Genomic DNA, 250,267 nt, shown 5'->3' on the forward strand with positions numbered 1-250,267 from the left:
CCATTATTCTGTGCTGGTCTGTATTTCAAGGTATACTTAATAGTGTCTGTAATTACACACACTTGCATACTAAAGCATTTCTTAAAATATGTTGTAATTTTGTGCCTACGTGATTTTTTTTTTTTTTTGTATGGAACTGCATACCAAACCAGATGTGATGACGATAGGTGGGGGTGGAAATTACATCCGTGTGAGGGAGTGTAATGAGTGAGTGACAGCATTTCTTAGGCATCATAGAATGTTGAAAACAAGCTTTAGGTTGGCGTTTACTTTCATTTAAAGATTTGAGTAAGTAGAATATGCTTCTTAACCTTATTTGTCTGGGTAAATACCAGTGTTTCAGCACTGCTTTGAGAAGATAATATTTTCTTCTGAACAGGTGTTTTATTCCTTTGATTCTTTTTTTTTTGGTCATCTTTTGTCACATGACAGTTTCTTTAAATTAGTTTTGATAACCCTGACTTCAGTTCAGTGTTTAAAAAACACTGGCAATTTATGGATGCCCAGTTTTACTCCATGACTTAAATGGAAATATTCCGTGTTTTCTCTTCTTTACTCAACATGGGAGTGTGTGAAAGTCGAAGAACAGGAAACAGGCTGAAGTAGTGCAATTTGGTCACTCCAGCTATAGAATCAAAGTCTTCTGCAGGTAGTAAACTCCACTTTTGTTAGTAGGATTATTTATAAATATGACATGCATTTTCCAAAATACATGTTGTCTGTTAAATGCCACTGATACCCAGTAACACAAAGAGCAGTATAATTACACTTTGCAGAAGTGAAGAACAACATTTAAAAGATAGGACTGCTGTGGCAGGTGGCTTGACTGCTTTTGCATGCCAGTGTTTTGGATAAAGTCCAAACTTTTCCTTTGCTGAAGTTTGCCTCTAAAATAACTTAAATTATACAGAACCAAACAGAATCCTTAGCTTAAAATGGATTGTTCTTAATGCAGGTTTGTTTTTTGTTTTGTTTGTTTGTTTTTTTTTTTTTATCCTTATCCCAGTTCTTCTTACTTTTCAGGAAGGCCACAACTGTTGTGATTGCAGCTGCATTGGTTAGGACCACCTAACCACTAGATATTAGGACTAGTTAATCTATATTAAATATTACTGTGCGTTTACCTTGATATTTAGATATATATCTGTATGGATAAACATTTACATATTAATATTCTAAAATCAGAGAACCCTCTGGGCACCTCTTGCTGCTTTTGCTATTGAATGCATGCAATGGCCTTGCAGTTCTCTGTCAGAATTCAGAATTGTTCTGCAACATTTCTGTCTTAGGCTAGTAGGAAAGAAAATGATTCTTTTTTCAAAAATAGATGCGTTAAAAACATTCATTTACATAACAGAAAAGCAAAATTGTATATTTCAAATGCAAGGAAAAATAGAACATAGTAAGTAAAACATCACAGTCAAAGCCAAGATAATCATGTTTGATTTAGTCTTGCTGCCTCGAAACAAAACCCTGTTTCAAATATTGCTACTTCTATAATTAACGTCTAAGTGCAAAATATATTTTATTCATGCTAAAGATCTCAAAGTACTTTGCTCACATTAAGTGCAGCCTCACAAAAGCTGAATGAAGAACAGTATTAGACTATCCATTTGCAGGCTAGCAAAATGAAATACAGAAGGATGTGATTTTTTTATAGAGGCTCAGTGTCAGCTACTAAGGAGTTAATACTTGGGAGTTCTGAGAAGTCAAATCTTCTAGTGTTTGCCCAAAATATCTAGTGGACTGATAACAGGATTGCTTATTCCAGACCCTTTGCTTTAAGTTCCAAATCACATTAACTTCTTGCAAACTTTGTATAAGTTAAAGCATGTTTGAGATATTTTATGCTGTGAATTCTAAGCTGGCATGACGTTATTCTAGATAGCATTATAGTCAGTAATGTTTATATGGTTAATGGATATAGTAAAAAAATCATATTTTTAGTTTTCACTCTTAAAGTTAGCCCATTAGAGACTTGAAATTGGTTTACAATGTAAATTTTCTTTTCATCCATTTTGTAACTATGCTCCTGTGTGGCTGAAAGCCCCGTTGACATTAGTGCCTTGTGAACTGTGATGTGAACTTTCCTGTTACTTACCTTACGCTGCTTTAACATCCTCTTTTATTTCTGAGTAATTCAAAGGGAGATTTATTGAGAAGATAGATGATATGCTAGTCTGTTGTAAAGGTATGTTTGAATAATGTACTATTTGAAGGATCTAGAAGACTTGCCAACTGATGAATATGAATTTAATTACTGTCACGTTTACTTCTGATAGCTTTCTGTTTACTGTAATTTTCAATCAAAGCAGTAAGTCTGGATTTGGTTCAATACCGTCTTTTTTCATTACTACATGAATTCCTTGGAAAGCAATATGATTGCACAAGCTTACAACTGAAGTAATGTCCTTGTGAGTCATGCCTTCATTAGTAAGGTCTAATTAAATAGGAAGTCTCCATCAGTAGGTGCTTTTGCATCTCGGTCTTTTGTTTTGGCTGAACCAAACAATTGATTTTTTTCCTCGGCCTCATAAAAAGGCATGGTGGCAGCTCTTAACACTTCACGGTTTGCCAACATTTCTTTTCAAGTATGATCACCATGAATGGATGTTGTATTTCCACAAGGCCTTGGTTGGATGGGTGTGCTTTACAGTTCTGGGCTCTCAGTTATCTGATTTGGAGATGTAGCAAAGTGAACGTGCCTCTTCTGCACCCCACAGTTCTGGGTTTCTCCAAAGGAAACTGAGGTCCTTGGAAGGGACTAGTACACCCTTGTCTCATCCCAGCACAATTTTAGGACACTGCCAGCTTGCACACGGCACTGCAAGGTGCATCACAGGGCTCATGTGCACCCAGATATACCTTCTGATGCCATCCATGTATGTGGATGATATTATTATTCCAGTTTTACTTCACACATCCCTGTTTATACATCCAGCACCTCCCTGTATTTCATCCCTCTTTATTTTGCAGTCAGTTATGTTGGTGTTTGGTTGGTTAACTATCACTGATGTCTGGGAGCTGCTGCAGCACAGAAGGGCTCCTGTCTGAAAAATGTTATGATCGTACTTTGCTCCTATTATGATATTATATGTGGATGTCTAAGACCAAACCCAGTAAATTACTCTTTACAAGAAAATGTGGTATTTGATTATACTTCTGTTTGTTGCTGCACAATCTGACAGTTGCACAATCTGCTGCACAATCTTAAGTTTCAATATGAAGTTTGGCATGATAGACAAAGAGGAAGGATTAAGGTATACTGTAATTATATTTAGTCATATGATAGCTTTACTTCTAGTGATATTTATCTACAATAATAGTCTAGAAACTATTGTTTCTAGAGTCTTTGTTTATACATGGTATGGATTTAGTGAGAATCATTCAGATATTCTTGTAGATTACTTTTAAAAAAAGACTTTGACAATAAAATACTGGAAAATAAAAGTACTTATGAAAAGGACAAGGTGTCTTATTTACATTTCTCATTTGTTGCTTCCTAATTTTGTGTTTTGCTTAAGAGTTGGTTTGATTTTTATAGAAAAAAATATTTTAATTAAGTAGATTAAGATGATTTAATTGCAGTGATTTATAAAATACTTGCTTTCGTAGAATTTTTTATTGGAACTTAATATGGGTGCTAGAGTGTGTTTTCTCCTAAGAGTCATTGTCATTTGACCATAAAACAAATACTTTGTTAACACTTTGTTAATTATTTTCTTTTGAAAATATCTGACTGAAAACATTAGCTCCTTTTCAGTTGCTATTTGGATGAAGCTTGAAAAACAGACAAAGCTTTTTTTTTAATCAGGTTTTCAGATTTTCTGCCTTTTCAAGGACTTTACTCACTCCCTCTAACATGATGTACTTGTTTAGCTAATTCTCTGGCTTTTTGGTGCCAGAAGTTGTAGCCTTCATCATCTCAGTTTCCAGGATGTGGTCTTCAGCCACACTCTACACTCCAATCTCCCACCCATCCTTTTTCTTTCCTTCCAATCTGCCCCTTTTTAATATCTCTACTTACATATGCAGTTTTATTTCCTAGTTTCTGACGGTTTCCTTGGTTTTGATTTTAATTTTCCATAGTCCTCTGTAACTCTTCTCTCTGCTAAGAGGGATTGGGGGGGGGCACGGATGGATGGGAATGGCTCAGTCCAGTGACTGTTGCAGAGTCTGGCAAAGGGATCTCCCCTCTCTGTCATCAGGTCTGCCATTTGTATCAGATGCCTGCACAGCAAATCTTAGCTCTTCTTCCTCTGTCTCTCACTATTTCCAGGTCTACAAGGTTTACCATTTCGTATGATCCTTTCAGTTCCATCCAAATAACTCCTGTCAATTTTGATTTTATATGTGGTTGAATGATCAGAATTTCCTTGGGTGTTTCAGTTGGCCACATCCTTTAAGATGCACTCAGTATACATATCACAAAAGATGAAATCACATTGTTATACATCTGTTTATGTGGATATTAGCAAGTCAGAAATCATGCTTTCAAGTTATCTAGTCCAGAATTTAACAGGGACATATTTTATTCTCCCTCTTTCTCATTAAATATTCAATAATTTAATTTATGTTGTGATTTTTGTTTATAAAGAATAACACTGATGAAGTACACAGTGATTTCATTTGTGCTACAGCTTTGCCGTTTAAACTAATTTTTGTATTTAAGTCAAACGCTATAATTCAGCTTGAATAGTGATGGACAATTTAAAGAGTATAGAATTGTCTGAGGTTCCAGCTGAGATGCAGAAAAATCACCAGGTCCTCACAAAGCCTCCTCTTTCATTATAGGTCAAGTCTGAAAGGCAGGGTTCCTTTATGGAGCTGAATTTTATATAGGGGTAGAGAGTACCCATTTTCTGATCTTTCCAATTCCAGTTTATAAATGTGCGCAGAAATTGCCCAGGCTGTCTCAGAGAATGTCTGAATAGCTGATGTGCAGATAAGTTTTTCCTACTGTGTCTTTTTTTCTGTGTGAACCTGTCAAAGCTGAAAGAAATTCCAGGAAGATAAGATTCTTCTGTTTCAAGAATTAAACGCCAGAAGCTTAACTTCTGCAAATGCGAAATCAGAAATCATATGGCAGGCCATATAAGTAGGAATGCAACCGGTTTTAATATTCTTATGTATCAGTTCTTTTCTGTGAACTGCAGTAAAATGCATTTTTTCAGTAAAATACAGAGAGATTTAAAGCAGAAGTCAGTATCTTTTGTTTTGCCTGTTGGTACTGTCTGATGGAAAAATTCCAAAAGGGTATTAAGCTCGTCAGGGGATTCAGCTACCTTTCTCTCTTAGTCTGCTACTCAGATATAAACTTCTTCAAAATAAGGGTCAGTAGCTTGCAACTTTATGTCTCTGAGTGATCACTTAATGGTATATGACAAAACCTCAAAACAGTGAAGGGTGTTCTTTAGTAGCCAAATTCTGCATCTTGCAGTTTAAGACGAATTGTCATTGTTTGGTGATCCAGAAGAGGGAGCTACCTCATAAATTTCTATCAGTTTTAAACGTAACAAAGTCTCCTTTAAAACCCCTCGTGTTTTTTGTTTTTTGTTTTTTGTTTTTTGTTTTTTTTTTAAGACAATTCAGATATTTCACGTGATGCCTTTCTGGTCATCTGGTTTATAGTTTTCTGATTTCTATGGACATCCTTAGAGACTTAGTTCTTTGATTTCCTTTAGTTTTCAGTTCAGTTTACTGTTTGTCTTTAAACATTCCATTTGTACAGCACCCTAAAACCTTTGGTTGATACAATGATTTCAGTCCCTTTTATTTAATCTGTTGAGTCTTTTTAAACAGATGTTTCTGACTAGCATGGCATGGATGTTCATAGACATTTTCTGTAGCATGCAGGAAGAACTGTGGTGGTTGGCCTTCAGTGCAACTTTGAGATGGAGGTGGCTTCTGGGCCATTGTACTACTTTTTTCTGTGTAAGGCGTGTTTCTTCTGTTTGTCCGAGTAAGTGGATACAGATAGTATTTTAAAATTAGGAATTTATACGTAAAATGGCAAAACTAACATGCACACTACAATGTGCTGCTTTTTTTTTTTTTTTTTTTTTTTTTTTTTTTTTTTTTTTTTTTTTTAAGAGCTGCAGTGCAGTTTATGGTGAGTTAATATATCATTTATGGGCTATAAAACCATGATGTACTGGGGGAAGGTGTTACAACATGCACTTGTTAAAAGTTGTACTGATGGTCAGAAAGAAGACCAGACTTTTCTGGCCTAAAGTATATGTTAGCTAGGTTCTGGTATTCGTTGACTGGTGGAACTCTAGATTGCTCCCTGATATAATGATAAATTACAGCTATCGTACCTCTAGGTTCGTTATTGGTCATTTTGTGTTAAGAACTGATGAAGTGGTGCGACTTTGTTTCCTAAGATAACTAGAGTACTGAGAAACAGGTGAGTTATTTTCCAAATGAGTATGTTCCCTGTTTTTTGTCATTAAGAGCTAAGGAGGTTACTTGTAGCATTATGAAGCTTGTCTTTTTAATCAAGAAGGGTGAACACAGCACTGTGGTGTTACTTTGTGGGTGATCACCCCTATATATTTCATGCAAATTTTGAAGTGTCAATGGAGCCTTCTTTTTCTGGAGATAAATACAGCTTAGTAAAAGTCCTTGCAGTGCCACTGAAAGGTGAAAATGAAGTATTTAATTTGTTGTTGACATTGGATACTGCTGCATGTGGTACTATCCTGCTGTTGATTTTGAATCAGATTTCCAGTTAGTAAATCTAAATACAACTGCTTTCATGGAGAGTACCATTGGATTCTATTCATACCTACACGTGGTATTGTTGTGTGACCTTCAGATGACATATGCAAACTGCTCTATTAGAGCATTTAGACATTACATGAAGAAGTTGTGTACAACACTCCAAAACTTAAATGTACCAACATGAAGAACTCTGTGACTTACTTTGGGTTATTTTGTAAAATACTTCTGAAAATTCTTTATGTATTTTTACACACAGAGAAACATGCATGTGCACACACACACATTTTTTTTTCTTATGTTCATGCAAGATTTGTTTAGAAACCAAAGTTAAGTTAGATCAATGTACATGTATTTGACTTCGAGGTTTCAGAATAAGTATGTAAATAAATACCATTTTTTAGATACATAATATTTTGCACGTGTGTGATACATGTCTATTATAATTCAAATATATAATATTTTAAAGTATTTGTGTGTTCTTAAAACTGATGACCTATTTGTATGTTTTTAAGTCTTCCATTAAATAAATTTATTTTCAGAATGCATATATTCCCAGATGTTTTGCCTATGTTTACTTACAAGCGCATTTTATAGAGGCTCATGCCACAGCAAAGAGTTGACAGTTGGGCTGATCGCAGGAATATGCAAACTATTAATCTCAAATCTTTCCCCACCTATTGTATTATGTAATTTTTACAAAATATTCAGAAGTATGATGCAAGAGACAGTTCCATTATTTTAGTTGGAGCCATTTTGGTATTGCAGTTAAAGATGATGTATTCAATTCATAGACAATTATGTCTAGACACTAACAGGGGCCATTGATTTGACGTTCTATTCATAGAGAGGGCATGTGTCATTCAAAAGGGAGTTGTAAAACTAGCACGGTTGCATTGTCCGTGATGTGCCTTTCCATTTCCAACAACTACCATAACTAATTACTGTATTTAGTGGAGTCATCTTGGAATCCTGAAATGAAAATAACCTGCAATTTATTTGAGAAATATGAATTACATTAGTATTCCTGCTCTTTATATCGAGAATAAATCGTGTGTTATGACTAGACTCAAAAATGCAAAGTAGAAGTGTTATTCTTGCAGGACTTAATGATTTCCTGTTGGACCTGTCTTATTGTGTAATCTTCATGATCTTTGAAATATTTAATTCAGACTGTTTTATGTCGATACCTGATTTATCTATCAGATAACTCTTCTTTCTGAAGGTTCTCTGATAAACTCTTGTGTTAGCATTATAAACTGCTTTGAAATTGAATGTTTATCTGAAAATAACTCCATGCTTCCGATTTTGTTTATTTGTTAGAAGCCCTAACTTGAGTCCTTTGTAATGATATGCAAAGTAGGTATAATCAATTTAAAATAAGAATGAGCTCACATTTGAAGAATAATTATTATTTTTCATGAACTACAACTTGAAAAATTCTGAATCTGTTTTTTTTCCTTGAGGTTTTTCATGTGAACATATTATTATTTTTTGTTTCTTAAGCTTGGCAAGCTGTTACTTTCAGTACATGCTGTCTCCTCTGTCCTAAACTATGAAGGCACAGCCATATTTCGCTTTGACTGCTTTTCCTGTGTTTCTTAGCTAATTTGCTCCCTAAGAACACTTGCTGTAGTGGAACATCCACCTTTCTAAGTGGAAGCTAAGGAGACCTTCTGCCGAGTGCATTGGGAGTGTAGATGTACTGATGTTTCTTCAGAAAGGTGCCGCCATGCCTCAGGAACTTTGTGACTTTATGTTGCTTTTGGATTTCCCCTTTCCCTCATACTCCTCCACAGTAATTAAAAACCTTGCTTAAAATGTAAAACCTATGTTGACTTTTCTTGAAGTAGCAACTGCACAATGCAATTTATTTCAATTTAAAAATGCTGCAATATTAATTTGGTATTGTGGATTTCTAATCTGATGATTTTAGAGGCATGATTGTTCAGTGACGATTCCAAAAATACACAGAGGTGTGTTAAAGGACTTGGCTCCCTTTTTCCTTATGTTGTCAAAGCATGAAATGTACTAATGGGGAAGTAGTAAAAAGATTATTTTAGGTTGAGGAAACTGGCCTCAGGGTGTGAGCTTCTTGATTCTATCATGAGATGTTCTTTAGCTGAGATGATTTGTCTCTAGTAGCAGTAAGACGCTGGCTGTCTCTCCTATGCTGAGGTGAGTCTCTGTAGCAGCTCACGACCTATATTACACATCAAATGTCAGTCCTCAATGCTCTTATGACAGAAATTGCTTCTTTCTACTGTGTGCTCATAAAGTACCCAGAGCAATGCCTATGCTGACTGGGTCTAGGTAATACTGACTTTGACAGCCCTGTCACACTTGCAAAGCGCCCTCACTTACGAAGAAGCTGCAAAACATCTGACAAATGTGTATATGTATATATATCTCTTCTGATCAAATGCCTGAAAGAAAGCATGTGGTTAAATAGTTGAGCAAATGAAGGAAGATCGCAACACCCAAACTTGTAATGACATCATTGCATACTACTATTTCTATAGGTGTACCCTGCCACATTTGACTCATAGGTTTTATGTGGCTCTATTTTACTCCTTGTGTATGCAGCGTGAGAATAACTAGAGCTCTGTACTTCTCTAGACATGAAGCTGTATGTTGTTTCTTTGGTAAGATGAATTAAATACGTAACTGTCCATGCACGTTCCTTTCTTCTTTTCATGGAAAAAGAACAGCAAATGCTTACCTATGTTAATGTAACATTTGGGTTCAGATACACAAGTCAAGAAATTCAAAGATATAGTTCCCACAGCAACCATAATTCAACCTTACTGCTGTGAAAACTCAAAAGCCCACACCAAATATCATGCAGAATACTGCGTGTATGCAAGTGTGTAAGATACAGTTGCTAGGAGAGCCATAAATTTTAATTTCCAGAGGTATTTAGATTCACATTTTTTATCTATTATTATTATTACTTATATTTTATTGAGACAGTGCAGTAATGAAAAACTGAGGAAGAGAGTCCAGTTGGCTTAGTGTATCTTTTTGATTTCTTGTAATGTACAAACAATAGATTGTATTACTATCTGTACCTTTTTTTGGGGGGTGGTTGTGGTGGGTGTTGTGTTTCCTTTATTTCTAAGTGAGTAATATTGAATGTGAAATATATAATATAATATAATCTGGCCTGCTTCTTTATCTGATTCTAATTTTTCTCTTTGTTTAGCCTTATTCCTGAACCACAGCTAATGAGGTCTATTCGTTTGCCTACCAAGGATAAATAAACCAGATATTTATCTGCATTATTCAACCACATCCATAGATTAAGGTTCCATTATAAAATATCCCAAAACATATGGAATGTATTTCTTTTCAATATCTATTAGGATTTTTTTTTGGATTCTGTCTGCCAATTCCTTGATTTGGTCATGTTAGACATGTTTCATTATTTTCACAGTTAGTGAAGAGGTGGAAGTGTCCTTGTTTTGAAATTAAAAATATGTAAATATTTCATCTGTGGTACTTACTTGGCACAGAAAAAATTTTATAAAATTTACATGATTTCCAGAAGTTGGTTGGCTGAAATATCTATATGATATGTTTCTTAACCTTTCAGATCTGGCCAGTGGAGAGAGAGAGAGACTATGATGTTTAAAGATCGGTATATTAAGTCCCATTCCCATGGGTGATTATTATATCTGTAGGCTGAATTGAGCATTCATGATTTAAAAAAAAAATAAATCCCTTTGACTGAGGCATATGCTAATACCTCATAATTTACTTGAAAAAAAGTCACAACTCAACTGTATCTCACCAGTCATTTAAAAAAAAAAAAAGGAAGTGACACAGGGAAAGGAAGGTTAATGATAAGAGTTTCTCTTCAGTAAACTACAAAAAATTTAATTTGTACTTCATCTAGTTTTTACTGGACTGATTTTTCTCAGCCCTCCATCACATCTTAGCCTGCAATATGAGCCCTTTTATGGACAGTCTGGGCAGAGCTGAAAGGCTGATTGGATGTGAAAATGTTCTCCTTGGGAAATCTTTGGATCCTGCCCTTCCCAGATAGTTAGGCAGTCTTCTCTAGGAAACCTGTTTTGACAGTGCCTGTTATCTCTGCTAGGCAGAGTCCTACAGGGACTGTCACAGCTTACCTCAAAGCCAGGGTTAGGGGAATTCACTCTGCAGCCCACTGCCTTCCCAAAGCTTTTATTGTTCTGTTTCATTTTGTTCAAAAGCTAGTTATGAACTGCTCACATACTATTGTACATGTGTTTAAAATAAAGTTGTTAGTTTATATGAAATGCAGATTTCCTTGTGTAAGAATTTATAAACTGAAGTTTGAACTCCATCTGAAAATGAAAACAAAACATTCCCAGTGACTCAACAACTTGTTAATAGATAAATATAGAAAGATTAGTTAAAGTCTGTCTACCATAAGATCAAGAGTTGGTCTAGTCTTTCCACAGGGACTTCACTGTGTCTGAATTCTGTGAAATGAAGAAGGGGTCTAGGTATTGTGAATCATGGGAATTCTTCAAGGGGCAGGCAGAGTGCTGGAATTTGAGTGGAATCTTGGGTAAAAAATTGGTTTATTAGACTGTATGTACTGCTGAAACAATACCCTTCTCAATAAAGTGAGTACCTAGGATATAGAACTTTATTGTCATAAGCTTGCATCAACATCCTGATGACGTTTCTTGCTCCAGTGTATCTAGCTAATATTTTTGCGTTTTCCTAAAGTGTGAATATTTTCAAGGGTGTTTCAATTTTCTTCTATTCATCCCCTTACACCTAGTAGTTCTGGTGTTAGTATTTGAACTGAAATATATAAGGGCAAACTTCAGTGGAAACTAAGCACTGCATTGGGGTGAGTAGAGGTAATTGAAAAATAGGAAAACATTCCATTTGAAATTGAGCTATTGCTAGTAAATAGTAATACCTTAGGCCCAGCAAAGTGAAATGCACAGTCAGTACTGCCAGGGATTGCTGATGATCTTGGTGACCTCATTTTGCTTTGAGGCGATGGGGATCCTATGGGAGAGGATGGCTGAGCGGGGAACTGCTTTACGTGTAGTGGCAAAAGATCGTGATGCTGTGAACAGGGTCATAGTTACTGCCATCAGAGGAGAAAGTTGGTGTAACTCTACTAATGCATATATTTTTCCTCAAGCATGTATCTTCCCCTATGCATATATGGCCCCAGAGATGTGGATTTCCTAATGGAATGTAGGACTTTGATGAAGGTGGATGGCCATGTCACCTTGCAGCCTTGCAGTTCTCAGTGGAAAAGAAAATCTTTCTCAGTGGGATTAAAACCATCTGCTTGCGTCATGGGCTGTTAGGTGTGAGATATGATTTGACTTTAATTTGTTGGCCGCCATTAGTAGATGGAGGGTTGGTAGGTAGAATACAGCATCCCATCTGTCAGGGATTTTTGTAGTTTCATTTGAAAAAACATATTTTTGTCAATTACAATTAGCTGGAAAGATTTAATGAAAAGTTTTTTGCAATTTTTCAGTTCAATTTTTCAGAATTGAGAGTATTTCAGATCTATCTGTAATCATTTATTTTGTCATCCAGTCAAAATTACAACAGATATTTGAATTATATTTTTTAACTCTGGTAGAAGTTTTGCAGGGTAGTGTTCTGTTACTGAAGCTGAGAGTACACTTTTGCACGTTCATATTTCCAGTCTCCAACTTTGACCAGCTTCTAACCATTGAGGCTAAGTATGATTTTTTTTTTTTTTTTTTTTTCCTGGTTTTGCCTCAGGCTGATTTTTCACAGAAAATTCTAGTCAAAACTAGCTACTTGGATTTGAGCATAAGCCTTACGAGATGATGTCTGGTATCCTTTTGCCCATTAGAAAAAGAAAGAATTCCATCAGCTTTTCCTTTGAAAAGCTCTAGTACTTGTGTGCTTTGAAGCAGGATCTTCAATTTGATAAGGTGAATATAGTCAATTTGACTATATCCAGCAGTGTTTTTCACTATCCATGTGAATACCCGCTCTGAGCAATTGATAAACCTCTGAAAAATGACCACTCAAATAGTTGCATTTAAGTGCTGCTAGAGGTTGGTAGATAGTTTGGTTTGGGTTTTTTGTTTTTTTTTGTCTTTTCTGGCAGTTCTGTATACAGTGAATGTTCCCTAGTGCAGAACAGAATTGACCTTTGTCTAATTGCAATTCTGGTCTGATTTGGATAAAAGCTTTTTTTTTGGTATTGAAGTCCTACAACTGTATGTTCTCTCTTTTGAATGGCATTGGAGCTTTCTGTCTGCTGGAGGGAGGCAGAGTAAATGGAGAACCTCTGTCTGTTTTGTTACAGAGCACGAACCAGCTTGCAAGAGTACCTTGGAAAAGGATATGGGGGGAGGAGGAATGGACTGGCACTGCAGAGCTCAGGTGGAAAGGAAATAAAAACTCATGAGTATATGGAGATTTGTAGTACTTGATAGTCATGGTTATGTGCTGGAGCTGCCTGAACAGAGACTGGGAACAGGGTGAAAGCCCAGGAAGGGGCATTACTAGAAGAGGAGGAGAGACAGGGAGATCAGTCCCCCTGCAGAGGCTAGAGTGCTACACAGCTTACTTGAGTACTGCTTCACTTCTGTGCTAGAAGTCTACATGGCATCATTGCTAGTAGCATCAGAAGTGAAGGAGTACTCAAGTATTCAAGTACGTACGTACATACTTGGATAAGGTGTTTGTGGACCAGCTATTCAGCAAAAGTGCAGACAGGCAAGCTTCTATAGACAATAATGACCTTGGTTCAAGAGACAGGGAATGTGCCAGTAAACCTTATGATTTCAAAGTTGCAAGTGATCTGTGAAAGTATTAAGTTTCCTCTCATCGGGTGGAATGTGTTTGATTTTTTTAAGAACTTGGAAATTTTGTACCTTTGAATAACTTTTAAAGAACACTTCAGAATTGCCATATCAAGCATGCAATTGCCCGTGCAGCCTAATTTAAATGCCCTATGTTTACTCATTGTAGTATAATGACATGATGACTGCTTTTTTAATTTTCACTCTGTTGAGCAGATGAATCAGAGCAGTGAACTGAAGAAGGCTGCTCTGTGGAAGCCCTGTCTGATCTATGGCAAGAATTGGAAGACATGTCAGCATTTTGGAGAGCTGGAATCTATCACTGTCCCTGTAGTGAGGTTTCCGTGTAGGGTGAGAAGCAGCGCATTTTTAAATGTGTTGTTTCTAATTATTTTATTGTTTAGATATCTGGGTTGGGATGCTGAATTGCTGAGTAGACACTCTTACAACTAAAGTCAGTGGAAATCTGTCTGTACAGAAGGGTATAAACAATATAAAATATGTAAGTGATTGGGCCACATACTGAGTAGTGGAGAAAACAAGGCAGCTGCAGATATATCCATTGTGTGTGTTGAAGAAAGTAAAGTAAAAAGTTTCAGAAGATCCCAGCATGTACCAGTTACAGAGTTAGTACATTCTGGCATTTTTTTTTTCTGGTTGTTTGCATTTGCAAGAATTAAGAATTGTGTGTATGAGAGAGGAAGAGAGACACTTCACAAATAAAAAAATAATTTTTGATGAAAATTGTTTGCTTTACAGAAATATTTAGCATGAAAAAGAATATATTAATTTGAAATAGTTACAATATCTTCCCCTATTTTAATATATTAACTTATATATTAACTATAGTCTAAGTTACAATATCTTCCCCTTATAGCTAATTAAAAAAAAAAATTTGTTCTATCATTTAAACTTTTTTTCCAGTTGCCTACTTGGAAGGTCCATACAACTACAGAAAAGCAATTGTGTGAACATAGAAAATAAAAAAGAAATGTACTAGAGGTTTTGAATAAATACCCATGAATTGGTATAAAAGCAAAAGTAAATGAAAGGAATATAATTTTCACAGGCCCATTTCAGATATATTAATGTTATGTCATAATTTTATGTGGTATTAAACATAGCAATAATTGTGAAAAATACAGTCAAATTCAGACATCATGCTTCACAGCAGACTAATAATATTTAAAGTTTAGAAAATATGAACTCAGTCTCTATTTGTGAAAGTTTAGCTTCTGTTCCAGTCTTGAGGCTTTGGATTCATTTCTAATTGAATGCAAAATGAAACTGAAGTGAGAGATGAATCTTTGGATTTAGATGAGAAATAAAAACCTTATTATTGGGTTCAGGAGGTTGGCATACTTTGGAGTCCCTCCATTCTGCAGTGGTGAATACTTAATACATATAGGAATATGTGTGAAGGATCTTGAAACTAAGATACAACATAGCATGTTGACTAATACATTATGAAGTAATACAAACAATTTAAACTGAACTTACTAAATTAGTGTTGCTTTCCTGTTGATTGCAAAATTCAGTAAATCTTTGTATCTCTGTCAGTTTTGGGCCCCTCACTACAAAAAGGACATGGAATGACTCGAGTGTGTCCAGAGAAGGGCAACGAAGCTGGTGAAGGCTCTGGAGCACAGGTCGTACGAGGAGAGGCTGAGGGAACTGGGGGGGTTTATTCTGGAGAAGAGGAGGCTGAGGGGAGACCTCATCGCCCTCTACAGCTGCCTGAAAGGAGGTTGCAGAGAGCTGGGGATGAGTCTCTTTAACCAAGTAATAAGCGTTAGAACAAGAGGTAGTGGCCTCAAGTTGTGACAGGGAAGGTTTAGATTAGATATTAGGAAGCATTTCTTTACAGAATGGGTTGTTAGGCATTGGAATGTGCTGCCCAGGGAGGTGGTGGAGTCGTCCTTCCTGGAGGGGTTTAAGAGTCGGGTTGATAGGGCTGAGGGATCTGGTGTAGTTGGGAACTGTTAATGTTGGGTTGATGGTTGGACTGGATGATCTTCAAGATCTGTTCCAACCTAGACGATTCTGTGATTACAAAGTCACAAGGTTCTTTTGTAATTGTCTGTGGCTGATAATAATTAATATTTGAAAAATATATAGTTACTTTGCTTTTTTAAATAAAGGAGAAAATCTCTCAGAAATTAATTCTAATGGGAATCAGTTTAGAACCTGCTGAATGCTACAGTAGAACTTTCATGGACTTCAGTAGGAGCAGAAATCTGGCTTTCTACGTCAGTTCTTGCTGATGATTTAATAGCTGTTTTTTCTATATGGAACAGTCATAAAGTATTGCTCAAAAACATCAAGTAGTAGCTGCTGTCTTTGTTCCCCTCTTTGGGGTGGGCTTTGGGGACAGAACATAGATACCTCTCCTTTCTGAAAATACTGAAATGCCTGTTAAAATCACAGCTTTTCAGATCCTCCCAGAGGAGATTTGCTTAGGGTTTTTTAAATACATGTAGAAGATGACAAGTAATAAAATCAGAAGGGTTATTTGTTGTATTTTTATGGTTGAGTCTGTCATACTGTATTTTCAGATTTGTCAGTGGACAGTCAGCACTGCCTGAAGTCTGAGGTCAACATCTGAGCACGGTGGAATGGCTGTGCTGCTGACTGTAGAGAGGGCACTTAGGTTGCATTATGATGATTTACGTTATTTAGATGGGAATTCTGATTGCCACAGCACAGATGACGTATAATGTGACAGGCATGTCATGTTATTTAATGATTAGATGTCCTGTTAGAAAAGGAGCTGTGGTGACAAGGTGTGGTGTTCTGCAGTGTGGGATGTGCTTCTCTTAACAAACTGCGTTTGTGCTGGCCCACTGGGTCCCTTTGTCAGCCTGTTCTGATGCAGCTGATCAGCTAATGGGAGATTTTCTCTGATTTAGCAAAGTAACAATACATCATGTATAGAAGGAAAATCTAACTGGTAGACAGTGAGTATGTAGTAAGGTTTAAGCTCTGTGTCCTTCAAATAATGGGGAAAAAACAGCAACAGATGTGCAGGATTTAAACTTGTTATTATTCTAGTGCTGTGGATATACACAGATAATTAAAATGTCATTTTTTCCAGTGTCTTAAGTAGCAAAGAGTTGGATCTACAAGTATCTTTTGATACTGCATTTGTTTTTGGTTTTTATATGTTGTTAGGTGTTTGTATTCCTCAAGGCATGTTTTTCTGAATTACACAAATATTTGTACAGAAACTTATGCGCTTTTTTCCCAATCTTTTTTTATTCTTCATTTAATATGGTTAGAACTGTGACTGTAGACACTTTTTTCCATGTTGGCATGTCGAGGATGTTACCTTTTCTTTAGTCCATCATAGTAACACTTCTACTCCACAGTCAACATGGTTTCTTTACTTTATTCTAAGTCCTGTGGAAGTACAGTTTCAATGGTATGGGCTATCGCAGGTCTAGTGATATGTACAGAAAACGAAAACTGCTGAACTAGGGCTGCAATTATTATACATTTTAACTGTAAAAATATTTTAACTTTTCTTGAAAACGCGATTTCTCTGCAGGCAGATAGGATGATTAAACTCATATATAACGAATGCAGGTATCACCCATACAAAATTTCATCCAGCTTTATGAAATCCTGTCAGTCTTTGGATCCAGTTAGAGATAGAGTTCTTGTCAGACAGTGGTACTCTCTGGTTTATTTTTTCCTCAGTTCTATTTTTTTGTTGCTTGACTAGGCATGCAGTAGTTTACTTCATTAGTTGCAGTTTTTACATAGGGATATTTATGGGTAAAATTTGGAAAATACTCTATAGTTGTAGATTGAATGTAGAGTAGAATTTTGCAGGTTTATTTTTGTGTAATTTAGATTCATATAAACAAACTAGGAAAACATTGTTTTACTACCTAGGAGAGATGAATGTAAAATTAAAGTGTTGGAAAGATTGTTCTTGGTGCAATTGCAAACTGTCACTACTTGTTTAATAAGAACATAAACTTCAAAGTTTAAAAAACAGCATTAAATTGATAGTAACTTGCTGTTGAAGGGAGGTGTTTGGTAACTTTCAGGAAAACTAAAAAAAACCCACATGCTTTGTTGCCATTCTGTGCTAGAGAAAGTACATAGTTAGGAAATAATCTTTATAGTGGTTCTTCCGTGTGAAGTGTTGCTGACGTTGTTAGGGTATATGTGGTGAGTGACCTTTGATAAATTAGAGGCTGTAGCTGGACTTTTTGATGACAGTATGCATTTGATCTACCTGATTCTAATATTAGGATACTACCAAGATAATTAAAAATAGTTAATATAGGAAATAGTTATTCTACTTTTTGTTTCATTATTCCATTTATGGAAGCTTCTGTTGGCAAAAGTTGTCACTTACTGCTTTGATGTCACAGCACCAGGCTCTCAGAGAGACATTGAAGGGAGGTGATTTTAATGATTTAGTCTGCCCTGTTTCATAACACAAACTGTGGATTTTTACCTAAGGATTGCAGTATTAAGTGAATAATTTTTGATAGAGCTAGGGAATAATTATCTTTCCATGAAGACAACTTCTAGGCCCCAAACTACATTATTCGTCCTACTTTCAGTAAGAAATAGAGATCTTGATTTTATGAGGAGGCCTGTGTGGGTAACAGCAGTGCTCCTGTAAGTTGTATGTTTTATAACTAAGGACCTTAATGAGCAAACTGCTGGCTTTACTGGGAATTCACTTGAGTGAAAATGGCAAGGATTTGGCTCATTTACTTTCAAATACCTAGGTGTATAGACATCATTTTTAGAGTATTAAGATGTTTTATGATATTTCTCTTTGCTTTTATCCTTTTTTATTCTGTATACATCTGTTCAGCATAATTGTACATTCTGGATGTTTAACTGAGCTTGGTTCAACAACTGGTGCTCACATTTAGTGGTCTTTTACTTCAATGAACAGTTTTCATGCATAAAAGGAGAAATCCAGTTCTGTGCTTTCTCATCAATTAAGGTTACCACAGTATTTTAAAATCCATTCTTCTGCTGCAATGCCAACTGGTAGAGTGTGTAGCTAGTAATGGACAGTTCCCATATGCCACGCTCACTCTGTTTCTACATATTGCACACCACATCTTCGTGGACACAGCCTAACTTGCATTATGATTACCTACTCTTTGTCCCATTGTTCTTTTGTTATGTGCTAAAAATGTTACATATGTAACTCAAATTCAAAAGTGTCGTGACTGTGAAATTTAGTTGAACTGCTGTTCTAGTAAAACCTAATATAAAATGTTTACTTCCATAGGGATTGCTTTGAAATTTGGAACATACGTATTACATAGCTTCATGCTGAAGACTGTGGGGAAACTTCATGAGATTTTGGAATACATTTGAGGCCAATTTGTAAAATAACCTAGGCTGTAGATAGTACGTGTTTATTTAGTAATTCTGTCTGATCTCAAGCAATACAACATGGAGCTGCAGATCATCATCTTGTAAGAAAAGCCCAAACAACCTTGGTGCCTCTGCCAGATATTTCTGATTATCAATCAAAATCATCATGTCTTTGCCAGGAAGGTCATAAAACTCCTTCTTTTCAGGCTTTTGCCTACAGCATGACAGCAGAATGCTTCCACAAATAGTACTGATTTATTTACTCTTTTTCCTTACTAAATTAACTTCAGAAAGAGATATTTCATTGCTGTGCACTGAAGATCTTTGCACTTGCATTAGAGCAACTTACTGAGGTATGGAGGGGTTCTTATTTCATGGAAAATGCCTTTTCCAGTCTCATCTTGGCTACAGAAGCCTATCGCTTCTGGTTCCAATTCTACGCATTAGTATAAAAATTTGAGAAATGCCACATGAATGCAACATCTGTCAGCATTTATCAGTCTTGCTAGTCTAGCTGATATTAAAGCCACATGATAATTTCAGACTTGCCCATATTGGGCCAATAGGGCATTAAGGGAGAACTGTGCCATTTTCCTCATAGTAACCACTTCTCTGCATTAGGTATTAATCACCAGACTCTTAAATTTTTTTTTTTTTTTTTTAATAGCTTAAACAATGTGTGCTTAGAGAAGTCCGTCCTGTTTGTATAGCTGTTTGTTGGTTTGTACTTAGAGTTTATGGTTCTGTATTTGAATTTTAGAAGCTGAGAATCAAGATGTTCTTAAAGTGGTGTTGACTGTATTTTCCTGTCCTAATCTATCACTGCTGTGATGACTGAATCATGTGCATAAATTAGCTGTTCTAAAATGAGAAAAAAAGCCTTGTACAAGCTGAGAGAATTCATATTGCTATTTCTCAAGTGTGTTAAAAGGAGAAATTATACTAACCTGTTTTTTATAGTTCAGTCTAGCTACTTTATGTTTCTACTCGGAAGCCAATGAATAAATCATAAGTGTTACATATGTGTTAATTTAACCAGATCCTCAAGGAAGAATAAGTAGAGCAGCTGTTATTTTTACAGCTGTAGCTCATAATTTGAGTGCTTTCCATTTAGCTAAGTATTCAAATGCTGTCTACTTAAATATAGTGCGGAATTTAGACTTGTGGTAAGTGTATTGATACAATACATCAAACCTCTTTGCTTCTTCTGAAGCTCTAATTTTGTATCTGAAACTAGCTTTTAAACTAGTTTAAAATTAACTTGTACCATGATCGCTTTGGAAAAGGCTTATGTCTTCAGATGTCTCTGCAATGCCTAGTTCAGTTGTCACGTTGAACCTCTGAGTTACTCTCTCAGAAAAAGTATTCAATGTTAAACTCTGGCTTACATGCAGATTTCTAGTCCAAGGGCATGGCTGCAATGAGTTTTCAAGACCTTTGTTCACTGAGTTACATCTGTATATGTTAAAGAATTGACCTCAGATGTTAAGGGGAGGGGGTCTATGTTATTCTCCACTAAGCCATGAATAAGTTTTAGATAGGTAGAACACTTGCTGTTTTGCGTTAGGAAATGATTATGCTCATCATTTCTTTCACATAAAGAGCAAACTTTGTGGTGTTTTGGCTAGGTGTTTTTCTTTCAGGATTTAGATGGTGACCCTGCAAATTGGTTTCCCTAAAAGATATTTATGAAGGAAAATAAGGTATTCTATGTGCACCATATATGGTAAGTAATTATTGGTTTACTCAGATGATTTATGTATAAAATATTGTTGTTAATTCTCTGTTTAATTTGTCTCAAGTGAAATTTGTTGTAATGACATGAAACTTTCTAGCTGTGTCCCCCTCTCATTGATACTACATTTTTTTGGTGGTACATTCAAGCTCGTAGAGGAGCTATAAGTAACTCTTCATGATAGAGATAAAATGCTTCTGTGTTTGAACAGAACAGAGTAGGCTTAGAAACAATTGTGGTAAAACAAAACTTCTTTACTAAAGTCAAAGGAAAGAATTCATTATTCCAGAGATGCAGTGTTGTGGCCTGGCGTATTGGGACACCAGAGAGATTTCTGCTTAACTTTGGCAGCTGGTAGCATTACAGTTATAATTCTGTTTAATCGTCAAAGAAAGGCTGGGAACTATAAATAAAATCCAATTTGCTAGCATACTACTGAAGTACATATATTCTTTTAAATTTGGTTGTTTGGTACTCTGTTCAACTGTATACATCATTTAAATATAATCAGTAATTCTTCAGTCTGTAGAAAGTCTTTATGTAACCAAAAAGAAATACTGTCATGATTGCTTTTGGAAGATGATGATTTAGAGCTAGGAAGGAGGCAGAAAGCCCTAACACTTCCTGTGGCTTCTAGTAATCAAACAGGTAGCACGAGCAATTTGTTGATGAGTGATGTCCCATATAAGTACACTTTATGCCCAGTTAGGTAACAACTGTTACTTATCAATTACCTAAACAATCACTTTATCAGTGAAGGGAGGAGCTGTAATTGATTTCAGAGTGTTGGTACTGTACTCTGAATACCTTTAGAAGTTGTTTTTATACTGGGCCTGTGAGTCAGTAGCCCTAGGAAGAACTTCACTGCTAATAAAATTCTGTCTGGGAATCTCTTGCGGTATAACACCATAAAATCAGCTTTGCTCACTGCAGATGCTGGATTCCTCCTGTTTCACCAGGCTGGGGGAAGCTGACACCATCAGCTGCTCTGTCGATGAGGAGGATGATCTAACTGTTATCTTCCCTGTACTTTTCTGTCCTAGTCTGTGCATGTAACAAAGTCCCTTCATATCCTGGCCCTTTGTGAGTATTTGTTAAGGACACGCATGTGCATTGCTGGAAGTGCTAATGTTTTCTAATTAGCTGTCGAAAAAAAACCCATTATTTTGAATAGCTTTGTGTAGCTGTGCTTCAGTTCTTTGGAGGATGACTGTTTCTGTGCCCTTTAGTGACTGCAGAGCCCTTGGCTGCTTCCTGACTGGCCACTTTCTTTGATTGACCGTTCTGCTTTTAAGCATCAGTACATGTGAAGGATAATTCGATGGATGAGAAAAATGAAGCTTATTGAAAATAGGCTGCAGTTGTTTCTCCCTGGGTCTGAATTGTGTCCCTGATCAGATCTTTGGTGTTACAAAGCTGTTTCCCACCTAGGGTTTCTAACCTGGGGTATGGTATTAAAAGGTTTCTGCATCAGCTTTTGCTGCTGTCACATGAATCAGACCTTGTAGCTGTACAGGTACTCCAAAGCTGTGTCGCCATAGTAGGGAGCTGGATTAAGATGGAGTCTCAGAGGAAGAGACTCCTGTATTCTCATTTTGGCACTGATTTATAGCTATGCTTTGATTAGAACTGTATTTTGCTGCAGCCATAGTTGTGTTCTTAAAACCCACATTTTTGGTGATTTTTGCACTTTTATGATTTCATTGGAAATTATTGTGTAATGAGATTTTGGTTTGTTTTTTTTTTTAAAAGCACCTGAAAAACCTATCTCAATCTTTTTGGCACCAAAATTAAAAAAAAATGAAAAAGCCTTTAAAAATTGTATTCCTTAATACTAAAACATCAGAAGTTCCTCTTATTTTGGTGTGGTTGTAGGATGTGATTTTCATTATTCCACAGTATGCTTTGGCATTTTACAGTGTTGTAAAGACCAGCAGAACCTGGGACCTTAAGACCTCTGTCTGAATGCTGAAGTTCATGGAAGTTCACTAGCATGAGGTTTTGCAATGAAGACTTGGTTTGTGGATCATGAGAGGGTAGAGGGTCGAATCCTTTTTGTTTTCCTCTGAGGGGAAAAAGATTCATTTTTAACCAGATTTGGATGTACATTTCTGTAGGAGTGTTACTGACAGCTGCCTCCGAGTTTATATAATATTGATAGAAGAATAAATCTCATCTTTATTCTGAATATTGAGTTAGTTTGCCTATTTGGAAGCAGATGTTTTCACTGTTGTCCTTGTTTGTTTAATTTCCTTACAGAAATAATGATGTTTGTTTGCTTTTACTCATTTAATCCAATGTGACATTTGAAATATGGATGTTATTTTAAGAAACTGAAAATGTATCAATAACTATTACAGTGTTAAAGACTTTTTCCAGTTTAGTAACTTAGAAAAATGCAAAGTAGTTTCTAAGTGGGAATGGAAAGTAAGTTTCATCTCCAGAATAGTTCCTTCTTTATGGAATTTGTTTCTGAGCTATAGCGGATATATATCTTGCCTTGAAGGTAAAAAAAGAATATTACAGAATCATAGAATCATTTAGGTTGGAAAAGATCCAACTAATCTTTTAAGAACAAGTCCAATTATAAAACCAACAGGACCAAGTCCACCCCTAAACCACGTCCCTAAGTGCCACATCTACATGTCTTTTAAATACTTCCATGTATGATGACTCAACACTTCCCTGGGCAACTTGTTCCAGTGCTTGATAACCCTTTCAGTGAAGAAATTTTTCCTAATATAACCCAGTATTACTTATTTTCTTGCTCTTATGTTCTCAATTTATAAAAGAGGTATAGGATTTTTTGTTGCAGGATTTTGTCTGAGAATTTAAATTTTCTTTATATAGATTTAAATGATAATCAGAAGACTACCTGGTCAGTACTGTGCTCAATAGACAAGGCTTATGATTTCATTAATATTTATAAATTAATACTGTGCTCAATAAGAAATGCCTTCATAATTGGACTGTAGGAAGATTAAGTAACTAAATATGAAAGGTTAATTTTAGAAAGTAACTGTCAAGCTAAAGGAACAGTGTTGTCAGCTGTGGTGCTCGCCATTCTGTTCAAGATGGTGTGAAACAACTGTTGCAGGACTATTTTGGGGGAAGGGAATGGGGCTTCTTCCAGGGTTCAGGTTAGGTGAGAACCGAGACAACTAAATACGTTGTAGATAAGTTCTTACATATCTGATATTTTTGAATTACATTTATCTTGAAAGCAGCAAGTTCAATAATGTAATTAGATCTTGGCAACTGTGGGAAGTTAAAAAGATCTTGGGTATTCTCATGTTCTGTGTTTTTTGTAGCATGAGAATGTTTAATGATTTCTCGGTGAGAAAAAACAAAAGCAAAATTATTCCTAAAAGCCCCTTTTTTTAAAATGTTCTTGCTTGTCTTTCCTTGCATAAAGAATGCTTATGTTTTCCAGTAACGACAAACTGCATAAGTGTTAAAAACACTTTCTCCTGAAACATGGCATACACAGGGGAGAGAGTAAGAACATCACCTGATATGACAGAGGATCTAGAAACATGCTGCAGGGAGGTGTTTCAGATGCTTTGGTGGTGAGGATAGAAGATGACCTCTGTAGGTTAGAGGAACAGCGCTTTCCCCCTAGTTTCTACAGTTCTTTCTGGCTGTGGCTCTAGCTTGCTTGACTGTCCTTTACAGCAGTGCTACAGGGCACTAAGCAATTCAACAGGTAAAATTATCAGCACTCGTGAGCAGTTAAAGTCAACCAGCAACATATTTCTTCAGTCTTGCCTTGATCGATGAGACAGCCTGTGTATCTCTGATTGTAATTTTCAAAGAATGACAAACTCAAAACTGTGTTTCAAAATGGCTGTTCATACTGGTACACAACTACAACTGAAGCAAGTAAATTACATGTTTCAAATACCCCAAGAATATTTCTTCAAAGGGTGTACCTAGCTTCAAGTATGGAGAGTCAGTGTAGAGAAAGACTAGAGAGTACACTGTGATTATATAATAAGAGAAATCCTTTATTTTACTTCAGTTCTTCAGTATCTTTACTTATTTGACTTTCTGGCTTAGTCACAGGGATGGTAGTTTGAAGGGATGTTCACATTATGTAGTCCATCCTCCCACATGAAGTATGCTGGTATGTGCAGAAGCTTTTCCTGTAAAGATCAGGATGAAAAAGACATTGAGTCTTTCTCTTGTCGTCTGTCACTGTCTTCTCTCCCCCATCTGCCACCCACATATTTTCTGAACTTCCTTTTACAGCTGTCATACCCATGGCTTCTCTACTTGTTACCTGAGATATCCCTCACTAGGTCTGTGTTCAGGTGAGCTCTGGCCTCCCTGATTTTGTCCCCAAGTTTCTGAACACTGCTTTTATATGTTTCCTTTTTTTGTCTGTCCTTGTTTTCACCTCCCTTTTTTTTTACACAATTCTAGCTCATAAAAAGATTATTCCTAAGCCAAGTGGGCCTACTGCCAGAACTCATAGCCTTCCTGCACAAAGGCCTCCTTCCTTCCTTGAATTCTCAATAAAAATCAGGGAGCAATCCTGGGAACTCTTCCCTTTTGTGCCTGTTCGCCTGGGATTTTACCCTGCTGTTCCTTTGAATAAACCTAAATCCATGCTTCTAAAATCCCTCCCTGCTCTGCTGCTTCCTTTCCAGCTTTTCTCTGTGTCCTCAACTCAGTCATCTTGAGGTCACTGCAACCCAGGATGCTGGACAGGGTTCACCTACCAGTTTATCCCTATGTGTAAGCAGTGGCTTAAGCAGCGTTACTGCTAGTGAGCCCTTTTAACATTTGTGTTAGGAAATCATCAGCAATGCAGTGCAAGAACTTGGATTGCTGATGTAGTTCTGTGTTGTCCTCTCAGCAGATGTCAAGGTGGTTAAAACCCCTCCACTTACTTGGTCAGGAAGTCTGTAACACACTGTACCCACAGCAGTAAAGCTTTTTTCTCTCTTGCCTCAGGGCCTTGCTCTGCATTCCCTGGAAAATAGTTTGAAGTCACCTCACAGCAAAGATGTTCTTCCAGGTTCAGAATAGCTGGGTTCTGTCTCTCTCTAGCAGTGGTTCCTCACCCCAGACAAGATGCTGTGATTGAGGAAACCAAATCCTGCTGGGGCCACCAGCTCTGCACTCTGATGATAGTCTGTGGTTGTGATTGCTGCTACCTGGGCCTCTTCTCTGATGAGGATTCATAACATGTAAGGTAGCATGGGGCCATCAAGGATTTGTGTACATGGTGCAGTACTGTGACCTGCAGGGAGATCTGAGTCCTGTAAAAAGAATCATTTTAGCCTGCTTTTGGTTTGTTTCCCTCAGTTGTGCTGCTTCGAGTAGGTTGAGCAGTGCTCTGTACTGCTGGTAGCATTTAAACTAGCTTGTTTGTCTGCAGAGCATGTTGTGATTAGAATATGCCTCTAATCTGATGTTCTGTATAATGGAGACCAGTTTATTATCTGAATACATCTTCTGTCTTATTTCCTTTTCTGAGTTTGGCCTGTGGAACTGATCTCAAGATTTTACTGTCTGTTTTATAGTTATCTGGCTGTGTTTTCTGTGAAATTACTTGGATTTTAGGGCTGCTGACAGGTTGGAGCTGACAGGTTGGAGCTGACAGGTTGTAGCATGCAGAGACTACATGTTTCTCTGTCAGAAATGGAAAGCCCTATTTACATTTTAAGCTTTATGCAGCAATAGTGACTGGACTGGAATATCATTCTAATGAGTTTAGAGGATATATTTATGGAGGATTTACAGTGCTGCTTCTGTGTGGTACCTAGCACATAAGGCTCTGGTCTGTCACAGGAATCTCTTAGGCATTAGTAAAGTACAAATGCTAAAAGTCACCATTACACCGGATAGATTTCAGGTGTTTCAACTTAGCGGAGTGCTCAGCAGTGTCCTAGAAGCTTCTTGTAGCCTTTCAGAACCACCTTTGTGTCAGACAGTGCTGATTTTAGAATTCAAGGATGGCATTTGGGTTGAGAACTAAAGATGTTTTCCTGTTTATGAATCAGATGTTAAGCCTGGCAGCATCTTTAAATGTTTTATAACAGTGCACAATCCAGTAAACTTATTGATTGCTTGGCAACATGTAGATTTAGCCTGCACTGTTACAAAGACAAGAAAACCTGTACCAGTAAGAAGACATTCAAATTATCCTTATCTGCTGGAAGCCTTTTCCCTCACAGATGGGAAAATATTATAAATTCTTCACTTCTGTTGAAGATTGCTTGCATAATCTATTATTGTCTGTATGAAAAGGTTTTTGAAACTACTTGCAAGGCAATAAATTAACACATAATACATACAAGACTGCCAACTAATAGCTTCATGACCCTGAGAATGAAGGTAGCAAAGTTATATTTTTCAATAACTGATTTATTTATATAAAAATAAAGCGATTTGCACAATTTCTGGATGATGCATGTTGACATAGGAACTTAAATAATAAAAAATGTGAGAAGATATTTTATCAGACATAGATTTGGCCTCAAGAAACAGCATGACTAAATATGATATGATCAGCCACAGTTCCTTAAAAAGACAAAAAAAAAAAAAAGGAAAAAAAAGGAAAAAAATTAAAATCAGTGTTGGTGAGGAGAAGTTTTAGTTTTGGAAAATGGAGCTAAATGTGATCATAGTGCATAAAATGAGAAAAAGGAGGGAATCCCTATCAAGTAGCTCAGGTAGAACTGGGTGACTAAGCTGACACAGAGATGATAGAAATGGGTCAAAACATAGCTAATCTATGACAGTTTTAATGGTAAAACAACAGCAAAAGGTATTTTGTAACTGGGAAGTGGATGGTAGGTGATATTTCTCTTCAGGTAACTGGCTGATGGAAAATCACCTTGTTAGCAAGAATAAAAGGTATATCTACCTGGAGCAATGTAGAGGCACTGGAAGTGGAAGGGACGCATTAGCTGGCTGCCCTGCCCAATCTATTGTACTCGGCAAGAAATTGTGTGGTGTGTTCAGGAGGTCAGGCCAAATCACCCAGGGGCTTCCTTACAAATCTCAGAATTGCTGAAACACATCATCTTTATCTTTCTTCCATTGATCTTTATAGAATCAAAAGAATAACTGTGCTAAGTAGAAACAGCACAATGGATATGAAATAGCCAGAAGTTCCAGTTTCTTGTGGCCTTTTTGGAGACTCCTGAAATGGATGCCCATGTGTGTATACCAGTTACTGATTGTCCAGCTAGTTTCCAGAATCCTTTTGTCCAAGATTTTTAAAGCTGTGATTAGGGTTTGTTTGTTTGTTTGTTTGTCTGTTTTTCCCCCAAAGATTCAAAACTAAGACCTGTGCATTGCTGTGAATGAAAACAGTGAATTCAGAGCTCAGAGTAATACTGATTGGCTACTGTATTGTATATAAGAAAGCTTGGTGTTTTCCGAAGCTTACAAACATGGAAGTAAGATGAGCAGGGCAGTATTGCATGGAGAGCTTCAATTAAAATGAAATCACCAGGAGTTGTTCATAGACCTTTTGTGCTTGAAAAGAGGTCATGCAAGGTGTGTTTTCTGGGGGCATAATAGACCACTTTGTCTTTCAGCAGTAAAGTTTTTGCCAATTACCCTATCTTTAACCTTCCTTTCATTATGGAAAATTAATTAGAAGGTTCTGGAGAGGAAGTGGGGACTAACTGGGGTCTTTATTTTTTATGGCCTATTTAGCTTTGAAAGCGTGAATTAAAGTATTTTCCTAATATTTATAATTAAATCTGTCCTCTCATTCTCCTGTCTTGGTGATTATAAAACAAAAGCCCAGACTGCAGGGCTTCAGCCTGTATAATGGAACAAACAGCAGCAATGTCTTTACTGTGCCAGCTGAAACAGAATCATGAAGAATTTAACCAAGGCAACATGAGATGTACTAAGTCATGAAAGTCTTTTTAAAACAAAAATGTTGGTATTCACCATGTTTGGAAGCTGTGAGTCATATAAAACAGTGAGAGCTAATATCAGATCTGGCTTCAGCTATAGTGTTGAATGGAGATTTAATCAGAAAAATGAAATAGTCTAAGGTAACTTACATTAAGCTTATGAGGCATACAGCTCCTACTTAAATATTCTGATGTTATTTTAGATAACTGAAATGGCATATTACTTTTCACCCTCCTAAAAGCTAGTTGTCCCTGTTTGAAGAAGTTTACAAAACGATTAGGAACATTGTTCCAGTCTTACTACCCTGCAGAGATAGGAAGTCTGTCTTTCTGTTTTCATCTGACATGGTACCTCCCTCACAGCTTGAGTCCTTGCTATGAGGTGGCATATCACAGATTGATAACCACAGAGCAGATGGAGAAGAGAATGCCTGGACAGTTATTTTTATGAGAAGATCAGGAATTATGACTTTATAATCTTCCGTCTTGCTATTTTGGAGAGAAGCCATGTTTACCGCTTTTACAGTAAGCATTTGCATAGCAAATTATGCTATCAGCCATAATGAGTAGTGCTAGTGGGAGAGGTGGTAAATAGTGAGATTGTGAAAGACAAGCCTGAACTTGAAGAGCTGAGAATCCTGATTGGAAATAAATGTTGATTATGCAGCCTGTGCACTGAAACATCAGTGTCTAATGGTGAGTCAAGGCTGAAGAGAACTAAAACAATTTCTTACTCTCTATTTCTTTTACCAGCACCTGCAAACAGAAACAAAAGGCATGCGTGTTTGACATGTTCTTAAGCTTTGCAGAGAATGTGGAGGGAGCATGAAAGGAAATGGAGGGTTTTCTGCAGAAACATTTTTTTAATATAAAATCCACTTGTTGTAGTTGTTACTAATTTTTAAGTAAACTTATTCGACTTCAGCATCCTGGAGTCAACTTAAGAAATGATTTAATTTGTACCAACTGTGACATTTTTATACTTGTAGAACCAAGCTGCAGTGTTTGCTTTGGGTCAAATATGTATTATTTTTTCTTTATCTGTGTGAGCTTTTAAGATATTATTTTCATTTTAATAGTTTTAATTCAGGTCCTTTACATCCCCATTGTCTTCTCTGTGAGTCTATTTTTCTCTTGCCCTTCTCCTTCTTTCAACTCCTCACAGTGCTTAATTTTCAAGAGATCAGTATCATAATGGTTTAAAAAAATTATAGAGTAGATAGGAAGTTACCTGGTACAGGAAAAGGAAGAATTTCAGGGAAGTATTTGTTAATGAACTCCACTTTTGATAAATGGTTAAAATCAAAACATTTCCAAGTGTTGTATCTGTATATAAAGCAGTAAAATGCTGTAAATTTTTCATATATCAAAAGAAATATTTAAGGCAAAGGTAGTAATCTGTTGTCTCACATATGTTGCAAAACAGAACAGAGCTCTGGGAACCTCTTGTATAGCTATTGATTTAGTTCAAGTTCTATACTAGCAGAGGGGATTTTCATCTTGTTAAATAACGTATCTTCCTGCCTTGTTCACTGCCATTTTGACAAGATTTTTCTGTACTGAATGGGAGTTCACCTCAGATAACATACTTGAATTAATGGTTCCTGCAGGAGATCACAACTATCTGTTGCTATTCTACCTGCCTCAACCTTTGAGCTACAGTGGGGGAAATAATTCTGAAATGACTTGTCCCCTGTGTAACCTGAGAACAGGTTATATTTAACAGGTTGCCCAGAGGAGTTGTGGATGTCTCATTACTGGCAGTGTTCAAGGCCAGGTTGGACGGGGCTTTGAGCAACCTGGTCTAGTGGAAGGTGTCCCTGCCCATGGCAAGGGGGTTGGAACTAGGTGATCTTTAATGGTGTCTTCCAACCCAACCCATTTTATGAATCAGATGATGTAATAATGTCAATCCAAAGCTTTTGTGGCCTCCTTGGACCCACCCCACCCCTTCGGATTGTTTTGCAGATTACAGCAAATTTCTTCAAAGAGCTCTGTGGAACTATGGAACCAACTCCAAAGTGTCTCTGAAGACCTGTTTTGTCGTCCCATTTGCATTAATAGTGTAACAATCATGATTTTCAACAGTGGGTCTCCTTCTCTGACAGTAATTCAAGAATTTCATTGTTTGGATTAATAACAAGCTTTAATAAGCATGTTGTTTGATCATCAGTTCCAGAGTCCCCACCTCGTGGTGCAAGAGAAGAAGCATAAAATTGAGCACTAGAACACTGCACTAGAAGACAAATTATGGTAATGTGAAGAAGTACAGAATGATGTGGATGTGAAAACAACCAGTTTTCTGAAGTATCTGAATCAAGATATGTGAAGTATCAAGTATCTGAACTGTGACAACAGAGCTGGGTGAATGTGTTTTCAGCATGATCCTGTTAAATCTTTTCAACTAGAGCCAGTGAATTAAAACAGTATAGCGTCCCTCAGTTGATATTATGAATGAATATATGGATACGTCTTCTGGGGGTTTGTACAGTTTACCTGCCTACTCAGTCTGTTCACCCTTGCAGTCGTAATTTTTTACTTGGATTCCTGTCTCCTTTATCATTTTTCACCTCGTAAAATTAATTCAAAATAAAATGTAGTGCAGGACAGTAGGTTTTCAGAGTGGAGATACTTCTTACAAAGTTTTTCTAATCTGAAGTTTTATAAGCTGACATTTTCAGACTTTGAATTTGGTTATTTTCTGAAACTATTTAGAATTTGGTTTCATTTGTCACGGCAAATAATTTCTCTGTTGGAAGAAGAGATTTCTTGGCCTTTTTAATTCATATGTGTTAAAACACAATAATTGAAAATGCTCTTGAATTTCTCCACTATATTAGAAGAATGTTTCTTAATACCTTCAAAGACTAAGTACCCAATAAATTTTCTCTACTAGTTTGATACACTGCACCAACTCATTTAAGATCTGTCAGTAGTATCTGGTGTGAAGTTTGTTTCGGGATACTTAGCCTGTTCTTTTAATGTGTTTAGGCCTTCTTGAAATAGTTTTCTTTAGCTGTTTTCATACTGTGCACATTTTTGGTTTGTGTATTTCTATCATTACTTTTCTATATATTATGACTCTTGAATATGATTGGTTTTGGTAAACGCTAATACTAATTTATACTTCAGAAAATACAACTTCAAGCATCAGTCTGAGCAAGGCTTTTCTCAGAGGCATGGCAAAATGAGAAAAGTAATAAAAATCAAATGAGCAAAAAGACCAACCAGAGGTTAGGGATGAATTTAAAAGTAGTGAGGATTTTTTTTTTTAAAGTTAAAAGCAAATCCTAAATGGATTTGTCTAGAAAGTAAGCTTCCTTTATTATTGAGAGATTAGTTCTTGAGTCCTGAGTGAAAAAAGAACAGATTCATAACTCTTACACACCTTTAAGAACTGATTCACTCTTCTTTAAAGCAAATTAACTTCGAATAGTGTTGAATCAGTCCTTTACTACTGTTTGGTAGTCAGTGGGGAAACAAACCAGTAATTTTCCTTGATGGGCATCTGCTGACAAAATCCTACAGCTATTGACAACTTATTTTTTCCTGCCATCTATGTATATGGGAAAGGTATTAACTGTAGTTAACTTATTGCTTTTTACTCATTGCCTATTTTATGTACAATAAAATGTGTCCTAAATCTGAGAGATGTCTTAGGGCATCAGGAGGTTAGAGACAGGGAAAGCAGATTGTTACGGTGCTTTTTGTGTTGGAGCATAATGTGTTTGTTTTTTTTTTTTTCTCTTCACAAAATTAATTCATTAATTTGGTACAGATAATAATGCTCTTGTGTTTATTTTTAATTAAATTACTGTCAATGTGTGTGCGTTTTGACCTTGCTTCTGTGAAAGGAAGGAATGTATAGGAGGGGATAAGATCTTGCCTTGAGCTCTTAGCTCATGCTGAGCTAAGAATACAGCTGGAGCTGTGGTTAAGAGACAGTACTAGTAAATGAAAAGGACCAGGATTTCTGCTTTCATTCTAAAGCCAAGAAACGTCAAGATGTACATCCATACGGCTAAACTCTTTTACTCTCCAGAGCAAAGCTGGATGATAAATCTGAACTACCCATTGGAATGGTCCATGGCCCATGCTATCTCCGAATGATTTCCAGGCACTGTGTAGGAGAGCACTAGCTGGGAAAGACAAAAGCCATTCTGGGAACTGTAGTAACAGCTTAATGGTACAGAAATTTCATGCCAGCACTCAGACCCATACTGTGACTCTTGTTTAGCAGTGTAGACAAAGCCACAGTGTCTCCACAGTGCCAGTTTGGCTCAACCCCACGCTTTGTTCACTTGATGTGATAATTTAACTCTTGCACTTCCTTTTTGAAGTAGTTCCCTGCAAGAGAAAACTCGGGCACAGCAAGCAGTATAGTGTATTCACAATCTGCTCTAGGCAGTGCGCCTGTGAACCATGCCAAGTCTGACTACTTCAGCACTGTCCCAGCAGTACTTGCAGCTTCATATGCCCTAGCCTGACCTATTTCTATACATGTGCCATTGGCATTGTGCTCTGATTCTGGTGTGGTGCAACACAACTTTCTCAGCATTTCAAGCACTTTGATCTGTTGGAAAAAAACCTTAACAGAACAAGAGTCATTGTGTCTCAGGGGCACCATATGTAGCCCAGAGGAGTTAGAAGCCAAGTGCTATGCAATGTGACCAGGAATCTAGCTGATCTGAAAGGTGCTAGTCCACAGCATTGTGGATGTGAACCAGCCCCCTTTAACTGGAGTCAGACACAAGACTGTTTCTGGTTTATGGTTCACAGATGTGATAGAGATGTATTGTTGATCATACCACATTTCTGTATGAGCCAAGCTGCTCTTGTTGAGAGCTAGCAGGTATTGCAAACGTTGCTGTTTCTCACCACAAGTTGCAAGATGATAAAAGCCCTAGCTGATCTTGCATTTAAGAACAACTTCATTAAACTCGGAGAAATTCTAATTAAAAGCATTTTATTTCAAAAAATGCAAATCCCCTGTCTTTCTGGTTTTTGATTACAATGTATATAATTATAAATTGGACTAGAGTTGCTCATACATAAGTATTCCTATACACTGTTAAAAATGTTCCAACAGAGAACACTTTTGTGGACCTTCTTGCCACAGGGCAGGACATCAGTAGTTTTCATATGCTTCAGAACAATTGGGTACATTCATGGAAGAAAGATCCAGGAGAGAATGACTGAAATCCAAAAGCTGTATTCTGAGGTAGTCCCTGACCTACAAATTGCTGGAGCCCCTGAGAGGACTCTGTATGCTGACCCCATTCTTTATATTCCTCTTGAGGCTGTTGTTCCTGACAGGATGCTGAGATATAGGAGTCTGTGAGCATGTACAGCTGATTTTTATGGTCTTATTTGCAGATCCCAATAATACCTGCTGTTGCAAGTGTTATATTTTCACTCTTCTTCATGCTCAAACATGCTCAAATCTTGTTTTAGTAAAGGGAGTAAGAGCTGTTTTAAAAAAAAAACCCTGCTGCAAATGAAGAGTAAATTCTGAATGTACATATCGTTGACATTGTCCTTTACAGAGGTGGAAACTTTGTCATACCACAGCAGTATTATGTAAGAGAATGGCAGTGCATAAATATTTCTGCAAAGCATAGAAATATTGTATCTTTGTCCCTTAGGGCTGATCTTCTGAAAGACACAAACAGAAGATGACTGTGGAATGCGAATGTAACATACAGGAAAAGAAGCATATTAAATAATTGGCACAGTGTGGTTATATGCAAGTGGTGGTATAGGTCTTTTTCTTCTTTTTGCATGTTTTTAAAATGAAACTAGAGGTAAAGAATTTTTTGTAACATTAATTTATACATTTGACATATTGGCAATTAAAACAGAGAGTATGTGTCCAGAACTGAGTAAACTAGGAAGAAGGGGCCAGCACAAGAAGCCAGGGGAATCCTTTCCATCAAGAACAGAAAGGATATCCCACAGCTATCACCATCCACATGCTAGCTTTCTACATGATACCAATAATAGGGACATTGATTTTTGTTTGTAATTGCAATCAATAATCAGTTTCACAATATTTTTGAATTTTATTTGACCATCAGTTGTGATTAAAAGAAAATTGAGAACCGTGGCTAAACTTTGTTCTTTAACTTCTGCTGCATCATATATATGATGAAAAACACTTCTTCATGCCTTACTGAGCATGCTGTAACTCTGGAAGGAAATGGTATTTGAGTTACATTTGTGGGCTTAAGTATAAACTACTTTGGCTTATAGATTTAAATTGATCCTGGCAGCTCCTTACCTTTATGTTACTGAAGTTTTATGGATATAAGTTATTGATTTTCTGCTTAAATGATTTTCTGCTTAAAAGTCAGAAGCTTGCTGGTATATCATCTTATGCTTTAGTAATACCGTGATGATGCGGATTACTGATTTTGTATTTTTCAACATGTTTGCTGAACATCTTTTCCATTCCTTGTATAGTGGTTATGTGCTTAACACACAAGTGTTTTTGCTAATGCTAAACTCATCCTTTCATAGTGCCTGTTGATTTTTAAAGTGATGCTTCTGCTTTTTTTTCCAGTTTTTGTGACCTGATTGTATCTCTTGAGTATTGCTATGGTAATAACTTCTATTTTCTTTATCTACTGTATTAATTTTAGTCTGTACTGATTTTAGCTGTTACAAAAAGAACTAGAACAGAGGCACTGACCTATTTGTATTGTGTTAGATAATATACATCTGTATAAAGTAAGGTGTATCTTCAAAATGGGTCATGTCCTGAAATCCTGACTAAAGTTTACTTGAAGTTCAGCATATTTTTAAAAATGAGAGATAAAAGCCTCAGTAAAATGATATCAAAGTGAGAAAATCACCTATAACTTCAGTCAGTTCACAAATTGCATTCAAGTATTTTAAAAGTTATGACAATTGAGGGTCTGTTCTTCCTGATTTGGCCTTAAAACTTCTGCATTTCCAAGTCATTTTACTAGCAGTTACTCAGTTGATGAGATATAAAAGCCAACTCCCAAATCTGTGCATATACTAAAGATCTCGGATTTTCCTACAATATAAGGCAATGTCCAATCCCATTCAGTTTTATATGCCTAGCTTAAATGTGACTTTTAAGGCAACATTCCATATAGTGTTTAATATTGACAGTGCTCTTCATATGATTTTTCCATAACCTTCCAAAAATGTAGCTGATTTTGAACAAGAGTTGATACTTTTAGAGATGTAATTTTGTATATTAAATGTACTACATTTATTAAAGATGCTATATAAATAGTATTAGTAAGGTCAGTGTTCTATCTTTGCAATATTAATTTATCTTTTATTTTGATTTATTATTAGATTCTGCATCTTTCTTCATGCAAAGGGCATTCCTGGGATTAATAACAGCAGAGTCTGACTTCTAGACTGTAAGTCAGACTCTCTTTGAAACCTAGAGGCAGACACTATCTTAAACTGTGGTGCTTGCATTAAGAAGGGAAGATAACTTTTGAGTTCTTCTGTTTAGCTGTTAACATTTTATAGCTGTGCAGGCATGTCGTGAAAAAGCCATGTCATGGTTTGCTTCTTTTTCATTCTTTAAGTTCCCAGTGGGAACTGTAAATCTAGGTTCAAATGTGTTACTGAGTTGGTTGTAAAATCTAAATTTATCTTGTGTTCTTCACCTTTGCAGCAAACACTGGAATGCCTAAGTACTCTTGTTAAGAAAGAATCAGGTTTGCTCATTTATTCTAAATCTTCTTCGGAAAATACTAGATAAATTCAACTGTTCCTTCTGCAACTTTAAAAAATCTTTTAAAACTATTTTATTTTGTTATTTTTTTTCTTGTGTATATTTTTCTTGTATATATTTTATTATCTATTGATTATATTATTATCTCTTCTCTTCAATACAGGTCTTTCTCTAATCACTAATATATATCTGTAAACAGATTTGAAGGTTGAAAAGGCTAGATTTAGGAGAATCTGTTTATGTAGTAAAGATCAGCTGCTTCTTTAGATGGCCTAATATCTTAATGGCAAATAAGTAAAGATACTTGTGAGACCTTTTACTGTGCATTTGTGTTGTCTCTTTTTAGCATCGTTTTTCAGCTTGTCATTATTTTCTATAAAAATAAAGTTGAAGTCTACTAGAATTTATTTTCTGTCTTTCATCATAAATTATTTGTTACTTAAAAGATCTTGGTAAAAGTTCTTTTATGTACTAGATATTCTTCTTTAACATGTGTAGCATAGTTGAATTGTGTGTAGTTTATGTTTCAGTGTTTTTTGTAGTTTGCTGTTTTTAGGGGGAGTAAAATTACAAATTTTACGTCTTACCATGTATAAGAATTTTCAAAATGATAATGTCAAAATAAGAAGCTATGCCACTCTTACAGTTTTATTCCATCGTTTGTTCTCTTCAAGGACTGGGGATGTGCCCAGAAGAACACTTGAATTTTAGAAATGTGAGGTCAGTGCCAAGTGTGCCAAAGCAGATGCTTGTTTGTATAAGAAAGCAATAATGGCCCCAATCATGCATAATCTGATCCATGCAAAAGTTCCTATAATATCAGCCTGCTTCAAGAGGGAGTCCTTTATGAAATCAGTGAAAGTCCTTGTCAGATGAGGAATGGGAGCAATCCATGGTGTGGAGCCTTGATTTGTTTGTATATTACTGCTTTGTAGTGATAGAAAACAGATAAAAAGCTGCCTGCAGAATGCTGCAAAAATCTGGTGTAAAAAGTTGGACAAAACACTCATGAACTTTGTATAATTATGACTGCTCTGTTGTGGTACAGTTTTAAAATATATTTTTATTTAGAATATTTAATTCTTACTGAAAATGAAAATCGAGTGAAGTGATTCACCTTTTTTTGACAACCAAAATAATTAGGGCTATTTTCCCATACACTAAAGTATGGGAGAAAGGTCAGTTTTCATTGTAATTAACTGTGTGTTCGATTACAGCTCACAACACTTGACTAGAAGTTTTTCTGACAGTCTTGTTAGGTCAAAATCTGAACTTGGAACTTCTAAACTGTTTGATCTGGAGACCTATAATAGCTTTATGAAGAGTCTGTAGAACTTAACAGAAGCCTATCGGGCAACGCAGAGATCAGTGACAGCACTTTAGGTGAAGAAATGACCAAATCAATCAACTAATCCTGGGGACTTGTGGCTTTTGATGAAGTTGTCTTAGAACTGTTTCTTCGATGTGCTTCACACCAGGGCAGGGCTTCATGCTGCTTTTCCTTATCAGCTGTGATGTAGTTAAATTGTGTGCCCTGAATGAAAACCTAATTTGCACATATTTGTGCTTGGGCAGTATTTCCCCTTTCTGTTCTGTGGATGGTCTCTTGGAAGCCATTTCCTTTGATAAGACTCCTACCTCAACAAAAGAAAATCCTACTAAGAAGAAAATTGATTGACCTGGCCCTGATACTTTCTTTGCCAGATGTCAGTGAGAAGCTGCTGGATATGGAAAGGAGTAGAGGAAAAACAAGGTCTTATGAGAAATGAGATAATACAAAAATAAACAGTTTATGGAAATAAGCTGGTAGAAATTTCAGAATGTTTTTGATAAGTAGTAATATAAAACTTTAGACACCTACGTTGTGCAATGTAGAAGTGTGCTAGAAGATACCCTGGGTATTCTGTGTAACAGTTGTTTCAGAATTCACTGCATGAAGGCACAGGCTGAGTGTGCAGTTTTGGGTCCCCATGCATAGTTTTCTGTGATGTAAAAAACCCTGGAAATTGAGTGGCAAATGCAATTTGCCACTCAAAGGCAGATCAATTGCATTCATTTTCTATATGGTAAGGAAGGGTAGCAGTAGCAGTTGGCTGCTAATTATGAATAAAGACATAGCATTTTTTAACCTTGCAATCTTCAATTTTGAGTGCTTATTTTAAGGATTAAGCTGGAAAAGGTTTGGAAGCGAGCCAAGTGACAGTGGTGTTACCGTTTTAGACTTTATCACAGCATCCAGTCCAAAGGATGGATTTGAGTCTTCCTGCACATCTAAAGCAAATCCAAGTGGTTTCTTAGGTTTTCTGAAGCTACCTATTCCCTTGTTGTAGTTTTTTTTTTTTTTATTATTATTATTATACAGCCATTTTTTAATGGAAAACTCCTCACCCACCCCCACCCTCCCCTCACTGACTGTACTATCAGAAGGAAGAGATGTCAGAATCCTGTTAGCTTTAGTTTGGGGATTTATGTGATTTTTAACATTAGCAGCATATGGTTTACTTGTCTTGTAAATTGTATTTGTGAAAAGACATTATCCCCTGATCCTGCAAAGTGGAGAATAATGATCTGAAGTGTGAGGCCTGTGAAAGATACAATTCAGTATGAAGAGCGAATAAAAATCATATGGTGCTTATAATGATATGCACTAATCCATAATATCTAGGTATTGTTTGAAAATAAAAATAAAGCAGCAAAGTCAGAGCAGAACTTAAATAACCATGTTTTTAAATTCTGAGAAATACTAATATTTTGAAATAGCTATATATATGTGGGTTGGACTAGATAACCTTTAAAAGTCCCTTCTAACCCAAACCATTCTATGATTCTATGATTAGTGTTTTAAATAATGCTCATAGAGTTTTGGGGGTTTTTAAAATATAATTTTTAATTAACAGCTACATATGCAATTTGATACTGTAAAATTGGTTTCTTATTTTGGTACAGAGTAACTAATTAATGATTCATCTGTTCTTATAGCAAGCCAATTTATATTTTATGTTGCCAGCTGGTTTATGATATGTCAAAGACACAGAGAAAGGTATCATGGGTGTACTACATTAAAAATACAGTTTTTATCTGTTAGTACTAGATGATACAAACTAATCAGAAAGTGGATATGACCTTGTATTACTGAAGATATTATGAAAACTTCACGTTTTTAAAATTACCACAAACAGGTAGCATATAAGCAAGAAAAGACAAAAGCACTTAGTGGTTGCATTTCCACAAATGAGTGGAGCTTTCTCTAAATGGAAATGGAGCATTAAGGTACTTGCCAGTAAGATTTTTACCAAGCTGGATCGTCAATGTCATACATTGGAGGTACTTATATTACTAGGATTCTCTTTAATTTTATCATTTTTACTGTGTCAGCTTTTATTATCATTAACAACTAGGCTCACAGGCTCAATTGTGTCCCAGCAGGATTTCAGATTATTCCTCAAATTACAGCAATTTGTCATGATGTCAATTTTTTTTAACCTATAACCCTAGGTTACCTACAGAGTCTGCAGAGTCCCGATTTCACATGCCACAGATTCAATTTCTATTGTATGTAAACAATTACAGTGCTTCACAAACAAACAAAAGGCAGCCAAAGTCAAAACTAAGGGTCGAAGTCTAGCTTGTCATGAATCCATTCTAACTGGATCTTTTTTTTTCCAAACAGGATGCAGGCAATGCAATAGTATCAGCTCTTTACCATAAAATGAAGTAGAGTGAGTTAAACTCTACCTTTTGTGGCAGCAACAGAATTTAGAAGAATCACTGTTACTAGTATTTCTCATAATATGTGACTAAAACTTGAAAACGTTTACAATGGTATTATAAGAGAGAAACAAGAAAAATGATCTTGAGGCTGAAAGAATGTTCTAGTTCAGAGACCCCCAAAGCTGAGGAAGAGAAAGGAGGAGACTGGTTGTTCATCTTGTGGTAGCTCATGTGACATTCCCAAGTGTCTTCAATGCAGGGGTTGGGAGGGATGGTCTGAAAGCCCTGAATCAGACCTGCCACCTGTGATGGCCAGAGCTTTTCTTACAGGACACAGCTGTGCTGATGCTTACTTGCACAAACTATCTGTGGGACAACTCATCTGCAAAGTGAAGGTTGAGGCAAATTTACCATATTCACAAATTGTGTGTGGTGTTGAAGTGACTGAGGGGGAATCTTATTGATAAATGTAATGTAGAATTGCATTTCTTTTGTTCCCTTTTTATTCCTTTGTTACTATTTCAAATACTGCAATCATATGTTGACCCGCTCTTTTATTCTTGAACTTTGCCTGTAAAAATGTGACCTTATAGAGTCACAGGATGGTGGAGATTGGAAGGAACCTCTGGAGGTCATCTAGCCACCCCTGCTCAGGCAGGGCTACCTTGAGCTGGTTACCCAGGACCATGTCCAGATTGTTTTTTAATATCTTTAAGGATGGAGACTCCACAACCTCCCTGGACAACCTGTGCCAGTGCTCGGTCACTCTCACAGTAAAAAAAATGTTTCCTGACATTCAGAGGGAATCTCCTGTGTTCCAGTTTGTGGCCATTGTCTCTGGTCCTGTCACTGGGCACCACTGAATAGAGCCTGGCTCCATTTTCTTTGCAGTCTCCCTTCAGGTATACATTGATAAGATCCCCCTGAGCCTTCTCTTCTTTAGGCTGAGCAGACTCAGTTCTGTCAGCCTTTCCTGACAGGGAGAGATGTTCCAGTGCCTTCAGCATTCCTGTGGCCCTTTGCTGGATTCTCTCCAGTCTGTCCATGCCTCTTGTACTGGGGAATCCAGAACTGGACACAGCACTCCAGGTATGGCCTCAATGGTGCTGAGTAGTGGGAAGGAATCACCTCTCTCCACCTGCTGGCAATGTGTCTCAGGATACCATTATCCTTCTCTGTTTCAAGAGCACATTGCTGGCTCATGTTTGACCTGGTGTCCACCAGGACCCTCAGGTCCTTTTCTGCCAAGCTGCTTTCCAGCTGGGTGGCCCCCAGCATGTATTGGTGCACAGAGTTGTTCTTCCCCAGGTGTTGGAATTTGCACTTCCCCTTGTTGAACTTAATGATCTTAGAGTTACTGGACAAATTCCAGCCGTTCCAGTGAATAACTGGGAGCTTTCCAGTTCACCCTCTTTAATTTGGCAGAAACCCAGTTTCTCTTTAAGACCTGGTTCATGTACCCTCCCCCACCACTGCAAAGTGCTGGCTTTGGGGACTGTGATATGGAAATTTAAGGTGAGTTTCTAAGAGTAGAAGGAATCAAAGATCATCTCATAACTGGAAAATATCAAATTTTCTCAGGTGTGCTCACATTGTGTTTCAAGTACAAATACTGCGTCTCAAAACTTTTTTCCTGTTGAGTGTTATATAGTCATTCAATCTTGGTTACAACTGAATAGCATCATTATTTCATGAATTCACATTATGGTATTTGAATGATGTCATCTACAGTCTTAATGACCTCATAGATTTACAGTAGTTCAGGCAGTAGCAATTGCTGGTATTGCCAGTTCTCAAAAATTAGACTGTCATATGTAAATACAAAATTTTAATTAATTTATCCATAAAATGTAAGGTATGATATATTCTTGTTGTGATTGCATTTTTCCCAACAGTTGGCTGGAAGTCTGACAGCACTACAGAAATGTCATGCTGTTAAATAACATTACTGAAGCTTTTCCTAGCTTCAAATAATAGATTTTCCATTAGCCACATTGTTTCTCCAGTTCTGTGTCTGTATTGTTTCTGATATATTAATAATGATAATAACAGCAATTATTTCAAAGGGCTGGGGTGATTTTGCCTCTTTAATAAGCTGCACTGCTCCCAAACTCTGTTTTCTGGTTGTACTTGCTTCCTTGTTTCTGGTGATGGAAGCTGTGAATAGGCTTATCCAGGGTTTTGTTGCCAGCAATGGTATGGGACTCTTCAATGGCTTATTCCTCTTTCTGTTTTCTGTCACCTCAAAAGTGGAAGGATTGATTATCAGTGGCCATCTTAGATGAATTTCCATACTCCGAAGCACCATTAACATATTCACCCCCATTAAACATGTCTTTCCATTTGATTCTGGATTATTTCCTTTTTGGAAAATTTGTATAACATGGCAAAGTATGGACATCCAACATTACTACTTGTGTGCTTCAGTCTGAACTGTCAGTGTTAGGTTAATCGTTAAAGGATTTCACCAGACTGTGGGTATGTCTAGGCTTGCTTTATTAACAACTCAGAGTTGGGCAATCACCTCAGTGAGAGGCAAGAGCTAACAAAAAGCACCCTCTATATATATGTTATAACATACCATACAAAGTCTGGTCATTTTCCAGGAACTTTCAGCTCTCAATTCATCATCAATTTCAAAAGTCCATTGTATTCCACAATTTGACTAGTTTTTATCGTTCCGTTCCAATTCCTCTTCAGATTCCACTATTCACTGATGCAGTCTCGGTCATAATGGTTACTTATCTTCTGAACAATCTTCATAATTCACTTATACACTTCTGAGAAAAGACTCAAAATGTTCTATTTAACATATACTTAATCTATGTCTAGCTTTTCATTACATAGCCTAAGTTGCTTAAACTGTCAGTATTGTTCCTAAAGCACCTGTGCTCTATTAATTAAACCTATAAAACAACATCTATTTATTAATTATTCCTGTTGTTAATAATATCCTAAGAGAAAAGAGTTTTCTAAAACTTATTCCTTTTACATTAATGGTTGGACTAAATGATCCTCAAGGTCTTTTCCAACCTAGATGATTCTGTGATTCTGTGAAAACTGATCTGCGTTTCAGCAAAATGCTGAATTTCAAAATGGTGAAATGGATTTTTTTTTTTTTTTCTCAGAATACAGAATCATTGTAGTGAACATTGTTTCATGCAAAAAGGCTCTTCCTGGGGGGAAAAAAAAAAAAAATCGGTAGTCTTTCAGGAGTTTGAGATTTAGGAGACCTGGCTATAGAAATCACTTTAGTAAAGTGAAATCTTAGGAAATTCTTGCTATGGTGAGTGCTCTGTGGTCAAGGGTCATGCTGCCAAAGTGAGGGTGAAGGAGTCGAGCTCAGAGGACACATAATAAATAGAAATGTTAGATTTAGGATTTTTGGACCATTAGACCTTTTATCAAATTATTTTGGTGTACTGTTGCAAGAAGAAAAAAATAGCTTTCCAGGGAAAACTTGTCTAGAACGGAATAAACTGAAAACAGTTGTATTATCAAAAATCTCTTCAGTTAAAAATAGTTATTTTAGTCAAATACAAAAGCTGAATGTGGCTACTGTGCAAAATGGGGGGAATGGATTGGCAAAACTCTGGTGCATCTGCTTCCAGACCCCCAGTTCTGTAGGCTGTAGCTGTTGCTAAGAAATGAAAGGCTCTGCCTCCTTGGGATTGCAAGAGCTATTCTCCCCACAGCCTTCAAGCCCCAAACCCACTTCAGCCTAGCTAAAAGAGACCAACAAGATTGCAGTTCTTAAGTGTTATTTTATAAATATGAAGTAGAGGTCAAACCTCTGTGTTCTCAGCCTCTCCATCACTGTAAGCAGTGAATGGCATGCCTTCAGATAGGGATTTGGTTAGCCACAGCATTATTAAAGCACTTCAGTTAAGATTTCAAGTTAAATGGCTTATGTGCTTTCTATTTTGCTTACCAATACATATAGACAGATAGATTGTTTACTCTGCTTTCTCTGAAATGATACTGTATTAAATTACTCGTTTATTCATGTGTTTTCTGGTGAACTTGAAATGCTCACATCTATCAGTTACATTGGCACAAATGAAAGATAAATACTCCTGCTTTGTTATAGATAAAATGAATAATTAAGCAGTTGCTCTTAATTACTGTCCAAGGAGTCATAGAAGTTACCATTCTAAGTGTGTTACCAAGTAAGCCTTTAAATTAAACTTCTTTAAATAAAACTGTGCAAAATGCATGCTGCCAACGGTCACATCTTATTTGAAAGAATCTTTTATAATATAATTGCATCTATTTAAAATTTTTAAAAGTGCTTAACTGATGTGAGGATGAGATTTATAGTTAGATCCTAAACAGGGCTTAGGTATATGCTTGGATATAGATGTGATAAATACAAATAGATGTAATCAAGCTCATTTGCTGCCTATTTGCGGAAATGACTAAATTTACTAGGTTGCTCCCATTGCTCCACTGAGGAGGGAATTATCCTGGAAGCTCAAGCCAATCTTAGCATGTTTCTTGCATGCATACATTTAGCCCAACAGAAAATGCAACTATTTTGTTTTTGTTATATTTTTGACACTGTGTTAAGGTAGAGTGGAGTGCAACAGTATTATCTGGCAAGGAAGACTAATTCTATAAGGAGGTAGATGGGATTTTTAACAGTTTATGCAGGTTGGTAGTATTTCTGGACAAAGCAGAGCAATGACAGCTAAGCATCAGTGGTACTTAGCTATGGGATAATCAGAGCAAGTAAGGAACACGGGCAATCTCAGCAGTCACACAGTGAGGTAGGTAATGATGTCATAAGAATGGCAGTGGGTGTGTTGATGTAGGAATTCTATAACTGAAGAGATTATATAAATGGCAGTGGATATGAGGAACAGCCTACAGTCATTACCATATGTAATTCTGTGGTTGTGATAGATGCTTTTACTCCCAGATACTTAAGCTCTCCCAACCCCTAAGGTACACAAGACCCCTCTTTTGGCCCTTAAGCCCACACTCATGCATGAGGGATCAAAGGACATTTCTCCTGTTATGTCAAGGTTGTTCAGAGAAGTACTTGCCTCTACAACAGTCAGGTTTTTTGCTTCTGAGGTCTGCAGTGTTTATCCTCTTCTGCTGCACCCACCTTGTTGACTTCTGAATTTTCATTTACTTCCTCAGACCTGCTGTGACCCGTAGCTTACTTCCCTGATTTCCCAGACTGCTCACTTCTTGTTTTACTGTTTCTGTTCCAGTTCTCAGATCACTGATCACTGTGCCCTTAGGCATGGTGTTTTGCATATGGTCTTCCTTACCCCTCTGGAGGGAGTTGTTCCTTGAAGCTTAGCGATACAATTCTCTTTTCTTTGATTTATCATTGTCTTAACTATACCATTATTGCATTACTTTTCCCATGCTCTGGTCTCTTCATTGTGCTGGCTCAGCAGTTCATTAGTTGAAATTAGTTCATTCTGTTACAGACTATAGATATTTTAAGGCCTAACATTTATGCTTGCTCAGCAATTGCATTAGTCCCTGTCTAGCTGTAACTAAGGTTAAATATAGTTTTGCGGAGTTTAGCAAAAATTGTACCGTTAAGCAGCCACCCTTCCCCTTCTTTTTTGCTAAAGGTGGTTAGTGACATGCTAGGGCTTGGTTTTGCTTAGCAGACCTTTATTTTCCAACAGCAAGTTATGCTGGAGCCTTTTGTCCTGTGTTGGGTGAGGACTCCTTTGACAAGTTGAATTTCCTCTTACACACAGTTGTGTGTAGCTGTGGTTCCAGATGCTTATTTGGATGACTTTTTTTTATGTGACCTCAAGTTCAGCTCAAAAAGCCCCAAATTTCCTTGCTGTCACTAAGACACAGATTTGTGTTCTTTTTAGTTGGGATCACTTCTTTTTCCACAGATCCGGCATTTTTTGGTGACACATGGTGCAACTTCAGTAGGAGGTATGGTAAATGTCCATACCCAGAATTTTTTTCACTTTAACAAAAATGAAATCATACTGGATTTCCTATACAAGTTGTCAGCATGCTATTATATAATAAGATAAGGCTGTCTCCTAGTTTTTTCAGGGAATATTTAATGGCACCAACTATTAGGACTACATTAATATTCAGCTTCTAGTTCTTACATCAGCAGGCATGTCTCCTTTGTGACCTTACGTGAGAACTCTAAGGGTGCTGATTCTAGGGAGCTCCCCCTGAGTTGGAAGCTCCAGTGCTGTATAAGCTGAGCACTTCACCCTGCATTTCCAGATTCTCCCTGGGGCCAGGTACCTCTGCTATTTCCATTGCAACTTGTAGGTGCTTAGTCCTTTATTAGGTTGCAAAATCAGTTAATAAATTTCCACTTACACTCTCCCTTCTATGAATAATTCAAAATAAACAGTGCTTCCCTTGTATTTACTTTGCACATTAGTTGAGCCACAATAAAAATTATTTCTTTTGACATTTGTGCTTCCATTCCTTCCAATTTATTCCGACAGGAGTCTTCTCAGTCATTGTTTACCTTGTAATTCTCTGTTTCCAATGCTAAATCACCTCTGTGATTTTTTTTTTTTCTGAATTTTGATTCCTGTTGGTATGGGGATGGCCAGAAATTAAGCAATATTTAGGTGCATTGGCTGTTTACTGCAATGTAGTATGAGGTTTCATACTCCTCCAAATTTGGGATTTAGCATGTCTTGCAAATTTTTATTTTCATTCAGTGCTAGCTTGCTTTCTACATTTCTTCTTACAAATTAACTCTTTTCTCACACCATAGAACACTTATGTGTTTGTTTTCAGTTAGGTGCTTCTTTTTTAATACCTTGATTTTTTTTTTTTTTTTCTTTTGTTTTATCAGGTGAGTATTATTTCCAAGATTGCAGCTCTTACAGCAGGTGCAGCATTTTTTACTGTACTTCAGATGCTACAGTAATTTAAATATTTGGATGATCTGGAGGAAAGGCTAACAGCAAAATCATTGTTTATGTTGATGCAATTTGTTTTTAGAGAGATTTCTTTTCTCTTGACTCTGTACCAACCATGTTGCAGTAAATTTTACATACGAGAAAAAATTTATTGCTGTGTCATTTCCTAGAACAGCTTTTTTGTTCTGCAGCAGTTCTTTTTTACTGGCCTAAGATGGCTGGGGTCTGCAGATGCTCCCAAATTGCTGGACTAGCATGTCTCCTTAGTTACTGTAGAACAGAGAAATATATAGCTACTCTTTGTGGTGTAAGGTGATGCTGGAAAAAAAGCTGTTTGCACTATGCCTATCTGAATTAATTAAACACACTGATAGAAGGAAGGAGTCAGGATGAATGTCCTGTCGTATGTCAGGTCATTTGTCTGCAGTCTTGTGAAAAGCATAGTCTTTTGGGCTAAGTTCCCTTCCGAGCTGTCATCATTGTATGATTGTGTGTATGCAAAGAAAAAGTATGCAAAGAAACTTTATGTTGATTTTGTTTAATACATTTGCCATGTGCTGGAATTGTTCCTGAATTATTATTTCCTGAAATATTGTGAGCTCTGAATTAGCAAAATGTTAAGAAGAGTGGCTGTGGTTTGCTCTTTAATGTGAAAGCAAATACAATCTGCTAATTTGATTCGATTTTTAATTATTTGCTGAAGTCTCAAAAATGTTTTAGAGGTGTTACAAATTCTCAGTCACCTTCTGATATTTTATCACAGGTCATGATATTTAAAAGAATTTCCTGTTTCCTTTCTTGATCTTGTGCAGAAAGTTTGTTTCTGCTTTGATGTTCTTTCTCTTGTATTTGTTTTTATACTGAAATTGTTCAAGCCTCATCTTTCTAGGATTTCTATACCTTAACAGCATAATCCTTTCAGAATGCTGATTCTTGGAAGCTGTTTTAGAAACCGCTTTCCTTTCCCAGTGTTTTGACTGTGTAGTAGCCTCACCACACATGTGCCACATCAGGATACTGCTTAAATGTCTGTTTCGGTCCACTGCTGTTCAGGAAGGATGTATGTGACCTAATTTAGCATGGGTTTGAATACTGTTCGTTCTTGATTCCCTCCCTCTCTTCCCAATTCCTTTCTTGCACAAATATGCACACAAGCATGTCTTCAAAGTCTAAGGGAGTTCTGTCATTGCCTGTATCCATGCTTTAAATTCCTTTTTCAGGCCACTTGCTGATCTGTATTTTATAGCATCGTTTCTTTGGATTGTCCAGTGCCTCCAAGTGACAATTTTATAATTACTTCACACCATGTATGTCCATATTTGCAGGTTCTCTGTTAGTCTCTTTTCAGGCTTTCCTGTCTCAGCAGGTTTCACGACCCACTCCAGAGCCTGACATCTGCAAATTTATTTGCAATGTGGGTTATCTTGTCTTAGGGTAAGAAGTTAGTTTTGTAATTGCTGCCCTGCCTGGTTATGGAGTGATAGGTCTTGTCTGGAAACCACTTCTGACAGCATACTGTATGAAGTGCCAGGGAGGCAGCACACAGTTCAGCTCTTGAGGTTCCACTGTTGTGACAGTGCCCATCAGCAACCTCTAGTGCTGTGTCCTCTGGCGCCTGTGATCTGTTCATCATGAACAGCCACTGAAACATCTTCTGCTCATGATTTTCAGCCCTTTCCAGCAGGATTTTAGCTATCCTTCTTAGGACCTATTGCTGTTTTGCAGGTTCATAATTTTTTAGTAGCATGGATAGATTTTCTGGTTTTTGTGTTCATAAAAGGATGTGTTCATAAAAACAATGTTAGTTTGAATGAACTGCATGTTTTGTGATTTTATAGGCTTGCATGTAGAGGCATATATTTTAAAAGTTTTTCTCATCTGCACAACAGTAAAGCATGGTAGTAAGTTGCTGATGTTGTAGGGTAATTAAGAGAGAGGAGGCTATCATGGGTATCATTTTAGAGACAAAGTGTCCCATACACACCAGACAGTGGTAACAAGGGACATGCTGCCTCGTATACTAGGTATGAGACAGCATGCAAGTGATGCTGAAAGTATTTGAGTTAGTTAACATCTGTATAAGGTATTTATAAAACTAAGGTAAATTTGCAAAAGAGTAGTATGCTTTCTCCAGCATGTAATTCAGTGATACCAAAACCAACATAATATTTCCTGTTTGGAATATATTTATATGTGTATTTCAGTTTGAGAAACTTGGGAGCAGAGTAACCTCTGTGGACAGTAAAGGCTAAGTTGGAAGCATTTGTTTCAACACTTGTCCCCAGCCCTGCCTTCCTCGTCAGGCTCCAGTTTTGTTTGTCCATCAGTGCACCTGGCTGGCTTGGCACAGTGACAGACCCTGTCAGTGAAAGGCTTTCTGTGTGGGACTCATCTTGAACCCTTCTTCTAGGAGGCTGAAGTTTCTACGTCGTGTTTTTTTGTGATGGTCTTTGCAGTGAATAATCTACCTCACATTTTAGAGGACACAAAAGCTTGTTTTATGAGCAGATGCACTTTATTAGGTAGGGAACAGTATCTCATAAGGATCAGCATCAATCCGGGGTCCTGCATCTGTCTCCATTTGATGACTGTAGTAGGGATGACAATGTTTATGCTTGTGTAATTTTTGGTTTAAATAGGCAAGACAGTGGAAGAGTGAAGAAGAAGCACAAGGGAAGTCAGTCACCTGGCTAAAGCCTCACAGACAGAACTAGTGCGTGGTCTTTGACTCCCCATCCTGTGCTCTTCTTCTGGACCACTCTTCCCATTCCTGCTGCAGTCACTGAATAGGCTTTATCTCTGAATTAGTAAATTTTGGCAAAACTTACAGCTTTTCCTTTTGGCATCTTGCCTGTTCTTTCTGCTTTTCCTTTCCTTATAATTTTGCAACCTTGCTTTCCATCTTCCTAGCAAAACGTAGATCCTGCTGGAAGCTGTTGTAGTATTCTGAAATTTGCCAAATGAAAACTTGCCCCTAGAAAGTGCAGAACTCACTCTGTTGAGCAGAATTTCGTCACACTCTTGTTAAATGGTTCCTTGTGTTCATTAGGTTGCAGAATTTGGTTTAGGTGTGATTTTTAAACCACTAAAGAACAGCAAAGATGCAGTTGCTGTCTCCTAATACAGTGTTCAGTGCTGTCCAAAGTTATGAGCTCACAGGATTTGGACCCTTCTGCACTTTTCCCTGTTGCCAAATGCTACTATGACTTATGCCTGGTAGCTCCAGCTCTTCGGAGGCCTGCTCTGACCAGACCCAAGCCAGTAGACAGGAAACTGTTTATCTTTCCAGTTTCTTCCTTTCTCTGAAGGAAACAACTGAAAGCAGTGTACAGCGTAGGGTTGCCAGACTGCAGATTACCATGTTGTTACGAAGCTAGGAGATAGTTGGCCATGGTGTATGCAGCTGCTGTGGTAGAACGGGGAAACCTACTGCTTCCCAGCCAGAGATACAATGGCCATAGAGAGGAGTTTGTATCTTGGGTAGGCACCTTGGGAGTATGGGGATGTCAAAGCTCAGGGAATCTGTTCCGCCTCATGGGGGACTTCTTGCAGGATTATGTCAGAATATCCTGGCAGTGTTCTTTCAGTGTTGGAAAAGATCAATAGATGAGCCCAGAGCTCTCCATGTTGGTTAGTTCTACCACTGTCATCAACGTGACACAAAAAAGAAGAGCAAAACTGCTGGTTCCTATGTGGAAAACTGAGCATGGTATGGATCCAGTTCATCCTGTGCTCTGGCTTTGTGCAAACATTAAGGTGGCACTGACTCTGCTAAGGATCCTTATGCAATGTTCACCAGAAGAGATAGGGTGAAAGATGTGAAAGGAAGTTGGCTTCTGTAATTTAAATTACTTGATGATAATTTTTAATTGCTTGCTTTCTAAGATTACCGGGTGCTGGGAAGTATTAGCTTTATTCTGTGTCTAGAGTATCTAGGTTGAAAATAAATTATTTCTTCCAGGGAGGTGTTACATTTAACAAAAGGTAGTGTGTTGAAGAAACTTCTCTTTTGTGAATAATAAAATATTTTCCAATTGTGATAGCAGCCGTTAGTGTTTTCACAATTATTTAGCTACATCGTAATTTTTAATATTAAGTATTCAATTTAATATACTGTAACTGAAGACCATATATTGAAATATGAAATGCTATAAATATTAAACAATTACTGTTAAGGTGTAGAATAAGTCAAAATTACTTACTTTTTACTTGAGAGCTGATTGCTATACTTTTTCTTTTGTTACTTTTTATGTTAACTTTTGGCAGTATTGCTTTGGTTTAGTTGTTGAATCAAAAATGGAATTCCATGGTAGTGCTGTCTATTGTGTTATATTTAACTGTTAGATGCATATAAAGAGGTCTATTCAGAAATGTATGGGAATACAGATTTTTTAAAGGCAAACTCTTATCAGAGTCATTTATGATACACTCATCACTATCACAAATGTATTAGATTAATTCTTTTGCAAGTAGGCATCATGTAATGATATGTACTTGAATGTCTTCAAAATAAGCAATGGTGGAAAGATGCTACTTTAATCACATGTGTGTTAACATACCTCCAAGGGGTACAGCTCATGCTGAGGTCTCTGCCATCAGGGATGGACTGTTTCTAAAATCTAACTTGGTTAAAGTTAGCTTGGGTATTTCTGCTGTAATTTGCAATGTAGATCTAGTCTTAAATATAGGAAGGGTATGATCCAGAGTGAATGTTCATTCTGGATAGAAGTACTAAGAGAGGACTAGACAGCAGAGAGTGCCACTATAGTAAAGTTAGCATTCTCAAGTAATGAGAAGTAAAACTACTCACACGGAAGGGAGTGGATTTGCTGTCTTAACCCTCTTCTTAGAACTCTGAGTCTCATGCTGCATAGAGTTGGAGGAAGACTAGGGGTGTAACTTTTCATCCCATTATAATTCCTTCTTACTTTGTCTGTTTAAATGAAAGGCAGCCAGTGAGGTCCAGTATTTCAGGAGTATGAGACTACTACATAATCTTATTTTCCTGGACATTATGAATAAATAAATAAATAAATAAACAAACAGCAGAGCTAATTTGCTGATGGCCTAACTGGAGAAGTCAGTAAGTAAGTGTTTTACATCTCTGTCCGTAAACTTGATATGCATAAAGGGAGAGAACATCTGGCCCATAAATATTCTCTCCTGGTGAGCAAACTCAATTGCAATGAAAAATAACTGTAAAGGTTTAGCTAAATATTTTGCTGTATTTTTTCACTAGCTGACTAATTGTATGTGTTATCGATTCCATTTCAAGATGAGAAGAGAAAGGTTTCACTGTTTCACACTGTTTGCAGATTTAAGAGTGTGGTTAGAAGCAAAATCTTTTAAAGTGCTTAAAAACCTCTACTGACTTCACAAATGTTAAATTAAGGTAATAGTTTAAGACAGTCTCCTTTTGGTGCAGTTTGTGTAACTTCTCAGGATTTTTTTTTTAAATCATCACAGTGCCTTAAAATCTCTTATTTAAAAAAAAATAATCAGTTCTGTGCCATTTCAAAATCCAGTTCTGTTTCATTTAAAGCCATTGTGTTTTACTAAATGAAGTGCAGAATGATCTTTATATGAAAATTTTTATTAGACAAAGTATTTAAGTATTCAACCACTGTTTCTTTCAATTGCAGTTTAAGCTTGAATCATAGAATACTGGGTTGGTAGGGATCTCAAGGATCCTCTGGACCAACCTTTGCAAAAGCATGGCTTAGACAAGATGGCCCAGCATTGTGTCCAGCTGAATCTTAAATGTGTCCAATTAATTGTTCTAATTTGGATAGCGTGATGAATTTGAAGGTAGTAAAATGGAGACTTGGAGTACCTGGTGATGCTCTATTTCAAATATTGAGAGTTTAAAATACTGAAGTCTGTGCTCTAAGTGTCTGACAAAGCTAAATACAAGCTCTTAGGGAGAATGTGTTTCAAAAAAGAACAAAAACATTCTGCACGAGCAAAACAGGATGGGCATGCATTTGGTAGGTATTTATAAAGAGGATCACTCAGGAACACTCAGGACCACTTGCCTTCTAACACCTAATTCCCTCCATCTTCCATGCTGCAGAGCTTTCTGGTGGAAATGCAGTAAGCAAACATGATCAACAGTTGTTCATCCAGATTTGTTCTCACCTGTCTCGGTTCCTTACCACTGTTTGGCTACTCTGTTATCATATCTTACATTCTCAATTCCATTTGTATCTTTTCTGGTTTTGATTCATTTCTCAGGGTACTAGCTGCCTCCTGTTTCCATTTCCATCTTCTTCCCTTTTTCTGTCTCTACCTTCCCCTTTCTCCAATCCTTCTCCCCAAAACTCTGATGAAGTGAAATGCAGGTTTCTTCCGGTCCGTCCTCAAATTATTTTCTCTCACTGTCCTATCAGTTTTTTCTCCTCTTGGCACAGATAGGGTTTTGGTTTCCTGTGCTCCTTTTAACTCTTCTATTTTCTTACTGGCACTTGCAGTCTGTATTGGCATCTGTGTCATGCCTGCCCTTGTCTTTTACTCTCCTCATCTGTCTTTTACTCTCTGCCGACATTTTCATTGAACATCTTACTCTTTAGAATGCATCTTAATATGCATCTTAATTTCTTCCATCTTTGGGGAGGGGGGAAAAAAAAAGTTTCTGATCTGCTAGCCAGTCTTCCTCCTTTTATGTCTAAGCTTGATCTATTCTTGTTATGCAGTTATTTTTCAACCTCTTGAATCCAGTTTTGTTTGTTGCTGCTCTCCACAAAGTCTCTAATTACCTTCTTTTGAAAAAACGCTCAAAACTGGGACTCCATCCTCATTACTGACTCACTGTTTGCTTAAATATCTTTACTGATTTGTATGTAGCTTGTCCATTTTATAGTTTGCTTGTAAATTCTTCAGGATAAGGCACTCTTATTACTGTGTTTGGACAGTATGCAGCTCAATTAACGGGTTTTTTTATGAGCAGGGCTGTGAACTACTGTGAAAGTATAAGTAACTAATATGTTTTTGATCAAAGGTTCCTTTCCTCCCACCCTCTCCCTGGATATTTGACCAGATCAAATTATGTAGGTTATCAGTGGGATTGATAATAAGTACCATTTTAAAATGGCACAGCTAGTTACCAGCAAACATTGTCTCTCACAGATTTGCACTGTGCTACAAATTTAGAGCAGATTTTGTTAATCTTTCTCATGTGAACTGACCTACTTAAGTCTGTGGACTACTAATATTTGCCACACATTAAGGATTTGGCTCATAATCTTTGGGAAGGCATTTGCATGCACACAGGGAATATTGTCTAGTGTTTTTGTTAAAGGCTTTCTCCTCATTCCATTCCTCTTTATGAGATATTTTTAACTTAAAAGTGGGAAGAATAAGGTAAGCATGATCTGACGGAGATGTGATGCCTAAGGAAGTTGATCTATGAACCTAATTCAGATCATGAGAGGAGAAAATTATCTCTGGATGGGAGTTATTGGGAGTTATTAATTTGACTTTCCAAAAAAAAGTCCACTTGGCTCCTAGAAAAATTGAAAACATCCTTAACTGCTTAAATTACACCTAACAATTAAAGGGAGGAGGCTCAAAATGATAAACCATAGAAATCACAAAGTTTCAACTGATTGAGGACAGATAAGGGCGAGTGATTGGTGAGCTTATGTGGAAGGGCAGGAACATTCTCTCAGGCACAACAGAAATTGCAGACACCTTGGTCACAGAAATTTAGAGGTATTTACAAAGAAAATGATTCCCAGTGTTTTTTCACACACTGTCAGTGTGGCTTTTTTGAGACTTTACACACCGTTCACATAATTATCTATTTATTTTCAATAATAAATTTTCGTATAAGTCTTTTTCTTAGTAAGGAGAGAACACATGTTCATTTTCTGTATGTAGATACATATTATTCGATGCATTTTTATTCAACTGTGTTGTTTGATTTTTTTTTTTGGGATCAAATGCCCTGCAAGGTGACATTTCTTCCAGTTTCAGCAGTCATCATAGCAATAGGAGGAAATGCTCAGTGTTACATCCTCAGAGGAATCCATACTCTCTAATGCTGCGTTATCTAACTTGTGTGCCTGATGGGAAGCGTAAGCATCCAATATACAAAATGGAGAAAGATGTTTCTGATGCAGATGCTTTTTATTGCCCTCCAGAAGTTACACTGAGTATATAGGGAGCTTAGTTTCCTGACAGAAGCATCTAGGCTATTCTTCTAATTCCAGACAGTTTGACTATCTCCTGCACAGATGCTGAAGGGAAGTGCCATCTTGACCCAGACTGGTCTAACCATGGCATTAAATAGTTGAGTATAAACTTGCTATTTGTTGTACTCTTTGCCACCGACTTCAGCAGAGTTGGGATTTCATGTCAGTGTGTCTTGCTTACAGACCCTTTTGTCTTTGGAAGAACAAATCCAAGATGATAAAATAATGTGGCAGGGAAGGGCAAAATAAATTAGCTTCATCACATAGATTAGGGTCATTTTATACAAAATAAATAATCAGTATTTGCAAGTCCTTCCTCATTCAGTCAAATTTTGGGTATATTTTCTCATTCATTATATTTACAGGTTCTCGCAGGTACTTTCTGAACTGCAGCTAGTGTTGTCATCAAGTATTTATGCTGTACTTGCTTCCACTAAATAGGAGCAAAATTCGGAATAGACTTCAGGATGGTCTGGCTGCTGGCAGGACTGGATCCTTGTTTTGGGATACAACTTTGTACATAAGACTACAGCTATGTACCAGGCCATGCATATCCAGAAGGAAAATGTTGGCAATCGTGAGGCATCAGGTCCTGGTTAGTTTGGTGTTATTGGCGGTATGCTTACCCTCTGAACTGGGAAAGTGAATTGGGTTTGTGCACAGTCTTGAAAAGTGGATGGTACCAGTGTGTAAGCAGACAGGATATCCTAAAGTTGAAAGTATTTGGTACATGAACAAGCATGGGCAAAGGCAGCAAAGGATAGGCCAGGCCCTGGAGAGCTGCTGGTACCACCACAGTATTGACTGATGGTCTCGGTGCAGAAATAACATTTCTAAGATTGTTACCTACAAAAGCTGCATATAAATAAAATGTGTTCTGTACAGGTGAAAATATTTAATAACTTCTTTTACTTTTCTGCCTTCTCAAATGTGAAGATTTTGTTTACTTGTCATGTTGAAGATGTTCTGTTTTATATTGCTATATCAATGAGAAAGGGAAGAAAGTAATTACATTGCTGTTCTTTCTCTCCCAACCTTACTTCATCCTGAAATGAGATGCTTATCCCTGAGCAGATTTTTACATAGTTTTCTACTTTTTCCTAAGTCACATGCCCATTTTATAGTAATAGCGGGGTCCTTGAATTTTTCTTTGAGAACAATATGTACTGGCTTCATTAAAAAGAAATTAAAACAAGCAAAAAAAAAAAATATCTGTGCAAGATTCATGCAGGGTTACACAAAATGCTGTAGTAATGCTGACAACTGAATTGTAATTTTGGTGTTCAGTTCCAGGGTCTAAACCACAGGACTGTCCTCCTCTGAATTGGTTTTGTGACTGTGTATTCCCTTTTCATTCTGCAGTGGTGGTTTTTGGTACAGAGCCATTTGTTTTCTATTCAAATTTCTAAACTTCAGTGGTGCTTATACCCTTTCAGAATATGTGCCTTCTGCAGCAAACGGTTCATGGTTTTGTGAACAGATACTGAAAGCATAAGGAAATGCTTGTCTGTTCAGTTGAAAGAAATTTGTTGTAATGTAAGACATTAAACACTTGAATTAAAGAACAAGCTTTATTTCATAATGCAAGTGAGTAATTTTCCTTTTCCACATCTTTTCATATTTCTTAGTATACAGATTTCAACGTTGCTTTTCTAACGTGTTGAGATAATGTAGTGAACAGAAGTAACAGGTCTAAGAAAACCCCATGACCAGCAAACGTTGCCTTTGTCCATTTTTCCTTTCCTGTCCAGGGAAGCCACAGAGACTGTTTGCTGGCCCTCATTTTTTTTCATACTTTGTAATCTGTCTTTGATCTACAAAACTCTGTGTGTGTGTGGGGGAAGATAAATAACAGTTATTTGATCTTTTTTTTCTTCCAAATGGTTGCCTTGCTTCTAATGATTCCATTTGCATAGGCAGATATTTGGCAATTTCAGTAATATTTATATAGGCTGACACTGAACGACTGTTGCTTTTGCTGCATATGACAGTACTGACTAGCACAAAATTGTGGCTGCACGTTAGTGCGCAGTACGTGTCAATGCAAACCCATTTAAGCAGCTTGAAGTTTTTTCTCCCACCACCCCTCCCTTAATTTTGTCATTGCCCATTTTACCAGGAGAAGAGCTAAAATAATTACCTGCAGTCTCATTTTTCACTTTGCTACATGCAGATCTTGTGCGGTTGGGCAGCGAGGGCTGACTGGGAGGGGCCTGCTCTGATGCAGCACAGGCATATGACAGCAGTAGCAGCAACAGCAGTCAGAGCCCTTCTCTGGGCGGGTTTTGCTGCAGTACGCTGATTGCCACTTTACAGCATCCAGCAAGAACCCCAGCAGCAGGCACTTGGAGGAGACTCTGCGTGGGCACTTGTTTAAGGAGTACCTGACTTAACAATTGGGTTATTCTGTAACTGCGGGAGAAGTGCCTGTATTCCCTTCACGCAAGCTCCCTACTGGCTTTCCGCATTCATAATTTAACGGAGCCGTTTCTCCCTTCGTCTTTCTTTCTTTTTATTTTTTCTTTTTTTTTTTTTTCTTTTTTTCCCCGATCTTTTTTTTTCCCCGATCCTTATTCACACACACACCCCCCCTCCCCAAATCTGTGCTGCATCACTAGCTCTCATTATGCTGTGCTCAGTAGCCCAGTGTGTTCTCCGCCTCTGCTAGGCAGTGGCAGCATGGATGGTGCTCTTGTGACGACCTCTGCTGATGCTATCAGTCCACTGCGGATAGGCATGCTGAGTAATCCTGCTGTAAATGGGCGAGGACACGGACACACGAAAAATTAACCACAGCTTTCTTCGAGACCACAACTATGTGACTGAAGGTAACATAAATACTGTCCTTATTCTCTTCTTGCATTGCATATTCTATGCCAGGAATGCACTGTCATGTTTGGAGATGTAGGTAGTTCATTTCTCCTTCTTTTTTCCTTCCTTTTTTTTCAAAACCAGGGAGACTTTCAAGGCGTTTTTCTTGTGATACAGCAACAGAATATGTTTGAATTTGCTAAATCCCAAAGGCATTCTGTCATGCGACAGCAGTATATGAAACTACATGGGCTGAAAAGGGTCTTGCATTGTGCTGAGTTTCTGCTAGTGAGGTGTGCGGCACCTGGCATTGAATGCACAGTAGCTGCAATGTGGAAGATTGGAAGCAGTTGATTACTTAAAAAGAGACGAAAGATTTGAGAGTGCTAAAGTAAGAGAAATAATCTGTAAAGTTAACTGTTAGCTGGTGTAATAAAGGTTATGCATCTCATTTTGGTAATTATAGCCTGAGCATTGCAGACATTGCTGAGTTGATTGTTCCCTAGAGAACCGTATACATTTAGAAGGGATATGTAAGCATAATCTTTTGAAATACTGCTACCTTCTTTCCATCCTCTGTGTATGTGCAAGATACATGAGAAAAGAAAAGGTACCTTCATTTAAAATCATTCAATAGTTGGTAGTTTATTATATAAAAATGAGTTTTCCTGCAGGTGACACACATTTAAATGCTCAGACAATTTACCTTGAAACCATTGAAATGATTGGGTCAGTTACTGATCCATATTTCCTTGCCAGAAAGTTGGTCTAAGAGCAGGCCATTTTAAGATAGATAGATAGATTGATTGATTGATTGATTGAACAGGAGAAATGCATTTGTAGGTGATTGACTTTGAAAATATATTTTATGTGTGCAGAGTTTTAATAGCACTTTCCAACAGCAGAAACAGTACTTCTGTGAAGGCTTATATAATATGAACATACTTAACATCAGGGTCAACCAATACTACTTGAGACTCAGTCTCCAGATTCTGTCGTCATTTGATCAATGCTCAGTCACTTAATACTCCCATGCTGCATCCTGAAATGTGATCAGCTGATGCTCTCTTGATTATTGATGATTTGCATTTTTTTAGAATGTAGAAAGCAGCAGGATGATTTTGCCATACTGGGAACACAAAGCAGATGCTTTCAGAAGAAAAATTAAAAATGCTGTTTACTGCAACTGTTACCACTGGCTGGTGTAATTGTTTGCTAATCTTGCCTCTAGGACATTCTTTGCATTCTGGTTCATGTTTTGGTGCATTTTTTAATTTGTTTTGAAATTTTGGTTAATGCTTTTTGTCTGAATGATGGTTTATGTTTTGAGATGTAGTGACCTGTAATAACATTTGAAGTAACTTTGTCTTAAATTTATAAATTTATACCTTATATTCTGCAAAATGCACAGTATAATTACTTCAGTGTAGTTGCTACATGTTGAGATTCAGATGTATATTTAATGAGCATGTGCAGCTATGTTACAATTTGAACTTTTAAATCTGTCAATTTTGTAATCTGAGGAAAATAATCCCTTGTGAATTTTGCAAATCAGTATTCTCCTCTTTCATATGTTACGGGTATTTTAAAAATCAGATGGAGGTTTTTAGTAATTTTGGGGACACTGCTGACACAAGTGTTAGATTTTCTCATGTTTTATCTTCACTTGATATGTGGATCAGAAGGACTGCATGTTCTTCCATGATTGCACATGGAGTGGCTTGCCTGAAATGGGTCAAAATATACATCAGATATCAATGTTGGCCTATATTGTATTTCCGCTGTGATCAGAAGTCATCATGAAATATGTTGGCATCTGATCTTGAGGTAGATGAAGTATGGGAAATCTTCAGAAACAAAGTGTTAGTTCTTCAGCTCTTAGTGTAATGTTTCTTGGGAATGCTCAGTTGGTCAGCTGTAATAATTCTTCTCATCTGTTATATCTGACATTGCCACATCTTTTAAATGATCATGAGGGAATGGATTTATCCAGGGATACCTTCAGCTCAAAAAGGAGAATCACAAATTTTAATTTCTTATTTATATACCTTGTTTAAAATGCATAATGAATACCTAAGTTAAACTGGTGCTTAAAATGTACCTTGTTTGTTCTGTGTTGTGGTTTTTTTTTTTTTTTTCCTTTTTTTAAAGATTTGGCTCTATGAAACAATGTTTGATGGTTCTCATCTGTAAAGGCCTGAAGTCCTTTCACAGTCTATGCTTTTGGTCCTATGGTATGTTAGTACTGTGTGTGTGATAGTAACATACATTAGAGAAATGCAGTTGCAGGCAGTAATGCATTATTTTGTTATATTGGAAAATAATTTATTTGGGGCCAAATCCAAAATCTTTCTTTTGGGGTCTTTGGCTTCTGTAATCCACTATTTAAAACAAAGAAATACTTTATATTTTATCCAGTGTATTAGTGTATTGTTGTTTGTGAATAACTACAATTTTATCTTCTGTTTTCAGAGTTTTAAAATCTTGGTAAGGGGTCTCCTCAGTGTCCTCTGCCCTCACTGCTCCATGCAGCAGACTGAATTCCTTTACAAAAGGAGGTATTTCTGACCTTTATATGCACCTTTTTCCTCTCTGTTCCCTGAGGAAAGTAAAGCCAACAATAATGAAGAAGGTGTGGGTTAACTATTGTATTGTTCTAGTTCTCTTCCTCTTTTAGTTCTTCAGTGATTTAAAAACCAATAATAATCAGGTGACATATGAATTCACAGGGTATAGGAAAACTGTGAGCCAAATCTGATTTGTTGTGCTCTCGCTAGTGGACCAAGTGTGTTCCGAACGAAACTGCTTGCTTGAGGAAAGTTGAATTTCATCTCTTCGATAGGTCATTGTCTTGTAACATTGGGATATCTGTGTTAAACATGACTATGGAAAGTTGAATTGGTTTTAATCTCAAAAATTCCTTGATTTGATGGCTGATATTTTACTGTTGATGTTACACTGTTTCTGGTAATAGATGTTACAGACACACGTATGAAAATGGAGACTACCTGGACTTGTTTTGACTGTTACGTATGCATATCTGCAGTAAAACTAATGGAGTTAAAACAAGCAGGACCTGATTAATTTTGTCATTGTAAGTTTTAAAAGTATGTTACAGTTGCACAGTGGAAAAAGGCAATTTAATACCAGCAGCAGTATACAGTAAGTTTTTCAATCATCACTTTCAAAAGTGGTTTTTGAAGGAAACTGCTTTAATTGGAGTTGTCTGTGTGGGGAAAAAAGAAAAGACCTGATGAATCTTCTCAAGAAAGAGAGGAGAAAGACCTGAGGCCTAGATGATGTGACCTGTGAGGAAGATTGACATTTTTTGTGTGAAGGTGGTGAAACCCTGGGTTATAGTGCCTGGGGAGCTTGTGCAGTTTCTATCACTGGAGTTTTTAAAAGCAGGTGACATGGATATCTGTAAGAAATGACATGGGGATAGCTGAGCCTCCCATGGGGCAGAGGAATGGTCTAGATGACCTTTGAGATATGTTCAGGCTTGTGATTCATTGCCGAGCTGTGTTTTATCTTTATTGCCTTTTGCACTCCAGCTGTGGGAACCAGCTGTCTGAGAGATGTTGGGTCAGTAAAATGTATTCTTTCTATACCACCTTTAGAAGAACTGAGAAGAGAGGAGAGGCAAGGTGTAACACAGCAAAGACAACAGGCTAGACAGGAGAAACGTGAACCTTTGTTACTTATGGCAAAGTCTGTTAGGGGAGATAGCAGGAAAATTGTGGAGAGTGAGTTGGGGGAAGGGATAAAGGAGGGAAAAGGCTTGTGTGCTTTTGGAGTCAGAGAATGTCCTTCAGTCTGAGAGTTTGCTGTCTCAGGACCTTGGTATCAGCCATGCAGGATCTGATTCAGAACACTGAATTGCATGGTATGATTGCTATATTCCTGGCAGGGGCAAAAAGTTATGGGAAACAGCAGTGCTGCTTCTGTTATCAACTGCACTGTTAATTAAGTTACTTTGTATTTTACAGATGTAATGATTGAGAGAAAAATAATGAACAGAATTCACTATTCTCATCAAACTGCATTAAAGGATGTGATTCACATCCATGATCCCAAATTTATCCAGAGAAATGCTTCTCTGGTTGCAAAGGCATTCTGCAGATTATATGCAGACATGTCTAGTGCATTGATTTATCCCTGCCTTTCTATGGATTATCCCTGATTTGGGAAGAAATTAAAAGTTGCTTATATTCTCAGTTTTAGAGAGAGACAGATTCCTCCCTTGGTCTAGGCTGTAAAATCAAGCAAAGCCAGTGAAGTTGCACAGGTGCAGTGGGGCAGAGGCTGACCTTCACTATCTAGTCATTTATATGGCTGAATGGTGCAGATTGGTTCCATATGGCTTAACTTCTATTAAAAAGTTAATCATGTTAATGGTGTATTAACCTCCTTAAATATGATATTTGGAGAATAATGAAAATTACCAGTGTAGTGTAAAACATATTGAATCATAACTATGTGAAACATTTATTATAGGGGATGAAAAAAGACAATTTTTTTCCCTAACAATTTTAAAGGAAAATCCTCTGCAGATAATGAAAATAGATTTTGGGGACTTTTTCCCCCCTTAACTAAAGAAATTAGTATATTTTTTCTTCTTTAATCAAAGTTAAGAAAATTATCCATTTTTATCTTCTGAGAAGAAAATTATTTATGAACTTGTCTTTCATAAACATCTCAAATTATATTTGAGGTAAGAGCTGACTACCTGAGATTATTGGATGAATATAGAAAACAGGTACTTCTCTACTGGCTCAGGCTCTCTATCAATCTAGTCTGTTCTGAGAGTGGCTTGTAAAAAGCCTAAGAAGAGTGCAAGAGGTAACTCTTCATCTCTTAACCTTCAGCAGTTCAGGATTTATGTTGTAAATATCAGTGATTTTTTTTTTTTTTTAATAAAACTCATTTAGAAACAGCTATAGAATGACCCTAGAAATTAGTGCTCATTCTTTTTCTAGTCACCTGTATTGTTTAGTTTTTTCCTCAAGTCAAGTATGAACAGATTAAAGCATAACTTTTCCCCTTGTTAAACAGGATATAGTTACGTCTTTTAGTGCATGGATTTGGTTCTTTCATTCACAGTGCTATTCAGATGAATGTTGTGGGTAGCCTTGAAGGTTTATTCCATCCAAGTGATGTTGCTGACTTTGTAATCTTTATTCATGCAGCTTAGTTGGGAGAAGCCGTGGAGGCAGGGCTAGAACACAGCTGTCACACTGGCTTGCACTGAAGCCCAAACTGCTCACGCAGTCAAACCTTGAGCTGGGTGTGTGGTTCAGCATGCAGGAAAATCAAACACTGAAGCTTGGATCTGCATAGCACTGACATTTAAGGCAATGTCCAGTATGGGCAACTTGGGGCAAGAATTCATTCAGGCAAACCTGAAGAAAGCAATATGGATTTAGCTAAAGTGAATTTCACTATCAGCAACACTTGTGACTATACAGCACCAGCTACACGTTAAAAGTACTCCATAGATACAATTTTCATGCTACATCTATGAGGCATTCATAGTATCATCATCTCTATTTTACTTGACAAATCTCCTTTCTGATGAAATCATGATCAGGAGTAGGATTAGGACAGTTGACCCTAGACTGGGATTTAGGAATTTCTTAATTTACTGTTCCCAGAGAGCAAGGACATATTAGTGTTAACTTGTTACTGCCTGCTCAAAAGATCTGCCTCTTCAAGGAAAGGATTAGTTTATGGATTGGCTGTTAGATCCTCCGAAGAGAGCCCTTCAAGCTACTCTGAGCTGCTGAACATACTTAAAAGGCATTGAGTTAACTTGGTTTGGCTTTCCCTTTAATGTCATGTCTCCACATGACAATTATTGACCAGTGTCACATGTACCCTGTAATATTTTACCCTATGTGTCTAAACTGGGTTGCAATCTTCCCTATTTGCAAGGGCACAGATCTCTGATGCTGGACTGCTGGTTTCGGTGGGTTGCCCCCAGGGACTGAAGGCAACCTTGGCTCTGTTTGCATGCATGTGTAATCAACAGATGATCTCCCACTCAGTAACAAAATAATAACTATATATAGTTTCTTTATAGTGTTAGAGCTCCTAGTGAAGTGAATAAGATGTATTTACAAAAGAAAAGAACCATCTAGAATATCAGCTACAGGATAAACAAGGCAGACTGCTTCCATGACAGTGAGTTTGCAGAGCTGCAAAAGAACCAGGTTGTACTAATCTGGGGCTTTTCACAGCTGCCAGCAGTGTCCGAGTGGCAAAAAAACCCCAGTTAGTTTCAGCAATGTAGACTATATGCAGTTTATTCTTATGTATATTATGATACATAGACAAATATGACTAGAAACATTTCTAAATAGAAATGTTTATAGTATATTTAACTGTATGTAATAGATTTAGCTGCATACAAACCTTATAAATGGAAGTTCAGGAGATCAGTGGTACAGTGTATGTGTAAAATAAAATGCAGGCTTAAAATGGGATCTATGCAAGCTCTCTCTGTACCCGGTTTCTTTCTAATTGAAACTGACAATTCAAAAGCATTGAATAATGTAAAACTAAACAACGGTGCAGGTAGAGTCAGTGTCATTGTTCACTGCAGGAGCAGTTTATTTAATGTACACATCATTATGGAAAGAAAACTGTACTTTGCAGTGTTATTTTGTTTTCTATGTAGACCTCAGACATTTCAGTATTGTATCATATATTTAAATGCTGAGTTTAGAGAATAATAGATGTGGTTCTTACATCAGTTTAAAATGTGAAACACGATACAATAATACTGAATATTTTATAATAGAAAAAGAACTGAGTATCTTTTATTACAGCCATAAAAAGGTAATCAATCATTACTGCTTATGTTGTGTTACTATCACTACTAGCTTCTGGATCTTTGAGACTTTCTTTCCAAACTTTATTTCATCCACTGTAGTAACATGTTGTATAGAGGAGTATGTGCTAAGAGAAGGCAAGGTATTTGCTGGCTAGTATCAGTGTAGTTGTTTTGGCCAGGGAAAGAATGGTAGAGTAGACAATTATCTCAGAAAATTAGAGGAAATTATTATGGGAATTTTTGTTTTTTAAACAAGAAAGGGTTTTAAATGCACTTCTAGCCATATTGGGGGACTTTCTCAAGCAACTGTTTCTGTAGTTCTTAGGTTAACGCTAAGCTTGCCCTTAGTAATGAGTGTGGTCTGTATTACTGGTTCCTAGTGAAAATTACCCAATTCCTTACTAAGACCAAAACCCCCACCTAGCAAAGCAGCCTTGTGTATAGTAATACAGTTCCTTTTCTCAGGAATGTTTTCTTGCTGAAAAACTATTGTACCTTTCAATTGCCTAAATGCAATCAAGAGCAAACTGTATATTGCTAGTGCAAATACAAGTAGTAAAAATGTACGTGAAGAGACTCAACTCCTAATAAAATCTTTCAGCACAACATGTCATGCAGTTAAGTGACTTTTGTGAATTATTAATATGACAGAGGTTTGAGATCTGTGTTGTTAAATATAGTAGTGCTTTTTCTTTCATATTTACGGATTCATCTGTTTAAAAAAGATGGAAACATCTGTGTGTAATATCAAGACATTTGTATGTGTTTTACTTAGGAACAGAGTAAAGAAGAAGGTGAAGGACTGAGAATTGGTTTATTATCCTCTAGTTCCAGTTCAGCTCAAGTCTGAATAGAACTTAATTAATTGTCACCTGAATTCTTCCTGTTTGTAGTGCTTTTGTTGTTCATGTGACCCAGGCATTGCAAGTAGTTGATGTCTGTGCAAAATAACACCATTTGCATCAATTCTGAGGTCAATACTGCCCTGTGATAGCACTTTACATTGAAGACAGCCTAGCATGCTCTGCCTGTTGGATCAGTTTCTAGTAAAAAATAAATATAATCAGAGTTCAACTAAAACCAAATGATTGCTTATTTCCCTCTGTTTTTAATGGATCCATATTACTTCTCCTTTATCTAAGATGTTAAATGAGTATTTAAAATAGAATAAAAATAGTTTTCCAACAGTCAGCTAGTTACTGATTTTCAATAATTAATTTCTAAATTTCTATCCAGTCAATGCAACCTCACATTCTATTAATTTTGAGAGGTTTAAATTTATGACAGAACTTGTCACAAGGTCTTTAATAAATCTTTTAAGATTTTTCAAATGAATAGCTGTAAATCAGGCTCTGTCATTATTTCATAAATAATTTCTGATAGAATGCCTTTATTTCTACATTGTGATATGATAAAAAGTTCAACTAATAAATTCAGCAATAATAATTAGTAAAATTAAAAAAATATGCACAATGGACTGGTAAGCGCAGGACAAATTGGCTGACAAGGTAGCACACAAGACTTGTCATGCTACAATGTTAGTTCTGACACCCTGCTTGATTTGATATATTTTATTTCTGCATGCAGATTTGTGATATGGGAATAACCAGTACAAGATGAATTCAGATGTGTATTCTGTAGTCTTTTTTTTGAATGGAAGATTTAGGTCAAGTATATTCTCTTTAATCAGCAGTGAAACTCAAAGCAGAATTCACATATGCAGTCTCTTTAAAATAGGTAGCTGTGAATTATTACATGTCTTAAATTCCTGAAACACCTGATGCTAAGATTCAAGTAATGGTCATATGCATGGTAGTGCTTCTCATTGCTCAGATGCAGTGTGAATATGATTTTGTGTGTGCTGTATGCGCTCATGCTCCAGTATATGTTACACTCACAGAAGTCTTGTGGATGACTGCTAGTACAAGTTTTCTGGCGTGTCTTGTATTCTTTCCAGCTGCTATGCTTGAAATGGGAATCTAGAAGTATCAGGATGACTATGTAGAAGTTTCTGCACTGGGAGACGGGACAGTAGGAGCTTGTATGTAGGGCACTGTATGTCTGTCAAGTCCCATATGATTCATAGACTATTTTGGTCTATGTATGTCAGTGTTTGCTGATCAAGGAAGTGAGTCTTGGTCTGTGACTGGAGCAAAACGTTCCTTATACTGTGATGTGAGAAGCACTGTCCTTGCATTTCTGATTTTTCCCTGTGGTGTTGATGAGCTGCAGTTTTCTGGAAAATGGATTACTTGAACATGGATTTTATTTTCCAGGGTTAGGTATGTACTTAACTGCTAGATTCAATGTTTCTGTGCTTCCACTTGCATTTCAGGAAAATGGGTTATATAGAGTAGAGGCCTTCTGTGACACTATGTAAATGTTACAGAAGTGCTGGATTAAAACCAAGTAAATTGCATCTGTTAGCAGTAATCATCTTGCAAATCAACCAATTGCATTAAAATTTGAAGATTTGCTAGCTGCAGGAATATATACTATGTCTAATTGAAGGTTTTTAGTTGCTTAGAATTGTCCTCCAGTAATTACTGCAGAATGTGGTTTGTACAGAGTACAAACAAATAGTGGTTTGTTGCATTAATCTTTCCCAGTTTTTTGAATAGGTTGAAATACTGAGAATGTTTCTTTTACTTTTTATACCTTCAAATTCATTTCAGGATATCTTAAATTTGGGTTTGGTTTGAAACTGATTGTGGATGTGGTTATTGACAGCAAGTAGTCCATCCAGAGGTTGATGTAGCCTGGGCTCCCCATCCTTCCTTCTCTGCTGCTTTTGGAGCCTGGCCCATGCAGGGGGAGTACCAGCAGGGAGGAGACCAGAGTGAGAGGCACTGGTTAGCCCACCAACCTGAGTATCCAGCTTCAGAAAACATCAGCAAACTTGGCCTGTTTTTAAATTTGACCCTTGCTAGCAGAGAGGGAAATACCACACCTGCCTGATCCTGAGAGCCCAGGTTGCTGTGAGCAGTGCTAATGTCCGCAGGTGCATGGTTGCCATCTATCATCAGGGTGCCAGTGCTGCTCCATGCGAGCTGTTAAATGTGCACCAGTTTGGTCAGTGTTGTAAAAGACTTACATAGTAGTGATGCTTACTGGAATGCTTCTTCAAAACCACTTTTTTATAGGGCTTTTGTAATATTTATGCACATTAGAAGGGGGAAATATGAGCTATAAGTATACTGGAAAAAAGTTTGAGTTATCCTGGATGTCCCTTGGAAATTGGTAGTAATAGTAGTAATGTTAAATCTGAAAGCAGAAAGCTTTGATGCTTCTGCACTATAAATAATTACTAACAAAGATGATTGCCAGTGTGGAGATTTGTTTGCAGAGGGATTCATTTCTGATTGTTAAGTGTAAGTATATTTAGATAGAAAACGATTTTTGTTCCTGAAAGCCAAGAAGTTGGTGTAAATTGGAGGAATTAGTGAGTTGGACTCCACAGAGCAAACATCAGCCTGGTTATTACAGATGAGACTTGATATATGTAGTTATATTGAGGTTAGCACAGGAAGCTATTCCTTTATTTTATGTTTTAATGACTGAATTCAATTGTTATGGCTGGCATCTTACTGTTAGCAATTGAATTTGCAGTTTTCTTTTAAAAATACCCAGTTTGGCAGAGTTTCCTTTCCTGAAATGTTGGAAGTATTTGTAAGCTCTTAATGTCCTTCTTGCTAAGTCACCTCTGATCCAGAAATCTCTGTTCATAAATATGTTTGTGCATATGAGCATATACATTCATGGATCTTCATTGTCCAAGACACTAATGCATCCAGTAACTTCAAACAATTTTAAAAATTTACGACTAACTAGAAAATCTTATCTGAATTTTGCCAAGATTTAAAATATAAATTTTTATGTTAAAAATGCTTTTAAATTTAGAGCTAGCACTAAGAATTTTGTCTGGCTTTCAGTCTGATTTCTCTAATGTTTCATCTGTTGGCTACCATTTCTAAAATGTTGTTTCATTCTGCAGACACATGTAGAGTAACTTACGAGAGCATACTAGTTCTGTAGTTTTATATGCTTTGAAAGATCTGTATCACAGGTTAATGGGATCAGTATCTGAATTAACAAGTTCTTAACTGAGGATGCCTAAAATATATAGAATCATTGAATAGTTTGGTTTGGAAGGGACCTTTAAACATCATCTTGTCCAACCCTGCCCTGCAATGAGCAGGGACATCTTCAACTAGATCAGGTTGCTCAGAGCCCCATCCAACCTGACCTTGAATGTTTCCAGGAGTGGGGCATCTACCACCTCTCTGGGCAACCCATTCCAGTGTTTCACCCACCCTCACTGTGAAAAATGTCTTCCTTATTCTAGTCTATATCTACCCTCTTTCAGTTTAAAAACATTACCTCTTGTGCTATTGCAACAGGCCTCGCTAAAATGTCTGTCCCTATCTTTCTTCCAAGCCCTTTTTAAGTATTGAAAGGATGCAATAAGGTCTCCTCTTCTCTAGGCTGAACGACCTCAACTCTCCCAGCCTGTCCTCATAAGGGAGATGCTCCAGCTCCCTGATCATTGTGGCCCTTCTCTGGACCCAGTCGAGCAGGTCCATGTCTGTCTTATGCTGGGGACCCCAGAACTGAACACAGCACTGCAGGTGGGGTCTCACGAGAGTGAAGTAGAGGGGGAGAATCACCTCCTTGTCGCAATGGCCACACTTCTGATGCAGCTCAGGACACCGTTGGTTTTCCGGGCTGTGAGCACACATTGTTGGCTCATACTCTGTTTCCCATCCAACACCCCCAAGTCCTTCTCTGCAAGGCTGCTCTCAGTCCACTCATCCCTCAGCCTGTATTTGTGTTTGGGATTGCCCTGACCCATGTGCAGGACCTTGCACTTGACCTTGTTGAATTTCATGTGGTTTACACAGACCCACCTCTCCAGCCTGTCAAAGTCGCTCTGAATCAGTATCCCTTTCCTTCAGTGTGTCAACTGCACCACTCAACTTGGTGGTATTATTGTGACAGAGCATATCTATCACAATAGAATCCAAATAATTGAACCTGAGAGGAAAAAAGGAACTTACCAGAGTCTACTTTCAAAACTGAATAATGGAAGTGTTCCTGTTCTTTTCCTTTTGCAGTTTTGCAATGCAGTCCATAAATTGTGACTCCAAAATTTGAGGGTTTATTGTATAAGTGAAACTCTCAGGAGTTTGCAAGGCAAGATACATTCATTAAATAATGCAAATACCTGCATCTGAAACAAATAAAAGATATCTAGATGAGATTTGACTACATGTGACAACAAGATATGCCTAAACATTTTAACTAGGGCCTGCTGGGTGGAACCTGCTGCTAGAAGAGTTGCAACACAGTTCTAGCAAATTTGAGCACAGTGTTTTACCTAAAAATAGTAACTTCACTAGTTTGCTCATCCTGGACAAAGAATTTGGGGAAGTCTTGTTCTTTAGTTTGTAAGTGGTGGTTCTTATGAGTTTATGTAAAGAGTCATTGTTTTTTTCTGTTCCCTGTTCTGTGGTCCACTGAGAAACTTTCTGCTGGAGCACAGGAAGATTTTCCTACAAGTGTTTTCATTTTATTTATCAAAAACTTATTTTATTACTATATTTTTAGAAGCATGAACAGAGTTTATTGACAGAGTGCAATATTAGCATGTAGGGCAGAAACCAGAGATGGAGCAAAGCACCTGTTCATCGTAATAGCTCTTAAAAGCACTAACTCAACAGTTCCCTGAAGCTTTTATCCAATTCAGAATCTCCAGAGCTCCTCTTTTCATCTCTGGGGCTACCCAGATCTTATCCATGGATGGTCCATTTCTTCTTTTCAACATAGCCTCTTTAAAAATGCTCTGCTTTTGATGTTGTGTTTCTGTAAGTTAACTGCTTTGGGTCCATCATGTTCCTGCAATTCTGTGAGTGAGACTCAGTGAAGACATGTTATCGCCTCTCCCCTCTGTATGTTCTTTTTCTGTATAAAAAGAGAGGAGAAGAAAATTATTCTGAAAGTTTTGATAGCTTATGTTTCAGAGAGGAGAGACTTTCTGCACAGCAGAAGTTAATACTAAAACAGAAATGCTTTAGAAGTTCATTAAATACATGGAAAAGCATGCGGATTCTGTTTGTGCTCCATTTGCTGCTCCTTTTCCTGCTTGCAGTGTATCATGGTGGCGAGTACACCAGTCTCCCAACGCACCCCTGAATTGCTGCTACCAGCCCTTTGTATGACAGCATTGGAAACAAAACAATCACATTTTTTACACTTAATACTACTTCTGAAGATTAATTCTTTAATGAAGTTACAAAAAAGCAGGGTTAAATAACAAGCTCTCTGCTGCCATGGTTGGTCTATTAGCAGCAACCAAGCCTGCTAGGGCCTTCAGCTAATATAAAGCTATCTAAATCTGCATATACCCTACATCATCTTCCCAGATTTCTTTCTTCTGTCACTGTTTGTAGTTGAGGTGAATTTCATCATACCAGTGTTTTAGAAAAGTCTCATTTTACTGTCATAAATACTCATGCCTATATCATATATTTACCACAATAAATGTGAAATACAACATGAGCCATAGTTTCTCTGTGTTTATTATGTTTTAACTCACAGATAGCTGGTGTTTTCCAGAATCTGAACCTCAGATCCAGTAATATACTATACTTGAAGAGAAAGAAGGATATACTGATAAGTTCTTATAGTTCAAAATCTGGGTTGAATCTAAAATACATCTGTTCTTCTAGATGTCTGATGTGGTCAAGACTGGAAATTACACAAGGGAGTGTGGATATTTTGAGACTAAATATTTGACAAGAATATTTTATATTTTTCCCCGAGTTCACACAGCCTTCTACCTAGTCAACAGATACTTTCCTAAATCTAATGGTCTAATCTTGAAGTCCCGTTTCATGTGCTTCTGGTATGTGTCTTCATGATGCTGAAGTTCCTTTGATTGCCTTTTGGACGCTTTCCAGACCATCTTTTAATTCCTTTTGTGAAATTTCCATACCAACTTTAATTTCTGCCAGAAGGCAACTGTTCCAGCTTTGTTTCAGCAGGGCCCCAAAGCTTTAAATTCCCAACATGTTTTTCCTTGGAAGTAATACTCCCTGCTTGGACTTCAGAGCAGTCAGGAATATGTAGATAAAAGCAGTGCTGGGGAGAGAAATAAGGAGATGGAAATATAGTCATTCTTTCCTTAACTACAATTGTTCTCTTTCCATTTACTGCTTGACTTGACTGTAGTGATACTACTTGGCTTTTACTGGCAGTACTTGCTACTCTTCAAGCTCCAGAAAGCTTTATTGAAACAACAGGAAATTCAGCCAAAACCGTAACTCCTTTGGCACTCTTTGCCAAGTTTTTTCTGCTCTCTGTACTTATATCCATTGAATCTTGTGAGTGCAAGACCTGGGATTGTCACTTAGTACCATTCTTTTACTGTCATTATAGGACACAGATGTGACTTAAAATCATCTTGGAGTTGGAGCGATTGATTAATCTGTAGATGACCTTCTGTTGCAAGTGGAGGGTCTTTTTGAAATGTCGAGTCCCTAATTCTACACCATCCTACTGAAAAGGAATTTCTGACTTTGGAAGGAGGCCTGGCGGGCTTCCTGGGTAAGGTCCTAGTTAAATAGGTTCCTATCAACAGACTTATTTGAAGAATGGAGTCAGGATTTTACCATGTTATGATAAAGGAAAAACTAGTTGTATTTCCTTGTTTAAGTTTACCTCTCTACTATAGAACTGGAGGTGACTGGAAATAATTTTGTATGAAAGTGTTGGAAATAAAGCTGTATGAAGAGTTTTATTTTTGTTTAATTAATTTTTTTTTCTACACTAGTAGGTTTTGAAAAACTGAAATGCACTACTTATTTTTATTAGGACACTTAGATCTGCATTTCTATCAAACAGTAACAATTTCTTCTTTAAAATCCTGACAGGTTGTTACAGCATTTATGTAATTGTGATTTAGTATCCAATGAAGTCTATTAAGAACCTGCTACTAGCTACGGTGGGGTTGGGTCAGAGTGCATGGCATTGTGCAGCTGTACTCTATTTACATATTCTAAATTTAAAAAAAATATGTCTGTATGTACAAACCACATCTTTTGTTTGTGCTTTGAGAGTCCTGATTTTAATGTCTACATCTATTTTTCTAATTACTTTGTGCAGTAACCTTAGCTAATTTTGTCTTCAGCACTACATTATATACGTTGTGGAGATGTGGTGTATAATCCCTGGTACTGTCTCTAAATTGGAGAAACATGGATTTGATGGATGGACCACCTGGTGGATAAGGAGTTGGCTGGATGGTCGCACCCAAAGAGTTGCAGTCAGTGGCTCGATGTCAGCGTGGAGAGCAGTGATGAGTGGTGTTCATGAGGGGTCAGTATTAGAACCAGTGCTGTTTAACATCTTTGTTAGCAACATGGACAATGGGGTTGAGTGCACCCTCAGCAAGTTTACTCAGCAAGTGACACCAGGCTGAGTGGTGGAGTTGACACACTGAAGGGAAGGGATGTGCCATCCAGAGGGACTTTGACAGGCTGGAGAGGTGGGACCAGGCAAACCTCATGAAATTCAACAAGGCCAAGTGCAAGGTCCTGCACATGGGTCAGGGCAATCCCAAACACAAATACAGGCTGGGCACTGAATGGATTGAGAGCAGCCCCAAGGAGAAGGACTTGGGGGTGTGTTAGTGGATGAAAAACTGAGTATGAGCCAGCAATGTGCGCTCACAGTCCAGAAAGCCAATGGTATCCTGCACTGCATCAAGAGAAGTGTGGCCCGCAGGTTGAGGAGGGTATTCTCCCCCTTTACTCTGCTTTCATGAGACCCCACCTGCAGTGCTGTGTCCAGCTCTGAGGGCACCAACATAAGAAGGACACGGACCTGTTGGAGCAAGTCCAGAGAGGCCACGAAGATGATCAGGGGGCTGGAGCACCTCCCCTGTGAGGACAGGCTGAGAGAGTCGGGGTTGTTCAGCCTGGAGAAGAGAAAGCTCTGAGACTTTAGAGTGGCCTTCCAGTACTTAAAAGGGTGCTACAGGAAAGATGGGGAGGGACTCCTGAGCAGGGAGTGTAGGAATAGGACAAGGGGTAACACCTTTAAAATGAAGAGAGTGAATTTAGGTTAGATATGAGGAAGAAATTCTTTACTGTAAGGATGGTGAGACAGTGGAACAGGTCACCCAGAGAAGTGGCTGCCCCCTCCATGGCAGTGCTCAAGGTCAGGTTGGACGGGGCTTTGAGCAACCTGGTCTAGCGGAAGGTGTCCCTGCCCATGGCAGGGGAGCTGGAACTAGGTGATCTTTAAGGTCCCTTCTAACCCAAACCATTCTGTGATACTAGAAGAGGGTTTTTTTGGAAGAGTTTATCTGACTTAGTGCAAGGATGGATAAAATAATTGCTTACCAAAAACTTTTCTGGGAATCTCAGTATGATGAATCTTCAGAGATTCAATACCATTACTGGTTTTGTTCTTTAGGACAATAATAGGTAAATGTGGAAATTTGCCCTATCTTCACTGTATTCAGAAACCTTAGATTCTACAAAGTTTAGATTTTTTTTTCTACATACTGTCAGGAAATGTGAGTACATTCTCCAGTTTAACAAGTGAAAAATCCTGAGATCTGAAATTATGTGTATTTGTTAAAAGTGTTAGCTTTTTTAGGGGTTACTGCATTCCTGTTCACTAGCAAACTATGTTTAGCCTATCAAAAATGTATTCTTTAACCAAAAGAACAGATTACCCATAGTTACTATTACCATTTAGAATGATCATTTTCTTCCATTGCATAATAGATTAGGAAATCTATTTGGTAATTGTCATGCATAATATAATTTGTTGAATTTAAGGTACTGTTAAAATTATCCTGTTGAATACTGTAACCTTAATACTGTCTTTCCAAGTTTCCTTAGGAGCTTAATGCATTCAAATTTATAATAACCTGAGTACAAAGCTGTTTCTCTTTCTTTGACCTTTTCACCTGCTCCTATATGATTTACCCTTGGTGGGTATTGTTTTCTTTTAAATACTCTTATGTCTTTCCTTGAAGCAGAGCTGCTGTCCACATTTTCTCTTTGGCGTAATGTTGCTTCAGGCTACCTTTTAACTTTCTGAAATACAAAGTAATTGTAGGTTTTAATTGTATGTCTTTTTCTTCTTTTCAAGAATATACTGACTGGACACCTTATCAGTTTTTTATTTAAAGGGTTGATAAGTGTGTTTAAGTTCTATTAATTTATGTTGCAGTAGAATTCAAATTAATGCTAACCAGAAGATCTTTCAATGGATGAGTAGCATGAAAGGTATAATTAGATCTCTCTGAAAAAAATTACAGGCTATTTCATGAATGGCAGTTACACAGTTTCAGCCCTTAAATAAATTGCTTTGTTACAGATCTTTTTTAGGGTTATCTCCACTAGAACTTAAAAAAATGTACCAGTCTTAACAAAACAGTAATTCTTCACCTTGATCTGCCCCTTTGGATACTTTTGGGTTTGTGCTTGCTTATTAGATTCATATTGTCCCCCTAAATTATGCTTTTAAGCTTTTAAAAAGTTCATATTATGGTAGTATCATAATGACACAGTGGTTTTTTGAGCTAGGTAAACACTTAAGCTGATGAGGAATCTTCCTGTAGTTGTTGATTATGGTTAAGAGCATTCCAGAGTTCTTTGATTGAGGCATTACATCAGAGAATAACCTACTATCAAGGAATAGACTACGGCTGAAGAATTAGCATAGTTACATTGCTGAAAAGAAAAATTGCGTGTCAAATGTGGAATTAGTGACTTCAATTAATTGGTCTTAAAAATTACAGTTAACTTGATCGTAACCTGATTGAGCCACTTGTGGGAGTGTATCAGTCCCTTGTGATCAAATCTAGTAAATTGTAGCAAAGAGATGAGTTGCCTTTTCTAGCTCCGAGTCTCTGAAGCACACTTCTTGGTGCAGATGTTGTGTCGTGCTTGCTTTGGGGTGTTAGTGACAAAGAATAGGGCACAGTGATACAGCCCTTGGGAATGGCATTTGTTTGCTTAACTGCGTTTCTGTAGAATCTTACATTGCATTGGGCACTCAGAGCTTGTTAGTTCATCTCTCTGAAAATATGGCAGACAAGCAAAGAGTGGAGGGATTTTGTTCTACAGAACAACAAAGTGTTTGATGTCTAATAAGCTGACATTTTATAGAAGTAAAGATATGGTGTATGTGAGACAGGGCCTCTGCAAGTCTGTAGTCCAGTGTCCCACTGGAAGCATCATCTTGCCAGAACTATAGATCAAGTCAGCTGTGGATTTGTATAGCTGATTCTTGAAAACCTCCAAGGATGGAGATGCCAAAACCTCTTTGGGTACCCTTTCCAGTTCTGCACTACCCTCCTAGAGAAAAAGCCTTTTGTAAGTAGCCAGTCTGAACCTCCCAACTGCCACTCAGTTGCTTTTGACTTTATGACTTTATAGGCCACTACCAAGAAGTGCTTGGCTCCACTGTCTCTGTAATCCTTGTAAAGTAGTCGTAATCTGCTATTAAATTGCCTTTAGCTTTCTTTTAATCAAGTGAAAGAAGCCCAGCTCCTTCAGTCTCTGCAGATGCCCTAAGCACCTGACCAACTTCATAAGTGCTTAGGACTTTGCTGGATTTTGTCCAATTTCTCCACTTCAGCTGGGCACATTAGAAGCTGCACACAGTGTTCGAAGTGTAGTCTCATCAGTGATGAGCAGAGAGTGATTTCCCTTTCTGTTGGCCACATTCTTCCTGTTGTTAGCCCAGCATGTGGTTTGCTGATGTGAGCCCACTGTTGGCTCATATTCAGCCTAGCATCCAGGATGACCCCAGGTTCTTTCCAGAGAGGCTGCTGTGTTGTCAGTTGTTTTTCAGTCAGATACGTGGAACCCTTATGCCCCAAGTGAAGAATTTTTCACTTCTCCTCGTTGAACCTTCTGAAGTTTCTCAAGGTCCATGTAGATTCTCAAAGATGGCTTTTTTGTTGTTGTTTATTTACAGCCATTTCTTGTCTTCACTTAGTTTGTAACTGAGAGGTGAAGCACTGAGTTTGTATTGTTAGTTACATCACTGTGGGTGTTTTTAGATTGGCAGTGTCTTGCAGTCCACAGCTCACACTGAGTATACACTAAGCTTGGATATCACCAAAATGAATTTTCTGTATGTTTTTTCATGAATCAGTGTAAGTTTTTGGCTACCTTCAGCTGACAAGATTGTTTGAAATATACCAGAGAGCCTTAGACATTTCTGCTTCAAAGACTCGTTGCTTCTTTTCTTAGTGAGAGAGATGGCATTTTTATCTAATACCTCAAATAGCAACACTGGGAATTGCATTTAGTGTGCAGTGGACTTGAAAGAAATCAATATTCTTTTTAGCTTGTATAAAAAAAAATAAAAAATCATAGGTTCTTAGCAAAGCCATAGCATATAGTATATTGAAACTGTCATTATTCCTTTTTCTATGGAGACTATCCGTTAAAGTTCAGGTACTAGCAACATCATTTCTGAATGCTGGAATGTAAATATGGGCTCCCTACCAGTGATGACTAACATGATTTAGCCATAGGTACAAATTGTCAGGCTTATTTTTCTTCACCATATGTCTTCAACATATTAGTTGGGGAGATCCAGGTGAGACTACAATCCACTGTGGTACTTTCCTCTCACATGTGCGGGGAACACTAAAGGTTATGTTCAAGCATGACCTGAATGTTGTCCCTGACCTGAATGTTGTCCCTGGGTGAAGAATAGAGATAAGTAATCCACAGCTGCAGCCATGGATGCATGGATTCATTCATCTAAAGGTCCACACAGTGAACTTCTCGCCATTTCTTTTTTCAGTCATGGAGACTTGAAAGGTAGGTTTTCTTCATTTCTCAAAGGGAAAGTGAACTGTAGAGACCCCAGTGATTTACATAGGACTCAGGAAAATTTCTGGTGGATCGGAGAACTAAGTCCAGGAGCTTATATACAGTCCTTATGTAAACAATAGATTGTAGTCAATATTTAAAAAAGGAGAAAGAGGGGGTGTTCTAGCTTGAATATGGTGGCAGGATGTGAGTTTGTCTTAAAAATAGCATGTGATGTCTGTCATGGAAGAGCTTTATGTTTGAATTGGACTAATCTCTGGAACATATGTATTTCTCGTGGCAAAATGGTTTTCTTTTATTCCATGAACTCCTATCCCAGACAGTGAAAGTGATCCTATCTTTTAGAAATATTCTGCATGTTTAAAGTGCCTCTTGAAGTGCTTGGGATGCACAGGCTAGCACAGACTGTAGGGGAGATTGAAGAACAATAGTTAACTTGTGGGGAGGAAATCAGGAGTATATAAGCAAAGGAAAGGCTCTTTGCAACATTTAATGCACAAGGTGCTTGTTTTTGAATGCTGAAGGGTTGTTTTTGAAATGTAGGTCACCCTCAGAGTGTGAAATGCTTGGCATTGTATGTTTTTTAGATTACTAAAGCAAACAAAAACCTGCACCGTGACTGTTTCAGCTCTTGCTTTCAGTTGTAGCTTCCCCCCCGCCCCCCCTTTTTAGCTTTTACCAGTACACATTTGAGGAAGGGTAAACACGTTACCCTCAGTTGTGTTTCCACTAATGCCAATCCTCACAAGGATTATTAGAAACTATCCTCAAAGGTTTCAAAGCATTTCAGTTCTTTTCTCTGTCTGGAGAGAAAAGTATCAGTGATATCTACGCATTGTTACTGTAATACCTAGATTATCATGGTCTTTTAGAGTAGCTTTTTGGTGACTCTGGGAGGTGTTTAGGCAGTGTGTAAAACCTAAGTCATCAGGGTTCTATTGATGATTTTGGTTCTTTCTGATACTCGTAGTTTGTCACATAAAAGGAGCAGACTTGCTAAAAATCCCTTAGTGCTTAGAATAATCACTGTCTTAGTGAACAGAACATCTGTCCGTAGTGCTCAGGACAGAATTAATCATTGTCCTATTTCTTTGAGCCAAGTTGCTGAATCTTATTTTATATTTAAATACTGCTTTTATTAAATATGGTATTATAGATGTGACCAATTGTTATTATTTCTCTTGGAGATACCTCATCCAAATATCTTTTTGTCTGTTTATAATCATAACTCATGGACAGCCATAATCACAGTCCAAGGTAGTAGATACTCAGAGAGACAAACTGCCTTGTTTTTTTGAAGTGGTTAGTATGTTGGAAACTGGGAACTTTGTGAAGCGAAAAGCAGTATATGGTGGCAAATAAAGACATAAAAATTAAAACAATGCCCCATCTGGCATCTTTGTTCAGGAAATGAGTGTTGTGTAAGTCTGTTTTGCCCAAATAAGAAGTGAACAATTGTATTTACCCTTAGATTTACTCTTTAGCATACACCTAGTTGAAAGATTGAGCTTAAGTAATTGATACAATAAAAGGTGAGTTTGGTTTGTTTTGGTTTGTGTTTTTTCCCCCTAATAGGATTCCTCTGCCATATTTTTATAGTCATCATTTTCTTGGCTTTCTTTCCATGCTTTTCAGCAGTTCTGAATTATATATAAACCTCATATATACAGGCTTTGTCTTGTCTCTCAATTCACTTGCAAGATTAACATTGCTGTTGACCAAAGTTAAGCAAATGCAATGAAGGCTGATATGTTTCCAATTAATTATTGGAAATTGTTCCTGCCTGTCAACATCAGTATTCAGTGCACACTCCTACCAGAATAAAGTGGGCTTCCAATCCTGTGTCTAAACTTGACATTTCCTCCAACAAAAAACCATCATGATACTCCTGAAAGATACACTGACATTACTTTGGGAAGCAAACACACTTGTTTTAATAAGGCTTTAGAGAACTGTTTTTGAAACTGTAAAACATTGCATTCATTGTCACACTCAAAGGAATTATTTATGAATGTATTTCAGATACAGGGGTTTTTTGGTCTCTTTCTAATGCACTGCACTTTGGTATATACAAATCATTTGTATGTGTCACACTAAGAACTGGTGGCTGAAAACCATTGTCCTAGCTGGAAACCATGAGGATAGTGGAAAGTTTTCCTTTTTTCCTTTAAAAGTTGTCTTTGTTAAGATAGATTCTTCTGGTAACCCTGTTTAGATTAATGTGGAGGTAAAATAAAATGCCTCTGTGGAATGGTTGAGACAGGATAAGCAAAAGAACTGCTTCTATGTTAGGTAATTCATATGGTAATGGTTTCTGTAAAGGAAATGTGTAAAGAGCAGACTGAGAAACTTGCCATTTTGAAACGGATGTAGAAGCAAGAGAGCTACTCAATGGCAAGTACTTGTTCACGTCAGGGCTGAGAGATTAATTTAAAAATTACCTTCTCATTTATTTTATTTAGGCTGTCTAGTTAAGTTGATTGCCAGTCACCATATCCCAGCTTGCTATATAGGTAGCTGGCAAGAGCATCATCAACTCATGAACCAAAGAATCCAGCTTGCTGGCCGGGCAGAGTAATGGAGCTCCACAGAAGATGTGAAAGTAACCCACATACTTCAGTAGAAAATGGGGGTTCTTCACTACACCCCAAAATGTACTTGCTCGAAGCAGGCATTGTCAAATTCATTTCTTTTTCCTTCACTTGTAATATGAAAGGTGCTGACTGACAGCCCTGGAAATTAAGTCCTCTATTTCTCCACAGGACAGGTATAGCAAGGGCGGCAGCAATGCAAGCTTCCCCACATTGTCCTGCCAATGTTCCTCAACCCAGTTCTGAAGAGGTCACTTCTGGAGGTGAGTGGGTGGAAGAGTCTCTGTCCATGCAGTTATTACTGCCAGGCAGTGGTCCTTGCAGGACAGGCTGTTGGATGGAGACTGACCTCTTGTCTTGAATGAACCACCAGTCTAACAGATAATCACTTTATGTATCATAAAGCGGCGTGGGCTGGATTCGTTGAGGTTGCGTTATTCTGCTTGACTGCTGTACGTTTTGATATTTCTTTGTGGTTGGATGGCACCTTTGCATTTTTTTTTCTTTTTGCACTGTTTTGTCTTCAGAGACTTTGTCAATGCTTCATGTACACGTCTACAAAGTAGCATGCAAATAACTGAATGCAGTCTGCCTGTAAATGTGATGCAGAAAAGCAGTTACTGATGGCAGCCATGTGTGCAAAAGGAACTTCAGAGCACTAGACCAGAAGGCATGCTTTGAAACGCACCAAAAATTGATAAGAAAGTGAATGTTGGTTTCCAATATCTAAATGAACTATTAGGTTTCTGTTGTAAAGCCGTATCTTAAGATTTTCTCTTTTCGTAATTACTGTGTAATTTAGATATTAACACCAATTAAGCTGGTAAACTAATGTTCTTTTTTAGATTATAATTAATGAAATCTACACTATATGAAAGTAATGGGTATGTATTGCATTTACAATAGATGGTTGTCTTCTAATCCAGAAGATATGTGATTAATTATATGAGAGAAATTAATATGACTGATGCAAGTTTTCAGAATGAAAATGAGTGCTCACAATTTTGGCAAATCAATTCTTGTATACTTTCCTGGTTTTATTTAAGTACTACATACTTCAAATACAGTGAGGAGTATTCTGTTTTCAGTCAAATTTACATCTCTTGAATATAGAAATACAATTGAGAAAATGGAAACAAAGACTTAGCAAGGCTGTTAGGTCATGGTGAATTACTTTTGTAGCTTCAGATGCTGTGTGAAGGATTTGCAACAACTTGATTATCATTTGTAGTTGAGGCCCGTAAGTTTGTTTAACTCTGCTTCTATGGCTGTTTGTAAACAGGTATGATAAGAAGAGAACATAGTATAATTAAGTAATTGTATATATTTAGTATTATTCCTGGCTGTTTCCACAAGATGAAGAATATGAAGACTTAATTTTCCTAACCAGAATAGACTTCCTGAAGGGATTTCTTGGGCTTTTTACTTTAAAGGATATGAATCGTAATAGTAGTCATTCCATATACAGCTAAAACACTTCATGACTTCTTTTTTTGTCAGGGTGGCAAGGGATACAGGATTTGGTTCATAATTAAAAAGATTGATAGAGTCCTGTTGGGAAGTAATTTGGGACCAATCCATAAATTTGTTTTAAGTGAAGAACAGTTTGAGGATCCTTGTCATGACAATACATGGCATTAGGTAGTATAATATTAGACATATTTGCTAATAATTCACCTTACTTAATGTTTGTGTGGTGCCAATAAATCATGTGGATTTGATTTTTCCATCATTTGAATTCAGTGTGGGTTGCTAACCTCTTACTGTTGCTGACAAAGCCGTAGAGAGGTCCAGAGCTGGTCTCCCACACACCTGTGTGAACTGACACCAGAATTTCAGCTCAAACCTACCTCTATGCCATGTAAAGCTTTGAAGATAATTATATACCTTATCACGAGTAAACCTTTTTTATAATAAACTTTATTTTAAATTCAAGTACAAAAATACGCTTAAATCCTTGTCAGTACAAACACAAAAGAATAATCAGAGACCATTTCCTTCATACTGTATTTTATTCATACCACATTTATCTTTCTGTCTCTGCGTATGCTTTCTTTGAATTGTAATTAATACAAAATCTGATTTTTCTGCATATTTACATTGAATAATGGTGATCTGAAGGAGCATACTTGTAAAACACTGTACTACCCAGAGCAGGATAATCCTCATAACCTTGATCCTGGAGTCCTAACTTGTACAAGTAAATCTGTTTATTCCACTATGACTGGTCGCATGAGAAAAAGCTTCAGCATTATGTTTGTAGTTATAGATCCCTATCTTAAAAGCTTTGGTTTTATCACCCTTTCTTTACCTCCAGTTATATCCTAGTGATTGTATAGCCTTCCTGGTTGTGTCCAGGGACTGGAAGTAGGGGAAAGTTAAATCAGTCCTCAGAAAGGGTATCTAAATATCTTTCCTGAATTACAGTGAGTTGGTTTGAGGCTTCAGGCTCAATTCACAGACTAATTTTTCTCACTGACGACTAGATAACAGCTGTGTTTAAGGGACATGTCTAGAATTTTGGGTCAAGTGTCAGAGGCTGAGGTTGCAAACAAGAAATAAACAATGTTCTATGTTCATACTGAATAATGTGTGGACCATTCATGGTCACAGTTGAGTACCCCCCATGCTAAAATGTTATTTGTTTCTTTTTTGTCTTTATCTCCGTGAGAATAATCTAGATCTGTATTTATGTGTATTTATTCCCAGTCTTCTGGAGGTGTCTCCTGAAAACCATTTCCTTAGCAGGTTGGAGCTAGGGTGGAGTACGTCAGACTGCGGGTGATGATCTGGAAGGAACGCTGTAATGTTAGCTTGTTCAAAAGGAAGTGTTTGTTTGATGCACTTAGAAATGTTTCATGTGGTAGCACTGGACTTCTAAAACTAAATGACAGAGATGCAGCAGAAGGAAGATCCTTCTAATCAAAACTTTGTCACTGATGTCTCTAAGTAAAAGGGAAGCTGAAGTACCAAAGCCATTGGAAATGAAAATTCACTGCTTGGATACCAGGCTGTGCAACTGATTTCGTAGATTTACCATGTAGTTATCATAGGCTCTGAACGTGTTACCGTTTGGTATTATTGTGATCTTAGGAAAGAATTTGTCACCTGTCTTCAGGTTTCATGAAGGACTAAGTTTTACCCTCCTTTCAGCCTCATGGCAGTTTTTGTCTAGCCAATTTAATTAGTGACCAGGGTGGTGTTATTGATCAACAGCTGTATAACAGTGAATATGAAAAATGTTTGTTTATATATTTCTTTAGTTCCTAGTAATCTGCAGCATTACTATGGCATCTGTAAAGGTTCCAGTGTTAGCACACATGGAACTCATTGCCGGATCATTGCCAATGCTGTGAACTCTTACAGGGCAGGAAATGCATTTTTGTGTTTGCACACAGAAACCCAACCCTGCCTGAGACTTTGGGTACTTCTGTAATGCACATAATAAGGAAATACATATTTATATATGTATTTATATATGTAGTGGTCTCTGTGCAAGAAACAACTGAAGAAATAGTCCACCAAATCCCACAATAACAAATTTGACCCATTTAAATATTTTCATTTGAGAATCTAGGAAATTTAGGTGCATTCAAATTGCTTCTGAGAGTGTCACCTTTAATCTTGTAGCAGAGTATTTGAACTCAGACGTTGAAAATATTTCAACAGTAAATTACTGAAAGCACAGGATGAAGTAATGCAGACAAAAATGAAAGGGCGATACAGAATGTAAATCTTCTTTGAGGCCTTATGAGAATGCCATCTCATTATCATAATTACAAATACAGTGAGGTACCTGTCATCCTCTGCTGCCTATAAAGACCTAACTCACAAACAAGTTACATTTTCCTAAAAGACAAATTCTCAGGTCAGCCATGAAACCCCATACAAAGTGGTTTTGGTTTTTGTCATTCTGTTTCTAGGAAGACTAGGGAGAGCTAACAGCTCAAGAGTGTTGAGGTTGTTGGAATCTAAATTTTCAGTAAAGTTTTTTCTACTTTAGTATGTAGCAAATTAAAAGTGAACAGAACAAATACTGAGACCTGTTGGGATTCTAGAGGGCTTTCTGCGAGAGAATAGCCATGTGAGCAATCCTGCGTGAGAACAAGAGTGATAAGAGCCTCAGCCGAGCAAGAACGTGGTAAGGATGTGACTCTGAATGAGGGGGGAGAAACTTGACGAGACAAACAACTCCCAGAAGGGGTTGGGATGGAAGAGGAAGTTACCCAAGGCAGGTGCCTGGCAAGGCTGATGTGGCACTTTTTATCCAGTCATAAGATGGTTTAAAGCGCGGGCTAAGTTAACTGTCCAATCTTGAGGACTTGTACTGCATGTTACTCACGTGTGCGGGAGAACATTATAAAAGGGCTTCCTTAGTTGTAATAAAGGGGCATTGCTTGATCACATTGGTCATGTGTGTGTTCAGCTCTCCCGCAGAGACCCTAGAATTGTGAGATTTTGTGGGGCAAAGAGAATGTTTGTTTGCTCTTGAATACTGTTTTCATTTTTTTTCTTAGGGTCCACTCTACATTTGGAGTTGATAGAGAATTTCTCCTGCACTCTAATGGCTGTTGCGCCAAGAAGCTGTGGATTTTTGTACTTTCTTTCACTTGGTCAAATACTTTAGACCCTTCTAGGTAGTTGAAGCAAATTAGGAAATGAGGGTTGTTTTTTTTTTTAAAGTATGAAGAGTGTGCTTCAGGAAAAAAGAAAACTGATTTTTTTTTTTTTTTTTTAAATGTCATGGATCTTAATAAGCACTTTAACAAAAAATTAAGGGATTGATTAAAATTTATCTGTAATGAAAAAAACAGTGTCAAGGGAATTGATCTGAACTTCCAGGAAAAAAAATATTTGAGATGTTAGCTGGAATCTTCGGGCAAAGATGCCTGGAATTTAGATGGTTTTCTGTAACATTGTCTACCAGATTTTATGTGTGGATATGTGTGTGGAGTGCTGAATGACATAGTGACATTTATATTGCTCTGTGGTTTGTCAAAAGGAAAAAAGCTTATTTTGCTAATTAAGTAGGAGAGAATAATATTTACAATGTATTCTGGCAGTTTGTGACCAGGTTGCGGTGATAACAACATCCTGTTTGTTCTCTAGGATGGGAGTAGTAGAGGGAAATTTATAATGAAAATATTTACTCTGGATAACAGTTGTTTTCTTTGAGAACTCCAAAATATTTTTATTAGTAGTGTTTACACCACTATTGTAATTTTGTGAGAAAGGAGTCTCAGTGCTAGCTCGCACTACGCTTTTGTAGGAGTACTGGGGTTTATGTCAAGGGGAGCATGATGAGACAGTATTCTTCAACCTCCAGAACTACGAAAAAACATACAAAAGAATCCATGGAAGTGGAAAGTTTAATTGTGAAGAGGTTTTTGGTTGTGGTGGGTTTTTTTTGTTTGTTTTTTGTTTTTTTTTTTTTTTTTGAGTTGGGTCTTTTTTATTTGCTTGTTTTAAATTGAGGAATGGCTGCCCAGTTCTGAATGGTTGGGAATAGTTTGAAGGTCTGTGTACTGGGTCTGGCTAAGCTGGAATTGGTTTTCCCCTACAGCAGCCCTCATGGTGCTGTGGTTTATGTTGGGAGCTGGCAGGGTGTTGATAGCACCCTGGTGTTGTGGCTACTGCTGAGTACTGCTTACATAACACCAATGTTCTTTCCAATATTTTTTTCCCCCCGTGGGGTGGGCAAAATCTTGGGAGGGGACACAACCAAGACAGCTGACCTGAGCTGACCAAAGGGATATTCCATACCATATGATGTCTGCTCAGTATAAAGCTGGGAGAAAGGAGGAAGGGTGTGGGGGTCACCCTTGATCCTCTGAGGCAACCACTACGCGTATTGGAGCCCTTCTTCCTGAGAAGGCCCGACATCGCCTGTCCATGGGAATTAGAGAATAAATCTGTTTTCTTTTATTTTTGCTTCCACGTGCAGACCTTTTTTTCGCTTTGCTTATATTTAAAACTGCTTTTGTTTTACCCACAAGGGTTGGTCTATCTTACTCTCTTTCCCCTCTTTGCCCTGTTGAGAAAACAAGGGAAAAGCAGGGGGAAGTGATAGAGCGACTTGGTGGATACCTGGCATTTAGCCAAAGTCAAACCACCACAGTCTGTTTGCAAGAAATTAATTCAGGGTCATCTCCTGCCCCAGTTCTGCCCGGTGTCTGGTGGCTTGTGCTGTCCTTGATGGGCAGAGGACACTGGAAGACCTTTGGAGGCCCTATGGGGAGGCAGCTGCTAGATCAATGATGCTGTTGCTGCTCCCTCCCGTCACTTCTTCCCTGCCTTCCCTCCCCAGAAAATATCCTTTCAGCTAAATGCTTGTGCAGAAGAAAAGTGATGTTACAGCCTGTGTATTTTGCCTGTCCTACTTATACAGCTGACAGTGCAGTGACTGTGCCAAGCGCACTGTGTATTTACCTCTACCCTTGAACCTCCTTAGTAAATGTGTATGGATTTCTTGTTTGGAGTAATCTCAATTGCTGTGGGCGGTGCAAGTGTGTTTTTTCTTGTAGCTTGTAGAGGACTCTGACACAAGTTCAAAACACATCTCATGCTGTCTTTGAGCTGAACGCTTGTGATGAAGACAAGGTAAAAGAAGCTGGAAGACAAATTGAGTTGTGCCTTGCCAGCAAGTAATAAAATTTTTCAGTCCATGGTGCTGCTGGTTTCACACTGATAGAAATCATTATTTTCTACTATTTCCCTCATGATGGTATTTTTCTTCCTTAATATTCGTACTATTTTGCTTGTGTTAACTGTTAGCTTGATTATATAGGATCTGTGTGCTGAAACTCTGCTTATAGGTGAGGCTGTGTTGTAGACATCGGTTCTACGCATTGACTTCTTTCCATAGGAACAGGACATGAATGAACGAAATGTTACTGTTTTGATATTGGATACAGAAAAAATCTTTGTTTACAGGATCAGTTTTGAAGTACCAGTGTGCAAAAGAAACAGATGAACTGCTGTTTCAGGCAGCTAGCTGTAGAACTGCATGGAAATGGAGTGCATGGGAATGGGAGTGAAGGAGTGATTGGTATCCACAAAACTCAAGGCACTGTAAAACTAAACCAAATCCTCTCCCATCCTGGAAAGATTTATAAACAGTGCCAGTGAGCAGATCTATTTCTCACCTGACTGGGGCTTTCAGTTTAGGTTAGATATTTTTTTTGTAGAATAGGATATCTTGTTTTGCATCACCTACACAGAGTTATGCTGTGCTTCACCTGGACAGCAAACTAGTCTTTTTCTTTCTGTCCATGAACCAAATAAACCTAAAATCTAAACTGAACATTTGGTGATAGGGGGGAAAAAACACTCTGTTGCTCACCTATTTACAAGATCCAGTGTTGTGCTTGAAGGCAGAGAGCACTGTGGTATAAAACTGAACATTTCACTGAAGTCAGTATTACTAATTTCAGCTAAGTGAAGATTTCCATGGGTAATGTCTAAGTATAATCTAAATGTTAGATGTTACTTAAAAATATGTGATGAATAGTGGGAAGGGGAAGGAATGTGAGGTCGTAATAGTAAAGCTGTAGGGTGTTCTCATTTAGGATCACCTTACTCCTTGGCCAGTACCACAGAGGTGGGAAATGCTGATCATGCACAGCCATGCTTTCAGTAGAAATAGCAAAGGAAGAAGGGAAAAAACTGCCTTATGAGTATTCTTGAGGAAGCATAGTATACAGACAACTCTGGTGGTATGTGCTACATCTGCTCTGACCCAGCACAGAACAGCTCTTGCCTTTCTATACGCAGGCAGCTGATGCCTGCAAGGGTGCATTTTACAGAAAAAGAAAATTGTGAGGGTGGGAATGGGTACACATAGCAGATCAGGGTAAGACAGTAAACTTCTAACTTTGCAATAGCAATATGTATATATATGTAAAAAATATATATATATATGTATTTGCAATACATATTTCATATATATATTTCATTCATATATTTGCATACATATATATTTCCTCAAATCAGAGTAAGGTCTTGCATTTTAATTTTAAGTGGTTTTGATCTGCCTCTTTCAAATCTGATTGAGGGTAACAGCATGTTCTGTTATTGAAACATAGGCTGCTCTGCCATGCGTCTCCTAGTTTGAATGCTTTAGGATTGTTATGGGTTTCTGTAGTAATAAGTTAAATAGATGTGTAGCATCAATTTTGAAGATACAAGATTAGTGTGCACACATCTTTTGTGTATATTTGACACTTTCCACCCCCCTACCTTCCCAATAAGCCTTTCATAAACTTATAATTTCAGTATAGTTAACCTGCAGTGCTTGGTAACACTGACCATGGTTCTGTGGACGATAACTGTAATATTCTGAATATAAAAGATAAATTCTTTTATCTGTTCAGTTTTCTCCTCTTCCTCCTCATTATGGACTCTCTTTGTCTCTTCTGGTGAAGTGCTTCCATATTAAGGACTCCACAGCAGGTAAAGTTGGCATACAAATCTTAAATCTTGCTTGTGGTAGCTTCTACTACTTGAAGTTTTTGAGAATTGGGACGGACTTGGCAGTACTTCAGTGTGCACATGAATGATTCTGCCCGTGCCCCCCCCCCTCGCCCTGTTCTTGGTGGCAGATGGTCCTTTAGGGACTTCTGCCAGCAAGTGCAAGTCAGAGTAGCCTCCAGGAGTGACTGCATCAGTAAAGATATTGGGCAGCCTCCTTGCTGAGCTTAGTAGAACCAGGCTGCCAGTGAACCTGATCTATTGTTTTTGAAGTTATTTCATATTTTTCTCACAGTAATTGGAGTAGCTGAAGAGGAAAGTGTTTAGCTCCCCGTGAGAGTTGTCAAACATAACAAAATTAAATGATTGTTACGAAATAAATGCCTGGAACAGTTTGTTTCCAGTCTTAGTGCTTCTCTGAAAGAACAGAGGTACTTTCTAAAATATAAGCTTTAATGTAAAATTTCTGTTCAAAACAATTTCCATCTGAAATATAAACTCAATTGAATGAGTTCTGCAGGTTGGAATGATTTTCATGATGCCAGTAGATGCTGCTCTGTAGCACTACTCTCACTGCCATAATAGTTCTATACATAACCCAGATTTAACCGATGGATATCTGTTTAATAATTAATGGATTTTTTGGGTATAAAATAGTGGAATTTCATTTTGTGGGTGAGAATTCCTCTTTATGCCACATTCTCTTTGAATTTATATTCCTTGTTCTTTTTCAGTTTGTTCCAAGTTCTCCCCTGAACACTTGCCTCTGCCTGACCTCTAATACTGTGGATGTCTGGTCATCAGTGAGTGTTTATAGAATATGGCAGAAGTTGGTCCCATGTGCCCCTCATGGGCCAAAACAGATGTCATTTTGTAATCTTTTGATGAATATCTTGCAAACTGCAGTAATCTGAATTCTGGGACTTTCTCTGTGCTCTACTAGGCTTGGAAGAAATGCTTGACAGAAAGAGATTATTTGACAAAAGTGCTGGTGAAAATACCACCCTTACTCCCATTTTACATGGTTGTGATAATAACTGCAAGGTATCAGAATTGATGGGTGACTAAAAAAAACACTTTTATGTGAAAGACGATTGGTACAAAGAAGATGCCAACCATGATGATACAATAGGAAAAACCCTAGCTTCAAGAATAAAAATTTCCATTGACTTTGATAATGCAGAGATATAATTATGTTCAGCTCTCTGCCCATAAATCATGATCAGATTTGTATCTTTCCTGTTATTTATACAGTAAGAGTCACTAGGCACAGCTGGTTCTGTAAACACAAGAAGGAGGTGGTTTCTGCCTGGAGAAATGTTAGTGTTAAGTATGAGACAAGAGACAATGAGAGGATATATTAAAACAGGGGGAACATGAGGTCGTGGTGACTGTGTTGGTCAGCACAAGAAGCAGCTGTAATATGAACCTGCCTGACAGGTGTCTTTATTTGATGATAATCTGTTTGTTGCTGTGCCCTGAGGAATACAGTTTGTTTTAGCTGAGCTTGGAGTGGAAGTCAGATCAAGCAGATCTTCCCATCTATGAAAATGTTCATGTTGAAAATATTCTTACATTGCCCTTAATCACTGTTTTCTGCACATACTGATGCAACAATAATAATTACCACTGTAATCACTGACTGAGCAGTTGTCCTCATACTCATGCAGTTGCGTGACAGTCTTCTTGGACACCGTGGGGCTCCAGCGATTACCCCAAAAACTTAAGCTAGAGAATTTTGATGGTTACCAATGAACTATGAGAAATGTTTCTTCTCATCTCTGGAATGCTGGTTCTCCCTTCACCCATGCAGCAGAATGTATAGAAACTCACCTGTGGGTTCCTCAAAAATCTGCAATGTAAACATGCAGAAAGAGGGAACCCATGGATAAATTTAGAGAACTTCAGGTGGATCAGAGAGTCCTAAGCAATTTAATCTTAGTGTAAGTAGATTAGACATGGATGTTTTCTGTGTTTATTTAAAAGACTGTACTGTAAAAATTGTAACTGTACTGTGTAGTTTGAATATAGTGCAATAAGTCTATAAACCTTATTATGGGGACCTGACAGGCCTTAATAAGTGCTCTTTCTGTCCATAAATTGCCCTTAGTTGAGGTAAAGGATGGGTGGTGCAGGGGCCAGGAAGTAGCAAAGTTCTTTCCAAAGTGGCTTTGCATCAAAGATGCTAAGATATTTGCTTGTCCACTACCAGACTCCAGGCAGATTCGGTGTCTTTCTCTCTCCCCCTGCCCTCTCCCCCCACCTGTGGTGGGATCCTATGCCATAATTGATTCATAATCTATTTTTAGAGATTTTTTTTATGACTCTGTTATTCCTAGCAAAACTGTATTTCAGTTGTGTTCAGGTGGTCTCAGCAACAGATGTCAAGTGTCGCTAAATAATGAACAAGCATGTATGAGAAAGGCAAGAATATTCACTCTTTCTGTAATCTTGGCCAATTAATCTTCTATTCTCTGCATGTTTTTCAAAATGATTTTATATCTTTACTATTAATGAAATATTAGGATATAGATAATATATGAGTATTGCTGTGGAATTGAATGCATTTATATTGGGAACATGCCTTGCTCTGGTTTACTTTTAATTCATTTTTCACCTATTATTAAATGTTAAAATAAAAAATAAGAGAATTACAAATAATGCCGTAAATCAATATGCGTCCTGAACTGCAGAGCAAGTAATTTTTATGAGGGCAAGCCCCTGTATTTATAATAAATCAAGTTCATTATCTTTTGAGCTTCCTGATTAAAGTAATTAGTCATTTATGCTGAAACAAAGCCATCAGTGCAGCATCAGCAACATTGCTTTGTTTCACAAATATTGAATCTTAAATTGTTTTGTAAGGGTCGTTGGTTATAATCAGCTGCACATTGTAGTGTAAATTTGTTTTGTTGGTGGGGAAGTATTTTCCTCTAACCCAAATTAATACACCAGCCAACTCTCCTGCAGTTAGAACAGTCTTTAAGACTGTAGCATGAAAAGTAATATAAAATGGAGATAGGACATAGCAGGTGGAGTTGGGTAGTGAGCCGGTATTAACTTGTGCTTAGTGCTGAGGGCAGGGCCTCAAAGTTAGTGAGGGCTACTCCAGACTGTGCAGATGACAGCCTCTGAGGAAAGTTTGTTGTGCAGTTTTCCCGACTTATGCAGCTGCTGTGCTCATACCTGCCTGTTCCCACAAACAGCTGCAGAGAGGTCCAGTTAATGCCATTCGCATTGGAAATCTGGGAAGTGCTTATGCTTTTATACCTGTAAAATACTGCTATTGCCTGAGAGACTTTGCCTTGGAATGTCAGTTCTCTCCAGCTAGGTGCAAAACACAGGTCATTCCAAGCTAAAATTCCTGCTCTTGGGCTATGGAAAAGCATGTGCAAAATCAGACTTTCTCCTGATCTGCTTTAGCTGTTGGTAAGAATAGTTTGTTCTGGGGTAGGCTCAAGCACAACTTTTTTTTCAGTATGAAAGCATTGTGTGCATCTGGAATGTGATAGTTTCTCTTCTATTTCCAGACATCAGTTCTGACATGTAAGTACTTGACATCTTTCTTAGTCCTTCCAGACTAAGGGTGACTTTTGACTTCCACGAAATTTGCTTTAGTCTGGAATAAATCCATACCTTGAGGACAAAAGGTGACTTTTCCTTGGAGGAGTTCAGAAGTCTCCTGAGTTGTTTTTTGGATATCAGTTGGATATGCCATGCCTATAGGTAGAAATAAGTAGGATGAGCCAATTAATTTCAGTGTAAATCAAGTTTTAATTCTGATGGCAGTTTTTGTTTTATCAGTACTGTCCCAGACTGGGTGTTCCCAAGAAGCATGATGCTTGTGAGCAGTATAATTAATTGCTAATTAATCTTACCTCCCTAAATCAGATGACAGTTCTGGTTCCAAAATAAGTGACTTGCTAGTTCTTTAAAGGTTTCCAGTAAGGAAGAAGTTAAAAGTAGTTAAATGAAATGGACTATTACTTATTACTGGCTCCTTCAATCTCCTTTTACTTTATTGTGCTCTGTTCCACAGACTGTAAACCCAAGATGTTTACCCTTTCAGTAGCTGGTTTGCAGTTACTGTAGACACTAAAGAAAAGGAAAATGGATTAAGCTGTTCTTCTGTTCAGTGCCCTTTCCGTGAAAATCATCATCTAATATAAAAAAACCCAAAGTTGATGTTACAATAAGAGAAGTGTATCTTGTCTTTTCAAATTGTGTACACACAGCTGTATACTGACTGCTTGGTCAGGTATTCTGAGAATTGTTCCAAATTCTGCCCTATACCAGGAGGTGTGATGTCTTTCTCTACCCTGGACAGGGAGTGTTGGCACCTGACATTAATGCCTAAAAGCCACAAGAGCACAAATATATTATTTTGTATGCTGCAGCTGTGATTTTTATTAAGAACCGAAAAGGGCGTTTCAGTTTGGTTCTAGATCTTTCCTATTTATGTTGAAGGGAAAACTTTCACTGACTGAGAACTGATCACAACATGTTATGTGGTGGTGGGAAAATGTAACATTAGAAAGGACCTAATGATCTACTTTGACTGAAACTTCCATTACATTAAAGAAAGCAAGTCTTTTTCTGATTTAGTTTCTATGTAAAATTCCAATTCAAGGGTAATTATGAATCTCCAAATTCTTTTATTTCATGTTAGATTACATCCTTTATTAAAATAAGGGAAACCTTCCCATCAGTTACTTTCATCACCTGCTGTGCAAACTAATAATGCCATGCTAATCTAAAAAGGAGTGTCAGTCACAGTCACATTTGAATTCCAGCATAACAGGAAGGAGACAATTAATAGAGAAAATTAACTGAATTAGTGCTATTTTGTACAACTTGATTTTAAATTCTGCAGTCTATCAAATACATCAAGAATGTAAGGTGTGTTTTTAAAGTAGTACAAGTTTGCTTACAGGAATATTCCATGAATTGTAATTTTAAAATATTAATAATGAAATGTTATTTTTTTTTTTTTTATTATTTTTTTTTTAGCTTGTACTCCTGTGAGAAATAAGTGATAATATATAGGGTGAGGATTTGAGAGATTCAGTTTAGAAAGAAGGGTAGTTGTGACTAAGTGCAGGTTAGCATGTGAGCTCTGGCATTTTTTTTACCTGTTAGTGATGAAACACTGAGCAATTTCACAAGAAAGCTTACATGTGCATTAGAGAAAGACTTTGCATATGCTAGGACAATGAAAATAGGTATTTTTCAGAGATTCTGTATTTCTAAGCATTGTTTATAGTAAAAAACCAGGCAGGCTACAAGGAGTCCTCTAAAAGGATGAATGTTGTCATTTGAAAAGAAAATAGGTGCTCCTGACTGTTCACCACCTGGGTATTAATGCAGCCAATTACTGTGTCCTGCTTTTCAAACATTATTATGTTAGAGCAAGAAAAGAGCCAATATTGTATTTTATATGACCTTTCTAATGCTATATATACACATATAGATTTGTGTTCTTTGTCTCTTTGGTTCACCAAATGTTTCTTATTTGTGGCTCAAGGCATTTATTTATTGCTAGGCTTCAAGCTGCGGTAAGCAAGGTCATAGATTAAGAATTGATTTCCACAGTTGCTCTAGCATACAAACTAAATTTCTCTTGGTTGGTTATAAAAACTACAGCTGAGCATAAATTCAGCTTTTCAACATTGTCTTGAAAATTAACATTAGAGCAAATGAGAAACTACTCTAAGTATGTACTGCATGCTTAATTTAGGCTTTCAGCTAAAACCTAAGGAAAGCAAATTGGTTTTATGCTGCAAACATCTAAGTAAAACCATGCTAGTACTGAAGTAGGGTTTTTTTATTTCACGTGTTCTTTTTTTGTTATTACTTTGTCTCCCTTATTTTATTTAATCAGATTTTCTGTAGTTTTTGGCAAATCATGTTTTGATCAATATGTTGATTAGTTTCTTGGTTTTGCTGTATGCTCCTAGAGTCAGTGCTATTTATAATAAGAATGTGGGTTTCAAAATGGAATACAGTTTCTATCCTTTGGAAATAGACAGTCCTACTAGAAATACATAAATCTGCTATTTTGTGAGCTTTGTCTCTAATGTGAAGCACAGAATCTTGTTAAACTGAAAATTCACTAAAAATCAAGGAGATATGTTTTGGGGTTGTTTTTTTTTTTTTTTTTTTTTTTTTTTTTTTTTTTTGAGGTGTGCTTAGTGTTGGTAATGATATAACTACTACACTGTGCACAGAGATCAGTTTTTGTAAACATCAAAGATGTATAACTTATGAATCTCTGCTGCAATACACAGATTCCTAGTAACTAATAAACGTTGTTACAGAATTCAGCCTCTTAGACATATCTTTAAAGAAAATATTTCTGATATAATATCCTGTCCCTGCCCTCTGTTTTTGAATTAGTACGCCTAGAGCAGTAACCATAATATGTAGTGTATGTTTTCAGATCATAAGCAACATCATCAGGTGGTTTTACAAATATATGTTGGTCTCTACTGTTCCTGCACACATCATAGTTACTGTTTCTGCCATTAACAGAGGAACCAAATTGAAATTTTTTTTTTTTGTTTCACAGAGAGCATTGTGTTTGCTTGATGGGAATTCTTGTTTTGCAGTGCACAGTTCACACTACTGTACTGCACTGGCCCACAAGGAAGAGAGTAGTATGTCAAATGTTTTGTGGTACTCTGTAATCCTAAAATAGAGGCTAAATTGCCAACACTGTTGCACACAAGTGCATGAAATAACTTTCTTCACTGCAGTCACAATAGGTAAACAGAAACAACTGGAAAGCAAACTGCTGTGTTTGATGAGACTGATAAAAAAGTTTAGCAGGTAAAACAGGTATGGAGTTACTTAAAAATATAAACGTGATAAGAAAAAAAAATGTGCAGAAGTGAAGTACCTCTGATGTAGAAATCACTCCTTTCCAATTCAGATGGATGTTTTGGAGGAAGGAAGTTGTGACATTCATCTCTTGATACTGATTCTTATCCTCTCCCTGTACTGTAATTTGCAGGATTATAATACCTGGATCTCCTTTCATGGCTTTTCCCAGCTAGCCATTTTTTGCTAGCACTTGATCTTATTTTGCAAAGTCTCGAGTTGGAGCTTATTTTGAGGTATTGAAAACTAAGGATTTTGTCGGTGTTTAAAATGTCTATGTCCATAATGAACTTCCTTTTGACTTCCTTGAGATTTCCATAATGAAGATACTTAAAAAATGCAGCTTTGTGGTGAAATGAGGTGAATCTATTCAACTCAGACTTTATCTGAATAATAAAACAGTCTCACTGAAAGCTTTGTTAGGAAGGAATTATGATTATCATATCAAGTCAGGTAGTCAGGAAGGCTTCTTGTTAGGGCATTACTGCAGGACTAACTCAAGCATGGTTATGCCTGACTGAATAGAAGACTTATGCCCATTTCCAAAATGTCGATTTCTTTTTTGAAAAGCACTTAAATATGTATGAAGAATCTTGGACTGATTAATTAACATTGAATAAATTCCTATACAAATGAGGGAAGTGGAGAGAAAGCAAAAATAACTAGTTGAGCATGACTCCTTGTGTGAGGTTGGCTGCCTGCAGAGGCACAGGACTAGTATAGCTCTATCACTGGTAATTCATTGTAGATCACCTGACGGTGAACTTTGAGGAACAGAACCTTTTCAGAAATAGATCTGGCACCAGCCTCCTCTATATAGATGTAGCAGTACATATTTTCATTTGTTTTTTCCTGTTCTCCTCACCCTTGTCCTGAGATGGAGAAACTAGATGGAAGAATTACTGAACAGTTTTATTCTACTCCTGTGATAAGGTTGGTGTAAGACATAATAGTGCTAGAAATCTGGTATTCTACTTTTGTATCTGCCTTCACTTCAGATGTTTTCCTAAAACCAGCAAAGCCAGTCTCTGCAGTCATCTAATTCTCATGCCAAGTATGTTCTCCACATGCAACCACTCTCCAATGACACCCATTGCAAAACATTAAAAAAATGGTGTTTTAAACAAACATAGGAGAAAAGGGTCACCATTGGTGCCCTCTGCAGTGTGCTCCAAAGAGAGAAGAGAATGGAGGGAGGTGAGGGATGTCTTTTATAAACTACCTGAAAAAATCCTCTGAGATTTATGGGCAGGAGTCAGCAGTCCACATCTGGGGAAGATCTGTCTGACTGCAGTCTAGAAGTTTGGGCTTATGTCAGTATCTGTTGTGAAGAATACTGTTTGAAAAAGTGCACTCACAACATGTATTTGGGACTTCTGGGGTCTCTGATTTAGCAAAGTGTGCTGGTGTGGTGACTTCAGTCTTCCTTTTGCATTTGAATTCTGTCATGTTTGCTATCTTAGCACTTGATGTGGAATCTAGCAAACTCTGTGGTCTTTCTGACTTTAAAAAATTAAACCCTAAAGGTTTAAAGTGTGTAAATATAAATATTCTTATCATACTTTGATTATTGTGACACAATTTGTGCTTTTTCAAACATTGTTATCATAATGTACATATGCTCTAGTGGTAGTATTCTGTTACTTTAGTGGGGATTAATTCCACAAATCCAGTATCTGCAGCCAGAGAGCTAATGAGATAATTTCAGAAAGGTCAAGGGACCATAGTCATTTACATTTGATTGAGCTTTCTTGGACTCAGGCAGGTCGAAAAGTTTAGAGATCGCCACTATATCTGTGGTTGGGGATTCTTCCAGTTTGTGGGATTGCATGACAAGTACAGGGGTAGCATATGCAGGTTCTGTGCACCCCAATGTACAGCACCTGGGGTCAGGTACTGCACTGAAGAAGGCAACTAATAACAGGAGTTCATCTATCGCTCTCCTGTCTGCATATTTTGGGAATATAATTCCTTGGCATGTGTTAAAACAGTAGTGAGGCTTCTTTAACCACTCTGAGGGGAAAAAAAAAAAATAAATTAATGGTAGTACCTAGTTATGCATTCCTGACTTTGTCTTCCTGACACCCGCTGCCTTGCTCTGACATGGATGGTTCTGCAAACTATACTCAAGCAGAAGCTGGGAACAACTGGCCTTGCTGAGACTCTTCCTAAGCCTCCTTTTGTGTGCTGTTCCCTCAACACCACGAACAACTTTCCCAATAACTGACAAAGACTTCAGATTACAAAACTGAAATAAACATGTTCACCAGATGCCAGCACCAAATAATGGTTTGGTCCTAGGTGGCTTTACTTTCTGGTGTGATGGTAGAAAATGGGACCGTGCTGTACGGTATTAGCAAGGGAGAGGATGAGGGAGAAACAAAGGCTGTAAAAAACTGAAACTATGTGACCAAAGGAGTCCTTGTACTGTAGGTTTTGAAGGCTCTATAATTTAATAAGTATCAAACACATTAGTGCATCCTATCTGTTTTAAAACAGCTTTAGTCATACCTTATTCTTTGCTACTTCTCTGCTGTGGAATTTTTCCTTTGTACTAAGGCTAACTTTAAATGTTTCAGGTTTTCCTTTCCCTAGCAAAAGGGGTAAACTCACAGCCAAGAGTGAGACAGTTCTGCACTAAGCATTCCACCTCTGTGGTTACCCCATTGCTGTGATGACATTTGAGCAGCTCTAGATTTCAGTGCTGTGATTACATTTGAGCAGCTCTAGATTTCAGTACTGCTGTATCATTTTGCTTTCAGCTTTTAATGAAAAAGTTTTCATAGCCAGGGAACAGAACAATAGGGGGGTTTGTATCCACCATCAGCCCCTCTCCCCCAAAAAAGGTTCAACTGAGTGAAATGCTATTAAAACCAACATTTGAACAGATGCCAAGTGGGAAGAGACAGCAAGCATGTAATCAGGAACAGTTGAATTATTTCAGAAGGAATATATGTAAAATAATAAATTATTTTAAAACAGGTTTTCTTTTGCTTCTCTTCTTTTAATCACAGTCTTATTTAAGAACAATAACAGTCCTTCTGTTGGTCCCTCTTACTGTCTCAGTAACCTTGCACTGAAATGCTATTATTTCACCATATTAAGATCTAATTTTAGTAATCAACCCTTATGCACTGAATATCTTGACATTCACTACTTTCTACACTTTCAGGTTTTAATAAAGGCACACAGACTTCTTTTAGTTCATTACTGTAAGGCAAAATGAGACACGTTATGCATCTCTCATAAAGGCACACATTTTTGTTTGCAGATGGATGAACACATTATGTTGTGTCACATCTGTGTCTAAGCAGATGTAAGTATTCATGTTGGGTACAGGTTATTTTTTTTCTTGAGATACATAGGTATAAAGTTTGAATAAAAATACAATGTTCAGTTTTTAGACATTACACAATGCCCTTTGGTCAGCAGTTTATACAAACACAGTTTCCATATTACCATGCGGGAGGACTGTAACAGTCATCATCAAACCCAAGACTGGCAGTGCAAATTTCTGAGCAGAGGAAGAAGACCTTTCCAAAAGGAAATTTGCAAGAAAATGTATTTAATTTGAAAGGCTGTGGTATCTCTCTCAAATTACGGTTGTTTGTTCATTTGATCCATTTGTCCAGTAAAAATAGTAGCAGATCCTGTGAGATCTACAGTAGAGCTTTTTTGATCATGGGAATCCAATATTCATTGCTCGATGGCATTTGCTTTTATAAACAAGAACTACAATTGTTAATGTTCTTGTGAGTATCCTAAATCAGCATTTAGAACACACATATTTCAGGTGTGAGTATGCAACCAGGGATTGATACTATAACAGCTGTGTTCCAGTTATTTATTAGGTAAGTATTTTCATATTTTAAAAATAAAATGTATGGATTTTTTTTTAACCAAAAAATTTTTGCAATGGATGCTTCAGCACTAAAAATCAGCATTATCATGGGTCCTTTCTCAGTCTTCAGTCTTTTGCAAATTGCAGTAGCATACCTTCTGAAAAACATGAATGCTGATTTAGAAGAACACCTTCAATCACTGATATGAGTTTAAGAAGAGACATCAGCAGTGTAAGATGGCTGTACTACAATTTTCACTCCATGGAAAGTCTGCTCAGTATTTTGCAGTGCCATGCATGCTCTGTTACATGGCATACACCTACACTGGCTCAACCAGAGGAAAATCGACAAAAACATGCAGATGCTGAGAGATGCTTGAAGAAGTTGAAGAAGTAGAGGTCTTCTGGTGTGAAGCTTCTAGGTATGCCCTTCTTTTTATCAACAAAATGACATAGTACTTGAACTATTGATTTTCTTTTACTTGGTATCTGGATACAAAGTTGTTTATGATATTTATTTCTTTCTCGTTGATGGAAAGTTGAAGAAGGGAGTTGAACAAAACATACAGGGAAGTTCATGTTAATATAGAATGTTTTCCATTTTCCATCCTCTCAATAAAATGCACTGACATGGGAAAATTTGAATGCAGTCCTGATGACATGGAAAAGCAAAAGAGAAGGCCACAGACTTGCAAATAAAACTTAATTGTTACTTGCTTATTTAAACTGACAAGGAGACATTGCTCCATGACTAGCTCTAAGTTACTAATGATACTGGCGCTATGTTTTATATATCACATCATTCACGTACTTGATCATCATTCTCTCATCATGTTTTATGTTCTTGGCCTGTCCAAGTTCAGTTATGGCAAAGAAGCCTCTGTGCTCTTTTTGGATGGCTTTTGGTTTCTATTTTCCTTTGTTTTAAAAATAATCAGATTGCAAATCTTACACAGGGGGATGAGCGATGGACATAATCCTTGCTTTGCTGTCTGGATCATGAGCATCTGATACATGATAGTTCTCCGCTTGCTGCAAAACTACTCTAGTAACTCCATGCTGTTCTGATTGCTTTTTGTCTCTTTGTGCCTCTTAAAGGCACTGATGTGTGTATGTTTCCTAACTCATTAGTTCCTTTTTTAAATTCATTAAGAGTTATTTCTCTTTTATTCAAAAAGAGAAGGAAGTGGTAAAAACTAACTACACTGGAGCAGAGTAATAGAAAAACAACTCGCTATTCAGGCTTAGTTTAGGGAAAAGAGATTTTGCTCCCTTATTATCTTTCTCTTAAATAGGTCAAGAGGTGGTTTTGTATTTTGTCCACACCCATTTTTATTCTTTACACTCATCTGAAAATCAAGTCCATTGATCGGCTGAGATGCTCTCTCTACTAAGTGATCTTAAAGTGATCCAAAGAGTAGCCTTAAGAAAGCAAACTTACAGGATCTCTGTGCTTTCAGTCTTTGTTGCTGTTGGCAACCTGAATGTAATTTGATTTCACAGTACTCACAGCGTGCCAAGGAAGAGCTAATCCTGTAGATGGGTAGTATATTGCTCCATATTGCCCATTCCTAGTCCAGTCAGGCCATATGAATAAACATGACTTTGTACCGAGGCTTCCCCCCTCAATATAGCCCTGGAATCAGGGCTGATGCAACCTCTTTATATGGGGTGGAGGCAATTGAATTTACAAGTAACAAGGAGCACAGATACCTTGAAAAGATTGATTGAGGGAGCTGAGATGTTGGATGTAGAACTAACTGACACACAGTTTTGAAAAGTTGGGGGCTTAAGGGAGAAATTAAATGACCTCTCTATTGTATGGCACAAGTGGATCAGTGGTTCTGTTTTTATGTTTTTCTTTGAAAGATATCACCTGCTGGCTGCAGAGTGGGTGGATTCAGCTTCCTTCTGGAGCCTGAGCAAATCACTTGAGGAAGATCTTGCTTTCTGCTGTGTCCTAAAGACAACATGGAAGGGGAGAGCATCTATGAGGTTGATTCTGGAGATGGACTCGGAGGTAAGGATGCCTATGACTTATTTTTGCTTTCATCCCAGCTGGCTGGTTGCAGGAAGCCCTTATGACAATGGACCTCGGAAAACACAAAAAGCAAATGTGATAAAGATGTCTACAGTTCATTTATTGTATTATGTCACTTTGCAAGCAGTGAATAAAAATTTTTGAAAACAACTGTGTCCTAGAGGAAGTGGCACATGTAGATTCTGCACATTCTAAATGTTGTTATTTAGTGTCTGAGATGTCCCAAAGATTATGCAAACCCTAAATATTTACAATAAAAGTAAAGGCATGTAGCCTTTTGTCTTTTTCTTTGTTTCTCTTTTTTCTTTCTCACCTGCCGAGTAACTGTATTGCACACACTATCTGTTTTGTTTGTATTTATTATATCTTATTTTGTTTTTATTTAACTGGACTGCAGAAACCATCATGAAATGGTATTGACTGTTTTCTAGACTAGCAACCCATGTGTAGATGCGGACTTTTCATTGACTTGAAATAAAAAGTTTGTTTTTACTTAGCTACTAATTCTACAGGTGTATACAGGGGACAAATTAGCTAACTTCATTGCTGTGGTTTATCATCTTCATAATGGAGCAACAGCTTCTCAGAGAAGGTAATATTACATACTTCTACAGGGATGCTGTTCTTTGCGTATAACGCAGAGGACCTTTCATAGAGTTTTGGAGTAGCTACATCTGCTTTAAATTCCTGGTTTAACACAGTTTCTTCTGAGATTAACTAATCAAACACCTTTAGTTTGCAGAACACCTTGAACTGCCTAGGTCAACTCTTGAGCACAGAAATCTAAATACTATGGGAAAAAATAAGTTTCTACATTAGAACATTGTAATAATAAAGACTTGGTATGCTGCACATCTGTTTGATGGTTTAGAAGTTTTCCTGTGACTGGATTGTAACTAGGCAGATTGTTTTTTGACTGAATATACTTCGGTTGTGCTAAGTTGCTCTCTTTTGTGTTTAATATTTTTGTAATACTTTTTTTGGGCCCTGTCTGTATCAGCAGTACTATATACTAGGAGGGAAAGTTTCTACTGTTTTTCCACTGAATTTCCTTCTCATTAATTAATTGCTTTCAGACACTTATCAGTTGGACTAACACGCAGATATGTATCCTTAAACAGTGTATTTTTTTTAAAGACAAAAAACCCTGGTGGTTCAAGTTACTTTTAAAATTCCTGATAATACTGTCTATGAAAGAGTGATTTTGTCATTATAAAATTTATGACAAGAACAATGTAAGTATTTATGCTCAAGTAATGCATTTCTGCTAGGTTAATGAAGGGAAATAGAGTAGCAGCATTCTCTTTGACTTTCTGGAGCATTTGTGTTGCCCTCTACCAAAGCTTTTGAAACATCTGGAGCCATCGTTATGACCATTACTGATTAGGTTACTTTTTTATTTTGTAACCTTTCTCAAGAACTAGTTTTCTGGCCTTACCATTGTGTCCTTCAGTCACTGAATCTCTGCTGCAGTACTGCATTTTTGTAATTTCTTTCATGCTGATTGGAGCATGGAAAAATTCCTTCAGATTCTAACAAGGTCATAAGCACTTGAGACCATATTTACTATTTTTGGGAAATAGAATAAATTGTCATTTACATAAGTTGAATAGAAATACTGATACAAGAATGAAATCTGATCATGTATGTGATAGGGCCATATATACGGCAGCATGTCAGTATCTCCAATGTACATGTATGTACGGTTTTTTGGACACAGTGTGCTTGCACGAGTAATACTAATCACAGAGTATCATTTAATATTTTTCAGAAAACAGGTGATGTTCTCTGTGTAAATTGCTGCATAGCAGCCCAAGTAAAAAAAATTCCTTGCTTCATTCCTTATAAACAAAACCAAAGTGTATCAAAACAAACTCCACAAAAATTGCTGTTCTGACAGTATGAAAAATGGGCAAGAGCGAGCTCTCTTTTATGATCAGCCCATCAAGCATTCCTCTTTGTTGAGTAATGGAAGTGTTGCAAGCTCCTGTGTTTTAAAATCAAAGGTGACTAAAACTTTGAGTGTAGCTTTGCTAAGTTTCTTGGTTTGTCTTTGTCCTGCTTTTTCTACTTCTACTTGAGGTACCAAAATGACAAGTATATGCTGTTTATGGAGCCAAACTAGGCAATTTTGCACTGTTTTCTAGAATGTGATTTAAATAAAAATGTAACTCTTTCGGAAGATAAAGGACATGCATACTTTCTGAGGTGGGTACATAGTTTTCAGTGGTCTGTTACAGAGTCTGTATACACCCTATGTATTATGAATACAGTCATATTTTGAGATATGTACATATTGAGCACAAATGTATGATTTCAGTTAGGCTGATTTGATGTTTGAATTATGATATATCAGAGACCTGAGACAACAGAAAAGTGCCCATTTTCATCATCATGAGTAGAACATGTCAAGCAATTTACCAGTATGATGAAATGACCTCCAAAAAACAAAGTGTGTTTTGTTAATTCAAGATCTGGGGTCTCTGGTGCAAGAGTTTCCTGGGACCATAAACTCCCTGTGAGACTGCATGAGTTTTAAGGTTAGAAGACCTTAAGAATTTTGTGGCCGTTTCTTGTAAGATCAAAAAAAAAAAAAAAAAAAAATTACCTCATAGTTCATTATTTTGTTAACAGAAAATCAGGCCACTGTTTTCAGATTCAGGAACCCAAAGTAAGTCTCTTCCTCTCATTTTAACTGCAGGAAAGTATTTGGGTTTTCATAGGTGTGGTTGGCTTACAGCACTCCTCAATGCCAGTGAAAGCTCAGAAATGATGCTTACAGAGATCAAGTAAATTAATTTGATACTGTCGAGTTATGTACTTAACTCAGACTTCTTCATTTAAAAAATTAGCCCTAATATTAGAAGCTGTTTAGGTAGCTGTATTGCAGGTTGTGTACCTGGTCATCTTGACTTGATGTTACTTCATAGCAGATTTTGAATGCCTCATAAATAAGGCACAGAGAAGAACAGAGCTGACTTTTCTTCTGGCTTATAAAGCCAAACTGTGAAGGTCCTTATTATGCATCTAATAGTCCCCAGAGAACAAGCCACCCCAAACATGGTGGAGAAGAGACAGGACTGTAATTCTTCACTGTGCAATGCATTGAAAACCTGTTATAGCTGACCTAGAACAGATGGGCTCGTCTGCTTCAAAGCAAAGACTTCATAGCTGCAGTTGCCTAGGAGAGATTTGTGCTTTCCTCAAAGGAAAGAACTCTGTGGTGGGGTGACCTTGGCTGGCTGCCAGGTGTCCACCAAGCTGTGCTCTTACTCCCCCTCCTCAGCAGGACAGGGGAAGAAAATAAGATGAAAGGATAAAGAGAGGGACATCACTCATCAATTACTGTCACAGGAAGAAAAGACTCAACTTCAGAAAGATTAATTTATTACCAATTAAAAATATAGTAGGTTAGTGACAAAAAAACCCCAAAACTAAACCCACCTTCCCTTCACCCCCTTTCTTCCCAGACTCAACTTCACTCCTTCCTGGCTTTTCTGCCACTTTCTGCCACCCCTGAGCAGTTCAGGGCAATGGGGAGTGAGGGTTACAGTCAGTCCATAACACTTTGCCTCTGCTGATACTTCTCCTTATGCTCTTTCTCCACTCCAGCATGGGGTCCCACTTAGTGGATACAGTCAGTCCTTCACTGATTTTTTCCAATGTGGGTCCTCCTCATGGGCTGCAGTTCCTCAAGAACTGCTACAGCATGGGTCCTCTCCATGGGCTACAGTCTGTCAGAAATGTACTGCTCCAGTGTGGGTCCCCTACAAGCCACAGTTCTTGCCAGAAAACCTCCTTCTATGTGAGGCCACAGCTCCTGCCAGGAGCCTGCTGCAGTGTGGGTTCTCCATGGGCTGCAGCTTCCTTTAGGGCATTTCCACCTGCTCTGGTGTGGGGACCTCAGTGGGCTGCAGACTGGATATCTGCTCCATTGTGGTCCTCCACAGGCTCCAGGACAACCTGCATCACCATGGTCTTCTCCATGGGCTGCAAGGGAATTTCTGCTCCAGCGCCTTGAGCACTTCCTTCCCTCTCCTTCTTCACTGACCTTGGTGTCTGCAGGGCTGTCTCACATTTCCACACTCCTTTCTCACAGCTGCTGTTGTGTAGGTTTTTCACCCCTTCTTACACACCTTATCACAGAGGTGCCACTAGTGTCACTGATGGGCTCAGCTTTGGCCTGTGGTGGGTCTGTCTTGGAGCTGTCTGGAAGAGGCTCTATCTAACATGGGGGCAGCTCCTGGTCTCCTTACAGAGGCCGCCCCTGCAGCCCCCTGCCACCAAAACCTTGCCATTTAAACCCAACAGAGACTCTTACTGTTATTACAGAACAATATGCTGCTTCAAGTATATTCCTTAGAGACCTGATGCAATTCTTAGAGGGTATTGTCATTAAGTGTTTGTCTTTATTATCAATATCTTGGCTACTTTGATGTGTAGCTAAAAGTAGTCATTAACTTGGACAATGTAGAGTTATATATATTTGGAGGTGTTTCTTTAAACACTTTTAATCTTTTTAAATATGTAGTGACATGATTATTAATTAAAAGTAAAGATCAAGCTCTATTATTGTTCTGCTTCCATGACTTGATTTTTCAAATGTAATCCTGTTTGTTTTGGCAAAGAGTCTGCAGTGTCTAGATATATATGCAGGATCAATACTATAGCACACATTGTTTCTTCTTCCTTGTACTGTATTTTGATAAGAACCTGAAGATTTGCTTCTACCTGAAAGATATTACAGGGAGAAGATTGGGGAGGGGTTAAGCAACTTTTGTGGTTCTGTTGTGTTGTTGGTACTATGCCAGATCTGCTTTTGGCCTGGTGTTTTCACTTGTAGCTCCCATTCAAGTAAAAAATCCTTCCTGTATGTTAGCAAGGCTGCAAGTCAGTTGCTATGGTATTCAGCTTTTTTTTTTTTTTTTTTAAACCAATCAGCATGCTTTTGTGATGATTCAGCCCAGAACAAGAAATTGGTCACACAGGCTAGAGCTGTAATCAAAAGAGCAGCTATTGTTGGCTTGAAAATCTATAGAGGTTGGGAGAACAGCAGAATTAGAGTTTCAAGAAAATATTTAGCACAGTCTGTGTTTATAATATATATATTCTAATGTGTAACTAAATGCTCATAATGATGGTAATGGCAGTAGTCCTTTTTCAGGATGATGATAAAAATTGAATCACTGGACTAATTTCTTTATGTTCTTTTGTCACCCCAAAGACATTGGCAATTTCCAGCTAAAATTTACAAGGTATTTTTATTCTGTGGCCATTTTTGATTTTTTGTTGTTGTTGTGCTACAGAATGGTAGTATGTTTCTGACAGTGTATTATTTGCTAGGGTAAGACTACCAGACTCTGTGACTTGTCTTCTCAATTTTAGTGTTGCTGTTCGGCTACTCAGAAAATTCTGGAAGACAGCTAGATAATGTAGAAGGATTTTAAAGTCATAGTGGTGCTGATATGTAGCTATAGTGATCCAAGGATAAAAGAAAGACAGGATAGTTAGAGAGACATATATTCTGATAGATGAACTATCCAAAAAGGGAGAATGGACTTTTGTGGGTCTTCTGCAGATTTTAAGAAGCTCTTGTCTGCTTGAAGGCAAGGTTGTTTTCCTACCCACCCTGTAAGCAACTCTATCAGCAGGACAAAAAGGAGACACTACTTCTTTTATACGAAACTTCTTTCCAAAGTCATGGCTATGCCACAAATAAAATTTTAAAATTTCAAGTTAGAAATCATGTTTGTAAAAGACATACTAAAAGGCCATCGAAATCTAGGCGCTTCACCTGACAACAGTAAGTATGTGAAAACACATATTTGAATTTGGAAATAACTAGACAAATAAGTAAAGATTTTCTCTAGGAATGCTTTTTGTCTGTGTGCTTTGTACAATACAGTGGCACAATCCTTTCCCAGTGGATAGCAGGATCTCCTGAAGAAGCTTTTGCTTATAGCTCCCAGAAGTGTCATGAGAGCTTTTGTTTTCTTTCCCAGACCCTTATGTGGTACCCCTTCTTTTTCTGTATGCAGGTAATAATGCTGGCAGTGAATAATGATATCTGTTCTCTCACTGAGCGTGAACAAAACCACCTCCTAGGCATCAAGTGTTTGACTAAGAATAGTAACTAAATGATAAAGTTGAATCTTGGAGAGGCTTTAAATGATGCTGGTAGAGACCATGAACTGTTCCACCTCTGTAATAACTCTGTTTCAGTGTTTGAATTCCTCATTGTCATTGGACATCCAGGGAAACCTCAGCATGCTGTGTGCATGCCATCAAAATAGTAAAGCAGTCAGCTGTGATGTTCAGGAAATACTGCTTTCTAAGCATGTGGTATATGACTTTGCAAGAGATCAAGAGGAAGATGTGCATCAGTTCATCAAACAGAATGAAAAATCCACCTTCCAAGATAGTACCAAAAAAACCCCCAAAAACCAGAGCAAAAAAGACTTGTCATAGCAAACTGAAAGAAGAGTAAAACTCTTCCTTGTAAGTAAGTCTTAATTTATTGCACTGGGATTCCTGCATCCTAATAACGTGGAAAATGGAGTGCTCCCCATTGACTGTTCAGCTAAACAGGCTAAAGTCTTTTTAGGTCAGGTATTAATTTTTATTTATGTCAAATCTATCCTTAAACACATACTCCTGGGACAATCTCCCATGTTTTTGAGTGAAATTAAGAGATTTTTTTTAGAGTTTATGGGTTTTGATAGCCAAAATTTTAATATGTGTGATGTTTCACATTTGTTAGTTGCCACTGGATGTCTGAGTACATAAAAACCAGACATCCAGGAGATAAAATTTTAAAGCATGCCCTATTTTTACAAATACAGTTTTAATGACATAGTTCACTAATGTTTTATCTTCTAATGTTTTCAGATGAGCTCTTTATTGTTTACTAGTGTTCTTCAACTTATTTTAAAGAACTATATACTAAGTTATAAGGTACATATGAATGACCAGCAGTCATTATGGCATTACAGTCATTAGAACAGATAGTTTTGCACTATAATACATGTGGGATATTTTATATTGATTCTTATCTTCATCTGGAAATAAATTTGTAAATACAGGAGGGAGAGCAAAAAATGAGAGTTGTTCTTGGACATACTTTTTTGTAGCTTGCAGTGAAAATGTATAGAGGGCACTTGGAGAAAGTGATAATAATCTGTAACCATTGTGGATATTAAAAATAGGATGGAGGTCATCCTGAAGGTGATTATGAAATCAAGATGCACATAAGCCCATTGCCAGGGTTTAAATGACAATTAATGTCTTTGGTCCAGGTTTTCACTTGATGGATATATAGTGAGTTTATCAAAGGACGACAGTTTGACATATAAATGTGAAAATCCTCAACAAGTGGCTCCTAGGGAAATGACAGAAATACAGCTGTCAGAGTTCTTGTATAGTTGTCTGCTGCAAATAAACGCTTAGATGAGGTCTTCCAGTGGTAGCATAGATGATCTAGAGATAAATTATTCTTTATTCAAGCATCACAGTCACTGATCATATAATTTTAAGCACTGAGCATCTAAAATTCTTACGCCAAAATGTAGGCAAGAATATTCAAGATCTTGAAAGTATTTTCTGCAGTGGCCCTTGCGTTTTAATAGTTTTTGCAAGAACATCTATGAAAGATACAGATTTTAGTAGTTTTTGGGGTCACATCTAAAGTACACATATATTCCTATATGAATTTACTTAGAAATTGCCCTTCGCTAATAATTGCTCATGACTATTTGCCACCCAGTTTGTAAGGCAAGTCATAAGGGATGAGATTTCATTTAGTAGAGTTCTGCCTTTTTAAGGAAATTGCAATGTAAGAGATGGGAAGTGTATTTAAGTTTGGTTATATGAAGAATTCTTTGTGCACTGATCTGTTGTCCAAAGACATGGGTTGCTACATGTCACTTTATTTACCTGTCATATGTTTTATACACAAACTGATAGTTCTTCACTGCTTATACTCAATCTTTGCAAATAGATTGATATATACTAGTCCCCTAGTAGCGTAGGTATCATAGTTCCACTGCTTTTGATAATTATAAGAGATATGATGGTCTACATACTCAGAGGACTTGCCCCATTTCCACCAAAAGAATAATGGGGGCTTTATTCAGATTCACCATTTATTCAAAGTACTGCTTTTAATAGTTCAAATAGAAGTCAAAAGAAAACTCTCATGAGTACAATGCATGCAGTTACACACTTGAGTAACTAACTTGAAGGGACTGTTGCTGTCTGGACTAGATTCACATAATGACAAATGCCGTCATAAAAAGGACTGCTTTGATACAGCACTTCATCTTTCTGAATTTCAAGGCTCTGCAAATTTAAATATAAGCATGTGTAAATAAGCATCGAAACCATCCTGGCATGTATAATAGATTTTATTTTTTCCTATTCAGTACTTGCATGTGTTTTCTTTTCAGTGTATTTTCTAGAAAAGAAAGGCTTTTGAAGAAAAGTGAAAGATACAAATTAAAATGGAGAATATATTTCTTCACAGATCTATGATGTTTTCTCTTTGATGTTATACATACCTGGGATTGAGGAGTTGATAGTTTGGCCTGCTATACTTCGAGTATCAGAATTAATATAGAATGGGTTCCTTAACTTTCTCTCCTTATGTTCTGATCACAGAATTACAGTTTACTTCTCTAAAACAGAGCATTTGATTTGTATGCTTGTGTGATTTTTTTTTTTTTCTTCTTTATAACTTTTTCATTTTTTATTAGGAAGATCCTACCTTTAAAAGGGAAAGAGCACCTGTTCTCTAGATCCTGTAGACTTTTTTTCTGTGCTCCATTTTAAATTTTATTGACTGAAGCAGTTAACACTTAAAACCCTGCTTCAACAAGCATTCTGTTGAACTGCTGTTGATGGAGGGTAAACTGAACTGAGTTGAACCCCTTCAACAGCTGTACAGTGGGTTTCACACTAAGGAATTTTTGAGGTACTTAATTATTTCAATGACTTAGTATCAGCATGTCTCTGGTAATTCTAAAAATAGTACCTACTTCTTTGGGGTTAAAAGTATGAGAGAGGAAACTCTCTTGAGTCTCAGATAATTACACTGATGGAAGAGAATATAGGAGCTAGAAAGATCTGGGCTGCAGCTACTAGAAAGATCTGGGCTGCAAATGTCTACTGAGGAAGTGTTTTTCTGTTATTGAAAGTGATTGGGAGAACAAGGTGCGTTTTTGCTTACAGGGTCAACAGTTTTGTTCCTGCTTGAAAAATTATCCTTAGATGAGGAAAGTTTTCACCATTTTTTTGTCTTGAATTTCTTTGTTTTTTAGGGAAAGCTATAAGGAAGCTTGTGCGCAAGGCGACTCTGGTGGCATCTAGAATCCTCAGATTTCCTTGACTGAATCCATCTGGGTTTAGCCCTAAATATAGTAGACAAGCTGCACTGTTTGCACTGATAAATTATATCTTCCAAATGATAGACCAAGGTACAGTCATGTATACTAACCGTTTTTGATCTCATTTGACTCTTGATTCTGTTGCTTTTTGGGTAGTTGTGACAGTATGGTTTGTCCTCATTGTTGTGGACTATTTTTTCATCAGTACCAATTAATTGAAAGAGACTTCTGGCCTGGCTCTGGGATTTGATGTTGTCAGCTCCTTGCGAGTCTGCAGCTTGGTGGGAAACAGCCTCTCCTAAGATTTACAAACTTGCCTTCAGTGGCAGGTAGACAGTGGGACTGTTGGCAGCACAACTTTATTTGGTTTTACTACCCATAGAAAAGAAAAAAAGTGAAAACCTAAAACAAAACTCCACTTCCTTTTTGACATATTTTCATTTTACTTTGTATGCTGAGCAGTCATAAAATGAAAACAGACTGTGTTCTAACAAAGCATAGATTTTGACTATAAAATAACAGCTGTATCATCAAAATAAAAAATAGATCAAGAAAGTACTACTCTAAACAATAGTTAATAATTAGGTTTCTTTATATCTGCTTTGGTATATCTCAGCTAGCTGTTGGAATGAGCACGAAATCTCAGTGCCAACTGGCCTGCTTTCTGAGGTCAGAACTTCTCTTTGCTTTTGTTTTAGATGGGAAAATCTTCTGTCTTCTACCTGTGTCTTTTCTGAACTATAGGGAGATAACTTTAATATTACCAGTTTCAAGATGTTTTTGGAGTGGTGGTGCTGGTTCACATTTTAAGACTTTGGTATTTAACAGAATATATTACTCTGCTTGGATCATCCATGAAATCTAAAAATTGAGACTGATTAAACATTTTAAAAAATTTGTCTTATTTGAGCATGACATTGGTTGAATATTGATCCAGTTGCACACAGGCTATTAAAATTCTGATTTTTAATGGTTTAGATATTGTGTTAGAAGATTTCAGAGCTGTCTTTTTTCTTTTACCCAAAGATGGGATGGGGGAGTGTTTCCTGCATTTGTCTGGTTGGTTCCTTCATGTTACATGCTGGCCTGTGGCTGTTCACTGCCTTCACCTTCAAATATTGAGCTTTATCATGATTTTGCTGTTGTGCCAACCTTTCAGTGGCTTCTCCTTAGTGCACAAAGTACTTGGGAGAGCATCTGGAGTGTGGACTGGATGGTTGTAAGCTCAGATTCACTGGCACATTTGGCCCCCTGTGAATGTCCACATCTTGCTAAGGGAGTTCTTATACCAACCACAGTCTAAATCATCAGCTGACCACAATAAAGAATTCTGTAGGTCAGGCACAATTTACAAGTTGCATATGGCTTTGAAGTTGCTACATCTGTTTTCTGTTTTCTGGCAAAAGATTAGATTTAAAGAATTAATGACATTGGTGTTCAGCCTTGCAGAGTTGATCTACAGATGGTTCTCATTTTGAATATAATTATTTTAAAATATATGTACTTGCTGAGAGGTTAATGAAAGGTTCCCATAATTCTCCTGTTTAATTAGTAAAATACAGCAAATAATTGAAGAATATGTGTATCTTTTCAATTGGCAAAAACAGTTCACACATTTGGCACACAGACAATTTTCTGTGCGTATCATTAGTAGAACAGGAAGATGAGTACATCTTTTTTTACTGGGTTGTGATACTGTCTATGATGACATTCAGCTGGCCTGTAGTGGTCTGTGTCAAATGCTTCCCTTCCTTGTACACTGCCAGTGTTTTGCGATGTCTTTATGTCTATTGTACATCTATCTATCTATTCAGCATTTGGCAGATCAGAGTATATGGGTGAATTAGTTTTTCTTTGTTCTAGAACATTATGATGTTATTTAATGGTGGTTTTAGGTAATAAAGTATTGTGTTTCTCTCTTAATTTATAATTTTAAGGAAAATTCTGACTGCCAACAAAATAATTTCTCAACAGAAAAGGTCCTGAGAGACGTTACTTCTACAAGAGAATCAGTGGACACCACACTAGAAATGTCTGGGAGGTGGCAAAGAAAATTGAGAAGAGAGGATGGCTCAGGCTTTCCTTTACGTGTTGCAGCAAGACTAGGGCTGTTGTGGCATGACAAATTTCTGTTAGTATAGATAGCATTATAACAGTAGTAAAATGCTGAAGATAGTTTTAAAATTCAGATAATAAATAAAAGGGATTTAACAGTCACTAATACAGACCAGAAATACCTGAGATCCAGGGACACTTGTAATGTTAAATGAGAAACATGTTTAATGAAGTCAAGTACACAAAAGTCAGGAAAAGTTAGAAATTTGCTCATGATGGTTTTTTGTGAGCTGCTTTTGTATTCAGCTGTGTAAGCATGAGCTAATTTTACTTTAGATTAGTAGTCATTCAATGAATTGATTAAACGCATAGAAAGGTACATTGATGAAACAGAGGCATGGCAAATGAGTTTCTTCTGTCATTGTTTTTGAGAGGTTGACCCAACAGTTTTTTCTTTATTTAAAAGGTCTTCATAAATAACTAAATGTTTTTAATAAAACTAAAGATGCTCCAGCTAGATACTAGCTTGAGTTAGAGTATGATGATATACAGATCAGCTTACTGTCTCCAACTCTTCAGCACAAAGGGCTGAGGACAAGTATTACTGGACGCAAGTAGGAGAGGATGCAGGTTTGAAGTGTTCAGTGGAAGACATCTCTGTTTTGGAGAGGACTGGTTGCTCTTATGTAATAAGCACTAAGACAGAGAGACCTTACAATGTAAGGAGAGAAAAGTTAATTTCAGCTTTTCTCAACAGTATTTTCAACTGTTGAAAGGGATTCTAGAGATAAAGCAGTTATTAATATAGTCATGGATTTAATGCAGAAGTTAAATCTGATCTATTTAGAAAGAGCAGTCCATATGGTCAGAAGTCTGCAACCAGTGGGTCTAATGGATTTGCTGCATTGGTGAAATAATAGAGAGTGGGAAACAAGGCAGAAAACCAGGAATAAGTAGGTATCTCATTGAAATTCATGGCAAGAACATGAATTTGGTACAATAGAGGGTTTCTAGTTGAGGCTTCAGTTCCTCACACCAATGGGCAGGTGACAGGACTGTTATTCTACCCTGTTCTATACGAGGAGTGAATATAATATTATTGCATTGTGTTTGCTTTTGTAGTGTTTAATTTTATCTCACTGCATTCCCATCTGAAAACACAACCAGTGTGGTTAGCAGCTAAAGTGATGGTTCTTCAACAGCAGCATACTGATATGAACTTTTATGTATGCTCAGCACTGTAACATCATTGAACACGTGCTCGCTGTGTTTCTATTTAATGCTGCTCTAGCCACTTCTGACAAGTTGATATACTAGCACATCAGGATCCTGTATTGGTACATCACAGGGAGACAGGATGATCAGTAACCATGTTCCCTCGCAGGCCAGTGGTTATAAATACACTTCAGTAGGAGATCACTTCTTAGCCTTCTCTTCTTGCTCTTTCAAAAGATATTTTCACCTTTTCTGTATTATGGAGATGGTGCTAACTCAAGCAGTCTCACACTGCATAACCAAAGACTCCAAAAACCTGATGGGCTATCATGTGTCTTTGATTATACAGTGATTATGCTGTGTTTTGCCATTAAAACCTAGAAGTATAACAACTAGTGAAATTAGTTTCTGGGAACTTAGACGCTTATGCACTGTTCCTTTGTTATAAAAGTTAGAAGTTAAATACTTGGAATTTCACTGGGAAAATAGATAATTCTAACCTTGGAAGAAAACACAGAAAATACTTTCTCTTTAAATTTTTAAATACTGTGTGAGCAAAAATTTAGAAGTGGCAATCCCTTTCAGTAGCTGATGTTGTACCCTCAATATATTTAGAAATCTAAACAGTTAAGCTGATTTTTGTCTTCAGAAGTTGTGTGGAGTCTTTGCGTGTTCTTGTGTTGCATGTAGTCTGGACATATTCTAGCTCAGACTAAAATCTGGCTGTAAACTGCTGATGCTATTTTATTTAGTAGTTATTTTTAAGCCCTCACTTAAAAACTCTTTTGTTATCTGCTTTTTGCCAGTATAATTTAGATATCTTGCTTTAATAATCTTAGTAGTTAATATATTGTTGCTCGATTTGCTTCACAATGGAAAGATACTTCTTTTCTGATGAATACAATAATTCAGACTAAAGCACATGGTCAATAAACATATAATACAGTAAATATAATAAAATGAACAAACACCAGAAGTGAAAACAGAACAAAAACTTCTGCAGAAGCCCTTCCCCAACCTAAAAATGAGCAAACCTCAGATCGATTTCTCTCAATTTCCTAAATAAAATCAATGTGCACACACAAAGTTGTATATCCTTTTACAGTCTAAAAGAAGGTCTGATTCTGGAAGTGGATGCTCAGCTCTCACTGAGCTTCCTAATGCTATCAGAATATTCTGCTAAAGCAGAAAAAACCCTCAAACCCTAAAAGGCCTTAAGGGTTATTGAAGGAGATCTGTAGTCTTTCTGTTAAATTTAATCAGGGATTTAGAATATGTTTATCCAGGTTTTACCCATTAAACTTTATGACTGATAAATTTGAAAACAAGCATTCTGTGTACAAGGTAACTACTTTTGATACCAGATTGCTTAATGGAAAGGCAGTTATGTTTAAGACATTAAGATGGGTATGTATGTATTCTTCCCTGTTGTTTCCTAGCATTTTCACTGCACCTACAATATAAATAAATGACTGTGTAATGTCTGTTTAATGTGTGTTTTAAAGAATTTTCATGCTGCTTCTGCTGTGGTAAAAACAATATTAGGATGTTGTCATCACTCAGTAAAAACTAGGGGCCCTAGGGGCACTGGTTTACAAATTGATGGAGTTAATTCACATGGTTTCATATAGTAATTACTTAGAATTTAAGCATAAACCCTATTAACAAAAACTTGCTTTTTAATTAAAAAGTAATAGAAAACCCAGGTTAAATAGTGGGTTACTGTTTGCTTAGTCTTTGAGGCATAGGACATTCCATGGTGTTGAAGGTTTTTTTTCTTTGTTTGGGTGGTTTTTTTTGTGTTTTTTTTTTTTGTTTTGTTTTGTTTTTGTTTTTTTTGTTGTTGTTGTGTGTGGTTTTGTGGTTTTTTTTTTTTTTTTAAATCCACAAGAGCCCTTATTTTTCTATTAGAGTTAACACAGTCCCATGGCAGTCATAGCTCCTGTGGAGCAGCAGCTGGGGCTCCTTGCAGCATCTCCTACAAGTTTATTTATGATATAGCTTTGGCACCAGTATTGGCTGAAACCACACTGTTCTTCGGACACTTTCATTGAAGTCAAGCTGTTATAACACCTGGTGTCAGCATGTGGAAGAAGAGAAAAAGAAAACAGAAATTGTGGGTGTGGCAAAATTAGCCAGCTATCAGTGCACTGAGCAGTGTGTCTGCTTCCTGCTTTGTTTCTGATGCAGTTGCAGCAGAAGGGAAGCTCAATGTGGTTATGGATGTCTCTCGACTATTACAAATCCTTATCTTCCTCTCTTATCTGTTGTTTAATTCTTAATCATTTGTAATAAAATATTCAGCTATCTAGTCCACAGAATAATACTTAGCTGATTTGGTTTCCCTATAACAAAAACCTAAACCAACCCAAAATCTCTACATATGCAGACATTACAGTTGCATCTGCCCACCGAATTTTTTAGCAGATTGTTCCATTTGTTTCCTGTTGATATGACCAATGATATACTGGATTTTAATCCAGTTTGTAGAAAACTATTCGATAAACAAATGTGTTATCTAGGCAAATGAGCATAATTTTTAATGGTGTGGGAAACTACTATGTTGTGAAATGCTTTTATCAAAACTTTAATAGGCACAGACCTTTTAAGGAAACATATTAAGGCAGGGGAAGAAAAGACTGCATTTGGAGACTTAGTTTGATTAAAATGTTTTGGTAAAGAATCCTTAATTATTTTAAAGAAAGCCACAGTGGGGTCTTTTCTCCTGTGCTGATAAGAAACTGGAAAGTTTTCATATTGCATTCAAAGGCGTGATGTGAAATGAATTAGTTATTAGCTATATCTCCTTGGGGCATATGCACTATAAATAGCTTTTCCAAGTCTATTGCTTTATTCTGCTCTGTACTGTATTGTCAAATTGCAAACCAGGGTAAAAATGTCTCCAATCAGTTGCGCTCTGAAGCAATGCATATGATACAGATTTGGTTGTTGTAGACCAAGCTTTATTTTTATAGTACACGAGCAATTGGTTCGCTGACCTCTAATTTTTCAGTCCCGGGTAAAACAAACCACCTGTTGTTTCTGTCAGCTGTGATTGTTGCAACAACAGCAAGAAGGGGGAATCTAGGTCTATAATACTACCAGTAAGGGTGGAAAAAGGATTTTTAGTTAGGGCTGTGAAAAGCCCTTACTGTGAAGCCAGATATCAGCTGTACTGGCTTTATGTTTTGTCATAATAGAAAATACAAGTAATAAATTAGTTTACAGTTTTGGCTTTTGAAAAGGGGTCTCATTATAAGCCCAGAAGGTGCATGAACTCTGGCATGTTGTTCATCTAGAGTTTTGTTTTGTAAGAAATAAGAGAAGCCACTGTCCTTGCTGTTAACACTTACCTTTACACTAATGAATCCAATGTGCTGCCCAGGACAGCTCCAGAGACATTTCCTTTATTTTAGTTACCAGAATCTGAGGGTGTAAAAATTGCCATTAGCTTAATTCTCTACCTTTTCAGTTCGGAATTCTTATAAATCAAGGATTATACCCTATGTATTACTCTTTCAGTTTTGCAGACAAGACATGAATTGCAGACTTTTGAGGAAGTGATCACCTTCGTGAATCTACATCTTCATGTTGATGTTTATAAAAGCTATAGCTACTTTCCAAATGTTGAAAATAACTGTTTGAACAAGAATGCTTATCACCATGTTTTGACCATTTTCTTGATTTTTTTTTTTTAAGCCTTTCAGGACTATTCATAGCTGTGATAGGTAGTGTTCGGACTACAGCAGTGAAGGGATACTGTGGCCAGGTCCCTGCCATGGGCCTCTGGCTTCTTGTACTGCCCTTCAAGAGTTGTGAACATCTGGTGAAGAATCTCAGACTGTAAGGTGGTAGCAGCAGCCTTGCCTTCTCAGCTGGGTAGCAGCAATTTTCACGCAATGTGAAGTATAGTGATGGGAGTATGAGTCAGTTGTGCAAGGAGGATGGGAGTGTGCAAGGAGACATAAGCTTCTGCCTTGTGGCTTCCAGAATTGCCACAGAATACAGAATAATGTATTGCTTTTCAATCCTCTTTGGTGCAGACACAGTTAATGGGTCTGTACTCGTTGTATAAATCTCAGAGTATGGGAATGCCTCTTCACAAGTACCACATAGCCTGTAGAGGTTTCTAAAAACAATTGGTACTGCTTCTGTTTTGAAACACATGATCCCCAAGTGCTTAAGTATGCAAGTCGGAAGTGCCTTGACTTAAAGTAACACAATTCTGACTTAATTCTGGTTGTATCACAGAATCGTCTAGGTTGGAAAAGACCTTGGAGATCATCCAGTCCAACCATCAACCCAACATTGACAGTTCCCAACTATACCAAATCCCTCAGCGCTATGTCGACCCGACTCTTAAACACCTCCAGGGATGGGCACTCCACCATCTCCCTGGGCAGCACATTCCAATGCCTAACAACACATTCTGTAAAGAAATGCTTCCTAATATCTAGTCTAAGCCTTCCCTGGCACAACTTGAGGCCATTATCTCTTGTCCTGTTGCTTATTATCTCTTGGTTGAGGTGGACTCAAACCCCAACTGAATCTGTGGAGGTTCCTGAGCTCGAGATGTGTTCAAATTCTTAGCAAATTCCCTGAGCTTGTGCTGAGCTCTGTGTGGAGCTGCCTTGCAAGCAAGTGTCTACCTTGTTTGGTAGTGCTGTAGAAGAGGGGGAAAAAATGTCAGGAGGAGGGAGGACCATTTTCTGTGCACTACCCATGTTGAGGCAACTTGGGAGCTGAGAGAATTTGATTTCAGACTTAGCCCAGGGATGTTTGAAGGCACTGGTTCCAATTCTGCTTTGTGCCAGCTGAGAGGCAATATTGGTTTGGGACCTTCAGCATCCCTGCTGTCAACTGAGCCACCACCCTGGGTGGTGATGGACAATCTGCCGATAGGATCTTTGATACCACTGTGACAAGCTCTAAGTGTATCCTGTACCAAATGCTCCCCCAACTGTTCAACATCAATTGTACTGTCATTCATCCTGTTCTGTGTCCCTGGTCTCACTGGAGTGTGGCACTTTGTGGCATCACAATATTTCTTTCTGTATCTTGAGGTTCAAATTACTGCCAGGCAGCCGGGACCCAAGGGCTGAGAGTCAGCGAGAGAATAACAATGGTGAAGTCTGGCCCTTGAGTAATTAGCAGCAGTGTGGGGAAGTAGGCAAGTGTGCTTGGCTACTCCTTTTGTTATATTAATGAGCAACACACTCATTCATTTGGTTGCATCAATAAAATGGCATAAGACAGAAAGCTGTATTGCTTTACAGTTGCTGCAAATTTTCTACTGAAGTGAAAAATAGTAAGTACAGATTTAAAATATATTCAATATTTTCATGTATTGTGGTGCATTTTAACTTGCATGAGTGATATTGCATGCTGCCTTGGAGGGATATATCATAAATACAATTATTATTATCCTATATGCCAAAATGACATTTACATTGGTTGAGATTCTCATGCGAACTGAATAGCATAGTTCCAGTGAAGGAAAAAGACAGATTTGGTACCTTCTGTTTAAGTTGTCAAGGTTGGCTGAGTTCTGAGTTAATTTAAAATCCTGCTTTATGGCCTCTATTACACAGGTTTCTGCCCCCTCCTTGAAATCTCTCTTCTGGAGTGACAGAATGTAACCATAAATGTTGTTGTTTTTTGTTGATTTTTTTTTTCTTTTTTATTATATGTGGGTTTGGTTTTGTTCTTTTTAAAGTAATAATCCATATTGCTTCATAGGCTCATAGGGAGGTCTTTCTACTTCTTTTTGCTTGTAATGTAAATATTTAGCACTGGATGAAAAAACAGATGATTCAATTTTAAAATGCAAACAGAGTCATTTTCTGTGGCTGGCAAACTTTCCTTTTTATCCCTTAGCCAACTGCTATCCAGTCCACTGGTTCTCCTTCTCTGTGTCATGCTTGCTAACTTTTGAAGATTAATTTTTTATGAGAGCTACTATTAAAATTACTTTGGAGATTCACATAAATTATCTCCACAGCTTTCACTTGCTCTTTGTTGTTGTGAAGATTTTACTAATATTTCTCCAATGCAGCCTGTATTCCCTGAATCAGTATGGAGTGTTTTTCAAATTTGTGCATTAAGTAATTTCACTTGATTTTTTTAATGAAGTAAAATATTAAGTATGTTATGCAGCCTTTAACGTTTGGGGAAGCAGAGAAAGTGTGTCAATTTTGCTTTGTTGTTTGCACAGCTACTAAATCTATGTGAAGTAAATTCAGCTGAGCCCTGCCTGCCAGGAGCAGCCCTGGTTAGCTCCTGTGCCATTGAGGTGCCTTTCAGAGATGCAATTCTTTTCCTTTATTCCCTCATTAGTAGAAAACTGTGAAATAGGGCTTTGCTGTTTCCCTGCCTCTTCAGTTTGTTCCCACCACAAGAGGAGAGTAGGCAGAACCTCTCTTTGCACTTCTAGATTATCTGTCCTTGAGTGCTAGAGTCTGAGCAGGAATTTATACTCGTATGGGAGGAAATTATGAAATGAGTGGTTGTGTTTGGTGCATGTTTCACTCTTTGAAATCAGCAGGAAAGCACCATTTATTTGCAGTGCCCCACTGTTTTCCGATAAATTATTAGAGCAGAGAATTCATATAATCCAGGCTTTAAAGCTGATGAAAAACTGCAAGACTGTAAAGTGCAGCCCCTGTGGTACTGGAAAACATGAAGATGCAGGCTAAGAGGAGGCCTGCTCAGTCCTAAACTTGTAAAAGACAAACTGCTGTGGTCTCCAACTTGATGATTTTTACATTTGAGACAGTAATGATGAATGTCCTTCCCATTTCTAAGAGTTGGTGAAAATGGTATAGTTTTATGTATTTATATATTTGTATTGTGCAAAGCTGTGCCTACAAACCTAAGTTGCAAGTTAGCCACCTATTTTGTTCTGCAAAACAGAACATATTTTAATATCTGAAAGTCTTCTATAAGGTAGAGCCTCCTAGACTGTTTTACTGTTTATTTCTCTTCTAGTAAAATCTTAAATTTTATTGTTGTGAATGAATTGATTCCGCTTTGTTGCAGTTTCATTTTACGAGAATAGGTCTTATGTTTGGGAGAGCTGATTTAGGGCCAAATTCACCATGTGAGTTTTTGTCATCTAAGAACCTTACAATTTACTTGCAGTTCACTTTTGAGCTGCCAAACTGAACCCCTGTTACTTTTCTAATGTAGCTTGAAAGCACTGTAGTTTATTTAAGGGTTTTCCAACATTTATGATTGGTAGGTAGTGCATGTATAGGTATGAAGGTTAATTAAATCAAGAGGTGAAGTTTGTAAAACAGGGAATGCTTCATTAAGCCCTGTGTGAAGTAACATGTACAATCTGTTCACAATACCCCAAGTGCCATTCACTGAGACAGTGTAATTACAGCTTACACACAGTTTCATTAGTTTGTGTTTCTTCTACTGTGGTTGACATGTATGTTGACTTCACTGAAACCCTGGAATAGAGGAGGGACTGCTCACTGGTGGGCATCTGAGCATACTGACATTCAGCAAATAATTTTTCCTTTGGGTTCTAAAATGTCTTATCCCAGATGTAATTAAGCTTGTAATTCATCAACTGACACATTTTTTATCTTAAATTCCAGATCTAGCTGAAGACTTGTGAAATGGCTCTTCTTATACAGGTTTTTGGTGTGTTGTGGTTTTTTGTTTTTTGTTTTTTGGGTTTTTTTTTGCTTTAAACAGATGGGACACAATAACCATCTTTCCCCCTCCTAGTAGTTTATTTTCTGTTTGGGTTGTTTTTTATTTAAAGTTCATTCATTTTAATTTCAGGGCAGCATATTATGACAACTTAAAGATGCAGTCTTTAAGACACGTATCTCTTTAACGTGCATGGTGTTTAGGCAACTATAAAATCTAGGTGGCTGTGAAGATACGGGGGCTTCAGTGAAAATTTTACATAGATTCCCAAGAGTTTCTTTTAATAACAACTTCTCCTACTGAGAACTGTGAATGTACTTAAATAGACTGAAGTGTTATCACCAGTCCAGGCAAATTTGCATCTCTTGGTATGCATTTAGTTGATTCCCAGAGAAGGACTGTTAAAGCTCCAGTTATGATCTCTGCAAGTCAGAGAGTAGATGCATACATAAAAATCCTGGGAAGTCGTGTGAACATACTTAATATTACCCCTGTGATAAGTCCCAGGGGCCTATTCAGGTGAGAGACATTAAGGATGAGGAAGTACTGGAAGGCACAGGTCTGTAGACCGAAAAGCAATATTAATGAAGGTAATAAAGAGACTAGTGAGGAGGAATGGATGATGAGCTTTACCGCACATTTTATCTGAACCTTATTTATATTTAAAAAATCTGCATAAATGCTGTTGTGCAAAGTTGCTAGACTGATACAAAAAGATAATTTAGTTGGGATGTAACAGAGGTAGCAATAAGACCGACCTTCCATTGTCCTCTTGTTGTCCTATATCTGTAAAAGATATTTAGATGTTTAGAACTACTATATTGAGAATATGGGTTTCATTTATGCCATGTGGTATCCCAGCTCTGCCAAACAAGGGCAGGTGCCAGACTGGTAGTGATCTTCTTCCATCAGTCCTCTGGCTGTAGTCTGAAAATACTGAAAAGCTTAGGCCCTGCTCCATAACTCTTTTACCCTTTGTTACCTATTGTGTTTTTTTGGTATCTAATAAGGTAACATTCAAATATTCCACAGAAATTGCCTGCCTAATTTTTCTTATGCCAGGACTTTGTGGTGCTTTGTTCTGAGATGATGTCCTAGGTTAGTATTGGTGTTCTTTAGGTTTTCAATAGATTGTATCTCCTGGTTTTACTGAGTTCTAGCATTATATAATACATTTATTGTAAAAGCATTCCACAGGAGAAGTTAGCAATAAAACATGTATAAAATTATACATGGACTTAAGTTAGATCTTACCAGTGTATAAATGATTGCACAGACCTAGACTGATATAACTTCCAGAAACCACTTATAGGAAAGCAGATGAGGGAGTAGGGGCACTAGAATGTTACCCATTTGCACCATGTAAGTCCAGAAATGGGTCTCAGGGCTGCTGCAAAGCACTGACTGGGTGCCAGGCAGCTGTGAGGAGGAAAATCTAGCATGACAGCTCTAGTTTTAGGCATGGTGTTTTGTGAATTTATGCATTGGGAGACTGTTAGCTTTAGGATGCATAGGATTTTAAAATATATGTATATTAATATTTGGCCTTTGAAGTGAAGGGCTGCATGGAATTGAGGCTGTCTTATTGGGTCAGTACAACATACATCATGACTAAGAGCAGTTAGTTGTGTCTTCTCAAAATAAAAGGCCTTCTGTTATTTATTCACTCCAGTGTCACAGGAGTGTATGATGCCTTATAGGTGATTAAAATGAACATGCCACCAGAATCTTATGACAGACAGTGCACAGCAAGAGGTGACAAAAAAAAAAAAAAAAAAGGCAGAGAAGTATAGGAAGCTGAGGGTTACAGTGGCAAAAGCTCATGAAAATGCTTTCATATACCAATAAAAGCTTTCACTTATGCCTCACATATGTTTCCTCACTGCATGTTGCCTGTGGGTCTTGCTGGTTATTTGATTTTTGGTTTTGTTAACGTATTCTAGTCGTAATCTTTGGTACTGATACTGTTTCCCTTGAAGTACCTGGAAGGAACTCCGAGTGATTTAAACAGTGTACGATCAATCTCAGTATGCAAAGACTGTTGAGATGTGGTAATGAAGAAGCTGGTACTTTAAACCTCTTTTAAAGGGAAGTGTTTTGTTAGAATGAATAATGAAGCATCCTGTAATTCATGTTGTTCATGTAGCAGGTGTAGTATTAGGTAGAAAAGTAATATACGCTTCATCATAACTACCCAAATACAAAGCGGCAAGTTTTACTGTTCTTCCCTATTAGCATCCCAGTTACCTCTAAGTGTATATCACTTGTCCAGAAAAAATGTTTTATTTTCCATAATCTTGAGGGAATTGGTTTGAGGCTTGGGTTTTTTTGTTGTTTTTTAGATGTGTCTTTCTGTTCCAGTTAGAAAATTTTGTCATAATTGGTGCTAAGTGTGAATAAGTGCGTAACCCATACATCTCACTTGAATTCTGTTGATCGCCTTGTCTCAGTGATATTGTAGCACATTCCTAAATACTTAGTGTAGAACATTGTTATTATTATCTTGAAGTATTTTTTTTAGATTTAATGAGGTTTTCCTTGCCCTTGTATAAGAAAATTTTGGATTACTACATTAGCACAGATTGTTGCCTTATTATGTCTTTAATGTTCTATTTCCAGTATTATGCCTCTTGCTTGTGTCCCATCTATTCGCTTTTATCCTTCTTCTGTTTCTGCCCTATCCTTCTCAGCAGTATTAGAATCTCTTTTGGGTTTACATATAATATTTCTTTATTCTAAAGGGATCCCATTAGCTTGACCCGAATTTAAATGTTTTTGAAGTTTGAAAATCCTTTAGACTAATGTGCTCTGCCTTGACAGAACAGATTTCCAAATGCACAGGGCAAACAGGATCCACACGTTACATGCTGTAAAATATGGAGAGAGAAGCAGATGACTGACATTTGTGTCTGAGTAGCAAATGTTGGTCCACCTTGTAACACGTCTATCTGTGTTTTAAACTTTATATGAAGGAAAACCATAGAAGTGGAAGAAAACTATTTCCTTTTCTAGGGGGATCCCATTATTTTCCATTAAGTAGATTTGAGGTAGATGCTTTTTAACTATTCAGACATTTAAATATGCAGACAGACAACTCATGACAATTACAGAAATATTTGACTCTCTTTAAAATAATTTAAAACACAATTTCTTTTTGTCTGTTTTGCCTCATGTAGAGATTCTTCAAAAAATAGATCGCTACCAATTTTGTTGATGGTATATGCCTAAGAAGCACCAAACAGTACAAAAACATTCAGTGTATCAAATGGAAACAGATGTTTAATAAAACATAATGAAATTTATTCACCTGTTTATGTGAGAGCTGCACATTTGATGGGTATAACTATTTATTAAACAGCTTGCCCATATGTTGCCAAATAGTGGATTTAATTCTAGTAAGTCTGCTTAAGTAGCTGTATGCTCATGAATATGACATTTAGTCTATTTACACCTTTCCAACTGGGCTAAAATGTCAAAAAGATGTATTTTTGTAATATAAGTACCTCAATTCTTTTTGACATTATTTTCTGTAGCTCATTTTATATGCATATCTTCCTTTTATATTATCATCATGATGGTATTAATTTGGATGTGCAAATTAGCTCTTCATGATGTTGTTATGTCAGCATCTGGATTCAAGATGTGCTGTTTCATAAGCATCACATCCTATTGCATTTCATCAGAGTCCCCCTGTCCTAATCTAATTATTCATAAGGAACCTTGGGGATTGTGCTAATGGGCATCTGAAGCTATAAAGTAGTAATGAAAGTGGTTGTGTTACTACTATGCAATTAAGTGTATATAGAATACCATTCATATAATTAAATTCAGAATTTTTACCACTCTTTTTCTCCTTTATAGTATATTAATTATTTCTCCAAAGTTAAAAATAATACTAATGGAATTTAAGAGCTTTTTACAAGAATTGTAGCATTTATAGTCACAAGCTGATTTTTGGCTTTTATTTTTAATGGCATTCAGCAAATAAGTAGCCAGTTATATGAAATTATTTTTATGGATTTTTCGTGTTGTATATGAAAAGGTGAAGGATGTTTCTGATTGAGGCAGAATTTGAACTGCTGGGAAACTGAGCGGGGGTGTGCTGTCTGTTTCCTGGTTAATATTATGCCATTGGTTTGATTGGTTGTAATACACATTATGCTGCTGCTGCTGGTTATGTATATCAGCAGTCACTGCGATTTGTAAGTTCAGTGTGACCTTTGGTCTGGGTTCAGTTTTCTGTCTTTGTTCATTTGGAGAAAGTGTTTTGATGAATTGAACATAAAGTATTTAGATCAACTAGTCAATATGTTTTCCACTGATAATTCCATATTAATAAGTGCTGATGGTTAGTATCTTTAAGGTCTACTGCTAATCTGATTGAAATCAATGGCAGTTTTGCCTCATTTAGTTCAATGGGAGCAAGGATGAGTCTTTAACCAGCAGAAAATTATAAACACCAGTCTCTGTTCACGTGTCATTCAGTATGAACAAGAGTTTTTTATGGTGCTGTCAGGCTGAAAAAAATCTTTTTCTTTTTTGATAACAAAGCTGCATTTAGCTGAAGTAATCCCTAGGTAGCCTGTTAAAAGGTGTTCCAGCATTGTTATTCCCAACAATATGGAATGTGGCCACTTGGTGATTCTACTTAAGTAGTTGCTACTGCTCAAAATAGCTTCAGAGACTGCTGTGCTGCTGAAATTCTGCTGCAGACATCCTGCATTAACCTAGTTACCTTGAATTTTCATGTGAAATTCAGACTTTATTTTAACACTATGGAGTACATGATAGTAAATACATTGTGCAGTTCGTTTTTTCAGACCACCAGTGACAGCTGTGATGCTCCATGGCAATGGAGAGGGCAAGAGATTGTGAAATCATCCTCCATCTTTGATCATACACAGCTGGTTGAGATCTCATCCTGTGTTCTGGACTGCATAAAAATACCACTGTCATTTAAAAATTGCTCATCTGCATAGTAGCCTACTACAAAATTGAGTGGTAGCTTCACAAAACAACTCTTGCAGGATATCCTTAGTTTCTCCCCAGCTATCCACCAGGACAAATGAGCTGTGAAGTTCAAAATGAGTTTAATAGGCCCAGGTCCTGTCTGACCAAATGGCTGAATGTCAGGGGGAGACTGACAGCTTCTCTCTAATCATTGCTATAAAAGCAAAAGGAGAGAAGAAAGAGGGGGAAAGTGCACAGAAAGCCCAGTCTCTTGGCTAGATTTCCAGATTGCTTAGGGCTTTAAAGGTCAAACACAACACCTTACCTTAGTACCTCCTTAATTACTAGGAGACAACCTACAGAGCACAGGAATAGTATGCTTTTGGCATTACTCAGCAAGCATCTGCACACTACATTAGTTCATGCTTTAAAATACTCTTGAAATACAGCAGTATATTGGTAGGTCATTAATCTATCCTTACAGAGGCAAGTAAGTTTTGCCTTCAAGAGAAAAAGTTACATTCATTTTACTGTCTGTACAAAATATTTGTGGTGCTTGGTCGTGTTGGTGATCTACAAAGTCAGGGTAATACTGCCAGATTTTGCACTGTGATTAAGGATTCTGATGCAATGCCTGGCAAATTTTCTAGCCATTTTCTGTAGTTGACCATTGCTGCTCCCATTTGCTCTTGAACAAAACTCATCATTGCTTTCACATACCTTCTAACCATATTCTCTGACATAACAGACATGTCTGAAAATCAGTAAATGAGAAAAGAAAACCTTCAATCCATTCGAACAACTTTTTTTGTTTGGTTGGTTTGATTTTTTTTTTTCATATTACAGTGGTAAAATTTGTATCTTTATATTTTTCTATGGTAATTTACGTTTTTCTGGATTATTTTGGCTTCCTTTGTTTTCAAGGTAAAATCCTTAATTCTCTGCACTAATATATTAAATAGTGACTAGTTGAAATAACATTTTCATTGGCTATTAGTTGCTTCCTACTCCTCCCTATTACTTTTGCATATTTATGTTTTTCTATGTAAATATGAAAGTAATTATTTAGAACAATGAAAGATCTGATTTTGTATTCCTGCCTGCTGTTTACATGTCTTTACTCATCCAAGTAATCCTGGTCAAGGGACAGTATTTGTGGATATTCATCTAGACTTAAATAAATCAAGCCTCAGCTTGAACCTTGCTTGTGGTTAGTCATTGCTTTGTTAGGCTTGACTTCTAATAATATTCTTTTGTTCATGCACTTCATATACAAATTATTATTTTAATGATCCTTAAGTTTCATTTTGTGCAAATCAGATATGGAGGGATTTGCTGCCTGTTTTTCACTGTCAGATCAGTTTCTGTCTCTCCTTTTAAAGCCAATTTCTACACACAAGTTCAAATCCCTTAGATCAAGAATATGCTCATTTATAAAGATTATAATTGATTTTTTGGCCCTGTTTTTAATACTTTGCACTGTAAATGACATCCCAGTGGAGAATAATCATCATACAGATGTTTGAAAGCTCCTTCCTGCCGAGTATGGTAATTGAAGTCTATAAAGTGTCATCAGACTGCATATTGTTTCTAATTAGTACAAGGCAGTTTCTCTTAGCTTTGGATAGTTTTAGTGGCCTCCTTCCTTCATTATTTTACCAGCTGGCTAGTAAATCTTGTCAGTTACTCAAAAACCAGATGAAAAGCATGAGATCCTTTTTTTTTTTTTTTTTTTTTTTTTGTATGGTTTGATGCTGACTTCTGAAGCTGTCAGTAAGATTTTAGCTCCAACTGGCCAGGTACTACTGTAACATCTCTTGAAAAGACTCTTGATCTCACATCATCAGGAGAAACAAATTTCTTTCCTCATAATAGGGCCTTTATGATAATGATTCTCATTTGTTTATTTTCTGAAAAAGGAACTTTTTTCAGTAACTTCTTGATGGTTGAATGTTTATGGCAGACAGTTTCCCAGGGTATACTTAAATCAACAGTGAATCTTCAACAAGGGTATTCTTCAGTGGAACAATCAACAGTGGGATGGAAGTGGGCAGATATAAGAATTTTTTCAATTGAAAGGAGCGCAAAAAAATGTGCAAAATCATTGGGGGGAAAAAAAAAAAAAGCTTTACTGCCTGTTTCAGCTTTTGTGTGTACTCAGGTACAGGTAGAATTCTGAGGTCCTTACTGACAGTTGGATTGTACCTCCACAACTGTATGTCCCCCTGGCAGGTTAATTTAGCCTAGAGTAGTGTCTCTGTTTTTCCTCATGTTTTGCTGCAAGCTCTTTTTTGCCTTAAACAATCTGAGAGTTTACAGGACTTTAAAAGAGAGACAGAGGTAAAGAATTTGCAAGCCCTGGCTGCTTTCTTCAGGCATGCATTGTAAGCATAACGGATACTGAAATAAGAGCTAGCTCCCTTGGTGATAAGGCTCTGAGGCAGGACTCCTGATAATTATTTTTTTTTTAAGGTGAAATTTGTATTTCTTCCTTACATGTGGTGAACACATTGTCAGAATATTCAGGTAGCACACCCAAAATGTGTCATGATGCATTGTTTACACAATTTCTTGTTGATTTCAGTCAAATGACAATCCAATAATGTAAAAGTCCATATTTTGCTTGGCAATTGAGGAGGTTCAAGAACACCTATGTGAACACCTAACATGAGCTGCCATATATTCTAAGGCACCAGACTAAGGTTTAGGAGGCCGATTTGATCCTCTCCAAATGACAGCATCCTGAGGAAATAATTTTGTTTCTACAAAATTTCTGTGTTTGGGAAAACAATACATAACAGCTATAATCTGGAGAAGTTCTGTAGTGTAAATAATTGCAGAACTCCTCCATACTGGTTTCAGTGGAAAGTATACTTAGTACTAACAATATATTTAATACAATATTGCTTCACGCTGGACCTTCCAGTTAGTGCAAAGTGTGTGCAGAAGCAATATTCTCACATGAATTAGCTGCTAATTTTGCAAACTCATATGAGACTATTAAAGTAAAACCAGCATGTATTTGATCTCAGGTAATGTTCATAGCAAAGTGCAGTGACAGGTTGCTTTCTAAAGTAAAAAGCTTTATTTGCGACTTTGCTGTTAAGTATTGCATCACTTACAAGGTGAAATAAACAAAGTGACATAAAGATATTGTTGTGGTGAGCCATTTTTTTCCAGGATTAAGAAATGGTGTCTGTGTCTGCATCTGTGCCCTTCAGGGCAGTGTGAGGTCTGGTGTCAACAGCCAGCTGGTGCCAGGCCTGTGGAATGCAGTGCTTCACTCAACAACCTTTTGGCAAATTTTCCAGTATTCTACTCTGTGGTTCTGATTTGGGTAAAACTTTTCTTTTATCACGGTCCTTTGAACAACTAACCAGTGTGTTGTTTCTCTACTGCTTTACCTCAGAGAAATCTGTCAACACCTTTTTGCTTCCTTCAGTATTTAATGGATATGTCAACATTGCTTAATGAAGGATTGTGAAAAGGTATGGTTTTTAGTTAGCTCTGAACGTAGTGATGTGTCCTGACAGCAGTGATGTCTTGGGCACAGCATCGTGCTAATGTTTTTACATTGGCTCTGATGCCAGTTCAGTCAGTACTAGCTCAGATTTTTCTCTGCAGTGCTCTTCTGCAATGCATAAATAAACCCTCATGCAAACAAAAATTCAGAAGCATCTCAACTACATATCCATCATTTATAATTATAGTGGGATTAAAATAGACTTGAGGCTTCAGTTGGCCTTATGCCTCAGAACTGCTGTATTGCAGCAAAGGCTGCTCTGCTTCGAGAGCACAGCAATAATTTCTGTGGACTGTTTTAACAACTGGTGATGATTGTAAGGCACAGCTTCAAGGATATTGGGAGGGGGCTGGAAGCCTTGCACTTCTTTCAAGGGCTTGGTGTCTAAATGTTATCTGTGTGGGCTGCAAATTAGCAGCTCTCAAACTATATGGCTCCAGGAGGCATGGCCTTGGGAAAGATGCTTGTAGATTTGTGAGCCATCACCATATGCTTTGAAGCCCCCCTGATCTGGGGAACATCCTAAGTAAAAATTCCTCTAGGTCTGTCTTTGTAGAGGACACAGAAATCTGACCTACTGACTTTTTTTTTTTTTCCAGACCATTTTGGTTTGAAGTTTTTCAGCATTAACAATATGTTGGCAAAAGATGTATTTTGCATTTAACCTATTGATGAAGAAGGAATGATTGCACTTAGTGTTAAAACATGATAGGCTCGAAGCTTTGAAGTCCATGTTCTCCAGCTGTGAATGCACTGGGAATGGTCTGAGTTCCTGCTTGCAATATTGTATTATTAGACTGGAAAGACCTTTCAGGGCTGTTTTATATAATTACTGGGTTACCTGCATGCTGCTACATTCCTCAGAGTAGGAAAAAAATTTTTAATTGCCAGCGAACAGTTGCTGTTGTAGACACTGTCTGTAGCATTTGTAATATATGCTGATCTAGTCCTGTTACGTAATTGATGTCCTTTGGGAATATCCCAAAACAGGAATGCTTATTTCCTGAGGCTTTTAGCAGTATTTGAAGTTGACTAGACACAGACTGGGGAAAGGTGCATTGATTTTTTTTTTTAATGTCTTCTGTTCTTTAAGTAGTTTTTTTAATGAGTAATTGCAGAAATATGATGCATTTAAACTTGAGGGCAAATTTATCATTGGGTTTTGCACACTCCAGCTATCTAGAGTTCAATCTCTCAGGGCCAGGAGCTGCTGACATAATAGGGTGATTTAGCATGCTCTTCACTTTAAGTAATCCCATCTTTCCTCACATTTATGAAGTTGGATATGTGTGTGTGTGTATATATAAAATAAAGACTTTTGCCTTTCATGAACTGAATCTTATGAGACGAGCTTTTAGACTAATGTAAAGTTGTGTAAGGCACTACTACATTTCTATATTATTTCCACGTTCATATCAAACCTTAAAACAGTAGGTTGATAGTGAAGCTGATACAGAACAGTTGTCCTGTTCATTTTTAGACAGCTTAGGAGCAGTGTTTGGTGTTATATCAGTAGCAGCAACCTATGTTAACATCAAAAAATCTGATTTTCATGGTCTTGGGATCGTTATATAAACTTGCTGAAGAGATCATGATGCAAACAAGAACTAATTGCGTGATCTTCGAGCCTGGCTTTAGTTTACACACTTAAGCCAGCCACACTACCTGATCTGAAAGGTCACAAACACTGATTTCAAAGGATGCTTAGAATGGATCTAATATATTATGATGTGCGTGATCTTATCAAAGAAGTATTAGGCACTCCCAGAAGTCCCACAGTTATATGATCTTGTGACAGACCCAGAGGCAAATTCAGAGTTGTCAGCTGAATTGCCTTTGGAACCTGCCAAGCAAACAGATGCTAATGTTAGATGAGTATCTACATGGCTTGGCATGAAGCTCCCAAGCCCTGTGTGTGACCTTAGCTTGCTGGTCCAGTGCTGGATGTTCAGTGATGGCTGAGTTAGAGCTGTTATGTTGCTCATGGTATTTGGATATAGTTTTTTTTGGATCCTGTAGTCAAAGTGTCCAATCAGTAGATTTAAACACTACCATCTACCCTCACACATTAAGGTTGAGAAAAGCAAATGCAGTTTGTTTTCCCTGTGCTAGTTCTACAGGCTCCTGAGCCCCCTGTACTCTGGGAAATGCTCACCTCTGCCAGTTGTTGCAGAAAGCCATAACATAAGTTGACATAGCAGAGTGTGAGTGTTGTTGATCTGTGTGCCACACTGCTTCCTGTGAGTTGCAGTCACTGAGTACATCTGCCTGAGTAAATGGAATGAGAGTACTGTGACCAGCTGACATGGAGGGGCCCATGCCTCTGAGGGTGATATTGCACCCTGTTTCCAAAAAATTGTAGCTGTGTGCGTGATACCTGTTGAGAAATGTCCCCAGCTTGTGATAACCCCTGAGCTATGCCAAAGTGGTGTTTGGGGGAGAGCAATTTATCACAGCCAAAAGCCTGTCAAGGTCCACTCTTAGCAATTTAACAGCATGAATCACAGCACTGCAAAGCCCAAGAATGTCCTGGAGCTCTCTCCATTTACTAGCACAGATATGGCGGCTATGTCTCTGCTTTCCTTGTCACCACTCTGTGCTTAAAGACTCTGGCTCTAGTCCAGCTCCTAGCTCCAGCCCTTGAAGATTTTAAAGATTATATCCCCCCTGGTTCACCCAAAAGCCTACCCACTGGAGCTTTTTCTTCCTTGGTGCATGCTATTGTAAGGCTTTGTCTGTTAGGGCTCCATCAGTATATTCATTTAACAACATGCATACTCATTTGAATGAAATACAGGAGCATTTAAGTCTCTAGACAAGTGATTAAGAACTTTATTAAATAGAAATGTTTTGCTGAGCCACAGCCTGGGTTATCTGTCCCTTAGTATGTATATAATCAAAACTGCTTCTCTGATCTTAGATAAAAACTCTGGAGGATCTGTTTAATTTTTTCCTTTGTGTAAAAAGGGAATGCTAACATTTCCTTACTGACTTCCTTGGGTTGCTGGGGGGTTTAATGCCCGGAAAGCACTTTGAACATGAGAACTGCTGTGACAGAATTACTGAGAGCTTTGCTTCTGGAATTTAATTGCTCAGTTAAAGGGGGGGGGAGACAAAGAACCAGCTGGCAGTGAAATTCTATTGAAGTTTGTATGTAATACATAGGAAATAACATTCATATTGAATCTGTTTATTCAGGATTGTGTTTTAAATTTTGGATGACTTTTCATTATCCCTTGATAATTTTTAAATTAATGATGTTCCTTTAAAATTCTAAATATGGGTGGGATTTTTTTTGGTTCTTGTCTTATAATAGCCTTTTAGCTAAACTTGATGTTTGCTTATTGTGGATCATTGCAATTATTATGAACAAGCATAATCACTTCTGGCTGAAAGTACAATTAGTATATTTTAATAATTTGTGCACTTTTCATTTTTGGCATTTATTTGCTCCAAAATGAGGGGTGAGGTTCAAGGTCTTTCTATTCTCTCAATAAAACCCCGTTGCCTAGCATTTTTAACACTTGGCAGCATCATTCCTAATCTGCCTTTTGCTGGCAGCCAGACTGTGCAGCTCCTCGGTGGGAAGTAACATGGAGCTGAGCAGAAGCTCCCAGCTCAGGCAGGCTTCCTTCTGTGAGTATCAGTTTAAACCCCACTCTGGAAATTGTAAATACATAATGTGATGCCCATGGCTATTTTCTCCTTTTTGCCCTTCAGTGTTGGTTGGTAAGAGGAGTGGACTAGCAGGTTTCCCAATTGTGCTAATGCTTATAAAATAGCGGGTTTCAAGCTTGTTGCTGAATCTTTAGCTTAGATGAGTGTCTCATCTGACACGAAATCTCAGAAGATTAAATAAATTTCTAGCATGTGTTACAATGTGTTACACAGTGTAACCTGTGAAGATGATTTTAGGGGTTGTGAATTTTAGAAGTTGTCTGTGCATATCTTTATGCTAAAATAGAGATGGATCTGTGGTGTTTTCTTAGTTTAAAGTGTTACTTTTAAGAATAGCTATGAGCAGTGTTACTGAAGAGCTTAGATTTGCCAAAGGTGAAAGGTTTTCCAGTTTGTTCAGGTTGAAAGGGATGGAAGGATCAGTGCTTCCCAGGCTTGGCTGCTTTGGACATCCTCAGCAGCTGAGGTACCTGCTGGAATCAGTATATAGCAAGGACTGCCAGTCTCAGCGCTCAGAGGCTGCTCCGTTACTGCAGGTGATGCAGTACCACTATTTGGGAGCACCTAAATAGGTATTAAAAGGAAATGTAGGGAGCTTTTTATAAGTCCACTGAGTATTTTAGATTATGAAGGCACAAAGCAATGCACTTAGTGACTCCAGCAAGGATAACAGTAGCATTAATTAGGCATTCTGCAGAACTAACAACTGAGGCTTTGGTCTCACTGATTTCAGCAGGTCACCTTGAACATGAATCAACTGAAGTGCATATCAATTGTAGCCAAAATTTTGAGAAATGTGTCCTAATTTTCAGCTACACTACATCTGACAAATGTTCCTTGACCTTATTTGCTACTGAAGTAGTGGGAAAATTTCCATTTACCTCAGTGGGCAGAAGGTCAAGTCTCTTTTGACTCTTTTTCAGGAGGTCTTGTACTCTATAGGAGGGAGATGGATGCTAGAACCTCTGAAATAAGGGCTTTGAACTTTTACATTAGGAATAAAAGTTGGGAGGGTCACTTTACGAAAAACTGACTCTCAGTGACTTGTATTCAATATGAAGTGGGTTTTTAGCACAGAACCCACATAATCTATTTTAGATATTTGTCCTGTAGGAATTTTTTTTTTTCACATTGACTGCTCCAGTAGTTGGGTGTCATTTCCTGATTTTCTAATTTGAGAAATAGAGCTAGAAATTAGCATGTGATTAAAAAGCTGTTGAAAACATTTTCTAAACTCTTAAAATAAATGCACACAAAAAATATTGGAGAAAAAAGCCCCCAACTCTATTAAAGCTCGAGGCTAGAAACAGTGGTCATAGGTGCTCATAGATGGGGTGCAAATATTGGATTTGGTTTTCAGATTCTGTTTCAAGTAAATTCTGTTGAGTGAGCACAGAATCTATATTCAGATATTCTGAATGTGCTTTCTTTGGTCCCTGAGGATATAGGGATGCATGGACCTGTGAAACTCACTTGTATCATGATGGTCTCATGATCAGCCAGGGCTGATGCAGGCCACAAACATGTGTGCATGTAGCATTTTTAAAATCCCAAATTTGGAGATTAAAGATGGAAAAAAGGGAGAGATTTGCTCAGTGCTTGCCAGGATTTGAGGTTAGGAAATCTGTTGCTTCCATTTTTATTTTTATTTTTTACTATTATTTACTCTCATCCCCAGCTGAGGTGTTCTTGTTTCAAACGGCCTTTCAAGAGCTGTTCAGCATTTGACCCTCTGGTTTTGGATTTCACATCAGGAAGAGATTGTTGTACTCAGGAGAAAGGTGTTATTTAGCTTGATAAACTTCCTTGTTCTTGCTTGACAGGATTAAATGAGGCTGTTTGGATTTTGCCCTCAATGTATTTGCCCTTGCTAGCAATGAAGCCAGACAAGGAAAACAACTACGTGAAGCATAGTGGACACACATCTCTGGATTTCTTTCTGTTATTGATTGATCACCTTGTTTCACTGATCCCTGAAGCACTTATGCTATTAGCATCTATGCTCAAAGTTTGCTTTGGCCAAAACAGGCTTCCTTTTATGTTTTGCATTGGCCATATATCTAACATGAAGCAAACACTTACTGTTTTGCAGCACAAAATCCATCAGGTTTAAAAGTCATAATAAATAAGAAAAAAAGCAAAGGGGAAAGATTTGCCAGGGTGACAGATATCCCAGGGGAAAAGGGGCAGGTAGATACTTGATTTCAAACTACTTCTGCTGTGGCATTTCCTTGTGCTCTTTTGTGCTTTCTCAAGCTCTTGTGTGTGCATGTGCTCTCTCATGTACACTTCTTTTGCACCCTTTCTCATGTGCTTTCTCTTCTTAAAATGTTTGGGTGCTCTTTCTCTCAGTCTCTCCATCTTGTGTATCCTTGCGCTCTTTTTCTCTCATCTGTCATTCTCTATGGCCTCCCAACTCTTCACTGGCTTGTAATTTATGTTGTTTTGGTGACTGGGAGAGGTGATCAGGTAGTTTGTGTGCAGGTCAACAAAATGTCTACCAGCAGAGTGGAGTTGGCTTTCTGGTATATTGTCTTTTGGCGTTAAGTTTTTGAGCCAGCCAAGGTGAACAGTGTGATGTGTGAGATTTTGCATTGTGTTTACTTGGATTTTGAGGAATGGTTTCTGGTGTCATACAATCCCTGGATCCAAGCTGGTGAATAACAGTGCTGTGAACCAGAGTGTCTGTGTGTTACAGAGTCTGCTGCTTCTGGTAAGAAATTTTTCTGTTGTCAAGGATCTCTCTGCCAGCTGTTTCAGAAAAGGATTCATCTGATCTTCCTATGTTTGAGGTTTTGCATACCTTGTTTTCTAGCTGCTTGAGGAAACCTTTGAAACTTTAGCCTAAAAAAAGGTATCGGGCTTTTTCTTTACATCAATTTTTTTTTTTTTTTTGGATATCCAAATCTAAACTAAATTCTGACAACACAGCTCACTGTAATGGCCTTCCCTTCACATGAGATACTATAATACTGTTCCTCTTTTATCTACCATTTGTCCTTTTGTTTTATGGCTCTCTTTGTTGCACACTTCTTTGTTGTTTCTTCCAGATTATGCTCCTAGGGGACTTTTGTATCACTATGAGTGAACATTGCTTGCAGCCATACCAGATTGTGCTGTGATCTTATTGGATTTCACAAACCGAGGTTAGGCCAGGTCAGAACTTGGTTGAAATAACGTAGACTACAAGATTGCCTGCTAGCCACTGGGAACATGCACAACAAAAACCTGACCTAGATGCTGACTCAGTCTGCTCAGGCTGACAGCATTGCCATGCTGATTGTGGTGGGTGTGATGTAAAGAAGTTCTGACCTGTTCTGGCTGGTAGGATTTCACAGCTTTTTTTGAGAAAAGAACTGATGTTAATTCCAGTGTTCTGGCCCATTCCAAATCCATTATTTCTCTATCAGGGTTACACTGCAGTTCAGCAGAATCTTACATTCTCTGATCTTCTTTTCTCTCTACTGTTGCATGCTGTTGTTTGCCCTTGCTACTTGCTTGCTTGCTACTACTGCTACAGTAGCCCTTGCTACTACTACTTGCTACTGCTGTCCAAAAAGCTACATTTTTGTGCTGGGCAAAATACTTCTGAAACTTTCTTTGCTTTCATTATCTTCTGAAGCAAAATAAAGTATCACAGGGCCTTCAAATGAAAGGCCTCAGAAAGGTAGAAACTATTAGTAAAAGTAACATACAGAAAAATACAGTTGAGCTTTTCTTAGGGTTGCTTGAGGTTTCTTACTAAAATACTATGAAGATGCATATTATGTTCAAATTTTGCTTCACTAAGTACATACTGTGTTAAAAATGGCATGCAAATATGCTAGTGTGACCCAAAATGATGCAAAAATGTATTATCTAGATAAGGCATTTCTGATTATTATAAAGGTATTTGGACCTGTTTGTGTTATATAGGAATAAACTATTAAAACCCTTTAAAACAAACCTGTAAGAGGATAAAAAGTGAACATTGAAACATATGTGATGGTGTGAAATAAAGGCCAGAATTAATCTGGTCTGCATGTACCTACCTTTGTTTCATCCCACCCCACACTGAGCCTGAGGGAGGGATGTTGGAGGGTTCATTTTCCTTCATCCATGCTGTAACAGTACTCATGAAGTTGAGGGAAGAGCAATACAATCAGCTAGAGATATCTTGATGTGCACAGATGGACACTGATAGACTTAGACCTATTAGAAAAACTGAATATATCTAGCTAAGTAGCAGCTGTTGGGTACAACATAGCCATTAAGCACATTTAAAGATTGTAAATTGTGAAACTGCAGAGGAATTAGTTAATGAGGTACAAAAGGGCAGAGGTAACTAGGAGTCAGGGAATGAAATACTTCAGACCGGATAAGGAAAGACTTCCTATCAGTTTAAGCTGTAGAGTTAATGTTATGTCTTTCTGTGAATAAAATAAGTCTGGGGAATGAAGTATGTAATGTGTTGTACCTGCTGGAACAATTTGCTGTGGCAGGATGTAGAACAGATGACCAGGTGTACACCCCCCTGGAGTACTTTCATCTTTCTAAGGTTTTCTCAGTCAGCATCTGTATTTTGGGTGTCCAGGTTGTGCTTTTTAACTGAGTGAAAATGTTGAGCATCTCGACTTTTAAATCCAAGTTTATATACATTTCTACACAGACAAAATAGGGAATGTAAAAGTGGAGCAGGAAGATTAGTATTAGATAAAAGTTGGGATTTGTGATCTGATTTGAAACATTTGCCCATTGGCATTGAGATTACACAAAATTGTTCTTAATAGGTAAGTTATCTCTGTCTGTGATGATGCTAATTGTTAGTGCAAAGCTTGGCACTGCCAGCAGAGATTGGAAGGTATAGTGCAGAAGAAGGCTGGAAGGAGTCTTTCATCTCTGCCATCCCTTGCCAAGGGCTTACTATACATGCAAATTCATCAGCTCTTCCATTGTGGAGTATTTTATATATCCTGGAGAGGGTGAAATCTGGTAGTTAATTGCTCTGTATGCTCAGGGGGCCATTCTCCAATGGAAGAATCTGCAGGATGGGACCGAAGTGGCTGATACTGCCACAGCATTAATAAATATGTAGGGGAATGTTCTGCAGAAGGGTATGAAGAGCTTTGTTGATTGATTCTGTTCCTACCTCCTCTGTCTTAGGAAGAGCCAGCCTGGCTAATCTTTTTTATGAAAACAGCATGACTAATGTTCACCTGCTGAAGAGATATGCTGGATAAGATTTTTTTTTTTTTTTTGGCTGTTGTTTGCAGCTGTTATTTACAGGATCAATAAAAGTGATTTTCCAATTCAAGGATAATTTTTTACCAACAAGGCGCGTAGCCTCTAAGGTTGGAATATTGGATCTGTTCTTTTTCAGAACAAGTTAATTTTAAAACGATAGGTAGTTTCCATTTCAGAATTAGTTTTTCTAATAGAAAGGAGGGATGCATCTGGAAGAAACATCTTGTAGGGGGGAGAATTTTGCCTCAGAACAACATCATTACACACTGCCTACTGATGCTTAATGTTTGCTTTTCTTTAAACAGTAATCATTTAACCGCACACAATATTTTAATGACAAATGCAATATAATAACAAAATGCAGAGATGTTTTATTATGACCCTAGTTCAATTACTGTTGAAGTCTGTACAGATACTCCTGTGGACTTAACTGGGCATTGGCTGATAACCTCTGTAGAGCGCACTATAATATTTTGTGACCATTGTGACCATAGAGAAGAGTATTTCATGCCATTGTGGAAGTATTCCAAGCCAATAGCAAGTGTATTTGCACATGTAAGTTCAAATACCATTCAGTCCTTTTGCACAGTTATTTTATCTGATTCTTTTGTGATCTGTTGGGGAACATCACATATACATTACACATGTGCATGCACACACACACAAACACACACATATTTTAATATCGAAATACTTAAATACATTCCTTCCCTCTGTATTTACTCTTCTTTCCCATTGCACGCTTAAGAGTCTCCATTCTAAAAGGAGTGTCAGTATGAGACTTCTGCAGTTCTGCCTGTATGGGTGGAGTAAGATACAACTTTAAATGAGTAAAACCATGCAGGTATCATTTTATGAGCAGGAGCCCACACCTACTATCAGTATGAATTTTGCAGGATAAGAACAAAATAGCCAAGAAATGTTCTTCCACTGAAAGCACTACAAATGAACTTTACGTGCCAGAAAAGTTTAGATTTTTAGATTTTTTTTTTCTAAATGGCAATTTTTTAGATCAAACTCAAGTCATTCCAAGCTCTAGAGCATCACCAACCATAAGCAGAGTCTCTCTACTTGTCCTGTACTCTAATAAGACTAGAGCTTTTGGGGTTATTACCTATAAAATACAGTCTTGTGTAAGTTCACATAAAAATCAAATGCCATTAACTTTAAGAAGCTTCAGGTTCAGACACAAAATATTTTACGTTGTCGTGTTCCATTTTTCTCAAGTCTACACATCCATATATTTTAAAAGAAAATAACATACATGCTTCATGATTCCCCCTTCCTCCTTTATATATGTCGTGAGTGGAGGAAGGAAGGACGACAGTTTGTTTGTTGTTTTGAACACAGAATAATTTGATGGTGAAGATTTCTTTAAAAAAAAAATAATATATTTTTCTTCAACATGATTAGGGTAAAGTTTCCTTTTTTAGATGGTGAATTGTTTATAACGTACCAGTAAGAATCTGGCTTTTGGATGGCTGTGTTGCTGATGAGAGCTACTGGCAATAGAAGCTTCCTAACACTCCACTGCTAGTTTATTAAAAGAATAATAGGAACAGATGTTTTCAATTCATAAAATGTATCAAGTAAATGGTACATCCACTTGTTATTTCAATTCCTTTGAATTTTAGTGAACTCATTTGGGGCTAGGTTTTCAAAAGAGCTTAGCCCACTGTTGCCTCATTGTTCTCAGTATAAACTGATGGATGATGAGCGTGTTTGAAAACCTCAGCTTTTTATGCCTAAAGGGGAGCTGCTAACTCCTAACGCTTCTAAAAATCTGGCCCATGTTTCTGATGAGTGAATACTGATCATTACAGAGAATTCATACATGCAATCTCTGAGTAATACCCTGTATTTGCCTGTGATTGTATATATGATGGCTTCTTAATTTACTATTGCACTAGGCATTTTAATTTAAATTATGCTAATAGTGGAGGATTAACTGTGGATTATGATTCTAGCATTTACTGTCATACAAACAGAAGAAACAATTCTTTTGCTCCTACAGTCTCTTTTTCTCTTCTCATCCTGATGTATAGTAATTTGTACTCAAGACTGGCCTCAGGTTTTGATGAGGTTTCTTGTTTAAGCTGGTGCAGTTGCTTAAGAAAAGGGAGTTGTTGAGAAATAGAAAAAGAAGAGACTGGGATCTTTTTATCTTCTGATGACACATTTTTATGGTGCTGAAATGATTTACGGAAAATGATGATTTAAATGTGCTCCTGCCAGCATTGCACAGTGAACATTTCTGGGTTTGCCTTCATTTCCCTGTGGTAGAACAGGATACAAGTACTTGGTTTTTGCACTCTTGGCTTAAACACATACTTGAGAAAACTAGTGCTAGGGAGTTATATTAAAACCCTCATAAAGGGTGAAGAGTAAGTAATTCATGCAACAGGACTGAGATGTTAGGTTGGTCCTTGCTAGAGGAAATAGCAGGAGGCCAGTGGCGTTGATGTCCTCTGGTACTGGAAAAAGTGTTGTAACAGCCTGAGATTGCTCTTCTTAAGGTGTAACCTCTTCAGAGATCTCCTCCACTCCAAAACTGCAGATGTGCTGGAAACACATACTTGCCTTGTTACGTTTGCACTTGTTTCATTGTGTAGCAACCTCGGATTGTAATGGCATGCAGCCTGTTTGCATTAGTGACTTGCTGTTGAATTCATCTGTATTCCTTCAAATCCCTTATTTGTTGCTTTTTTTTTGGGGGGGAGTGCTTGATATTTCTCATGGGTTTGTGTTGTAGTAGCAATCTAAAATTGACCTTTTTTCTCTTTTTACCTCCAGCTGATATTATTTCTACAGTTGAGTTCAACCACACTGGAGAACTGCTGGCTACTGGTGACAAGGGGGGTCGGGTTGTTATATTCCAAAGGGAACCTGAGGTATGTGAATTACCAATGTAGTCCTTAATAACATGTAAAAACATGGCTTTATGGTTAATACTTTAATTGGATCTAACTAGCAAACTTGTTTATAAACTCAAGATTCAGTAAAACCTCTTTGGAGAGAAAGTGAAAGAGGGTAAGGATCTTATACTCAGAAGTTTTCTGTCCCAAACAAAAATGCTTCAAAGCTCCAAAATTCTAAGATAAGAAAAAAGAAGCTTATTTTTGTTCTACTTCTGCATTGGTTTAATAGCTTTTGCCTGTTTGATGGAAACATTTCATTTAAAACAATGCCTTTGCTGTCATACCTTTATGTTTTGCTTTTGAATTCAGTCGATCTGCAGTATCTTTTGTGGAAAGCTTTCCTGAATAGTTGACATTTCTTCAAAAATCCTGCCTTTTACTAAATATTGCTCCAATACTTACAGGAAATTTCATTCCTGTAGAAACAAAACTGTCTATATGATGTTTTAGATGAGAAATTACATTACAATTTCAACATTTTTATATTTATAAAGCTGCTTATACATTTTCCCTAAAATATGGAGATATATTGTCATCATAAACCGCATGTTTTTTCTTGTTCTTATTCTCCATAGAGTAAAAATGAGCCTTACAATCAGGGGGAGTACAATGTTTACAGCACTTTCCAGAGCCATGAACCTGAATTTGATTATTTGAAGAGCTTGGAGATAGAAGAAAAAATAAACAAGATCAAGTGGTTACCACAGCAAAATGCAGCTCACTCGCTTTTATCAACAAATGGTAAGATAGATGAGAGTATATATGACATATCAGCATTTTGGTCTTGTGTATTTTAGTGCTGACTGTATATATTTGTTCATTTTAATCTACTGTTTTATTAATTTTCTCTTTCAGACTTTACTGTCATACTGACTCTGATATTTATTTATGAATTTTATTAATAGTCATAGGGTTTTTTCTATTGACTGTCCATAGACATTTAGAGACCTATCCATTTTTGCTATTAACATGTAGTGCTTTCCTGAAATAAATTTTGTGACAAAGGCATCACCTTACTCAGCAGCTGTGTTTCATTGGGGATTTAGAATTTTGTCTGCTATATTTGTCATAACTTTTATTTGTTGTAGATGTGTAAATGAATGTAGGTGAGAGAGATGAATTTCTTTTTCTTTTCATTCATTATCATCAGAATGGTTTATTTAAGTTCTAAAGAGCTCACAAATCCAAATCTTTGGAAGGCAGTAGAAATAATCATAGGATATTGATAGTGACTCATCTTTCTAAGATGTTTAAAGCCTGTAGATTAGAAAAACACAATATTATTGTTAAAAGGAGTTCTGCAGTTGTGACATAGGGAGAAGAAATTGAATGGAGCCTAACATGCACAGCTGTCATTTAGAAAACATTTGGACACACACAACATTTATTATTACGGGTGATGCATGGGACAAAAATACCTGATTTTAAATCTCAGATCTCACTGTAATCAGAAAAGAATTTTTCTTGTAGAAGTTTAAACATAACTGGGAATTGCTGGTAGAAAAATAGTGTAATTTCACTTTTGGGAATTGACGCTTTAGGGCAAAGTGATTACTTCTAGTTAATTATAGCAATAAATAATATTTACATTAATTCTCAGTACATAGCAAATTATTTTATGTTTTGTAGTCTGTTTTCCTTAAAGTTGCTGTTTGACTTTTTGGGGCCACTGTTGCAATATTTGAAATGAAACATATCTGTTATAGCCAGGTGATTTGTGTTAATTTAATGATTAGTTTACTCCTGCACTTCTGCCATGGTCAAAATATCTCTTCAGATAACTCACTAGGAATGGCTGCTTCCAAGTACATGATACAAAAGCAGATTATTAAAAGTAAACCTCTCCATTTTCATTTTAAAGTTTGTTTTTGGAAACACTGAGGAATACAGCCGAGTGCTCAGATACACTGCTTTTACAGTTGGTCTAATAGACCTTTCTATCAGTTTTCTGGTTGATATTAATATGGGAGGGGAGAAAGGAAGAAATAATCAGTCTTAGTGTTGCTATGGGTTAATCCAGTTCAGGCCACACTGAGCAAGCCTAGGACGTGGCAAAATACTTTGGCCCCTGTTTTTTGCCTCATCTTAATTCTGGAGCATCCTGGCAGACGTCTGTATGGTAAGAAGAATGGAAATGGTGCCACTAGCATAGCCGTTGGATTTTGGCTTTGAATTACAAAACATTTTTCTGTGCCAAGGAGGATTCCTAGCTACCTGGCACAGCAGGGTTGAAGTTTGAACATTCACCTCATGGCATACTCTTAAAGATAGTTTTAACTTTAGGATACAGAAGGCCCATGTTGAATTCCTCACTGCCTCACAGATTACCTGTGAAAAGTCATTGACAATGTATATCAATTCCATGCCTATAAAAAGGAATAACAGTATTTTCCCTAACTTGTAGAAAATGAAGGCATAACCTGTTGCACATGCTCATACTGGGTAGGTGGTAGAAACATCTTGAGTACTGGTTTATGTTTACTAATTTCTGAGCCTGATATTTTAATGCAGTTGTTGATATTTTCTGGTAGTTTAGGATCTAAATCACGGTTTTGGTCAGAAAAATGAGAACTGTGAAACAGGATCCTTTGTTTTCACAGGCACAGGTGGACAGTGCCCACTGAAGTTGCTGGAAGGATCATCCTTCTGTTAGGGAACATGAGGGGAGAGTCCATCTAAATCTCACCCTCAATATATGACTTGACAAGTCTGCACCTGCCCAAATCTGTTTCCATCCTCCCAAGTAGGACTTTGTCTGAGGCCGTTTCTGCACAGGTCACCTCTCTCAGAGGGGATCTTGGTTCCTTTCCAGTTCAGACATTATCAGCTAAGCTTTGATTGCAGCATCTTAATTAATGGAGGCAGAAGGAAACCATCAAGGCTTTTGAATCCCACTGTGGACTTGAAGTGCTTGCAGTTAGCAAATTTCTGGTTTGCACTGTAAACTGAACTGTTTTTGTAGTATAATAATAAATTATTAGGATTCATTGGTATCTTTTGTACCAGAATATATTTAGGCTACTTTTGATGTGAGTTACATCGGGTAGACCAGAATTTTGCCCATACAGATCCTTTCATCTGAGGATTGCAGACTGCTTACCAGACATTAATTAATTTAAACTTCACAACACTCTTGAGACTGAATGAATACTGAACCTCACAGAGATGTTTCTATATTTTGTGAATATAAGCATGCTTAGAATTTCTAGGGAGTTTTTAAAGTCTAGAGGCAGATGAGAGAAGAAAACCAACACATGTGATACCCTTAACTGCTAATAAAATAGTTTTCACTCAGGAAACAGATTGATTTATCAACAGCAGTCAAGTCCAACATAAGAAAAAGCACAAACAATTTTCCAATAATTATTATACAATTGCGGTAAAATGGCTAGAATAGGTAAGCAGGAATGTGCTATTTACATGCAATAAAAATCCCAAGTGCATGACGTGGCCTTTATGTGTTTTTAATAATTAATTAATGTGACCAATACAAATGCAATGTATTGCATATTTAAATAGAGCTTTTTATTTGCAGATTGAACTGAACTATTATTCTGTAGATTGGTCAAGTGTAATATTGTTGTTGCTTGAAAATTAGCATATCAGTATTATTAGGAGATGCATAATAGTAAAAACACTCAGAGTATTGGAGGGATAGATTTTAAAACAAAAAAGTTGAAAATTAAAGTTGCTATAGAAATGCAAAGTGGTTCCTGTATTCATAAATCCTGCCTTTAAAATTATTTATGATAGCATTTTAAAGAAGTGTTTGAATTACTCACATTGGGAAAAGAATTGTGCTCTGCTATGTACTTGGGGACAAAGGGGTAAAGGAAGAAAGTGGGATGAAATCAAAAATGATGAAGGAAATAAGGTTAATGAAAGCGGTGGTGGCAGCTGAAGTGCAGAAGCTCTGGAAAGGCTTTGGCTGCTCCATTAAGAGATGAGTGAAACAACCACTAGAAGCTTTGGGACAGATTTTTTGCAGAAGAGTTGGCATTGATTTTACAGCCTAGGGAGTGTTAGGGTTGGCAGGTTGGGTGCACGACCAGAGTGGGAATGGACAATCCATGTTAGGGAAATCTGCAGCTTCAACTACTACCAAAAGAAGGACAAACTCCATTTGAAATGTTTGAAACATCTATTTGTTGGCCTCAGAGGCTCTTTTCTAAATGCAAGACGTCCTTATTTTATCATCATATGCTTCACCTATCATGAAAAAGAGTTTAGATTTGATTCCATTGCATGTAAGATTTCCCACCCCCCTTCTCACTGTTACTTTTACAACACAATTCTCTCAGGTTTTTTTCTCAGTTGTTTTCCCTTAGGAGGGAGAAATGTCTTATTTTCACACAGCTTTTCATTTGCTGGAGCTCCTGGTGTTATGCCAGTACACCACTGCCCATTCCCATAATGAGCCAGGCAGGTGTCATTGGTCTGTCAGTCTACTCCATGCTGCTCTTGTGCTGTTTATAAGTAACCTAGCAAACTGGCTTTAGTATGAAGATTATTTCCTTGAAAGTTGAATTGTCAAACTGAGCTTCAGCAGTGAACACTGAGTGGTTTTGGTCTGTTCCACCTGCAAACTGCCAAGATGGATAAGAGAGCAGCATGTGCACTACACATTCTGCATGGTCTGTCAGCTGCCAGGAAGCTCTGATTCGGTTTGAAGGTATGGGGTGTGCTTTATGAGTATTTTTTCTGTTGGGAACATTTTCTGGATGTGCAAAATTAAGTGACCCAGACTGTTTCAGCATGGGACTTGTCTGAACCAAAGTGTAGAAACTTTTTTAAGGAATATATTATGAAAGGTGAGTAACCACATTCACAATTCCTATCCTGACAGTTGTTTGTCTTTTCTTTTAAAGATAAAACAATCAAGTTATGGAAAATTACTGAAAGAGATAAGAGACCAGAGGGGTACAACTTAAAAGATGAAGAAGGAAAACTTAAAGATCTTTCTACAGTAACATCACTGCAGGTAAGCTGCTCTCTGTGTCCAAAATGCAGTTGTTTCTGTACGAAGAAGGTAGTCATGGGTGCTAACTCAGTAAAAGATATAAATATGTACCTAATGCTAAGCATATATATGATTGAAGTTTTAGCTGACTGATAACAGTCTTGAATCTGTCACACATTTTCAAGTCTCAAATGCTTTATGATGTAGTAACCAACTCAAATCTGTTTAGAGAATTTATGTTAGTTTGGTTTTTTTTTTTTCCTGATAACATTCTCTTTGTGTGACTTAATGTGCTTTCACACAGGGTTCTTTAGCCTGGTGTGTTGGAAGCATTCTACTTGTAATTAATATTAAACAGTGCTCTTACCCCATTCAAAGCAGCGAGTTGAAAGACAGTATGCCAACTTCTTGTCTCATCTTTATTTCAGTAGTGTAAAGGAATTATCTCCTATCTGAAGAGTGGGGTTTGTAGTAATTTGTGTTCCAGTGAACATGAGGTTCTGCATTGCTGAACAGATGCAGTCATGGAGCTCATACAAGTGTGTATGAACATAGAATCATAGAGTTGTTTAGGTTGGGAAAGACCTTTAAGATCATTGAGTTCAACCCTTAACCTAGAGCAGCCATGTCCACCACTAAACCATGTCCCTAAGTGCCACATCAACACGTCTTTTAAATACCTCCAGGGATGGTGACTCAGCCACTTAAGTGGGCAGCCTGTTCCAGTGCTTGACAACCTTTACAGTGAAGAATTTTTTCCTAATATCCAGTCTAAACCTTTCCTGGCACAACTTGAGGCTATTTCCTCTTTCCTATTGCTTGTTACTTGGGAGAAGAGACTGACACCCACATGATAACATAATAGATTTTTGATCTCAGACTTTAATGGCTGTATTCACTCCAGGTATTTTGGCAAAGGAAAAGGCTAAAGGTTAGAAATGGAAGACTATGTTGTATAAATGCTAGTATGTATTTATTATTAAAAATAAAAAAACAAACAACCCCCACCTCCAAAATGGGCCAATACTGTCTCTTGTGAAAAAAGCCTCCAAAGTATAAAGATGACTACATTAATGGAATATTTATCTATTTTCTATTATTATGCAAACAAAACTATTCCAGATTTCTTCTACTCCAAGAATTCAAAGGCTGAGCGAACCATTGTTTTGTTCCTTTAGTGGCAAGCTAAACTCGAAAACTTAACTTCCCTGTGTTCCTCTTTAAACTATCTTGTGTATTGATGTAATAGATTGTTTCTGATACATGTTCAACAGCGAATAGTCCTGATCTTGGACCATAGCCTTATAGTATTTAATGCTTTACCAATAGGGAATAAATTGACAGTGTCTGGTTATTGAAGCATGACATTGAAGTGACACACAGGGAAATAACAAGGGTTCAGTGATAAGTGATAGTCTGTGGTCTTTGATTTTCAGGAGTATGTGTGTATGTATGGTATATAAATATCAACACAAATCGGCTTTGTTTTCTAAGACTTGGTTTATTATGTTTTGCTGAGGTTATTACTTTTTCACCAATTGACTTTTTTGAAAGAGAGACATCAAGTAGCAAAATAAATACTGTAAGAGTTTTACAATTACCAGCAAACTCTTTAGCAAAAGCAAAATACTAGGACTTCACTGCTTGCCAGAGCCTCCTGCATATCTGGGACAGTAGCTCCTGCTGTGGCACTGCCCTGTTCTGTAGCAGCTGCCAGTGCTTCCTTTCCTAACTGAAAGTCCCAGGCTTTCCATCGCTCTGCCTGGCTCTCTGTGACTCTCCCGTGTCTCCCTTTCTCCCTGCCCAGCAATTCATCCATGGGGAAATTCAGCTTGCAAACAGCATCAAGAAGTTTTATAATGTCACATTCTTTGAATGCTTGCTCTCCATTGAAGCTCATCATCCTAGCAAAGAATTATTTAAACTCTTACTTCCTTTCTGGCTTGTGTTTTGTTTGGTCTTTTTGCAGGTGCCTGTATTGAAACCTATGGATTTGATGGTAGAAGTCACTCCCCGGAGAATCTTTGCTAATGGTCACACCTATCATGTCAACTCAATATCCGTCAACAGTGACTGCGAGACATACATGTCAGCGGATGATCTCAGGATTAACCTCTGGCATTTAGCAATCACAGATAGGAGCTTCAGTATCCTTTATTGTGGTTCCTTGCTCAGTGTTGATAGTATTAGTGGGGCTTAAGAGAGCTATTTTAAAATATTTTTCTGCAGATTTTAAAATACACCTTTACTCATAAGAATTCTTGTAACAGGAAATGTTCAGATACCATAAGAGACAGCTAAGAGATTGCAAAAACCAGGTAATTTTATGTGAAAAATAACTGTCTTTGAATTGGTTAATGACAAGTAGATAGGAAACTTATGCCAGCTAAAGGGTAACTATCCACCTGACTAGAATACTCTATATTGTTATTTCCTGAAGACATTTCATGCTGAGCTACTCCACCTTGTTCTGCTGAATGGTCAGTCCTTACCCCGACTGTGCACCCTGTTCTCCATCATCCTGCTTCCCAGAACCCTAATGCCTGAGATGTGCACATTTTGGGGGTAAGGCCCAGCTGCTTTGTGTGAATTACTGCATCTGTGATTAGTGCAGTTGTCACTGTATCAAGTGCTGGCATTGTCCTGAAAGCTGCATTGTGGGATCATTCCAGTCATCTGTGAGCCTGCCTCTTGCACTGAACAAGGGTGGCTTGGAGGAGGAGCAGAAGAAAATGTAGCCAAGAAAAGTGATTAACTGTGTTTTTCAGAACATAAAGGGACTAGTAGGAAGAGAAATAGGTTATGGAGCCAGCTCAGAATGTTGTGTTCCTTTGGTGATTTCTTTTCAAGCATTTCAAAAGGAGTTAGAAGGAGTTCTCTGTGGATTTGTGTGAGGGACTATTAGACATAAAAGCAAAATTGTCCTACTGAGGGCAAATTCCTAAAAGGAAGCACCAATGTCATGGGGTGTTCTCCCTGTCTCTGGTGATTGTTTATATTTCTTCCTTCATAGTCCACATCATCTGTGGAGTTAGTTGATGTCATACAAACCATTTTCATTAAATCAAACAGCTTTTAATGTCCTTAAAAACTGCCTTTGTGGGATCAAGTGACAGGTGCCTTTATCCTGAGGATTGTAGGGAATAGCTCCAATTTGTTCCCAAACTCATTCCGAACACGTTCTTTTTCTTTCACCTGTCTAGGTTAAGCAAGCTAAATGGTGCCCTCTTTAATATGGCTGTTTATGTAGGACCAATTTATATGTCTTTCTTCAAAGTCCATCTATGTCTGCCTCTGATATCCAGGAAATTTTTTTTCCATTTTTTGGTAAGAGAAAATGGAGCAGGAAAATTGTTTGCTAGCATGCCTGTATGGAGTAGCAGCATTACTCCTGACAGTGTCATCCTCACAGTAGCTTCACCATCCAGTCTTGTCTCTGTCCAGGAGACTTTTATATGTGGCTACCATGTATTCTCCTCTACCGTGTATCCTCTGCTTTCTTCTAAAGCAGAGCAGTGTCAGACCAATCACAGCAATCGCTGTATGTCTGGGTATGATAACCAGATCACGTTCCAGAATACTTACGCAAGATATGTCTTTTTTTTTTGGCAATCCATTTTATTGTGTTAAAAGTTCTTTTATAAACTATGTATTGCCAAGAGAAATGTTTCTGACAAGTTTCAAAAAAACAAGTAAGTAGTTATTGCAGTTTGTGAGGACAACATGAGTTTTTAAGTCATTTGTCATGCTATGTCATGCTAGGAGCTTACTGACAGAAATATCAGCCCCAAATTAATTTTTAAACACCAAATGTGTGTAAATCCTTAAAAAGAAAAGGCTTATTATGGCAGTATTGATACAATCAGAACAAAACCATTGTTTTGACAATCAGAACAAAAGCATTAGGGTAAAATAATTCTTAACATTTATGAAGATAATTTATCTTCACATCCTTTATATCTATTGATCAGATTAACTTTACAAGAGATTAAGAGGCTGGTAGATAGATGAATTTGTCTACTATTTTGTGGGTGAGGAAATTGAAGCAGAAAATTTAAAGTAATTGCTTACAAAAACTATAAATTTCATAACCCAATTAACAGCATTTCATTTGCCCTTTGTATGAAAACAGGCAATGTATGCAGGCTTCAGAAGCACTTGGCTTCCACTGATGTTTCAAATTCTAGCAATATACTAGGAAACAGATGAAGAACAGACTTAGTCTTATGATCTTAACTACTACCATATATCTTGATGGAACAGCATGGATAGCAGAATTATTTGAGAGGGAATAACTGTTCAGGATGTTACTGCTTCTACTCCTGTATGTTCAACAGCAGTATTTGGTGACAGGTGCAAGGACTCTGTTTCAAGCATTAATGGACTCCTGTCATTTAATATTTACTGATAAAAAGTGTTTTAGAGTTTCTGAGTGAATCATCTATTTAACTCTTAAAACATGATACAATTTATAGTAGCATGCTCTATTTCTGAGTATGTTCTAAGAGTGATGATCAAGGGGAGATTAAGAGTGTTTTTCTGAGTTTTAGGAGACAAAACTTTTCCTGCATCTGAGGCAGTGGTTTTTTGGATACTTATGTGGATGACTTTGGAATAACTGGATTTATATTTTGCATTGGGATACAGATATTACAGCTTCTTTTAGATACACATGAATGAACATCTGGGAAGACTGTGGTAAGACAGTTTAGAAAGTGATAGGAGAGAAAACTAGGTAAAGGGGTGATCAGTGCTAGGGGCAAACCATTCTTGCTAAGCTGGCCATGGTGGCCGCAGATTGACTTTTGCAGCTGGATACCAGTATGCATGCAAGAGAGTAGACTGAGTTTAAATAGGCTGAGTTTAAATATCCACTTCTGTTTCAGACATTGTAAGCTCTATCTGTACTCAGTTGTCCAAAGTAGATCATCAGGCAAATTATTTTTACTTAATTCTTTGATAAACAGAAAAGTTGAGATAGGTGTTCCAAGAGACAGCGAGATAGTTACACAATATTGCTCACATTGGGGAATTAACTGTGAGACCACAATAACTGAAAGAAGGAGATAAGTAAATTAAATGTGCATCAGTCTTCCCACAGGTATCTTTTTGTTCTTATAGAGCCCTGTAAGCCCTTGTAAAATTGCAGGGACATGTTTTCCACTAGACTTCAACATTTGTCCCATAAAAACCCCTGTATTTCTGTCCTATAGAAAACCCAGTTATATAAAACTCTCCTGGAAGTAGATGAGCTTCTGATAAAAACATTGGGTGTGCCAGTTTCTATTAGGACTAGACATATTAAAATGAAAAAATTCTGCCAAGCAAACAGTTTAAATTATAAATGAATGTTGTTGGGCTTGGTGCCTTCTGCAACACACTTAGGATGACACACAGGAGGAGGCTCAGGCAGTTTTAAAAATGCTTGCTTCACATCTTTTTACAAAATGAAAAACGGAAGTGAAGCATCTTGCTGTTTTACATGCAAGGCTTGATTCATTGAAATATATGTTTAAAACAATAAATAGAAAGCATTTTGGTTTGAAATGGCATTTGTTAATAAGGGTTCTGTCAGTGATGTGTATTTGTCTTTCTACTTTCCCTCAGAGGCAGTACTGCTACATATAATGAAGTACAATCTGTTTACCCAAGAGGCTGGTTGTGACAATGACACAAACAACAAATACAGTGGTAGAGTTTCTGGACATTCAGCTCATGTTTGAACATCTTTACAAATTGCATGGGAAATGCTGGAGAAAGAATGAATTAGTACTGGTGTGTTAGGGTGTTTTTCAAGTAAAGTACTTTGTCTTGTAGAATTTTATTTGTGAACAGTTGAGTTATAACCATTATTTTAGCAGTTTTACAAATCACTGAGAATTGTTCATTTCTTTGAAAATTAAAAGGTGAAACAGTGCTCATCTTAAGGTAATTCTCCTTCCATCTCCTTTGGAACATACCAGCTTTGCAGAATTTGACCAGAATATTTGCCTTAGATAAAGCCTTAGGCAAATAAAATACAATTAGCAGTTTTCTGATTTGCTTTTGTATTAGCATAAACAGTAACTTGGGTAAAAAGCAGACTAGTGAGTTTTATGCTATAGCTGTGTAAATTTTCATGAGGAATATGCAAGACTTCTGTACATTGCTTCCCACTTGCAAGCAGATTTGTTCAGTATCGTTTGGGCAGGAGGAGGCAAGGGAGAGGAGGAGGTGAGAGAAGAGGAAGGGGGAAGGTCATCTGGTAAATTATTGCACATATGAGGCTTTTCTTCACTAAAAGGTTTAATGCGTTTGGTTGTGTTATGGAGAACAAGAGTCAGTGTCCTTAATTATGGATGATATTCTTCACTAGAAAAGAAGTGAGGTAAAGGTTGCTGTATTTGTTAATGTTCAGTCTGAAATTGCTTAGCAGTGTTGCCCATAGCTTAAGCCTTTCGATAAGTCATCTTGGGTGTAGTGAATGAGAAAACAGGACTGCTGGAAGCATTCTGATAAGGCTTACTTCACATCAGCAGCAATCTTTGGATTACCTAGCTGTACTAAATATTCTTTATGAGAATGTATTTGGATTGCTCACACAACTATGTAGCTCATAGCACTTGAACTCCCTTCATTTCCTGGTAGCACACTATTTCACTCTAGAGGCTGTCATGGCATTGCTATGGAAACAACATCACAGTTTCCATCATGTACTCATCTTGAGACTCATCTTGACTAAAATACTCATTTCTCAGTCAGATCAATATAGTCCAGGCTTATCCTGTTTTAATAAAAAATTCCTTCTTCCATGTCCCAAAAGGGTTAAGCTAATTAGCAAATCACCACAGGGCCTTCTTATAGCCTAATGTATTCCAGTATTTGAAGCATATCGTGGATAGTCAGATCGTTAGGCACTGTATCTCGGGGAAATTAATTTTCTTAAGAAGTAAACAACAACAACAACAAAGAAAAGAAATAGGAAAAATAAAATAACATGGTACACTGATGGAGACCAAGTCTGTGGCAGCCCATTATGCACCTGAATATAGTGCATATATGGGGCATATATAGTGTTCTGGGAGTAGTCTTGAGGCTGGGAAAGATAGCTAGCCTTACAAAATTTCTGTTAGCTGCTTCCGTGCTAAGCATTTGAATGCTAAACTGAAAGCAAATCCGCAGTATTCTTTTGGCATTTGTGGAGCTGTAAGCTGGCAAGTTTATGCCCTTGAGTGAGGTAAGGTTGTTTCTATAAAAATTCCTCAGCCAGGATGACTGTGCATAAGCTATGTGCACAAGGATGCATTTTCTGCACTCTTGAAAAAATGCCTTAACTGTGAGAACCTGCTGCTACCCCCACCTCCATCACTGTTTTCCTCAAGCATACACTTTCTGTTTGGGAGATGGCAGACATTATTTCTCTTTTGAGAGCTCTGTGTAATACATTTTAGCACTTCCTGTTCTACCAAGAAAGATTCTGCCAATCTGTATCTGTATTTAAAAGGTATATATTATACTGTGGAGTCATATTCTAGCTGAGTTGCTACTAGCAACATTAGAGGAGATTTTTTTATTCTTTGCTTCCCAAAGTCTCTCCTTCTCCCACATGCATTGTCTCTCCTTTAAAGGAGAATGAAGATGCCTGCAAAGCTAGAATCGGGTCTGTAAGTTAGAACTGGAGAATTGCAGAGGTACCGGTACTCTGTTTTCATGGTTTGGTGAGTTCTTTTAAAGTGTAACTATTGACAAATGGTTGCTTTGCTTTTCTAATTAAAAGACTCCTATGTGAACAACTGAGGGGGAAAAAAAGCTATTTTCAACAAGCTGATTAGATTCTGGATTGATGTAATGCACTTTTTAGTCTCCACTTTTTTCAGCAAGGGAATACTGGCCTTCTAGTAAAAATAAGAGCTGACAGTAGTCAAAATAATTATTTTTATACCTGACTCACATCTGAGCACTGTCAACTGGAGGTTTTTCTGTGCGTTTTGGTAAATGTTGAATTGTACTCTAATTTGAGGTAAACTACTAGAAACACTGACTAAGTCATGGGGAAGAACAGCATGTAGAGGAAAATGGATAAAAAGTAAAAGGAAGACATTCTATTGCATGAAACTTATGAATACATGAAGTTTACACCATGTATTAATACTTAACTGTTAAATTCTTTGTTACGTTGTCATGCCTCATCAGCTGATAATTACATTTTGAAACTGGTCATGATAGACATCTCTCCTCCTCAGTATTATGAAGTACTTGACATACTTTAACACGATTAAATATGTGCAATAAAAATATTTTAAAATAATTGTAGTAAAATTTTGAGGTTAGTCAGTATTAGCCCCACTTTATAGTCAATTAAACAAAGGCTGTTAGTTTGCTGGAATTTCAACTCAGAATCTGAGTGTTGCCTACTGAGATCCCACTTTCCGTTACTTCCATCCATACTCTTAATTCTGCATTAGGTAAAGTGGCAAACCATTCAGGAGAGAGAAATCCTGTAAAAAAGGTAACAGTTGAAATGGTAGGAAAATGGTATCCTTTTGGAAAAATATGTCAGCATATCTTTGCTCCACAGAGATCTATTTACTGCCAGAATGAAATAGGATGGAATTTCATTGAGCACAAACAGAGTTTTTTTGCTAGGGATCACTTGCATTAATGGACAGAGAAAAATAATCTAGTGTTTTTAAAGAAATACATTACAATTCTAACCTTGCAAAAGGTAACCAGAAGCAAAACTTTGTTGTCCACTGAAATGAATCTTTACATTCCCAGTGCAATGGCATTTAGTCATTTGATGATGAATTTAGGAAAAGGATTGTAGTGTATAAGCCTGCTTATCTCTCTCAAGAATTTTCCATTTGAAAAATGGCGATACTAGATGGAAATTCACGGTTATCCATTTAGCAATGATTGGCAATTAATTTCAGGCTGCTTTTAAGTGATCTGATTTTTGAAGCTCTGCAAAATGGCAGTTTCCATTGACTTTGCCTGTTAACTTTTGGGTTTGAGTACTTTCAGCTTAGTATTTGTGCATTAAAAATAAATTATTTTTAAATGACCTATGCAACTGTAGATACCAAATCACTCAGCAACCTGAGGATCACTTACACAGGTGTAGTTCAGTATTTAGTTTTGCTAAGATGTAATGAATAGATTGGCAGCAGGTACTGGAGTTCTTAGATAGTTCTTATTCCTAATGCTGAATATTTCTGCGTCAGCAAAGCACCATATGTATGAGTGGCAACAGATCATAGGTCATATACTGAGGCTTAGGAATAGGAACAAGCTCCACTATAAAGCTTATAAAGTGCTTATGATGGGACCGCAAGAAAGTGCTGTCCTGTACACATATAATGGTGCTTAAACGTACTTAAGAGAATTTTTGAGATAGTGAAAAATAGTCCCTAATTTCTGGAAGGATTCTGTGCATTAAGTAGTACATGCAATTCATATCATCTCTTTCAAATGCCCCAGAAAACTAAAGGATAAAGTTATGTTTTGTAGGAAGGCCTGAGGTGTCTTTTATATCTGACTAGAGTTTTCATGCCTTTTTCATGCTGACATAAAGCTTAACAAATACACCAAGTTTATAAATGGTTGCCTGAGTTGGGCTCTTCCATACAGTATTTTTGGACTTTTTCAATTAGTATTGTGAACCTGGAAAAGCAAGTATGACTATAACATTTGATCTGACTACAGTAGCTATTGAAGAAGAAAGAAGGATATTTTGCTACTGTCAAGGTGAAGTACATACATGTTATTTCTTGTCTAAAGAGCTGTCCCACCCAAATGCTGATGTTTTTGTATTTTCCTCTTGGTGGACTTATTCAGAAGTAAACCCTTGATTGCATGAAAATAAAAACCACGTTTTTTTGTTAGTTGTTGGAAGGACTTCCTCACTGTGCTGAGAAGTTCCCAAATAATGGTATCTGAAATAAACTGCACTGGAGATCAAGACACAGATTTGTAGTCAGGTGGATTTAGAATAGCTTGAATTTCCAAATATCAAATTTGTGCATCGTCCTAGGAGATCCAGCAGCTAGGAAGATGGCTGAATCTTTGTTAGCCATCATGAGTTACAGTACATTTAATCAGTATTTTTGGAGACAAAAAAGGTATAGTGAAATGCATTTTAGCCTCTTAAATTTTATTTAATGTATCAATTTGCACTTAGTTTATATGATGCTTGTAACATTAAGCCTTAAATTGTGATGGTTTAAACGAGGTACAGTAATCACTTTATTTGTTAAAATACTAACTGCATACCACACCTTACCTATGTGTACAAACAAAGCTAGGCAAAGTTCAAATGTCAAAATTGTGTATGCACTGTTAAAAGAATATTATAATATACATTAAAGTGGAGAAAGACAGCTCTTAACAGACTAAAATCCAATCATCATTCTAATGTTAATACTATTAAGCAGTATTACTACATATCAATGTTCAAATAAAACCTGATTTTTGTTTAAACTGTTTTACATTCTGTAGGGGTCCACCCTAATTGGATATGTAATACTAGATAAATAATAATTAAGAAGAATGTAAAAGGAGAAAAGGCGGCTAGACTGGGGACCACACTGGCTCTGTAGGTGTGTAATTAAACAGTGCATCAGGCACCTGTTCTATGTAATGACTGTAGTCAAACGTGGCATAAAGTAAAGAATTTTAAGCTTTAAACAAAATGTCTCATGTGACCAGCAAAATAAGGATTTTAGAAATGTGGTAGCTGGGAAAGTCCTTGATGTGTGTTTTTGCTGCCTGTTAGGAAGAATGCAGTAGGGATTTCTGTATTAAAATCACAGAATTAAAAACAAGAAATGTTTTTAGTGTCAGTTGAGGAATAAAATTAGTAAATAGGTAGGTACATGTAACTTGTCATCACGTCTGAACTGGATAGATTTCCCTATAGTAACAGAGCCTTTCATGAACTCTCCACAGACTCATTTGTAAGAAAAATTCTGTGTCCCTAGTGCAAAGTGCCAAGAGAGAACTGCATTTCCATCGTCACCTAAAGGATTTGGTCTAGTAGACACTGACATAGATGCAGCTTCTACAACAGGCATTGAATTGATTCTTCTGCTTCTGTTGAAGTAAAACTATGTCCAGTTTGGACACAATATTATTTCTGATGTTGTTATCATCTATCATAGAATATCTCAATTGAGTAGAGTTTTTAAGCTTTTCAGAGCAGGAACAGTTGTGTATGTATATGTTCTCTTGTGCAAATTACAGTCTTTGAAACTAACATCTGTAATTCAAATAATAGATAATAACAGTAAGGCTGTGTGAGTGTGGACTATAAGGACCTTAAGGATTACCTGTTTTCAAGAAATACAGAGAAGTCTCTGCATCTTTTAGAAGACTTTAAATCCAGATTTAGGAAACTCTGAAAACCATTAATAAATTTGCAAAAGTCGTTTTTTAAGACTTTTGTTTGGTTTAATTTCTTGCCATAGGAAACCTTATGATCCTTGTCAGAAACAATTGCTTTTTAACTCTTCTCACCACCTTAAAACAACTTCTATCTCAGAAATTTGACCACCAGCCAGTCAGAGAGAATTGGATGACAGAGCATATCTGATAGCCAAAGGAGTGATATTGGAGCTAGTTAAACAGTATTTTATCATTGAATCACTGACTGTGAGACCATCCTGGCATACATCTGAAATTTGCATTGCAGCGAAAGCAAACAGTTCATGGCTGGCGTGTCAGATATCAGTGGCTTCAGGGCATGGGATAGGGCTATGAAAATATTCTCTATCTAGCCATCCTCCAAAAATAGATTTGAAGAGTTGAGCCTAGCTGTGAAAAACTAATTATAGCTGAGGCCTTTGCATTCTTGGCAAAGACCTGTCTCCTCCTTTTTCTGGAGTTGCTTTTAAAGAAGTTAATTTAAGGTGATTTGAGCATGGCTATAGCCTTGGGATAATTACTGCACTGCAGATTTATTGTTTAATAAGAATATTAATTTGTTAATCAGAATACATAATTTTCTTACTTATCACTCTTGTCCATACACAACTTGAATGAATAAGTATGTGATTATGTTAGCCTTTTAATGGATTTCTTTATCTAACACTCTGTCTTCTCTCTTGCAATTGTCCCCAAATAGGGACCTATACCCATTATTTAGTTGCTGCAGAGGTAAGGGAAAACATAGCCAGAGGCATTAAAGTACTCTTGGTTTTTAAAACTGTATAGTGAATTGCAAAAAGGAAAAAGAAAATTGACAGGAGTTGCAGGAAATGTTAAAGAATAGTGTGAAATCCTGAGCCTGTAAAAGCCATTCCGGACTCTTTAATAGTACATTAAAGAACAGCACTGGGATTTCACTGTATTCATGTGTTTGTAGAGTGATCTAGGCAACACAACTATAGAAGATACTTACAATTTTACAATAGGTGCAAAGATGCCTTTTCATAGATCTCCACAGAGCCAATTGCCTTCCAATGTAATTGGGACTTATTCTTCCGGTTGTAGTAAACAAGTTACTTTTTTGTACCAAGAATGCCCTTTAAAATATCATTATCTCAAGCTTTCTCAAGTTTATTGCTATCAAAGAGAGAAAGAGCACTTAGTAGAGCTAAAATGAGTGTTAGCATCACCAACCAGATTTCTTTTTTCACCATAGTGGTTTATTCCATTAGAATTTTCAGGTTTTATCCTGAATCTGAGATCCTTAGCAAAGAGAGACTTGGGAAATATGGCAAGGAATATTAAATTACACATGAAGGGTCATATCATGGAGCTGATACTCAGCTAAGTAGCACTCATATTTTAGCGTAATGTGGCTGCAGTCAGTGAAGTTATTCCTGTGGAAATGGGTAACAGGATTCAGTCCAAGATTTATTGTCTTACTAATTTTATTTCTTCAGTTGATGATTTTTAATCAGTATGGTGTCATTGTGGAAGCTTTTAAATTGCATGCTTCTGTTTCCCTCTGGATTAATTTCTCATTGAAGCATTTTAAAAATGAGCCATTTTCTATTGTGACAGGTGCAGGTGGTGTATCCAACTTGAAAAACATGTATTATGAATTTATTGAAAGTTAGACAAAAAAACCATTTACAGTTCTAGGTACAATTATACAAAAAGATAATGTATAAATAATTTAATCAGCTCTGCCAGAGGGGAGAAGTCTCTTAAATGAGTCTAATTATTCTCATTCCCATGTGAGTTTGGACTTGAAATTAACCTTGCAAAGCACAATCTTTTGCAGAGTATTAAAGAAGAAGAAAGTATAACTTGGTTTGCTTATTGGCTAAAATTATTTAGCTTGAGTATTCCATACAAGAATGGAGATGTCATAAAAATGCTCACATGCTCATCTCGAGTATTGTAAAGCAATCTGCACCTCTCTATTCTGTTTGAGTCTTTAAAACCTGAGACCACAGAAGCTTTTCTCACTGTTGACGTAGCCAGGGTACTTTTTCACTGATGTAGACATTTCCCTTTCTTCTGCTATAACACACGCTGGCAAGGACTGTGCTTTAGTAGTGCCATTGCGTGTGAAAATGCAGTCATTAAGGGAGGTCACTTTTAGGGCCTTTGGAATATAAATGCTCTGTAAATAAAGGCAATATTAAGTTTAACAAAGTTACGCCACCAGAGTGTTGTAGTCTATTAAGTCTATTCTGACTGTTTTCATACTGACTACAAGCTATGTGACTTGTCTGGAATCAATATTCTGAAAGCACATCGAGCAAACAAACAAGCATACAACTGTGAATATTGAACCTCTTTGCCTTGGAGAATAATCTTGGTGTTTCAAAGTCCAGGAATCCATATTTATCAGCAGTGCCTAAAGACCCAAGCTGATGGGCATTCTTCTACATCCTTTCACATAAATTAAGCAAGTAGATAATATGTCCTGCCAAAAGGTTTTAATCAGGTGTCTTATATAATTTAATATAAATGATTTGGAAAACTTTCACTATGCAGTTTCTCATGAGAATAGAATCTGTTCCTCATTTTCATTTTCACATAGCTCATATTCAGGGACTTCTTGGCAGTGCAAAATTAGTTGCAGGCAGAAGTATCAGTATAAATTCTGAATGGAAGCCTTTATTACTATTTTTAAAGTACATATTTTTCAGTAGCATCTGGGTATTTTTGAAGATAGTTTTATTTGATTACTTCCATAACAAACATGCAGGGAAGGGGAGGGCAGCATGCTCTGGAAGATACTTCTAGCTAGCTAAGTTTTGCAAGAAATGAGTCCTTGGTGACTTGAATTGTAACTTCAGTTAAAATACGAAATTATTCTACTCTACTGGGGTACAGATACTGCGGTATTGAGGGTTTTCTGCAAGGCATATGAAAGAATAAATTGCATATAGGGAAAGAAAAATCCCCACCAAAATGCTCTAAAGAGCCTGTACCCTTTAGCTGGAAGTTTTGTGTCTGCCTTTTAATAGGCAGATCTTCCTCAGCTGCATAGGATTTTAATAATTATCAAGAAATTTCTCGATGGTATTAACTGTTGGTGCATAGGTTATTCAATGGGGGGGGGGGAGAGACATTTTCTCTTTCCTGTAAGTTTCATGGGAAACAATCCCTGGGTACTTTTAAGTTGGAGTTTAGGAAGTTATATATGTTGTATTTCTCCATACTACCAGGGACTGGATTCAGCAGACCAAGTAGATCCCTCTCAGTTCTCTTAAATGTCTCATTCATTTCAGGAAATCAAGCTTGTGAATGATGAGATGATATTGCTTTAGTTCATAGTTTGTCTTTGCCTTATTATGTTGAAGTTGCACTCTTGGAACCCTGGCTAGCATCTGATACATGGTACCACTTATTTCATACTACAAAGAAGAGTACTGCCTAAGAGAAGCTTAGTGAGCTAGGTGACATAATAGGTCTCTTATATTAATAATTTATATGTACCTGAGGCTCTTCTGGTACTTCTTATCTTTCAAAAGTAACATTAAGCATCCCACAGTAGTTTCAGACAAATCATAATTAATTAATATGCAAAATGTATCAACTAAATATGACTTTGCAGCCTGTCAGTGATTGAGTACTGTACACAGAAAAATGCAGCTGTGCACTTCTGAAGACAGGTCTTCCTCTGCTGACTCATTCACTTAATTTTGTTCTCAGCTGTGTATATGCAGATAATGATGTCTTTACTCTTGAAAATTTGAATGTGCATATGGTTGGGGCTAAAGCAGGCATATTACTGTGTCTACAGATGAAAATGTGGGTGTTCTGTTCTAAAAAACAAGCCAAAAATTCAGGTCTTAAATAAATTAAAATTTTCCAGTATCTACTTCTAAATTCATATTCCCTAAGTAAATTAATGGTTGCAATGTATATGAACAGGCCTACCTATGAGAAAATTTGGATGTGACTTGCACTATTTAAAATATTCATTTCCTAGCAGTGTTATTCTACAGTTCTTGGCTTTCAATGCTTATTCAAATGTTGCAGCTTCTCCATAGGCAGTTTCTCTTTTGTATTAAATTTGTTTTTGTTCAACTCGCATACAGCAGAATCTATGACGTTTGCTGAATATATGGCAGTAAACGCAATTTCCTAAAATTTGACTAAGTACTATTAAAATACATTGATTCTTTTTTCAAGTGATTGCCTAATGGAGACTTGAGGCTTTCTTGCTGCTTTCTGACTACTGACATAATAGGAATGCAAAGTAATTCTGATGTTACAAAGATTAGAATGAGATCTCTGAAATTCAGAACGAGTCTTTAGACTGGTCTTCATTTTGGGTAAAAAAATCTGAAAAACAAATGTTAAATAACCTGTCAAAACCAACTAACCAAGAGAAGAACTGAGTGAGTACTCACGTCTGGAGTACTGTGGGTAGTGAGGGGAGAGAACACTGAAGCAGAATCCAGAACTATTGCTCCTGCTGGCTTTTAAGCTGACCTTTGCCAAATCTTTGCCACTTCATGCCTCAGTTTCATTATCAGTAAAACATTGGCACCAATATTGATTCTCCTTTGCTTTGAGCTTAATGAATGAAAAATGTTCACTAATACTACTTTTAATTTCTTGCCAAACATCTCCAGTTCGCAATGAAACTTGAGATGGAAAGTCCAGGAGTTGCAGCTTTGGTTCAGAAATTTGGTATTTAAGTTCTGTCACTGGCTTCCTGTTCAGCCTTCAACAAATCTTGTCAGTCCCTTAGTCCTGATGAGGGACTCTGGCTCCTATATGCTGCCAGTTAAACCACTAATATCTTGGCTTCTAAACACATTTAAAGGGTCTGAATGTTCACCTCTGCTCCTCACATTTTGAAAGTTTTATGGTGTTAGAAGACAGAAATAGTTAAATTAGGCATTAGGAATCAGGCTGAAGCTTTAGATACTGGATTGTGAGGAAGTGTGAGCCATCTTGTAGTGACAGCGGCATGCTGAGCCTAAATGTGAGGCCACTGCTCAAGGAGCACCACTCCAGCACACAGACCTCCTTATTATCCACGCTGTATAAAATTATATCACCAATAAGAGGATGTGCTGAATATATCATCCTATCTCTGGGTGAGTTAGATCTCAACAGTAGCTTAGTTTTTGTACCTCTCGTTTACCTAATATGGCCAATTTCTCTTTCATGGCTAGTTCTAGCTGCGTAGTTTGAAAGTTTATGGCTACTGCAGCCTCTTAGCTATGACCATCTTATTCCACTAACATTTTTTTCATCTAATTTAGTCTGTAATCCTTAAATTAAGAAATCTCAGAAGTCCACAGAACTGTGTTAACATTACTTAATCTCTTCTTTGTATGTACTTTGTACTTGTTCTTTATATTATGAGCAATCTCTTTACTTTGTGTTTGCACAGCACCTAACATAATTGTCTGTGTCTTGGCCTTCCACGTACAGCTAAAGCCCATAGCATCTTTTACTCTTTCTGAGTCTCATAATCCTGATATGAGGAAAAATATAGAAAAAAAAAAGCTGTCAAAAGCCTTTATACTATCATAATGGCACCATCTAAACACCTTTCATAGAGACGTTTATTGCCAGTCAAAATCAAGCCATTGAAATTGATATTAACAGCAAATCACCACTGGTGCGAGACTGTTGCCAAAGTTCCCAACTCTAGTACAATATCTGAAGAATCACTGTTACAAAGACTGTGTAATTAAAAATGGATTTGGGCTGACATTGTACTACTAAGTAATTTTCAATGAAGGGTCAGTACCTTGCGTTATCAGATATTAGCTCCAAGACAGCTTGAAGTAGCACACACTTATGCAGGAAGTTTCTGCTTTTGTGGTTCAGAAGAGTCAAATGGTACAGACAATGTAATTGCAACTCTCTCAGCTTTTAATATAACCCATACAGTACATGCTTTTAGTGGAGCAGTGGGCGAATAATGTGTGATAAAAAGCATTGGCACTGTGGCTATTAAGGGTACTTAGAATATAAATAGTGGGTCATGTCTCTGCCTAAGGTAAAACACTGGAATTTGAAGAAGAGGCCAAATCCATTAACCTATTGACAATGCATTCCAGAAACCCTTGACTCTTGGACAAGTCTGAAGGACAGAGATTCAGAAATTGGACCCTATCCAATGGTGTCTTTACTGTCATAACATGCCTGTGGTGGAATTATCCTTCAGCAGTAAAGCATGGTGCATCTTTAAGAAATGAGAAGAAATGAGTACATTGATGGTTATTTTCAAGTTGGGGTTTGCTTTTTACTTTCATAATGAGATTGATGTAATCGCATCATGATATTATCAAACATACCGAGGCCTGATTCTGTCCCTGCTCCCCTGATGTACGCAACCTGAAAGAAAACTGTAGCTGTTTGGAATTAATTCCCTCAGCTGGCGCATGGTATAGGAATGATATAACCACCATGTAGGAAGTGTAAAACTGGTAGAGCTTGATTTGTAAGCATCACAGTTCCTCCTTGTAATGAAAATAGCGTGCACTAAATGACTAACAGAGGAGGCCACTCAGAGAAATGCTTATATTAAAAGTGTAGAGCCTCAGCAGGACCACAGTAATCAATTACCCTAAACTGAAGCCCTGGCAGCTTCTGTGAATTGCTATTGATTTCAGCTACTAGTGAGTGAGTCTTACTAAGACTATGCTAGAATGTAGGTGTGAGATGCAGACAAAATTAGGAGCTGGAACAAACCTCTGGAAAACACAGGGAACAGACAGGTTTGGGAAGATACGTAATGATGAAGTTTATTTTTTGAAAGTGCTTAAAAATTGCAAAAACGCAAATCCCACGCGGGGGTAAAAATGAAGTATCATATTAGCATATATTGAAATAAGAAAGATGAGAATTTTAGTTTTCTTACTAAATTATTATGGAAAATTCTGTCTGGCTTCCTAAAGAAAGCCTCTCTTTTCCATTCTGGTTGAATTGGGGGGGGGGGCAATTAATTTTTTTTCCTGTAGCCTTCATCTGACTATGCAAATAATTCCCTTCTTGCAGTGAACTCTCAAATCATATAAAAATGATTCTAAAATAATGATTCAGTCCTCTCTATGCTATAGAGAGCTTGTGAGTTGCAAGTTTGTTGTCTACAAAATTCAGTTTCTTACAGAATTCCTTAATGGTTTCAGGAAGACGAAGAAGCTATTTCTTTATGCATATTGTTCACTTCAAAGGGAATTTAATCTTTTTTGAGGAGACTGCTATGTTTCCATTATCATACAAGAAAATTCATTCTGGAACCTTTTTTGCTCAGCAGGAACCTTATGTATTTTCCACACTCTCATTATACTTGTTTTGGCATGAGCATAAAGGGGGCATGCTCATTTATATTCTAGCTGATCAAGTGGAGAAGTCTGACTAATGTGAATTTTGGATCAAGGTGAGGGTCATCTTTGTAACCTGCACTAAAAGGAATTTTATGGAGTGACTTCTCCCAGAGGAGGATATTTCTGTTAGATCAGTGGCCCAGAGGCAGTGGAACAAATCTTCTTCCTCGTGTCATCTTCATTTTAATATCAGCTGTGCAACAGCAGCACAAAATGCTGGATTAGAACTAAACATACCATATAGCTGAATGATGTACTCAGTCAGATTGCATCCCTCACACTGTGTATCTTTGTAGGTTTTTAATCATGCCTTTCCTTATGCTCTTTCCTCCTTCCTTTCCCACTGTTTTGCTTCCTTCCCTCAGATCTTTCCCTACAGCCTCCTTTCTCCTTTCAGTCAGATCCTGTCATGCTACTTGCTCTCCTGTGTTATACCTCTGTTACTGAATAATTTTGGGAAAGCAACATAGACACTCTTAGCCAAAGTTAAAGGTTACATTGCCTTAGAATATCTTTGTTGCTTTTCCCAAAATTAACTCCTGGTATTGTAGGTCAGCTAACCCAGCTGTAAGAGTCATAGAATCATGGAATGGTTTGGGTTGGAAGGGACCTTAAAAATCATATAGTTCCAAACACACTACCTTGGTCAGGGACACCTTCCACTAGCCCAGGTTGCTCAAAGCCCCGTCCTACCTGGCCTTGAACACTGCCAGGGAGGGGGCAGCCACAGCTTCTCTGGGCAACCTGTGCCAGGGTCTCACCACCCTCACAGTGAAGAATTTCTTCCTTATATCTAATCTAAATCTACTCTCTTTCAATTTAAAACTGTTACCCCTTGTCCTATCACAACCCTCTGTGATCAGGATTCCCTCCCCACCTTTCCTGTAACCCCTTTAAGTACTGGAAGGCTGCTGTATGGTCTCCCTGGAGCCTTCTCTTCTCCAGCCTGTTCTCACAGGGGAGATGCTCCAGCACATCATCTCTCACCATTGTGGTCTCCAGGCATACTAAGACCTTTCATTTCCATTTTGCTGTGGAGAGCATCTAGAAAATGTGTTGGTCTCTTCATAGCTTTATCCTGTTTCACTGAGCCAAACAACGGAGAGAAGACCTGGCATATAAGACAGCAAACATTTGGGTTAGGAGGGACAGACCTGTTCTATTTTTTGCAAGCAAGAAGGTATTTTCTGTTTCCCGTTTTAATGTTAATGAATTAAAAGACTGCCAATGGATACCACCCCATCACTGGCAAGGTGCCAGTTAAGCCTTTCCTTAGTGTCTACCAGGGACTGAACTGCCTCATTGTTGGCAAAAATGTGTGGGAGTCAAAGCAGTGGGAGAACCTCTTCAGGCAGAGGAGCACCAGCTTTTTTAGGACAACAGAATTATATCCTAGTGCACTGCCAATGGTGAACTCTTTGGTCTTCCTATGTTAGATACCTTTAGTCCTAGTTGTTTTGTCCACGCTCTGAAAATGAACCACATTACATGTGGTACAAGAGGAGTCAGACGTGAGTGCTGTTTGAGATGGGAGCGAACTGGGGGAGAGAGACTGTGCCCCACTCAAGACATCCCTCCAGAGGTTATGATTATAAGGGAAGCTATTAGCGTAGGAGGTGACTCTACAGATTTATGCCATTAGAATACTTCTCCCTTTAGCAATGGAATTTTCATTTAATCAGTTTTCTGCCAGATTCCATCATCTTTGAGCTTTTCAAGTTCACCAGAGGGCCTGTTTCTGAAGCACACTGGCTGCCATGCTATGTTGTGTTTAAAGGGAAGGAAAAGACACAAAGGGAAGATGGAAAAATAGAAATGCAAAACGTCCCATGGGAGATGCTTGCCCTTACCATGTCATGCTAGTTTAAATACAGTTCCCACATATCACATGTCAAGCTGTACTTGATTGTTTTCAAATAGATGGCAAAAATCATAAGACGAGGAAAATGTTCTTTTGTGTGACATGTTCTTTTGATACATTGGGTTCTGTAGCTGTCAAAGCAAAGGCTGTTTTCCCATCTATTATTGCAAATGCATTTGGGGTAAATCTCTTCTGTAACTCTCTATTCCCCCAATTGGTTACTTCAATACAAGTGTTACTGTTTTGTTTTTTCTAAATCTAATGAAACTATGAAGTTGCAGTAGTGCATTTTCTTTATGATCCTCAGTAGGCAATGAAGTGCTTTCTCAGTGAAGATTTAGATCATATCTGGAAATGCAGTCTGTTTCAAGTATTTTCTGCTTTTCTGGCAGGAGAACAGAATATTTAATTTCATTATTCAGCATAGGGTTATTCATTTCATGCAATGAAGGGAAATTCATCAATATTGTCTTCAGCATCCAGAAAAATGATACTTACCATGACTGTTTCACATACTCTATTTATATTTTATATCTTTCTTGTCACTCGGCAATTATTCATCTCTCTGCTGAGGGGTGAAATTCTTGTATTGAGTTACTGTAATTACTCTGAACTCCTAAAAGTGATTCAATCACTGAAAGCAATTGATTTTACTTAAAGATATTTCTTGAGACAGATTCGCCAAATACAAATAACTCAATAAAGGTTATTTTTTCCTGTTGATTCTCAAGAATATTTAGTGATGCTTTATAAAAGGGGTAAATCAATGTTGCTGCAACTTAACATTCATTGCACTAGTATTAATTGTGATGGATTCTTGGAGATGGATGCAAATGTGATAGTGCAAGTAAGTGGGAATGCAGTTGAAAGGCAACATTAATTCATTCCCAGTGGTTGTTAAATGTCACAAGTTATTCGTAGTTTTGATGATATTTTCCTTTTTAAACCACTTGGTGTAAAAGCCCCACATCATTGTGATGTATTTGTGTATACAAAGTCGTCAAGGTAATTATCTCTGAATCTTTTGTATTATGTTTAATTTCAGTGTAGTGTCCCAGATCTGCATTTTTTGGAAAGATCAAAGTATAGAGTGTAAAGGTGGTGATAGACTGTACCCCATTCCCACAGAAATCAATTAGAGGCCTTCCATTTGGGAAGTGGGAACAGTGGGAACAGGAACAGGCTTAGTATCATGATATGTGATTTCTCTTGCCATCAGTAAAACAGATTTTCTCATTTATCTTATCGTCAGAGATGTTTAAATTTCAAACGTCAGCTGATTCAAATTTTATGTTTGGGGAATTCAGGCACTGAGATGATTTGTGTTTAGGGCACTGAACTGGGACTCAATAGATCTGGGTTTGTTCTGTCATGCATTTCCCGTGTGATCTTATGCAAATCCTTCATTGCCTCTTGCAAAGCCTCGTCAGTAAAATAGGGTAATGTTACTTCTCTTCTTGTTCGAAGGATTTGTTAACATTTGGATGGCTTATCTACAGCGCATTGCTGAGGGCCGTATGAAAATGTACAATCTTATTTAAATGTACTGCTTTACATATATATCCTTCTTTCATTTTATGCTTCTACACCTACTGCTTTCTTACAGCCCCCTCGTGGGACTCTTTCTTTCATACTTTTCTTTATAAGCAATCTTCCACAGGCTGGCCTTCTCCTTCAAATACATGTTAATCGCGTCCTGTTTTTTAAGCTCACCAAGGCAGATAGTATGGATGAGCAGATATATACATGTTGGAGAGGCACTATGTGAGCTGTACTTCATGTGGATAATCTTTGGTGATCCATCTGACAGGTTTGTGCTTGGGAAACTAGATCTTTGATGTATTTTTGTTCCAGGTATGTCCACTCACATGATTCAGATGTACAGTTATCAGTCACAGAAACTCATATTGATTTCAGGAGTGAGCATAGAAACCCAAGAATGCCATTTCAGATACTTCTTGAGCAGGTATTCAAATAACAAAATCAATACTGTGCACATTTTTTTTACCAAGTATGTTATATTAGTATATATTCACACAAAGCTGTTTGCTTAAATGCTTCTGTGTTTGCCACTTTTGCCTTTGCAATTATTATTTGAGGCTTCTAACTTATGCTATGTGTGGTTTTTAGCTAAGTTGCATGATCATAGAAGCCAGTGAGCCTTTACCGAAGTGAGCAGGTCTGATCTGTACATTGTTCCCTATCAATCAGTATTATCTCGGATAGAACAGTGATTTCAGTTGCAACTGCAGGAGATACAGCTACCTGCTCTCTATTAGTTTTAATTAAGGTGAGAATTCTTAATCCCCTGGAATACTGTTTCTTTGATGTCTTTGCACACCATGGATAAACATTGACTTACTGATGGCATCTTCTGTAAAACTGTGTTGACTGTTGGCTCTTTGAGTTTGATGTAGATGGGGCAGATACAGAAATCTTACAACACCTTACTGCTAAAAAAATTAGTATATCTAGAAGTATTAAATGTATGGACGTTTAGATAATCGTGCTTCTTTCAAGAAAGCGGTAAGTCATGGTTTACCTACATGCAACTGCTGTTTCCTTAATGAAGCTTCCATTCAGACATTGTAGATATAAAGCCAGCCAATATGGAGGACCTGACGGAAGTGATAACAGCCTCTGAGTTTCATCCCCATCACTGCAATCTCTTTGTCTACAGCAGCAGCAAAGGATCCCTGAGACTCTGCGACATGAGGGCATCGGCTCTCTGTGACAAACATTCCAAGCGTAAGTCCTTGCTTCATTGAGCCCCATATGTCATTAAAGTCTTATTATTCACGGATAGCATGTAGATGTGTGCATACTCCAGTGTATTAGCTTTGCAGTTGTAGGCACAGTCAAAAATAAAACAATCTATGCAAGTATACCTATGAGCTTGGTGACCGTCATGTCTGTGAGTGGTTGCCCTTGTGGTTCTTACTGCAGGGATCAGTGAATAACTCACAACTCTCTAGGAAGAGAGTGGTGATTCCTAACAAAGCAATTACTTGTGTGGTAGGAGTATTTAGCTACATGAGCATTCTGTTTGAATACACAACTACTGTTCTGAATACTGAAGCAAGTAAATTTTGTCATTTAAACTGCGTTCAAAATTTTGAATACATTTTCTGCATTAAAAAATGTCAGGGTCCTTCCTAAAACTTTAGCCTAGAATTCCCTATGTGTATGTTTTCAATAATATGTCTGTACAGGGAGGATGGGGGTGGGGAGAGAAAAAGATACTGTGTTGGTATAAAAGGTGTCATCTATCCTAAAGTGATTTTCTTTAGCCTGTGAGACTTTGAGACAGAGCCGGCAATTCATGACTGTTCATAACTGAAACCTACATAAGAACAAGGAAGTAAAATGTTAAAACGTGATGTTGTCTTTGTTATTGAAGTAAAGGATGAAGGAAAACACACATTCATAATACCTTGCCATCAACTCTTTATAGTCTGGATAAGACAAAATGTAGTTCTTCCCACCAGTAATCAGCCAAACTTGGTCACTTTGCCTTGTGTGAACAACCTGTTAATTCTTGATCTTCTGAGACTGAAAACCACCAGACCAAGGCATTGTGTCGTGTGGCTGGTTCCTATGAGGAGCAGACAACCTAATGAATGAACTGTGGTGGCTTTGCTTTAGCCACCTTCAGGACTGGGGCTTCCAGGACACTTCCATTTCACAGAATTTGGTCTGCAGTTTCTTTTACAATGTTGAAACATTGGGAAGGATTAGTGGCAGGATCACATAAGAGGTTTTATGTCAATCAGTTCCTACTTGAACCTTTTGAGGTGGGTAGGTCTTCTTAGTAGGGGCGGGAGGGTGGTAAGAAAACATCTGAAGATTTAAGTGAGACATAAATGGTACACAGATTTAGTACACAAGCTATTTTTTTAACTGAAGTGAATGTAGTAAAGAGCCTGTGATTAGGCTTTTCAGCTGCAAGGAGAAGTGCACATGCTCAGAACCTCATAGGATGTGGTCTCCAATTACAGAAAGTAACCTTTAGGACAATTTCCTAAGCAGAGAAGTGTTTTACCATTGTTAGCTGTATCCCCTTGTACTTGTAGGGCAAATCCAATACCATGAAGTGAAATGTGAGCATGACACAATCTGGTACATTGCTGAGAGTTATCCTGTTCCACTTAATTGTTTTGTTCCGTAATACTTTCATTTCTTCCTACTAATAAGGCCTTCATGCCCCTGTAACTCAGTGCCAAATGCCAATCATAACTTACTAAAACAACAGTACAGTAACCCTGGATGAAAGAAGGCATTTTATGCCAGAAGGGTGCACAAGTTCTAATGGTCATTGATTAAACCCCATTTTCCAGATCTGAGTTAGAAAATAGCCATTTAATGTATCATTGCTGCACTGCGCTCAAGTGAAGCTCACTGAGAAGCTGAGTGTGTCTCCACACACACATGTAATACAAAATGATACATCACTGTTAGAACTGCCGAAGTGTTAAAAGGAGTAGGCCCATGTACTGCTGATTGGGATGGTTTGAGTATACCTCTCAGAGGCAAGTAAAACTAATTTTATAAAGTCCATAGCAACCTGTGAGGATATATCATAAAAACCAATCTATATGGGAAATGAAATATTTGCACATTGTGGCTCTGGTTGTTTCATTGTGCATCTGGTTCCTCTTTACAGTTGCTTTACACGTGGTGCATACTCATGATCAGTACCTTACTCTCCTAGCTCAGCTCACGTTTCCACCTTTTCCCATAATTGATCTAAATTCTCAACCAAACCAGCTACAGTGACTTTACTAGTCACTGTAAACCCTCATGTTCTGCCATGCAATAATGCTTTCTTAATATCACTATGTACTGTATTTCAGATGCTGTTCTGAGATCATAATGGATGTACATATTTTTAGGGATAAAAGATTCAATGTAAAACTTATAAAAAATACCTGAATGCTGAACATACTCTATGAACTTTTGGTTTTGCTTGTTTTTCAGACCCTTTGTTATCCAGATCTCTATAGCTGGGCTAAAGTTAGTTGCAGCTTTTGGGCCCTTTTGCACAGGTCTAGAGAGTGCTGTGAATAATTACTATGCCATACTTTATAAATAAATTACATACTAATATCTGTAGTGTAAGTCACTGACACAGGATGTTAATAAATTATAGTGTTCTTGAAGATTTCTGGTTTGCCAAACTCAGTGGCAAAATCTCTGTTCAGCATTAGTGACAGCAACACTACAAGGTTGCCCTTATAAATCTTTCATGGCTCTGACATGGAAGAGACAAGAGACATTTTCCATATCTCCTCATCCTTGATGTCTATGCTGAGATTTATTAGCAAGCTGCCAATTTGTGTGATGAGTTGTAATGGGGACCTCTGTCCCTTAGAAAAATGATCTTAGACCACCAAATCTCTCCATAAGGCATTGAAAGAATATCAGGTCAGTAGCAGAGTTTAAAATGATCATTGAGATACTGATAAGGTGTGATAAAATGTGTTGGTTTTCTAATAGACTACCTGAAATTGCTTGTTTTAACACTTCTTTAATAGATCATGCAATGCTGGGTGAGCAATCAAAAGCAAAACATATGTAGCCTTTATAAATGGATATCCAGGAAAGACCAATCTGTAACTGTAGGGGTGATACATACATAATACTGTTCTGTGTTATTATCAGACTTCACTAGTAGTGGGAGAGAATTCCATCAAGATATTCTGGAGAGGAGGTGAAAAAAGAGGTGGATGTTCCTGCTTATTTAGAATATTAGAGGGATGGGAATTAAAGAAGAAGTTGTTCTTGCAGTCAGAAGGTTGTAGGTAAAGATTTAAGATGGATATGAAAGTCAGACTCCAGCAGCAAGAACTAGGGAATTAATTTAAAGAATATGGAAGCTTTCATCTAAATAGCGTACATGGCAAAATACCCAAAGGTCATCTTTGAGGTTACTCAGGTAATATGCATGGCAATGCAGCGTGGAAGGAAGGCAGTATATGGGACATATGTGACAGCAGCAAAACAAGGGAAGTTAACAACTGCAGAACTGTAATTGTTAGAGCAGTTAGCTGGAAACATCCCAGAAATAAAAGAACTATCTCCCACCCCAAATTCCATAAATTCTTATGGGAGGGATTCAGGTAATGAAAAAGAAAAGCATAAGGATGTTGTTACAGTAAGAGCATCCTGACCAAAAAATACTTATAGCAGTATAATATGCAACTTTTCCATTAATAAATAGTTGCTAGTTTGGTTTTGTTATATTCTTGCTAATATTATATTCAGAGCTCCTTATAAATCTGCGTGGAGGTAAGATGATTCTTCTAAACAGCTTGTAGACTAGATATGTACATATGGCTGTTTCAGCAAATCATCATATAAAACAGTCAGCTAAAGAAAACTGAGCTTGAGCATGTGAAGTCAGAAAAAAAGAACAGTTTTAGTAGTTCATCAGAATTATTAAATTCAGTATTAAGTGGTAAATAGAAACTGTATACTTATGCAACATGGAAATTTGTCACTCATGAGTATAACTCCTATTGATATTCCATGTAATAGCCTTAATATCTTAAAGTCATTGCATACTTCAGAAGTTGTGCTCTATTTAAACACTGTATGTTGCTTTAAGGGCTTTTTTAGTGTTCATTTCTTAATATGTATTTGTAGACTAAAACCCTGTTTCTAATTAGTCATTACCCAAGTGCAAAATCTACAATAAAATACTTCCAAGTAAAGAGGAGCTGCAGTTTCAACGTTATTGCTCCATGTGCTGTGGTGGTTTTTAAAATACAAACTTTGGGGTTACATAACGCAGTTAGCCTGTCACCATTAGTTCATGCTTTCCATCCTCCGTACAGACTTAAGCAGCTTCTGACATCTGATCCTCTAACAGAAGCCATTTAGAGCCATTTTAGATGACAGGCAATCCTAAGCCATCTTCTCTGGACTCTCCGTGTAAGGCACAAAGCATCTCAGCTGGTGCCTTCCCAACTCCATGGGATAGACAATCAATATCTTAAAAGTACAAAATGATCTTTGGAGCAATGCGGAGTGAATTTGGGGTTTGGTTTGTGACCCAAAGATGGTACTGTCTTTTTTTTTTTGAGAGTCCTTTTCCACATTTTAATTTGAAATCCAGGCACGAAAGAAATGTCAGCCCTTTCCCAAGGATAAGTCACTATCCTGTCAGTCTGGCATGTAACTCAGTTTGGTTATCTGTTGGGTTTTTTGAGATCACATTGGATTTTTAATTTAAGAATTTCTAACTGTGGAAACAGAAATCAAGGATAATCTACTTGAACATGTTGTTTTTTAAAAATTAAGTTAATTATATTTACCAGTCATTTAAAGGAGGTTGGAATTTCAGAGTTAAGATAGCTTTCAGACCTCTAACTGTATATAGTTTCTTTTTCATTTGCAACAGAGAACAATCAGATGCACAAAAATAGCCTGTGACAGAATATCCCTGTTGGATTTGCTAATTAATATTGACCTTTCCAAATGAATGATGCTTATTGTATGACTGGAAGAGACAACTTGTTTTCCTTTTATGTGAGCTTTACATCTAAAATGTGCTTTTTATTTCTGTGTCTGGTCTCATGTCAGGTTATCATGTGAGAGGGAGACAGCCACCATTCTCATTTTGTGCATTGAGAGGTCACTGTCAAAATAATATCCACTTCAGGCAAAACTGCAAGGTTTCATGTGACAGGAGTGAAACTTACCTGAGCTTCCATAATGATTTGACCCTGTCTTTTAGTAAAGGCTTGTTCTCCTTACCCTAATTCTGAATATCTTTTATAAGCATGCACTGCAAAGGCATGTATTCATTGCTGGGTTTATATTCTCAATGAAAAAATATGCCAGTATCCTGATAATATTTCAATTATGACTGTCAGTAAAGATCTGTTACTGCAATTTCATGCACACTAAAGAGGATCCTGGAAGAATCCTTCCTTGCGCAGGAATCCCACTGAAATTTGGTAGGAGATTGCACATGGGCTCCAAAACTTCCATTCTGCTTAGTTTGAATGTGTAATAAAGACATTTAAAATATGGCTAATGAAAATTCAGAATGTCGATATAATATTTCCTACAGTTGTGCAAGGTATGTTAAAATTAAATCAGAGTAAGAAAAAACATTTATGTACTTCTAGCTATCAAATAGTAAGAGGAAAGAGAAAAGCCTGAAGCAGTGGTAAATGATTTATGATTGAAGAGGTGTTTCATTAACCCCTCTCCCCCAACCACACACAGATAAAGCAAATAATTGCTGTGAGATTGCTTTAATTATTCAGTCTATTAAAATTCCTGTCTTGTTTGCTTAATTTTTTAATAGCAACAAATACTGCTTTTCAGTGTCTCATGAAGCCAACATTATTCTTTAAAGATCCTGTTTCACTGGGGAAAAAAAAAAAACAAACCACTTATCACTAACCTTATATATCAAGACCCAGAAAGACTTACACATGAATTTGGCTGTAGAGGAGTAGTAGTTTTATGTCCCATTAATTCCATGGGATTGCTCACAACACATGGCAGTAAACATGCTCATAAGTCTTTGTGAGACTGAGGTTAAAAAGGCTTGATGTTCTAGGTTAGCTTTTCATTGTTTCACTTCCTTGCTCTCTTTAGCACGATTTATTAACAAACTCACTGGCAAAGTTACATTAATATAAGCAACTCCGTAGTGAAGCTCCCACCCACTGATGTTTAGCTATTGATCTGGCTTTGCCTTTCAGCACTAATGCTCTATCCCTTGTGGTTTGCGACAAGCTGCAGCAACTCACTGCGGATGGTGAAACAGTTTCTTAAATATTGATTTGAGGCTTCATTTTTAAAAGCCATACTCTCTAGAGGCATTGATGAAAGCCTAGTTTTAATATTGGGTCACTGGATAAAGGAATGCTTTACAGTAGGTGGAATTTCAGTCTTGTGGTGTGGAGGTAGCTTCAGAAGCTTGCTTTTACTCAGAGAAGGAAAATGATGTGTTAAGTGGCCAGGGCATGAAGATGTGCCCCCTGAATTATATAAAAACAAATAGAAAATTGAGATATTAAAAGATACTGATTTTTCAGTTTAAAACAGGATAAGCAACTACAGGTTACGGTAATATAAAAAGTTAAATAGTTGTGGTTAGTTGTTTATACTTCATGTCATATAAAATAGTTGTATTTTAGATTGCTTATGAAGGTGGACTCAAAAATTCCCACACATGTATAACCGGTGTAGAACATGAAGGCAAGATTTTCTCATTAACAGAGCATCCTGATCTTAAAAGAGACTTTCTGAAGAAGGTGAATGTATAAATGGATTGGCTCAGTACAAAACAGTAAAACACTGAGGTAGTAAAAGATAAATAACAATGGTAAATCAAACTTATCACAAACAATGAAGCTAAAAGGCATAAAGAGACCATAAATTTCAGAGGGAGCTTTACAATTGGTCTTAATTCTCTTAGAATGAACTTGGGAACTCTTGTATGAAATTCTAAAGTAGATTTTAAACAGGGCAAAATAACGACTGGCCAGACCAGAGGTCCTTCTAGCCCAGTATTCTGGCTCTGATAGTGGGCAGTAGCAACATCAACAGAAAATGTAAGAAGAGAGCAAATATATTATCTTTAACCTCTACAATTTGCAGTTGAAAACTTCAGTGAGAGTGAACTTACTGCATTTAACAAAACTCAAATGGATGTTGGGTTTTTTCCCTTGAATTTATGCGGTTACTTTTGAACCTGTGTATAATTTTTACTATTCACAATATCTTTCAGTAAAGTCTTTAGTAGCTTGTGAAGAACCATCTGCTCTGTATTTACCCTTTAGTTTCACTTGGTGACCCCTACTTGTTGATTGGAAGAGACACTGTACAAAGCGGACTGTCATTCCCTATTCATCCTTTCCATGTCACTCTTAATTACAAACCCCTCAGTCTTGCCTAGGCTGAGGAGTCCCACTCTATTTAGTCATGCCCTGCATGGAAGTAATTTGGTACTTCTGATCGTTGTTACTGCTCATTTTTGTGTCTTCTTGAGACTTCTACCGCATTAGGGATAAGACCAGAACTCAGACGTATGAGCATATCTTGAATTAAATGGCAGGAAAAATTAATGCTTTCTGTGTTGAGGGAGAGTAACAGGTGTCATGGTCTTAAAAAATGAATGAGATTGGTATTTTTGTATAAATTCAGTTAAGTTTAGCTTAGTTTTTTTATACTAAACTTTATGAAATATATGTGGTGAAGCAAATCTGTCCTAGGGAATGGTGCTAATTTGCCATCTAAACATATTCTAGTTAAATCATTTGTAAGATTTTTAGCTTAGGATCATGTTTTGCGAGAAACATTTAATTAGTATAACCATGTATTCCAGAAAAAAAAGAATGTTTAAAAGTGTATATTTATCAGCTATCAGGAGAGTATATTGATTCTTGTTCTTTTTGCAAGTTGTCGTGGCTAGTCTGTCAAGATGGATGAAATTCCATACATTTCAAAGTACCGTTTTTCAATATATTTTGATCAGTTATTGCAGCCATTTGCATTTGGGATCTGAAACAAAAGAGAGAATTAATTTAGATTATAAATTGGCCTGGGACTGCATCTGTTTTCTGTGGTTTTGAAACTTAAAGGCCACTGAGATATTACCTGGTCCACCACCAGTTTTTCCAGGTCCAGTTGAAATACACCTGTTGTGTGTGTACTGGTGTAACTCAAAAGTTATCTGTAATAGGTCCTTAATTCAGCCTGACTGCAGACTGTTTGCATGCTTGCATAATAAAAAATAAAAATTTTCTCTCTCTCTTGTTCCAGTACCTTTGCTGGCTCTGGCCTCTGTGGTCCTATCCCCTCCTCCTTAACCCCACAGCCTCTGTTTCCAGTGTTGCCAAAACTGTCCTCACCCATTTGTAACTGTGACCCTTGAACATTTGTGTGATTGTGACCCTTAGAAAATTTTCTAGATCTATTAACTGTCTTTGGAGGGAGAGATGCTTATTTAATGGTGCAGGACTTCCAGGGACTTAAATCTAAGAGACAATGCCTAAATGCTATAAAAAAAGAAGTTTTAAGGACAGCGTACAAATTATAAACAGTATCCTCTAGAAAACAGCTTTAATAAGTTATTATTTGTTCCTAAGTAGAAAGAAAATAGCTTCAGAAGCAGCTTTGTTTTTCTGTGATAGGGAATGACTTTAAAGCTGCTTATAATTTTATTCTATGAATGATGGAATTTCTTAGCAAATCTGTGGAGCCCGGTATGCTTTTATCTTCAAGTTTTCCGTGGTTTTGTTTTTGTTCCCTCCCCCAGATAATCACATGTTCTGCAATATATGTAATAATGATTCATCTTTGCTTTTATTTTTAAACATATTTGGCTTTGTAATAGAAAAAAGTTGGGTTTATCCATAGTTCTGCTTTTGGTCAGCAGTAACAAATTTTCAAGGTTCATCTCCTTATACCTTAAGGAGTACACAGCATTATCATCAAGGGTCTTCTCCGTTCTTCTGTGTTTCTCTTTGTTTTGTTTACTGATCTTTCACAGAAAACCCTTGCAGTTGCCATCAAGTTCTCAGGCACATAACAGAATTTTGCCAAAGCTTATACTCTATGTTTTTCTCTTTTAAAAGCAATGAAAGATGTTTAACTGAATACAGTTGACATTTCTTTTATCTCATCAATCTATTATACACTTATAAATTCAGATTGAAAATAAAAAGTAGCTCCAAATAAACTTTATTATATTAGACTGTTTTTCTAACTCCTGTCCCATATTATCTCAAATACTGTTATTGCTTTCCCTTTAAATAGATACTTTTTCTTTGTGTTTTTAAAAACATTATTTGTATTTTGGAACCATCTCCCTTGCAACAGTGCTGTGAGTACTTGTATTATTATTTCATCCAGGCAAAAGAATGAAGGTAAGAGGAAAAGAAGTGGAAGGAATGTTGAAAGTTCAGCCAAGGCATTACCCAAGGTCCTATAGCGTAGTATATGCTTGTTGCAGTGATTTTGGGAGGAATAGAGGATTTTGTTTGTTATATTGGATTGTGACACTGCACCCACCATATGAGCCATTTTTAGCATTACTATTATTTTTCAGAGTTCACATATGCCCAAGTTTACACCCTGCAGTGATGAAAGCTCTGCCCAGCAAACGAAATACTAATTTTCAGTGGTGCTGAGGTCTGGAAAATACTAATGACTCCATCAAAAATGTGTATCTTTGGAAGTGGGACAAAGAGAGAAAAACCTTTTATGACATGGGAATTTATGTTTTCTGAGGGTGTTATTTTTGGCTATCGGTAGAATAATGGTTAGTTGCAATCTACTCACTATTTTTCAGTGGAGTGCACACAGTAGTGCTGTTTGATTTATCACTTTTCTGTGTTCCTAGCTGTTTGATATCTCTTTCTCAAGATTCCATATTTGTGAAACTGGAATACAGTACAGCAGTGGAAGGTAGCTGGTGAAGTTGAAGAGGACGCAGTATCGGTGACTAGCGGTCTCTCTCTCACCATTATAGTGGGATATCAAAGCATGCAGTCACAGCTCATGGCCTTTGCAGATTGTGGTGTGTTTTGAGTGGAGTGAGACATTCCAGTCTACACGTCATCAGATGGTTTTGGCAATGAATCTAAAACTAAGAAACAAGATGTGTAAGAAAGGTTACATTCACATGGTACCTCTAATTTTTGTCAGCCTTTAGTTCTTGTTTAAAATTGAACTTCAAGATTAGTTTTGGTTGGTTGTTTGGGTTTTTTCCTTTATTGAATGTGCCTTGTCCAAAATGTATAGCTTCCAAGTTTGTGGCAACAGGCCCATATTAAAATAGGTGGGAAGTTGCAGCAGCAGCACCTACAACACCCAGAGTGCAACTCACTGGCTTGATGCGACCCACAAGGGTGCTAGTGGGAAGTGCGTGCACCACACTTTTTAGCTACTGCCCACGGTATCTACTTTCTTTTGGCCGATGTCTGGAGGGGAAGCTGAGTGAGATGGACTTTCCCACCTACTCTACCACTCTAGCGGTTCCTGGCCTTTTATTTTTTTTACTTTAAACATCTGCATATATTTCAGCATGATAAATGCACACCCTAGAGATGCCTTTTCTATTCACTGACTGCAAGGACAGTCTCCATGTCTACATTAGATCAGAGAAATTCAAGAAACACTAAGAATTTTTTTCATGAGAGATCAGTGTTTGCTTTTTGGCAGATGGCAGTTCATTTTGAGAAAGCAGCAGCATATATTTATGCTGCAGATTTTCTTCAGGATTCAGGAAGGCTGGATTTACTTCTGTGAAAAGCTACCCTGTTTTTTAACTTGTGAGCAGGAAGCCATGCAGAAAGGGATTGAGCATTTTTATTTCCCTAAGCAGACTTCTTAGTTGACCCATGCATCTGCCAGCGGAGTGAGGGGCAGGAATGGTGTCTTCCTTGGAGGCTCCTCTCCAACACTGGCTGTACTCAGAGATATGCTCAGCTTCCCTCAGTAATCCCATGATATTTCTGTATTCCACAGTCCTGTCATCAAGGTCATATTTAAGTCTGAGCAGTGTCAGGAGAAAGCTCAGCACACCACACCATTTGTGATTTCTATGTTCATTAGTTTGCAACTAGACAGGTAGCTTTGTGTCTTTCATATAATTAGTGTTGTAAAGGTTATCAAGAACAATATTAATGAAAGTTAAATACCCCTTTTCATGGCAAAAGTTAGTTAATAAGTTAATCAAGAAATCAAGGAGTATAATAGAATTTGTAATTGAATCTCAGTGAGGTTCTGATTCCAAGCCCTGGTCTAACAAGATTTATTTAGATAAAGTAAGCTAAATTTGAAGTCTCATGTTTTGGGTGCTGGATTACCCCCTGGCATAAGAGCAGCCTTCAAAAGATAAATCTAAACTGTAACAAACAGAAAAGGTGTTTCCAGTGCAGGCTGGCAAACCTGGTTTTGCAAACAGTGAGCTATCAGCTTGAAGAGGCCAGGGTTGAATTTGAATTGCTTGCCTGAAGTCCGAGTCACATGGCTGTCACTGTTGTTCAGTCTACAATTACTCAACTTGTGTATTAGCCAAACTGAATGAAGACTGTGCTTTTTTTGCACTGTATGCATTACCTTATGTTGATGCTAGACCAGAAATAGTTAAGGCCCAAGAACACTGTATCTCACCTTCATTTCCTGAGACCAATGCCTTGTTCTGGTTGCTCAGGCAATATGCTGCTAGTTGCTAAGCTTTCTATATAACACCCGGAGCTGCTGCTTAATTTCCCCCAACAATTCTCCTGGCTTGGTTATGTTGACTGTAGGAACTATCTACAGAGAACTGCTGCTACTAAAATTTCTACCACTATCTACCTTTCTGTAGTGATCCAAGGCTTTCATGCCTGCATTAGTTTCTGTGATTAATTAATCTATCTTTCTAATACTTATGTAGTAAGGATAGAAGAGTGATAAACTACAGATAAAGGATGAAATGTTTTAATCTCTTTAATTAACAAAATATAGACTATCCAGGTACAAATATTATTCCTCTTCTCATCACTGGGAGTTCGACAAGACACGTAAATCCAAGAAAATATATCTCAGCTATAAATGAAGGTGCAGTTCTGTTAGTGTGTGGGTTTTTTCCTCTCCTGGTTTTAATAGCAGCTTCACATCATAATTAGAAGGATGAAATTCCTGCCAGCCACGAACATAGTTTGGACAGATTAAAGGATAGAGGTATGAGAAATGATAATTGCTTTGTGCTTGTCAGACTTGTATTGAAAATCTGACAGGATAATTGCAAAACACCTGCTTTGCAGAATGTCTAGGCAAATTTTTAAAGAGCTATTTAAAGTTGTTCGTTTACAATCTGTCTGAAAAGTTAAGTTTTTTCTCCCTTTTTGAAGTAGTTCATTACCATTTAGATTTGTGGTACATGTTCAAATATAGACCTTATTCTCATGTGCACGCCTGGCTGCATTCCACTGCCCACCCCCAAAGAAAATTGCCCATAATTTTTTGCATTACCTCGCACACTTCACCCACGTACTCACCCTTAACTTTCAGCAGAACGTTATTTCACCTGATGGAAACTGTAACCTGTTGCTTTCAACAGTCTGAATCATAGTTATAGATAAATTAATTGAGAGAGAAATTTTCCAGTGGACTGCACAAAAAACTCTGTTTTGACTCACAGTAGAAGTTTTACTTTCAGCACGTTTTCATGTCTTGTTACATGGCTTTTCTTCACCTGCTTTTGAAACTCGAAAATGACACGCACCAAACTGCCAATTTTCAAAGGATATTCTAGTCATTGGTGCCAAAATCCTACTGATTTTGCCGAGAACTGAAAGACCCTGAAAGCCTGACTTTCTACTACAGTTCACCATATGAGGTCATTTGGATCACAGGGGCACAGATACCTGCAGAAAGGCAACAGAATTGCTCTAGGCACCTGGTAAGCAGGGCTAGAGTTAGTGCAGGCTTTTGGGGGAAGAATGAAGAGACCTTGGTGGACTCGTAACAGATGCAGTAGAGCCCACTAATGCCAGTTGTGACAAGTTCTTGCAATTCAGTGAGTCATCCAGAATCATTATTCTGTACAGCTGAACAGGGATGACCAATCTCCTAGCTACAAGAGCTGCATTTCCCTGTATGGAGGTACTTACTGTAAGCAATATTTCATGATCCCCTGCCTTATTGGATCATGCAGCACACAGAACAGCTAACCAGCATGTACCTACCATGGGTTTAGTGCTTTCTAGAACTGTCAGCATTTACACATCAGCTAAGTAGTTCATGTATCCACATGGTAAATTACTATTTTCTGCTCACCTCTCAGGAAGAGGTAATTGGAATTTGCAAAATTGCTTTTCAAAAATCTTGTATTTACTCTCAGATGCCTTCAGACATGACCAGTGAGTAGCCTGCAAACTGACCAGCTGGTTCTGGCAGCCAGGGCAGACTTTGAGTAACAACCATTCCTAGAGATGCCAAGACTGTTATGAAACCACATGTACGCATTTCATGTGACAGGGACACCTGGATTTTGGTTATGTCAGGGAACAGGATGTGCAGACCCCAGAAAGGATGACCATAGATGAACTCCTTTGCTATAGGTACCTGTAGTCGACTAACTGGTGTATTTACATGATTTCCCAAAGTGACGCTTTCGGCCCATAACTATAGGGTTAATTATTGTAATATTTAAAGCTTACAGTTTGCATTTTTATATAAAGATAAAAGAATAAATTAAGTGCTGGTTGTATAATTAATTTGATACCATGTTCCTTGGTACATTTAATTACATGTTTCACAAGAAATGCACAGTTCAGATTGTACAACAGAGCATTTTTTTATAGAACTCTAATTTCTGTCTTGATTTTTTTTTTCTTTGAACAGTTTATGAAGAACCAGAAGACCCCAGTAACAGATCATTTTTTTCAGAAATTATCTCTTCAGTGTCAGATGTCAAATTCAGTCACAGTGGTAGATACATGCTAACAAGAGATTACCTCACTGTCAAAGTTTGGGATCTGAACATGGAAACAAAGCCGGTAGAAACGTACCAGGTAGGTATCTCCTGTGTCTTGAAATGCAGCAGTATAAAAGCAACTCACAGTTCAAAAACTGAATGTTTCCCTGAACTTCTGATTGCTTGGTCTGAGAAGCAGCTAGCTAAGAGAGCTGCTAATCAAGGTGGTTAAAATCCTCACAGTGGCATTCTTGTAGCTGGAAAAGGGCAATTTCAGCATTAGTAAGGAAGTGTAAGGCCTTGGGCGTCAGGGATTCTGTGGATTAGATTCTTGAAAGAAGCAATGCTTCTAACAAGAGAAATTATCTCTTCACTTTGGCATCTGTTTTCCAATGATATATTTCACTATTAACATTTAAAAGAAACTGAGGAAGGAAACTGATGTGTGTTGCTTAGCATTCTGCTCCCACTGGGACTGCTGAGAGTTTACACCTTTGTAATTTCAGAACTTTTTTTTAAAACTTCATCTATGCATCTCTCCCTTGTGCCTAGTTGTAGAAGCGATCAGTGTTAAACCCTGACATCATCACTGACACTGCAGTTTGCAAAAAAAAAAAAACCCAGACAGACACATCTGGTTGCCTGAATTCATTGCGATATTATCCAGACAAAATGCCAGTGGCTCCAGCCAGCACTGAGTTTCTACTCTGACATCTGTTCTGTTTGGCAATAGAGGGCTCAGCTTACAATTTTTGACTCTGCCTTGAAGAAGGAAGATATGTCTGTGACACAGAAACTGCTTGTTATGGAAATGCAATGAGAAAAACTGTTAAGCTACCTACAGAAGAGTATGCAAAGTAGGAAAAATGTAATTCATCTGGTTCATACTGCTTACTTAAAGACAGTCCTGCAACAGTGCTGAAACAATCCCTTGTTTTCTGTGTCTTTATAACGGCAGGTGGGGTACAGTAGTTCACAGTAACTATAATTAAGATTGCTTTTCAAATAACATGTAATGAGAGTAGCGTGACTTGTCAAAACAACCAGAATTTTACATCAATAATGTTGGAGGTATTTATTAGCTAGTGTTTAGTAGACAAAGTGGGCCCCAGTGTTTTCTAATGCACCCATTACGTTTTGGTGGATACTCTTCAGTGTGCCTCCTGTTAGTATTGGGAAGTCTGAGCCTGTATACCTTTAAAACTACAGAATTGTTTTTGCTCTGAAAATGGCAGTACTTGTAATACTAAATGTGTTAGAAATGTTGATATGCTGTGAAAATGGAGTGGGAGGGTAAGGGCAAGACTGTGTTTTATATAACAGAATTGTATCTCAGATTTTGGAAACGTAGGTAATATGTTATTTTATACTTATGCTAATGGTGTAGGCAACCTTGTCCCTGGAGAGGAATAGCTGGTCAAGCCAACCTGTTTGTCTTGACTTTGACATCTGCTTTTTTTTGCTGATGTAGGTAGCAGTGCAACAAGCTGGTCACCTTTAAATCAGTCTGACACCCAACCGTGGGGCCAGTTAAAGAGTTACATAGTTATATTTCTCCATGTTCAGTTGGGAAAAAGGAGTATAATGTAAAATTTTCAGTACTGATTATTGCAATCAGAAGCTTATTAAAAAAAAAAAAAAAAACAAAAAAAAACAAACAAAAACCCAAACACAACAGCAGAACCCCTGCAAATATAATAGTGTTCTTGCTGCTTTATCTTAATCTGTGGATTGCCTTTCATTTTCAAATATTTATCCAGTACCTTGTGAAGACTATGTAGATGCATTGATGAATATTGCAGCCGAATAAAGGAGAATCTGGAACTCAGAGGCCTTAGGAAGCCAATAGCACAGGACTCCATAGGATTCACATGGTCCAGCTGCTCTGGACAACCTTTCATGTTTTTCAGCTGCAGAGAGAAGAAAATTCTGTTCTAAAGAAAAAGTGGTTTAAGTTACTCTTTTAAATAATTTGTCTTAACAGTATCTCTCTCATACATAAATCCCATATATAAACTTGGAAATCTCTCAAAAAGTTTTCTTGGTGGATCACCTGAAGGCAACCAATAAACCTAACATTTTCAGTTATGTATCCACATAATTAGGATTACATGTATTTCATTAAAAGATTAAAAGATACTCATTAAAAGATCAAATTTCTTGTTTCATCTGCTGCATGGTAGCCCCTTAGTGTCTGATTGTCAGACTCATGAAGACTGTCACAATAGGAGATTTCCCCACAGGATTGTAAGAAAGAGCAAAGTCTATAGCCGTACTGTTTCATTATCAGGTTACAATTTTAGTATCACAAGAAAAGTAGAATTTCTCATGCAAATTCTTTTTCTTACCATGCTGTAGCTAAAAGAATGCTATTGCATAGAGCAGCTGTTGCAGCCTTGCTGAAACACATTATCTGCTGACAGTGATTCAACATATTTTTCTCCTTTTTATGCTTCATATAAAAGAAAAAAGGGCAGAATTTGGTGCAATGGACAGCACTTAAAAAGCAATACAGTGGAATGACCAGTACTTGAGTGTTGTTGCAAGGTGGCCCTGCCTAGCAGGATACTTTTCTGATGCTGCCAGATGACTTATCCAAGCAGAACCATACTGGCAGAAACCAGAGGTGAACAAGCTGATAATAGCTTGATCCACTTTTGGAAGGATCTGTTGCATAGGGATTTGGACTACTGTGTCACTTACCAGTGCAATTCCTGGTTGTGACTATTCAGTCCCAGTGAAATAGTTCTCCACATAGTCATGTTGCTGCATTAGTTTGGAGCATGGAATTAACTAGATAATTCCATGAAGGTCTGACCTAAAACAGTGCAGTGAAGAAAATGAGAATACCTTTTGTAATTAGTTAGGAATGAATTTGGTTTGGATTCAAGTTTTATTCATATGTGGTAAAAAAAAAAAAGTAACAGACAAGGCAAACCTGATTTTAGCCTCAATTGGTAGTGGTATATGAACATGCAAACAAGGTGAAAATTAAGTGTTTCTTCCAGTTAGTTTTTTCACAATTACTCTGAGGGTCTGAATATGGTCAAATTAGGTAAACAGAGGGTCCACATGAAGAGCGAGCTGGTTGTCCATGGTAGTAGTGCAAGTCTGCAGACAGGCCAGAAAACAGGAGTTGAGACCTTGAAGAGATCAGTAAGAAATCTGAGAGAGGAACTGCAAAATGCTTTTTGTCAGAGCTGAGAGAAAGGTACAGCTCCAAGCTGTGGAGTTGGGCACACTTTACAAAGGGTGTATACATGACAGTGGTCATGACAGATGGCTGCTGGAAATGATAACAAGAGGAAGACCTAGAAATGACAATGAGGCAAATGTGATCTACTTCCTTCTGCCTTACCCAACCTTTCTGTTTCTTCTGAGTGTTGGGAGCTCATCAAAGGAAAGAACTCCAGTTCTGTAACAGGTTACACTGCTAACATTTACAGGCTTTAAGTAAAGAGAAAATGAAAGGATTTAATTACAGGAGGTGCAAGAAACTGCATCAGTACTAGAAGCGTTCTGACCTATTCATGAGGGTAAATTAATTTAATTGTGAAATGTTTTATCTGCATCTACCATTTGCCTGTTATTTGCTGTATAAGACATTATCAGTTGATATACAGCTCAGTGTTCACTCATCTATTAATGAAAATTGATCCATAACTAAAATTTATAATCCTTAATAACCTTACATTACAAATATTCTTAGGCTGCTGTACAATTTGGCTACTGAAAACGGGTTACTGTAAAGAAAATATGTGAAAGGTCATTGTCCCTTGTCTGGTCTTGATATAAGTTATCTTACTAGAAGAAATGTTTATGCCCTCAGGCCAGAGGAGGATGCTGAACATCCATGAGCAGGAACAGTCTCCCTGGACTTGCAAGAACCAGTACCTCTGTAAGACAGAGCTAAATTATGCCTCTCGGCTATTGGATTGGTATGTGTGCTCAGAGAGGCCATCTACACAGTTTTGTTTTACAGTTTCTAAAACAGGATTTAAAAATGTCAGGAGTGAGAGTGCATTAGTAAATTCCTCCAGGCAGGGATTTTCTAGCTCATTATTTCCTTGCGGAATGAACCCAATCATCCAGAAGGAAAACTAATCAAATTCAGCAAAGGATTGAAACAGTTTGCATGAGATCTATCTCTTTATGATAACCTTTGATCAGCAGAGATGTGTGGCCCAGAGGAGAGGTCTTCTGCTGGTTAGTCCCACTTTTCAAGTATGTAAGTGAGAATTTACAACGTTCTTTTTAAGTCTCAGCCAAATAGGAGATATCCTTGGGCTAAATTAGTGTTCCAATTTCCAGCCTGTGAAACTATAGCCTTGTACTGTATTTGGCTTCTGAAATACCTTACCCAAATATATGTAATACCATACCCTACAGGTTCTTTTAATAGAGCCAAGTTCTTGCTGCCACAAGTTGAGAGTCCACTTACCTTGGAATATGACATTTTTGTTACTATTTAAATTAGATTTCTTGCACATTAATTAGCACATCTAGGGTATCAGCTGGTGAAATGTCTTTGGGAATTAGGCTAGCACTGAGAAAATCACCCAAGCAGGAAACAAATATGTTGAAGAGGGGTGGTCTGCAGCCTGCTGAGGGAGGTATGCTTCATGCCTTCCTGCAACAATAATTCAGTAGCACCTGGTTAATTGGGTTGTGGAAAAATACAGATAGCTTCTTTAGTGTTTAAACACATCTTCTGCAAAGCTACCAATCTGTGCAGCATATTTTGAAAGTGAATGTGGGAGATAAAGCAGAGAACGGGGGGCTGGTTGTGGAGTTTTGTTTTATTTCAACAATAACAATAGTTATTTTCTTTGAAACAGGTCCATGATTACCTTAGGAGCAAGTTGTGTTCCCTCTATGAAAATGACTGCATCTTTGACAAGTTTGAATGTGCATGGAATGGATCAGACAGGTAACCCCTCCGTATGTCCATCACTGTCTTCATTTAGCAAAAGAGATCCCTTATGATGGAAAACAAGTGTTACACGTGATTATTTTCCACATCAGTTTACATATTCACATACATGTTCGGATTGATAAAAAGTGTTTGGTGCAGTTGTGTCTCTGACCTCCTTTGACATGGTGTATACTTTGTTAATCTTGTCTCATGCCTTGGGGGAAGAAAAACCCTTCAAATTCTGTCCATTTTCACCAAAATCATAAGTAGGCTGCAAAAGTTAAAAAGAATGCTGCCAACTCACACAGCCCCACCAACACACTAAGGAAGCTTGTGTGATCCTGTATTTACATATGAGCTGCCTCAGAAATTAATTTAATTTACTGGAAAAGGGGAGCGAGGAAAGGCAGTCACAGGCATCCACTGATTCTCTGCAAACTGGTGCCAAATGAGAGTTTCTTCTGATCCCTACCTCCATCAGAGCAGTCCCCTTCCCTGTGCACTGAAGGAGAGGTCCTTGTTTTTATCTTTGGACATAGTATCTTGTTGAATATTTTAATGAGAAATATTGACACCACAAGCCAGAGAGTGCAAGCGAGGATGCAATGTGCTAATGCCATAATGTTAGCAAATGGTGGCAGTGCTCTGGGGAGTAGGAATATTGTGCAGGAATAACTGAGCAGGTGAGAGGACTGGGATAATAAAAATGCATTCTATCCAAGAGTATAATGCAAGGTGAGTTAAAACACAAACCTTCATCTTATCAGTTGGAAACAACTCACAGGGACATTTATATTCTCGGTGACTGTGGAAGGGATTGGCAGACTACAAAATGCATGTGAAAGAGAGCACAGGAGCCAGTTTTGAATGGCACACAGTGACTCCTGGCTCAGCAAAGCTGTGAGCCAAGAGGCAAAAGTTTGGCATTCGTTGAGAGCCTGGAACTGTGACTTCAGCTCACTTAGCCTCTCACTTGGGAAAAACGGTCCATCTCCTTGTATTTGAAGCCAGACTGCCTCCCTGGACTGGGCAATGAAACAGTGTGGGGCAGCTGTCAGAAAGGCAAATGTGATCCTTGAATGGGCAAGACTGGGATATCCAGCAGAGAAAGGAGTAGTGGTGACATTATGTTAGGGTCTTATTCAAAGACGTTTGGACTGCAGTTCCACATTTCTTGTCCTTCATCTCAAAGGTGGATGAACAGATAACTGGGCAAATGGACAGCTGCTTTAAAGACAGGACAGGGCAGGAGTTTGGTTTTGATCAGCTTGACAAAAAAGAAGCCAAGGTTATACTTGCTTCTAGTAAGTATATGAAGGATGTGTACATAGGGAGGAAGAGCATCTAGCTAGGATGGATGTGAATGATAATAACACAACAGCAAAGAGGTATTGAGTGACAACAGGTAATTATAGCCTGAAAATTCATAGTTTATACCTGTCGCCAGACAGTGACAGTGTGGAGCAGTCTTCCTGTCCTGAGTAGTAGAGTTGTAAGAAGCTAAATTGTTTTGATAATGGTGCTCAAGAAATTTGTGAAGACAGTTATATGAAACATCAGTTAAAGTGACAAGCACTTCTGAACTTGGAAGTGCAGAACAAGGTCTCTTCCAGTACCGTGTTTCACAAATGCAGATAAAGTGTAACGCCATGCACTGTACAGGGGGCATCTTCTCTTTAGACTACTTTCCTCTGCTCAGTTCTGTACCTGCCCAATGGAGAGATTCTATCTTTACTAAGACATAAAACTTTTACCTTGTATCATTTATTATGTAAACGAAACGATATACTTCCATTATCTGTCGTCTGCATTCTAGGTCAATGTGTTTTCTGACAGGCATTAACTCAGCATTGTGTATCCTCTCTGATACAAACTGCTGGCTATTAAAAATAACATAGGTGGACCACACTGGGCAAAATACTTCCCAGATTGCTGTGACTGCAACTTAGGCACAAACTGTTTGGAAATGGCTCTGATATGGTCAGAAAGTGGGAATGACCCACAGAAATTTTAGGGGAAGATCCAGGTTTTGGGGCTTTTCTCTGAACCTTCCAAATTCACGCATGAATGGATGTTTTAACAGAAGGCTGATCGGTAGACTGGTTACTACTTGAGTTTGGTCCTACTAGAAATACTAAAATTAAAGCATTTCTTGGAAATACGGACAGTGCTGATCCCTGCCTAAATCTGGCACAGAACAACAGCGCAATCAAATAATTCAGACACTGTGAAACTTTGACAAAGATTTAGGGCTTTTCAGGTCCTTTCAAACCATTTTGCTTATCCTTGATGGGAATTCCCAGTGCACTGTACAGGATGGACAGCCACTTCTTCTCAGGCCCAGAGTCCTTTCTCCTGTAGTCAGATGAAGTGCTGCCATCCTTGTTAATGTGGTAAAACTGCTCTCTGGATAGTTGCCTGGTAATAATAGAAATATTATTCAATATCAGGATTTAAAGTGAGTGTAATATTTTTGTTCCTACTTGACAGATCAGAAAGATCAATGCATTAAGTAATTATTAACTGGGAACATTAGGTTGTGAGGGCTTCATTTATTGTACTGCCCAGACACTGAGGCGTTGTTAGTCATGCACAATTACCAAATCTGTCACTAAACACAATACGCTGCTCTTGATTGTAAGAAACTGTTGAGTAGAGTAGCTGGCAACATTTGACAAAAGATAAGGGATCTCTTTAATTTAGTTGTTCCTTTTTAAGAGACAAATATATTAGCCCTGATACTCATCTTTTGATGAACAATCACTCTTCTGAGCTTCTTGCTTCTGTGTATGACAAGTATTGTTTTGCTACACACTACAGTGATTAATTTTTTTTGGTGGATTATAATTTAAATTATATTTAGGTACCAGTAACCCTTAAAGAAGAGTTCATTTTAATAGTAAGGTCACTTAATTTGATCCTTTTGGTATGTATTTTTTAAAAAAGTACTACTGCTAAAGGTAAGCAGTGCGTATTAACAATGATACTCTTAAGAGATGCTGCAGTACAGTACTTAATACATATACATAACAAGCAACTGCAGTTCTAAACATGTTATTTTTATTTTTTGCAGACTTTAAAACTACAATGATAATTTAAAGTGGCAGGATTGTTCAGTTAAAAATAAAAGCATGTTTATTATTTAGGTGAAAATATTTTTCATTAACTTTTGCATTACTAAGAAGTTAATCTAGGCTGTGATAGAACCTGATGGTGAGGCTGTTTACAAAAAAAAAATCAATGTACGTGATCTCTGATTAGAACGTGATTGATGCTCAGTTACTCCAATGAACAGGAACTAATATGATCAGACAGAGCTGATCTCATTTGCTGAAGGGCACATTAATCACTATGTACTTTGGCAACAACAGTGGTCAGGGGAGGGAGTCAAGCAGGGGTCTTACACTAATTCAACCAGATGAGCACATATTATCTGTAGTTGAGTATATTACACTAAAATCATGTGATCTTTATTGTATATACATCATTACATGACTATGTAGAGTATGTGAGCTCTATTTATAAAGCAGTTTAATTTAGTTCTTCCATTCACTTCCAAAGTCAAGTCTTTTAATAATGACCTGCATGACACTGTTATCTTCCCATTGTCAGCCAAACTCATTTTGTTATTTCAGTTGTACCTCAAAAATTAGCACTTTTGCAACTGTTTGTGAGTTACAGAAGCCAATAAGAGAAAAAAAATAATATAGTAATTCTGCATGGTAGTAAGTGGACACCTTAATTACTATTCTTTTTTTTTAAGATTTCAAATAAATGGGTGTATGGGAACCCTTCCAGGGGGACTTCTGAACACCATCATGATAAGTGATATATTGTAAGCAGATGAATGAAGTCACATATAACTGTTCAGTCAGTCCTTTCCTACTGAACTGTCATTCATCCCACTGAATATCCATCAGCCTTCACTCTAATCAGGTAGAATTGGCAGGTCCCAGTGAATGAGATGTTACAGTCTATTCCTGTCTGGCAGCATGTCAAATATTAGGTTGGATGGACTTGGGGATCCCCTATTCTTATTCCCAGTCTTATCCCAGCCAGCTGTACTGAAGTGCCACATCCCTGAATATGATGTCTCCAGTTTTCCATCAGCATACTCAACAGGAGGTTTAAAGAAGTTCCCTCTTTGTGATGGGGAGTCTGTTGTTTTACAAAGGCAGCGTAAAGAAAAATTCCCCAAAATGCCAGCAGACCCCACTGCTTGCAACAGTACTTCCTTCTTTCCCTTTGTTGTAACAATGAAAAATGTTTTTGAAGAGTTTTCCTGGAACCAATCCTTTCTTCTCATAAGGTCAGCTTGTCATGGAACCAAGTCTGGTGGACCTTGCGTGTCAATCCCAGGAGACTACACATGTGCTGGTCTGCACTGGTACACATGGTAGTGAAATCTCGCAGATTGCACACATGGTTGCATGCAAACCCCTTTTATACAGCCCTTGGCAAGAATAAAAATAGTCAACCAGCAGTGCTTTTTCTTCCCTGCAACCCATGGTAAGCTGGTATATGATGAACCGAGCCCTGCAGATCTCACAGCATCCTGACATCTCTGGTGCCACAACCTGCATTACCAAATTCCTGCCAGATTCAAGAACACAGGAACCGGTCATTTGTATGTGATGAAAGAGAAGACCTGCCCACCAGCTCATTTCTCCAGCTTTCAGCCTGGAGAAGGCAAGGATGGAAGCCCCTTGAGAGCTGAGCAAGTTGTCTGTGAGAGTAAGCAAGACTGGAAATAGTGGGAGATCATAAAGAAAGGGTGAGCAGTAACACCTTCAAAAGTAAAATGAAGAGATGAGGAGTGGAAAAAAGGAACAGAATGGAAATGACAAAATGAGACAATGGAGCAGGGAACAGAGAGTCAAGCTAAGGAGGATACTTCACTGGCAGGAGAGAGAAAAGCAGATAAGGTGTTTTTAAAAATTATAGAGCAGGATAGAGGGAAACAAGGGAAGGGGAGAAGGAAGAGGGGGTAAAGGAAAACCTACCTGGAAAGTGTGGTAAAGACCAGAGTCAGAATTGGAGGGGAAGAGATTAAAAAGGACAGAATGGCAACTAGGGAGTGAATAAGAAGGAAAGTCAGTTAATAGAAGGAGTATTGGTCTGCACTGAGGTTTTCTCCATCCCCTTTTACCTTCTGTAGGAATAAATTTGTCTTGCTTGTAAAGGAAAAAAAAAAGGGCAAGACTTTGGTCCATAGTGACCCTGCATGAGGACTGAAGTTTGGCAGTGAGATGTCTCAGACTGCATCATTGATAAGCAGGAATGCCCCAGTGTCAGTCGGCAGGCCGGACAAATTAGTAGCATTTTGTGTTGTCACTCAAAACATGCATACCTGAAGAATTGCCAGAAACCCTCAGACCTTGCTTGGAGCAGCATTAAAAGAGGAAGCACAGAGTACTCCATGTGCTCTGCAGAGCAGCGCCATGCGGGGAGGAAAGTGTGTTCCGCTGGGCAGCACAGGAGGGTTAGTGTGGGGCTGTGCGAATCCGTCCGGGGCCCTGCAGATGTGGGGTGTTGCCTCTCCTTCCAGAGCACCAGCTAGGCTGCTGATCCTGAAATGAAGGCAGCAGTAGTCGTGTCGCTGCCATTGGGGTTTTTTCCTGCTCTTTTTGCCTATTTAAAAATGATTATAACTTCTAATCATGCTGCCTGTAGCTGTGGTGGTTTGAACTGGGTACAGTCTATCTAGCTTTGCTCCAGCCTGAGCTAGCTGAACACTGCTCCTCAGGGGGCTCGCGAGTGTGTGCACTGGAGTTCTAAATACCCCCGCATGGCTGAGATAATGGTACCTCTGACCACGTGTAAGCACAACTTGTAAACCTGCTTTCTGAATAAAATTAAAGGTGGTTAGGCAGAGCTTTTGTGGGCTGCTAACTTACACACCTGTGAATTAGTGTGGGGTGTTTTGGGTGAGGGGCTTGCTTTGGTTTCTTGAACCAGCCTCACTTGCAAGGGTTTTATGCAGGCACTTGTCCTAACACTGCTGTGCAGAGCAGAGTCTGGAAATACAGAACAGCTACAATTTTTATTCTAATATAGATGTATAAAAATTCTCCTTACCGCATACATTCCATTATTGTACATTATATTTTCCTGAACAGGAATAAATTGCAGGCTTATATCTAGTTCTCACTCTCTTTTATTGTTATTTTAAGCAGCAGGTAAGGTTATAATCCATCTGTGTTTGTGACCTTGAACAAGAATGGGCACTTTCTCATTTACATAATGCTATATTTTACTGAGCCATTAAACTGCAGAAAAACAGGACCAGCATGAAAAGTAGTCATCTACATATGTTAAAAAAAATAACTGCAGTAAATCCAACTGAACAAAGCAGACTTTTAAAAATATGCGAGAGTTCAAGAAATTAAAAAGCAAATGGACTGTAAAGGCAGTTTTGCTGCAAGCAAAACCTCCTAAAATAAGATTTCTCGACAAACACCTCTCTGTGCATTTGGTGCACTGGTATTGTGCCTGCATGAAAACTGCTCCCCTGACAGTTCCTGCCCTCTTCAGGAGGGATGCTCCTCATTCCCCTGGGAACCACGGCTTTGCAGCCCATGGCACAGGGTGCCCCAGCGTTATGAACCTGTTTCAAAATTCTGCCTGGGGAGGGAAAAAGCACAGCACTGTGCTGGGCTGTTTGCATCACAAATTGTGTATGCTAGTGCTGAGATATGAAATAGCCTCGACTTTTTCATGTTGTGAATAACCATTACAGCAGGAGCTGTAATGACAAGACACGGTGATTTGGAAGGAGTGAAACATTAGATTTACTGCTGTTGATTCAATTTCTGAAATGGGCACTAATCTTGATCAATAGGCTTTCTGCAGCTTCTGGGATACGTTTTATCAACCTGTCACACTGACTCTTGTTTTTTGAGTTTATGAGATTGTTAATTTGTGCCTTACTAAGCAGGATTGCACCAGGCCTCTGTGGGTGGGGAAGGTAGGGGAAACCTCACTGCAGACAACCCAAGGGCAGGTACTGCTTCTGGAGAGCTGTGAGGCAGCTCCCTGCCAGGGCTGGCTGTAGCTATGTATGGAAAAGTGCCCCTGTTGCCCATCCCCAAACTCAGCAGCACAGCAGCGGTGCAGCTGGTGGTGTGGTGCCTGCAGACCTCAGGAAAGCAGCCTCTCGACAGGGTGAAGGCTGTGAGCTGTTGCTGAGGCAGCGCACGCTGTCTCTGTACTACGCCTGTCTGATTTGCAGCAGTTTCCTTTAGCACTTCAGGAGCTGCAAAAAGCTGAGTGTGGAATCAGCTGTCATCAAACTCCAGTATGTCATCAGAAAACATGGAAGCAGAATGGAGCTGGCAGTCGTGCTGGTGATTCACAGTGTACAAATCCAGGTCACCCGCCCTAGTTACCCTGTAGCGGCTCAGAAGCGAGTGGAGCTACTGTCACTCCACAGCTGTAGTGCAAAAGCAGTTAGCCGTACAGCTCCCATTTGTGCTTTTCTCAGTGTATTATTTATTTGTATTGCAGTACCTCCTAATGGCCCCAAATGAGATCAAGGCAACACTGGCTGGAGGCTGTGCACATAGTGTAAGACAGCTCCTGAATCCAGGAGCATCTAATCTAATCAACTAGTGAGCATCTGTAGTGAGAGTATAGTTTATGCCTTTGAATTCTCCCAGTTGCACATGTCCTGGTCTCCTGGGCAGTATGCTGCTCAACACAGATTCCCCCCAAGTGGGAAACACCAGCAAAGTGCTAAAGCAGCTGTCATTTGAGATGGAGGTTAGTTTAGTAAATGCGAAGCCCATGAAATATGCTCTGCTGGGCTGTACTAGAAAGGCAAATAATTCCTGATTGCCTGATCTTAGAACTGTGTAGCTCTTCCTGTGGAGACCTGACTTTTTGGGGTGGATTCCCCTCCAGCATGGCAATTTAGAAAGAAGACACTATTTGTGGCCAAGACAGGAGAGTAGCGCATGGCCCTGGCTTCACATATGGAAAAAGTTCACAGGGGATGAGCTTTCAAACAAGGTTCTGAAACCCATGATTATGCTAATCCAATAACCTGAGGGCCATGGATGAAATCCTGAATTCATTAAAGTTAGTGACAAAATATCCTCCCCTAGGGACTGGGGGAATGAAGCAACTGGCAATCCATTATTTCAAACTACAAGCTGATTAATGGGGTAATTTTTATACAGATTGAGGTTTGTTTTCTGTCCCTTTCTCCCAGACCCAGATACATATCCTGTCTTGAAGCTTCATTCAGACTTCATACAAAAGATGACAGAATCCTGTCTATCAATGTGTTTATTACTAAGAAGCATTGTAGATACAAAGTTTAATGGTGTCTAGACACTTGCAAAGGTCTATGGCTTCAGAAGGCAAAAGGGTTTATTCTGGAAATAATTCACTTGTGCAAAGTCAGTGTGATTTTTCAGAACCTTTCAAAACACATTTCTTCCAAATACTCATTAAAATACATAATTGGAAATTTTTTTTGAGGACTGTTTCTGACATCATGGTAAATCTCAGCTGTCAGAAAAGGTAAAGCTCTTGAGGAAGAAAGAAGCCTGAAATATACGATCCTTAAATGCTCATAAAAAACTGGAGGGTAATTAAAAATAGCTTATTAAATCATATTACTTTTATGAGTCAATTTCATGGTGTCAGGGTCCTGACACTTGTGCATGCTTCAGGATGCGATTTTTGGGTAATTTTCACTGAATACTCTAGTAAGGAAAGGGAAGATATTGGTGAAACAAATTTATTCGCACTGGGTAGTACTAGGAAAGATCCTGGTTTATTTTCTTTTCCAGCTGAAACCAGAAAACATCTTATGCTAAGGTTAAAGCTCAGCTGTCCTGATCCAGTCACATTAGTAGACTGCCCACAAGCTCCTGCTTAACTGTCCTTGTTTTTCTTTGTTTCTCTCTGCAGTGTGATAATGACAGGTGCATATAACAACTTTTTTCGAATGTTTGACCGAAATACCAAACGGGATGTTACCTTGGAGGCATCCCGGGAGAGCAGTAAACCACGAGCTATTCTTAAGCCCCGGAGAGTCTGTGTTGGAGGCAAACGGAGGAAAGATGACATCAGCGTCGACAGTTTGGACTTTACTAAGAAGATCTTGCACACAGCGTGGCACCCAACTGAGAACATCATTGCTATAGCAGCGACAAACAATCTGTACATATTTCAGGATAAAGTGAACTCAGAAATGCACTAGATTTATCAATATCCCTCTATATTTACAAACCAGCCTCTGGAGAGTTGTAGAAGGATGTGATCTTCACAAAAATTGTGGCTTCTGTGGTGGGATTTGTAGGTTGCATCCTTTCATCCCTCAGCCTGTATCATTATTGGTGGCAAGCCAACTATTTTCCATCACTGCAACTGTATGAGTAAAAGGCACGACTGCAAATCCAGTACTGTGGTCTGTATTGGTTCCTTTAAACAAACAGGGGTATTTATTCACTTTGGGAGTGTCCCTGAGGAGGGCTGAGACTCCTCAGCTCCTGTCAGTCCTTTCAAGTGTCTCAGTGGTTCACAGGACCAGGCTGTTCTGGTGCCCTGCCTGCTTTTGCAGTCCACAGCATTTACCACATTGTTAGAGATTTTTGTCTCAATCTCTTGATTTTTTAGATTTTTTTTTTTTTTTTCAGTAACATTTTCCTCTCTTTCAACTAAGCCAGGCCTCTTCGAGTGAATGAATAGCCACATCCCTTTAGAGCACGTGGCGTGTTGGAGGGGCCTCATGACAATTGTAAGTGGAAGCAGAATCCCTGCTGGTGAAAAGCTGCCCTGTCTCACCTATCCCGTTCCCCTCTTTACAACACCCTCTTATTTATTTATTTATTCACATTACTTTGTGCTTCAGCTTCCCAAGTGAATAAGTGACAGACTGGTATAGTTAATCAGCCAGCTTATTTTAAGAAGTTTATTCTCTATAGATCTCTTTGCTCTGTTTAAAACAGTAACTAGTATCTTCATCACATGGAGGACTATTAAAAAAACTTGGTATTGCCACTCCAGAGGGACTGGCTGGTCAAACACAGCCTGGCAGTTTACACACAAACCCATCCCACTGTTTGGGGGTTGGTGTTCTGGAAACCTTGCCTAGAAGTGCTGTCCTTGAAAGCTACCATCGACTTCAGTGGGAACAAAGTTACATCACTGCTAGACACTACAGAAAGTCGTTTGTTTATTGCAACATGGTTATTTTAATCCTGGCCTTTGGGGAATACAGGCAATGCCATGGTATCTGTAACTGTAAAAGGAATGGTACTGCGAGATGCAGCACTGCTCAGTGAAGTTTAATGCTTTTAAATGAGTCCACTGCTGGGAGGCAAAATTAATTCCTGGAGAAATATAAAAAATCAAAAACTCCAAACCAAATAAAAATTTCTTCCATAAATACCGTTAGATCTATCTCTGTTTTAAAATGAATAGTGATGTAAAAGTATCCGCAATTGTTACAGCGCATGCAGGAATTATATGGGAATGGTGCAGTGGGCAGAGTCCGCTTAATCCAGGAGAAGAAAGTTCTGCTGCATCCCTAATAGCTCTGACAGAAAAAGTATCCCAAAGGATTCCTCCTCAAACCATGAATAAAAGAGCACAACTCAGATGACCTGTTAATCTGCTCATATTAAAACTCCTCAGAAAAAAAAAAGGTCTTTAAGTCATTATGCACTGATTCTTGGTAAGTGGAGAATGTACTGATGAAGGGATCTGCATGCTTTTATACTTTGGTTTGGGGGAAAGGGTGGGTGAAAAATCTGCTTACAAGAACTTTAAAAGTCTACAGCTTTTATATGACATCTTAACACAACACATGAAATCTGTATGTTTGAAGTTTTCTAGATCAATGCTGTATATTTTGTGTGTAGAAGCACAAACGCATGTGCATCAGTTTCCAGCCACACTAAACACATAAGGTATGAAATGTGTAGGTTAATTTTAAAGGGAATGAGGAATGTTTGTTTATAAAATACTGTATGCTGTAGCAGGCACGGACAGTATATGTACATATTTATTTTAATGAAATTTAACAAAAATGTTTTTTTTTTTTCCCCTTGTAAAAAGGTTTAAGAATGTGGTAAATTGTATAGAAAACTTGTTAATGCCAAACTACTGAAAAAAAAAAAAAAAAAAAAAAAAAAAAAAAAGGCTATCAGCTCATATTGGCAATTACAGCTAGAAGTACTGTAGAACATATATTTAGCTTTTAACATTCGCAAGTAAGATTCTATAGATAACTTATTATAAAGCAGATCTTAATACAACAATTTTTGGTTTTTAATTTGAAGTACCTTACTCCGTTACAGCTTTGGGTACCAAAAAGAACATGTTAAAATTAAATAAAGAAATATATCTTTGGAGCTTTATAAAACTAATTAAATACCCAACCAAAATACCATGAAGTGATTATAGAGGAAATAAATAGAAACCTTTCAAAGACCAGTATTCCGTTCCTGTCTTTGACATCATTACTACAGATCGGTTTCCTGGTTTCTTGAATGTATGGAAAGTTAACATCGTCGTTGTGAACATTTCCAACTTTCTTTCTCTCTTTAGTTTGAGCTTTCAGTGGTGTAGAGTAAGTGATGGTAAAGTTGGTAAATCTGATTGATTGTTTTGAAAGCTGTTGTTCATGGCTGCATTCTTTGTGTTGCACAAATTAGTTAACTGTTGTTGAATAAAAATATAAATATGTTAATACCAGCTTTTTCAATAAAACTATAAACAAAAAGGCATAAATAGATTACTTCAAGGCACAGCTTATTTTTAAGCTAGACATGAAAGAGTTGTTTAGCTCCTTTTACAAAGGAGGAAGAGTCACAGAGATAGGGACTCACAGGGCAAGCTACGACACAAACTTGAAGTGTTGTGGCAGGTAAGTAAGTAAACACAGTGCCGTGAGTGGGACTGACTTGGGGGTTTAGCATGACAAAGAGTGTGTGCAGTTACAGCAGAGCTGGAGATACTCTTCTGGTTCATATCTTGGACCACCTTTTTTCCTCTGCTCATAGCCCAAGATAGACTTTAGGAGATTTGAGTCTGTCTCCTCCAGATGGAATAAGAGACATGCACAATGAGAAGGGACACACTCACAGTTGGCATTAGTGTCATCACTGGCCAGGTTTGAGACCTCCCAATGCAGTGAACCATGAGGGATGTCTGGGATGTGTCCAGGCCTGGCCTCCCAAGTGAGACAGGCTTTGACCCAGGTGACAAACCAGAGGGCTACCAGCAGAGCAGCATCCCTCTTTCCCCCCATGGCTCTCTTTCTACCTCTACCCCAGGGGAAAATTAAAAAACAAAGAAAGAAGAAAAAAAGAATACTAGCATGGCATACACGCTTAAAGCTAGGAAAACATTCACTTCCCAGTCCAAACTGATGCCTGTCCTCCCCACTCATCGTGATGCTTGCCCCAGATTTGGGCTTTTCTTTTGAATCTCAGTCTAAGGCAGCTGATGCTGCCTGCATGTTCTATTTGAGCCCTGGGCTGTGAGAAACCGCCCGGCCGTCAGCACACGCGCGTTACACGCTGAAAGGCTAAGTCCTTTTTCTGGATGCAGACCAGAATAAATTTGCCTCAGCTGTTAGATTAGGCAGTGTGTTGCTTTGCACAGCTCTCCCAGAGCTTACATGCTAATTTTTTTCCCTCCTTTTTTTTTGGGAAGACACAGTCAATCCCACTCATTTAGATGGACAAATATGACTGGGCACTGAAGAGAGAAATCTCAGCTGAAAATCAACACATCAAGCAATACACTATTTACCTTTCCAGTTTCCCTTTTCATCCCTAAATACCCAGTAGGAGCAGGAGCCAGATGGCTAGCTCTCATCCTTTTGAAATTTTCACACGCATATTTAGTAGCTGCATACGGCAATTTAACCCTTTATGGTTGAGGGGGATACTGGCATGAGCCACCTGCTCCTGTTTGCAGCCAGCAAGTCATTTTGCTTTCAGGCAGAGTTAAGTCCTTTGGAGCCTTCCAAGGTTGTGTTTATTAATCCCTGATGAGAGGGCAAGTATAAGGACTGTTTGCCTTCTATGTCCAATTTTCAGTAACATTGTCATCAGTTTGCTCCCACTCCCAATAGTAATCCTCTTCCATTTGCAGTCTTCTCAGCAGATTACATTAAGTCCAAAATTAGAGCATGAATTCACTTATCTTGCTCATGTGGTAGAACCTCAGAAGGCAACAGGATTACTGGATTGGGTAAGATTCAAAAATTTGGGTTTAATTTTATAAGATGCCTGGGATGGGGTATGTTTCTCTGTTTTTGTGAAGCCATGAAATGGTCTTGATATTCTGTACAGGACAGTTTGCCATGCACACTGGAGAGGTTTGCTTTCAGAGTGCACCACGAGAAAGTTTTTCTTAGAAGTGATTTTTTTTTTTTTTATCTTCTCTCTGAAGTTGGATGAGTATCAAACTTTTATTCATGTGAAAGTGAGCACAACTCTTGACGCAGTTAGTGATCCGCAATCTGCCCCATGATGCAAAGCATTTCATGTGAAGTACCTGACTGAGAAAACTCCTCAGTTCCCTCATCTATAAAAGCTGCCATGAACATGGATCAGCCAGGCAAGGTACAGCTAATCAGCTGTCTTACCATTTGCTAAGTGAAAACACTCAATGGGTAGGACAAGATCCTTAAACCAACAATTGCATTAAACAATTATTTTAATTATCATGGTGATGCTCTATTTTCTTTTTGTAACATGGCCACTAAAAAGAATAAAACCGACAAAAATGACTCTATCAAAGGATGCAGGGTGGTTTTCTGGACACTCCATGTTTTAAAACTAGTACTAATCATACTAGTAGCATGTGCATGTCCCATGCAGCAGCCTGATCCAAGATATTGCAACAGATTCTCAAGCAGATTAAATACAAGACCAACTGGTAATAAACTGACTCTGCTCCAGAGAGAAGAGTATTCAGAGACCTCCATAAAGCTCTTCACCACCTCCTGTGGCTTCATCATAATTTCTCTAACAGGAGGAACAACTCTGGGAAAAAATACACTGCAAATGACAAATAATAAGTAATTGAAACTGGAGTTAGGGTGTCAGATTGAAGTAAAGAGGTTGGTATTCTTCTGTGCTCTACCTATAAAATAAATGCTGCCCAAGCAGGAAACCGGGGTGAGACCTCACTGCAAATAACTTGTGCCAACATCCCAGTGCCAGCAGGTTCTCACTTTCATTTCTCCTTGGCCAGGCTTGAACACCCCCAACAGCTCTGCTAGGTGTCCTGGGCCAGGCTCCTTCTCTCTTCAGTGGGAAGATGCAGAAGGAAGCAGAGGTTTCCCTCAGATAGGGGAGATACTGGCAGAGTGGTCTGTTTGTGATACAGGAGATGGTGCTCACTGTAAATTTATGCACATCTAGGGCTGTCTCATAGAAGAGGTGAGGAGGAGAGCGTTGCTGGTTCAATTATCCTCTGACACCTCTGCTAACACCTCTCTGAGATGAACAGCTGCACTCTCCATTTCTCACAGCTATTGATCTGCAAACCCAGATAGATGTTGCTGCATCAATTGCACTCTGTCAACATGTTCAAAATATTATCTGCAACCTTAGCAGGTAAAGACTTACTTTAGAATGAAATGAGAGATAAGCTGCACTATTTTATACCTTCCTTGACATATTTTGTGAACAAGTAGGGCTCAGCTAGGCTTCTTTTTAAAATGTTTAGCTATTTTGTGCTGCTATTGTAATATTGCTAATGAATGTCCAGGATCCAGTACTATTTTTAAATCTGGTATCTCCTAATCACTTTGTAGAGCTCTCCTTGCACAGCTTATCCTGAAGGTCATGTCAGACCAGTCCTAAACCCAGGCTCTCCCAAGATGCACCCTTCATTATGCAAGAGTGGAGAGGGCGGTTGTTGCTCAGGAAGGACATTTGCAGCCTGAAGCTATCCAAAGTGGGGGGCAGAAAGATCTCCCTTGCTCCCTCTGCACGGTCTGTCCCCAGTCTTAGCCCACACAACCCCCTGTCTGTCGTGCTACCCACCTGTTCTCCCTGTGTTGCCTTTCTTTCCACCTCATCGTATGACTCCACATTTTCCCTTTAGCCTCCTCCTTGGGTCACATCCAGTGGCCATAAGCACTAAAATCCCACTGACTCCCACCACAGCAACCTCTGCAGTTTCTTATTGACATAATGGTGTGTGCCCCGTAATCTCCCTGTCTCCTGACCTGTCAGAGAGGAAAGCCCCATTTGCCAATGTACTATATTTCAAGTGAAAGATTTACAGAATCAGAGGGACTGTATCTTAGCAACCACCAATGCATTAAGAAAGCAGTTTAACAATTAAAAAATCTTCCACAAAGAGGCAACTGTCATGCACAAGACATAAAGCCCTTGAAGTGATTCACTGAGGGGGACACGACGACTTTATGCACATTGTAAGGGACTGAAAGAAGTAATGCTTCAAACATTAATCGACACAGAAAACCCTCAGGACAAGCTGTGGCCTTTGGATTGGTCTAAGGAATGTCACCCAAGGAAACAGGCTTATCAAAGAACGCACCCCCCACGCTCTTGCAGTGGCATTGACAAACTCCTTAGATAAACCTCAGCGAGGGTGACATGGACTAAACCAGGTGTTTCCCCTCAAGCATAAGTACCACTAAACCCGATACTTTGTGGCTCTATTGTGCAAGCCAGACACCATGCTTGCCTTGCTAATGACACCTTAGCCATTGAAGTGGTAACAAGAACCAATAAGACATGAACATTCTGGGATGACTGATAAGATCTCTGGGAACAGAGGAAAACCCAAAGCTGGGCAATGACCACTGACTCAACTGGAACCCATGCTCCACCTATTTTCCTGGTCTCTCATGGAAATGAGTTTGTAGAATACCTGCCCCTCCCCAACTAATATGCTAATCATCTAATAAGATGAATTTAAAAAGGCAAAAGAAACTTGGTGTTGCACCCACCACCCAAGATTAACAGACCTGAGACGAGTCCCTTGCCTTGCCTTCCTTCCCTCTTTCCCTTCCCTCTTTCTTATAGATTTATAAGAGACCACATTGCTTATTAGCCTTTTCCAAGTTTAAATTGTTCTCTACCACAAGTAAAACATTTTAACCAGTTGTTTGGTGTCATTTCACCTTGATTTAACCCAGTGGGATCACAGAACCACTGCAATTCTCTGGGTTTCCAGTCTCAGTCGTGACACACATCCACCTCCCAGAGTGATCCCAGGAGAATCTTTTCCCTTCTCAACATACATGAGCCAGGTGCTGTTAAGGCCCACACCTACATCGTTTGCTCTCTTGTAGGAAGTGAAGTGGAGAAAAGGCATCTTTTTGCAGAGCAACCCTGAGGTTTTGTATATTGGTCTCATCCCCATAGAAGCCAAATACAGATCTTCAAGAGTTTCCAAGGGGAAATAAAAAATTTAAAAATGAGAACTCAGAGTGAAATAGGCACAGGGCTGTGATCATCCCACATGAAATGCTGTGATGCAGCATCTACTCCCTGATTTGTACAACTTAGAACGCAATCTTTTCCCTTCCAGGGTACCACCTTAATTATGAGTCTTCAGATACACCTTTCCCTCAGTTCTCTTCCAAAGATTTGGGCCAGCTGACAGACCAGAGTCAGGCCTCTCTCTGCTTTACCTGAACACCCCACACAACAGCTGTTGTGAGTTTTCTGACTATGCCTGCTGCAAACCTGAATTTCATCCTTGACCTGACATTATTACAAAACCAACAGGACTTCTGCAAAAGTTAGTTTAGCCAAATCACCATTTTCTGTTTCAAAAACTTTCTGTAAAGGAAATCTCACCAGTATTTAGTGCATATTATATTTCATTATACATTATTCTCAACTACTTGCTCCACGTCACGCGATGGCATGTTGCGACAGCAGGATGAACCTGCTGGGAGCTATTAGGCCATCTTTACTTTTTGAAAACAAAGGGCTGTGAGTAATCCCTCAAAAGGGACCTTTTTGAGAAGAACATGCAGTAGAAGCAGTGCAGAGCCCCTCATCCACAGACTGAAAATATTTTGCACAGAAAGGTAGGTTTTAACCCATAATCCATAACCAGCCTGGGAAGGGAGTAAGAGCATGACTGGCCTTACGAAGGCAGGTGTTTGTATAACCCACAGACTTAACGGGATGGAGAAAGGTGGCAGCCATTGTCTTCTTGCTCTTGCTTCATAGATGCACTATTTTGGAGAAACTTAATATAATAATTAAAGCGAAACTAAAGCCAAACAGAAATTCTGCCAGGACAATTATGCATCCCAAAGAGTACACATGCTTATAGGAGAACTGTGACATAAGACACGTGCATGTATTCAGTGTATCCATCTGTGCTTAAAGACTATGTTACCTCTAAGCTGCAAGACAGAAGAGCTGCCCTGGGCTAGAGAAACTTCAGGCTGTTGGACTGAAACACTCCCATGGAGATTCACTTTTTAAACAACGATTAAAGATCAATTGAACTGTTACTAGAAGCAGCATTAGGAGAGATTTATGAATTATCCATTTATAACTCTAGGAAAGCATCTTCTGTAAAGAGAAGACTGAAAAATCCATTTATTGCAAAACCATTTGCTGGACTCATCATCTGTCTCACGCTGGTGCAGGGACACACACACAACAGCACAGTTAGCCATGGACTGTGTTTGGTGATGAAGTCGGTACATTCCTTGAACATATTTCCTGCCAGTATGTACTTTGAACAAAATTTAGCACCAAAAGAAAATAAACTTGGTTTGCATTACAATCTTCTGATTGAATATGTTTCGAACTTGCAGTTTTTGTAAAAATAGAGGGCTCGTATTCAGGCAGGGATATCCAACCCGATGGTAGCTTCAGCTTTGATTGTAGGCAGGTTCTTGATCAGAATTCAGTCTGTAGACTACTTCCAAAGCATCTAAGCCCTATTAAAATAACATTTCCATTACCTAATTAATTGTTTGAAGCTATTTTCAGTGATTATTTATTGAAGTTATAGTTTGTCACCTGAGGCAACAGCATGGCTTGTTGTCTTGGAAACATCTCTGCTGTCACCAGCACTGAATAGGGAGGGAGGAACTAGAGAGGGAACTACAGAAGAGATGCTTTGTTGAAATGCCTCACTCTTTAAAGTGAAGAAATTATTTCAGATAAAGACAGGCTATACTGAGATCAACACACGCTGATTTCTGAGATATTAGGGGGCCTGTGGGCTTGGTTCAAGCCCTTTCTAATTTAGTGTGACACAGATCCTGCTGTCAAGCACTGCCGTCTCCTGTGGTTAACAGCAACATTTGCAAAGCCCTTTCTGATGCCAAACTTGCTATTATTGCAGAAAAATCCTGCCATCTTCAAAAATAGAATAAAATTCTCTAACAACCTGCTGTCATCTATCTATTTGATTTGTAAAAGATGAAAATTCAGTCTTTCGGGGTTTTCCTATTGGCCTTTACCCAGTGCATAATCTTGACACATTTCTGCTTTCTCCAAATCTATGGATTAATTATAGTGCATGGAGATCTCAAGTGAGAATTGCAGTTGGAATTTCCCTTAAAAGAAGCATGTCTTCAACCTAAGTTTTAATTAAACTCTGCCACAGATTTTTCTCTCTTATTATTCAGGTAACAGAAAGTTAATAAAAAAGATTTAAGCTCTGATAAGCCCTGATTTTTTAATTTTTTTTCCCCCCATCTAACACATGAAGGCACAGGAGAAAACAGTTTCCACCAGAAGGGACATCAGGACTGTGTTGTCACCACTCACATATTACAGCAGAAGCAAACAATGCAGATCAACGCTGTCAGATTTCTATTAAAAGAGCTCAGAGGCAGGCACCGTCTCAAAAAGCTGCTGAGCTGCAAAGCAGACAGAATGTACATTTCACAGGTTTGCCATGCACTGTTTCATATACTGTGAGTTTATCATTACACAGTATTTTATTACAAGGAAAATCAGATTTTTTTTTTCTTCTTCTTCATTTTCACAGCCTTGGCTTGCAGATACACTCCGCAATGGTGACTACTAGTCACTTGTGTAACACTGTTTGTATCTGGTGGGGAATTGGGTATACAAATGGTTATCTGTTTTTCATAAAGATTTTTCTAACTGCATTTCCTCTCTGAAATGGAGTAAAACCAGAACCTGATTCTTTTGTTCCTTGGCGGTGCCCTCTGGAGTCAGCAGCAGACGGAGCGAAGATGCAGCGTGAGCCTGGAGTGCCATCCCACGGCACGAAAGGCAAAGCACACAGGGGACATGCTCCCCAGCAAAATGACACGTACCCCGTGCGAAACGGGAAAGTACCATTTTCTGGCAAGAAACACTGAATAGATAAAGCAAACAAGCACACAGACACTCCAGACACAAATATGCTCTCTCTGGAGGTTAATGAGCAATATAAGCTAGGCAATACCCCTAATTGAGGCCAAGATTAGCTAGACTCTCAAGGATAGTATTTTCTGACTTTTTAAAGAACGTATCAAAAAAGTACAATTCATCAACAGCTGGGTGATGAATTGTACTGTGATGCTTTTGGCATCCTACATCAAACTGCAGATGAGAACTAAATCTCTGCCAATAATTAAGACTGAACATGTGAATTGTTAATTACCTTTGTACATCATTCACTGACGTCTCCATAAAGCCAATGCAGATGTCACTGACTAATCCAGCCTCATAACAACTGAAATGCCAAGCAAAGCTACAACCTTGGCTACAGAATGAAGGGATTTTAAGTTTAGGTTTTAGCCCTAAAGAGCACTTTCTCTTAAAACTTAATTTGTTTTTCTAAAATGTAGACCGATACATAAGATTCAAGACCAGTATTAAGAGAAATATCACCTGTCATAGAACGAGAATAAAATCAGAGGCACTGGCAACACCACAGGAACTCCGCTGGAAATGCAGCAGCTGTGACACAAGCTGTGAGGAGGCTGCCCTGGGCAGAGCTACAGAGGACACAAGGGAAGTGTTTTGTGACAGGACAGCATCCACCCCCAGGACTCGAGTCTGCATAGAAAGACTGATCTAAGTCTCCCCTTGGGGCAGATTGTAGTCCTTACACAAGAGCTTTTCTCCCTGACTTTAGTGGCACCAGTCTAGAGGTAGAGGCGGCTTTATATTTACCCATGGAACAGCAACAGATGCGCAATCTACTGCTGAAATATATCTTCTAGAAATAAATGAATCATACCATCACAAAGGTTAAGAACTCCACTTCCCACTTATATGTAGATGCAGGTTACTAGAGTCTAAGACAACAACGTTCTGACCACCATAAACCCACATGGCGAGTTAGGTGCAAATCCATTTCATGTTATTCTTTTTGTGGAGTGTAATCATTTAAATCCCCTTCCTGTCCAAGTCAAGTGGACTTTGTAGTCTGACCTCACAAGCAGAGGATGCACCTAAAAGCTGCAAAAAAACATTTAATGACATTAGTGTCACGGTGTCACTTGGGAGCTTCCCAAGAGCAACCCACGGCACCATTCTCTGCTTTCTCCTAGTACCAAGTGTTTGTTTGTTAATCTGTTTGGTTTTCAGCCACACTCTTTCTAGCTCCCAAACTTGTGTTGTGCATGGACTAAAGCGGCTTTGGAGGTGGGATGCTTCTGTCTCACAAATCTACACCTTTCATACCACTCAAGCAATAAAGGATACCGAGAGGAGTAGTCTTGCTGTCTGATTTCAGACACTACAGAACATCCTAAATTAAGACTCCATCTATACAATCTGTAGAACAAGACAGGCTGTGTTGGGGAAACTCAAGTCATCTGAGAGTTTCCTCTCTAAATGGCCCCTGAATAGAAAAACCAACAACCTGGTGCACATTATCTAGAATAACAGGAAGATACCATCACCTTAAAAAAAAAAGATAGTGTAATTAGAAAAAAAAGTTGCAACAGAAAAATTTTGCCAGGAGCAAGACCCCTTCACCACCTGAGAGCAAGAATGGCTCATGTTACCCTCACGCCCCCCCCCCAACTTCTGCACACCGAGCAACAGGGCTCCTTGCCAGGACCAAAGGTCTCCAGGTGGTGCAATACAGCCCAGCACTTTCTCTGGGATTTAGGGATCCCCCTGAACAACCCAGCACCATTAAAGCACTTTACTGTCGGGGCAGAAACTGTTCTTACTTCACTGTGGCTGTACAAGGGGCTTTTTCAGTGCTGAGATTTGATGTTCACAGCAGCGATCCCAGCCACGCAGTGCCATCACAGACATACCATCTCCCAGCAGACAGCCCCTGTCAGTGCCCAACCCAGGATAACAGAGACATCAGCACAACATGGCACTGGGGTAGGCATCCCTGCATGTGACCTGGCCCAGTTTTTATTACTGGTGGCAGGTGAGAAAGTTAAAACCAATTGAATGCAGCCTCCCTTGGTAAATCCATCCCCCATCCCATTGGAGCAGTCACAAACCTTTGTAATGGGGAACTGCAGAAGGCAGGAGGATGCAGCAGACTGTAAATGTCTTGGGGCAGACAATCCAGGCAGATCCCCACAGGGGATGTAGTTTCTGCTGCAGCTAGTGTGAAGCGAACTGAACACTCTTTAAGCTGGTAGTGCCACAAGTCTCCAGGACTGCACCTATCAAGCTGGGTCAGGCTGTGCATGTCTGGGCTGCCAAGTCATACTTGAAATATTAGTACTGTCACTGGCCTGGAAGCCTATCTTCATTTTTATGCGAGTTTGAAGACAGTGGCCTACTGTCTGGAGATAACTGTAGGAAAACCTGCATGTTCTTTAGAAGGAGTAGTGAGAATGCCCTGGAAGACACCAGGATCACTGCTCTATTTCCCTTGTTGCAAAGCGAGACAGGAAGAATTTCACATCCCAACTCACAGGTCATCTGGGAAACAGAGAGGGGCATCAGGGTTAAAAGAGCCTACCTGCTGGCAAAGGGGAGGGACAGCTACTCCTGAGTCCTCTAGTCCCCAGGACATGCTGCTTTGGCAGGAAAGCTCTAGGGCCACGTTTATGTGGGTGTAGGCAAACTGAAGTGTCAGGTGCAAAAACGACGAATGCGCTCCCTGCATGTATTTGTACCCAGATATTCCTCACATTATGCATGTGTTGGGCATGCAACTGTTTTATCAATAACCCCCTGCTCTTTTGTTTCTACTGTATTTTGGGAAGTGTGATTGCATACACACACACATTTTCAGTAGGATTCCAAAGATCCTCGGTTTTATTATCAGCAGATGAAGCCCCCCAAAGGAAACACCCCAAGTAACTCAGTGCTCAAATCAGAATGTGCAGGAAAACACATCACTTATTTCAAAAATTTATAGGCAAATTTTTGTTATATGGAAATGCTGAAATGAGTATTGTGAAGCTGCAATCTTATAGAAGATGCTTCCTGTACTTTTCAGTGGGAAGATACATATCCCGTACCTTTACTTCTATACTCATGTAAAGTATTTTGTAAAGGAAGGTTGCAAGCAGTACTTCTATGTTTCATTCTGCTTTAAAACCTGAAGTTCAAGTTTATTAGAGGTGATGAAAACACAAGTTTTCTCAGTGCTGAACATACCTCCTTAATGGGGAAGTGACTCTCATCTTTTCCACATCAGGCTATAATTTGAGAGGAAGGTGCAGGATTCTAATGATTATTTTTTTCCCAGAATAAAAGCTAATTAAATCTTTTGAGTAATAATATGAAAACAAATGAACCATCCTAATTAATGCATACAAGCAGTAATGTGATTTGGTTTTCTGTTTCTAGGTACCCTATTTGTATGTAGTAAGGAAGCTGCTAGAGCAGGCATATATATTCACAAGTAGGTTAGTTCCACCTAATTTTGGCTGCATGAATTAATGTTTTTCTAACTTAATGATTAAGTAGCTGTTTTTTCTTCATATCTATCTGCTGTTCAAGCAATTAGAACTGTGAGGCTGAGATCAGAGCACAGCCTCTTTTAACCTCCTTCATTTGTTACTGAACACAACCATTGCCCTGAAAGGCTGCAATGGATTTCAAAAGTATTAAGAAAGTAATCACAATCTTGAAACTTCTTTTGCCTTTTTCAGTGGAAATAGGGAAGACAAAAGACAGACATGGGTGTGCTCTGGAAGGCAGCATATTATTTTATATCCACCAGCTGTGTAGGAATTTAAGAAAGCATCATGCTACCTCAATGGTAAATTTCTTATTACCATGTATTACAAAAAATTTCTAGCAAATTTATAATTAATAATAGTTATTATATGGGACTTAAAAGAAGACCAGTTAGTTCTAGGAAATAAAACCACATGTAATTTCTACAGATCTGATTTCCTTCTCTGGAAGAAGGACTGGGCAAGACACAAAGTACATGCATTCTTGCCTACTGCAAGAGGCTGTTAGTCATTAGAGTGGGCCCTTAAATTATTCAGAGTTTCTATATGTGTTTTGTTGTTTTCTGTGCTTATGGAAGAATATATCAGTCTAGAGAACAAGCAGTACTTTTTCATGTTACTTTGAGGATGAAATTAAAAAAAAAAAAAGAATATTTACTCTAAATTCTGTATATTCTAAATGCTAAAAGCTGAGCTTACAGATGAACAGCTGAACCTAATTTAGATGTGTCAATAGCCATGTAATATTCTCCTCCTCTTCAGTTAATTAATACTATTTCAAAGGATTGAATTATCAGCCTAGAGAAAGGGCACCTATCTTTGGAACTCTTTATAATTCATCATGTCTTCAAAACTGAGTAAGAAAATAATAAATGTAGGATTAATTGAATAATTAACAGCAGCTGCCACATTCTGTCCCTCTCTTTTCCAGTCTAAAAGATGGACTGGTTTGGAATATAGTTATAGCACGAGTGGAACAAAGTTATTTTCTGCTCTGTTTGCTTGCAGGGTGTGAAGTAGATAGAGCACTCTTTGCAAAAACACCTTGCCTGGAATTGCAATTGCTTATTAAGTATCAGTGATTTTGTGCTTGTCAGCTAAGATACAACTTAGAAAATATTTGCTAAAGGTTTCTGAACACTAGACCAACAAGAAAATGCTCTTTTTCTATAAAAATAGAAAAGCATCAAGAAGCAACACTTATGAGCTAATGTTAAAGGGTATTATTTAAAGGTCTTGAAGTCAAATTTACCTCCTCTTCCCCTTTTGGATATACAGAAGAGCTGAAAACATATAGAAAATGACCTCCTAGTGTTCAAAACTTTCCTGCAACAGGGCCATCTGGCAAATTCAACTGCCCCTATCAACCTGTTGTTACAGGACATTTTTCCCCTGACCTAGCTAATTCAGGGTTTGTTTTTCACATAAGTGCATAAAGGGCAATTGTGTAACTTGGAATCTGACCAATATTGTTATCAATATCCTTGAGGGAGCTCCCCCTTCTAAGGAACTAGAGAGTTTTAGCTAATAATTCTAAGTTTGCACAAGTATTAACAGTTATATGCCAATATCCCCTAATAATTTAATCAGAAAAGCTGAACTAGAAGTCTCAGAGTTGCTGGAATTAAGCTTCATAATGATATTGTTATAGATGAGAACTGAAGTACCTGGATTAACCCTTTTATCTCACCTTAAAAAGCAACTCTTTCCAAAAGAAATACTCTCCCTCTTTTGCAAGACGTCCAACATCCGACTTGAGTGAATTTGTCCTTTTCAGGGTAGGTACTAACTTCTTCAAAATGTGCCACAGTGAGTAAACAGTCATCCTTATAAAAAGGCTAAAACGAGAAGAATTTTTAACATTAGTTCTGAATACCAAGACTAGTGCCTTTTTTCTCCTGACATGAACAGAAGTTTCACAATTATGTGTATGTAAGGAAAAAAGAAAGAAAAAAAATCTGCAGCTTTTCTGCTTAGATTTGAGAGCCAGGAAGAATGTTTAGATATTGAAAAAGAGCCTACAGATGTTCTAACAAGGGGAGGGGAGAAGGTTGTCTGGCTTATTTCCTGCCAAAATAGGACCAGGTAAGTGGAACTATGTCAAAATTTGCATTTACCCGCCACTTTACACCATTTCTTTCCCCAGATGGAAACAGAGAGATGGCTGAGTTTTCAAAACTAGGAAGCACCCAGAAGACATGATTCTACTCCATAGATTTTCTGTTAGGTTCAAACATGACTACGTGGCTTTGGATGGTGGAAGCTTCTGCTCTGCACTGACAGACCTGGCTCACTGCCTGGGAACTGGGCAGCATGCCTGTAGGTAGGTGCCTTTGGCTTCCTCCCAACCGCAGCCCAGGGTGATGTTCAAGAGGATGCTCATAGCTGGAGAGCAGCCAAATGCCTCGTTTTCCCAAAAAGTTTCCCCTTCTCTCTCAAGAGTCTTCACTGGTAACACTTCTCCTCACCCCTGGTGGCGACCAATACGCAAGGGCAAAACAGCCAGTCTAATGCAGGATCAGCATGATGTATCTGTGAATTCCAGTGGGAAAAAAAGGCAGTAACTCACAATGAAAGCAGGGGTAAGCTGTACATGTAGATTTCACAGCTACAAAAACTTCACCTGGCATACTCAGATTTTACTGATAGCTTTAAATAACATGAAGTACAACTTCAAGCATCTCACACTATAACACTTCATTCTAAATTGTATTTTTCAGTGAAAGCTAGTATCAGCTCAACATAAACCACTGCTTACAATATCTAACCATAACGAACAAGAAGTGTTGTACCCATTTAATTCGAGTTTGTATTTTGTGTTTATTTGCACAGTACAAATCATTGAACAAACATTCTATTTCAGTGTCCACTGTAGACTTTTAGGTACTATTTTCAGTTGCTTTGGCTTGTCCAATACCGGTTCCATCTCAATACCAGCCTTACTCTCTGGTGTTTGCCCTTCACACACCAGCACAGATTATACCTTAGTGTCATATGTAGCAATCATAACCAATCAGAAAAACCAGCATGTTTTGTACAGAATATTTAATGCAAAATGGAAGCTTGAGGTCTTTTTACAACCTTGCTGGGGTGTGAAATGGTGTATCCTTTCAAAAAACATTAAAATCACTGTCTTCTGGATACATAGCAAAACAATGAGTTCTGTATGCAGGTATCATCACCAGGTACTGACTGTAAGACCACTTTTTTCTAGAAAACACCAAATAAATACAAGCAATATATGCAACATAAGCTGTTGTCAGCTACCTATTCTAAATCATACCTGTGAAAATACAAATGGGCACGTTGTGAAAATTTAAATAGTAAAGTGCTTTTAACATTAAGCAAGTGAATGCATCTAGTGTTGTACCACAGGCAAATATGTATCCATTTTGGACAAAACAGTCTCCATGCAATTAGTCAGCAGCAATCCCCTGCATTCATTTATAATACTGAACTAGTATATATTACTTCAGTCATACAGGGTTTAAAGTCAGGATACAGTGCGTACACTTGCAACACTCAACCAATGCTCTACATGTTAGCATAGATTTTGAGCATTGCTAGAGCAAGGTGGGTTTTTAATTTTTTTTTTTTTTTCCAGAATTTTCTTTTTACTTTTTAAGGAGTCAAACCTTTGGTAATGTAAATGCAGCGTACACTGAAGATACCACTGAACTGATAAGAGAACTCATTATGCAGCTGACAGGAATGGGAAGAAGAAAAAATCAAAAGCAAATTTAATGGCTTTATGCACTGTGCTCCTCCAGTCATGCTCTATTTTCACATGCCTCCCTGCAGGTAAGAGTTTAGACATGCAATTCAAGCAAGTGATTGCTTTCAGTTCAAAGACAGGCCATTTACTGCCAAGACGACCCTCCAGAATTGTGCTGAATTCAATTATACTTCCTTGCCTCAAGTTCAGCAACACTTTTTTAAACTCATTGCTTGCCTTCAGCACAATATCTTTGGTAATATCATCCTCCTCTATAGACCTGTTTCCATTTTTGCTACTGAAAGGCATGCCCACAGTTATTTCAAATTTGTACCGATCAAACATTTTCATGTGGCAGTTATGCTTTGTCAAATACTTGAGACGACACAATTCTTCCTCCTCCAGCGTAACATTTTTGGGGTCACAAAGAGGGTAGGTTTCACCATACAAGCATCTCATCCAATCGCCAATAAAAAGTGGAAGCATATTTATTGCAGATTCAGCACTATTGTCGATTTCTGTCACGCGCACGTATTTGAACCGCCCAGTCCATGTCACTCTGTGGCCTTCTAGGTGACTACATAAAATCTGAGTACGCGCCATGTTAGTCTCCTTCCATGACCGGGGTCCACAGAGGAAAGCATACTGATTCCACGTCAAGGTGGAGTTGTAAACTTTCATTCCCTCTGATCGATACACATAGAACCAACAGAACAACACTACAGCTGTAATCCACACCAGAATGAGTTTCACAATCGAGCTTCGAGTGAGGGATTTAACCATCTCAACTACAGAGAAGTTAACTTTAGTCCACCATCGGAAGAGCAAAGGAACAGTACATAAAACCATAGTCACTACAATTTTCATGAGCTCCAGAGACACAAACCACTTAATGAAATGGATAAGACACATCAGTACAATGCCTACACCTAGCACTGGGAGTGCAAAGAGAAACAGAAAATAACCAACTGATGCACGAACGAGCCCAATGCCAGAGGACTCCCGCAGAATGACCACAGAGAGTTCGCACCACATAAAGCAAACCAGGTATGGGACCAGGTAGCAGTAGGTGCCTTTAAAATTCCGTAGCTGAGCCATTCTAAAGAAAAGATAGAACAAGTACAAAAACAGAAGGCATGGGATGCTTACATTTATCACACAGAAATGGCCTACAGGAACAGTAAAGAAGGTTTTACCCAAGAATTTCAAGTAGCCGAAATTCCCAGGTAATACCTGCAATAGGGATAAACAACCTGCTGCTATCTCAGTCATTAATGCTCTTCGTGTATAAGGTTCCGCACACGTGCTCAAACTCATGTAACTTGTCACTGTGAAGAAAACTGAGACGGTAGCTAACTCTGAGCATGGTATACAGTCTTTGCTGGCTATAGGGAAGGAAAAAATGACAAAGAATACCGAGAGTAAAAAATAGATGTACGGCTCTAAGTGATTCCATCCAAAGTTCACCTCGGCTTGCTCAACATCTAGGTTTGGTTCAAAACGAAGCAGCAAGTCAGTCAAAGCACGGAAGTTTTCCCAAGCCTTACTGTCCTGAAAAACTTTCAGTGTGCAAATCACCATAGAAATGAAGGACAAATAGAATATGACTAATGGAATAATGAAGGCAAAAAAATCAATTGTCAGATTACTGATGATGAAAAAAAAGATGAGAGCATTGATATGATGTGTAGGAACAATGGTAGACAGCCAATGCATTCCTGCCTTTGATGCAATATCTATAAGGTATTCTTTAATTTCCATAATGGCATGAAGTGGGTATTTTACAACCTGTAAAGAGAGAAAGAAGCATTTTATTTATGAGCAGTTTAGTATCTTTACATCACAGATATTCTTAGCTGAAGCAGTAGCAGTCAGTTATCTAACCTCATCTGACATGAAAAGATTTATATTTCAGATGAATGTTGCCAATAAAATGAGATTACTTTGTCTGAGATTATTAGCTCTATTTTGATTAATTCAGTCAGATGAAGCTCAGAGGCGATTTTGATTTCAGGAAAGATGTATTTCATTACCTTTGACACATACAATTAAATGGCCTTCTAGTCAAATATTCTGCTCTGCTAACTTCATACTGAAGATAAAACTTCATGGCTGCAGTCCTGCACTATCTTAAGTCATTACTTGAGCTGTGAGTAATGTAGCTTTAAAGCACTTAACTCTGTCACTGTTCTGCAAGGATTATGCTATACATTCTGATATGCATATACACTACAGGAAGTGGTGCATATGATTCATATGCATTTACAGGAAGTCTTTACAGCTGTGGTTTAAAACAATTCTTCCCATGCATCTAGGGATGCAGCTGTCAAAAATTTGGTTTGGAAGAAGCAGAAGTATCTTTAACTATAACTGCTGCATGTTTAGGGATTCTTTTTACTCCGCAACAGTAAATCTACAGGATCTTAAAATTCTACCCATCTTACATGGCATTTTCCAACACAGTCACCAGACAACAGAGGAAGTTCTGGGTCGAATCCTCTCCCTATCACCAACCACGCACTTTAACATAGGATCAATAAAAAAGGTACAGGATTTTTCAAACAGATATTCAAATATTGCATCTGCACAATAGATGCTTCAAAGAATTCTCCTTCCCCCATTAAAAAGATAGTATTTATGTTGTCCCAGAACTTATGCTTTTATCTTAATTAGTTCAAGGGAAAGGCCAAGAATGCTTCAGCAAAGATCTAAGCATTGTGATGAACTAGGGCAACACATGCAAAGACTCAGGCATAAGCTTACTTATTAGTGAAGGTATTCCCATTCTTTTTCAATGCATCTCTTTCACAGTATTAGTTATTCAAAAGATTGGAAAGAGATACCCCTTACCACCCCCCCCTTTTTTTTTTACCCCTACCATATGATAATGTATGACAAAATGACAACAATTACAACAAAAGCTCTCATGCCAGCCACTAGAAACCCCCTACCTTGCTTGAAATTTATGCCAGTATTGAAAGCATGCACCTTAATTTTCATTCTTTCACTACCTAGAAAAGTATCGGTATAGAAAACCACTAACAGCAAGTTCTACCATTCATTCCACTCCTTCATAATAGAACCTTTTCACACCTGAAGGCTATGGATAATTTTTCCCACCTGCTTCCTCCTGTTTAAATAAGAAAGATATGAAGCATATAATAACATCTATAATGAAAATACAGCAGTTACGATAGGGACATTTAAATCTTTACTGAGATATACTGAGAGTAGATGGCCCTCTTCCAGGGAAAACCATTATCCCTTTCTCTTAAATATATGATGAAACTCTATATACGAAATATGTAAACATATATATATGAAACTGTATACGAATATATATATATATATATATACGAAACTGTAAACATATATATGAAGTCAAGTCCAAAAAGAAATTATAGCAACAATTCTTGTACTGACCTATATAGACTAAACATCAGCTTCCAGAGTCAAGTCACTTCTATTTTGTCTGAAATGCTAAGTTAAGAGCCCTTCAACATAACCTGTTCAGTATTGCCTTTTTACCTTCAGTCGCAGGGGTAACTCTTCAGGAGTCTTCCCTGCCAATTCATCATCTTCCTCTTCCTGCATAATCAGGTTAGATGGGATGATTCCCTTTGCATACTTCTTGGTAATTTCAACAAAATCATCTAAAGCAATAAATTTTTTAGCTAAAAGAGAAAATTAATACTTTGAGTAAACAGTATACTACAACATTGTACTGATTATGAGTTGCAATATTAGTTTTCTTTCCTGGTATTAAAGATGATCTAACTAAAAACCTGGACTACCAGTAACACAGACTTACCTTGCAATTTGTCTGAGATCTGTGCTGAAAACAAGCAGCAATATATGACTACTATAAATCTTGTCAGACGAGCAGGTAAGTTTATGATACAGGTAAGCAGAACAGAGTGAGTGAATGAAGCGAACAAACCTTATCTGCAAGTATTCCAAGGGAAAAAAAAAAAAAAAAGACTACTGGATCAGGTCACACAGTTTTAATCATAGGCTATCATATCTCTGGCAACTGCGTGACAGAAATCTTAACAGACACATCAAAAAGAAAGAATTGTACAGAAACAGTAACTAATTATCTGTATGTTAGTAACTGAAACTGACTGATATGGCATTTAACAGTAATTTTTCTGAGTTCAGAAGTTAGATATATAATTATGGGAAATACCCAATTATTCATATCTAGAAGACTAAATATAGATTACTTACAGTGTATTAATTTAATATACTATGTGGCTGTACAAAGGGCCTCCCCCAAACTGTATCAATTGGGATCTAAAACAGATAGCCAACAACAAAATATACTTTGCTCAGTTGCACACAGAGACAAGTTTTATCACTCTGCTCTGGAAGATCCTTATCCACTTCTGTGAGTGGAAGGGAGGCAAGAAGTTACTTCCGAAAACTCTAGGAATGCTGCAAGACAGAAGATGCACTGCTTCAAACTCTTTTCACAGCCAGTTCCTTACGTTAACATGGATTAGCTAGTTTCTATGGTAGACAAGCTTCTTGTTGTTTGTAAAGGAGGATAATTAACAGCAACTTTTTTCTTTCTAGGAAAGACTTTTGAATGACAAAAATCCGCAACACACCTCCTACACCAAAAATTTATTTAGTCAGCTGATACAAAGCTATGAAAGTTGGGCTGCTTAATACTAGTTTGAGATTCTAGAGAAACAGAAACTGAAGTGCTTCACTAAATTTAAAATCAGATTAGTGGGCTTGAGCCTATTATTTTTTTTAATTTTAAAAAATGCTACATTTATACTAGTTATATATAAATACATCAGTATTTAATACTGATAACATTGTAGATACAGAATAAAGTACTCCTGTCAAGATAACTGCTACGGGAAGAGGAGTGTTATACACTTCAAAAGAAAAAAATGCAGTTGGCAATCTATCTTTTGCTTTAATCTCACAACATGGATGTTGCCTTTTGCTTGGACTTTTACTTCCTGCCCCCCTCCTCCCATTGCACAAACCTGTATGACCCAAAAATACCACCTGGCATGCCTCCCAAGAAACAAAAAAGCATTTATTTTTGGTAACTATTCTTATCATTCACAGACTGTAAGGCAGTATCACTCGTACAGAGAAATCAGCAAGACTCCTTAGCTGTTCTGTTGGGGTTCAGACCAAGCCTAATTCTAAATTTGTCACCTAAATTCATCATCCTATTGGGACAAAACAGACAGTGCTAAGATAGTCTTTCAGCAAGCAGATGTGGTTAGAACCTCACAAAAATTCCTTAATGGCACTTTGACAGGACTATGGGACATCCTGAGAGGGAAGGAGTTAACTTACTATGTATAGATGGCCTATCAAATGTAATGACATGTATACTCTCAGGCACACAACAACTGTCCATTGACAATGTCAGCTCTATCTTCTGTTTGTACCTCCACTAAGGATAGCCCAGATCAGATATCTGCTAACACATATCTGGCTTAAAAGTTATCTTCCAAGTATTGGCAATGTAATAAAACTGAAGGAAGAATCTCCTGCTGGCAAGATAAAGGAGAAACTCATTGGATCAGAGAAATAAGTGCTGGAGAGTAACAGCTGTCTTGTTCACCCAAGAAAAGATAAAAGCTGTCAGGAGAAGAGGTAACAGCTTAACTCATACTTTAAGTGTTTGATAAAAACTTTTCGCTTTTAAATGTTATTAGTATTTTGTCACCCAAGTGTCTCTTAAATTGATATAAAAAGCGTATGTTGTAGATTCTGCTTTATTATTCATAGATTTTTTTTCTTCTTCAATTCGGTTATGACAAATTCCCCTGCCTCCCCCAACCACAGTAGAAAAAGAAAAATATGCACATCAATTTCTGCCTACACCTACGTGTAGGTTCATTTACTCTCCTGTTATTTTATCTGCCATTTAAGGCTTAAAAAAAATAAATTAAAAAAGGAATTTTCCAGTTCCTTTTCTGACACTCTTTGAGTTGCTGAAGAATCCAGAACAAAATGACTTAGCTTTTCACTCATGTTCTGTCAACACGTGTCAGCCCAGCGAAGGGATAGAAAGAACACAAGTGTTGTTCACTAAGCATCAATGCAACATAGCTCCAGTGAACATCTACGTTACAATATGATAAGCAGACAATGAAATGCAACAGTCTTATCCTTGAAGGACTATTTCTAGCTTTCCAGAAGTGGCAAACAAGTCACAAAGAACAGCTGATGTACTCTCATGGAAGATTTGAAAGGACCAGAAGCTTAGTCTCCAAAACACTATTGCTCCCATTACTCCTCTACTCAAACGCAGGCACGCATCCCTCCCCCTCTTCTGTGAAAGTTAACACAAAACTGAAATGTTATTTTCCAAAGTCACTCATGTCCCATGTAATGAAACCAATCTCTGAATGTAAAGGCTAAAATGACCTAATAAAATGTAAACTCCTTGAAAGATTAGATTTACACCTGCAAACCCACAGATCTGGCTCACTAAACCACATATGACACTTTAGTTACAGGTATTCTCAACTACAGATGCATTAGTAAGTAATATGCTTTGCGACATCTAAAAATGCTCTTCAAGAACTGATCTAGATTGCACATAAACTATTTCATATGACTTCCTGCATTTCAAGAAAGTGAGATTTTTCTGATAATGATTAATTGAACTGTATGTTAGATAACATTCTTGAAAAACTGCATGTGCTGCACTGTTCAGAACTTTCCTCCTGAAAGCTCAACATCATATCAGCATTTCTTAGATACGCAAGGCTAGGGAGAACTTTATTTCAATTCCAACACCCCCTCACATTACAAAACTCACAGATTTCAGTCTACAAATCTGACCCTGTGTGTGTTGAGTGGTTTAAATTCTCCCCACTACATGAACTAAGTTGCCTCTAACTTATGAAAGAAGTGTCTTGGTGCATCTTTCCTATAATAGATCTTGAACAAATATGAAAAGACAAACATTAAATTACAAAGGAATGGCAAACAGAAGCAAGGCAAATAGAATGAGGGATCTGTCTGCATTAAAATGGTTGCATAATTAATTCCCTTATTGTAATCAGAAAGCTTACTACAGTTTAGAACTAAAATAAAACTTACTGAAAGTGAATTTTTTTTTTTTTCTGAATAGACTTGTAAGTGCTGAAAGGGCAATAATATAAAAACAAATGACATGCAAACTCCTCCTAGTATACTAATCACTGACAAGTTGACTCCAATAGCGATGTCTTCAGTGAGTTTGCATGCAGATCAATTATTTACCTTGCACATATAAACTGACACTATCAGTTTATAGCAATCCAAACTGGCTATACGTTCTTACTCTGGCAACCCAAAATTGCTTAACAAAACAAACTAGAAAACAAAAGCCACAGGCAAAGATCAAAAGCAGCAGCATGCACTCACATTCACTGCTCACTAATCGCTCCAGCATTCTTCTTTGCTTCTGCACTGACTTTGGGACTGGGCCAGGTTGCTTCTCACCATCTGGTTCAATAACAGAAGTGTATGGAAAGTCAAAGCAGTCAATTAAAGTGATTAAACAATATCTGGAATGTTATTCAAGCTGCAATATTTGGAGAATGGTATTTCCGCAAAGTCAGGAAAAGACAAACACACATATAAACAGGTGAGAAGTGGCTATATTCCTGACTGTATTAGAAAAGGGAACGGCATTGACATAACTAACATATACTACTGTAATGGCAGAGTGAGCCAGGTATCTTGAAGACTGGGTTTGTAAATTGAAATATCTAGTCAGGTATCATCAGGATGACTGTTAAGTGAAAAAAAGGGAAAAACACCCCAAACACAGTAAAGCCATACAAGATTTATCTTCCAAGGACAGTGAATGTTGATTTAAGATATTTGTAATATTCGGTCACTTGAATGAGTGCTTAAATGAATTGCAACCTACAGCAAGAACTGTCAGGCCTTTATGAATGAACTTTTTGGTCTCGAGAACACAGTTAATTAAAAGAGAATTAGAGTTGTTAACACTGTTACCTTTTCTTAAGATGATCATACCTTTACTCTTACCTCATGCCTGATTGTTTATAAAGCCCTTTAAATTTCTAGCTGTATCCTGCCTGTAAGTCTCTATTTTATCAATACCATAAATCAGTTCATAAACAAACCTTCATTGTCAACTTGCCCAACATTTTCCAGTAGTTCAGAAACTGCCAATTGCTTCTTCTTTTTTGGGTTTAATTTCCAATACATGACTAAGGCAGCTTTCCTCACAGCTCTCTCCAAGTCAGTCTCAGATGATAACTTTTTCACTTCTTGTTCATTCTCAGAAGTGATGCCTCAAGAAAAGGAAAATACATTATATATTATTATCCCACACCCTTACAGAAAGGACAGATTTACCCACAATTTATATTCTCAGTTTAGTCTGAAACTTCTCAAGTTTCATTCACATCGTGACCACCTAAGTAAACTGCTCAAATGCCTTTCTGTGCCCATTGCTTATCAAATTCTAATCACATTAAAGTATAATGAAGTACATTAAATTGTACTTTACAGACTGTGCAAGACATTATCCTTATGTCTCGCTTCAACTTTTGAAGTACAGCAGTTCAGGCAAAAGGTGGTGTGGATATGCATGGGCAACATGTAAAAGGCAGCAATAATTTAATTACTATTTAATTAAAACAATTATGTTCTTTGTTGTTTTTTTTTTTCCCGTAAATAAGAGTTCAGATAGTTGGCCAACGAGAGGAGACCAGTCCAGGTATGAAAAGTAGCATGAAGGAAGATGTGAATCTTAAAGTGGGAGAAGACAGTGAAAAAGACCAATTAGGAGAGAGGTTGGAGGGGGGCAAAAAACCAAAACAACAGCAGATGTGTAGGTGGTGTATGGTTATATATGACCTTCATGGTCAAAGAAAAGAAGCTTCAATGAAAGGTGGGGAAGGGAAGAATAAGCATGAATTCCTTGAAGGAATTCAAGCAAATAATTAATGTAAATACTTTTATGAGCACTACCAGTAATAATCCTTTTAAAATTACCTGTTTGAACAGGCTGTCGGCAACTACTCACATCACTTTGCCATAAACATTCCCATCGTATTTTAACCTCTCTTTTCAGGGTTATAATAGTATTATTTCAGATAAAGTGGGAAAAGCAAGCAAAAAGTCTCAGAGAACCCATACCTCTTCTGTCTGCCAGACATCTACGCAACAGTTTGACAGCTTCTCTTCGACCTTGCTTAGCAGCAAGGATGAACCAGTCAACCGCATTACAATTGTTAAGTTCTTCATCCTCCTCTTCTGCTAATTTCAAGAAGTGTTTTCCCACCTAGAATAAGTATGGAACAGAATTCCTTCAAATACTGAAACACTCTACTCTCTTCTTTCTGTCTCTCTCCTCCCACTCCCTGGAACTCAGATAGAATAATGTCTCTCTGAACAAAAGGTCAAAACACTTGCTCCTAGCACTAAAGAACACAGCTGTAAGTCGATCTTCTTCAGGGAAAGATCGGTTTCCAGAACTGGAAGCAAGAAGGAATTACCACACATTTGGACAGGTCAATGAATTATGTTGCTGTTGGTCTTCAGGCATCTAGCAGGATCAGGTAAGGCTCCCTGTGTTAAAAGCTTCCTGGAATTCTAAGTTTCATTGAATTCTTTTCCTCCTGTACCAATGATCAGACAACACTGCTAGCCTCATTTTAGGAACACAAAAATTAAGCGTAATAACCTGGTGATGGTGACCTTCAGAAATTCAGGTGCAGTTATTGACAGAGGGCATTTGACATGGAAGGTGAAATCCCTGACTCAGTTTAGCCACTGAAGGTCAAAGCAAACTCATGATTAATTAGTGAATGGAATAAAATTAAAACTGTTTAAGCATCAATCAAATCCAGTGAAATAGCCTGTAAAAATCCTCCAGAATTACAGGAATTATCAAGCAGTTGCCTATATTACTGTTTTACGGATAAGAAAAAAAACACCACCTTTTTTCTTCCTTCTATAAAACTGAAATAATATACTAGTAAATGTATTTATGCAATAGCATGAAACACTTCTGCTTATCATACCACAAGGCAACAAAACATTAAATGGCAGAAAGCGGTCAAAACTGGACATTTTATCTGCATGACTGGAGAATCTGGGAAATGCTTTTGCTTGGCTCCCTCTTTCCCTACTGTTACTTCAATTACATTCTAGGACTAATTAATGCAATACCTTAAGAGTATAGCTTCCTAAGTCCACAGTACTATCTGCTGAAAAAAACCTGTTTGGCAGTTTCTCCAAAACTTGCCTTTGGTAATAACACTAAAAATGATTCAATAAATACCTCTGAAAGATTAATAATTCATATTATTCCCATGTAAACACACTCATACAATCAAAAAGATCTTTTTCTTCTAGTAAAGGTCTCCAGCCTTTCAACTGGTTTCATACACCTGAGCATTCCAACAACTTCTACATAGATAGTCATTGAGTAGACATCATAGTGATTAAACCCATAGCACATACAATGAGTTATCCAAAACCATACAGAAAGAAAAAAAAAATGGACTGAGTAATCCAAAAGCCAGAACTAAACACTGATTACAAAGTCATGCCAGAACTCAACAGGCAGTGCACAGATACGGTGTCAGACCAAGAAGAGAGTATGAGACAAAAAAACCCCAACAAACCAAACTCAGCAATTGCCTGGTAATTTATCATCCAACTGCAGATGTACCTTCAGCTATTTATTTCAAAAAGGAATTGCATGAACAAGTTACATGGTAAGAAACACCCTCTGACAAGAACAGCTGTTTCTTGAGCATGTTTATATTTATAGCCATTGAGATTTTGAGCAAAGCTTCCAGAGCTGTAGCGCTTAATGGTGTGCAACTCTTTAGTTCATAAGGATCCCCTGGACATAGAAACTCATACTGCAATATAAACTAGCAGATTTTGGAATTAGTCATGTTGCATAAGGCTACTGCAAAAGAAAACAATAGCCTAACACCTGTCTTATGATAGAAGTGGGTTTTGGCTTGACTGTGGGGTTTTTTTTGTTTGTTTTTTGTTTTGGTTTTTTTTTTTAATAGTTTGTCATTTTTTGAGGTTTTTTTTGGTTTTTGTTTTTTTCAGTGTGTGTGTGTGGTTTGAGTTTTGGAGGTGGGGTTTAGTGGGATTTTGTGGAGTTTTTTGTGGGTTTTTTTGTTTTGTTGTTGGTTTGTTTGTTTGTTTTTTAAATTCAGCATTAAGATTTAATCATCTACTCCCTCCAAAAAACCCTACAGAACCCACCCTCAGAATCTGAGGAACCAGAAAATATTTTCCCTTTATTTTTATTATAAAATTACAAGCTTCTGTGTATGTTTTAATAACAAAGTTTTAGTAGTAAAAAACCCCACCTCCAAGTCCTGTAACAAACATCAAGATTTTCCACGAAACACTACTGGCAGGTCTCCCAGCTCTCTCTGAACAAACCCCATGCCACAGCAACTTTTCACAGTCATAGCAAAGCTCCTACACGGAACCACCTGAAGATGGCTGCGAATCTCTGGCCCACAGCAATCAGAGGAAGAACTGATGGGCAAAGGTGTTAACCTCAGATCTGTCATTTAAGCAATCAGGGATTCTCTCTTTCCCATGAGCTAAAACTGTGAAATGAAGTCATAAATGGTAACAGCTTAACACAGATCTTCATACTGTACTTCTCCAAAGGCTGCTCTCACCTGTGGGCTTTGATAACTCAGGCAGTTACCTCAAGCAGTCCTCTTGCAGAGATACTCCAGTTAAAGACACAGAGCTGCCTTTTCTCCACTACAGAATTCCAGCTGTGGGTGTCTCATTTACATAACTGCTGTACAGTTTTTTCTGAATAAAGAAACTACATAGAGCTACAGTAATACAGGTTGACAGCCACTCAGAGTGCATTCATTTCCATAGTCAATGCAGGGTTATTTTTGAATAAACTCATAGTAATAACCACAAGCCAGTGAACCAAGTGATTTCTTGTGTTTGACTTTGTAATTATTAGCAAAAGCACAACAGTGCCATCTCAGCTTTTCATTTGTACTTCTACAAAGGTAGGAAATAAAAACAGATGTTTCTAACCAATTCTAGAGGGATGTATTCAACAACAGAGAAGTATTTTTTTAGGGTTTTAAAAACTAAAAGTTATTTCACTCTCCACAAGTCACAAGAAATTTGCACAAAAAAAGAAATTACTGTATTTGGAGTTCCTTTTCAGGCAGTCAATTAATCCTTGAGTGCATACTGAAGCAAAATTGTACGCTGGATCCCTTTATGACAAGAATCCTATTATTGTGTGGGAATAGAAACTATACACAGTTAAAGAACTAAAGAAAGGAAGTGAAGGTGGAATGAATTGAGAAGGATAAAAAATTATTATTTATATACATACATATGCACACATCATACACTTAGATTACCTAAAGTATTTCTTATTAAACTGGAAGTTATATCCTGAAAGAATATTTACAGGGTTTGCTTTCTTTTGTGTGGAGGAGTAGAGCCAAAATGTTGATTTTACAGGAGCAACCCCCTCAAGGCTAAAGCTTCATCCTCTGCAAAGCCAGACCAGCTGTTTCAAAGGTGAGGAATTTGTTACTGTCTCAAGTTACAACTCCAAGGACAGCCTGCCCCTCAAACAAGTGGAGGTGGAATGGGGAGTAAGCCTGCCATTGCTATATTTTACCAGCTTTAAATGGATTTCTTTCCCATCCCCACCTTTTATTTTTATTTGTGAAAAGAGTGATGATCCTTGGGAAAAACCCAAACCATCAACGAGCATGTAGGAGACTATAACCACTTCCTTTTGCCATCAAAGCTGAAGCTGGAAAAGAATGCTCAAGTAAAAAAATAACCAAGTTAGACACAAATTAAAAACTTTTCTAAACAATTTTAATCTATTTATACTAGGCCAATACACCAGACAATGGAATGCAGTGGAAAACTGGTACAGTTTTTCTAAAACTTAAGGGACACCTAAAGTGCTAACACAGAGACACAGAGACAGAACTGTCATTATAAATTCAATTCTATCTGCCATTACACAAATAAACATAGCTAATTTCAATAAACAAGGAGGGTCTACTTTTTTTAAAATGTGCTGATTCAACAAAGAAACAGTATGTGAGACATCAACTAACCTCTGCTCCTGCTAAAGCACCTCAATGGCAGCTTCTTCCACAGAGTCCAGCCTAAGAGTCCTTGTACCTTTGTATATAGTGCAGCTCTGAACTAACAGCATTTAACAGTCCCTATCTGCACACCTCCACAAGTAATTCTTTGGCACATGCGTTAAAGAAAAAAAAAAAGGTAAAGCAGTTCTGTATCTTCTACATGCTCTCAGCCTACCCTCTCCATTTCCGTATGAATCTTAAGGCTTACACTAGAGTTGGACCTGAAGCCAGTAATACTCAAGCAAGCAGCATTTCTCAAGGTGAAGAAACCATCTGGCATCACCTTTAGTTGAACAGTTTAAAGCCAAAACAGATACAGTTCAATTAAAGAAGAGATAATAGTTCTACAGTGGGCAGTGCTACTTTTGGAATAAAGAGCAAACAAAACTGGACAAAGAGCATGTAAAATTACCTCAGTTTGTGCTTTTGGCTCTCCAGCTTTGGCCCTCTCAAGCAGTTCCTCAAAGAGCACTTCAGGTTCTTCCTTCATGCTCTCTATAAATTAATTTGACGAAGAAAATAGTTTACTAGCAATATTTGAAAGTATTTTATAAAACACTGTTGTATGTGGTTGAAGAATTAAAGGATCGTATCTAAAAAAAATACAACATGAGCGTATTGCAAGAACAGTAGAAATTAACTCATTACAATGTTCAAACTTCATCTCTTAGACTTGTACTTCAGCACAATTACCATTACTTGTTATTTGGTACCTGCCATGGGAGGACACATCCAGTTTACTTTCTCATTTGCTTCTACAGAATTTATTTCTCAATAGAAGAATATTAATTACAATAAATATGAGCATATGTGGAACATGTTGTATGGATCAGCTTTTGTATTATGTTTATTCTTGATAGCATTTCAGTCTTTCACTGAGCAGCCTCTTTATTTACTAGTAGAGCCTTTTCAAGAGTTTTGAAAAATTAACCAGCTTTTGAAAGCTCAGCTTCTTAGTTTCTGGAGCAAGCAGAAATTAACAGTTACACCTTATAAACTTCCCTATTTTGTGTATAGCTCCACACTCGCACCATATTTTTTCTCTTTTCCTATCTACTGTACAAAGACTTAAGAAATTTTTTTTTCTTCAAAAGCATCATATTGCTCCACCATCAATCAAAGAAAAAATCTTGAGAGATTTATCTGACAGCCAGTGTTTGTAAAGAATGCCATGCTGCATGCTAATTGAGGAATGAAAAACACATTTAATGGAAAAGCTGACAAAAGCCAGAACTACTAATTTTGATGAGACAACTTCTCATAAATTAGTTTGGAAGAATTTTAAAGAGAAAAATCAATATGACTTGTATGCTTCGGGTTGGTTAAGTGGGAGAAAGGACAACAGACCACTGATTCAGAGTAACAGCTCTACCAGCCAACCTAAAACGGTGCTTAGAAAGGAAGATCCAATCTCAACAGTGAGCACCAAAGCTCGACCTGTAGGTAACATTACCTCACAAGGTCACCAAACACACTGTGATGCCTGGTAGCTACATACTGAGTGCACAGACAGTATAGGAAACCTTGGTTAGGAAGCAGAGTTTCCAAATGTAGGGAACTGACTGAGAGAAGCTTTCTGGCATCCACTCAAAACTTGGATTTCAGTCTCTACCTAATTTGGGCAGCAACAACATGAGAAGCTGGTATGCAGCCCCACTAGCTGAGCTGCCATTCAGTATCAGCTCTTTTTCAAAAGGTGGGAGGAAGAAATAAAGCCCATTCCAAATAATCTCCCCAAGAACACGGCTACTTACATTCTTTAAAGTCCCTGGTACTGGGACTATTTCCAAACAAGAATAGGCTACAAGCCAACACTTTCATTAAAATGGATGTATTTTAACAAGAGCAAACCATGAAGTAAGTTTTCTCCTTCACCATGCCACAGTTTCGTCTGCCACGCTCCACTTGGAAAAATACTAATGCCAGATTATAACATGTTGTCTGGCTAAACAAGGCACAAAATGAAAAATAATTTTCATATAGTACTTGGTCTTTTCAGGAAGCTGTAAAAATATTATTGTAAAACAGGCAAACAGCATCCCAGCAAAATTAACCACTTAATCTCCTTGCTATGATATACAACCAACAGGATTGAACTCTAAACAAGTCAGAATCCTGTTTTCCAGATGGCACCACTTACACCAACAGACATCAATCAAGGGCTTTCTGCTTACATTAAGTAAGAATTTACAGGAAAGAGCATATTGCTTGAAAGAAACATAATATTCATCCATCTACCCCACCCAAATGAAAAAAGTTGCGCAAGGCAGTTCTTTTCTGTTTCTTCCTGTGTCTTCACATTCATTAACTTACTTTGCTTCAAAATTTCTGCAGCAACAGTCTTGGTTATGGATTTTTTTTTTCCTGTCTGGGGTTTTCTACATGTTGAGAAGAGACCACTACAAATATTTCAGTGATACTATGGATAAACCCATATAGGAGGCACCATTCATATATTAGTGTTTGATAATTCAGTGGAATTTACACACACAAAAAAAGCAAACTATAGAAAGCAGTTTGTTAAACTGATATAAAGCCTAATAAGGAGAGTGGTTTTCTGGCAGCTTATACAGGCAAAGTAGCTTCCCTTCTCTCCTGCTCCACTTCCCACACACTGGAGCACAGTATAGTGCTGACCTCTTCCGTCTCATGTTCAGATTAATGTCTGTTACACAGGAACACTTACTACAATAGAAAACTGCTAAAGCATTCCCATTTTGCTCTTCTACACCACAATATAGTTACTTTAATGTAATCATATTGCAGATTAACATGTAAATAATATTCTTCAAGAAGATGGTAAAAAAAAAAAAAAAAAGAAAAATTAAAAATGTGCAGCCCTACAGTCCAACTACCACCTTCACTGAGAAAATAAGATAAAACATGCTGATACTGCAGGGCAAAACTTGTTGAAATGTTTGTTCTAACAGAGCTCACTGCCAGGGGAAAGAAATGCTTTCTGCTGTTATTTTCAACCTGCTGCCCAATCCCTCCCACCCAGTTATCACTATGTAGTCTCACATGTGACCTATAAATATAAATAAAACTTAATTAAAACTATGTCTGTGGGTTGGTTCTGTAGTTGTAGGACAAGGGTGGAAGAGCAGGTTGTGGAGTGTTTTCAAGATCATGCTTAGAATAGCTGTAGTATCATAGTGTTCCCATATACTAGCATATTTTTCCTTTGCTTAAAAGGATAAGCAGGAAGATAAGTAAAAGGCTAAAGTATGAACAACTGATGCTGTGTGGCTGCCATATCAATTTACTTAAAAGTATTTGGGTCAGTCTCTGAAGGTAAAAGGTCCAAAACATAGTCAAAGTGTTTTGGAACAAGGATGGACAACACACACTTTCTTTCAATTCAGCTCAACACTAGAACAAATACTATACAAAAGTAAATACACCCACCATAAAAATACTACAAAAAGCAGTGATCTGTAACTTATCACCCTTGTTCTTAAGTATGTTTTTAGTCAGAAAATGTCTTGATGTGTATTCCTCCTACATAAGAGTACTGCAATGGAAATGCTGTCAGTAGAGGCTTTTATTTTCCAGCTTTGCTAAAAACTCATGTCTATTTAATGTCAAATTTTACTCTGTCTTGAATATAATAATTTCTAGAAGAGAGGAACATTCATCTTGCAATACTTCATGCATCTTTTATGACAATTAAAATAGAATTCACTAGCTGCTGTGTGTCAGGTGCATTTATATAAGCCAGTGATGTCTATCAGTTATTCCATGTTCACAAGCACTGCAGTCACTCAAATGAAAGCAGTCAAATTTTAGATGGTGCATAGCATGCATATAATAAATTAATACAGGACAGGGACACAGAAGGGTGGTTAGTACTTAATATTTGGCTGTAGTTCCTACCCTGTCACCAAGATCCTGTGTAAACCTCAGTTTGTCATCAGGCAGCCCTATGGCTCAGTTCCTAATTTACAAAACAATTTAATTCTTTTGCCTTCACAGACGGGTCACTCAACACAAATTATTCAGTAGATACAGAAATCATAACATTACAAATAAAATCAAAATGTTTTTATTATTCTGTGTGATTAAGTGTTAAGCTTAAGATATTAAATGATATTTTATCCTTTAAATTTTTCTGTTCCATTAAAAAAAAAAAAGATGAGAAACAAAGAAAGATTTGTCATCGGCAAAGGATGAAGCAGATGTATTTCTGAGAGTGCTGTGTTTATGTCTTCATTTTACAGAAAACATTTAAACCTCTGAAAGGCTACAGAAACATCCACTTTTGGAACACAGGCTTTTCATTTAACAGATTAAAGCTGTCACTTAAAACCTACTTTATTAAAGCACTTAATAAAAAAGACTCAATACAATGAAATTAATAAAGGCTTGTATGCATTCCACAGTCCTACAGCATTTAGAAGAGTAAGATAAAGCTGCAAATTATTAGCTGATCAACTTCAAAGATGCTATCAAAACATTACTAGTCATTTGTTTACTAGTAAAGTCTGCTTTATGACTTCAGAAAAATAATCAGAATACAGAAGTCTAAACACAGCTGTTTGTACAGGTAGGTTGTAGACAGGTTGATGAAAACTAAAGACTACTATTTAGTTTTTGAAACTTTATACATTACCTTGTACAAGATTCCAATTTTGAATCCAGCTTTGCTGCTATAGGCTTAACTGGAAATTCAGCCTTTGTTTCAGCATAGGCAGGCACTTTTACTGTTTCTGTTAGGTTTTGGCCAGAAATACGAAGTGTTGCATAAAAAACCTTTTCAGTTCTTAAGAGAGTACTATGTGATACTATGTTAGGATGCAATTATTGTGCCTTACCTCTGAAATTTAGCAATTAAATTGACAAAAATGCAGTTAATCCATAGTAGGATTTAGTCCAAGTGAGATTGCAAGATATCGGTGCTTAACATTTTTAAGTCACAAAAGGAAGATATCATCATTGATGAATTAACAAGTATAAGCCTCATCTTTGGACTACATCAAGGATTAAAAACCAACAAACTCTACAACATTCATATACGGTTTTGAAGAATGGATTTACACAATCTAGATATTATAAGATACCTTTTCAATGCAAAAGATTTTACAGACAGCCAGAGTACACTGGGGTTACAAAACTTCCTTCCCAGTATTCTGGCACAAATCAATGATGGATGCAAGAGATTCTCAACCTTTCTAATACCCTTAACATACACAACTGAAACACATCGTTGTAGTTAGACTGACTTGTTGCAAAGTGTTAGATGACATATTTAGCAAAATGTTTTATACACACTTTAGACAAACATGGTCTCAAAAAAAAAAGTAGCATTTTAAATGACACTGTGTATGACACTTCCATTCAAGAGTTCTAAAATATTTAAAGGCACATAAATGATAATCCTTTCATGTATGGAAAGATTTCTAGTTGTATATATACATACAGAGTGGGTCATACACACACACCCATGACATAAAACAACCTCAATTTCCTAAGTGTTCTTCTAGCTGCTAGGAATTACTGCCTTCCTTCAAAAAAAAAAAAAAAAAATCTACTAAAGTTATTTCATGGAGAAGGAGTTAGAGTGCAGAGTGCATGTTGATTCATAAAAGTGTTTGTTGATTTACTTTCCTACCACCACAAATACATTAAAGCTCTCAGAGTGGACTGACCCAGAACAGGGGAATTTTAACTCATCACCTGCATGTCAGGCACACACAGCTCTTTCTTCTTAAATCACAGCTGTAGCACCTGAATTCTAGATAAAACAAGAGGGGAAAGACCACGAACAAGAAATACCAAAGTGAAAACCTGGTATTTTAAAGGATCACAATCTCTTATGCCTTTTGATCTTAAGATTTTACTTGTTCACGCAGTTATTGGAGGCCAGCCCCAAGACAGTTATGTCATCATGCACAACAAATCATTTTTGACATAAACACAGGCCAGGCACTTTCAAGTGCTTTGAACAGTGGAAACCTAGTGAGAAAAGGATAAAAAGAAAACTGAAGGCAGTTTCTCAGACGGGAAGCAATAATGAAACAAAGTATTCATTTGAAATATATGTTTAAAAGAAATTACAGGTTTTACAAATGAATATTAAAGCTGCATGGAAACTCTACCCAACAAAAGATTAATGCATTAAGCAACACCCACACTAAGCATATGAAGGAAACCTATATGGCATACACACTTTATACAAGCATTCATTTGGGCTCAGAAATAAAAAGTGACAGGGATGTGCAGGAGGAAGAGAAAAAAACCCCACATGTGTTGGGGAGGACAAAGTATCTGAGATGACAAGATACAAAACAAGATTTCTGAATTGGCTTTCCCATTTTATTAGTACAGGAAGTGTTCCTGAGGGAAGAGTTCAGTGTATGCACAACACATCTGATCCATTCAGTTCTAGCCAGTGGCAACAAGCTTCTAATCTCACTGAATAAACACCCAGAAAAGTATATAAACATTTTTACCATTTCATGAGAAGATCCGAGAGTTGCCGCAGGTGAAAACTGCTATCAAGTGGGTCAGTAAAGTGAGCCAAGCAACAATAAATACTCAATCTCACAACTGATCTTCCAAATCTCAGGTTCTTTTTAAATACAGGATTTTAAATGCAGTTTCCTTGATTTTTTTGTTTGAATAAACATGACTAAAGACACACTGAGAAAAATCAGAGCAGCAAAAAGTTCATAAAGCAGCAATGATGATCTCAACTCCCTTTCAGAAAGTATCACATTCAAAAATATCACAATAAGATTTTTGGGTACATTTAATAAATAACTTAATGAGGTAAATAATGAGAGAAACCAGAAGACAGAAAAAAATTTTTTGCTTCTAACAGAGCAATGCATAAAACCTAGTTTAAAGGTTACACTCTTGAACCTCTTTAGTACCCAGATAGTGCCTCATTTAATACCCAGATAGAAGTGTCAGAAACAAAAAATCTGCTACAGTTGTATTTAAAAGCAAAGCCAGACTGAAAAAAATTAAATAAATTTATCAGAAATAAGAATGCATAATTGTAAAGCTAAGGTTATGCCAAAACAAAGAAAAATAGAAAAAAACAATGAATTGAAGAGATATACCATGACAGATCAAGAGAAAAAGACCTGGAGAACAACTCAACACAGCACCTCTTACTACTGTTCTATGACTTTTTCAAGTATGCAAGGAGCAGCAAGCTTAGTAGGCAGACTATAGGGTCTATGGAAAATTCAAGGGTAATTGAATATTTTAAGGAAAGAGAAAGCTGCAGCAGAAGATTTACTAAAAGATGTTTGATATATTTTTTTTTTCCTGCCAGGGAATAGCATTGAGAAGCTCCTATGATGGAATCTCAAACTTAAACAAAGAAGCTATGGTTTGTGTTTAAAGCTGTAGTTTCTTTTAATTGTTTATCCAAGTGTTCTATTTAACTATATACAGCAGCATGTAGCTTCACTTAAAACTGAGAAACTGAAAGCAGCAAGTACGATACTAGAGAGGTACACGATAACAGAGACCATTAGATCCGATATCCACACAAGGCAAATGTGTAAAAGTAAAAAAGAAATCTTAAGCCTATGGAGGGGGCAAATAAAGATATACTGGGTAAAATCAGAAACTTTTGTGTAAGAAGCTTTGACATAAGATGTCCCTAAAGGAGTCAAAGGGTTGGAGGACAGGCAGATCCAGCTCGTATTTTTATCTCCAAAGGCAGTGAGTAAGGCATCTCACAGAAGTCCTCTAAACAAATTAGAATGTTACATGGATTAGTAAGAGATTAAGAAATAAAAAAGAATAGAAATACACAGCGCTCATTCTCCCAGGGTAAAGGTTATCAGTTTAAGCACACAGGGATATACAATAAGGTCTATATTCAATGCATTTTTGTGTGAATGAAAACAAAAAAGGGGACTAACAGAGGTGACGAAGTCTGTGATGACTCTGTTTTATTCAGGTCAAATATACCTCAGAAGCAATTACTGAAAAAAAAAACCCAAAATAAAACCTGCAAAATTATTTCACTGATCTAAGTGATAGAAGGCCAGATGAAATGCAGTAAATGTAAACCAAGAAGACACCTTATCACTGTACACATTACCACTCTGAATAAAACCTTGGAGTTGTAACACACCATTTTATGAAAAAAACAGCTCAGTGCTAGTAAGACACTATTATCAGGGCTTTTTAACCTGGGAAGAAACTGGGGAGAATAATACTAGACACACAAAGAATCTGCAAAATGGAGAAGATAAACAAAGAGACTAATCAATGTCTTACCAAATCCAAAAAATAAAGGACATCAGCAGTTTAAAAGTATTTAGCCAATACCAAATATTTGTATGAATTAAAAAAGCAATCAGACAAACCAAGGGTAGAAGAAAACACTCCATAAAGCAGTATCATATACGAAGGTCTCACCACCGAGAAAGTAAGTCTCTAGGCTGCAAGGTGCCAAAACATCCTGAGAAGGAAAGCTGCTATTGAACACCTTTAACATCTCAGTAAAATATAAATAAAATCAAATAAGGACAGCAGTAGTATTGCATTTAGAAAAAGCTCCCTGGCTCTAACAGGCATGCTGTAAATCACACTGTAAAAGATTCTCATGAAAAAGATAATAAGAATCTTGAACCTGAAAAAGTCTGTCACCATTCAGGTTCTCTAGTATCAATACTGAGCATTGATAGCAAACTCTGCAAGCCTTCACACAGATTTCACAAACGGTAATGCTCCAGTGTTAGTTCAGGTAGGAGAGAAGAAAGAGCTGGATGACATCCAGAGGAAGAAAACCTACACTTCGTATTTTCATTAGCTTTATCCAGTAAAGTAGCTACTTCAAGTAAGTGGGTTTTGTACTCCTAAGAAGTCACAGGATGTCAAGCGTTTTCCTCAGTTCCATGTTACTAACTGACAAGAGTAATTTACATGTTTGATGAAGAGTAGTATGGAACAAGATTTGATCCACAAGTCTTTTCACCAGCTATATCACTGGAGTGGGAACAGGGAGGGAAGATTGTCATCTTTGACATTAGATCTTCTCCCACACATGAACAAATTGTCCATATACCATGAAGTGTACTCATGTCTTAACTGATCTTTGTCACACTGCCCAGCACTGTACTTACTTGAAGCTTCAGTCATACATCCCTTACTACTTTAGCAAGAAGGCCTGTAATCAAATCTGAAAGGGAGTACCATCTGAATTACAAAGAAAATTACTTGCTTTTACTTTGAGAGGATACAAGTATGAATAAACTATGTTCACCGTTCAACTCCATACCTCCCACCACGCTCCACAAAGTAAGCTGAACAAATAGATGTGTAGGTGGAGTCGGACATGACACAGAAAAGACAGATACAGGAATAGTTACTGTATTTGAAAAAGCATCTTATATTAATTTCATTATGATGAACTTGAAGATGGATTTTTATTTTACCTTTTATATCTAGAGATTTCCACAAAAACATGCCTCTGAAGCACATGTAAAGTTTATCCCATACTTAAGATAATAGAAGTGCCTAAGTGGTACTTGCAGTTAAAATTCTATTATCGTTAAGTTCAGAGTTATAAATGTACTTTGTGTAATAAGTTTCGTCAGGTAAACTAAAATTTATATTAAACTGTAGCTATCTAACCCAGCAATGGATTAGCTTAGAAAGAAAACATCCAGTTACAGCTCAAAACCATGCTATAAATCCTGTCTGAAAGGAAGTTTGGGTGGTGCACATAAAGGATGCGTATCACCTTAATTATTACCATAAACATCCACACAGAAAATTAGCTTGCTGGAAGCCAGCCATTTTTTAACAATTTTTCATCCTCAGTTTGCATTTAAGGGCCCCAAAATGTGTTCTGTCCCCCAGACTTCAATGCCTTCTGTAGAATACAGCTAAAATTAAAAGAAAAGCAGCACTGTTTGGCTTCTTAAAACCAAGTATCCAGCTGTTAAAGACAACCCACCTGCAAAAACTGTATTTGCAGACTGCTTTGAAGCATTAGCATCTTTTGGCTCTGTCCAACTGAATAGGATTCTCCAACCACTGTTGTAAGATAGTTCTCTCTCCTACTCCTCAGCTTTCATCAGTCTTGTTCTCTACACATCCAATATTTAGCTTTGGTAGGGTACAGTCAGACAGAGAGGCTGTTCTAGCTTCTTATGAAGTCAGTAGAGATCAAACTATACAGTTCAAAACTATGATAGGACTGTATTGCAATTATCTGGTCTATTTGGGCTACTAAAAACAAACAAAAAACCAAACCAGGACCCAAACATCAGAAATAAGAGCCTGTCACGAACGTGAAGCAGTTAATTTGTTAGAAGACTGAATGAAGTTGCTTTAAGAAGTTCACAATTAAAAATACTAGCTATAGAAAATCATGGTCTTGCATTTTCTCAGCAATAGCTCATTTGCTATTACAAAGAAATTTTTAGAATGTTGAAATATGAAAATTTTATAACATGAGGTAGGAAGCAAGGAAAAAGAATGCATACATATATGAAGTAAATAATGCAGGCATATTTGTTCAAGTAACAAATAGCCAAAAAAATGTAGGAAAATGAAAGTTTAAGGGCATGCCTGCCCATGGTATCAGGCAAAACAGATACAGCAGAACACATGTTGTGCAAAATCTCCCTAGAAGCTATGTCTTTCAGAGTCATGTCCTACATAATACCTTGAGTCCTTTTGGAAATGGTGGTAATTCTGATACAGTGTTACACAGGATTTTTTTTGCAAGAAAAGTTCCTTCTGCAAACACAAATCTGGTAAATTAACCAAATCCAGCAAATTCAATTTTTTCAGGGAACAGTGGACAGCTTTTTATTACAGATTTTGTTTTCACTAGCAATAAGAAATAAGCAATAAGAAATAATATCTAGAAATAAGCTTTCTAGAATCTCAGACACATTTAGGAGCAAAGGCATATACATATATTAATGACAAAATAAAAACTCTTTCATTTGCTAGAAGACGCTACGTGAGCATATCTCCAAAGTGAAAGGTATCTGATTTCCTTCTTTCAGGAAAAAGAGATTTAAACTGTTCACCCACCGGTAAATTGTCTGTTATCAATGTGCTTTTAGAAAAAGTTGATCTGTACATTTTGTGACAAAAATGTAGGTTCCAATAGCTTCTGTGTCACTGGATTGTACTGTCGAGCTTTCAGCGGAACCAGTACGAATCTCTAGAGAAATCCTCCTACTCACTTTCCACAAGCTCCAAAAGTTCAGTGGTATCGTGTGCAGTACCTATGTAGGAGTAAAGTTTCTGGAAAGACTGACATTCCACTTAAAAGCAGGCATTAAGCATCATGTCATAAACATGATTTGTACATACAGAATATAATGACACAGAGGAACTGACTGGAGAGGGAGAAATATTTTGTATGACAAATGTAATTGTTTTGATAAATGGTTTTATTAACTTCAGATGCTTATTTGCTCATCCGTGAGTGTTAAATCCTTTCATCCATTCAGAAGCCTCCTGGATTTTTATCTTAACTGCAAAGGGCTTGGTTTGATTTTAAGAGTAGATTGAATTTTTTTCGTCTATGTACCTCAGCTTCCATGGTTAGATCTTAAAATGGTCCTACTTGCACCAAAAACAACAAAAAAATATTTATATTAGCATGCATTGCCAGGCATTCTATTTTTAAAGGTGATAACAGGGACAGAAAAGAAGGGAATAACATTTGTTTACAGAGGTGTTGAAGCGTAGGACTCAACTCTGCTTTCTCTGAGAGCAGCAATGCATTTGTAGATATGATAATAGTCTTAGTCACACCACAACTGCGTGTCATCAAATAGCATTACACTGAAAAGGGAACATCTTCTGCACCCCCACAAAATGAAGGCAAATTTTCAGGAGAGCAGTAAAAAAACACCAAGGCATGTAGGTGGAAGACTAAGAGTGATATTATAGGGTCTATAAATTTTAACAGTGGAGGGAAAACTGTTCTTAAAAGGTATTTTTCTAGCATAGCTATTAGTGTACAATGATCATTTAAAGTCATTGAAATAATTTTACACACAACTAATGAGACAGCCCTGCTGCTGCTTCTATGCAGGCATCTCTGATTAAATTCTTTTTGGATGAGCTGGGATAAATCTAACATTTTTCAAAACTAGATTGTTAAATAAGTTTTTTGTCATTTCTTAATTGATAATCATCATTATTAACCTTCCCCACCAAAAAGAAAAAAGTGTGTGAGGGAGGTGGGGGTGGGGGAAGAGAAATGCAACCTGCAGAAAAGCAATGTCAAAAAGAGTTGAGATCATAAACCTCACCAAGCCCACATATTTTTGTAGGTGAACACCTAAAGTTATCCTAACAACCTGCATAATGCTCAATGGAATTTCAGCAATTCTGCAGTTTAAGCTCTCCACCAGACACTCTAGCAGTTCATTAGCTTACTGTCAAAACACAGCAGTCCTTAAAAAAAGACCCATCCCGACTGTTTTGCAAGTCCACTGTACCTTATTACCTTGCTTAGCATGCACTTCTAATAATCAAGTGACTTTGCAAAGGATTGGTTTTATTTCACAGTGTACTGTTTCGAGTCTCACCTCTTAACTTTTGCAACGAAGTGGGCCTTCTGCTGCTGCAAGGGGCCCTCTAGCAGCACAAGATTCAAGTCTCTTTCTTATTACCGAGGTGTAACAGGGATTTGCTGCAGTTTTATTTGAAGATGAATGTACAGGTATTAGGTACTTCCAGATAATATTGCAAAATATGTCCAGAAGTTCGCAGTTCTTGCTGCTGATGAGTGCAGATGCACTATTTTTGAGAATTATTTTGGATGAGGAATGTGCTTTAATTTTCCAACTATTCCCATTTAATGCATTTTTGTTTGCCCAGTGGAACATGTGTGCTGGATTCTTTTTGGAGGAAACTAAATTGAAATACTGTATTCCAACCACAAGATTAACTTTTTATATGTGTACAACAGGAACCTTGAGTCCTTAGCTCAGAGCCTCTCCTATTTCATTACCTGGTTTACTAATGTGAGTACAGCTCTTCCCTTCTACCTGTCAGCTGCTCATTTCTACCCTTCTAACACCTGGGACTATGCTAGAATGAAGATTTTGTTATCATAAACTAACACAGATTAGGAAATTGATTCACCTGAAACAATAATGGAGGAAGATTTAGCTAGAGTACTTTTCCTAATATTACATTGTGTGAATGCAAAAATTCTTACCAGTATCTTTGTTATCAGTTGAAGAAAACATCTAGGCATTTTAAATGGTGAAAGAAGCAAAGATGGAGAATCTTTTCTCAAATAAATGGGTGTCCAATCCTACTCCCACATATGGTAAAGAAGCCAGCATGTTATTGATAACAGTAGTAGCAGACTTGAAAAAGCCAATTCCTATTGTTCTGCATCAACTTGACTACATCCCAAAATTTTACCTGAAAATACAGTCATTAACTTTTGTTTGGATAGAATCTTTTCTCCCCCACAGCAATGCTTGGCAAATGAGCTTTCCAGAAGCCTGAGTAATTACAGGTAAAAGTTGAAGGGACATTAATAAACTGACAGATAAATTGTTAAGTAATTAATACTTCCAAGGCATAATCCTCCCCTTCCAACAATCAAAGATTTTTCTGAGATTTCTTCAAGCTTTGCACAAATATTTCACTTTGCCTCAAGTTAGTCCGTACAAGCAAACTGCCAGAAAATGAAGACACAGAAGTGCTAAAATAGAGCTTTTAAGCAAAGGTTCTTTGTAATCTTAGGTGGAAGAGGCTAACACTCTGAAAATATTTGTAAATTAGAGAGGTTCGCTATTCGTTAGCTATCATTTAGCAATGAGATGCAGACACTGTTGTACTTTGTTACAATGCATTGTAAACTGTTTAGAATTTATAAATAGTACAAAAAAATTCTTTTAAGTCACACAATTTCAAAAAATAATTCTTTTCCAAGAGATTCCAAAAACCTCATAACCTTAAGTACAAGCAGAACTCAGCCCCATCTACAAACACAAGAAACTGATTTCCATCCGCAAAGCTCTCAGTACAAATACCTTCCTCATATATTTTCAGTTCTAGAAAGAGATTTGTGCATATTTCCGTAACAGCAAAACATGGACAAAACAAAAATTACTTCTTTAACCAAAGAGATGTTTCTTCAAGTACTGCAACTTAGCTTTGTAATGCTCTCAAAACTTCCCAAACTCTTGCCTACGAATTCCTACCTGGTTCCCCCTCTCGAACCTGGCTAGCAAATATACATGAATGATATTAAGAAAAAAAAAAAAAAATCTATTTCATCAATGTATTAAAAAATTATAACACACCACCTCCCAGATTTCTCTATTATCCTTAGGATGTCCTCTTTTACCTGCTGACGAGCAGACAGTCAATTTTTAAGAAAGACACTTTACACGCTTGAACACACTTAAGCTTTACAAGGAATGGTAACAGCTCCAAATAACCTGCAGCACCATAAATATTCACCTGGGGTGAGAGTCAGTCCAGTTCAGATTACCATTATGGCTAACTTGAAGCAGTCACCTGAATCCAGACATCCCAGGCAAGTATCTGATCACTATCGTATTGTGAGAAGTTTCTCTCAACTCTGCTTTCTTTATGTCTGAATCAAAAGTGAAACATCCACCAGGCCACATACTTTCTAGCTCAGCAATACAGACCGCTTACCTGGAATGTGGATTCATGCATCTCTTCCAAAAACTAGTATTACATTAATAGGAGCAGTATTCGGATACTCACATGCTAACAAAGTGAACATGCTGAAAATTATTTTTTCCTAGCTCTGATCCATGTACACATAGAGGAAACGGTTCCACTAGCAAGAATCATGTTTTTAAGCCCATTTGGAGAATACAGTGTTGAGATCTCCAGAGCACTCAACCGAGCTATACCTTTTTTCCACTGCTTTTGGGCTGTATCTGAAGGAAGGATGATGTATAGAGTGGATGAAATAGAGATGCTGAGAAAGGGTATGTAGCAGCTGGACAGAAACTGAGGGGCCTCTGCACCTGAGAGGTATAAAAGTATCTTAGGGGATTTGATCATATCATAGTATAGGTTGGAAGGGACCTTAAAGGTCATCAAGTTCCAACCCCCGGCCATGGGCAGGGACACCTTCCACTAGACCAGGTTGCTCAAAGACCCATCCAACCTGGCCTTGAACACTGCCAGGGAGGGGGCAGCCACAGATTCTCTGGGCAACCTGTTACAGTGTCTCATCATACTCAAAGAATTTCTTCCTTATATCTAATCTAAATCTACCCTCTTTCAATTTAGAGCCACTACCCCTTGTCCTATCACTACCCTACCTGATGAAGAGTCCCTCCCCATCTTTCATGCAGATGCCCTTTAAGTACTGGAAGAACACTCTAAGGTGTTCCCAGAGCCTTCTGCAGGCTGAACAACAGCAATTCTCTCAGCCTGTCCTCATAAAGAAGGTGCTCCAGCCCCCTGATCATCTTCATGGTCTCCTCTGGATTCTCTCCAATAGGTCCATGTCCTTCTATGTTGGTGCCCCCAGAGCTGGACACAGCACTGCAAGTGGGGCCTCACAAGAGCTGAGTAGAGGGCAAAGAATCCCCTCCCTCAACCTGCGGGCCACACTTCCCTTGATGCAGCCCAGGACACAGATGGCTTTCTGGTCTGTGAGTGCACATTGCTGGCTCATAGTCAGTTTTCCATCCACTGATACCCCAAGCCCTTCTACACAAGGCTGCTCTCAGTCCACATTTGATTCTTAGTCTGTTTCAACAAACATCACCAGACTTCATTAGCAAGCAGCCACTAGTCTTCCTTGCTATACACCATGTTCCTCTTGGCACAGAGTACTAAAATAATGGCAGAAGTTTTTTGTTTAAGCAACTAGCAACTCTCCTGTAATTTGCTTACATGAATACTGATGACTCAATGGTTTTGAAATTTCAGAAGCTCTAATTAGTAGTGTATATGATTTGCTCGTGAATAAGCTTCCTGTCCAGGCATCTCCTTGAAAGAGTAACAATTTTTAAATTTTTTTAATTTATTTTTTAATACATGTTGACATGTATTCCATTCCTAAAACATACACAAAACAAAACTTATATAGGCAGAAGTTTTCTTGAGAATGCAGCAGCTTTGGGTAGAAATAGGAATATCCTCCTTTTCTTTTTTAAAGCCACAAAACCAATATCTACAAATCAAGCTCAACAACTGAATATTGCTTCTTTCATTAAATCCAGATTTGCTTTGCACAACAAATTCTTAAAGCACTGTTACCTCCCTTTGTGGAATGAATTATACAAAGAATAAGAGAGACACTACCTAATGGTACATTAGCAGAAGATAGACTGAAAAAATGCTCAGAAAAAAACCTACAGTATAAGATTTCGATCCAAATGAAGTATCTGTGCAGCTGAGGATGTGTGTATGTTTAAGTGCTTTACTGAGTCAGAGCCAGGGCATTCATTAATTTGCTGAATTATGCTGCAAGATATGGATAATGCTGCAGGAGCAGGAGATGGGTGTTTCCAGGAAATAAATTACTTGAGATTCATGTTGATGCTATAGACTTAAACACAGCGTATATTAGTAGAGACTGGAAGAAAAAGCACAGATCAGAAATACAGATATGTTGGCAAGAATATTTCAAGAATCACAGAATGGTTGAGGTTGGAAGGGACATCTGGAGATCATCTGCTCCAACACCCCGGCTCATGCAGGGCCACCCACAGCTGGTTGCCCAAGACCATGTCCAGACGGCTTTTGAGTATCTCTGAGGATGGAGACTCCACAGACTCTCTGGGAAACCTGTGTCAGTGCTTGGTCACCTTCACAGTAAAAAAGTGTTTCCTGATGTTCAGAGGGAATCTCCTGTGTTCCAGTTTGTGCTCACTGTCTCTGGTCCTGTCACTGGGCACCACTGGAAATAGGCTGGCTCCATCCTCTTTGCACCCTCCCTTCAGATATTTACAGACATTGATAAGATCTCCCTGAGCCTTTTCTCCTCCAGGCTGAACAGATGCAGCTCTCAGCCTTTCCTCATAGGATAAATGTTCCAATCCCTTCATCTCAGTGGTCCTCTGTTAGACTCTCTCCAGTCTGTCTATGTCTCCCTTGTACTGGGGAGTTCCAGGTGTGGCCTCACTGGTGCTGAGTAGAGGGGAAGGATCACCTCCCTTCACCTGCTAGCAATGCTTTGCCTAATGCAGCTCAGGACAGCAGTAACCTTCTTTGTGAGAAGGGCATATAGGCGTTTGGTAGACAGGCTTGAGGAAGAACTGCCTTTCAAGATAGGATTTGGGATGGGTATTGTACATATCTCCTTCTCCAACAGAAATAAAAGCTGTTTTATTAAAAATTAAATTACTTCTATTTCAAATTTAAGTTTGTAGAACTCTGTGCAAGATATTTAAGTCACCAATAAAGAAGTGTTTTCTACATATTTAATAATATTTATTGAGAAAGCTTTCTGTACAGCAATGTGTTGCTCTTTTCTGTCCTCTTTTATGTCATACAGACTTAGTCATCATCTTAGTGACACAGAGACTATCCAAAGTAACTGACTTCTTAACCTTCTAAGAAGGAAGACACAACAACCCTTCCCAGAACATCTGGTCTAGTGCATATGTCCTTTCATACAACCAGACCACAACAAGCTATAGCTAAGAGACCAGATCCTTCACTCTTCCTAGACCCATCAGCAACTTGAATGTTATTTATTGGTAAAGGCTCTAGTAATTCCAAGGAATACCTCCTCTGTCTGTTAAAGTATTATGAAAATTGCTGAAGTGCCAACTTTCTGATTGAGACATCACTTTTTTCATATTTGCTTCAACATGCACATATGTGACTGCAAATTTGTACTTCTCTCTATTTGTATTTCTTTCTGAAGTCCTACTAAAATCCCTGTTTTTAAGTTCTGATGACAAGTGCTGCTGCAGGTGGAAGAAAAATTCTCTACTTCCTTTCTTTTAAATGAGTTTTCAGTTCAAGAAACTGTTAGTATTATGACAAATGACATAAATCTAAAATAACCATATAAGAAAATACTAGATGAAGAAACATGATCTTATCAAACACATTTGCTATCTATATCCACTAAAATCTTGGTTGTTAAGAGACTCCAGCATGGCACAATGGCAACAGTAGCTCATTCTGCAGCATTAAATACTTGCGTATATTAAGATGGGAATGGAAGGGCAATGACAGTGGCACCAGGCACTGAGATGATTTTAATGGGAAGAGATTTAAAGTCATCAGGAATGAGTCACTACTGAAATGGAGAAATACATCAGAGCTTTAAAGTCCTCTTTTATAGGGGCTCAAAGACAGACATCTGTAACGCAAAAATGCATAGGGATCATTAGTAAATACACAGGCCTATAAAGAGAACTAAGACAAAACTCAATATGATTTTAAAAGTCCAGTATTTATACAGAATAGTAAAGTTTCCAAATTAGCTAGAGAAGAATACCTGACAGAACTCATGAAAAACACTACTAGACCGATAGTTTGTACTCATTTTCAGAATCTTCTATGAATGTGGGCACCACCAAGAGAAACCTATGGTTTCCTCTTTCAAATCATATTATAACAAAGCCCAAGATAACTCCATACCATATTCCTAATACTGTTGTTATTCTTTCCCTGTTGAAGCATACCAAGAAATTAGAGAATGAAGAAAGGAAGAACACACTTGTTAGCACTGATTCTAAATTAATAATAATGTAATTAATGTTACAAGTGTCAATCCTTCATCATCTCTGAATTCTTTTACAAGTGGGCGAGATGACAAAGTTGGTAATGAGGCATGTTAGAAATTCAGGTATCCAAAAAAACCTCTTCTCCATCTGGAATGTGCCTTTTAGTAACAAAGAACCCAGAAGGTTCCAACATTCAGTTTTGAATTAGATGCAAACAGTAACGTGCTAACACAGCCACAATACTGGCCTGAACTATGTGCAGAGCTCAGCTGCATCAGATACATGCCATGTAGATATTCACACATTTAAGAATTTTAAACTCTTGGATAGCCTTATTACCTTCAGTGGAGTGACTCATGTTTATGTACACACCCTTACATTCATAAATAGTTTCAGAATCAAAAGTCCAGTTTTAAAGAAAGTTAAAGAGCAACGATTTTGCTAGACCTTCCTGCACAAGTGTTAGATAACTGAATTTAAAACTGGAACTCAGCAACTGAATGCAGGAGCCAGGTATTTTTTTCTTTCCACTGTTTGCATGACACATTTCTCATCCCATCAGTTTTCACAATCTTTGAAACTCAATGGTTTCACTGTGAGAGGGAAGAAAAGTATCATTCTGCCTTTCAAAGTGTATCATGATTCTTAACCCAACTTCTTACCTGCCTGCTAATCTTAACTTCCTTTCTGTCACCCTGGTCTCAAATATCAGTTTATTTACTCCCTCGGTATACATTATAGTAGTATCTATTAATCCACATTAGAATTCATATTAAAGCTATAGATAGCATGCAATCTAGTCAATGAAAAAAATTAAATCAAAACTTTAATATCATGCTAAATTACATTTAGTTCTTCCTGCCAATTTAAAAAAAAATAAATTCTTACCTGTTGCTCTGTACACATAAGAAAAATTGGATGGGAAAACTCAAAAATATACTCTAAGTAAACTGTGGAACAAAAGTATCTTCCACAATAATAGATTACAAGAAATTGGAGAAATTTATTTTCATACTTTACAGTGTCTCTTTAGAATACATATACACAAAATAATCTCCCTACATTTAACATAAGTCAATTTTGTATAAAAATTGCTTTCATACTTACCATTTTTTTCCACTTTCTCCCTGCTATGAGAGAACCCAGGAACTGAAGAAGAAAAAGTTGCAGTATCTCCTGAAGATGGTCCAGATTTCTGATTGTTCTCACTATGGTTCACAGCAGCAGCATTTAGCTGGGACCTTCCAAGATGCAGCTGAGGGTGAGAGGGACTTGAGGGGGGATCAGGATCTGAATTCATTTTAGCTGCAAAAGAAGACAATAATGATTAATTATCACACAGTAGGGTTACAATGTAAAACCAGAGTAAAAATTTAAAATCTGAATAATTTGTAAAATTAGTTGAGCAAAAAGCCTAGAAAAGGGCAAGAAGGCTGACAGCAACTTCAAGATGTATTTATAGATTCTCCAATAATTCCAAGCATGAGCAGCTATTAAGACTGACCAGAATAGCAACTGCCTTTTTTCCTAATTAAATAAGAATTGATTTTTCAAGTGTAGATAAACACTAAAATTAATGATCAATCCTGTAAGTACTGCATATAAATAACTTACCTGATTCTAATAGAGTTCTACTTACACACACAAGAAATAAAGACTAGCCCCTAACTTTTTACAGAACAGTACTGACATGTCTATAATGATAGAAAAATTCACTTAATATTATGGGCTTGGTTCACAGCCACCACTTAATCAGGTGACAGAGAAAGACAAGAATGGTAAGAGCGCAAAGAAGGAGAAGATGTAGAACCCTGCCACTGGAAACGAGGAGAGGGACACCACTAAAGATGCTCTTCACAGACATTTCCAATCGAAATACAGACAATACAAAATAATATGACTTTACTTACTACTAAACTACTGTCCGATTTTATAAAAAGTATTTATACCAAAAAAATACCAAGGCAGGAAAGGAAAGTTCTTACAATTCCTTACAAAACGAGGCCTTTTAGCTTTCACTGTAAGCCCTCTCCTAAATAATGAGTGGATTTCTGGTCCACAGTAAGAAGTTCTTAAATCAGTGATCTTTCATAAGAATCCTTACTGAAAGCTTAGCTCTTATAAGAGAGGAAGTAGCAAGGTATGCATGTACTACCAAGGTATAACAACACAGAGTAACTCTTGCTGCTTAAGAGCAGCTTATCTGAAGTTAAGCAATTCACAAGAAACTGTAGATCTCTGGCTAGAAAGTGTATTTTTTAATCTTTTATGTTCAGAATACAGATCTAAAAATGTCCGTGTAGAGCTGGAAGTAGTATAGCCAAATATAAAAATACACTACTTCTACTTAAAGGACACTAAAATCACAACAGGATGCTAAAAGTACCAGCAATATTACCACTATAGAAGAGATTCTTTGTAATTTAGACAACTTCCTTGCCAAAATTAAGCTTCCCTAAACCAGAAAATATTTTACTGATATAAGTAAATGCATTTCCGTATTAAGTTTCTCCATCAAGTTATAAATAAACCAACAGTTCCATTCAACCTTCAAACAGTCCTAGGAAAACACAGAGATTAAAATACCTTCCCAGTAAACCAGCATGAGTATTTTTAACCATTATACAATCACAAAAGTTACTTTGCATCTGGTCTTAAACTTGACCTTAGCGCTTTGAAAGGGGAAGAGTAAGACAAGACACGCCGAGGCTGCACTGCCCGGCCGGTGGCGGCCGAGGACACGCCGCACTGCGCGGCTCTGTCGGGGCGACCCCTCCCAGAAAGGGGAACAGGCGGTAGAGGCACCTCTCCAACACACGTGCGGTGACCGGGGAAGCACTTACCTCGGTGTTAGCCAGCCAGCAAAAACACAGAATCACAGAATCAATACAGCCGTGCCAACAGCCATCTACAAAGGGCCCCCCCCCAACTTTACCAACTGCAGGCTCCGGGCGAGCAGAAGCCAGCCCTCAGGGCTGATTTTAGGATTTCTTCTAAAAGTTTTGGACTGGGAGCAGGGTAAAGCTTCGGGGGAGGCCGGCCTTGTTTAGAAGCCAA

General features: G+C 37.7%; 2 protein-coding genes across 8 annotated transcripts; one reads left to right on the plus strand and one right to left on the minus strand.

Annotated features, from left to right (window-relative positions):
- The first annotated feature begins 57,268 nt into the window (after nucleotides 1-57,268).
- On the plus strand, nucleotides 57,269-199,515 carry PPP2R2C (protein phosphatase 2 regulatory subunit Bgamma). Of its 7 annotated transcripts, XM_026846800.1 has the most exons (11): nucleotides 57,269-57,849; nucleotides 101,186-101,336; nucleotides 110,672-110,827; nucleotides 141,840-141,937; nucleotides 142,540-142,705; nucleotides 146,833-146,945; nucleotides 148,894-149,071; nucleotides 170,106-170,270; nucleotides 183,882-184,051; nucleotides 188,793-188,884; nucleotides 197,789-199,515. In XM_026846800.1, exons 3-11 carry the CDS (start codon nucleotides 110,815-110,817, stop codon nucleotides 198,078-198,080), a joined length of 1,287 nt encoding a protein of 428 aa, XP_026702601.1. In that variant the 5' UTR covers nucleotides 57,269-57,849; nucleotides 101,186-101,336; nucleotides 110,672-110,814; the 3' UTR covers nucleotides 198,081-199,515. The 7 variants fall into 7 exon arrangements, with proteins under 7 accessions (XP_026702601.1, XP_026702598.1, XP_026702603.1 ...); XM_026846797.1 differs by lacking the exon at nucleotides 110,672-110,827; XM_026846802.1 differs by lacking the exon at nucleotides 101,186-101,336.
- Nucleotides 199,516-214,503: 14,988 nt separating this feature from the next.
- On the minus strand, nucleotides 214,504-250,261 carry WFS1 (wolframin ER transmembrane glycoprotein). The gene is made up of 8 exons (XM_026847158.1): nucleotides 250,054-250,261; nucleotides 248,318-248,515; nucleotides 228,979-229,061; nucleotides 224,566-224,710; nucleotides 223,545-223,715; nucleotides 222,814-222,894; nucleotides 218,947-219,092; nucleotides 214,504-217,206 (listed from the first exon to the last, which is right to left on the minus strand). Exons 2-8 carry the CDS (start codon nucleotides 248,508-248,510, stop codon nucleotides 215,398-215,400), a joined length of 2,628 nt encoding a protein of 875 aa, XP_026702959.1. The 5' UTR covers nucleotides 248,511-248,515; nucleotides 250,054-250,261; the 3' UTR covers nucleotides 214,504-215,397.
- Nucleotides 250,262-250,267: the final 6 nt, after the last annotated feature.

Source organism: Athene cunicularia (assembly GCF_003259725.1).
Source record: "Athene cunicularia isolate RWA chromosome 4 unlocalized genomic scaffold, athCun1 chr4_part1, whole genome shotgun sequence".
In the NCBI taxonomy this organism is placed as follows: domain Eukaryota; kingdom Metazoa; phylum Chordata; class Aves; order Strigiformes; family Strigidae; genus Athene; species Athene cunicularia.

Coding starts and splice junctions, on each gene's coding strand:
- PPP2R2C (XM_026846795.1), top strand. CDS start 57,780: ATGGGCGAGGACACGGACACACGAAAAATTAACCACAGCTTTCTTCGA. Junction 170,271..183,881: donor CTGTGACAAACATTCCAAGC/GTAAGTCCTTGC, acceptor TTCTTTGAACAG/TTTATGAAGAACCAGAAGAC. Junction 184,052..188,792: donor AGCCGGTAGAAACGTACCAG/GTAGGTATCTCC, acceptor TCTTTGAAACAG/GTCCATGATTACCTTAGGAG.
- WFS1 (XM_026847158.1), bottom strand. CDS start 248,510: ATGAATTCAGATCCTGATCCCCCCTCAAGTCCCTCTCACCCTCAGCTG. Junction 229,062..248,317: donor GGAGAAAGTGGAAAAAAATG/GTAAGTATGAAA, acceptor ATTAATTTATAG/AGAGCATGAAGGAAGAACCT. Junction 224,711..228,978: donor AGCCAAAAGCACAAACTGAG/GTAATTTTACAT, acceptor TACTTATTCTAG/GTGGGAAAACACTTCTTGAA.